This window comes from Eleutherodactylus coqui, chromosome 6, assembly GCF_035609145.1.
Source record: "Eleutherodactylus coqui strain aEleCoq1 chromosome 6, aEleCoq1.hap1, whole genome shotgun sequence".
In the NCBI taxonomy this organism is placed as follows: domain Eukaryota; kingdom Metazoa; phylum Chordata; class Amphibia; order Anura; family Eleutherodactylidae; genus Eleutherodactylus; species Eleutherodactylus coqui.
The window spans coordinates 135,590,630-135,878,987 of NC_089842.1; the positions used below are offsets into that span (position 1 = coordinate 135,590,630).

The 288,358-nt window shown below is 45.0% G+C and overlaps 1 protein-coding gene across 1 annotated transcript; it reads right to left on the bottom strand.

Annotated features, from left to right (window-relative positions):
- Window positions 1-53,706: 53,706 nt before the first annotated feature.
- On the bottom strand, window positions 53,707-153,134 carry CACNG6 (calcium voltage-gated channel auxiliary subunit gamma 6). Its single transcript, XM_066607720.1, has 4 exons — window positions 152,562-153,134; window positions 71,284-71,358; window positions 57,086-57,223; window positions 53,707-56,312 (listed from the first exon to the last, which is right to left on the bottom strand). Exons 1-4 carry the CDS (start codon window positions 152,878-152,880, stop codon window positions 56,086-56,088), a joined length of 759 nt encoding a protein of 252 aa, XP_066463817.1. The 5' UTR covers window positions 152,881-153,134; the 3' UTR covers window positions 53,707-56,085.
- Between the last annotated feature and the right edge of the window lie 135,224 nt (window positions 153,135-288,358).

The following is a 288,358-nucleotide window of genomic DNA, read 5'->3' on the forward strand; positions in this document are numbered from 1 at the left end:
TCATTCTCTCCCTGTTGGTAATCATTAGATCCAAGATAGCAGATCCCCTTGTTTTCTCTTCTGCTTTTTGGAACACAAAGTTGTCAATAAGAGCGGAAAAGAATTTGTTGGACCTATTACTTTTGTCTGAGAGAGATTCCCAACAAATGACTACATTCTCAAAAAAGTATGATGCAGTGATCATGGGAGATTCTAACTATCCGGACATCTGATGTAGAAATGGGAGTTCATCCATATCTTCTGCTTGTCCAGGTGGCCTTTAGTAAATGCCTACAATGGTGTCCTTACTGTTGTTGTTTTCTCCTTGTATTCCTACCCAAACAGTTTCTACAGAATTACCATGCTCTGAAACTTGGGCCAATGGGTCATTGGTCTGATAATGTGACTGTGGATTGATGTAGCAGAATGAATCCTGGAGTGTGTAGAACAAGACTTTTTGCTCAGATTAAGTAAAATGCTACAAAACTGATAGCACAGTGCAACCCAGGAGCTTATTAAAGGAGTTGTTTTGTTGCTGGAAGCCGACAGCTCTGTACATTGCATATTGGCCCAGGTTGGTACTGCAGGCTGAGTACCATTTACTTCAATAGGAATTACTGCCATATTTAAACAGATTATGTGAGATAGCTCAATTACTTACAGAGAACCAGCAGCTATACTATAGATCCATTAGGTGGCTCTATAGAAATCCCAGGATCTCTTCCTCTGTCGAGAGAAGTAGCTTTTGCTATATTTAATGGCCTTTTCCATAGGTCACAGTTTGATCACTTCTTTTACAGCGATTTTGCAAATTCCCATCCCCCCAAAATAAAAACATGGAAAAAACACTGCCTGTCTGATTATAACAACTTTCAGAAAGTGGCAGCAATCAAATGTTTTAACTTGTGTATTTCACACACTCTTTCTGTCTGTAATAGATTCCTACTGTGAAAGGGTATTGAGCTGTATGATTCAGCCTGGAAGTGCAGAGTAAACAGATTAAGAGGAAGTATTTTATGAAATTGTCAAAAAGGCTTAAGAGCTGAAAAAACTGAAACATAGAAGACAGCCACAGCACAAAAGGCAAGGACAAACGTATAAATGCTGAAATATAGGAGACTTTAATACCATATTATAGCAGTAAATTGTGGCTGTCAGAATTGTAGAGCTGGGGGTTCATAGCAATAAATCACACACGATTATCCCACTAATGCTAGTGGGCAATTTTGCTGTAAGATATTGAGCATAATATATTCCTATAAGGTCACATGAAAAAGGTAAACCACAAAGAAATCTAATAATTTGTATATTTTATATAATAACCAATTTAATGCAATTTTACATCATTGGTGTTATATTAAAATAGCATGCATGGCATGTGGACATGAGCGAGCATACTCGCTAAGGATAATTACTCGAGCGAGCATTGTCCTTAGCGAGTGCCTGCCCGCTCGTTAGAAAAGATTCGGGTGCTGGCAGGGGACGGGGTGCGGCGGGGGAGAGCAGGGGGGAAACGGAGGGGAGATTTCTCTTTCACTCTCTCCCCCCCTCCTCCCCCCTGCTCCCTCCCGCAACTTACCTCTCACCCGCGCCGGCACCCAAATCTTTTCTTCCGAGCGGGCAGGTACTCGCTAAGGACAATGCTTGATCGAGTAATTGTCCTTAGCGAGTATGCTCGCTCATCTCTAATGGCATGCAATATTTTGTCAACATGATGTAGTGCAATATGCAGTACAAATTCTTGGGCTTCAATTTAATCACAGAAAGCCACGCATGAAATAGTGTGAAGGGATATTCAACAATTCATCAATATTCAAATCAAATGCAATTTTGTGATACAGTGGTGTCATGTTATGCATACCATTTTAGATAGATATCAGAGTGTTGCTGTTATTGCAGTGGACACAGGGGTTTGTTCTGGGTCCTATTCTTTTTAATATGTTCATAGGTGACATAGGAAAAGGTTTAACAGATAAGGTCTTTTTGTTTGCTGATGACACAAAAGTGTGCCATAGGGTTGATTGTGTCTTGAAAATGGGGAAAGATTTAGCCTTACAGGATAAATGGCCAAAACAATGGAAGCTACAGTTTCCAAATGCAAAAATGCTGCACTTGGGGAGAAGAAATCTTCGGGTTGAGTATCACATCAGCTGTTCTGTGTTATGCAGGACTTCAGAAGAGAATGATTCAGGGGTTCTGATTTCTGACAGCCTCAAAATGAGTCATCGGTGGAGTCAGGTAGCAAAGAGAGCAAGTGGGATACTACGCTGCATAGCGAGAGGTATAACCATTAGAAAGAGAGAGATTGTGATCCAGCTGCATAGAGCTCTGGTGAGACCACATATGCAGTACTTTATTTATTTCTGGAGACCTCATCTACAGAAAGACACTGATAAAACAGAAAAAGGTCCCAAGACTGGCTACAAAAATGGTGGAATATCTCAAGAACAAAACTTATCAGGAAAGACTTAAAGAACAGAATTTGTACAGCCTGGAGGAGAGAAGGAAAAGGTGGATTATGATCAAAACCTTTATATAACTAAAAGGTATAATTAAGGTTCAAGATGGAAGTGTTTTATTAGGAACCTAGTCACTAGAACAAGGGGGAACAATCAGATATTAGTTGGGAAACAATTAGAAGGAATGTCAAGATTTTTTTTTTTTTACTGAATGTGTAATAAATACTTGGAACAAACGTTCAGCCGATGTAGTTGGACCCTATAGAGAGGTCCTCAGAACATCTTCTGTAAGTTACACTGTGGCTGAAGCTAAGAGTTGCCTATTACTAGTGGCAACTGTCTGTGAAGCTATAGAGACAAATCTTACATTAAAAAGTGTTGATCGGATGGACGAACATTATTAAAATACAGTGGGAAATAACAATTATTATTTTTGCCTATTTTCCAGTGATTACCATTGATCAAGAAAAGTCTAATGCAAAGTAAGTATAGACTAAGAGGTTCCATCACAGATCCGGCTCAAAATGCGGGAAGAAAAAGTGTTGCATGCAGTGCTTTTTCTTCTGGCCAAAAGCCGGGCAGCTGAGCGGAAAGTGGATGGACCACAATATAGTCAATAGAGTCCATCCAGCACTGTTTGGTTCCGTCCATGGATGTAACTGTTTGGCCGCAGGGATTCCCCTTTCCTGCTCCCCAAACAAAGCAGAAAAGCAGAATCAGCAACTTGAACCCACTCAAAGAAATAAAAAGTTATCATATTGAATTCCGCATTATTACAGATTTAACTTGTCCTGGTTACTTAAAGGGTCATTAAGTGGTTATAAAACAAATGCTCATTGTTCATCTAGATACATATATGTGCTCCAGGTTATTACATTTTTACTTATGTTCACCTAGATTTTAAAAAAAAATCCGAAGGAGATCACAAGAGATCCATTCATTATAACGAATCTTTAGCCAGAAGATTTCCAAGTTGCAGTTGGTTAGACTAACGGGCTTATTTTAAGTATCAATGTAGGGAGTCCTCTATTTATACATATGAACATATAGATAACTAATTTATGCATTAGCTGACTATCCCAAATTTATATCACAGATTACAGGATATTACAAGAACAAACAGGTAAAAACTGCAGAGACCCCAATTCCCATAAACAAATAATGACCCTCTAGTCCCATAGCAGAAATATCACACGCTGCACCATGAACTCTTTTTTGAGATGGGGTTGGCCACAACATTTAATTAAAATTCAACTATTATGATCATTAAGATATTACATAAACTTATCACAGTATCTGACGAGATATGCCTACTATGAGACTCCCAGTGAACAAGTCTGCCTTTAACTTTACTACTTCATCTCTACAATAGTCATCAATCTCCAGCTGTGACTTGTCATAGGCAAGAATCAGAGAGCACAATAACAAAACAAAAAGTAATACTGTAAGAGCAAATAATATGAAATATTAAGAAAAAAACAACAGTCCTCAATAGGGCTGAAGGCCTTAGGGGCCAATAAGGCCTCTCTTCTCCATATAGGGAGCCCTGTACTATGAATAAAGCATTATAGTTGGGGGCCCTGTTACAGGCTTCGCATTGGGACCCAGAACCTTCAAGTTACGTCTCTGGCTGAAGGAATGGCCGTTTCAAAGAAGGCAGACGAAAAGAGGCCACCCAATTGTATCTAGGGACACAAATTAACTATGGAAGGTACCATGGTATGCCAATAGGAGGGATGTGGCTATAGAGCCCAACTGGGCTGTACTATTGCTGGCTAGAGGAATGAATCTTGGTGCAGCCAGATATTTAGATTTAAAGGGGAAATCACACCAGTAAGGCACATAAGGGTAGTTGTTGGGCTTACGCTGGAGCATAACCTTCCCTAGATGGTATAGTGTTATTGAGAACAATGTGAACCCCTTAAGTGACCCTCTGGGTCTGGAGAAACAAAGATGGCCGAACCACTTCTCTGGCAACTTGATGCACACTGTCTATAGTATGCATTGGTAGCCTAAGACACTACATGCTGATCTGACTGGTCAGCACTGCTCATGTGGGCAGCATTGATTAATCAAACCAGGTGTAGTGTCTTAGACTAATGATGTATAGTAATACACAGTGTACATCAGGTAGTCAGAGAAGCTGGTATGGTCATTTTGCTTCTCCAGGCCCAGGGAGTTGATTTAATGCTTAATTCCATGAACTATAGAGACCAGAATCTGCAATTTTTAGTATGCATGTATTTAATAGGCATAACTTTTTTATCCGTTAGGGTATCCAAATTGCTAAACATCTCCTTCCAATGAAATGAATGGAATCCTCAAGAGCCGCTTACTAATTCCAGGTGCCCTTGTGATATATGTGCCCTGTCCGATTGATGGGGTTTTAAACACTAGGATTGCGACCAATCAGAAGAATGGGTGTCAGTGAATGCAGTGTGTGAAATGGGCAGGGAGGGGTCGTGGAAATGTTTCAAGGAAGTCTGTCAGACCATTAAAGATCTTTAAATCCAATAAACCAGTCACATCATTGGAGTAATGCTAAGATGGCAGCACACCTTTTTTTTCTATGATTACAGGGAAGTCTGTGTTTTTTTGCCCTGTGTACTGTATGCAAATCAGTGGTAGACCATCCAATTGGCGTTCCTCTTACTTAGAGTAGTCCCGGGTTTCTGCTGTCATTCATCCGCAGCCCCTTCTCGTTCCTAATGATTGCCGGTTGCAGCTGACTTTTGCATGTGACACTGTGCATCCCAAGCAGAAAGGAGCTGCATAATGCACACAAGTCAGAATAGTGGTAATTTCTTTGTGATGGTAGCACGGATAAGGGATAAAAGGTATGCTGCAACTTGTCTTCTTAGCTACATAACAGTGTGACTGGTTTATTGGGTTTTAATGTGCTGACAGACTTCCTTGGATGTCATGGCAGACCGCTGTATGTAAATGTGCATGGGAAGAATCCAATCTTTGGAGGATGATTATAAACCCTTCCTGCCCTATGATATTGTGGGGATGGGGGCATTCCTGCAAGCCCCCATAGTATTATGTCATGGTAATGATGCTAGCACAAGAGTTGTGTCCACCCCATCACTAGCAGGTACCAGCTACATTTAACAGCCAACATTCTCCTATAAGTACAAATAGTCCCCGACTTGCGAACATTCGAGTTACGAATTTCGCTAGATACGAACTATCTGTCCTGCACACTATGATGTAATGCTATGGCATTACATCATACTGTGCAGGGACCGGGCAGGCTTCTATCAAGCCTGATAGAAGCCTGTCCGGTCACATCGCGGTTGCGGGGCAGCCGGGGACCTCCTGAAGGGCACTAGGGCTGTCTATGCAGAGCGCCTATCAGTCCGTGCGCTTGATAGGCACTCTGCATAGGCAGCCCTGGGGCCTTTCAGGAGGTCCCCGGCTGCCTAGCAACCACACAGCGCCCCGCGATCTCATCGTGGGACACTGTACTGGCCCCCTGAACGTCAGGTGCCGGCTGTTTTTTACAGCGGGCACCCGGCGGCAGCAGTTCCGACGAGCCGAGCCGCTCGTCAGAACTGTTAACACTTTAAATACGGCTGTCAGAGCGGTATTTAAAGTGTTAACAGTTAGGACAAGCGGCGCAGCTCGTCGGAACTGCTGCCGCCGGGTGCCCGCTGTAAGAACAGCCGGCACCCGACGTTGTATGGAGCAGGATCCACCCGCGATCCCGCTCCATACTACCATTTGTTCGACTTGCGAACAAAACGGACTTGCGAACGGGCTCCCGGAACGGAACCTGTTCGCAAGTCGGGGACCACCTGTACTGTGTTTGGGAAATAACTCTCATCACGACTATTTAATCACTTCTATGTCATGATCAATAGCATACTCAGCACTTAAAGAGTATGAGTGTAAGGAAATGCCTGCCAAACTGCCAGTGCTGATGGGTTGTCATGAAAGCCGAGGCCTAACAAAAGCCTAATTAGTTGTTAGTAGAGATGAGCGAACGTACTCGTCCGAGCTTGATACTCGTTCGAGTATTAGCGTGTTCGAGATGCTCGTTACTAGAGGCGAGCACCACGCGATGTTCGAGTTACTTTCACTTCCATCTCTGAGACGTTAGCACACTTTTCTGGCCAATAGAAAGACAGGGAAGGCATTACAACTTCCCCCTGCGACGTTCAAGCCCTATACCACCCCCCTGCAGTGAGTGGCTGGCGAGATCAGGTGTCACCCGAGTATATAAATCGGCCCCTCCCGCGGCTCGCCACAGATGCATTCCGACATAGCTCAGGGAAAGTGCTGCTGATGCTCGAGCTGCTATAGGGAGAGTGTTAGGAGTGATTTTAGGCTTCAAGAACCCCAACGGTCCTTCTTAGGGCCACATCTGACCATGTGCAGTACTGTTGAGGCTGCTTTTTGCAGTGTTGCACTTTTTTTTTTTTTTGTATATCGGCCGTGCAGAGCATTGCGTCCTCAGTCCGCAGTAATTTTACATAGTATAGGGCCAGTAGTGCTGAGGCAGGGACAGTGAAAAACGTGAAAGACATATACTGTCTATATAGGCAGTGGGCTTTTCCAAAAAAATTTGGGACAAAAAAATATATTTGGGCTGCCTGTGACCGTCCTGACTGTACTGCGTCTATGCTGGGGGTAGTAGTCCTAATTAATACGCAGCCAGCTAAGTGTTACAGCAGGCTTGCGCAAAATTATTTCCTGGCTCTGCTGTGCGTTCCGTAAGCGAAGTCAGCCTCCAACCACAGGCCAATAAGCAGCACATTTAATTACAGTGTTCTGTTTCTGCACTACTAGTAATACACCATGCTGAGGGGTAGGGGTAGGCCTAGGGGACGTGGACGCGGGCGAGGACGCGGAGGCCCAAGTCAGGGTGTTGGCACAGGCCGAGCTCCTGATCCAGGTGTATCGCAGCCGACTGCTGCGGGATTAGGAGAAAGGCACGTTTCTGGCATCCCCACATTCATCTCACAATTAATGGGTCCACGCGGTAGACCTTTATTAGAAAATGAGCAACGTGAGCAGGTCCTGTCGTGGATGGCAGAAAGTGCATCCAGCAATCTATCGACCACCCAGAGTTCTGCGCCGTCCACAGCTGAAACTCTGAATCCTCTGGCTGCTGCTCCTCCTTCCTCCCAGCCTCCTCACTCCATAACAATGACACATTCTGAGGAGCAGGCAGACTCCCAGGAACTGTTCCCGGGCCCCTGCCCAGAATGGGCAGCAATGGTTCCTCTCCCACCGGAGGAGTTTGTCGTGACTGATGCCCAACCTTTGGAAAGTTCCCGGGGTCCGGGGGATGAGGCTGGGGACTTCCGGCAACTGTCTCAAGAGCTTTCAGTGGGTGAGGAGGACGATGACAATGAGACACAGTTGTCTATCACTCAGGTAGTAGTAATTGGAGTCAGGGCGCCCACCCACTGGCGATTTTTTTCCCTGCAAAATTCGCAGCATTTTTTTCTCTGCAGGGGTCTATGGGACTTGTAATGTTAAAATCGCAATTTACCGCGAAATCGCGATTTTGCGCGATCGCGATTTTAACATTACAAGTCCCATAGACCCCTGCAGAGAAAAAAATGCTGCGAATTTCGCAGGGAAAAAAATCGCCAGTGGGTGGGCGCCCTAAGTCCGAGGGAGGAGCGCACAGAGGATTCGGAGGAAGAGCAGCAGGACGATGAGGTGACTGACCCACCTGGTTTGCTACGCCTACTGAGGACAGGTCTTCAGAGGGGGAGGCAAGTGCAGCAACAGGGCAGGTTGGAAGAGCCAGTGCGGTGGCCAGGGGTAGAGGCAGGGCCAGACCGAATAATCCACCAACTGTTTCCCAAAGCGCCCCCTCGCGCCATGCCACCCTGCAGAGGCCGAGGTGCTCAAAGGTCTGGCAGTTTTTCACTGAGAGTGCAGACGACCAACGAACAGTGGTGTGCAACCTTTGTCGCGCCAAGATCAGTCGGGGAGCCACCACCACCAGCCTCACCACCACCAGCATGCGCAGACATATGATGGCCAAGCACCCCACAAGGTGGGACGAAGTCCGTTCACCGCCTCCGGTTTGCACCGCTGCCTCTCCCCCTGTGCCCCAACCTGCCACTGAGATCCAACCCCCCCTCTCAGGACACAGGCACTACCGTCTCCGGGCCTGCACCCACATCCTCACCTCCGCTGTCCTCGGCCCCATCCACCAATGTCTCTCAGCGCATCGTCCAGCCGTCGCTAGCGCAAGTGTTTGAGCGCAAGCGCAAGTACGCCGCCACGCACCCGCACGCTCAAGCGTTAAACGTGCACATAGCCAAATTGATCAGCCTGGAGATGCTGCCGTATAGGCATGTGGAAACGGAGGCTTTAAAAAGCATGATGGCGGCGGCGGCCCCGCGCTACTCGGTTCCCAGTCGCCACTACTTTTCCCGATGTGCCGTCCCAGCCCTGCACGACCACATCTCCCGCAACATTGTACGCGCCCTCACCAACGCGGTTACTGCCAAGGTCCACTTAACAACGGACACAAGGACAAGCACAGGCGGGCAGGGCCACTATATCTCCCTGACGGCACATTGGGTGAATTTAGTGGAGGCTGGGACAGAATCAAAGCCTGGGACCACTCACGTCCTACCCACCCCCAGAATTGCGGGCCCCAGCTCGGTGGTGGTATCTTCGGCGATGTATGCTTCCTCCACTAAACCACCCTCCTCCTCCTACGCAACCTCTGTCTCGCAATCAAGATGTGTCAGCAGCAGCACGTCGCCAGCAGTCGGTGTCGCGCGGCGTGGCAGCACAGCGGTGGGCAAGCGTCAGCAGGCTGTGCTGAAACTACTCAGCTTAGGAGAGAAGAGGCACACGGCCCACAAACTGCTGCAGGGTCTGACAGAGCAGACCGACCGCTGGCTTGCGCCGCTGAGCCTCCAACCGGGCATGGTCGTGTGTGACAACGGCCGTAACCTGGTGGCGGCTCTGCAGCTCGGCAGCCTCACGCACGTGCCATGCCTGGCCCACGTCTTTAATTTGGTGGTTCAGTGCTTTCTGAAAAGCTACCCACGCTTGTCAGAGCTGCTCGGAAAGGTGCACCGGCTCTGCGCACATTTCCGCAAGTCCCACACGGACGCTGCCACCCTGCGCACCCTGCAACATTGGTTTAATCTGCCAGTGCACCGACTGCTGTGCGACGTGCCCACACGGTGGAACTCTACGCTCCACATGTTGGCCAGGCTCTATGAGCAGCGTAGAGCTATAGTGGAATACCAACTCCAACATGGGCGGCGCAGTGGGAGTCAGCCTCCTCAATTCTTTTCAGAAGAGTGGGCCTGGTTGGCAGACATCTGCCAGGTCCTTGGAAACTTTGAGGAGTCTACCCAGATGGTGAGCGGCGATGCTGCAATCATTAGTGTCACCATTCCTCTGCTATGCATCTTGAGAAGTTCCCTGCAAAGCATAAAGGCAGGTGCTTTGCGCTCGGAAACGGAGGCGGGGGAAGACAGTATGTCGCTGGATAGTCAGAGCACCCTCCTGTCTATATCTCAGCACGTTGAGGAGGAGGAGGTGGAGGAGCATGAGGAGGAGGGGGAAGAGACAGCTTGGTCCACTGCTGAGAGTACCCATGCTGCTTGCCTGTCATCCTTTCAGCATGTATGGCCTGAGGAGGAGGAGGAGTATCCTGAAAGTGATCTTCCTAGTGAGGACTGCCATGTGTTGCGTACAGGTACCCTGGCACACATGGCTGACTTCATGTTAGGATGCCTTTCTCGTGACCCTCGCGTTACACGCATTCTGGCCACTGCGGATTACTGGGTGTACACACTGCTCGACCCACGGTATAAGGAGAACCTTTCCACTTTCATACCCGAAGAGGAAAGGGGTTCGAGAGTGATGCTATACCACAGGACCCTGGTGGACAAGCTGATGGTAAAATTCCCATCCGACAGCGCTAGTGGCAGAAGGCGCAGTTCCGAGGGCCAGGTAGCAGGGGAGGCACGGAGATCAGGCAGCATGTACAGCACAGGCAGGGGAACACTCTCTAAGGCCTTTGACAGCTTTCTGGCTCCCCAGCAAGACTGTGTCACCGCTCCGCAGTCAAGGCTGAGTCGGCGGGAGCACTGTAAAAGGATGGTGAGGGAGTACGTAGCCGATCGCACGACCGTCCTCCGTGACGCCTCTGCCCCCTACAACTACTGGGTGTCGAAGCTGGACACGTGGCCTGAACTCGCGCAGTATGCCCTGGAGGTGCTTGCTTGTCCTGCGGCTAGCGTCTTGTCAGAGAGGGTGTTTAGTGCGGCTGGGGGAATCATCACGGATAACCGTACCCGCCTGTCAACCGACAGTGCCAACAGGCTAACACTCATCAAGATGAACAAAGCCTGGATTTCCCCAGACTTTTCTTCTCCACCAGCGGACAGCAGCGATACCTAAACAATACGTAGGCTGCACCCGCGGATGAAAGCATCGTTCTCTATCACCATCAAAAACGGGGACCTTTTAGCTTCATCAATCTGTGTATTATATTCATCCTCCTCCTCCTGCTCCTCCTCCTGAAACCTCACGTAATCACGCCGAACGGGCAATTTTTCTTAGGCCCACAAGGCTCAGTCATATAATTTTGTAAACAATTTTTATACGTTTCAATGCTCATTAAAGCGTTGAAACTTTCACCTCAACCAATTTTTATTTTAACTGAGCTGCCTCCAGGTCTAGTTACCAATTAAGCCACATTAACCAAAGCGATTAATGGATTTCACCTGCCCTCTTGGTTGGGTATGGGCAATTTTTCTGACGTACATTAGTACTGTTGGTACACCAATTTTTTGACTGGGGCATGCAGTGTGGGCCGAAGCCCACCTGCATTTAACATGACATTACCTCAGCTGTGATGGGCAATGCAATGGGATATATTTATATACCGCTGGTGGCTTCCTGGCACCCACCCATGCTGTCGGTCCACAGGGAGTTGTAACTGCATGTGCCCACTTCTAAAGAACCGCAGTCTGACTGGGGCATGCAGTGTGGGCCGAAGCCCACCTGCATTTAACATGACATTACCTCAGCTGTGCTGGGCACTGCAATGGGATATATTTATGTACCGCCGGTGGGTTCCAGTGAGCCACCCATGCTGTGGGTCCACAGGGAGTTGTAACTGCATGTGTCTACATCTAAAGAACCCCAGTCTGACTGGGGCATGCAGTGTTGGCCGAAGCCCACCTGCATTAAACATGACATTACCTCAGCTGTGATGGGCAATGCAATGGGATATATTTATGTACCGCCGGTGGCTTCCTGGCACCCACCCATGCTGTCGGTCCACAGGGAGTTGTAACTGCATGTGTCCACTTCTAAAGAACCCCAGTCTGACTGGGGCATGCAGTGTGGGCCGAAGCCCACCTGCATTTAACATGACATTACCTCAGCTGTGCTGGGCACTGCAATGGGATATATTTATGTACCGCCGATGGGTTCCAGGGAGCCACCCATGCTGTGGGTCCACAGGGAGTTGTAACTGCATGTGTCTATTTCTAAAGAACCCCAGTCTGACTGGGGCATGCAGTGTTGGCCGAAGCCCACCTGCATTTAACATGACATTACCTCAGCTGTGATGGGCACTGCAATGGGATATATTTATGTACCGCCGGTGGCTTCCTGGCACCCACCCATGCTGTCGGTCCACAGGGAGTTGTAACTGCATGTGTCCACTTCTAAAGAACCCCAGTCTGACTGGGGCATGCAGTGTGGGCCGAAGCCCACCTGCATTTAACATGACATTACCTCAGCTGTGATGGGCAATGCAATGGGATATATTTATGTACAGCTGGTGGGTTCCAGGGAGCCACCCATGCTGTGGGTCCACAGGGAGTTGTAACTGCATGTGTCTACTTCTAAAGAACCCCAGTCTGACTGGGGCATGCAGTGTGGGCCGAAGCCCACCTGCATTTAACATGACATTACCTCAGCTGTGATGGGCAATGCAATGGGATATATTTATGTACCACCGGTGGCTTCCTGGCACCCACCCATGCTGTCGGTCCACACGGAGTTGTAACTGCATGTGTCCACTTCTAAAGAACCCCAGTCTGACTGGGGCATGCAGTGTGGGCCGAAGCCCACCTGCATTTAACATGACATTACCTCAGCTGTGATGGGCAATGCAATGGGATATATTTATGTACAGCCGGTGGGTTCCAGGGAGCCACCCATGCTGTGGGTCCTCAGGGAGTTGTAACTGCATGTGTCTATTTCTAAAGAACCCCAGTCTGACTGGGGCATGCAGTGTGGGCCGAATCCCACCTGCATTTAACATGGCATTACCTCAGCTGTGATGGGCAATGCAATGGGATACATTTATGTACCGCCGGTGGCTTCCTGGCACCCACCCATGCTGTGGTCCACAGGGAGTTGTAACTGCATGTGTCTACTTATAAAGAACCCCAGTCTGACTGGGGCATGCAGTGTGGGCCGAAGCCCACCTGCATTTAATCTGACGTTAGCTCTGCTGTCCAGGGCACTGCAATGGGATACATTTATGTACAGCCCGTGGGTTCCAGGGAGCCACCCATGCTGTGGGTGCACACGGAATTCCCATTGCGGAGTTGTACCTGCCTGTGACTATTTATAAAAAAATGCGGTCTGAATGGGGCATGCAGACACCTTGACAGAATGAATAGTGTGTGGCACATAGGTTCCCCATTGCTATGCCCACGTGTGCAGCTCCTGATGGAGGTGGCACAGGATTGGATTTCTCATTTCTTCTGTACAGCATTGTGGGCTATCGCCCTGCCCCTTTTAAAGAGGGTCGCTGCCTAGCCGTGCCAACCCTCTGCAGTGTGTGCCTGCGGTTCCTCCTCATGGCAGATGCACTTATAAATAGACATGAGGGTGGTGTGGCATGAGGGCAGCTGAAGGCTGCGCAGGGACAATTTGGTGTGCGCTGTGGACACTGGGTCGTACAGGGGGGGGGGGGGATGGACAGCATGTAACCCAGGAGAAGTGGCAGCGGAGTGTCATGCAGGCAGTGATTGTGCTTTGTTGGAGGTAGTGTGGTGCTTAGCTAAGGTATGCATTGCTAATGAGGGCTTTTCTGAAGTAAAAATTGTTGGGAGGGGGGGGCCCACTCTTGCCGCTATTGTGGCTTAATAGTGGCACCTGGGAACTTGAGATGCAGCCCTATCCGTTTCTTTGTCGTTCCCATCACTTTCTTGAATTGCCCAGATTTTCACAAATGGAAACCTTAGTGAGCATCGGCGATACACAAAAATGCTCGGGTCGCCCATTGACTTCAATGGGGTTCGTTTTTCGAAACGAACCCTCGAGCATCGCGAAAATTTCGTCCCGAGTAACGAGCACCCAAGCATTTTGGTGCTCGCTCATCTCTAGTTGTTTGCGATTAGAGAATTTCAGTGTCAAGTCCTATATTAGGAATAAAAAAAAATAATTAAGCAAATATAGGTTTATTTGAGATAAAAACATTTCAAATAACCCCAGAAAATTATTAAAAGTTAGTAGAGATGAGCAAGCACCAAAATGCTCGAGTGCTCGTTACTCGAGTCGAACTTTCAGTGATGCTCGAGAGTTCGTTTGGAGTAACGAACCCCATTGAAGTCAATGGGCGACTCAAGCATTTTTGTATATCGCCGATGCTCGCTAAGGTTTTCATTTGTGAAAACCTAGGAAATTCAAGAAAGTGATGGGAACGACACAGAAACGGATAGGGCAGGCGAGGGGCTACATGTTGGGCTGCATCTCAAGTTCCCAGGTCCCACTATTAAGCCACAATAGTGGCAAGAGTAAGACCCTCCCCCCGCACTGTCAGCATAAAGATCATTCTCCTCTGCCACAGCTGTAACAGCTGTGGAAGAGAAGAACGATGTTAGCCCATTGAATTCAATGGAGCCGGCAATACAGCTGGCTCCATTGAAAGCAATGGGCTGCCGGTGATCGCGGGATGAATTGTCGGGAAGGGCTTAAATATATAAGCCCTTCCCTGCAATTCATCCAGAAATGTGTAAAAATTAAAAAAATATATACTCACCTTGTCCCGGCAGAACGATGTTAGCCCATTGAATTCAATGGAGCCGGCAATGCAGCCGGCTCCATTGAAAGCAATGGGCTGCCGGCGATCGCCGGATGAATTGTCCGGAAGGGGTTAAATATATAAGCCCTTCCCTGCAATTCATCCAGAAATGTGTAAAAATAAAAAATATATATATACTCACCTGGTCCCGGCAGACGGAGTTCAGCACGGCCAGCCACAGTCCTCCTGAACTGCTCTGAACATCTGTGAGTAGTATTCAGCAGTCGGGGATTTAAAATCCCCGCCTGCTGAATGAGCTGCCTCTAATTGGTCACAGCCTGACCAATCAGAGGCAGATTCCACTCACACACCCATTCATGAATTTATGCATGGGTGAGTGACTGCTGCCTCTCATCTGATTGGTCCTGCTGAGCCAATCAGATGCAGCAGTCACACACCCATTCATAAATTCATGAATTGGTGTGTGAGTGGAATCTGCCTCTGATTGGTCAGGCTGTGACCAATTAGAGGCAGCTCATTCAGCAGGCGGGGATTTCTAAATCCCCGGCTGCTGAATACTACTCACAGCTTTTCAGAGCAGTTCAGGAGGACTTCCGCTGGCCGCGCTGAACTCCGTCTGCCGGGACCAGGTGAGTATATATATATATATATTTTTTTTTTACACATTTCTGGATGAATTGCAGGGAAGGGCTTATATATTTAACCCCTTCCCGACAATTCCTCCCGTGATCGCCGGCAGCCCATTGCTTTTAATAGAGCCGGCTGTATTGCCGGCTCCATTGAATTCAATGGGCTAACATCATTCTGCCGGGACAAGGTGAGTATATATATATATTTTTTTTACACATTTCTGGATGACTTGCAGGGAAGGGCTTATATATTTAAGCCCTTCCCGACAATTCATCCCGCGCTCGCCGGCAGGCCATTGCTTTCAATGGAGCCGGCTGTATTGCCGGCTATATTTAATTCAATGGTCAGTGCTCGTTTAATCAAGACGAGTACCGCGTGGTGCTCGTCTTGAGTAATGAGCATCTCGAGCACCCTAATACTCGAACGAGCATCAAGCTCGGACGAGTATGCTCGCTCATCTCTAAAAGTTAGTAAATGAGTTATATATGCAAACTGCTAAAATTGGAAATACAACTTTTCCAACAAAAAAACAAGTCTTCATAAAGTTGCATATGTCAAGTGAAAATGTAAAAAATTGTAAAACATAAAAAAGCTATACATATTTGGTATCGGCGTAAACATAACCTATAAAAGAATTAAAAATGTCATTTATACTGTATGATGAGGCGAATGAAAAAGTAATAAACAATGGTAAAATTGCTGCTCCCCTATGTCAAGTTGTGCTCCTGGGACCTGTGGTTCTGTGGGTTTCAAGGAGCATACGGCTGCAGGTGTGCTTGATTTGGCTGGCTGATAATATCCCGCCAGCCAATCACCATCAGTCTATTGCATATAAATGTCAGCCGCTCTTGCTGGAGGATGCTGGTCTTTGCCCCATTTATCTCATTCTCTCTCAGAACCCTGGTGCTGGGAGTAATGCATGTTATGCTTTAGTTTGACGCATGAGGTTCTGGGTGGTTTCCCTGTTTGTTGGTCTGAACAGATACTTGTTCAGGCTGTTTGCGCATGTGAACTGTGTCCTGTTCAGTGTATATATTGTATTCTATCTATAGCAAGGCCAGGTCCCAAGGTTCCAGTGTGGGGCTGTCCCTGTTTATCTTCCCGCTTGTAGGCAGGACTCCTGGAGTTAAGTTGTCTTGTTAAAGTAAGGACACGCGAGATGAAGACCCTTGTGGTTGGCTTGTGAGCTTACATAGGCCCACTGCTCAGCTACATTCAAATATTACCTGATCCCCTCATTGCTGCATTCTCAATATGCTTCAATAGAAAGTTGAAATTTGCATGCAGCCTGTTTCCAATGAAGTCTATAGAGTATGCAGTAGGCAGGAATTGATCCCATTCATTCAATATGTGCAGATCCTGTGCATAACTCATGCCGAGGTCTAGGGGTCCACTATGGCTCAGGGCCTGCCAGGGAGCTCACCTGTTCCCCTGTGGGGTATTCTAAGCTGGCACCAGATTACAATAAACACATAAGAAAAGAAAATTCAAAGCAGAACTAGCACTATCCACTTGCAGGAAAAAATAGTCTCTGAGATGTGTAATCATAAATTTAGTTCACATTTTATTTGGCCAGGAAAATCTTACATATTCTAATTAATTCAGTTTTCACTGGCACAAAAGACACTCTGCTGTGTTGGTATTATAGACAGGAATTGAGAATATCAATCTGTAGACATTCCTATATTCCCAGTAGCTCCCCTAGTTTGCATTGAAGGGGTGGATGTATTTGTTCTTTCTGTAGTGTAATTGTTCAAAACTAATGGTTAAACGGTTTATTAACAGTTTCTAATCATTGTCACATTTTTGCATCCAGTGAACACTTTCTATAAAATCACTGTAATTATTCTAGCCTCAATTCAATTATCTTAAAACGAGGTTAATTAATCTCAGATATTTATTATTCAAAATCATGTCAAAATGTGACTGCAACTAGAGCTGGAATGGTTATCTAAAATTAAAGCTGTTTACTCATTTTGTTAATGTATCTTATTAGCATATTTTTATAATAACAACAGCCCCCTCCTATAGAGACAAGAAAGGGACAAGAGAGATGCTTACAGAGCCTTATATCTGTACAGTACTTTCTCCAGACCCTCCCATACTCATGCATGCATTTTCAATGGGACAGGGGAGTAAACCTGGTAGTAGGTTATCATCCATGAGAAGAAAGGGACTGTGTTTTTAAATTCAACATGCTGTATCTTTCATTCATGTACCATCATCTGTGTGGGAACACACAAAAGGCCCCCATATGCATATTGTAGGTTAGTTAGCCACACCTGCAGAAATCAACTGGCTCCACAATTTACTATAGTAATAATCTAATGATAATGTGTTGACTCTTTTCATCTTGTCCCATTCTATACAGCAAAGCTGACAAGTCAGCTGCAGAAGGCAATAAGTGCCTAGATAAATAAGAATATGGAAATATGTATGTATATAAATTTAAGTTAAATAATACAGTATATCATATTCATATTATACATTTGATAAACACTAAATCTAGAAATGAGTGATAAGCAGAAGGTAATCCCGCCCCCACCGCTTGTCAGTTCACAGGATGTTCTACATTTCCATGATCTTTTTCATTTTCAACTGGGAAATGGCTGAGGGGTGGGGCTTAGCCATAGGGTGGGAATTAATGATCGTTGTGTTTTACTACAATCCAGTGAAGTGAAGGAGGTGGACACGATTGGGACACATCGAAACATTTGATTTATATATTTATGAGTTTTAATTCAAATATGAGATTAAATAGGATTTTTAAGGTATGCTTTCAATGTTTAATATGTCTTTACAGTGAGGTAGGGTGTCTAGTTTCAGAATACATGTATATAGATGTGTCTATAAATCTGAATGTATATATTTGTGGAAAACTTCAATACTAAATATGTGCTACTATCTTTAGCATTACATACAACTGCGATCAAGCTATTCTAGTTGGATTTGATGCATCATTCTTTTAGGTTTTTCTTTTATGACATATCCAAATGGGTTCACCCCCGGATTCTGTAAAAGCTTTGGGGAGATCCTTATCCCTATATTAACAGTCACTTTCAATCAAGTTGCATCATCCTCTCCGTTCCCATGTGAATTTCTTATGGCACACATGACATTATTCCCCAAACCTGGGAAAGACCCATCGTTATGCACAAGCTATCACCCTATATCTTTGATCAATGTAGATATTAAATTCTTCTTTAAGGTTTTAGCCAACAGACTGGAACCCATCGTGCCAGAGGCTATCCATAATGATCTAGTGGGCTTTATAAAAGGGAGAGAGGCAAGGTGTAATACAAACAAGACCCTTCTGATCCTAAGTAAAGTTAAAACCTTGAGCAAGCCATACTGCCTTTTACCAGTACATGCAGAAAAGTCCTTTGATCGTGTAAATTGGGGCTTCCTCCTCTATTTACCTAAAACAACTTGGTCTGGGCTTTAATCTTCTGACCAAGATACTAGCCTTATATGGGAATCCCTTGGCACAGATTCTCATGAATGGTCATTCCCTATAAGGAATGGCACCAGACAGAAATGCTCCTTGTCCCCAAACTTATTTGTCATTGTGATGGAGCATCTGGTGGTGGAATTGTGGAATAACCCTGATGTGCACGGTTTGCAGGTTGTCCTTAATCATGTAAGATCACATTATACGCAGACAACCTCTTAATGTATATGTCTTAGCCCCTGATATCTTTTCCGATAGTTTTATGTGAATTCACAAAATTTGGCCACCTTAGCAATTTTAAAGTGAACCATGGAAAAACTGCAGCCCTAAATGTGTCCCATTCTGCTGGAAAGTTTCTCCATCTGACAAGCCAATTTGATTTAAAGTCCCGCTCGTCCTCTCTCCAATACCTGGGGGGGAAATGTATTTGCAGATCTTTCTTCCCTTCATCAACTAAACTACATCCTCCTGTTGGAAAGGACAATACTGGATTTGAATAACTACTCTAAGAAACATTTATCATAGTTTGGATGAATACGCACCTTATAAATGAATGTAATACTACGTTTTCTCAACCTTTTCCAAATGCTTCCAATAATAATAACATCCCAATTCTTTAAGCAGATTCAGGGGCCATTTCATAGATTTAAGTGGGGAGGATTAAACAACCAAATTAATTTGCAGACTTTGACATGCTCTAAGTCCATTGGAAGGGTTAGTATTAGAGATGAGCGAGCATACTCGTCCGAGCTTGATGTTCGTTCAAGTATTAGGGTGCTCGAGATGCTCGTTACTCGAGATGAGCACCACGCGGTTGAAAGCAATGGGCTGCCGGCGAGCGCGGGATGAATTGTCGGGAAGGGCTTAAATATATAAGCCCTTCCCTGCAATTCATCCAGAAATGTGTAAAAAAATATATACTCACCTTGCCCTGGCAGAACGATGTTAGTCCATTGAATTCAATGGAGCCGGCAATACAGCCGGCTCCATTGAAAGCAATGGGCTGCCGGCGAGCGCGGGATGAATTGTCGGGAAGGCCTTAAATATATAAGCGCTTCCCTGCAATTCATCCAGAAATGTGTAAAAATAAAAAATAAAAATATATACTCACCTGGTCCCGGCAGATGGAGTTCAGCGCGGCCGGCGGCAGTCCTCCCCGGCTGTTGAATACTACTCAAAGCTGTTCAGAGCAGTTCAGGAGGACTGCTGCCGGCCGCGCTGAACTCCGTCTGCCGGGACCAGGTGAGTATATATATATATATTTTTTTTTTACACATTTCTGGATGAATTGCAGGGAAGGGCTTATATATTTAAGCCCTTCCCGACAATTCCTCCCGCGATCGCCGGCAGCCTATTGCTTTCAATGGAGCCGGCTGTATTGCCGGCTCCATTGAATTCAATGGGCTAACATCGTTCTGCCAGGACAAGGTGAGTATATATTTTTTTTATTTTTACACATTTCTTGATGAATTGCAGGGAAGGGCTTATATATTTAAGTCCTTCCCGACAATTCATCCCGCGATCGCCAGCAGCCCATTGCTTTCAATGGAGCCGGCTGTATTGCCGGCTCCATTGAATTCAATGGGCTAACATCGTTCTTCTCTGCACAGCTGTTACAGCTGTGGCAGAGGAGAACAATCTTTATGCTGACAGTGCGGGGGGGGGGGGGGGGTCTCACTCTTGCCACTATTGTGGCTTAATAGTGGGACCTGGGAACTTGAGATGCAGCCCAACTTGTAGCCCCTCGCCTGCCCTATCCGTTTCTGTGTTGTTCCCATCACTTTCTTGAATTTCCCAGGTTTTCACAAATGAAAACCTTAGCGAGCATCGGTGATATACAAAAATGCTCGAGCTGCCCATTGACTTCAATGGGGTTCATTACTCGAAACGAACTCTCGAGCATCACTGAAAGTTCGACTTGAGTAATGAGCACCCGAGCATTTTGGTGCTCGCTCATCTCTAGTTAGTATGCCTAACCTTAAATTATACTATACTGCCAGGATTCTGATCAGACTACTTAACTGGCACTTATTTCGACAATCTAAGCAGTGAGTTAATCTTTAGGCAACCCTGACAGGGCTCCATATCCAAACCCTACCATGGATACCTGCCTAAAGACACAGTTCTGTTCCTCATATATTTCCCTCCTCTGCATGCCTAGACATGTGAGACAAGCTGACCTCCAAAGGTGACCTTCCAATCCGAATGGGTTCACTGGCTCCCTTCTTTCGCAATCCAGCTTTTCCCCCTGGTATGCATAAAAATACATTCTTATGCTGGCAGAAGCCAGAGGATACTTGGTTATGCAATATAACCATCAGTGCTTCTATACCTTTGTTCTTTACCATTCAAGCTATCTGTCCCAGACATAAACTGTCCTAGTAAGGATACCTTCAACTGTCCTCGTTTCTAAAGGCTAACTCAGGGACCTACCAGTTACAACCCCCTTGACCCCAATAGAAGACCTAATCCTACAAAAAAACTAAAGTTTATAACATCCTTCTGACACAAATTACTCCAGGCTTTCCTCATTTCACCAGAACGTGGGAGAGGAAGATGTCTGTCACGGTGTCTGACTCTGGTTTGGACATTGTATTTTCCCACAAACCGCCAATCGCTTGTACGGTGCAGGAAAAGAATTACAAGCTACTCACTAGGTGGTACAGATGTTCAGTCTTCATCCATTGTATCTATCCATCAGTATTGGACTCCTGTTGGCGTTGCAGATCTAGCCTGGGAACCATGCTTCACATTTGGTGAGAATGTTGAAGCATTCAACATTTCTGGAACTCTGTTTTCCAGCTATATGGGCAAATTACACATAGCTGAAGTTTATTCAAGAATTGAATCATCTAATGCACATAGAAGAACTAGTGGCTGAAAGTTCATCCAGCCTTTACAAAAGCATGGGCTCATAGATAGTGTGGACCTCCTTTCAAGACACCCTAGACTTCTTAAACTTGCTAGAGTGACCACACTTCTCTAAGCTCTCCCCGCTCCTCGTATGCTTCCCAGCATATTTATATACACTCCTCTCCCATTCCTTGTATTATTTTTAATTTTTTTATTGCCTTTTTTTTTCCTACCACCCTATTAATTCTCCCCATGTTTTCTTGCCTTCTTCTTTCTTTTGCTTTCTTCTTACCTATGGTACTTCTATTTTAATCTGTTGTTATGATGTTTAATAGAGATGAGCGAGCACCAAAATGCTCGGGTGCTCGTTACTCGGGACGAAATTATCGCGATGCTCGAGGGTTCGTTTCGAGTAACGAACCCCATTGAAGTCAATGGGCGACCGGAGCATTTTTGTATTTCGCCGATGCTCGCTAAGGTTTCCTTGTGTGAAAATCTGGGCAATTCAAGAAAGTGATGGGAACGACACAGCAACGGATAGGGCAGGCGAGGGGCTACATGTTGGGCTGCATCTCAAGTTCACAGGTCCCACTATTAAGCCACAATAGCGGCAAGAGTGGGCCCCCCCCCCTCCCAAAAACTTTTACTTCTGAAAAGCCCTCATTAGCATGGCATACCTTAGCTAAGCACCACACTACCTCCAACAAAGCACAATCTCTGCCTGCATGACACTCCACTGCCACTTCTCCTGGGTTACATGCTGCCCAACCCCCCCCCCCTCCCCCCTCCCCCCCACAGCGCACACCAAAGTGTCCCTGCGCAGCCTTCAGTTGCCCTCATGCCACACCACCCTCATGTCTATTTAGAAGTGCGTCTGCCATGATGAGGAACCGCAGGCACACACTGCAGAGGGTTGGCACGGCTAGGCAGCGACCCTCTTTAAAAGGGGCGGGGTGATAGCCCACAATGCTGTACAGAAGCAATGAGAAATAGAATCCTGTGCCACCGCCATCAGGAGTTGCACACGTGGGCATAGCAATGGGGAACCTATGTGCCACACACTATACATTCTGTCAAGGTGTCTGCATGCCCCAGTCAGACCGCGGTTTTTAATTCATAGACACAGGCAGGTACAACTCCCTATTGTGAAGTCCCTGTGGACCCACAGCATGGGTGGCTCCCTGGAACCCACCGGCGGTACATAGAAATATCCCATTGCATTGCCCAACACAGCTGAGGTAGTAATGTCGTGCTTAATGCAGGTGGGCTTCGGCCCACACTGCATGCCCCAGTCAGACTGGGGTTCTTTACAAGTGGAAACAGATGCATTTATAATTCCCTGTGGACCCACAGCATGGGTGGGTGCCAGGAAGCCACCGGCGGTACATAGAAATATCCCATTGCATTTCCCAACACAGCTGAGGTAGTAATGTCGTGCTTAATACAGGTGGGCTTCGGCCCACACTGCATGCCCCAGTCAGACTGGGGTTCTTTACAAGTGGACAGATGTAGGTTAAACTCTGTGTGCACCTACAGCATGGGTGGCTCCCTGGAACCCACCGGCGGTACATAAAAATATCCCATTGCATTGCCCAACACAGCTGAGGTAGTAATGTCGTGCTTAATGCAGGTGGGCTTCGGCCCACACTGCATGCCCCAGTCAGACTGGGGTTCTTTACAAGTGGAAACAGATGCATTTATAATTCCCTGTGGACCCACAGCATGGGTGGGTGCCAGGAAGCCACCGGCGGTACATAGAAATATCCCATTGCATTGCCCAACACAGCTGAGGTAGTAATGTCGTGCTTAATACAGGTGGGCTTCGGCCCACACTGCATGCCCCAGTCAGACTGGGGTTCTTTACAATTGGACAGATGTAGGTTAAACTCCGTGTGCACCTACAGCATGGGTGGCTCCCTGGAACCCACCGGCGATACACAAAAATATCCCATTGCATTGCCCAACACAGCGGATGTAACGTCAGCTGTAATGCAGGTGGGCTAAAAATTCATTTGATTACACTGTAGGCGAGGGCCCACAAAAATTGCTGTATCAACAGTACTAATGTACATCCAAAAAATTGGCCATGCCCAACCAAGATGGCAGGTGAAACCCATTAATCGCTTTGGTTAATGTGGCTTAAGTGGTAACTAGGCCTGGAGGCAGCCCAGTTTAACGAAAAATTGGTTCAAGTTAAAGTTTCAACGCTTTTAAGAGCATTGAAACATATAAAAATTGTTTAGAAAAATTATGAGTGAGACTTGTGGCCCTAAGAAAAATTGCCCGTTCAGCGTGATTACGTGAGGTTTCAGGAGGAGGAGCAGGAGGAGGAGGAGGAATATTAGACACAGATTGATGAAGCAGAAATGTCCCCGTTTTGGATGGTGAGAGAGAACGTAGCTTCCATCCGCGGGTGCAGCCTACGTATTGCTTACGTATCGCTGCTGTCTGCTGGTGGAGAAGAGAAGTCTGGGGAAATCCAGGCTTTGTTCATCTTGATGAGTGTAAGCCTGTCGGCACTGTCGTTTGACAGGTGGGTACGCTTATCCGTGATGATTCCCCCAGCCACACTAAACACACTCTCTGACAAGACGCTAGCCGCAGGACAAGCAAGCACCTCCAGGGCATACAGCGCGGGTACAGGCCACATGTCCAGCTTCGACACCCAGTAGTTGTAGGGGGCAGAGGCGTCACGGAGGACGGTCGTGCGATCGGCTACATACTCCCTCACCATCCTTTTACAGTGCTCCCGCCGACTCAGCCGTGACTGGGGAGCGGAGACACAGTCTTGCTGGGGAGCCATAAAGCTGGCAAAGGCCTTGGAGAATGTTCCCCTGCCTGCGCTGTACATGCTGCCTGATCTCTGCGCCTCCCCTGCTACCTGGCCCTCGGAACTACGCCTTCTGCCACTAGCGCTGTCGGATGGGAAGTTTACCATCAGTTTGTCCACCAGCGCCCTGTGGTATAGCAACACTCTCGAACCCCTTTCCTCTTCGGGAATGAGAGTGGGAAGGTTCTCCTTATAGCGTGGGTCGAGCAGTGTGTACACCCAGTAATCCGTAGTGGCCAGAATGCATGTAACGCGAGGGTCACGAGAAAGGCATCCTAACATGAAGTCAGCCATGTGTGCCAGGGTACCTGTACGCAACACATGGCTGTCTTCACTAGGAAGATCACTTTCAGGATCCTCCTCCTCCTCCTCTTCCTCCTCCTCAGGCCATACACGCTGAAAGGATGACAGCCCAGCAGCATGTGTACCCTCACCAGTGGGCCAAGCTGTCTCTTCCCCCTCCTCCTCATGCTGCTCCTCCTCCTCCTCAACGCGCTGAGATATAGACAGGCGGGTGCTCTGACTATCCAGCGACATACTGTCTTCCCCCGGCTCTGTTTCCGAGCGCAAAGCGTCTGCCTTTATGCTTTGCAGGGAACTTCTCAAGATGCATAGCAGAGGAATGGTGACGCTAATGATTGCAGCATCGCCGCTCACCACCTGGGTAGACTCCTCAAATTTTCCAAGGACCTGGCAGATGGCTGCCAACCAGGGCCACTCTTCTGTAAATAATTGAGGAGGCTGACTCCCACTGTGCAGCGCAAGTTGGAGTTGGTATTCCACTATAGCTCTACGCTGCTCATAGAGTATGGCCAACATGTGGAGCGTAGAGTTCCACTGTGTGGGCATGTCGCACAGCAGTCGGTGCACTGGCAGATTAAACCTATGTTGCAGTGTCCGCAGGGTGGCAGCGTGCGTGTGGGATTTGCGGAAATGTGCGCAGAGCTGGCGCACCTTTCCGAGCAGGTATGACAAGTGGGGGAAGCTTTTCAGAAAGCGCTGAACCACCAAATTAAAGACATGGGCCAGGCATGGCACGTGCGTGAGGCTGCCGAGCTGCAGAGCCGCCACCAGCTTACGGCCGTTGTCACACACGACCATGCCCGGTTGGAGGCTCAGCGGCGCAAGCCAGTAGTCGGTCTGCTCTGTCAGACCCTGCAGCAGTTCGTGGGCCGTGTGCCTCTTCTCTCCTAAGCTGAGTAGTTTCAGCACAGCCTGCTGACACTTGCCCACCGCTGTGCTGCCACGCCGCGTGACACCGACTGCTGGCGACGTGCTGCTGACACATCTTGATTGCGAGACAGAGGTTGCGTTGGAGGAGGAGGAGGAGGAGGAAGGTGCTTTAGTGGAGGAAGCATACACCGCCGCAGATACCACCACCGAGCTGTGGCCCGCAATTCTGGGGTTGGGTAGGACGTGAGCGGTCCCAGGATCTGACTCTGTCCCAGCCTCCACTAAATTCACCCAATGTGCCGTCAGGGAGATATAGTGGCCCTGCCTGCCTGTGCTTGTCCACGTGTCCGTTGTTAAGTGGACCTTGGCAGTAACCGCGTTGGTGAGGGCGCGTACAATGTTGCGGGAGACGTGGTTGTGCAGGGCTGGGACGGCACATCGGGAAAAGTAGTGGCGACTGGGAACCGAGTAGCGCGGGGCAGCCGCCGCCATCATGCTTTTGAAAGCCTCCGTTTCCACAAGCCTATACGGCAGCATCTCTAGGCTGATCAATTTTGCAATGTGCACGTTTAACGCTTGAGGGTGCGGGTGCGTGGCGTCGTAGTTGCGCTTGCGCTCAAACTGTGGCACTAGCGACGTCTGGACGCTGCGCTGAGAGACATTGCTGGATGGGGCCGAGGACAGCGGAGGTGAGGGTGTGGGTGCAGGCCAGGAGACGGTAGTGCCTGTGTCCTCAGAGGGAGGTTGGATCTCAGTGGCAGGTTGGGGCACAGGGGGAGAGGCAGTGGTGCAAACCGGAGGCGGTGAACGGGCATCGTCCCACCTTGTGGGGTGCTTGGCCATCATATGCCTGCGCATGCTGTTGGTGGTGCCTCCCCAGCTGATCTTGGCGCGACAAAGGTTGCACACCACTGTTCGTCGGTCGTCAGGCGTCTCTGTGAAGAAGTGCCACACCGTAGAGCACCTTGACCTCTGCAGGGTGGCATGGCGCGAGGGGGCGCTTTGGGAAACAGTTGGTGGATTATTCGGTCTGGCCCTGCCTCTACCCCTGGCCACCGCACTGGCTCGGCCTGTGCCCACACCCTCACTTGGCCCTCCGTGTCCTCGGCCGCGTCCACATCCTCTAGGCCTACCCCTACCCCTCAGCATGCTGTATTACCAGTGGTTTGATTTCCCAGGCATGAAAGACAATGGCGCTAGGCTGCAGTAAAGCGTAGCTGGTTGCGTCTGATTTTTGTACGTTGTACGCGCAGCACACACGTACACGGAGACCGTAGGACTGACACAGGCAGGCCAAATATAATTTTTTTCCTTTTTAGCTTAGGGAAGACCCCACTGCGTATATTCAATGAACAAGAAGTTTAATATCTGTGGTGTGGCCCTCAAAAAGTGTCACACAAGTATAGTGTAGCAGAGTTATTAACTCTAGCAGAGCAGGTATTTGCCAGTCAGGAAAGACAATGGCGCTAGGCTGCAGTAAAGCGTAGCTGGTTGCGTCTGATTTTTGTACGTTGTACACGCAGCACACACGTACACGGAGACCTTAGGACTGACACAGGCAGGCCAAATATAATTTTTTTCCTTTTTAGCTTAGGGAAGACCCCACTGCGTATATTCAATGAACAAGAAGTTTAATATCTGTGGTGTGGCCCTCAAAAAGTGTCACACAAGTATAGTGTAGCAGAGTTATTAACTCTAGCAGAGCAGGTATTTGCCAGTCAGGAAAGACAATGGCGCTAGGCTGCAGTAAAGCGTAGCTGGTTGCGTCTGATTTTTGTACGTTGTACACGCAGCACACACGTACACGGAGACCTTAGGACTGACACAGGCAGGCCAAATATAATTCTTTTCCTTTTTAGCTTAGGGAAGACCCCACTGCGTATATTCAATGAACAAGAAGTTTAATATCTGTGGTGTGGCCCTCAAAAAGTGTCACACAAGTATAGTGTAGCAGAGTTATTAACTCTAGCAGAGCAGGTATTTGCCAGTCAGGAAAGACAATGGCGCTAGGCTGCAGTAAAGCGTAGCTGGTTGCGTCTGATTTTTGTACGTAGTACACGCAGCACACACGTACACGCAGATCTTAGGACTGACACAGGCAGGCCAAATATAATTTTTTTTCCTTTTTAGCTTAGGGAAGACCCCACTGCGTGTATTCAATGAATAATAAATGTCTTCTGGCCCTGCCTACACAATTCTATCCCTGTAGTATTAATGCCGGGTGCAATGCTCTGCACAGCCGGTTTTGAGAAAAAAAAAAAAAATGCAACACTGCTAACAGCAGCCTGGACAGTACTGCACACGGATAGAAGTGGCCCTAGAAAGGACCGTTGGGGTTCTTGAAGCCTACACTAACTCCTAACACTCTCCCTGCCTAACCCCCACTTCTGTCCCTATTGCAGGGCGCAATGCTCTGCAGATCCAATTTTGGACAAAAAAATAAATAAATACTGTGCTAACGTACTGCACACTAGTAGATGTGGCCCTGAGAAGGGCCGTTGGGGTTCTTGAAGCCTACACTGACTCCTAACGCTCTCCCTACAGCAGCACCAGCAGCAGCACTTTCCCTCAGCTAAGTCACAAGGCATGTGTGGCGAGCCGCGGGAGGGGCCGATTTTTATACTCGGGTGACATCTGATCGCCCCAGCCACTCACAGCAGGGGGGTGGTATAGGGCTTGAACGTCACAGGGGGAAGTTGTAATGCCTTCCCTGTCTTTCAATTGGCCAGAAAAGCGCGCTAACGTCTCAGAGAGGAAACTGAAAGTAACCGGAACACCGCGTGGTACTCGTTACGAGTAACGAGCATCCCGAACACCCTAATATTCGCACGAATATCAAGCTCGGACGAGTACGTTCGCTCATCTCTAATGTTTAACGTTTTAGTTCTAAAGGAGTAATTCATGTTGAGAATATGCTTCATCGAGTGATGCCTATTATAAGAGGTACCTTTATACCTCCCAACCATTGGATATGGTAGAGAATTCAAATTCAACAGTTCCTCAGACGTTGTTTACACTGTGTGATTTTTCCGGAAGGATCATATAGAATGCTGAAAGAATTACCTTGTACAGACCGTAAGATTTACTTGGTATACTCCTTGTTGCGAAAATCACGGTTTTGCCTTAACGGTATGCAATTGTGTTCTTATTTTACTTCTTGTGTTATAATTTAATAAACCGATTAAACATAATAATGAAAAAGCATGTTGACAGAGGTAGTCACTTCAATACAAACAATTTAGCTTTAATTCTCAGCTGTAATTGGTAACAGTACTCAAAGGATAATATTTGGATACAACAATGCAGTAAAAGTTTTATAGCAGTCACAAAGTATATACAAGAGTAAAAATAGTCTACATCACTGACGCAAGTACATTTTCCTTTCCATCTATGGCATAAATTACCTTACAAAGTTTTGTATATAATTAAATGACTCTTAACATTTACCAAGTGCTTTACCTATAGGAAACAGATAAGTGAATGAGATGCTCCAGAACTGCAAATTTCCTGGACAGTTGTTAGTTTTTAAAGATATTCAGAGGAAATTCTGTGACTTCAGAGGAACAGCCAGCTTCTAGGGAATTATAAATTGTACTTAGGCTGCCTTCACACAGAAAGTAAATGCTGTGGGATTTCCGCTAGCGGAATCACAGCAGAGATTCTGCAGCATTTATAGTAGAAGCCATGTGGAGGAGATTTCAGAAATCTTCTCAAGGTGCAAAGAATTAATGGCGACAAATCCACAGCGTTTAAAAAAAATCTGCAATCAAAAACACGGCCAAATCCGCACCATTTAGGCGGGTATTTGACCACTGCGAATTTACAATGGAATTGCTGCGGGTATTCTGCTGCAGAATGCCTGCAGCAATATTGCGCATTTGAAGACACCCTTATACAAAAAAAACAAGCATTCCATGCTTGATGAATGAATTATGTAGATGCATATTAAATGCAGTGCAGATATATTTTGTGTCTAACTTGCATATTTTGCATCTATTTCCTTTCTCCCTGCTGATTTTCTTTCAAGCTTACTAAGTGGGCATGTTCTTTTGGTGAAATGCAAGAGCTGTACTATGTGTTCTTAGATGTCCCCCTCTACAGCCCCCACCTCTCTCATAGCATGCAGTCTCACACACTCACTGAAAGATGTCAACTCCAGCTATATCCCTTTCTGTCTTACTCCACTGCACTACAGTAATTGCACTGGCCAGTATGCCAAAGACCACACTCAAGCTTGCCGTTTTGTCTCCAAATATTTTTGGATAGCAAAAAAGTACACTTTTTATTTCTGTCCTACTGCATGTTGTAATCAAAAGCTGATTTCAGGAGATGGTGTGGTGGTGATTAGTAGACTGGTAACCTTTCTGGTTCATTATCTCTTCCATTCTGTGTAAATCTCTCTTTATACTAAAGGCCCATTTAGACAAAAAGATTATCGCTCAAAAGCCATCTTTTGAGCGATAATCATTGCGTGTAAATGTGCCCATTTTTCAGTTTTCAGTTCCGCTTGAAATCTGTTGTTCAACAGCTGATAAGACGTTCCGCACGATGTGTTTTGCCTGGGGACCGCTGATTACATTGTATCAGCTGTTCTCAGCTGTAATCAGCAAGGCAGAACACAGAGAATTTATTCAGAGAACAGCGGGTGGTCCTCTAAATAAATTCAGCTCCTGGCGGCTCACACACTACTAATTGGTACTAATAGGCATTAGTACCAAATAGTAAATTATGCAAAATGATTGCTCAAGAGCCATCTTTTGAGTGATTATCTTTGTGTCTAAATGCACCTTAAGGGCTCAGTCACACATGCATTTTAACGTGCGTTTTTCCGCTCGTAAAAGAAAATCGCACTAGATAGAACTAATGCTCTTCACTGGCAGCGGTCACATGTGCGAATTTTACATGCAGAAAATTATAGGGCACCGGTTCGCAAAATGCAGCCAGTGTTTTTTGTATGTGAAACCCCTGGATGTGACAGGAGCACCAGCGCAGACCCCATTGAGAACATATATTTCATTAATAAGGGAGAAGTAAACTAAATGTCATTCAAAAACACATTTTCTCATCCCTTTTCAAGTTTGTCGAGAAAGGAAAAAAACTCCCCCAAAATTACACAATTGTGTTGCACGTTCTCTGTTGCTTTAAGAAATTGTGAAATTTATGCCAAACTCTCAAAAACTGATTATTAATAGAGATGAGAGAACCTACTCGTTTTGAGTAATTACTCGATCGAGCACCGCGATTTTCGAGTACTTCAGTACTCGGGTGAAAAGATTCGGGGGGTGCCGGAGGGCGGGGGGAGGCGTGGCGGCGCGGGGGGTCGCAGCGGGGAACAGGGGGGAGCCCTCTCTCTCTCCCTCTCCCCCCCCCCCACTCCCCGCTGCAACCCCCCACTCACCCACGGCGCCCCCCGAATCTTTTCGCCCGAGTACGGAAGTACTCGAAAATCGCGGTACTTGGGTGAAAAAGGGGCGTGGCCGAGTAGGCTCGCTCATCTCTAATTATTAACCTTTAACTATGAGCGTGGAGTCTCACAGACCCCTCCACATTCTAGATTTCTGAAAATCCATGGAGGGGGGAGCCAGGAAGAACACGATTTATATAAAATATATAGATAAAAATTCATTATTTATACATGTTTTTAAATTATTTTTTACCTGAAAATAGAAAAAAAAACAAGTTATTGTAAACATCCAGTTCATTCTTGCAAAAAAAGCCAACAACAATCTATTGGAGACTGCAAGACCCCACATCCACGGAAGTGTAACAAATAAATCACGTCCACAGTTGAAGATTAAATGTGAACTTTAAGGACTGCGGGAAGAGTGCCCGGGGCATGCTCCATGTTGTTGCTTAAGGCATGATGCACAAAGGGGAAGGATGGAGGTGGAGGAGCTGGCCTGTGCCCATCACATGCTAGTGTGATCCTGTATTTTTCTGACTCATGGCAAAATCACATGGCTATATGCGCAACTACGCTTGCAGCTACAGAGCGTAGTTGCATAAATAAATCATTGTATACAGGTACACTTCCATCATCTATGAGAGGTGCTATAGTTGTCTTAATTCCTGAGCCAGGAAAGGATTTGTCTCCTCCTTATTCCTATAATCCAATATCTTTGTTGACTACTGATGTAAAAATCTTGGCAAAGGTACTTGCAAATAGATTACATTTGGTTATATCTCATTTAATACATGTAGCTCAGTCCGAATGTATGCCGAATAAATCAACTGCTTTTAATATAAGGAGACTATATTTGAATTTGCAGGCGAACCATTGAGTCTGTGAAGCCTGAGCTGTTTTTTCACTCGATGCTGCCAAAGCTTTGACAGCATCGAATGCAATTATCTATGGGCTGTTCTTGATAGGATGGGCTTTGGTGAGAAGTTTTTGGCATGGGTTAAACTGCTTTATACAATGCCAGGGGCAAGAGTGAGGGTAAATAACCATATTTCTAGACAGATAGTGTTAGAGAGGGGAACAAGGCAAGGGTGTCACCTGTCCCCTCTCCTCTTTGTTGGTTTGATAAAGCAATCGCCTGATATAGTTGGACTGGATTATGGAGATATTGAGGAATATGTTTCACTGTTTGCAGATGATATATTGTTGTATACGAGGGATGTAAGTATATCTATTGGTCCTATTATGTCCATTTTTGATATATTTGGTAGGATGTTGAGTCTTACAATTAATTGGAGGAAATCTGTTATTCTTCCCTTAGACCCTTTGCCAGTGGATTTTCCGTAGGAACGTGTCCAACTACAAACAGTGAAGAAATTCTAATATTTTGGAGTTGTGGTATCTTCTAGACCTCAGGACTTTATTTCTGGTAACTTGCTTCCATTGGTATGAACGATTGAGAATAGGGTCAAGGTCTGGAGTCTTCTTTCCCTATCAATAATTGGTAAGGGAAATTTTATTGAAATGGTTATGATTAGAGATGAGCGAGCATACTCGCTAAGTCAAATTACTCGAGCGAGTATTGCCATTTTCGAGTACATGCCCGCGCGTGCCAAAAGATTCAGGGGCCGGCGGGGGTGGCGTGGAGGAATGGGGAGGGAGATCTCTCTCTCCCCCATGCCCACTCCCGCAACTCCCCGCTCACCCCCACCGGCCCCCCGAATCTTACGCTTGCTCATTTCTAATTATGATCCTGCAACTTCTTTATATACTTTAAAACACCTCAGTTTGGATTTTATCACAATATTTGTTTTAGATTTCCTAAACGGTAATATGTAGGAATTTGTTGTGGAATAAGAAATCTGCTAGAATTGAACAGGAGACCCTTCAAAGAGTTAATTGGTTGGGAGGGCTGGCATTTCCAAATGTATGAATATATTCTTTGGCATCTAACTTGCAACAGTTAAAGAGATGTGGTTGAATGGCAGGTTAGTTTCTAAAATGACAGGATGTATTCCCCCTATAATGATATATGACAGAGAAGTGAAAGAAGGAAAAAATGGATTTTGCCCAACTATTATTCTAATGGTTTAAGTATGGAATAAATTTTAACAGATTTTACAATTAAACAAATTCACTATATAGTCCCCTTTGGAGGACCCCTAAATGGCCAGAGTCTTTTAGGTTGGAGCCATTTTCACCGTTGAAGAAGAGAGAGGTAAGCTTTTTCGGTCAAATACATTCTGAGGGGCTTTTTTACAGCTTTGAACAATTTAGGGAGCTTTATGATGTTCCCCATAGTTACTTCTTCCAGTTCCTCCAACTATGTCATACGTTCATGCTCAGGCCTGGTTAGTGTCTGTGTTTATGGCCCAATACTCTTTTGTGAACTTCTTTTGGGTGTGTAGGAATTATGAAGAATGTAACATCTTATTTATTTAGACCGATGCTTTCCTATTATTTACAAACATTTCAAATAAAGGTAAAAGAAAAATGGAAGAAAGGCAGGAAGTTAGCGGAAACAAATAAGCCACATGCCTGCGTATGAGTCCTACACTATTTTTATCTGAAGGTCAATGGGTATCGCAATTATATCTAGTGCATAGAACTTATTGCACACCTTTAAAGTTGTTTAATATGGGTACTAAATTCAAGGTGTCCAAAATGTAATATGGATGGTGCAGATTTAATGCATACACTCTGGGATTGTGTAAAACGATGTGAATTTTGTAATAAGGTGTTAGAGATAAGTAAAAATAATATGTTTTTGACATTAATTTTGACCCCAGAATTTGTGTATTGGGTTTTATTGATGGGATTAATGGTTATACTCTCTTGGGAATTCACAAAAAAACTCTATATCAGGTATGGAAGTTGATTGCTGCTTGTTGGATGCAGCCTGGTTAACAAATTAAAAAGCAGTGTAGATTTTGATACAATGTGAATGTAAGATCACATTGCTGTTTGCCAACTATCACACTTATGCACAAGTTTTTAGTTTATCACAATATAATGCTGCTTTGCTAGAATAGTGCAGTAAAGATGGCCGCTGGAGCCTCTTTTTTTTTTGCTTTGCCCCCTTTCCCTACTGAAAGCTATAAATCTGCAAAATAGTTTTTCTTCCTCCAACAATGGAATTTATCTGGGATGCGTTGTCATTTTAATAAATTGCTCATTTATAGCTGTGAATGCTGCAGTGAACTGGCTGAAAGCAAGAGGAAAACCTCATTTTCTTGTACTGTATAGAGATGAGCGAGCACCAAAATGCTCGGGTGCTCGTTACTCGGGACGAAATTTTCGCGATGCTCGAGGGTTCGTTTCGAGTAACGAACCCTATTGAAGTCAATGGGCGACCCGAGCATTTTTGTATATCGCCGATGCTCGCTAAGGTTTCCATTTGTGAAAATCTGGGCAATTCAAGAAAGTGATGGGAATGACACAGCAACGGATAGGGCAGGCGAGGGGCTACATGTAGGACTGCATCTCAAGTTCCCAGGTCCCACTATTAAGCCACAATAGCGGCAAGAGTGCCCCCCCCCCTCCTCAGAACAATTTTTACTTCTGAAAAGCCCTCATTAGCAATGCATACCTTAGCTAAGCACCACACTACCTCCAACAAAGCACAATCACTGCCTGCATGACACTCCGCTGCCACTTCTCCTGGGTTACATGCTGCCCAACCCCCCGCACGACCCAGTGTCCACAGCGCACACCAAAGTGTCCCTGCGCAGCCTTCAGCTGCCCTCATGCTACACCACCCTCATGTCTATTTATAAGTGCGTCTGCCATGAGGAGGAACCGCAGGCACACACTGCAGAGGGTTGGCACGGCTAGGCAGCGACCCTCTTTAAAAGGGGCGGGGCGATAGCCCACAATGCTGTACAGAAGCAATGAGAAATATAATCCTGTGCCACCGCCATCAGGAGCTGCACACGTGGGCATAGCAATGGGGAACCTATGTGCCACACACTATTCATTCTGTCAAGGTGTCTGCATGCCCCAGTCAGACCGCGTTTTTTTATAAACAGTCACAGGTAGGTACAACTGCGCAATGAGAATTCCGTGTGCACCCACAGCATGGGTGGCTCCCTGGAACCCACCAGCTGTACATAAATGTATCCCATTGCAGTGCCCTGGACAGCAGAGCTAATGTCAGATTAAATGCAGGTGGGCTTCGGCCCACACTGCATGCCCCAACCTGACCGGGGTTTTTAATTCATAGACACAGGCAGGTACAACTCCCTATTGTGAAGTCCCTGTGGACCGACAGCATGGGCGGGTGCCAGGAAGCCACCGGCGGTACATAAATATATCCCATTGCATTGCCCATCACAGCTGAGGTAATGTCATGTTTAATGCAGGTAGGCTTCGGCCCACACTGCATGCCCCAGTCAGACTGGGGTTCTTTAGAAGTGGACACATGCAGTTACAACTCCGTGTGGACCGACAGCATGGGTGGCTCCCTGGAACCCACCGACGGTACATAAATATATTCCATTGCAGTGCCCAGCACAGCTGAGGTAATGTCATGTTTAATGCAGGTGGGCTTCGGCCCACACTGCATGCCCCAGTCAGACTGGGGTTCTTTAGAAGTGGACACATGCAGTTACAACTCCGTGTGGACCGACAGCATGGGTGGCTCCCTGGAACCCACCGACGGTACATAAATATATCCCATTGCAGTGCCCAGCACAGCTGAGGTAATGTCAGCTTTAATGCAGGTGGGCAAAAAATTAATTGGATTACACTGTAGGCGAGGGCCCCAAAAAATTGGTGTACCAACAGTACTAATGTACGTCAGAAAAATTGCCCATGCCCAACCAAGAGGGCAGGTGAAACCCATTAATCGCTTTGGTTAATGTGGCTTAATTCGTAACTAGGCCTGGAGGCAGCCCAGTTAAAATAAAAATTGGTTCAGGTGCAAGTTTCAACGCTTTATTGAGCATTGAAACGTATAAAAATTGTTTACAAAAATTATATGACTGAGCCTTGTGGACCTAAGAAAAATTGCCCGTTCGGCGTGATTACGTCAGGTTTCAGGAGGATGAGCAGGAGGAGGAGGATGAATATTATACACAGATTGATGAAGCTTAGAGGTCCACGTTTTTGATGGTGATAGAGAACAATGCTTCCATCCGCGGGTGTAGCCTACGTATTGTTTAGGTATGGCTGCTGTCCGCTGGTGGAGAAGAGAAGTCTGGGGAAATCCAGGCTTTGTTCATCTTGATGAGTGTAAGCCTGTCAGCACTGTCGGTTGACAGGCGGGTACGCTCATCTGTGATGATTCCCCCAGCCGCACTAAACACCCTCTCTGACAAGACGCTAGCCGCAGGACAAGCAGGCACCTCCAGGGCATACAGCGCGAGTTCAGGCCACGTGTCCAGCTTCGACACCCAGTAGTTGTAGGCAGCAGGGGCGTCACGGAGGACGGTCGTGCGATCGGCTACGTACTCCCTCACCATCCTTTTACAGTGCTCACGCCGACTCAGCCTTGACTGGGGAGCGGTGACACAGTCTTGCTGGGGAGCCAGAAGCTGTCAAAGGCCTTAGAGAGTGTTCCCCTGCCTGTGCTGTACATGCTGCCTGATCTCCGTGCCTCCCCTGCAAACTGGCACACGGAACTGCGCCTTCGGCCACTAGCGCTGTCGGAAGGGAATTTTACCATCAGTATGTCCGCCAGGGTCCTGTGGTATAGCATCACTCTCGAACCCCTTTCCTCTTCGGGTATGAGAGTGGAAAGGTTCTCCTTATAGCGTGGGTCGAGCAGTGTGTACACCCAGTAATCAGTAGTGGCCAGAATGCGTGTAACGCGAGGGTCACGAGAAAGGCATCCTAACATGAAGTCAGCCATGTGTGCCAGGGTACCTGTACGCAACACATGGCTGTCTTCACTAGGAAGATCACTTTCAGGATCCTCCTCCTCCTCCTCAGGCCATACACGCTGAAAGGATGACAGGCAAGCAGCATGGGTACCCTCAGCAGTGGACCAAGCTGTCTCTTCCCCCTTCTCCTCATCCTCCTCCCCCTCCTCCTCCTCCTCCTCCTCAACATGCTGAGATATAGACAGGAGGGTGCTCTGACTATCCAGCGACATACTGTCTTCCCCCTCCTCTGTTTCCGAGCGCAAAGCGTCTGCCTTTATGCTTTGCAGGGAACTTCTCAAGAGGCATAGCAGAGGAATGGTGACGCTAATGATTGCAGCATCGCCGCTCACCATCTGGGTAGACTCCTCAAAGTTTCCAAGGACCTGGCAGATGTCTGCCAACCAGGCCCACTCTTCTGTAAAGAATTGAGGAGGCTGACTCCCACTGCGCCGCCCATGTTGGAGTTGGTATTCCACTATAGCTCTACGCTGCTCATAGAGCCTGGCCAACATGTGGAGCGTAGAGTTCCACCGTGTGGGCACGTCGCACAGCAGTCGGTGCACTGGCAGATGAAACCGATGTTGCAGGGTGCGCAGGGTGGCAGCGTCCGTGAGGGACTTGCGGAAATGTGCGCAGAGTCGGCGCACCTTTCCGAGCAGGTCTGACAAGCGTGGGTAGCTTTTCAGAAAGCGCTGAACCATCAAATTAAAGATGTGGGCCAGGCATGGCACGTGCGTCAGGCTGCCGAGCTGCAGAGCCGCCACCAGGTTACGGCCGTTGTCATACACGACGATGCCCGGTTGGAGGCTCAGCGGCGCAAGCCAGCGGTCGGTCTGCTCTGTCAGACCCTGCAGCAGTTTGTGGGCCGTGTGCCTCTTCTCTCCTAAGCTGAGTAGTTTCAGCACGGCCTGCTGACGCTTGCCCACTGCTGTGCTACCGTGCCGCGCGATACCGACTGCTGGCGACGTGCTGCTGCTGACACATCTTGATTGCGAGACAGAGGTTGCGTAGGAGGAGGAGGAGGAGGGTGGTTTAGTGGAGGAAGCATACACTGCCGCAGATACCACCACCGAGCTGGGGCCGCAATTCTGGGGGTGGGTAGGACGTGAGCGGTCCCAGGCTCTGACTCTGCCCAGCCTCCACTAAATTCACCCAATGTGCCGTCAGGGAGATATAGTGGCCCTGCCCGCCTGTGCTTGTCCACGTGTCCGTTGTTAAGTGGACCTTGGCAGTAACTGCGTTGGTGAGGGCGCGTACAATGTTGCGGGAGACGTGGTCGTGCAGGGCTGGGACGGCACATCGGGAAAAGTAGTGGCGACTGGGAACTGAGTAGCGCGGGGCCGCGGCCGCCATCATACCTTTGAAAGCCTCCGTTTCCACAACCCTATACGGCAGCATCTCCAGGCTGATAAATTTGGCTATGTGCACGTTTAACGCTTGCGTGCGGGTGCGTGGCAGCGTACTTGCGCTTGCACTCCAACACTTGCGCTAGCGACGGCTGGACGGTGCGGTGCGAGACATTGGTGGATGGGGCCGAGGACAGCGGAGGTGAGGGTGTGGGTGCAGGCCAGGAGACGGTAGTGCCTGTGTCCTGAGAGGGGGGTTGGATCTCAGTGGCAGGTTGGGGCACAGGGGGAGAGGCAGCGGTGCAAACCGGAGGCGCTGAACGGCCTTTGTCCCACCTTGTAGGGTGCTTGGCCATCATATGCCTGTGCATGCTCCGAATCCTCTGTGCGCTCCTCCCTCGGACTTACTCCAATTACTACTACCTGAGTGATAGACAACTGTGTCTCATCGTCATCGTCCTCCTCACCCACTGAAAGCTCTTGAGACAGTTGCCGGACGTCCCCAGCCTCATCCCCCGGACCCCGGGAACTTTCCAAAGGTTGGGCATCGGTCAGGACAAACTCCTCTGGTGGGAGAGGAACCATTGCTGGCCATTCTGGGCAGGGGCCCGGAAACAATTCCTGGGAGTCTGCCTGCTCCTCAGAATGTGTCATTGTAATGGAGTGAGGAGGCTGGGAGGAAGGAGGAGCAGCAGCCAGAGGATTCAGAGTTGCAGCAGTGGACGGCGCAGAATTCTGGGTGGTCGATAGATTGCTGGATGCACTTTCTGCCATCCACGACAGGACCTGCTCACACTGCTCATTTTCTAATAAAGGTCTCCCGCGTGGACCCATTAATTGTGAGATGAATGTGGGGACGCCAGAAACGTGCCTCTCTCCTAATCGCGCAGCAGTCGGCTGCGATACACCTGGATCAGGAGCTCGGCCTGTGCCCACACCCTCACTTGGGCCTACGCGTCCTCGGCCGCGTCCACGTCCTCTAGGCCTACCCCTACCCCTCAGCATGCTGTATTACCAGTAGTGCAGAAACAGAACGCTGTAATTAAATGTGCCGCTTATTGGCCTGTGGTTGGAGGCTGACTTCCCTTATGGAACGCATATCAGAGCCAGGAAACAATTTTGCGCACGCCTGTAGTGAGACGTAGGTGCGTATGACTGAGCTAGTGGAATTCACAGCGCAGAAGCAGTCAAGTGGCCAAAGGCCAGTAGTAGGCCTTAAGTATTTTGCTTCTATTTTTTTAAAATGCTGACCTGATACAGCAGACAGATACTGTAGACAGCGTATAATATTATGTATACTGTTTCCCTCTGGCGGGATGACGGCGGTGATGTAACGGAGACAGCAGAGCCAGGAAACAATTTTGCGCAAGCCTGCTGTAACGCTTAGCTGCGTATTAATTAGGACTACTACCCCCAGCAGACACGCAGTAAACTGAAGACGGTCACAGGCAGCCCAAATATAGTATTTTTCCCCAATTTTTTTGAAAACCCCCACTGCCTATATAGCCTGTATATCTCTTTCCCTGCCTCACCAGTACTGGCCCTATACTCTGTACAATGACTGCAGACTGAGGACGCAATGCTCTGCACGCCCGATATACAAAAAAAAAAAATTGTGCAACACTGCTAAAAGCAGCCTCAACAGTACTGCACACGGTCAGATGTGGCCCTAAGAAGGACCGTTGGGGTTCTTGAAGCCTAAAATCACTCCTAACGCTCTCCCTATAGCAGCTCCGGCATCAGCAGCACTTTCCCTGATCTCTGTCAGAATGCATCTGTGGCGAGCCGCGGGAGGGGCCGATTTATATACTCGGGTGACACCTGATCTCGCCAGCCACTCACTGCAGGGGGGTGGTATAGGGCTTGAACGTCGCAGGGGGAAGTTGTAATGCCTTCCCTGTCTTTCTATTGGCCAGAAAAGCACGCTAACGTCTCAGAGATGAAAGTGAAAGTAACTCGAACATCGCGTAGTGCTCGCCTCTAGTAACGAGCATCTCGAACACGCTAATACTCGAACGAGTATCAAGCTCGGACGAGTACGTTCGCTCATCTCTAGTACTCTATGGTGTCGTGTAGAACTTCACATGCAGCAGCATAAAGTGTGACACTACTTTTTACAGGAGAAATCTACGTACGGTACACTGAAAATTAATTTGTACAGATTACATATACATATGTGGAACATTGGACAGGGAGACATGAGACACCAGGGACACTAAGAAACATCATCTAAAACAATATAAACTCACAACCAGTGCAGACTATAACTTTTCATCTACACTCATTGTCAAAACAATCTGTCCCCTAGAAGGAGTTGTGAGAATCAAATGAAACTTTCTATGTGTGTAACGTTGATATAAGTAAGGAGTAGAGATGAGCGAGCACCGAAATGCTCGGGTGCTCAGTACTCGAGTCGAACTTTCCGTAATGCTCGAGAGCTCGTTTCGAGTAACGAAACCCATTGAAGTCAATGGGGGACTCAAGCATTTTTGTATGGGACTGATGCTCCGCATAGGGGATAATTTGTGAAACACCTGAAAACATCAGAAAGTGATGGAAACACCACAGAAACGGATAGGGAAGGGCAAGGGCAGCATGCATGGCTGCATATGAGCCTCTCAGGTCCCACTATTAAGCCAAAATGAGGGCAAGAGTCTGGCGGTCACCCCCCTAACAATTTACTTGGGACAGACCCTCATTAGCAAGGCACACGCGCTGGCACATCTTAGCCAAGCACGACACTACCTGCAACCAAGGACAATCACCGCCTGCGGGTGACACCACTGCCTCTTTTCCTGGGTTACATGCTGGCATTGCTGTCCAACCCCCCGCACGAGCCTGCGTCCACAGCGCACACAAAATATTCCCTGCGCAGCATTCAGCTGCCCTCATTCCACTTCATAGCCACACTACCCTCATGTCGATTTATAAGTGTGTCTGTGATGAAGAGGAACAGGAGACACACAATGCAGAGGATAGGCAGGGCTAGGCAGGGACCCTCTTTGAAAGTGTGGGCGATAGCCCACAATGCTGATGACAATTGATGATAAATTAACGTACGGTCATCATTCCAATACCGTGGCACCTTCGTCACAAAATTGGTAGGAGCCGCAAACGTGGGCATAAAGGGGATTCAGGTGCCAGCACTTCTACACATCTCCACAATGCAGCAGCACATACTAACACCAAAGATTGGTTTGAAGCAGGCGGTGTCGCAAAAGTAGCCACCACAGGTATACACTGACCTGTGAAAGTCTCAGGAAATCGCTAATGCTTCCTGTGAATGATCCAATCCAGTATTTCAGATAACTGTGGTTACACTGATCCCCAGACCCCAAGCAGGAGGAGGAGGTGTTATAGTAAGCCTGAGAAACCATGACCGAGGTAGGACCTGCAATACTCTGTGTGGGAAGCACGTGAGCGGGCCCTGGGTCAGGCTCGGTACCAGCCTCCACCTTGTGTGACCCAAGGTGCCGTGAGTTACATAGCAATGGGAAATCCATGTGTCCCCACACAATTCATTCTGTGTGGGTGTCAGATAGCTGAACACCACAATGTGAAAGTCTTCTGCGCCTTACCCAAGTCAGTCAGTGTATTTGTGCCAGATAGCTAAAACACCACAATGGGAAATCATTGTGCACCCACAGCATAGTCGGCCCCATGAAACCCAAGAAAAGTATTAAACATGAAGCAATTACAGTGCCCAAACATGGCAGAGTTTCAACCTGCCCAGGACCTCAGCCTCTGCACACACCCACAGCAATCGTGGGCATAAAGTGGACTGGGATGCTAATACAGCTGTGAACGTCTCATTAAATCAGTTATGGTTGCTTTCATCACTCTAAAGACTGGATGAACCACAAAGAAGTTCCACAGGCCAAACCTGGCGCAGATTTATCCCCCCCCCCCAGGACTATACCCTCAGTAATCATGGGCATAAAGCGGACTCGGATGTTAGTACTGCTGTGCATGTCTCATTAAATAAGTAACGATCCTTTTGCGTGGCCCAAACCAGTGTCTTAGATAACTGTGGTAACATGTCATGTGTTTTACCCAAGGTGCCGTTAGTTACATAGCTATAGGAAATCCATGTGTCCCCACACACTTCATTCTGTGTATATGTCAGGCAGCTGAAAACTGCTATGGGAAACCTTTGTGCACCCGCAGTATAGATGGACACCTGAAACTTTTCTGTTGCAAGAGTATAGGCGAACCCCTCAAACCTTTTAGTAGCAAGTGTATAGGCAAACCCTTAAACCTTTCAGTAAGAAGTGTATAGGCAGACCCCAGTAACATTTATGTAGCAAGAGGATAGGCGGACCCCCTGTAACATTTCTGCAGCAAGAGTATAGGCGGACCCCTGTAACATTTCTGTAGCAAGAGTATAGGCGAACCCATCAAACCTTTCAGTAGCAAGTGTATAGGCAGACCCCTGTAACATTTAAGTAGCAAGAGTATAGGAGGACCCCATGTAACATTTCTGTAGCAAGAGTATAGGCGAACACCTGAAACATTGGTATACCAAGAGTATAGGCGAACAGCTGAAAAAATTTGGTTACCAAGAGTGTGGGCGAAGGCCAGAAAAATTAGTTACATAACAGTATGAGCAAGGGCCTGAAAAATTGGTGTGCCAAGAGTACAAGTGTACCCCTGAAAAATTGCTCAACCGCAAGGGCAGGTGAAACCCATAAACATTTTTTTAAAGATACAACTCACTATTGCTTAATTTTCAACAGAGCCTGGAGGCAGCCCTCTGAAAAAATTGGTTTCAGTTAAAGTATAAAAACTTTTGTAACTTTGAAAAATTATTAAAAAATTGTAACCAGAGCCTTTTTGGCCGCAGAAAAATTGGCAGTTCAGTGTGATGACATGCTGTTTCAGGAGGAGGAGTAGGAGAAGGAGGAATAACAATATCTGAGAGGATTGACAAAGCTAATTCTCCCTTTTTTGTGGTGATAGAGGATGCATATTTCTCCTGTTGCAGCGAAAAGAATCATTAGAAGAAAAGAAGCCTTTGTTTATCTTTATGGGTGTAAGCATGTCGGCAGGTACGCTTATTCGTGAGCGGCACTAAACACCCTCTCTGACAAGACGCTAGCGGCAGGGCAGGCCAGTACCTCCAGGGCATAGAGCGCAAGTTCGTGCCACGTGTCCAGCTTTGACACCCAATAGTTGTATGGAGCATAGGCATCAGGGAGGATGGTGGTACGATCAGCTACGTACTCACTCACCAAATTTTTACAGTGCTCCCTCCGACTTAGCCTTGACTGGGGAGTGGTGACACAATCTTGCTCGGGAGCCATAAAACTTGCAAAGGCCTTAGAGAGTGTTGCCCTGCCTGCGCTGGACATGCTGCCTGATCCCTGCGCCTCCCCTGCTACTTGGCCCTCTGAACTGCATCTTCTGCCACTAGCGCTGTCAGATGGGAACTTTAGCATCACTTTTTCCACCAGGGCCCTGTGGTATTGCATCACTCTCGTACCTCTTTCCTCTTCGGGAATGAGAGTGGAAAGGTTCACCTTATACCATGGGTCGAGAAGGGTGTACACCCAGTAATCCGTGTTGGCCAGAATGCGTCTAACGTGAGGGTCACGGGAAAGACAGCCTAACATGAAGTCAGCCATGTGTGCCAGGGTCACAGTATGCAACACTGTCGCTGTTCTCACTAGGAGGATGACTTTCAGGATCCTTCTCCTCCTTCTCTTCTTCTACAGCCCATACACGCTGAACAGATGAGAGGCAAGCAACATGGGTACCCACTGCAGTGTGTCCAGCAGTCTCTTCCCCCTCCTCTTCTCCTCCTCCTCTCTTCCCCCTCCTCCTCCTCCTCCTCCAAAACACACTGAGATATAGACATAAGGGTGGTCTGGCTATCAAGCGACATACTGTCATCCCCCGTCTCCTGTTTAACCGCAGAGCGTCGGGCTTTATGCTCAGCAGTTAACTTCTCAGCAGGCAAAGCAGCTGGATGCTAACACTAATGATTGCCTCATCGACGCTTACCATTTGGGTAGACTCCTCAAAGTTTCCGAGGACCAGGCAAATATCTGCCATCCATGCCCACTCCTCAGTAAAGAATTGCAGAGGCTGACTACAACTCCGCCGCCCATCTTGCAGCTGGTATTGCACTATTGCTCTATGCTGCTCGTAAAGCCTAGCCAACATGTGCAGCGTAGAATTCCACCGTGTGGGCATGTTGCACAGCAGTCGGTGCTCTGTCAGCTGAACCCAACGTTGCAGGGTCCTCAGGGTGGCAGCGTCCGTGGTGCACTTGCGGAAATGTGCGCAGACGCGGCGCACCTTGCTGAGCAGGTCAGACAAGTGGGGGTAGTATTTCAGAAACCGCTGACCCACCAGATTGAAGACATGGGCCAGGCATGGCACATGTGTGAGGCTGCCGAGCTGCAGAGCGGCCACCAGCTTATGGCCGTTGTCACACACGACCATACCTGGTTGGAGGCTCAGCGGTGGAAGCCAGGGGTCAGTCTGCTCTGTTAGACCCTGCAACAGCTCGAAGGCCGTGTGCCTCTTGTCACCTAAGCTGATTAGTTTCAGCACGGCTTGCTGACGCTTGCCCACCGCTGTGCTGCCACGCCGCGCGCTACCCACTGCTGGCGACGTGCTCACACTTCTTAATTGAGAGGTAGAGGTGGCAGAGGAGGAGGAGGGGGAGGGTTTGGAGGAGGTGGCATAAAATGCTGCAGATACCAGCAGCGAGGTAGGACCCGCTATTCTGGGTGTGGGTAGGACGTGAGCGGTCCCAGGCTCTGACTTGATCCCAGCCTCCACCAAGTTCACCCAATGTGCCGTCAGGGAGATATAGTGGCCCTGCCCGCCAGTACTTGTCCACGTGTCCGTGGTTAAGTGAGACAACTGTGTCTCATCATCCTCATCCACAAAAAGCTCTTGTGACAGTTGCCGGAAGTCTCCAGCCTTATCACCTGACTCGGGGAACTTTCCAAAGGTTCGGCATTGGTCACAACAAACTCCTCAGGTGGTTGAGGAACCATTTTTTCTGACTCAGAGCAGGGACCCAAGAACAGTTCCTGGGAGTCTGCCTTCTCAGAATATGTCATTTTCATGGAGTGAGGAGACGGGGAAGAAGGAGTAGCAGCCAGAGGATTCAGAGTTGCAGTTCCCAGGCCGGGAGTAGTGGACTGCGTGGAAGAGTGGTTGGTTGATACATTGCTGGACACATTTTCTGCCATCCATGACTGGAGCTGCTCGCACTGCTCTGTTTGTAATAAGGGTCTGCCATACGGACCCGCAAATTGTGATATGAATCTGGGGAGCCCAGAAACTTGCCTTTCTTTTAATCCCCCAGCAGCTGGCTGTGATTCACCGTGCCCAGGAACTTGGCCTGTGCCCACACCCTCACTTAGACGCCCGCGTCCGTGTCCACGTCCTCGACCCTTACCCCTACACCTCATCATGGCGGATTAAGGATAGAGCAGGGCCCAAATAAATTACCCCACTGTACAGCACTGACAACTGTGGCTAATTCACTGCACACAGAGAATTGCAGACAGCAGAGGCTCTATGCTGTGACTTGAAAAAATTAACCCGCTATCTTGCGCTGATACCTAGGGGTAATTTACCACTCGCAGAGACTTGTAGATGAGAGAAGCTGTATGGAGTGGGAGAAGACTCTAAAGCAAGTGGATAGTGCTGGTAACTGCGGCTATCTCAATCCCATCAAGGAAAGGGTATTGTGAGATGCTCTGCACAGTGGCAGAGCTGAAATACTTTGCAGTGGCCTAGGAAATATTAGAGTACTGTTTCACGGTGAGACCTCTGTCTAATGTATTGCAGACTGAGAATGGTATAACTGAAATGGTTTTCAGTGGCCTAGGAAATATTAGAGTTCTGTTTCACGGTAAGATCTCGGTCTAATGCACTGCAGTCTGAGAACGATATAACTGTAAGGCTCTGCACAGGCCTAGATGCTTTAAAAAAAAGAGGGGTGTACGACTGCTCTCAGCCAGCCACAACTATAATGCACACGGTGAGGAGTAGCCCTAAGAAGGACCATTGGGGTTCTTGTAGAGAGGATCCCGACTGTAAAACTTTACCTATCTCAGCAGCTCTGTCCCTCAATTCTGCCTAATGCACTGCAGACTGAGAATGCTATAGCTGTAATGCTCTGCAGAGGGATAGATGCTTAAAAAAAAAAATTGGTGCACTACTGCTCCCAGCCAGCCCCAACTGTAATGCACATGATGAGGAGTAGCCCTAAGAAGGACGTTCTGCACACGGGCAGAAAGCTATACAGCCAGTGGATAGTGCTGATAACTGCGGCTACATCACCCAACACATAGAATGGTATCTGTGAAATGCTGTTCTGCAGTGGGCCTGGAAATATTTACGTACTATTTAGCGCTGAGAGTGAGCCCTCTGCCTAAGGCACTGCACACATATAACGGTATAGCCGCAATGATCTGCAGTGTCCCAGGAAATATTAGAGTACTATTTAGCGATGAGAGTGATACCTCTGCCTAAGGCACTGCACGCATAGAATGGTATAACTGCAATAATCTGCAGTGGGCCAGGAAATATTTGCATACTATTTAGCGATGAGAGTGAGCCCTCTATCCAAGGCACTGAACACATAGGACAGTATAGCTGCAATGATCTGCAGTGTCCCAGGAAATATTAGAGTACTGTTTAGCGATGAGAGTGAGCCCTCTGCCTAAGGCACTGCACACATAGAACGGTACAGCTGCAATGATCTGCAGTGTCCCAGGAAATATTAGAGTACTATTTAGTGGTGAGACCTCTGCCTAATGCATTGCACACATAGAACGGTATAGCTGCAATAATCTGAAGTGGGTCAGGAAATATTTGCGTACTATTTAGCAATGAGAGTGAGCCCTCTGCCTAAGGCACTGCACACATAGGATGGTATAGCTGCAATGATCTGCAGTGTTCCAGGAAATATTAGAGTACTGTTTAGCGGTGAGACCTCTGCCTACTGCACTGCACACATAGAACGGTATAACTGAAATGGTTTGCAGTGTCCCAGGAAATATTAGAATACTGTTTCGCGGTGAGATCTCTGCCTAATGCACTGCAGGCTGAGAATGCTATAGCTGTAATGCTCTGTAGAGGGATAGATGCTTTAAAAAAAAAAAAAAAAGGTGCACTACTGCTCCCAGTCAACCGCAACAATAATGCACACGGTCAGATGTAGCCCTAAGAAGGACCGTTGGGGTTCTTGAAGACAGGATCCTACTCTAACACTTTCCCTTTATCAGCAGTAGCACTTTCCCTAACCTCTGCCAGCATGCCTCTGAGGCGAGCCGCAGGCGGGACCAGTTTAAGTACTCGGCGGTCACCTGATCGGCCCAGCCACTCACTGCAGGGGGGGGGTGGGTCAGGCCTGGCACGTCACAGCAGGAAGTGGTAATGCCTTCCCCGCATGTCTATTGGCTAGACTTCTATGGCAGCTTTCTGCGTAATATGCAGAAAGATAGGGCAGGACCCATCTTTTCTGATGCACAGGAATTGAAACACACTCTTGAGAAAAAGCCCAGTGAAATCAATGGGTTTGTTTCATCGCATTTTGCATCATAAAGGTGTCTAGTGGTCAACAAGGTCTACAGAAGCAGAAAAAGAGGTCACTACACACAAGGAGCCTCTGAGAGCCTTTTTATAGGCCAAGGTGGGAACCATATTTAGCGCCTCAGATGGTAAGAACGTTCATCTAAAGACACTAGAACTGTAACTGTAATCATTTGCACATCCGCCTGAGATGTAACTGCATACCAAGTCTTGCAGCAAAAAGACAACTCCGAGGGAGAGAGAGACTAACTGCATAGTGTAATATACAGATGTCGAAGCTTTCTTCTGTATATGTATATTACACTATGCAGGAGAGAGATCCGACATTGCAGCTCTCCTATGTATACTGTAATATACATATATAGAAGAAGAGAACTCCAACATTGCAGCTTTCGTCTGTTTAATGTTAGAAACGTGTTAGACCTCACACAGGGTGGCAGTACCAATGTAGTTCACTGATGGATATGCAGGGCAACCCGCCGAATTATCATGGCGTCATTAATAGGTTGCTGGTCTGCATGGTGAACTACATATAACAGAATGGTCTGGCACCCTGTATCCACTATGTGTGGGAGTGCACACCAAGCATCCACCCCCCTCATTATCAGGAGGCAGTGTGAGTGGCAGTCTTATCGGTGTCCTACACAGGTGTTATTGGCTCCTCCGTTTGGTAGTCAGCTACCTGCATGGTGAGAGGAGGATGCATCTATATGCACTCCTTACTCAGTAAGTAATGGCCGTTTTCTGTGATTGCAGATTGTTTTTTGCTTTGAAGTCACTGTCATGACTGCATACTGTCATGATGGAAGCTGCTGATGTTATGCTTCTGCCACAATCTACAAGACAAGGGACGGGGAATTAGAAATTATTCTCATTGCTACAAATTAAGAATCAGATTGCCATTGTTTATAATACAAGTGATTCCAATACTATTATTCTAGGAAATTGCTAAACTCCTAGTTTAATCATTAAACCTTTAGAATGGATTCACACTGCAATTTGCAGCGCTATTCTCAGAGTTTTTATTGGTGTATTTATCAAGTGTTTTAATTCTTTTTTAAGTCAGATATGTTGCAACCAGATGCTACTTTCAAGTTTCTAACAAATTATTGAAAAGGCTACATAACATTTTTTATATATATATATTCTTTATTTTTCCATTGAGATTTTGTGGCAATTTAGGTTCTTTTATCATTTTTCAAAATGCAGCACTCTCTAGGTATGGCCGTCTTTAAAATGTTTTTTTAATGTTTTTGCCCCATGGGCGTTTCTATGGGGATTGAAAAATGCCCCAAAAAGTGTTTTATGTTTAAATATAAAAATGCTCTCGAAAGTGCTTTTAAAAACACGATGGAAACTTTAAAACTGCTTCAGAAGTGTGTGAAGGAGTTCTCTGTTTCTTAGAGTTTCCTTGTAAGTTTTATTGACACTTGGCCAGAGAAAAACTGTTCCAGTAAATATGAAAATGCATCATCTGTAAGATATCTCGTTGCTTTTTATTAGGCAGATGGTGTTCTTATTCTCTCAAATGTATTTTTAGCTATCAGAAGTCTGAAGTTGCAACTTGCTTGACAGTTTATGATAACTAGGTAAGTGTTGCGCTAGTGGCAATTGATACAGTATGTGCACTCTACTTCTTAAGTGTATCATGTTAAATGAGCTGCCCAGGGGTGTAACATGTATGAAAAACACTTTAACACTTTGACAACATCTAAAGTATCTAAAGTGAAGTGAAGAAATACTTACTGTACGTCAGTGACCACTGCTGTGTTTACACCATATGGACGTGGATGGGACTGCTTCGATATAATTGGCAGCCCCAGTCTTATGTCCTGCTGCATAGTCTTGTACATTCCTGCCTATAATCCCACAATCTGGTGGGGCTATATTCAATTGTATTAAATTTGGTGTAATTTTGGAGGCCTACCTAGGAGGAACATGATGTGGTTTAAAATGTCCCATATTTTGGATTCAAACTTGCACAGTTTAGTTTATGTGCAGTGATGTTTTAGTAGCACGTTAGACAGTAAGAGCACATGGACATCTCCTTTAGAAACCAGGCATAAAGACTAACTGATTATATACAGCTTCTGAAACAGCACTTGGTTGAGGAGCCAGTTGGAATATGATGTTCATTAATAAGTAACTTGCACATTGCATTTTATTAAAGGGCACCTGTCATCACTTTCATGCTGCTCAAACCACACATGTAAGTAGAGACCTGTCAATCAAGCCAAGTCATGTGAGGAGCCACCCACTGGACACCTTTGTCTGTTTTCCGCTTTTTTTATTATTATGCATTCTATGAAATGCTGTGTTTCAGAGTAGCCTGCTGATACAATATTTCATATTGTCTACGGTTTGAGTAGTTGAAACTGATAAAATGTTTCCTTTAAACTTAATTTAGCAGAACCCTGATAAATGTTTAAAGGGGTTGTTCAGTGGTTACATTTTATTTTAAAAAATTGTAATGGCCAAGATAATACACTAAGGCATACTCACCGCTGCCATTGCTCTGGTTCCCTAGTCTCCACTTACTTTAGTGTCAAGCAGTTAGTGTGCCCGTCAAAGCATGTGACCACAGCAACCAATCCCTGGCACCAGTGGGGTATCTCTGAGATCATTGATTGGCCGCAGTGGTCATATATTTAAATTGGCATGTGATGTCTTGACCTAGTAGTGAGTGAAAAGCAAGGGTACCAGAGCAGCGGGTGCACTCAACAGGGTAGTATATCTTGGTCTATTATTTACTAAGTGGTGACTTTTTTTTTTTAAAGGTACTTGCCGGACAACCTTTTAAGCACTTATGTAAGAAACCACAGATGTAAATGTAGTTTTTTTTTACATTTAATGATCTAAAATGGCTGTGTTGCTAGGATTAAATACAATGATGTCTATACAGAAATTTGTGTTGAGTTCACATAGACTACTGGCTAAAGATATATTCTGCATACACTCCTTATAATATTGGTCCCAGAGACTGAATTTGAATATACTCTGCTATATTAGTTTTATTTATAGATGTAATATATCTCTGTAAAGAAAACTAATATATCATACATATATGGCATTTCTATAGGATATGTCATAAATATCTGTTAGATGCAGATCCCACCACTGGAACACAGTTATCACCAGTAAGGGGATTCCCTAAGCTTGTCCTATCTCACCTTCACGGCCAACGGGGGCCATAATAAGGAAAGCAGCTAAACTGACTGTTATACACTGGTTCCTTAACTCCCACAGAAGAGAGTGTAAGTTACAGAATTAGTGTAGTACTGCAAGTTATGCTATTTCTGTAATTTCTAAGATGTGGAAACAGCATATTCTGCTATGCTACACCGTTTACCCAACTTTTTCATTCACTTCTATAGGAATTACAGAAACCACGTACAGTATAACAGCCAGTATGGCTGCATCCATAATCCCAGCTATGCATGGCCACAGAATTAGGATGGTTATTCCCATGTCAGTAATGATTGGTTGAGATGGGAATACCCCTCTAATAGCTATGCAGGATGGTAAACTATCACAAATTATTGTACACCAGGGAAGGTTTATGAAAACCAGTAGAAAGGAGAATTGGAGCAATAGTCCAAAACAACCAATCAGATTTCAGATAATTTCTAATGGGTCTTTAAATAAAATAAAAGAAGCAATCTGATTGCAGTGAGCAACTCATCTCACATTTCCTTTGCACCAGTTTTGATACATTTACCCTTATAATTTGTAGTCAATTTGGATTTTCAGGTTTCTGTATATATCTTTCCATTTATTGTGCCACCTGACATAGTAAAAATGCAATTTTAACAAGCACTGACAAGTTGCACACATGGGAAGGACAACTTCTGTGAACGAAATGGAGCCTGTTTACTGTCGAGCAAGATGTAACCAGAGCCTGGCTGAGACCACAACTATTTCTCAGTTTAGAGCTAAGACTGATATGATTTTCCTGCTTAAACCAGTCTTCAACTAGATCCCGAATCACTTGTATAAGGATCATTTTTCGAAAATATAGTGCCTAGCAGGCTTACCTCAGCATTTAACCTGGATTCATTTTCTCTATAGGGAGCCTGTCCTGAACAGCATGTTTTGGAGCCTGCAGGATAGCAGCGACTAGTATTACTGCAGCATAAGCAATTCTATTATTGTAAAGTCCCCACCATTAAATGTGCAGGGATTATTAAAGATTACATTCCCCTTCCATGTAAAATGACCATATTAGGCTTCTACAAGGGTGCATGTTTGTGCAAAATGTACCTTATATTTAGACATTTCAGAAGTTGATGACTGTAATATTATGAGTAACTGTTTCAGAATCTTTGAGGAACCATACAGCTCTGATCCTCAATTTTCAATCAAGGACGTATACTTGCGTAAGGACTTTGAAAATGAAACAAGATTTGAAGAACAATGACTAAAGTAGACATCCTTTTTGGAAGTAACTTGACAAATACAAAAAACTTATCATGCATAATTCTCAAATTTTTTATTCATTCAGACTAGTAGGAAATGTGAATGGTTGAAACAAAATAAGGAAATGGCAGGGAATATCAGTTCCTTCTAGCAGCACTGGAGACCATCAACAGCTATGGGTAATGGTGAGCAAACCAAAGTAGTAGAACTAGGTTTCAAGCCGAACTTTGCTAAAAGTTTGATTTGGCTCAACCCTGAAGCAAGCTGTTAGCAAAGTTCTACCCATAACAGGGCTCTACTGCTTCAGTTCGCTCAACACTGGTCCTGTACACTGGTGTGTAACACTATCTAAGAGACATAAAAGCCCTATATAATACTCTCAGAGTGTTATACAGGGCTGTTATGGCTCTTTAACAGTGTCATACACCAGTTTTTGGGGTTTTGGTGAACTTCACTTTTGTTTTGAACTAATTTGGACCAAACTGAACATTTTGCAAAAGTTCGATGAACCGACCAAACCAAACTTTTCAAACGTTCGCTCATCACTAGCCATGGAACATTTTATAATTTTTTTAATGACCCTGTTTTAAAAATTTTTTTCTAAAAGACCTAAATAAGTAGTGTGAATATGTTATAAATGTCTGGTTAATGGAGGTCTCAAAAGGTGAGGTGGAGCATAGAACAAGCTTGCCCAACTCATTCCATAACTCCCATAGAGTTGAATGGAGAGAGACATGTGCATGTGTTGCCACCTGTTTTTTTTTATCTAATATGCAGCTAATGCAACTCAGTACTCCTGAGAGGTGGGATTCCAAAATGAGGACCACCAACTAATAGTTATTTATTTAGTATCCTGTGGGAAAATTACTTTAAAGTACAGTGTTGAGTTCGCTCCTGCTTTTAAAGGTAGATATTCTGCTATTGACGATTGAAGGCTTAAGGCTGGTTTACATGGGCCAATGATCACTCAAAGATCACTCAAAGGACAGTTTGATTGACAGCTTTGAGCGATCATTTTGCATAAAAATTAATTGGTATTTAAGTAGCCAATTAATGAAGCCTTCCCTGAATGCAGTTAATAGCCCCAGGCTATTATCTGTGCTCAGATCCTTTGTTCTCCACAGGGAAACAATGCTATCAGCACTCCCAGTGAAGAACTACTGCTAAAAGTGAGTGACGATTTTTATGTTGGACTGAATTTAATAATCAGCCAGCAGTGTCCGAAAAGCAGACGATGGGCTCACATTTACATGCACCGATTATTGCTAAAACGATCGCCGATTAGCAATTTTTTTTAGTGATCATCGGCTGGTGTAAATGGGCCTTTAGGCCTCCGTCACACTAGTGTATTTAGGTCTCTGTGCTGTCTGTGTTAATTCATGGACAGCACACAGACACATTAAGCCTATCGGGTTATGCACACTACCGTTATATCACTCAGATCATCTGTTTGCGCCCGAGCTACGTGGGCGCAATTTTGACACGAAGAATGTTTGTCGGTAGCCTTATTAATACAATTCTGCCATTATTGAATGGGATCTACCATGTTGAGGAGTATGGTACATATCAAGTTGCTGGTACTCTAAATTAGTGTGCCCTAATATGTTACATGTATAATGCAAATCCCAGGTATCTCCAGTTATACACATCATCATACTGGTTAGTGAAAACTTTCTACTGTTTAGTCAAGACTTTCAGGGCAACACATTACTATTCAGTCATTCCAGGAACTGAAGTGAGGATGTTCATAGTTTAATATTTAATAATAGTTTATTACAGAAAATAACATCTAGAGTGCCATAAAAGATGCTTGTTAGCCCCTTCTCCTGATCATGCATAGCAGAATTATAGCAACTTTAACAGTTGTACACACTGAGGCTGGACAATAACTAATAAGTAAATGTATTTTAGTTGTCACATCCAAAACCAAGACTACAGTTGAAAGTAACCCACATCTGTGCATATGCCCTAAGTAGAAAGGCTAAGGCTATGTTTACATAGGACGACTAAGCACCCAGTAGCCAATCCAAGTGGAGGCAGAGCCTGCCAGACATCTCTTCCAGCTGTCTGCCTCCATTCAGAGAAAACAGGCTGACAGTCACTTGGTTTTTAGGTGACCTAAAAACTACGCGACTCCGATTCTCACTGGCTTGCACTGTTGGGTCCCATGTTTATGTGGGCCAACAATCACCTGTAATTACTCATTTGAGTCATTACTCAGGTGACTATCAACCTATCTAAAAGTACCATAATTCTAGGTCTCCTTTGGAATTGGTGCTATCTGTTGTTGACACTTAGGACTATTTGCAGTCAAAGTTATTGCATGTGGTGCTTAAACTTTACAGAAATGATCACAAATTGATGAACCCTAGTCAGTGTAATAATAGAGGTGTTAGACTTTAGGCTGTACATTAAATATCACATTGGTGAATTGTCCAAAATTTATATAAGTTCAATTTAGAATGACATTAACGGATGGTGGTCCTTTCTCTTATGTTGTTATTCAATGAGAAAAACATTCAAGTAAACTGAACTGACTTCCCAGTCATTAAGGTAAAAACAAAGCTAAATTAAAAGTGGTAATGAGTTATTTTAAGCTACAGCAGAGTATGCCATTCATGGGCTTGTGTAGTGTCAGTAGACGTTAGGCAGTAAAAAGCCCTTTCTCCAGAGCCAAGCCTTCAACAGAACTGTTTACTAAACTCTGGTTAATGTTATAAAACTCCAGTGGAATGAAGCAAAGGCTAAATTAGCACAGTCTACATCTAAAAGCACAAACACCAGTCACCTCATTGGATAAGGATAAGGAACAGTGACAGCCAAGTTTAGAATTCTTTCACGTTGATATCATGGAAGATACCTAAGCCATTGAGAGCTAGATGTACAAGATGGGTATTTGTAAGGCCTTTTTATAGTCAATCTTTTTGAATCGATGCACATCTTCCCCACCTACCAGACTCTAAATGTACAGAGAGTTCTCATTGCACTGGAGGATATACCGAAGCGCTGGTGAATTGGATTTTCTAAACTTGATTCAGATCTATATAAACTCAACAAAGTGAGGCTAACATAACTGTAAATTACAATTATAGTTTATCATTTAGATTTTATTGTTTGGGGAAAGCAGGGCAACTAGTTGGCTAGTGTTTCGGAATTCATTAGGTGTTTTGGTTTTTTTGGTTTTCTTATGGATCCAGAATCTGGAGGAGACCCATGCTATAATGCATACTGTGCAGAATTAATATCTAGCTTAAGTTTCCTTCCCAATCAGCCTTCCACTATTAACTTTTCCTTTCTTTCTTCTCTACTATGAGTAGCCTGGATGATACGGGACCTTTCACACAGGATAGAATGTTCTGCAACAATGTTGCAGAATATGCCCTCATGTGGAATATTTCGCACCAGAATCTGCACTGTTATTGTGTGGCTTTTAGTGTGTAATGGAAATTCTACCAGCAGTTCTGCATTAAAATCCGCAGTTAGCTATGCCGATATTGGTGTGGAATTCAGGGGTGGCATATTCTGCAAAGTTTTGTCCAGTGTGAAAGGTCCATCACTCTGTTCTATCTTAAAAGACTTTTTCTTGCTCATAACCACATTTTTTTGTGTGTAAGTACCTGACCTTTTCTTTGGTTTACATGCAGTACACATAGGTTCACAACGTACTTGCTCATATTTACATAAAAGTTGGAGATTGATATAAGGGTAGTTAAATGCAACCAATCACCAGAATAAAAATAACTTTTAATAGCACAATATAATATAACACCAAAAAAGAATAATTTCTATACAATACCCTCCCCAAATAAAATACATTGACAGAGTTCTGGATGCTACATAGCTTATTTACAAAAGGAAAAAAATGAAACATCCAGTCCAAAATAGGATAGAAATAGTCTGTCCTTATGTAGAAGCCTCTTCCTTTACGTTTGCCACAACTCCTATAGTCTGAATACTGACTGTTACTCTGGATCAGGTGCATAAAATTACAATGACGTAAACAAACAACTGTCCTCATTTTGCAAAGGACATTACTGTTGGGAACCTGGCAATGTGTGAATGTTCTCTAGCCCATGTGCTAGAAGATTAAGCAATTTTGATCTGTGGTTCATGTCTTATGAACTACTTCCCTTTTTCATACAGTACTCCCAAGGCTTCTTGGGCAAGGATGGTAATATCAAGAGAATGCAACATATTCCACCAAATATCAAGATGGCTCCTGCTGCTGCCGCACAAGCTACAGACCATGAATACTCATATTCTAGGTGTACATTTTGATTGCTTGACATCAGCCAGATGACAGCTTGATGAAATATCACCATAGTGACTAAGACAAATATACCTAAAAAACATAAAGAAAAAAATGTAAGTAATTAAAACATTTAATATCATAACCCAAAATACCCCTCTATATAAAAGCAGATAAATAACAGCATCTAAATGGTTAACTTGTTCAGTATTGTATGCTGGTATGTACAAGATGTTTCTCATAACTCCCATACTTCTTGTCTTGGAAAAAACTGTCTGAGAGTGCTCTGGGGCCCCTGCCACTGATAAGAAAAGCTACTATAATGAACACAGTATTGTTTTCTTTCTTCTTGCTAAATTAGAAATCATGTGTTTTAGTAGTAACACACCCTAAGGCGTTAACATATATTAATCATTAGAAACTAGTGCCTATCCTGAGATCTTATGACTTTAGAAGTATGTATCTCTATTGCTTCGTCATTTGGAGTATACATGTCCAATAATACTATTAATAAATCAAAAATACACTGCTTTTGATACACGATCCGTGTCAAGTGTCAGCTGTTTGTGTGCACATCTTCTCAATAACCAATTTGGAACAGACAGTGAAATCAGAGGGACCCATTGGGGTTCCGATAACATTGTTATCATTCGATTTCTGATCTAGTCACTAAAGGAAATAGATAATATAACTGGCCTCTCCTGTATGACTTTACATTTTATAATATCAAATTGATGTCATGGTACCCAAATAAAAGAATGTACGTGGCATTCAAGAAAAAGAAGCAACTTGTAGAAGACTCAGACTAAATTTAAATTGTGTTTATCATATTTAATATACAGATACAAAATATTATCTTTCCTTACCAGAAAGGATGAAGAAGAATGATGCAGGCTTAAGGAGGAACTCTACACCTTTGCTCAGAACCATAGTGATACATATTGATCCCATTACCATAAAAGTTATACTCAAAAGAGACAGAACAGCTGCAGAAATATTTAAATCTGTGGAAGGAAAATATAAAAGTAAATCTTGAGTAAATATATTAATATTTATGTAGAGTTAATCCAAAGACCTTAAATTTTACTTAAAAGGTCTTTGAGGTCAATAGCACTGGAATGAATTAAAATAGTCAGAAATTAAACAATATACCAGCATAGAAAATGATGCAGAATATACCAATCAGGCTGTATCCCAATATTTTCAAGTAGAGAAATAAATTCTTCTCTAAACTCAATTTCAAAAGATAAAAATTGGGATAAAATAAAACATTTAAACACATGACTCACATATTTTGTTAGATATCCATACAATTGCTATATTACATGTAATGCTCACTAATGTCCCTTTTTCATAAATTTTTTAATGAGAGTTTTTGGCCACATTCAGAAATGACGAAATTTTCTGAGGCGATTTAGCACTAAAATTCTGCAGCAAATTACAGTGCAATACTAGTGAATATAGTTTACATAATCCTATTTACACATAGCAGAAAATATCCATGCAGATTTGAGGCTATGCTACAGATTATCAAATCAGCATCATGCCTATGATGTTCCATATTTTCTGTGGATTTTTGCCAAAGATTTGTCAGTAATAAAATTTGCGTGCTGCGGAACTGAATTCCGTACCACATTTCAATTTTGCACGGGTATAGCAGATTATTGTTGCAGCATATGAACCAGAGTTTTTGAAAATCTCCTCTACTTTGCTGCTACTGTAAATGCCGCAAAATTTCTGCGCGGAGGATCTGCCCTATCTGGATTCCCCCGTAAAATGTTACCCTGCTAGATTTTACACACTTTAGAACCACTGCAGGATGCATCCAGAAACAACAATAATGTTTCAGCAACAGTCATGGGAAAACACTAAGGCCACTTTCACACTTAGTAACATATCATGTTAGGCTGAATGAAGACAATATCCATCTAGTTCAATCTGGTTTAACCTCCCCCTTGTTGGTCCAGAGGAAGGCAAAAAAAAAACAGCGAGCCAATTAGCTCCTCTGGAGGAAAAAAAATTCCTTCCTGACTCCATAAGGGCAGCCAGAGTAATCCCTGGATCAGCATTTGAGATCAACAACCCGCTCGTCACCTAATGTCTATATCCTGTGTTATCATAGTGCTCTAGAAAGGCATCTAGTCCCCTTTTAAATTCCTCTATGGATTTTGCCATCACCACGTCCTCAGGCAGAGAGTTCCACAGTCTCACTGCTCTTACAGTAAAGAACCCCCTTCTGTGTTGGTGATGAAACCTACTTTCTTCTAGCTGTAGCGGATGCCCTCTTGTTACCGTCAAAATCCTGGGTATAAACAGATCATGGGAGAGATCCCTGTATTGTCACCTAATGTATTTATACATAGTTATTTGATCGCCCCTTAACCATCATTTTTCTATCACATGCGTTCAGTGAAACGCCGCTCAAAACCAAGGCATTTTACCACGATTTTGAGCTGTGTTTTCCAACGTATGGTACAGCATTTGACAGCGCTTTTTAACACCCCATCATTGTGAAGGGTGATGAGGTGCGTTAAAAAACACAGAAAAATAGAACCGACAGCACTCACAAATCGCGGCGTTAGAAACACAGCATTCAAGAGCAGGTCCGCGAGGTCCCATTGAAATCAAATGGAGCCTTGTACCGCGATTAGTGCGTTGCTTAGGACACCACGCTAATCACGGTATAAGCGGATGATGTGAGAGCGGCCTTATACAGAAATGTAATCTGCTTAAATCATATTTGAAAGCATCCTAAACCATTTCACTATGACTCATATACAGTTTCTCCTGACATATTAGCAGTCCATGCTGTATATGACTGTTGGGTTCATGATAAATATCCCAGAATATCTTAGGTTCCAGAATAATTTATGATTCTTAGATTTTTTCCTATTGGTTATATACTGAAAATTAACACTAAAATGGGAACAGATGAAATATTAATAATTAGAAAAGTTATGCCAACTCACTCCATGCCTTATTATAATTATATTATTATTTTAGCAAAATGAACCTAGGTAGATTCTCCATATCAGTAATTAGGCTACATCAACACGGGCTACAAAATCTCGCTACAAAAAATCACGTATGTGAAAGAACCCATTGGAAACCATGGGCTTCGCATTGTAGCGATGATTTTGTAACAAGATTTTGTAGCCCGTGCGGATGCAGCCTCAGACATGCAACATTTTCAAAAAAGGGATTTGTCTCAGGACACAGATACATTAGATTGGAACTTTCAGTAAGAAGCATGATATCATTTCCTCACAAGTCGTAGAATCATAGAATGGTAGAGTTGGAAGAGACCTCCAGGGTCATCGGGTCCAACCTGTCCAGTGCAGGATTCACTAAATCATCCCAGGCAGATATTTGTCCAGCCTTTGTTTGAACACTTTCATTGATGGAGAACTCACCATCTCCCGTGGTAACCTGTTCCACTCATTGATCACCATCACTGTCAGAAAGTTTTTTCTAATATCTAATTTTTGTCTCCTCCCTTTTAGTTTCATGCCATTGCTTCTGGTCTTTCCTTGTGCAGATGAGAATGGGGCTGATCCCTCTGCACTGTGACAGCCCTTCAGATATTTGTAGACAGTCTCCTCTCAGCCTTCTTTTTAGCAAGCTAAACATTCCCAGATCCTTTAACCGTTCCTCATAGAACATGATTTGCAGACCGCTCACCATCTTGGTAACACTTCTCTTAACTTGCTCCAGTTTGTCTGTCTTTTTTAAAGTGGGGCACCCAGAACTGGACACAGCATTCCAGATGAGGTCTGACTAAGGAAGAGTAGAGGGAGGTAATTACCTCACATGATCTAGATTTTATGCTACTCTCAGTACATTCCAGAATTGTGTTTGCCTTTTTGGCTGCTACATCACATTGTTGACTCATGTTCATTCTATGATCTATTTGTATACCCAAGTCTTTTTCACAGTCTAGCTGCTTAGCCCAATTCCTCCCATTCTGTATGTGCTTTTTAGAGATGAGCGAACATACTCGTCCGAGTATTAGCGTGTTCGAGATGCTCATTACTAGAGGCGAGTACCATGCGATGTTCAAGTTACTTTCACTTTCATCTCTGAGACGTTAGCGCGCTTTTCTGGCCAATAGAAAGACAGGGAAGGCATTACAACTTCCCCCTGCGACGTTCAAGCCCTATACCACCCCCCTGCAGTGAGTGGCTGGGGAGATCAGGTGTCACCCGAGTATATAAATCGGCCCCTCCCGCGGCTCGCCACAGATGCATTCTGACAGAGATCAGGGAAAGTGCTGCTGGTGCCGGAGCTGCTATAGGGAGAGCGTTAGGAGTTATTTTAGGCTTCAAGAACCCCAACGGTCCTTCTTAGGGCCACATCTGACCGTGTGCAGTACTGTTGAGGCTGCTTTTAGCAGTGTTGCACAATTTTTTTTTTTGTATATCGGCCGTGCAGAGCATTGCGTCCGCAGTCTGCAGTCATTGTACAGAGTATAGGGCCAGTACTGGTGAGGCAGGGAAAGAGATAATCAGGCTATATAGGCAGTGGGCTTTTTCCAAAAAATTGGGGAAAAATACTATATTTGGGCTGCCTGTGACCGTCTTCAGTTTACTGCGTGTCTGCTGGGGGTAGTAGTCCTAATTAATACGCAGCTAAGCGTTACAGCACGCTTGCGCAAAATTGTTTTCTGGATCTGCTGTCTCTGTTACATGATCGCTGTCATCCCGCCAGAGGGAAAGAGTATACATAATATTATACGCTGCCTACAGTATCTATCTGCTGGGGGTTTTAGTCCTAATTAATACGCAGCTAAGCGTTACAGCAGGCTTGCGCAAAATTGTTTCCTGGGTCTGCTGTCTCTGTTACATCAGCGGTGTCATCCCGCCAGAGGGAAAGAGTATACATAATATTATACGCTTCCTACAGTATCTATCTGCTGGGGGTAGTAGTCCTAATTAATATGCAGCTAAGCGTTATAGCAGGCTTGCGCAAAATTATTTCCTGGATCTGCTGTCTCTATTACATGATCACCGTCATCCCGCCAGAGGGAAAGAGTGTACATAATATTATACGCTGCCTATAGTATCTATCTGCTGGGGGTAGTAGTCGTAATTAATACGCAGCTAAGCGTTACAGCAGGCTTGCGCAAAATTGTTTCCTGGATCTGCTGTCTCTGTTACATGATCGCCGTCATCCTGCCAGAGGGAAAGAGTATACATAATATTATACGCTGCCTACAGTATCTATCTGCTGGGGGTAGTAGTCCTAATTAATACGCAGCTAAGCGTTACAGCAGGCTTGCGCAAAATTGTTTCCTGGATCTGCTGTCTCTGTTACATCAGCGCTGTCATCCTGCCAGAGGGAAAGAGTATACATAATATTATACGCTGCCTACAGTATCTATCTGCTGGGGGTAGTAGTCCTAATTAATACGCAGCTAAGCATTACAGCAGGCTTGCGCAAAATTGTTTCCTGGATCTGCTGTCTCTGTTACATGATCGCCATCATCCCGCCAGAGGGAAAGAGTGTACATAATATTATACACTGCCTACAGTATCTATCTGCTGGGGGTAGTAGTCCTAATTAATACGCAGCTAAGCGTTACAGCAGGCTTGCGCAAAATTGTTTCCTGGATCTGCGGTCTCTGTTACATGATCGCCGTCATCCCGCCAGAGGGAAACAGTATACATAATATTATACGCTGCCTACAGTATCTATCTGCTGGGGGTAGTAGTCGTAATTAATACGCAGCTAAGCGTTACAGCAGGCTTGCGCAAAATTGTTTCCTGGATCTGCTGTCTCTGTTACATGTTCGCCGTCATCCTGCCAGAGGGAAACAGTATACATAATATTATACGCTGCCTACAGTATCTATCTGCTGGGGATAGTAGTCGTAATTAATACGCAGCTAAGTGTTACAGCAGGCTTGCGCAAAATTGTTTCCTGGATCTGCTGTCTCTGTTACATGATCGCCGTCATCCCGCCAGAGGGAAACAGTATACATAATATTATACGCTGCCTACAGTATCTGTCTGCTGTATCAGCTCAGCATTTAAAAAAAATAGAAGCAAAATACTTAAGGCCTACTACTGGCCTTTGGCCACTTGACTGCTTCTGCGCTGTGAATTCCACTAGCTCAGTTATACGCACCTACGTCTCACTACAGGCGTGCGCAAAATTGTTTCCTGGCTCTGCTGTGCGTTCCGTAAGGGATATCAGCCTCCAACCACAGGCCAATAAGCGGCACATTTAATTACAGCGTTCTGTTTCTGCACTACTGGTAATACAGCATGCTGAGGGGTAGGGGTAGGCCTAGAGGACGTGGACGTGGGCAAGGACGCGGAGGCCCAAGTCAGGGTGTGGGCACAGGCCGAGCTCCTGATCCAGGTGTTTCGCAGCCGACTGCTGCGGGATTAGGATAGAGGCACGTTTCTGGTGTCCCCACATTCATCTCACAATTAATGGGTCCACGCGGTAGAGCTTTATGTCCTGTCGTGGATGGCAGAAAGTGCATCCAGCAATCTATCAACCACCCAGAGTTCTGCACCGTCCACTGCTGCAACTCTGAATCCTCTGGCTGCTGCTCCTCCTTCCTCCCAGCCTCCTCACTCCATTACAATGACACATTCTGAGGAGCAGGCCGACTCCCAGGAACTGTTCCCGGGCCCCTGCCCAGAATGGCCAGCAATGGTTCCTCTCCCACCGGAGGAGTTTGTCGTGACCAATGCCCAACCTTTGGAAAGTTCCCGGGGTCCGGGGGATGAGGCTGGGGACTTCCGGCAACTGTCTCAAGAGCTTTCAGTGGGTGAGGAGGACGATGACGATGAGACACAGTTGTCTATCACTCAGGTAGTAGTAATTGGAGTAAGTCCGAGGGAGGAGCGCACAGAGGATTCGGAGGAAGAGCAGCAGGACGATGAGGTGACAGACCCTGCCTGGTTTGCTACGCCTACTGAGGACAGGTCTTCAGAGGGGGAGGCAAGTGCAGCAGCAGGGCAGGTTGGAAGAGGCAGTGCGGTGGCCAGGGGTAGAGGCAGGGTCAGACCGAATAATCCACCAACTGTTTCCCAAAGCGCCCCCTCGCGCCATGCCACCCTGCAAAGGCCGAGGTGCTCAAAGGTCTGGCAGTTTTTCACTGAGAGTGCAGACGACCGACGAACAGTGGTGTGCAACCTTTGTCGCGCCAAGATCAGCCGGGGAGCCACCACCACCAGCCTCACCACCACCAGCATGCGCAGACATATGATGGCCAAGCACCCCACAAGGTGGGACGAAGGCCGTTCACCGCCTCCGGTTTGCACCACTGCCTCTCCCCCTGTGCCCCAACCTGCCACTGAGATCCAACCCCCCTCTCAGGACACAGGCACTACCGTCTCCTGGCCTGCACCCACACCCTCACCTCCGCTGTCCTCGGCCCCATCCACCAATGTCTCTCAGTGCACCGTCCAGCCGTCGCTAGCGCAAGTGCTGGAGCGCAAGCGCAAGTACGCCACCACGCACCCGCACGCTCAAGTGTTAAACGTGCACATAGCCAAATTTATCAGCCTGGAGATGCTGCCGTATAGGGTTGTGGAAACGGAGGCTTTCAAAGGTATGATGGCGGTGGTGGCCTCGCGCTACTCAGTTCCCAGTCGCCACTACTTTTCCCGATGTGCCGTCCCAGCCCTGCATGACCACGTCTCCCGCAACATTGTACGCGCCCTCACAAACGCGGTTACTGGCAAGGTCCACTTAACAACGGACACGTGGACAAGCACAGGCGGACAGGGCCACTATATCTCCCTGACGGCACATTGGGTGAATTTAGTGGAGGCTGGGACAGAGTCAGAGCCTAGGACCGCTCACGTCCTACCCACCCCCAGAATTGCGGGCCCCAGCTCGGTGGTGGTATCTGCGGCGGTGTATGCCTCCTCCACTAAACCACCCTCCTCCTCCTACGCAACCTCTGTCTCGCAATCAAGATATGTCGGCAGCAGCACGTCGGCAGCAGTCGGTGTCGAGCGGCATGGCAGCACAGCGATGGGCAAGCGTCAGCAGGCTGTGCTGAAACTACTCAGCTTAGGAGAGAAGAGGCACACGGCCCACGAACTGCTGCAGGGTCTGACAGAGCAGACCGACTGCTGGCTTGCGCCGCTGAGCCTCCAACCGGGCATGGTCGTGTGTGACAACGGCCGTAACCTGGTGGCGGCTCTGCAGCTCGGCAGCCTCACGCACGCGCCATGCCTGGCCCACGTCTTTAATTTGGTGGTTCAGCGCTTTCTGAAAAGCTACCCACGCTTGTCAGAGCTGCTCGGAAAGGTGCGCCGGCTCTGCGCACATTTCCGCAAGTCCCACACGGATGCTGCCACCCTGCGCACCCTGCAACATCGGTTTCATCTGCCAGTGCACCGACTGCTGTGCGACGTGCCCACACGGTGGAACTCTACGCTCCACATGTTGGCCAGGCTCTATGAGCAGCGTAGAGCTATAATGGAATACCAACTCCAACATGGGCGGCGCAGTGGGAGTCAGCCTCCTCAATTCTTTACAGAAGAGTGGGCCTGGTTGGCAGACATCTTCCAGGTCCTTGGAAACTTTGAGGAGTCTACCCAGATGGTGAGCGGCGATGCTGCAGTCATTAGCGTCACCATTCCTCTGCTATGCCTCTTGAGAAGTTCCCTGCAAAGCATAAAGGCAGACGCTTTGGACTCGGAAACAGAGGCGGGGGAAGACAGTATGTCGCTGGATAGTCAGAGCACCCTCCTGTCTTTATCTCAGCGCGGTGAGGAGGAGGAGCATGAGGAGGATGAGGAGGAGGGGGAAGAGACAGCTTGGCCCAATGCTGAGGGTACCCATGCTGCTTGCCTGTCATCCTTTCAGCGTGTATCGCCTGAGGAGGAGGAGGAGGAGGAGGAGGAGGATCCTGAAAGTGATCTTCCTAGTGCGGACAGCCATGTGTTGCGTACAGGTACCCTGGCACACATGGCTGACTTCATGTTAGGATGCCTTTCTCATGACCCTCGCGTTACACGCATTCTGGCCACTATGGATTACTGGGTGTACACACTGCTCGACCCACGGTATAAGGAGAACCTTTCCACTCTCATACCCGAAGAGGAAAGGGGTTCGAGAATGATGCTATACCACAGGACCCTGGCGGACAAACTGATGGTAAAATTCCCATCCGACAGCGCTAGTGGCCGAAGGCGCAGTTCCGAGGGCCAGGTAGCAGGGGAGGCGCAGAGATCAGGCAGCATGTACAGCACAGGCAGGGGAACACTCTCTAAGGCCTTTGACAGCTTTCTGGCTCCCCAGCAAGACTGTGTCACCGCTCCCCAGTCAAGGCTGAGTCGGCGGGAGCACTGTAAAAGGATGGTGAGGGAGTACGTAGCCGATCGCACGACTGTCCTCGGTGACGCCTCTGCCCCCTACAACTACTGGGTGTCGAAGCTGGACACGTGGCCTGAACTCGCGCTGTATGCCCTGGAGGTGCTTGCTTGTCCTGCGGCTAGCGTCTTGTCAGAGAGGGTGTTTAGTGCGGCTGGGGGAATCATCATGGATAAGCGTACCCGCCTGTCAACCGACAGTGCCGACAGGCTTACACTCATCAAGGTCCCCAGACTTCTCTTCTCCACCAGCGGACAGCAGCGATACCTAAACAATACGTAGGCTGCACCCGCGGATGGAAGCATTGTTCTCTATCACCATCAAAAACGTGGACCTTTTAGCTTCATCAATCTGTGTATAATATTCATCCTCCTCCTCCTGCTCCTCCTCCTGAAACCTGACGTAATCACGCCGAACGGGCAATTTTTCTTAGGCCCACAAGGCTCAGTCATATAATTTTTGTAAACAATTTTTAGACGTTTCAATGCTCATTAAAGCGTTGAAACTTTCACCTGAACCAATTTTTATTTTAACTGGGCTGCCTCCAGGCCTAGTTACAAATTAAGCCACATTAACCAAAGCGATTAATGGGTTTCACCTGCCCTCTTGGTTGGGCATGGGCAATTTTTCTGACATACATTACTGTTGGTACACCAATTTTTTGGGGCCCTCGCCTACAGTGTAATCCAATTAATTTTTTGCCCACCTGCATTAAAGCTGGCGTTACATCAGCTGTGCTGGGCACTACAATGGGATATATTTATGTACCGCCGGTGGGTTCCAGGGAGCCACCCATGCTGTCGGTCCACAGGGAGTTGTAACTGCATGTGTCTACTTCTAAAGAACCCCAGTCTGACTGGGGCATGCAGTGTGGGCCGAAGCCCACCTGCATTTAATCGGACGTTACCTCAGCTGTGATGGGCACTTCAATGCGATACATTTATGTACGGCCGGTGGGTTCCAGGGAGCCACCCATGCTGTGGGTGCACATGCAATTCCCATTGCGGAGTTGTACCTGCCTGTGACTATTTATAAAAAACCGCGGTCTGACTGGGGCATGCAGACACCTTGACAGAATGAATAGTGTGTGGCACATAGGTTCCCCTCATTGCTATGCCCACGTGTGCAGCTCCTGATGGCGGTGGCACAGGATTATATTTCTCATTGCTTCTGTACAGTATTGTGGGCTATCGTCCCGCCCCTTTTAAAGAGGGTCGCTGCCTAGCTGTGCCAACCCTCTGCAGTGTGTGCCTGCGGTTCCTCCTCATGGCAGACGCACTTATAAATAGACATGAGGGTGGTGTGGCTATGAGGCCAGCGTGTGACCTGAGTGCAGCTGAAGGCTGTGCAGGGACACTTTGGTGTGCGCTGTGGACACTGGGTTGTGCGGGGGGGGGGGGGGGGTTGGCAGCATGTAACCCAGGAGAAGTGGCAGCGGAGTGTCATGCAGGCAGTGATTGTGCTTTGTTGGAGGTATGCATTGCTAATGAGGGCTTTTCAGAAGTAAAGTTGTTGGGAGGGGGGGGAGCACTCTTGCCGCTATTGTGGCTTATTAGTGGGACCTGGGAACTTGAGATGCAGCCCAACATGTAGCCCCTCGTCTGCCCTATCCGTTGCTGTGTCGTTCCCATCACTTTCTTGAATTGCCCAGATTTTCCCAAATGGAAACCTTAGCAAGCATCGGCGATATACAAAAATGCTCGAGTCGCCCATTGACTTCAATGGGGTTCGTTACTCGAAACGAACCCTCGAGCATCGCGATAATTTCGTCCCGAGTAACGAGCACCCGAGCATTTTGGTGTTCGCTCATCTCTAGTGCTTTTTTAATTTTTCCCCCCAGATGTAGGACTTTGCATTTCTTCATTGCCATGAAGGAGTACATGGTCTACATTAATGTTTATGTAGGTGTTACCTGTCAAAGTAACATCCACATGAAGACCAGGACTCACTGTTTCCTAGAAGAATATTGCCCAGAGCATTAGATTGCCCCCTCTCTCTTGCCTTATTCCCATAGCACATCCTGGTGCCATGTCCTTTCCAGGGAAGGGACGTACACACCTGGTCATCCACATGAGGCAAAAAAACCTTAATTCAATATGCCAGGCAGCTTACTTCTATTGCTAATTAGTTCCAGTTCTGATGCTCAGGTTGCCATTTTAGGAACTTTTCATAGTGAAAAGGGGTCATTATGGGCACTTTGACCAGTCTGCAGCTACACAGTCCCATTTTCAGCAAGTTGCATTGCATTTTATTTTCTGATACCTTTCTATCATTGCCAGAAGTAATTTTTCCAGCGATTTATGCTACAGTAAAGCTTCTGTTGAATTAGACTAGATAAGCTAGCCTTTGTTAGTTCACAGTTGTCCTCCCTTCCTTTAGTAAGTACTAACCACTGAATCCCGGGAACACCCCAAAAGACCGGTCCTTTTGTAGATGCTTTGACCCCGTCGTCTAGCCATCACATTATCCTTGTCAAAATCACTCAGATTCTTACGTTTGCCCATTTTTTCCCATTGCCAACTTATCAACCTCAAGAACTCATTGTTAATTTGCTATCTAAAATGTCCCACCCCTTGACAAGTGACATTGAAATGAGATAATCAATGTTATTCACTTCCTCTGTCAGTGGCTGTAATATTATGGTCGATTGGTGTATATACAAATGTGTCCACCCTTTCTTTTGCTTGAATTCAGTTAATGGCTCCAATTTCTTTTAAAAAAGATCAAAAACATGCTAGCAAAAACCTCAAAAAGCTCCAGGTTACATCATAACCACTGGGTGGCCACATAGAGACTCATGTAATGGCATAGACAGCTTGTGGCAAAGTATTTTGAAGTCATGCTTTCCTTTTTCAAAGCTGGTCATCTCGTACCACAGATTCTCGGGCTATGTTAAACCAAGAACAAAGGTAAGAAAGAACACATCTGAATGTCTTTGGCATAATACATAATGCTTTCTTGCACTTTCTAATGTTGATTGTGGAGACAGAAACGATTATGATTATCATGTAATCTACACATCAGACTATGTTGTAGATTGAAGATTGGTACAGTAAGGCAGAAAGATTTTCAACTCTAAGGTAATTTTTATACATTTTCTGAGGCTCTTTACAAGATAGCTGGATATTTAGGTTTAAAAGAAATCTAGATAATCAGACTTTTTAGTATATTATGGACAACAAAGAACTGAAAACAATTGATTCTTTATGCAATATCAATATGAAAGAGAGGAAGGTGTGGTTTGTGTACTGCAAAGCATTCTTGCCTTCTTGCCTCTTTCTTGTTCTTTGCTCAGTATAGTTCACCCTTCAACTGAAGACCTAAGTAGAGTGAAACAGACTAGTTGCTAGGATTGTGCTGTCTTACAACGCTGTTTGGGAGTTTTTTTTATCCAAATGATTTTTATTTGATTTTTCAAAATATAAATGTAGACATCTCATTGTTGTATACATTGTCACAATTGTAAGTAATCAAGAGCGAAAAGTAGACCAAACAATAATCTTAGATCACACAGAAAAAGATTAGGTAAAAAAGATTAGGTTATTAAGACATTCAAAATATTCGAATCTCCAGAATAGTGTTACAAATTTTTATTTTACACTTATGCTTAATTATACTTATTTGCTTCAGAATTATATTTATTACTGCATATATTTTACTTTTTTTTTTTCTTAAACAAACTTGAATCAACATAAAATCATATATTAAGCTGGTACCACAAATTTCCGCCAAGAATTCTACATGGAATTAAAACTGTTTAATCTATCGTTGGATCTAGCATATATTTTTTTCCTATACATAATGATCAGCCAACATATCACATAGATGTTTAATGTTGGGGGGGGGGGGCATGATTTCCACTTTCTAGCTATGCCAAGTTTCGCTGTTAGCAGGAAATAAATGACATATCCATTTTCGATGCTGTCTAGGAATGAGTTCACTTTCCAATGACAAGAGGGCTAAAAGTAGGCTACTCCTCATGCCTGTTATTTTTTAATGTGTCTAAGCACCGCTCTCCAAAATGTTTGAACTTCAGGGCACTCCCAGAAAATGTGGTATAATGTGTCTTCCTGACTGCAATTTCTTCAGCATTCTTCACTCATTTTAGGGAAACTTTTTGCTAATTTTGTAGGAGTATAATACCATCTCGTCAGAACCTTATAATGAGACTGTAAAAGACTGGCGGACCTGTTTGGGAGTTTTTGGATAGCAACCACTTTGTCTAAAATTACTTTCCTGAGCTGTGTTGGCAGAAAAAAGAAATATACAATACAAGCTATTAGCAGTAAGCCAATGCCAGTTCCCCTCTTAGTCAAAGCTACTCGTCATAGTTACTTCTTGATATCCTCAAAGATTAGTTTAGAATTCTACAGATATATTACATTATTAATTTTATTCCCAATGTCAAGGTGTGAAACGTCCATATATAAAGTATCTGTGTTCACACAACTATGTATACACAATGGGCCTATTAAACAATTTTAGAACAGTTGTGCTGTTTGAAGGTGTTCATTTGGCCCTGTCCATTTTTTATGGCATATTAAAACATAGTTGCATATAATTTTGTCCATGTTCTTTTAAAAGCTGAGCTATTATACTTTGCTGTCACTAATAGCTGAGATGGTGTCCACGGCGGATTTCCAACTTAGTTGCTGCGGTTGTTCCCTTGCAGATTTCCCATAGTAATTTTGCCATGTGTGAAAGCAGCCTAAAAGGTTTCTTCCACAAAAATACTATTGATGACTATTGAAATAAATGAGATCTCAGCCTGCAGTTACAAGCACTGACCACTACTCAGCAGTTTCTGCTCTGACACCAGTGTAGACCAATGCCGTCAGCAGGCACCTGATCAGCTGATCGACCAGGGTCCTGAACGGCGGGCCCAAGTTGATCAACTATTGATGAGCTATCCTGAGGATAGGTCATCAATAGTTTTTTTTTTGTGTGGAAAACACCCTTAAGTTTCTTGTAATACAAAGGAAAAATGAAAAAGTGAAAAATAGCATAAAAGTCATGCCTGAGAAAAGCACTATACTGTATAGAAATTATGCCAATATCACAAGAAGTAAACTATATGCCTGAAAGTTATTATGAAATACAATATGTCATCTTAAGATAAGAAAATTATAAGCCAGGCACACTTTTTTTAGGAACCTTGAAAAGCTGGGTAACAATCCCAGTGGGAGCTGTAATGGCACATTCTGGTTACCACCTCACTTTGTCATGAAAATATTAATAACTGAATTAATATCTTGACAGGAGGGAGCAATTAAATGATTTATATTTGCAGGTGATTGTTTGATTTTTAGCCTAAATATTCTTTATTATTAACTATGTCAAGGAGAAATAATACACTGTCTTGAGAAAAGTGGTTCATTTTAAGTACATAAAAAGGAGCAAAAAAATGTACTGACTAGTAAATTACTATTTTTGAAAGTTAAAGAAAAAATTTTATATGCTTTTTAAGCCACAGACAAAAATATGTTCAAAAAGAAATGGGAGATGTAAAGAAGACCTTATATTTCTACTTCCTAGTGGGTTTGGCAAAAAACAAAAAAATGCCACTAAAACTGTGGCTTTCCCACCCTCAAAAATTGTATGCGAAAGCAACCACCATTAAAAAGTTTACATTTTTTGATTTTTATTCCAGTTGTTTCACACATTCATAAAATGTTTGCATGGTCTCAAGTGATTAATACAACTTACATGTTGAAAAACTTACCTTTGTGTGTGACACGCTGAAATATGTATGCATTTTCCCCAGTAGTAAAAAACTTGAAATATGAACAGTTAGAATCTAGAAGAAAAAAGATATTGAAGTAAATAGTGCGCTTAAATCCCATTAATGAAAACGTGTATATAAATATAACATACAGTATGAAAATTGAGATTCTGTTCACCAATGCCTTAACAGATACCACTAAAGAAGTATCTAATCAAATTCATATTTGTATGGGAAGACACTTCCGTAGAGTTTTGGTATCTATCTGCCAGGCAATCCAATATGCCAACAAATATCGGCAGTGGTAGTTCTATGCTTTAGTGGTTAACACTGTTACCTTATAGTGCTAGAGTCCTAGATTTAAATCTGTCCAAGGACAACAGTTGCATGGAGTTTGTATCTTTGCCTAAATAACAATTTAGGCCGCCTGCAGATGGGCGGGAATTCCGCCGCTGAAAGCCTGCATAGGATTTCGTTAACGAACGCAATCCTATGCAGACGGCTGCGGTTTGGCCACGCGAAATCTCACGCGGCAAACAAACCGCAGCATGCTCTATGCCCCGCACAGAAACGTTACTCACCCGCGCCCGTCTCCGGTCCGCGCATGCGCTGGCTGCCCGGCAGCCGGCACATGAGAGAGCCGGGGCCACGTGGCGTGGGTGAGTACGCGCTGCCCTCTGCAGGCGCTAGGGTCGGGTCCCGTGACGAGAATTCTCGCTGCCGGATTCGACCCGGCCGTCTGCAGGCGGCCATAGGTTTACCTATTATTATGTTTTTGGAGTGTGGGAGAAAACCCACCCAAACATAGGGAGACCATCAAACTCCATGCGGATGTTGTCCTTGGTGCAAGTCAAGTCAACAGTGCTAACCACTGATCCGCCATGTATCTGAGAACCCAAAAAAGCCACAACTCATTACATGCTGCATTAAAATAAAAAAACACGACAGCAAAAGCCAAAAATAACACCTCAATTGTGAAGAAAAAGTTTCAATAGTTTTTCTTTCACCTTTATCTAAGGCGGGCAATAGGCTGACATTTGAAGAATATTCCAAAGGCCTGATTTTGTAAAGAATGTTATGGCACTATAATGTGCGCTGACTATATACAGTTGTTTTCATTTTCACTTCTAAGAAATGAAATGGATTAATGTCTATTGTGTTTTGATGTAAAATTGTTAAATGGGCTGAGCGCCATGAACTATGGAACAACTTGTCAGTCACTGCTCATGATAAATTTCACACTCTCTAATCTTGTTATCACTGACATTAAAGCAGACATTTTTCCTAGCTTCCATTTGTCATCAGGGTTATGCTGGTGCCAGCTGGATTAGCAGGTGAAAAGGATTAAAATGACATTCCACTGAACATATCCTTTGAATATACAGTTTATGCCATACGAACACTGGAACACTTCAATACAATGGGGCAGAGTTACTAATCCTGTCTAATAATTACACAGAAGACCAAATTTATCACAGTGGCTCACGCTGCTTGATAGGTTTGTTGCATCTTGCCAGACATATAGACACTTTTTTAAACTTTACACCACCTATTGGCTTACAGTTCACGCAGAGTATTGATGTATTTTGACACATTTTAAACAACACCCTCCCCACTTGAGAACAGTCCCTTTTCATCTAGTGATTGTCGTGTCTAAACGGGACGTGCTGGATCTGAACTTGAAGTCCTACCACAAATGCACATCCGACAGTGTTAAATAATAAAGACAACCATAATGAGGGAATTGCTGTTTCTAATTAACCTACCCAAGAAAGGGACCTGCCTGTACGCAGGTAACCCACCCTGAAAAGGATGAACCTGACCATAAGCTAACCCTACATGGGATAGAATACCACAGCTATAAAGATGGAACAGATATAAACACCTGTACTTAGCTTTGTGTTAAATAAGGTAAACAGGGGAACCAGCTCCAAGCTCTGGCTTTCTCTACTGCCAGCGGATGACTGAAAATAAACCGGACTTAAGCCAATCACCAGGCCAGGCTAAATAGCACTGACAAATTACCCACAGATGAGTCTCACCTAATACCACTTCCACCAGAGCCAGAAGACAGAGAATCACAAGAACTGCACTTAGAAAGGAAGCGATCCCAGAACCTCTGCAACAGTATCTCTACTTTCAGAAGGGGCCCCAGCACCCTTAGAAAGAGGTCAATTTGGATTCAGTCTATGAAAATTTTTTATAAGACGATCCGCATGGACATCAACAGTTTGACATCAACATGTCCTCTCCTCAGGAGCATAAGCACGCTAATGCACTAAATACTTTAGAGATTCCCTAACCTGACGGGCAACTTATCTCAAATTGAATATCTTCATCAACCAGACCTGGGCTAGAGGAGGTGAACCATTTCCTGAATCAACAAATGTTTTCAAAAGGATTTGTGAAACACATTAGTTATTCTCATAGAGCTGGGGATCTCGAAATGAAATTATACAGAATTAATTTTTTCATTGATTTTGAAAGGACCGATAAATCGGGGACCTAACTTGAAGGACTGTTGTTTGAGTTTTATGTTCTTACTCGATAACCAAACCAAGTCTCCCACCAAGAAATGTGTCCCCTCAGAACGCCTCCGAATTGATCCGTCTTTTGACAGAAATGGGGTCTGTTTGCTTTCCACTAAGCTGCTCGGCATTTTACCAGAAGAAAAAAGCACTGCATGCAGTGCTATTTCTTCCGGTATTTTGTGCCAGATCTTCGATGAAATCTCTGAAACAGGAGCAATTGATCTTAAAATTTTAAAGCACATAGGATGATTTTTATATTGAATTTTATTTTGCAACTAAAATGTACGGGTATAAATCTATAAGCTAGTACATTAGCTTGTGCACTGATAATATATATGCAATGATTAAAGGGGTTCTGACATGAATAATGTTTTTATGCTTTAACAGTCATTGTTCCTGGTCTGCCTAATGGTCACAGGGAACCCACGATTTTTGTCTGTTAAAGCATAAAAACCATAATACTTACCTTGTATTCTGTTGTTGTTATCATCAGGGGTGTCATCTCCCAGCAGGCTCTGTTCTTCCTCTTCTTTCTCCGACAAGCCGCCCCGCTCCGGGATTGCGTGCATGCGCAGTGGAGAGGTGCCCTCTGACAGGAGTCAGGATGGGCTGTGTCTCCACAGCGCACGCGCAGAATCTCGGAGTTCAGCTAGGACAGACGGCCCACCCACAGCAAGCACTGCTAGTGACAGGCTTGCTGTGGGCGGCCCGTCCGTTCACCTCGGAAGTGGCTGACGGACGGTGTAGAGTAGAAAGCAGTCACTTTGACCACTCCTGCTCTGCTTCTACAAGCCGTAGAAGAAGATGCCGACAGGAGGGAACATGCCTGGCGATTGGTCTTGGCTAGGCAAGGTGAGTAAAAAATTATTATTTTTTTTATGTCAGAACTAGACATGAGTGAGCACCTAAATGCTCGGGTGCTCGTTACTCGGGTCGAAATTATCGCGATGCTCGAGGGTTCGTTTCGAGTAACGAACCCCATTGAAGTCAATGGGCGACTCAAGCATTTTTGTATATCGCCGATGCTCGCTAAGGTTTCCATTTGTGAAAATCGGGGCAATTCAAGAAAGTGATGGGAACGACACAGCAACGGATAGGGCAGGCGAGGGGCTACATGTTGGGCTGCATCTCAAGTTCCCAGGTCCCACTATTAAGCCACAATAGCGGCAAGAGTGCCCCCCCCCAACATCTTTTACTTCTGAAAAGCCCTCATTAGCAATGCATACCTTAGCTAAGCACCACACTACCTCCAACAAAGCACAATCACTGCCTGCATGACACTCCGCTGCCACTTCTCCTGGGTTACATGCTGCCCCCCCCCCCCCCCCCGCACGACGCAGTGTCCACAGCGCACACCAAAGTGTCTCTGCGCAGCCTTCAGCTGCACTCATGCCACACCACCCTCATGTCTATTGCAGGGCCCATCACAGCTGAAGTAACGTCCGATTAAATGCAGGTGGGCTTCGGCCCACACTGCATGCCCCAGTCAGACTGGGGTTCTTTAGAAGTGGACACATGTAGTTACAACTCCGTGTGGACCGACAGCATGGGTGGGTGCCAGAAAGCCACCGGCGGTACATAAATATATCCCATTGCATTGCCCATCACAGCTGAGGTAATGTCATGTTTAATGCAAGTGGGCTTCGGCCCACACTGCATGCCCCAGTCAGACTGGGGCTCTTTAGAAGTGGACACATGTAGTTACAACTCCGTGTGGACCCACGGAATGGGTGGCTCCCTGGAACCCACCGGCGGTACATAAATATATCCCATTGCAGTGCCCAGCACAGCTGATGTAACGTCAGCTGTAATGCAGGTGGGCAAAAAATTTATTGGATTACACTGTAGGCGAGGGCCCCAAAAAATTGGTGTACCAACAGTACTAATGTACCTCAGAAAAATTGCCTATGCCCAACCAAGAGGGCAGGTGAAACCGATTAATCGCTTTGGTTAATGTGGCTTAATTGGTAACTAGGCCTGGAGGCAGCCCAGTTAAAATAAAAATTGGTTGAGGTGAAAGTTTCAACGCTTTAATGAGCATTGAAATGTATAAAAATTGTTTACAAAAATTATATGACTGAGCCTTGTGGGCCTAAGAAAAATTGCCCGTTCGGCGTGATTATATGAGGTTTCAGGAGGAGGAGCAGGAGGAGGAGGAGGAATATTATACACAGATTGATGAAGCAAAAAGGTCCCCGTTTTTGATGGTGAAAGAGAACGATGCTTCCATCCGCGGGTGCAGCCTACGTATTGCTTAGGTATCGCTGCTGTCCGCTGGTGAAGAAGAGAAGTCTGGGGAAATCCAGGCTTTGTTCATCTTGATGAGTGTAAGCCTGTCGGCACTGTCGGTTGACAGGCGGGTACGCTTATCCGTGATGATTCCCCCAGCCGCACTAAACACCCTCTCTGACAAGACGCTAGCCGCAGGACAAGCAAGCACCTCCAGGGCATACAGCGCGAGTTCAGGCCACGTGTCCAGCTTCGACACCCAGTAGTTGTAGGGGGCAGAGGCGTCACCGAGGACGGTCGTGCGATCGGCTACGTACTCCCTCACCATCCTTTTACAGTGCTCCTGCCAACTCAGCCTTGACTGGGGAGCGGTGACACAGTCTTGCTGGGGAGCCATAAAGCTGGCAAAGGCCTTGGAGAATGTTCCCCTGCCTGTGCTGTACATGCTGCCTGATCTCTGCGCCTCCCCTGCTACCTGGCCCTCGGAACTACGCCTTCGGCCACTAGCGCTGTCGGATGGGAAGTTTACCATCAGTTTGTCCACCAGCGCCCTGTGGTATAGCATCATTATCGAAGCCCTTTCCTCTTCGGGAATGAGAGTGGAAAGGTTCTCCTTATACCGTGGGTCGAGCAGTGTGTGCACCCAGTAATCCGTAGTGGCCAGAATGCGTGTAACGCGAGGGTCACGAGAAAGGCATCCTACCATGAAGTCATCCATGTGTGCCAGGGTACCTGTACGCAACACATGGCTGTCCTCACTAGGAAGATCACTTTCAAGATCCTCCTCCTCCTCAGGCCATACACGCTGAAAGAATGACAGGTAAGCAGCATCTGTACCCTCAGCAGTGGGCCAAGCTGTCTCTTCCCCCTCCTCCTCATGCTCCTCCCCCTCCTCCTCCTCAACGCGCTGAGATATAGACATGAGGGTGCTCTGACTATCCAGCGACATACTGTCCTCCCACGCCTCCGTTTCCGAGTGCAAAGTGTCTGCCTTTATGCTTTGCAGGGAACTTCTGAAGAGGCATAGCAGAGGAATGGTGACGCTAATGATTGCAGCATCCCCGCTCACCATCTGGGTTGACTCTTCAAAGTTTCCAAGGACCTGGCAGATGTCTGCCAACCAGGCCCACTCTTCTGCAAAGAATTGAGGAGGCTGACTCCCACTGCGCCGCCCATGTTGGAGTTGGTATTCCACTATAGCTCTATGCTGCTCATAGAGCCTGGCCAACATGTGGAGCGTAGAGTTCCACCGTGTGGGCACGTCGCACAGCAGTCGGTGCACTGGCAGATGAAACCGATGTTGCAGGGTCTGCAGGGTGGCAGCGTCCGTCTTGGAGTTGCGGAAATGTGCGCTGACCCGGCGCACCTTTCCGATCAGGTATGACAAGTGTGGGTAGCTTTTCAGAAAGCGCTGAACCACCAAATTAAAGACATGGGCCAGGCATGGCACATGCGTGAGGCTGCCGAGCTGCAGAGCCACCACCAGGTTATGGTCGTTGTCACACACGACCATGCCTGGTTGGAGGCTCAGCGGCGCAAGCCAGCGGTCGGTCTGCTCTGTCAGACCCTGCAGCAGTTCGTGAGCCGTGTGCCTCTTCTCTCCTAAGCTGAGTAGTTTCACCGACTGCTGGCGACGTGCTGCTGCTGACACATCTTGATTGCGAGACAGAAGTTGCGTTGGAGGAGGAGGAGGGTGGTTTAGTGGAGGAAGCATACACCGCCGCAGATACCAGCACCGAGCTGGGGCCCGCAATTCTGGGGGTGGGTAGGACGTGAGCGGTCCCAGGCTCTGACTCGGTCCCAGCCTCCACTAAATTCACCCAATGTGCCGTCAGGGAGATATAGTGGTCCTGCCCGCCTGTGCTTGTCCACGTGTCCGTTGTTAAGTGGACCTTGTCAGTAACCGCATTGGTGAGGGCGCGTACAATGTTGCAGGAAACGTGGTCGTGCGGGGCTGGGACGGCACATCGGGAAAAGTAGTGGCACCTGGGAACCGACTAGCGCGGGGCCGCCGCCGCCATCATGCTTTTGAAAGCCTCCGTTTCCACAAGCCTATACGGCAGCATCTCTAGGCTGATCAATTTGGCAATGTGCACGTTTAACGCTTGAGCATGCGGGTGCGTGGCAGCGTACTTGCGCTTGCGCTCAAACAGTGGCGCTAGCGACGTCTGGACGCTGCGCTGAGAGACATTGCTGGATGGGGCCGAGGACAGCGGAGGTGAGGGTGTGGGTGCAGGCCAGGAGACGGTAGTGCCTGTGTCCTCAGAGGAAGGTTGGATCTCAGTGGCAGGTTGGGGCACAGGGGGAGAGGCAGTGGTGCAAACCGGAGGCGGTGAACGGCCTTCGTCCCACCTTGTGGGGTGCTTGGCCATCATATGCCTGTGCATGCTGGTGGTGGTGGCTCCCCAGCTGATCTTGGCGCGACAAAGGTTGCACACCACTGTTCGTCGGTCGTCAGGCGTCTCTGTGAAAAACTGCCACACCGTAGAGCACCTTGACCTCTGCAGGGTGGCATGGCGCGAGGGGGCGCTTTGGGAAACAGTTGGTGGATTATTCGGTCTGGCCCTGCCTCTACCCCTAGCCACCGCACTGGCTCGGCCTGTGCCCACACCCTGACTTGGGCCTCCGCGTCCTCGGCCGCGTCCACGTCCTCCACGTCCTCTAGGCCTACCCCTACCCCTCAGCATGGTGTATTACCAGTAGTGCAGAAACAGAACGCTGTAATTAAATGTGCCGCTTATTGGCCTGTGGTTGGAGGCTGACTTCGCTTACCGAACGCACAGCAGAGCCAGGAAATAATTTTGCGCAAGCCTGCTGTAACACTTAGCTGGCTGCGTATGAATTAGGACAACTACCCCCAGCAGAGACGCAGTACAGTCAGGATGGTCACAGGTAGCCCAAATAGATTTTTTTTCCCAAATTTTTTTGGAAAAGCCCACTGCCTATATAGACTGGATATGTATTTCACTGTCCCTGCCTCACCACCACTACTGGCCCTGGACTATGTAAAATTACTGCAGGACGCAATGCTCTGGACGCAATGCTCTGCACGGCCGATATACAAAAAAAAAAAAAAAATGTGCAACACTGCAAAAAGCAGCCTCAACAGTACTGCACACGGTCAGATGTGGCCCTAAGAAGGACTGTTGGGGTTCTTGAAGCCTAAAATCAATCCTAACACTCTCCCTATAGCAGCCCTGGCATCAGCAGCACTTTCCCTGATCTCTGTCAGAATGCATCTGTGGCGAGCCGCGGGAGGGGCCGATTTATATACTCGGGTGACACCTGATCTCGCCAGCCACTCACTGCAGGGGGGTGGTATAGGGATTGAACGTCGCAGGGGGAAGTTGTAATGCCTTCCCTGTCTTTCTATTGGCCAGAAAAGCGCGCTAACGTCTCAGAGATGAAAGTGAAAGTAACTCGAACATCGCGTGGTACTCGTCACGAGTAACGAGCATCTCGAACACGCTAATACTCGAACGAGTATCAAGCTCGGACGAGTACGTTCGCTCATCTCTAGTCAGAACCTCTTTAAGGCAGATGTACCTAAATATGCTCTAACATCAGATGACCTGGAGTCTTTTAATGGAGCCTAGGCAGTTTGCCTACACTAGGTATGGGCCTTGATCACATCACACTGATTTTCTGTAATGCAAAAGGGAAATCCCTTTCAGGTTTTACCTCTGAAGGCCAGAATCAGCATGAACGGAGATCAGAGTTTCTACTGATCTTCATTATTAGAGTAGTGCTCTAACTGTGTATTGCAGTCATAGCCCAACTCTTGATCACATTGACACACTTGCTGTGCCTTCACGATTATAAGGACAAGTATGCTTATCCTGATGTGGCAACTGTCTCATGCTAAAGACAACCTTCCCACCATGCCTCCTTTAAAGGGGTTGTCCAAGAATTTTACTATTGATGAACTATTCTTGGGATTAACAAGTGATCAGCGGGAGTCTGCCACTTGGAATAGACACCAATTAGCTGTCTGTGTGGACAGTGTTGGAAGTAAACAGTGCTGTCAAAAGGGGAATGACCCATTTTGATACTAGAGGTACAGCTCCTATTTAATTCAGTGGGTGCTGTGTCCACAGTACCAAATTGAGCCAAACTGATGTGTTTGCAGCACTATCTGCACTTATAAGGCCCTGTTGATCAGCTCTCTGCCTAGAAACTGTTGATGACCTATCCTGATGATGATAGCAAAAGTCTTCAACAACTCTTTTAAGCAGTTAATGCCGGACTTTTATGCTAAGAACACAAACTAACAACTGTAATCACACAAAGTAACATCCAAGGCACTACAGTAGAAGCAGCAATCATCCATTGTCTATGGCAAGCATGTAAATTAAAGGGGCTCTCTAGTTTAGAAAACACATTTTCAAATCCAGAACCTCTACTGGACTGGACACAATAACTCTAATGGGAACAGTAAGTACTTCTGACTATTGGAAATAGGTAAAAATAGTTAGAAACATTTTTACTTACAAGAGTGTTGCTTCTAGTTACTGTTGCCACAGTTGCAGTATGCAGCAACAATCTTATAAGAATTTCTCCTTTAGACATTAAAATGTTACGTTAAATAATATTGTTACTATTAAAGTACCTTCACACACGGCACAATCACTGCGGGCATTCCGCAGCGGGAAAACCTGTAGCAATTGTGCTGGAAAACCACAATGGCCCAATACGCACCTAACTGGTAAGGATTTGGCTGCATTTTTTTAAGCGGATCTGCTGCGTACTTTGACCCTTGGATTTTATGGGCTGAGGTCCGCAGCATGAATAAATATGTTGTGGATTTAGAATCTGCAGTGTTTTTCAAAAACACTGCGATTTGATTAGGAAATTTTATGCTTCATGTAGCGTCGCATTTAGCATACTTTTTAAAAATGTTTTTGAAACAATCTATTAGACACAAACACCTAAGCCAGATATTAGCTACAAGTCAGTGCGATTTTTTTGTGAGTTTTTTTGACTCGTTGTGCATTTTTGGCTCAGTGTTTGTAGTTTTGTCATTTTTTTTGTTAATGGAAAAGAATGGCTAGCAAAAGCATCTAAACAAATGTAAAAAACTTACTGCAAAAACACTTGCATTTCATTTTTTTTTTTTACAAGACCAAAAAACTGCCACAAGAAAGTATGTGTGAAAGATGCTTTAGAATGATTGTGCCATTAAAAGCTTAATCTTTTGCGAACCAAGGAACATATTTGCCCCATGTGAAGGGCTTCTTCACCTGGGCATGATTTCATCCCGTTATGTGGCCATGATAATCATGGATGCAAAACGGGACTGAACAAAACCATTAATTTCAATGGTCTCATCTTCATTAGCGGTATTCCTGCCTGTTAATACTACAGGCGGAAAAGATAGGGCAGGACATATCTTTCCGCTGTTTTATTCAAACTCCTGTGCTATAGTGCAAGAAAAAAAAAGCCCAGTTCATACGCAACTATACTCCATAGTTGGCTGGAATCAGCACATGTGACGGGGGTGGAACTATGCGATGATGCGTAGAAGGGGGTGGAGCCAGAATGCCGCTCGTGCCGGACCGAACAGATGGGAGAAGACCCTTTTGCGCAAGCGTGTCTAACCGGGAGATTAGACGCTGAAATTAGACGGAGCCATGGAGACGGGGACGCCAGCGCAGGGAAGGTAAGTGAATAACTTCTGTATGGCTCATATTTAATGCACGATGTATATTACAAAGTGCATTAATATGGCCATACAGAAGTACTTAACCCCACTTGCTTTCGCGAGACAACCCCTTTAACCTGTTTCAGATTCAATTGAACCAATTACCGTTCTAAAAAGGGTTAAGAGGTTTTTCCAAGCTCACAATGAAAGATAATTCATCAACCAGTGTAAATATATAAAATCTAATTTCCTTAAAAACAATACTGCTATTCCTGTTCCAAAGGTTTGAGCTGCCAGTTTTCCTTCTTCATTTATGCATGCATATGCTGGGAACTTGTGTCAACATCATACTTATATTTAATTATATAGAACACAGTATTTTAATAATTTCATTCAATTAACTCCTATTTAAAATGTTTATTTACAAAGATATTCATTATTCACCTTTTATCTTAATAATGGTCCCCCTTGCACTTCTAGCAGTGCACACTTTGTGCATTTATGGCTGCAACTCGCATAGGGTGGCCAAGCACACACAATCAATTCTCAGTTTTTCTCCTCTCTGCTGTAGGACTATAGAAGCACACATGCTTGCGCATGTGCAGTAGTAAAATTATGTTCCTTCAGCTTGACTAGCCATATGCAACATTATATGTAAATCAGTTGGTTGGACATATATGAGACAACTCAACGTGCATCTGCGTATACAAGTTTCTGACATTCACTGTGCATGGTTGGCTTTGCACTGGGGCGGAGGGATCTCATTTTACTACAGAACACTATGGGATGAGTGCTGCTATTGTCTCACTGCAGAGAATAAAAAAGATGGAGGATTGATTGTGCATGCTTGACAACCTGAGTCCGCATCATTCGCAGCAGAAGCTGGCTGTAACTCACAGCCAGCCTCTTGCTGCAACAGTGGGGACCAGTGAGGATACTAACCCCCGCTGTTAACCCCTATCAGTGTTGATTGTGGCATGTACAATGTTCAAAGATGGAGGGAGTCATGTTATTAGTAAGGCCGATGGGTTAAGCCAGACAATGGCGTCTGAGTTTGCCATGGCCTGTGATGGCTGTGCTAGGCAATAATACATTGCAGTACAGAAATACTGCAGGGTATTATCTGAGTAGTCATGAGATCACGTTCAAGTCCCCTAAATGTAAACAAGAATCAAAATAGTAAAAACAATTTTTAAAAATAGTTAAAAACACCATTTTTGTGTACTTTTTCCATTGTTTAAAAAAATGGGGAAAAAAAACAAAACAAACATATTTGGTATCACCACAGCCATAATGAACCATATAGCAAACTGATCACATTTCTTATCCCTCATAGTACATCTATTAAAAAAGCAAAAACACCATAAAAGTTATCAAACAAGTCATATGTCCTACAAAATGGTACCAATAAAGACCATAGCTAGAACAAGCCGTCACAGAGCTCTGTTGATGGAGAAATAAAAAAAAACGTTATGAGACTTTAATTGCAGCAATGCAAAAACAAATACATATATATATATATATATATATATATATATATATATATATATATAATGTATTTCTAACAGTAAAGTGTGTAGTGAAATCTATTTGATGCAACTACACGAAACTGCATTGGAAGGAGTCTTCTAGAGAGGTGGTCTCCTCAAAGAAGATAATCAAGTTTATTCTGTAGCTAAGAAACACAGAAATTCCTCAATAGCTTGTATGTTTCCATATGAAAATTAACATGGGCGAAGATTATATAAGTCTATCGAACCATCAAACCTCTCAATGAAGTAGACTTGTATCTGTGATGTCACGACACAACCACCAAACAGGAGTTTGACTCACTGTGCCACAAATATGTACTCAGTTGAATAGTGTGTGTTTATTGTTCATGAAATACTGACAAATGGATTCATCCAGACAATATCAAAGGACACTTCAAATTAAGTATAGTGAAAGAGATGTGCCGACAAAATCCTAGATTCACACATCGATGAAAAATCAGTTAACAGATGATAAATTAATGGAAGGGTTACTAATGCAAGCATGATGAAAGTTATTTTGGTGACGGATTGATTAAAAAAAAAAAATCAGTGGCCACCAAGATCCTCAGACCTGATGCTAGGTGATTTCTTCTTGTGGGGTTTACTGAAAGGCTGATTGACGCCCTCAATGATATGATACGGCAGGAGGTTGCTTCCCTTCCCAGTGTCACATTAGCAGCTGTTTTCACCATTATGCAGACTGTTGTACAAAAGTGCGTTGATGCTTGAGGAGCCATTTTCACCATATACTCTAGGCATACCTGGTTTTGTAACATAGAAGGTAAATATTAGAGATGAGCGAGTATACTCGCTAAGGCACATTACTCGAGCAAGTAGTGCCTTAGCCGAGTATCTCCCCGCTTGTCTCTAAAGATTCGGGGACCGGCGCTGGTGACAGGTGAGTTGTAGCGGGGAGCGGGCGGGAGAGAGGGAGATCTCCCCTCCGTTCCTCTACGCTCTCCCTCCCCGACCCCGGCGGCCCCCGAATCTTTAGAGACGAGCGGGGAGATACTCGGCTAAGGCACTACTCGATCGAGTAATGTGTCTTAGCGAGTATACTTGCTCATCTCTAGTAAATATGTATCGATTTTCATAGGGAACTAGAAAAACATTTTACTATTCTTGAGGAATATTTAGGTTTTCTAGTAAGAGAATTACCCTATGTATGTTCCGGAATGGAAAATCTGTCAGAGGAATTTGGTTCTGGATAAGCGGGTGGTCTTCTCAACAAGGTGATCTATTGACGGTGGTCACTGAACTTACAGATTTTTTCATTGATGTTACAAATTGTAATGCATTACACACACCTGTTCAGCATTTTTCTTTGTCAATGACTATTCCTATAAAAGACGGGACCTTATCTCATACACAGGGATGCTTGGCCTATAGAAGTTCACTCTGATCTTTTTAGAAATTAACTACTGTAAATTATAATTTATTAAATTATTCTTGCTGCAATGCTCTAAATGTGTTCACTCACTGATTGCTAAGGTGATGGGTACAATATTTGGGGCATTTGTCAGAAAATGTTTGAAACCTCCTTAAAATGCAAGTATGATGAGAGTTTGATTGTTCCCAGCAAGAGAAACCAAGTAATCCTGTAGATATGATACCTTTTAATGGCTTACAAAAATACATGATATTATAGAAAGCTTTCAGATTTTCTATGGCCCCGTCGTCAGGCCTGAAAGCTCACTGTAACATCATGTATTTTTGTTAGCCATTAAAAGATATCATATCTACAAGATTACTTGTTTTTTCTCATGATGAGACAGTTGCCCCAAAAATGAGGGTATCTAAAATCTACACATAAGATACTACCATAGTGGGCTCTAAGAACATCCATAATATGCTTTAAACTGGATTGGCCTGTGTCTGGGTGGTTTAGGCAACTGATTGGTGTACTAAGAGGAAGATGTTGAAATGAGAAGAGACTTTAGCACTGCACTGGCAGATGTTCCAATGCAGAATGTTTGCCTCCCTCAACTCGAAAGACGTGCATTGGGAGTAGTTCTTACAGCACTCATTGGGTTTACTCTTTATAATCAACAGACTATGACTTGCTGGCATTAAAGGTGAACATGCTTTAAAAATTCTCTCTCATAAGTAATTATTGCTACATTTGTGGCATTTACAAGGAAATGAGAAAGTTTAGTGAAATGAGTGCTACATTTGGTCCTATTTATTTTAAGATGTTGTATTCAACATAGGTGTGTGACTCCAAATTGCAGTTTCTATAAAGCAAGACATAAAACTAAATCATGTAAAATAATTAGAGATAAGCGAGCATACTCGCTAAGGGCAATTACTCGAGCGAGCATTGTCCTTCACGAGTACCTGCCCGCTCGGAAGAAAAGATTCGGGTGCCGGCGCTGGTGAGCAGTGAGTTGCAGCAGTGAGCAGGGGGGAGTGGGGAGGGGAGAGAGAGATCTCCCCTCCGTTCCCCCCGCTCTCCCCCGCCGACACGCGAATCCTTTCTTCCGAGCGGGCAGGTACTCGCTAAGGACAATGCTCGCTCAAGTAATTGCCCTTAGCGAGTATGCTCGCTCATCTCTAAAAATAATGAGTACAAGAGAATTACTGAGGGATTTAATGAAACCAGTGAATAGATGACAGAACAAATGGCATCACTGCATATTAAACTGAAAATATAATGGGAAAAATGAAATGGAAAAGGGCCTCAAAATATTAATAAATATTAAAAGGGGTTGTCTGGTGAGTAAACTTTGTGCCATAAGTTCCATGCAGCATGTAGTTAAACATTACTTTGAATGGCAAGCAATATTACATTTCCCTTGGGGATCATACACACAGCCATATTAGCACTCCGTACAATCGGTAAAATCGGTAAAATGAGTTGTATAGAGCTATAATATGGCATTCACAGAAGTCTATGGGGCACCTATGTACAGTACCTCAGTATGCCTCTAATTTCATATAATAGCATTCTCTATCAGATGCATTAGGACAAGGTTAGTCATGGGAAAACTATCTGCTTTATATAATGTGGCTAGTGCTACTGACTACAAATGCTGAAAAGTAATCTAAACCTAGACCTTAGTTAATTAGAAAGTTAAAGCATTTCAATACTACATCTATGCCTTTATTAAGCTGATACGTAAGTTAAAACGTGTTGGCTTTGTAATTAAAGCTTTAAAGCACTATTTTATAGCTATTGTAGATAGTAATGTTAGTAACATTCCGAATTTTTAAACTTCTGGAGCTATGTAACAAGGTAACATGCAGAATGGGTCATATCTCTGTAAATACACAGTAAATAAGCTTACTTAAAGTGTATGTAACTTTTCAGATGACTTTTCATAATAAGCTGCTGTGGGGGTACATGAGGAATAACACTATTTCTGACTGTTCTTATAAGTTTTAGCTTGTATTATACCCATTTCCCCCTCTGAAGGGTGTACATCTCATTCTCAAATCTCTCAGAGCTGGTGGGAGGAGCCTGCTGCTTTGCTGTGTTCTATACACTGTTCAGAGAACAGCAAACTCTGCTTTATAGATTTCAGTAACACACACACAGACATAACATCAACATATAGGACAGTGTATAACAGGACCATACAATTTAAACTAGTAATTATTAGGAAATTATAGTAGCAGTGTTTCTGGTGGCACATCACACACACAGTAGCTTGATTACCACACAAGGCAAACACAACTTGTCTCCTTCCACAGCAGAGACATCACCACAGGACAGGTCCTTTAGCCTACCGGATCTCTGTGGTGGTGGTAGGTCAGTGTGTTCTGTCAGGACTCCTGGGTTTTGTAGGAAATTATAGTACCAGTGTTTTTGGTGGCACAATGCGCCACACAGCTCTGCTACATGGTACATGCATTATGATCCCCTCATATCACACACAGTAGCTTGACTACCACACAAGACAAATACAGCTTGGCTCCTCCCATAGCAGTGACATCACCACAGGCCCTTCCGCCTACCGGATCTCTGTGGTGGAGGTAGGTCAGTGTGTTCTGTCAAGACTGCTGAGTTGTGTCTGACATAATAGTGATTTAGTTGTATTCTCATTTTGTTATTTTTATCCTCCCCTTTTCAAGAGCCCTAACTGTGTTGTTCTTCTGTCGGTCAGACTCTGTATTTTATATATGTTGTAGGACCGTCAATGACGTGACCAGGGGGCGGAGCAATGACATCACCAGGAGTGAAGCATAGGAATCACACACACACACACACACATACATACATACTCACAGACAAGTGGTCGTTAGTAGTTTAATGTAAATAAATAGCAGCGAATAACTCTGTTCCATTAGCTCTGTGTGTCTCTCCTCTCTACTCCCCATTCCTTTCTGCTCTCATAGACTTCAATGAGCACGATGACTCATCCCTCTCCTTCACTTCCCACTCTGCCCTCCAGCAATCTACAATAACACACTTGACAGCAGGCAATGAACAGCAAATCAGAAGAATGTGGCCAGCACTTTAGAGTGATTTCTCAGCATTTAAACATAATTTTAGATAAAGCAAATTGGATTTTGGCTAGTCATCCCACTGCTGTCATATAAACACAAGGGGGCAGATTTATGAAACAGTTCAAGTTGCCCAAAGCAACCTATCAGAGCGAAGCTTTCATTTTGTATTCTGCTCTGGTAAAATGAAAGCTGCACTTTAATTGGTTGCTAGGGGCAACAAAGGCAGTTTTTCTTTTGGACAGTTTCATAAATCTGCCCCAAGGTGTTTGAAAAGTTATGATTCCAAACTTTCAAATATAATCTTTTAATGTCATCTTTCCTCATTTCATGAGAAAAACACAATTCGATATTGAAATCATTTCCACATAATCTTCCTCTAATTTTCAAGAAAATGGCAATTTAAACAATTTCCATGGCATTTATATTTAAAATGTATTTTTATGCAAAACTGAATCATTGCTGGAATGTGAGTGAATGGAAATTAGGCCCTTTGCAGATTCTGATATATGAAATTTGTAATATTCCTGCTGCTGGCTTCTCCATTCTACAACCCCAGTTCTTACGATATTTGTTTGCCTGTGTGGGCGTCCTGTGTAAAGCTTCACCTGCAAGCAGTACTAGAGATAATAGCGCACTGCTGCAGTCGGAAGTCCAAGTAGAAAAGCATTCATCAGAATAGGAGAAAATGGAAGAGCAAGCAACTTTGTTGTGGCAGGAAGTACAATCACAGCACTTTCTGAAGCCTTATCTCTTCCTACCCCGTATACACATCTTCTCTATATTATATAGAGGCTGTGCATTTTTTTCTATGTTAACTATACAAAATTACATCCTTTCGCTTTTCTTTGGTAAGACATGTACATCTCATTCATACTCTCCAGTCACGATCTGCCACTGCACAAAATCCTTTCACATTCCTAATAAAGCATTTTTATCCTGTTTAGGGAAACACTTGCATTTTAATGTTGTCACGTGGAAGCCGGTAGGCATTCTTAATTCCTATTTTATGCAAAAGCAAATTGGAAATTCACTGTGCTCTATGTAGTCTCACTTACCTACAGCTTACAATGCATATATGTGAATAAAGATTCTCAATGCTGACGGCGTTCTAGTTAAATGTAAATCTGTGGCTTCATAGCAAAACTATTAAAACTGTGCCACCTATAAATCTGCATTCATATGGTTATATAATAAATGTTCATAAATGGTGATATGCATATACATATTTAACCATAGACCTTACAATGTACATGGGTTTTTAATGAACAGCTGCTACTAAATCAGTAGTAAAAAAGTTCTGATATGGTAAGAAATCTCCAAGAATACATGTTTTTAAAAAAAACAAAACACACCCCCTTTTCCAGAACGGATTTCCTGTGACAGGTTTTCAGTTCTATCATATATCTCTCACACACTGGTCTTCTTCTTTAAAAAGACCACCCCATTAGAAAACCACATTACAAAGCAGTTGTATGTGATTGTCTCAAAGATCCTGTACTCATGTGTTAATCCACTCCTCTGCTTATCTTCTTACTAACCTGTAGCAGGAGAAGGGACAAGTATAGAGTAATGTTAGTGAAGTATTCATAGTTGGTATGTTTTTAGGTGGCCAAATTAAGTGTTAATGTTTGAGCTCGAAGAAGCTTACAAATCACACACACTTTGAATGTGATAGGAAGTCATCTGATTTATTAGACAGACTGCAGAGATATTTTATGCAAAGACATTTAAAATGGGGCTAGAACAGGCCTCACTTATAATAAATAAAGTTTATTATAATTCATTTATCATCATTAGCTATTAGAAACTCAAAAAGAACAATGACGTCTCTTTAGAAGCAGGACTTTTCTCAGGCTGATTAAAGCTGTTACTCATGAGGCTTCAGTAAAATGACCTTACATTCTTGTGATAGAAACAATAATATGAACTAAAGGAAAGACCGTGAAAGACTAAGAAAAGAGCAGGTTACAAGACAAAAATGGAGGACAGGAAATCGTGTATCTTCTCTCACAGTAATGTGACTCCAAAAAGGGTTTGTATTCTGTAAGCATTTTGATTTTCAAACAAAACAATAGAGTAACTCGTAGGACAGATTCAATATGTGATTGTTGGGAATCCTTACAGAATTGTTAATGTGTTGCTATATGAGTGGGACCTTCATTGATCACAAATTGATGCCCAATCATAATGATCTGACGTCATTTTCAAAACCTGGAAAGCACCTGTAGACTAGCATGCACTGAAAAAGCAAAGGGCTAGGCTAGCTTAAAGACTATCATCATATTTAGCGATTTTTTTTTCCACTTTAATGCGTGTATTTTTCTCTTAAAACATTTTTGCAACATAGAGCTTATTTGGTGTCATCTTACATACATGCTATCTATCCCGAGGTCTCAAATCTGTGCTTTAGGGGATGTGACAACATTGAAACTCATTTACATGTCTGGTGAATACGCTCCATAGTGAAGGCCTCCTGGAAAAAGGCTGTCTTATTTCCTCAGTCACGGGAACCTCTCTTAGATTAGATCCATAGATACTGCAATTATGCAACAAACCCAAAAGTATACGTAATGCCCTCTTCAGGCTTATTCAGTTTATAAGTATGACAGCTCGTACTCACATCGCACAACATTGGCGAAAATCACATATACATTTCAACCCCCTCATTACCCAAATTAACAGGACACTTCTGAATGAGAAGTTGATTGCCATTCGCTAAGTCAAGGTAGCCCAATTTGAGTCAGTCTTTGTCAATATCCCCAACCTACAATACCACCTTGAACGCTAACTACTTCATCGGACATTTGAACCTAAATCAGGACTTCAAAAAGAGAGATAAATGACCATATAATTTCAAAAAAGGCAAAGAAAAGGAAATAATGTTATCATCCCGACTAGCCATAACACGACAAAGCGCTTATATTGTATTGTCCTGTTAAACGCTGTCCCCCTCTCTTCACTCACCCTGTACAATGTTAGTTTTATATTTATGCAAGTTTATAATGGTTTCCTGAAACTAACCAATTTTATCTATGCCAAAAATTCCTGTTGTTATGCCAAAGTCTTCTCCCCCTGCGTGGGGTCTATGTGACAGGGATGTTGCCAACAGTTTAAAGTTCACTTTCAAGAAATACTTTTGAAACTTAAAACATTTTTGCAATTCAATTTTCTTAAAACTGTTGCACTGTGTGACTTCTGCAGCTTCTATATATCACAGTATACAACAAGGTGCAGAAGCCTTTTCACTAACAGATCCATCAGTGAGCTCATCAGGCAGCTCCATGTCCAGCCACTCTCTCTTCTCTCGTGAATGATCTTCTAAGCTAATTGATGGCCAAATCAAAGTTAAATGTATTCTGTTATTATTTAATTATCCCAGCAGATTAGACCATTATGGTATCTTCACATTTATCACAGAAAGTTTTGCAACTGAAAATCTGTTGCAGACATCTGAATGTTCCAGCAGCATATGTATGGATAATTACAAACTACATTCTTTTAAAGGTATGGAACAGTTGGAAATCCGTGCAAGAAATATGCTACATATGTGATAATTTAACAATCTATCTATAGATAATCTGTCTGTCCGCCCTGTCTGTCTATGAAGTATTTAAAGTATTTTGTTAATTCAGGAAATATTTTAATCCTGTATTACTTTTCTTTCTATAAATTCTATGACCCTCTTAAAATGTTTTTTGAAAACATAAATAAAGACACCCATCCCCACTGATAGTAAAACAGCTGTGCTTTTGGCTTTGTATTCTATGGTATGTCACACTACTGACACGAAGGATTAAGGAAGGTATGGGACAATGTCTGTTCTATGAAAAGTGTTCTACAGTTTGCCACCTGCTGCCTTCTCTACATGTGGTATCCTACTATAAAATTCTTCCCTTTACCATCATTCAAATTCTTAAAGGGAAAGCATGAGTTTAAATGTGAAAATATACAAAGTGTTAAAGGGGTTTTCCAGTCCAATAGCAGATCAGCAGGGGGCTGTTGTCCGGGACCCCTGCCAATCAGGTGATTGAACAGAGATGTGGGCTAGCCAGAAGGCTCAAAATCCTATCTATTCTATGATGGCCTGGTATTGTATTGCATCTTTCTCCCATTCACTTTAATGTGAGAGTGCTGCACTACCATACCAGCTGCTGTACTATGGACAGCATTTGGAGCATTCTGATTGGCCCCCAACGTCTTCACATTAGCTGATTAGTGGAAAACCCAGGTAGCGGACTCCTGTCAGCCTGCTATTTCTGAGCTATATTAAGGATACGTAATCAATATTTATTGGACCTGAAAACCCCTTTAAACATCACTAAGCCTACTGGTTACTCCTCTAAAAACTTTTCCAATTAGGAAAAAGCATGATTTTAAAGAAATTTTCCCATCTCAAAAAACGGCGGAATATAGATAGCATATGTCAGCACTTTTTTGATTGGTAGGGGTCTGATGTCTGTGACCTCCAGCAATCACAAGAATGAAGGGGCTGTTGCACTGATTCCAAGCTGATGCCTCTTGACTATTTTCCCCAGTATAGCAGCACCCCGTCCACCCAACAATGCAAGTAACTGCCGAGAGTCTCACTCAATTGAATGAAGTTGTGCTGCAGTTTCCAGCACAGCCAGGTAGCCAGGGGCTGCTACACAGGGTTAAAACAGAAAAAGGGACTCAGAGCTACACCAATGCTGTATCCCCTTCATTCTTAGGATAAATGGGGATCCCAGATGTCTAATCCAAATGACCATAAAGTGATGGCATATATATCCTAGCAACATGCTATCACTTTATGAAATGGGTATAACTGATCTCATAAAGTGTGCGGTGTCTCACCTTGAGTGCTCTGTTCACTTACTATTCATATACTGTATGAACACTAGGAGCAAGACTCCGCGCCTGCGCGCTAAAGCAGGCTGCCAAGGATTCGGCTTTCCCTGCTAGGTAGTGAATGCTATGTCACTAGTGACGTAGCGTCCATTGACCTGCAGCAAGCAGAATGCCGAAAATGTATGCTACATCACAGGAAGCAGAAGAATCAGATGGCTGGAAGAGCCAGGAGGATATCCATGAGGAGAAGATGTGGTAAGAAGACTGACGGGGGAGGAATAGGTAAGTATAGAATTTATTTTTCCTAATGACAGAACCCCTTTAAGTGCAGTTGTCCCCACTGCAGGTAAGCATTAAAAGATAGATGTTGGAAAACTGGCCTTAAAGGGGAAATCCTATCAAAATCATCCCTAATATGACATACTGTAGATACATGTAAGAAAATCTAACCACTAGATTGGCCCACCACTGATTTTAGAACAAAGAGGCTCAGTAGGACGCTTAAAGGGGTTATCTTAAGAATACAGATCCGTTCTTTAAAAACAGCCACTCCAGGGATCAGTTAGGTTCAGCCCTTGGAACTCCCATGCGATCCCATGTGAGAGAGGAAATAGATATATAATTAGCATTCAAATTAACGTATTTACTTAGTCATCACCCACTCTGTCTAAAGTAGAGCTGCTAGGTTGGACCGAGGCTGCCCCCATGGAATTGTTGATAGATTTATGTTACTGGAAATCTGACAGAATATTCTAGGCAAACCCCATTTAGTAACCTGTAGGGTCAATTCATTCTGAAAATCCCAGAGCAACAGATTATTGGAGCCCTTTGACTGTTACTTGTGCCAGTTAGAGCGTCTTAATGAAACTTTATTCTAAATACAGTCACTGACCTACAATAAATAGCCCTAACGAGATACACTAATTAAAATACAGGAGTTTAATATAGCATGTGAGCTAAGTTATCCTTAAGCTTTTCAAAAGTGCAGTAAGCTTTTATCATAAAGTGTAGACAGTCTCAAATTAGGGATTCAACAACCTCTCTTCTCTTTGCTATTTATACCTGTTTGTTGGATGCTTTAATATCTCTTAGGTTTAAGTATGTAAGTGTTGAACTTAGACCTTTTGACTCCATACTCCACCAGCTTTCTGTTCAGTACAAATGCTAACATGAACTGCAATTTTCATTACAGCTAGTGAAAGTACATAGTTAAAGGGCCACTTGGGTGATTCTTTTCTATTCATTATATAGCTAACCCATCAATATATAGAAATAAGCTAGTATCACCTTGGTTAGTTATTCCTTTTTATCTGAAACTCCTTTCTCCTCAACAAATGTGGCTAAATATAGATGTAAAAGAGGCAATAAACAACAAAAAGAAAGCATTTAAACTGCTATAATAAGAAGGCAGTGAATATGCACAGCTTGCAATTTAACTCCTTCCTATCACACATACAACAATATATGCCCTAACTGCATATGCCCAGTGCAGTTAAGATGTATCTAAATGTTCGCAGTATATATTGACAGCTGACACCTGCCTGCAACAGCCGCAATTGGAGATAACACTGATTATGTTTGTTAACCCTCTAAATGCTGCGGTCAGTTCTGACAATGGCTTTTCAAGGTCCAAATCAATCAGGATTGAAAGTCCTGAATTGCTCCTATTGGAATAGGATCTCAGGGTGCCATCCAGGTGTTTCTGCCAGGTGAAGACAACACTCAAGCATAGGCCTTCTCCAAGGAACAGCTGTAGAGCTGTACCAACTACTTTGCTACACAAGGCAGAAGGTGTGCTGCTTGTTTTAAAAACAATGTCATAAATTTTACAAGGAGAAATTCTGCAAAGTGAACAGAACAGCCAAGCACGGACCTTCTCCAGGAAAATTTCATGTTCTGCTTCAGAGGAGGAAACATGGTGGAAGCAGAAGAAGGAGAACAGCAGCATTCAACCACCACTACCAGGGGCGTAACTAAAGGCTCAGGGGCCCTGATGCAAAAGGTAAGCTGGGGCTCCCCTCTATCTGTATCTGTACCAGTACCCATACCTAAACCATGCTGCACAGAGGCATAACTTGAAGCTTCTGGGCCCTAATGCAAAACCTGTAACAGGGCCCCCAACTATAATGCTTTATTTATAGTACTGGGCTCCTTATATGGAGAATAGAGGCCTTATGGGCCCCCTAAGGCTCCTGGGCCCGGGTGCAACCGCATCCCCTGCACCCTCTATAGTTACGCCCCTGACCACTACTACAACCAGCAGCAACAGAACCTTGAGGGTAAAGTATGCTCCTCGTGGAAATATCAGAGCTGTAGCTCTGTATTTCCATATTGACATATTTTTCATCTGAGGGAAAGTAGGAGGAGGAAAGAGGAGAGCAGCAGCAGCAGCGCCAACACCAGCAGCAGCAACAGCACTTTGAGGGCACAGCGTGGTCTTTGATGTAAATCTATGGTCAGTCATATGTCAGTAGAAATTGCCAGTGTGCTAACTAATCAGTGGAATCTGCCATGGGGGCGCAGAGGTCAGGAGAAATCCATGCCTGGTTCATGTTTATAAACATCAGGTGATACACATTGTCTGTAGACAGGCTGATGTATCTGTCAGTTATCACACCCAGCTGTGCTGAACACCCTTTTTGATAGCACACTGGTGGCAGGGCAGACAAGCACCTCAAAGGCTTGTTGTGCAAGTTCTGGCCTCTTGTTCAGCTGAGAAACCTAGACGTCGAAGGGGCCAATATCATATTTGAGTACATCCATGCAGGAGCTAACTTACTCTTGAACTACAATGGATAATTGTTGCCTGTGACTGTCAGTCCTATTCTGTGCTTTTGCTGCAGGACGCAGTGGTCTGAAAAAGCTATGCCACACATGTGTTAGACTTCCCCTGCCACCGGTGTTGATGCTGCAGCGGCGGCTTATTGAACATCCGCCATGAGCAACAGAGCTGCAATCCATTGTGGATGCATCCTCGCAGCCATAGCTCTTTATATTCTGGCACACCACGTGATCAAGTAGTCATTGCATTAACTTCACACTTTTGCAAGTATATCACTTACACTGAAGAACTCTGTGAATTTATTATTGATTCAGTTAAATACTTATTGAAGCATAATTTTTGTTTTTGATGAGCAGTTTTTCTTGCAAGTACGTGGAGCCCTTATGGGCACGAGATTTTCCCCTTCCTTGGCTAGGATTTTCATGTCATGGTGGGAGGAAAGACACATTTTTTCATCTGAGAATCATTTTTCTGCCAATATACAATGTTATGGTAGATTAAACAATGACTATAATCAATGCGGTATTGCAATCTATAAAAATACTCACTTAAAACCAAAATTTTCATAATAATGACAATACCATCATGCATAAGATAAAGGACTTCATTAATTGTGAGCCTGATGATATAATTTATGTCATAGAGTGTACAATGTATCATCTTATACATGTGGGCTGTATCATATGGAAAGTAAAATGCAGAATAGCAGAATATATTTCTGATATTGTCTCAATCTCCACTAAAAATGTTTCTGGGGCCGCCAAGCATTTCATGCAGGTACACAATGGTAACATCTCTAGTTTCAAATTTATGGCATTGAAAAAATATATAAACCGATTTGAAGAGGTGATTGGCATAGGATTGGCATAGGTGATTGGCATCTGGATTTTAAATTTGAATACAAAGTTTCCATTGGGAAAGGATTGTAAACATAATCTTTATTGAAATCCAGTTTATTCTCTTATTGGACTCTTCTTTTAATACAGATTGATGGAAATTAGTCATGTGATCATAGCTCCTCAGGTGCGTAGAAACACAAAGTGAACGATAGGTACTGCGCTCTAAGGAATGAGGCGTCGAAATGTTTTCAACTTTGTCAAGAAACTTACTTAAGAGAGAGATCTTATCACACAGAGACCCCCCTGAGATGGAAAAGTGGTCACTCTAACGGAATCAGCGTTTTTTATGCACATTTCACGCCATCCAGGGGAGACAACCAGTGGACCACACCGTACATAACTTGTTAATACCTCGAAACGCGTTGCACCTGACATTATCCTCTATTTTATCTTTCATTTTATGTTGTTACTGTTCTTTTGTTGCTGTCATTGTCTTAAAACCACATTAAAAAATCTGAATTTGGATGCCTTGTGGATGGATTTGTCTGATGGACGTTCTTTGACTGACGGTGACCACTTTTCCTTTTCAGTAGGGCCTCTGTGTGATGAGACCTCTCTCTCTAGTAAGTTTCTTGAATGAAGTTTAAAACATTTAATCGCCTCATTCCTTAGACCGCAGTACCTATTAACTTTGTGTTTCCATTACTATTCCCGGATCACCGTACGTGTCATCTAGTGTATGGACTTGCTCTCCATTTCTCAGTGGATGTGCTACGTACTTGGTCTAGGTGTAGCGGTCAGACTGAATTTTCTTTTGGGTTGGGATGCATACACCAGGTAAGTCCCCATCGTTTACCTATGATTTTTTTTTCAAATCTTAATTTAAGGTCATCATCACTAAAGCGCTGTCCTTTTATTGTATTTTACTAGGTGCGTAGATGGCTTTGGTTTTAAAAGGTTCTCTTTTCATATTGCAGACTGCCCTGACTTAGAGCGTTTTTTTCGCTTGAAACATGTAGGTCTTTTCCTATATACAGTTGGTAATGCCAGCAATGATGCTTTTAATGTAGGATTAATTTAAAAAATAGTTTTTATTGGATTGTGGTGCTGGATTCAACCAATTTCATTCTCTGTCCTCACCTGATGTCCACTGAAAGTTTCCAAGCACGCTCCAACGTCAGTAAGTCAAGGACCTAGAAGCACTGGAGCAATTCCTTTGGGGTGAGCTGATTTTTTATATTATATTGAAGTTGTCCAGAGTTCTTACAACTCAGACAACCCCTTTTAATAATATGTTGAAACAGACACCAATATTTTTCAAGTACGCTGTGGAATTTGCTGTCATGGAAAATCTCACCAAACTCCACATGGCGCAATGCAGATTTTGATGCAGTATTGGTAACAGAATTCTGTCATTTCTAAATCTGCATGGAAATCCGGAGATTAGCCATGCGGATTTTGGAGCATTATTTTCCACAGGCCCGCGAATTCTACTAAGGTCTGCAAAACTTTTCATCCTTGTAAAAGCAGCCTAAGGGTACCTGTGATGCTTATTTATGGCACAGATTTATGTTACAGATTTCAATCTTTGAAATACAAGGGTTAAAACCTATGCAGATTTGCAAGAAAATTTTGTGGCAAAATCCGTAATATTTAGGTGCAGATTTGACCACTGTGGATTTGCAGCATATTTTCAGAGGGTTTTCCACTTCGGAAAGCCTGCAGCAGATACATGATGTGTGAAGGCATCCTTAGGACTCTTTTACACGACTGTCTGCATTTCTACGCCTGCCCTATCGCACCGCAAAATTGCATGAAAGAAGAATAGCCGCAAACAAGTCCTGATCTTAATTAGCGTATCTTTGACCATTCACATGGGCGGCTGCTCTGTAATGGTACAAAAATACGCTGCAGCGCGGAAATCCCTCGGTCGGCAGAAATCCTCGTAATGACTATTGATGCTTAAAGCCAGCTGTCTTCTTTTCCGAGAGTTGGAAGCAGCTGAACTCTCCCCCCCCCCTTTTTTTTCAACTCCCACAGAAGCCTATGGGAGCTTCCAGCATATGTCGGCAAAAGACAGGGCAAGACCTATCTTCTCATGTGCCATTAAAAATAGTTTGCAAGCATTTTCAGTCACTGATGTCCAATTTTTCCTGGCACAATTTCTTTCCGCACCCAAAAATCGTTCATCTGAATGAATACATTGCCCTTTCACAGTTACAGACTAAAAACTTGAGCATTCTTTATTAAAGATGCTCTAAAAAACATATATGGGCTGACTTACATACAAATACGTTTTGTATGTAAGTCAGCCCATATATGTTTTTTAGAGCATCTTTAATAAAGAATCCTCAAGTTTTTAGTCTGTAACTGTGAAAGGGCTTTTCTAAATTATTATAGACTTTTCCGTCTCTATGAATAGAATGAATACATTGGAATCCAATGCTTCGGATAGTTGCGATTTTTTGTCATGGCTACATTAGCTAAGTATATACGGTCGTGTGAAAAAGGCCTTATAGTAACCGTAGCATTGGCTTCTTAAAAAGAAGAGTATGAAGTGGTAATATGACGCATAAGAAGGGATTATCTCGTGAGACAACTCTTTAAAGGACGCATACACCATTCAATTGAAATCTGATTACAAAATCCATCATTTTGAGAAGAATGTTCCTTTTTGAACCGTAGCACTTACACATGCGCATGCCTTTCATCTAGCCTTTCTACTATCATTTAGTACACAATGTTTTTTAGATACTACCGTCTTATCTTGTGATATATATTGTACGTGTTGCTGCATAACTAAGTATAAATTACAAACTAAGAAGTCACGGGGGATTGGATCCAGCACAAGGACAGTGCCGTAGGCCAGACGCTTTGATACAATGCACAGAGATCTGTAGTTACTGCTTATAATCCTCGCTGCGGGGTGTTCTGCCTTTCAATATACTGCGGTACCTAATGAATTGTAAAGTGCTTACATCAGATCACTGCATAGAAGAGATTACATGAACGCTTTGATCGTAAATATTTTTATGTTTATCATTTCAAATATATTGAGGTTGTATGCCGGAAATGTAAGAAGTTAAAGTGCTAGACGTTGGTGGAGAATACCTTCCATCACATGTCAGGCCAATGAATTAACACCCTGCAAACCCAGATGTCACAAAGGTTAGGTTAACATGGTCAGTACAAAATAATCCTTTAAAATGTTATTAGAAAAGAAGATTCCTACATAATCTAACACACTTCTCCAGAATCATAAGCTATGGGACTAGTGAAGAACAGATTTGTAGCCAGTGCTTTACTTATCAGTCTGGTATTTCTATAGGATAATATAACACATAGGAACAAATTTTTGAAGATTCACAATTAGTGTAAGATTTGTAGTGATTCTATGCTTCAATATGTTGTACAAAACAGCAAAATGTTCATTCAGCTTATTTTTTAGCAGTAGCCAAATGACAAAATGGAAAAAAAAAAAAATCACATTTCACCTTCCCCAGAATGTTCTTACCACTACCCACATCCCATCCCATGTAGATCAATTCAAATCTCATCCTCGAACATTGATGGTGGTTAGATACAAATTGATGTTACAATGATAGCTAAGCAATGGTCTCCTATCATGAGGAATATAAGGGTGGCCATACAAATTAGAAAGCTGTCTGACAAAAGCTAATTTTGCCCAAGAACCCAACACACATATATGCTCGACTAGGGTGAATGTAAACTACCTCATCCTCATCTCCTCCAATTTTTGAAATTTGGGAAAATTTGTGAGGCTTAATATTCTTTAGATGATTGCCCAGACCTGCCGAAATCAGAGGGTTCAAAGTCTCTCCTTATCTATAATGTACCTTTCTTCTTCCTTCTTCTACTCCTCAGAAGGAGGAAAAGTTCAGAAGAAAAAGCATGTTGGCTCAGTGGTTAGCACTGTTGTTTTGCAGCGCTGGGGTCCCAGGTTCAAATCTATCCAATGACAATGTCTACATAGAGTTTATATATTCTCCCTGGGTTTGTGTGAGTGTCTTAATGATAATCACCTTTTTTATATAGCATATTTAGAAGGAGAAAGAGGATGATGAAGAAGCGTGGAGGCTAAGTGGTTAGCATTGTTGCCTTGCCGTTTTGGGGTTGTAGGTTCATATCTGACCAAGGATAACTTCTGCATGGAGTTTATATATTCTTTCTGTGTTTGTCAGTTTCTCCCTGTACTCTAAAAACATACTAATAAGTGAATCTAGATTGTGAGACCCAATGGAGGCAGAAAATAGCAAAGTGCATTATATGTAAAAACAATCATTATGAAACGCATGGAAAAATACAAATTCCCTGCAGATTTTGTCAGATTTGAATCTAGGACCTCAGTGCTGCAAGGCAACAGTGCTAACCACTGAGCCACACCACCACCATGTGGATTCAGCTGAGATGACCTGCCCGGGGTTTGCTGAAAGCCAAATCTTTAGTAAAGTTCGACTCAAAATAGGGTTTGACTGGTTCAGTTCACTTAACAGTAATTGTGGGACAAAATCTGCTAAATGAAAAAGTGCTTTCTCTGCCTCTTTGAGATCAATGGGCTACTGTAAGGGGGTTCATGAGTTGATGATGATCCCCTTTGCATATTCACTCCCTTCCTAGTTTTCAAACTGTTTTACTGTGATCTGTTATATATGCAATTGGCACTTTAAGGTGGCTGTAGAGTAGCTATGGGATACACTGGAAATAGCCCAAACTTTCTGTTCAGAAGAGAAACAATTCTTGAGCAAGTTAGGCGTGTCTGCCTCTTCTCCTAAAGAGAATTTCGCCTTACTATGCCAACTCCATCACCTACACAAGTTATCGGAGATGCATTCCAATGCAAAGCCCACCGGTCTGTCCATCCACAGATTGGGATCTGCATTTTAACTGTACTACAGCTATCAGATCACATGCACTCTGGGTTTGACCTCTGCAGCTATTACTCCTCTCCCTCTGTGATAGTCAGCAGTGATCTGCGTGTCTAAGCGCTCTGTATGAGCGCTTCCAACCTTAACGGTGATGTCAGTGCTTGTGCAGTCGCTTAGCTGCCTGTCATCCCGTGTAAACCCAACAAAAGTCTGACTGAGACTGTCATTGTTGCACTGGCATTGTTGTGTTAGAAGCTATCTTCAAGAATGACCAGCTAACTGTTTGCAACCCAGTTCATGACTAGAACCCCAGGTTTTCCAGAGGACACGTATTGGTTAATGGTTGGAAGTTAATTCAGCATGGAACCCAGATATCCTGGCTTTTCCTATCTGGAGAAAGATGAATATGCATGGGGCCAGTTACATCCCTCTGCAGTTCACGGTCTTGATCGCAGCTCCCTGCAAGATCTAGAACAACAGGCTGAGCCCTTTCCATCTCTTCCCAAGCCTTTAATCTCTTCTCCATTGACTAGGCCAGGTGGATGTGTCGAATTACCACAGGAGTCAGTAGACTATCACCCTCTGTGGGATACCCCACCACCCTCGCTTTTCCCGACTTCTACACTAGAATAGCATGGAACAGATTGGCTCTTGCCTGTCATGTACTATAATGACTCTGCTCCACAAAGGATTAAGACATATAGAGTAACAAAGCTGAGCAAAGACCGATAGAGTAATACAATAATTTAATAATACACAGAACCAATATTCTTAGTGTACATTGTATATCATAGTAAATGATAAAATACACACTGGCTACCCTTTGACTGGTATCAACAAAAAGCATAGAATATATTATTGCATACCATGCACGGACAGTGTTCTGCTACACTGTACATACTGTATACTTACATACATAATGGCTTTCATTCTTAGTATAATTTGTTCGGCTTCCTTTAGTAATTGCACCTTGGTAGGAAGCAGGGTAATAAGTAGTTAGTGACTAAGTAAACTTGAAACGTACTCAGTATATAATTAGTGCTATTATCTTGTTTCTCAAGTGAATTCCTATGGCACTGGATAGTTCTACACTTCACATTGACAGACATTGTGGCCCTTAAAGGTGATACTGTACCCAACTGTGTTGTATTTCAATGGCATTTCACAGGCTTGTGATCAAGTACACAATGGCAGCTTCTATACAAGAAAGCTCTTTGCAGCCTGTTAGTGCGATAAAATCTTTAATTCCAATAAAATATTTTCTTTCTGAGCCTAAAGATGCAGAATAAAGTGTAACAACGGAAAGGGCGCTCAGGGCTATAACTTCTTGAGCATTTGTATGTAAGTACTGTATGTTCTATTCATTATGCATTCCTGAGGAAGAAGCTTTTTTGTGTTTTATCCCAGAAATACATTGAGAGCGAGTGACCCTACCTGGCCTTTTCTCCAAGTAAGTTATAATACAATCCTTATGTTTTATATCTAAAATCAGTTTTATAGTCCTGAGCACCCTTTTATTGTAACACTTCATTCTGTAAGTCTGGTACAACCAACCCTTTGGACGAGTCATTGAAAAAGGCTCCTGGTCCACACGGGAAAGGGATGGGTAATCCGTGGAAGCCAAACTTTGATCTGTGATTATTTGGCATATATTGGATTTAGTGTGGTGTCAACAGGTCCCACCCCCGATGGGAAAGCATATATGAGCCCATTCTCTGTTACTACTATGATAAGAATACATTTTTTAGTTTTTGTTTAGCCTAAAAATGACAGATTACAGCTAATAATGACCTTATTCCCTAAATGCAGCCTATGGTGTGCTTACACTAAGACATTCTGCCTATGAATTCGTTGAACCCCCATATATTCATATTTCGTGAAGGGGCCCTCCGTGTCTTGTTTGGTTTTGTGTTTTAACGAATTTTGTGCTGATTTTAGATGCACACAATACAGTTCTAGTTTTCATTTGGAAGAGATGACTGCAGCCTGATCACACTTTCATGCTGTCTTCTGTCACCTAACTCTTGCAAACCCACTAAATGTACATTAGCAATAAGTAGAGGATAGATGGAAGAGAGTATAACTTCAGGATCAGATTGTATGGGGTTGTTTGTGGTCTGTTACCAAAAAGACACATACAGTAGGTTTGCAAAGTATCTGTTGAAACAAAACCGCACCCAATGGATTTCAAAGACTAATAATGGGACCCGCTGGGTTCTGTCATGGTGTAATACTTGCACAAGAACAGGGTTTGGAGATGGTCCTAAACAGGCTGATATGTGTGTGCCAGCGCATAGTAATATAATGTAAAATGCCAGTTCACATGCGCGTTATGCCCTTTCCGTGGAATAAAATCGCTATTTAAAGCGTAATAACGGCTAGCCCTCTTTTTTCCCCTGCGTTTCATGCAGGGTCACACCCTCCCCCTCCCTTTTTTAAGCTTCCATAGACTCCTATGGCAGCTGTCTGCATAACACGCAGATAAAGCAAAGCCTGTCTTTTCCTGCATGCAGGATTTCGCAAAAAAAACAAAAAAAAACACCCTGGTGAGAATGAACCGATTAAAATCAATGGCTTCATTTTGTCATGTTTTACGTACGTGAGTTTCACATGGGCAAAAACCTGTACAAAGAAGTTCATTTGATTAAGCAGAGTTTGAAAAAAGCAGCAGGAAGATAGGTCCTGCCCTATCTTTCCTGTACGTAGGAAAAGATAGGGCAAGTCCTATCTGTTCTTGGGCATAGTATTCATGTCCGAGAAAAGAGCTAGTGAAAACGGAATGGTTTCATTTTATTTCGTTATGCGGTCCTGATTATCACATCCACATAACGGGACTAACACACATCCATGTATTTAGACCCTGAATCTGTGACTGAGGTTTTTGAGCAGTCTCCAAAGCACTTGTGAACACAGTTTAAGGTGGATTCAGTTCAGATTCTGCACCTAAATCCAGGCAGAATTACTTCCAATTCTGCTGGTCATGCACGAAAATAGGGTATCTTGTGCGCACTTTAGATGCCCTGGTACAAAATCTACACGAAACATTGAACACACCCAGAGGCGTAAGTTGAAGCTCCCAGGCCCCGATGCAAAACTTGTAACAGGGCCCCCAACTATAATGCTTTACTTATAGTACTGGGTTCCCTATATGGAGAAGAGAGGCCTTATGGGCCCCCTAAGGCTCCTGGGCCCGGGTGCAACCGCATCCCCTGCATCCTCTATAGTTACGCCCTTGAACACACCACATCATTTATACTCTGCAGCATGTTGGACTGAAAAGACATGGACCACTCAATTGTACCTCAATGATGCTAATCAGTGTAAAACCTACAAATTTATGGCAAAAATCCTATGTTTCAGCCCCAGATTAAATTGAAAAATTCAGCGAATCATGACCATGTGTAGAGGGCCTTACATGGCACTTCCCCCTACTTGTCCCAACTTTCTTCTCAAAATTAGCATGTCTCTGGATTACTAAAACAAAAGAACCCACATATTATTGATTTTCCTTACAAATCTCTATCACGCTTTCATTAAAATAATACAAATTAAATAAATAAATGAAGATGAAACCGCTTGTTCATTCTTGTATAATATGGTGTATCTCACTTTAATCCTCATTTGCCCCTAGCAAATAAATACAGGACTTAGTTTTAAGCCATGCTTTTAAGTGTAATAACCTCTCCGCATCTCATAATAGCATTGGCAAGTTTGATTCAGTGCTTTATTAATCCATTCACAAACAGAAACTTTTGTGAGTCATCGTTATCAATAACGCTGGGCTACAATTTCAGATCCCTGCTACTCATTTTGCTAATCTTCTGTGACCTCTACACTAACCTTGACATCCACTGAATGTGCGGATGTTTGTGTATATGTGCATCTAATAATACCGTATTTTTGTCTCTAGCGTTGATGCAGTATATATACTGTATGTGCCCTACTGACATCACCTTGAATTTACCCAGAGTGCACTGGAATTAGCTCAAGTTGTCATGACAACTGGAATTTTAAGGAAGTACGTTTGCTGCTTTAGAAAAGTACAGTAAAAGAGAAGACACGTTAAAAGCAAAATGTTTTTCCTGTTATTTTCTGCAATGACGTTTGTTCTGAAGAAAGTTACTTGATAGGGTTAAATAAATGTTCTATTTGTAACCTTATTGACTGGGGCAATGTCTTCAAAAATAAGAGTACAGACAATAAATAGCAAAAGTATCTTAAATACTCACTCATACCCTACAGCAGTGTTTCCCAACTCCAGTCCTCAGGGACCCAACAGGTCATGTTTTCAGGACTTCCTCAATATTGCACAGGTGATGTCATTATTGTGGGTGCCTCAGACATTGCCACAGGTGTTCTTACTATAGGATATCCTGAAAACATGACCTGTTGGTGGTCCCTGAGGACTGGAGTTCGGGACCCCTGTCTTACAGGAAGAAAGGCGTTAGGAATAGGAGGAAACCAATGTTGATCAAGAAAGATGTACAGGGGCAAAAAAGCTACAAAAATAGAGCATTTAAACCAGAGGTGTAGCTAGGTTTTCCCACAAAGAGTCAGATTGGCGACCTCCTCCATACGATGCTTATGGCTAAGGCCACACGGTCCAGATGACCACATACGGTCAAGCCACACCCACCTGCCACCTGTAAAATTGTGTAACCATTGGCCGCAGCATGTAAGCACCGCTTGGCTATAAGTGACCAGCCGGCTCATACGGTCTCCTCTACCAATGAAGGTGTTGTTAAAGGCACAACCTCCCCTTCTGTGTAAAAACAGAAATAGAGTATTACATTCTAGCAACATCCCATGACTTAATAAAATCAGAACCCCCCTTTAACTACTTAATGATGCAGCCTTTTTTTTCATTTTTCGATTTTCCCTTCTACTTTCAAAAAATGACAATTCTTTTATTTTTTTCTATTGACGTAGCTGTATGAGGGCTTGTGTTTTGCAGGACACGTTGTATTTTTAAATGGTACTATTTAATGTGTCATATTATGTACTGAAAAATGCTTCAATATTTTTATCCTTACTTTTGTGTGTAATTTGTGGCTTTGTAGCTTTTATTATTATTGTATTAAAATATGTGTGGATTCCTACAACACCATTGGGAGCACCATTATTGTTCACCACTTACCAGGATTAGGGGGGAGGGCTCTTGCTTAAGACCCCCCTGCGAATTAAGTTCATTACTTATATATTTATGATCTGTCTCCTGGAGCGCTGGGGTTCTTTTAATATATTTTTTTATATACTTTGTTCCTCTCCAATCAACCATGTATTTGGAGCCCCCACTGACGCTCTCCTATTGCTTGGAAATCCATGTGACCAGGGAAGATCCGCATTTCCACTAATATCTACCATTTCATCGCCTACCAGGACTCCAGCCATGGTGGACTGCCCACACCCAGGACAGTCCATTCACGCCAGGTAAGTCTGCCTCTATTTTTGGAGTAACTATCCTCTGGCTCTAACCAACGCCAGGAGTGCTGCCTTTATTTCATTAATTTCTTCTATTGGTAGTTAATATGATTTTTTGATTGCATTCTATATATTTTTTTATTTAGACGAAAGTACCAAATAAGCACAATTGTGTTTTTATTTTTTCTGATGGTGTTCACTGTGTGTGATAAATAATGCGTTACTTTGATAGATCAGACTTTTATTGACGTGGTGATTCCAAATATGTTCTTGGTTTTGATTTTTTATTATAAATATGGGAAAAGGGGAGTTTTAAACTTTTGTTACCTTTTATTTTTTCTAATAATTAATAAAAAAAATGTAACTTCTTTTTACATTTTTTTAAGTCCCCATATGTATAATGCAATGCACATATGCAAGTTATTTAATAATAATAATCTTTATTTGTATAGCACCAACTTATTGTGCTTAAGAGGCACATGGGGCACGCAAACAATATGAAAATGACAGAAATGACAAAAGTTACATATGGTATTCAATTATTTGGAAACAAAGGGGATGGGGTGATACTGAAGGTACAGGGGCAGGCGGTGGAGCAAGGGGGAACACAGCAATGCGACGATAACATGCAATATACAACTTTTAGGACACAAATGGGATGGGGGTAGTACAGGAGGTATGGGGCAGGCAGTGTACAAGATAGGCAAAAGTGGAAAGCCATAGGGAGAGGCAGGTGGCATTTTGTGGGAGGGGGCACTAGTTTAGTCTGAGTGTGTTAGCACAGCGGAACGCACGAGTTAGGTGATATATGGACAGCAGGGAAGTGATGTACGGTGGCGTGACCCCATGGAGAGCATTATGGGTGAGGGTGATGAGTTCTGCAGTGTATGGGCAGCCAAAGCAGCGACTGGCATAGCGCAGAGGTGCCTGAGAAGCAGCTGGGTAGGAAAATGAGTCTAGATGCCGCATTTAGTATGGATTGGAGAGGGGAGAGTCTGAGTGCAACAACTATTGTCTTTAGCGTGTCCGTGGTGAGGAACGGACGGATTTTAGCAATATTCCTAAGGTGCAGGTGGCATGTTCGGGCCAGAGATTGGATGTGAGGGTTAAAGGAGAGGTAAGAATACAGTTTGACCCCAAGGCAGCGGGTGTGCTGTCTGGGGGTTATGATGGTGCCAGATACTGAGATGGAGATGTTGGGTGGAGGTCAGCTGGTTGAGTGCAGAAAGAAAAGCAGGTCAGTTTTTGAGAGGTTTAAGAGAAAGGGGGGACATGGTGTTAGAGGCAGTGGGCAGAGAAGTCGGTAATGTCTTGGAGAAAAGGTGCAGAGATGTCACGGGAAGAGGTATATAACTGGGTGTCATCAGAGTAGAAGGAGGTCATGGTCAACAGTGTCAAATGTAGTGGAGAGGTAAAGGAGGATTAGTAGGGAGTAGTCGCCCCTTGATTTGGCCATCATCGGTTCGTTTGATACTTTTGTGAGGGCGGTTTCACATATGTATAAATACACACATCACAAATTAAAATATATACATTAGATGTTCACACTTTCAATCTCTATGTAGTGAAGTGCTATGGTCTCCAAGAGCAGCTTGAGGGGTGGGATCTGACAAGGCTGAGAGCTTTCTGTATTCCTCCTACTATTAGGCCTCATGCACATGGGCGGATTTGTGCTGTGGAATTCAGAACGGACGTCTGCCTCTGGATTCTGCAGAAATAACCTCCCATAGCATACTATGGAAAAATGATTTTTCATGCACACGAGTGGAAACCAATTGCGGTTTACATTTGCAAATGAAAAATCTCAGCATGCTCCTTTTTACTGCGGTTCCCGCATGGACAGCTTCCATTGATTTGACATTGCAGACGGGCCACTGGGCATGTCCAATGGCTCACCATGCGGACCATCTGCAGTACAGAAGAAGAATGTGAGGTATGCATGGATGCCGGCTGGGGTTCAGAGCTCCTAGCAGGTGACAAGCAGCAACCACTCTGAACCCGAAACATCGCCTCTCTATGCTGAAGTAAATGGCTGATTTCTGCTAGCAAAAGCTTTGTTTTTTTGACAACAGCAATTAGTGGTTTAATTTAGCACAGAGAAAGGCGCTGTGTCGGGCTCCGGGCGGCTGTAGCTTTTCAACTGCCAGGAGCACTGAACTTTGGCTTTCAGCAGGAAAGTTTTAGTCCTCAGTCAGACGGGCGTTTTTTTGCGCGATTTGCGCATGCGTATGCGTCCGGCGATTTTATAGAACCATTGATTTGCAATGGTATCGGACACATAAGCGCTTTTTATGCGCTCGTCCGATAAATTATAGAACAGAAATCGCAGATCGCACCTATCTGCGATCTGCGATTCCTGTTCTCTTCTCTGTATGCGCTCAATGGGGCCCGCGGTAGCAGCGCCGACCCCATTGAGAACATATACTAGACAAATCATTCTCCTCTGCCACAGCTGTAACAGCTGTGGCAGAGAAGAATGATGTTTGCCCATTGAATTCAATGGAACCGGCAATACAGCCGGCTCCATTGAAAGCAATGTGCTGCCGGCGATCGCACAATCAATTTTCGGGAAGGGCTTAAAAATATAAGCCCTTCCCGGAAATTCATCCAGAAATGTGTAAAAAAAAAAAATATATATATATACTCACCTGGTCCCGGCAGATGGAGTTCAGCCGCGGCCGGCCGGCAGTTCTCCTGAACTGCTCTGAGTAGTATTCAGAAGCCGGGGCTTTAAAATCCCCGCCTGCTGAATGAGCTGCCTCTGATTGGTCACAGCCTCACCAATCAGAGGCAGCTCTCACTTACACCCATTCATGAATTCATGAATGGGTGAGTGAGTGCTGCCTCTGATTGGCTCAGTGCTGAGCCAATCAGGGGCAGCTCTCAGCTGTCATTCATCAATTCATGAATGGGTGTGAGTGAGAGCTGCCTCTGATTGGTGAGGCTGTGACCAATCAGAGGCAGCTCATTCAGCAGGCGGAGATTTTAAAGCCCCAGCTGCTGAATACTACTCAGAGCAGTTCAGGAGAACTGCCGGCGGCCGCGGCTGAACTCCGTCTGCCGGGACCAGGTGAGTATATATATTTTTTTTATTTTTACACATTTCTGGATGAATTTCGGGAAGGGCTTATATTTTTAAGCCCTTCCCGAAAATTCATCGTGAGATCGCCCGCAGCCCATTGCTTTCAATGGAGCCGGCTGTATTGCCGACTCCATTGAATTCAATGCGCTGGACAGCTCCGGCTTGTTTCTAATGAAACGCGGCTAGGAGCAGTTTTTTCGGGCGATTTTTCGGCCCCGGTCACGCGATTTGTGGATGCGCATCCGTCATGCGATCCGCAAATCGCGGGAAAAAAACACCCGTGTGACTAAGGCCTTTGTGTGTCTGGAGAAGGGGTAGCATAGAGCTTCAAAAGCTTAAAACTGAAAGTGTTGACCCTTTAAAAAATAATGAGGGAAGCATTGTAGAGGGTAATGATGAAAAAGCAAATCTATTAAATATTTTTTCCGCAGTATATTCACAGAGAAAATTGAAATGTCAGGTGAAATGCAGAATGATGAAGTAAACTCTCCATTAAATGTCACCTCTCTGACTCAGGAAGAAGTGTGCATCTGCCTTAAAAAGATTAAAATAAAAGAATTGCTGGGTCCCTGTAACATATACCCCTTGGTTTAAGTGAATTATATAATGTGATAAACAGACGATTATCTCGAACCAGCTGTGCGGCGCGAGTACGCCGGAGCGGCCCCATTCAACGGGACAGAAGAGCATACTGCGCAAGCGCGTCTAATCAAGGGAGAAGAAGGCTTCGGTCGGCGCCATGGAGACAGGGACGCCAACACCGGGGGGGAGGGGGGGGGGGTAAGTATATAACTTCTGTTTGGCCAATATTTAATGCACGATGTATATTACAAAGTGCATTTATATGGCCATACAGAAGTGTATAACTTCACTTGCTTTTGCGGGACAACCCCTTTAAGGACTCTATAGTGAAAGGGTCTGTTCCACTGGATTCGTGTATCGCAAATATGGTGCCAATATTCAATATTTAAAAGTGAACCAGGAAACTAAAGGATTTTAAGTCTAACTTCTGTTATGGATAACATGTTTGAAGGCTTTCTAAGAACTCTATCCTGGAATACCTCAAAGAAAATAGCTGTATAACTTCGTATCATCTTAGGTTTATGAAGGTGTCTCTCCTATAAAATCAATGTCATCAGCTTCTATGAGGAGGTGAGTTCCACACTGGACAAGAGAGAGTCATTAGATGTCATATAGCTTAACTTTTCCAAAGCATTTGATACTGTGCTGCATAAAAGGTTGGTATATAATATGAGAATACTTTGACTTAGTGAAAATGTGTGTAAGTGGGTAATTGGCTCAGTGATAGAAAGCAGAAGGTGGTTAATAATGGTACATACTGTGATTGAGTCACCATTACTAGTGGGGTACCACAAGGGTTGGTATTTGGCCCTTTTCTTCTTAATATATTTATTAACAACATTGTCGAGGGATTATACAGTAATATATTAATATTTGCAGATGATACAAAACTATGTCAAGTAATTTACACAAGAGAGGACAGAATACGGCTGCAAATAGATCTGGATAAGTTGGGGGCTTGGGCAGAAAAGTGGCAAATGAGGTTTAACACTGATAAATGTAAAGTTATGCAAATGGGCAGGGAAATACATGTCACCATTACACACTAAATGGAAAACCATTGGGTAACACTGACATGGAAAAGGACTTGGGAATTTTAATTAACTGTGAACTTAACTAAAACAACTAGTGTCAGGCAGCTGCTGCCTACACAAATAGGATCAGGGGGGTGTATCAACAGAGGTATAGGGGCATATGATGAGAACATTGTTCTTCCACTTTACATATCACTGGTCAGACCACAAATGGAATATTATGAACAGTTTGGGGCATCGGTACTCAAGAAGAACATATCAGGGCTTGAGTAGGATCAATAGTGAGTACCTAAAGTAATAAATGGATGGGTGAACTCCAATACCCAGAGAGGTCATCAAAATTGTAGTTATTTGGTTTACAAAAAAAGGGGCGACCTAATAACCAATTAGGTATAAATATATCAGAGGACAATACAGAGATCTCTCCGATCATCTATTAATACCCAGGACTGTGACTGTAACAAGGAGGCATCCTCTACGTCTAGAGGAAAGGTTTCTATAGCAACATGATAGGGGATTCTTTACTGTAAGAGCAGTGAGACTATGAAACTCTCATCCTCAGGACATGGTGAGCATGAACTCACTAAAAGAGTTCAAGAAGTGCTTCAACGCATGGGCTTAACTATAGGGGATGCAGAGGATGCGGTTGCACCATGAGCCTTAGGAGAGCCATAAAGCCTCTCTTCTCCATATAGGGAGCCCAGTACTATGAATAAAGCAATGTACTTGAGGGCCCTGTTACAGGTTTTGCATCGGCGTCCAGAAGCTTTAAGCTATGCCTCTGCTTCAACGCCTTTCTTGAGTGTAGTAATATTACATGTTATGGATGCTATTTTACTTTAGATCGAATGTTGATTATTCTGATTGCCAGATTTGGAGCCAAGTAGGATTTTGTTCCCTTAAATCAGGAAAATTGGCTTCTACCTCATGTGGTTTTTCAACATCCACTGGATCACTATTGCAGGATAATAGGCTGAACTGGATGGACATGTGTCTTTTTTCAGCCTTACATACTATGTTACTATGTAACCTACTTGCTGATGTAAACTTTTGAATGGGCTAGCTATTAATATGGGCAAGGGTCATAAGGCTTCACAAACAGTGAAGGTTCTGGTATCAGATCTTTATAGTTCATAATTCAAATAACCCAGTATATTTTTAAGTAAGAGAACCATCTTCATACAGAGGTTTTTTAGTGTATTAGCTTCTAAAAAAAAATTCATGATTTTCATGCACTTTTAATTCCTTTTTTTTACAAGAATTTTTGCTGTGTTTTTTTCTATTCATTACATTTTTAATGTTTTTTTTTCCCCAAGTGCTTTTCGAGTCCTATAGAGAAGCCTATGCAAAAGACACTGGCTAATAAATCAAACTTCAATCTGCAATAAATATGCCCCAAGAGTGCCATGAAAATGCCAGAAGCAAAAACAAGTATGTACTGAGATTTATATTCCACAATTGATTTTCATGTAACATTGCGGTACAGTATATTGGGGCAAAAAAAAAATGTGAAAAATTGTCAAAACAAGCGTGATGTTTCACACGTAGCTTTTTCTCTTTTTTTAAACACTACTGCAATTTTTGATGTAGCTTTGCAATCCAAAGCCATGAGTGGGTGCAAAAAGAATGAAAGGACTTACACTTCTTCTTACTGTAGAATCCACTTCTATCTTTGGCTTAAAAAGCTGCATCCAAAAAATGTTGCATGAGAAACTGGTATATGGATCTGCACCAAAATTGTATCAATTGCATATTTTGTGTTGCTAATTTTAGTGTGGATGCACACCAAAATTGTATTGAAATCATTTTGACACGTATTTTGTCGCAGTCTCACAGCAAATTTTACCCTTTCGATTGAATGGGAAAAATCTGCTGCGGATCTACATTATATTTTGGGTATATATATATATATATTTGTACATATTTATATACTTTTTTGAAGTAAGTTTTATATTTATGTGTTTAAAAAAAATAGTGGAAAAAAAAGCAGCAGGAAAAAAGCCACAAAAATATAACATTTCTCCTAAAAATGCTATGTGTGAAACCATGCTAATGAGGTCTTAATTTACTTGGAAATTATGTTTCGTTCATGTCAGGATCGGAGGTTCCATTCCATTTCTGCTAGAAAACAGGACAAAATAGCACTGCAAGCTGTGCTATTTTATTTTTTAAGTTTCAGCAAAATACTGGATTGCTTGCCAGAAATCCAACGGACCCCAGTTATAGTAAATGGCAGACCATTTGGCAGCGTTCAGTTCTGTCATAAGACAGAGCCATTCAGACAGAGGGTACTGTTTGCCTGCTCCCCGAATGGAGCAGAAAAATGCAGTCCCCTAACAGTGATATTAACGAGCCCTTAGCTACATTTTAGAATCTAGTGAATTTGTGTAGTAAATGGTTCAGTCACCTGCAGACCGTATTGCATCTGTTTGCCTAATAATAAGTCATTAATTAGAGCTAGAGGCATTCTGTGTGCCATGCAAGCAGCTTTTGTTCTCAGTGGTAGGCTATCAGCAAGGGACTATTGAAAATTGATTGTACTTTTTTTTTTACTCTTTATTAGACAAACCATAAGTTAAAAGAATATTAGAAAGAAGCTCAATAACAATTCTGCCCTTTTCCCCTCCCCCGCTCAGAAACAACAGTGCCCTTTCTCCCCTTTCCTCCCTCCACTGGCTGCTGAAGAGGAAAAGAAAAGAAAGGCATATTAATGTTCACAATTCTTTACCAAAAAATAAAGAATTTCATCAAAAGGGATCCTTTTACAGTAAGATTGCTTTATGAGGAGCATATTTTTACTCTATATTTGGGCCGTGTTTTGTGTTCAAAATTTTGAGCTAATGTAAATTTAATATCCAATTTTAACTACCATGTTTCCCCGAAAATAAGACAGTGTCTTATATTAAATATGTTCAAAAAGGTTTAACTTTTTTACATGTATAGCTGCCTGGACACTATTTAAATTGACTTTTTTAATTAACTGTTAGCAGGGCTTAATTTTGGAGTAGAGCTTATATTTCAAGCATCCTAAAAAAGCCTGAAAAATCATTTTTGCATCCTCAAAAATTCTGGAAAATCATGCTATGTCTTATTTTCAGGGTATGTCTGATTTTCAGGGAAACAGGGTAATAGTGGATTAGGGGACTACTATAAGATAGTAGTGACACTTCTTGCTAGAAACAAACCTTGAAACACTATACATTTTGCCTTGCTGTTATGAAGATAAGAGATCTCTAATATTTCTCCAATAGCAAAATAATTTAGGACTATTCCAAAGCCTGACAATCCGCATCATGGCTAGAGCAGCTACAGCCAGAAGACATAGTAACATAGTATGCAAGGCTGAAAAAGACTTATGTCCATGCAGTTCCACCTATTATCCTGCAATGTTGATCCATAGGAAGGCACCCCCCCCCCCCCAAAAAAAAAAACCAATAGGTCGAAGCTTATCATATTCTGCCAAATCTGTCAATTTGGCTGAATATGAATAACTTCTGTGAACCCACCATTATTGTACAGTAACTAAGCTATACAAGATATACAAGATTAGTATTCATCCCACTACCAACGAAAGGTGATGCCTGAGATTGCTCCAACTATCGCACAATAGCACTGACCTCCCATGCCAGTAAGATCCTATTGAAGATTATTCAAAAGCGGTTGCAGCAGGTCATTGATTGAGAACTGCCTGATGTCCAAGCTAGTTTTAGGAAGGGGAGAGGTACTAGAGATCACATCACCAAAATCACATGGATCCTGGAAAAGACGCACGAATATTAGAAAGATCTATACATATGTTTCATTGACTACAGCAAGGCTTTCAACTGCATTGAACATGACAAGCTCTGGGCAGCTTTGCATGACCTTGGTGTCTCAGTTCATTTAATCAAGCTTATCAGATCACCGTATATCAATTAAGAAGCAATGGTGTGAGCCCTTTATGGTGATACAGACTGGTTCAGGATTGGCAAGGGTGTGAGACAGGGCTGCATATTGTCCCCATTTCTCTTCAAGCTTTATGCTGAGGTGATCATGAGGAAATTAGACCTAGACTCGCCCAAGATTGAAGTGAAGATCTGAGGAAGAGCCATCAACAACTTGAGATATGCAGATGGTACAACTCTGCTGCCTGAAAGAGAGGGGACTTGATAAACAGGATTTTAAAACTTAAGGAAGAAAGTGAAAAAATGGGGCTGCACCTCAACATCAAGAAAACAAAGATCATGACAACAACAGCTAATGGAAAATTGAAGCTTAATATCAACAACAAAGAAATTGAATCAATTCAGGAATTAATTTTCCTTGGATCAAAAGTCGACCATGATGGCGAATCCACCCTAGAAATGTAACATAGGATTGCATTAAGCCACTCTGCAATGGTTAGCATGAGTAAGATCTGGAAGAGCAAAAATATCACTCTAACTACCAAAAGCAGACTAGTTGGAGCCATTGTCCTTCCTATAATGATATATGGGTCCAAGAGTTGTACACTAAGAAAGGCCAACAGAAGGAGAATCGATGCATTCAAAATGTGGTGCTGGCAGAACAGAAATTATTAAGAATACCTTGGACAGCCAAGGTAACAAACAGAGAAGTGTTGGATCGCATAAAACCAAGGACATCACTAGAAGCTGAAGTCACTAGACTGCAACTGCAAACTTGCTAGAAAAGTCAATAATGTTGGGAAGGACTAGTGGAACAAGAAGAACACGCTGGCTTGTCACCATCAAAATGGATAGCAATATGTGCATCAAGCCGCTAAAAAGAGCAGTGCTTGACAGGGAGGCATGTTAAAGGGGTTGTCCCGCGGCAGCAAGTGGGTCTATACACTTCTGTATGGCCATATTAATGCACTTTGTAATGTACATTGTGCATTAATTATGAGCCATACAGAAGTTATCAAAAGTTTTATACTTACCTGCTCCGTTGCTGGCGTCCTCGTCTCCATGGTGCCGACTAATTTTCGGCCTCCGATGGCCAAATTAGCTGCGCTTGCGCAGTCCGGGTCTTCTGCTGTCTTCAATGGGGCCGCTCGTGCAGAATGCCGGCTCCGTGTAGCTCCGCCCCGTCACGTGCCGATTCCAGCCAATCAGGAGGCTGGAATCGGCAATGGACCGCACAGAAGAGCTGCGGTCCACGGAGGGAGCAGACCCCGGCGGCCATCTTCAGCAGGTGAGTATGAAGACGCCGGACCGCCGGGATTCAGGTAAGCACTCTCCGGTTTGTTTTTTTAACCCCTGCATCGGGGTTGTCTCGCGCCGAACGGGGGGGGGGGGTTAAAAAAAAAAAAAAAAACCATTTCGGCGCGGGACAACCCCTTTAAGCACGACTAAATGGATAGATTGATTGAACTTAGCTGTGCAATGCATCATATAGATAATGAGTAATTCAGTTGTTATTAGAGGGGGATTAACCTTTGGCTTTTGGGAGACTTTGTAACACTGATGACCATTGTACAATTATTAATGCCTCTATGAGTAAAAATCCTTAAAGGTACACAAAATAGCTGGTCATTCAGAAATGTTGTAATTGTAGTAAGGGTAAATATTAGTTATAATTAAGACAAAAACAGGCTATGCTCTGAAAACTAAAGATGAGCGAGCATACTCACTAAGGACAATTACTGGAGCGAGTATTGTCCTTAGCGTGTACCTGCCCGCTCGGGAGAAAAGATTCGGGTGCCGGCGCGGGTGAGTTGTGGGAGTGAGCAGGGGGGATCGGGGGGGGGGGGGGGGGGGGAGAGAGAGATCTCCCCTCCGTTCCCCCCTGCTCTCCCCCGCCGCTACCCGAATCTTTTCTTCCGAGCGGGGAGATACTCGCTAAGGACAATGCTTGCTCGAGTAATTGTCCTTAGCGAGTATGCTCGCTCATCTCTACTACCAAATTCTTGCCTATTTATTAGATTTCTGTTATGTTGCTACTGGGTTTCATTACTGTATTTGTGAAAGGATTTAAAGAGAACTGTGCACCAATTAGATGTGTGTTTATAGGCTGCGCTGAGAGCCAATCAGGTGATAATGCTGAAACAGGAGAAGACAGCTGAGCACGAGAATGATAGAGAGGGAAAAGCCGTTGACCCTGTGGTTTTGAGCAAAGAGCCTGTTGCTACTGAAACACAGGATCAGAGTGCTGGTATATCCTATCATGAAACAAAGGTGGACATCAGCTAAAAAGTGCAGCCCTACAAGTGTTCCCTGTGCACTGCAGAGGATATAAACCACCCCGTTATTGAGTGAGTTCAAGCCCTTTACTCCATCATCAGCTCACATGTCAATCTGTAATACTAAGAGAGTTCAGTAAAAGCTGTTGACGTAAAGCTTTTCTTTTCCGACATCCAGAATGAGCATCGGACTATATGCTGCCTTTCTGCCTCTCAGTCAATCTGCTGCTCCACTATAAAGACCTTGTAACAACATGAACACTTGGGGTTTGCAGAGGAAGCCTGAGCTGGAGACTGGAACTTGTTGGAGCATCAACGGCCACTGCATCCACATACTGTTCAGCTACATAGTGAGCACACAATTTGTTTCAATGTTCACCCTACTGGGGGAAAAAGCAAAATGAGAGGGGAAATTATGGGGCATTATTGCTAAATGGAGCCACAGAGCAAGCACTATTGCTAAATGGAGCCACTTTGTAAGCACTATTCCTAAATGCAGTCACACGGGGGGCAATAATGCTAATTGGAGCTACAGGGGGAGAAGTATTATTAAATGAGGACTGAAAAGGGGGACTGTTAATAATTGGAGCATAGAGGGAATACTTTTTCTAAGCCGAGATGTGAGCAGAGAGGACACAACATCTACTGCAAATGACATAGAAACCATGGCACTAGTCATGGCCAATGTCAGGTGGAGGTAAGAGATGCCGTTGTCCCTGATGAAGTGGCCATAACAATTTATTCTGCCCGTGACTTCGTCTAATCAGTACTTCATTAATGTGTCTACTCTGCAGTGTGAAGATACTCTGAAGAATGCCTGTGTGCTATCTAATCCCTATAGCCTCAGTGTGGGAGTAATATTTGCTTACAGTATGATGGTGTTATCCAGCCCAGCATGGTGATATTATTTAGTTACAATATGGCGGTGCTTTCCAATCACTTCATGGTGGTGTCATTTAGTCACAGTAGTAGTATAATACAATATGTATGGAGGTGTTATCCGGTCCGAGTATGGTGGTATTATTTAGTCACAATATGGCAGTATGCAGTCAGAGTATGGAAAAGTTATCCAGTCATGGTATGGTGGTAATATTTAGTAACTCTATGGCGGTCATATTTAGTAGCTGTATTTACAGTGCTAATACCACTAAAAATTATTGTTTACTGTATCCCTTATTCCATTATAGTTTGTGAAGTTTTTGTTATATCGGAATGCCTGGTTGCCTTTCCTGAAAGTAATAATATTGCAAGTTATGGGTCCTTGATTTCTGGAAATGGAAAGTTGATCCAGGAACTTATTCAGAAATTTCTCCCCTAATGTGGGGCAATTGGTATCCGCCTCATGGTTTTATTTTTGCCTGCCTCTGGATCATCATGGTAGGATTATACTGTAAATTGAACTTGATGGATCAATGTCTATTTTCAACGTAACCAACTATGTTACTATGAGTAAAGATCATATGACACCATGCCCATGCAGATTTACTTTCTCGATGTGGCCATAGCAACCCCAGAGCAAATGCAAACACACTACTGTTTGGAGATCAGAAGGATAGAGAAAATCATTAACACGTTTATATAAAATCTATTGAGCTACATTTCTTAAACATACAGATAATCCCAATCACTATTTGTCTATTTGAAATTCTCCGCACCGCATGAAGGAGATTTTTTTAAATCCTCTCCACATGGCTTGTACTGCGGGATTTCCACAGCATTTCTGGCCCGTGTGAAGGCGGCCTTAGGAGGACCTGTCATATATTTATTTTTTTACTAAACTTCCGCTAATAATCTTAATGGGGATTTTAGAAAAACAAGCCTGCAAATGATTACCATTTTACTGCAAATACATGCTGCAGTTCTGCAGGGGGTTAAACATAGGAAATGAGAGGTTTCTCTGGTCTCTATTATAAGAGCACAGCTATGATTGGCAGCCATACTGGCATTCCTCATCCTGTAATAGTATGGGTAGAAATTACGGGAATGTAGTGCACGCCAAGAGGTTGAAGATGCCAGTTAGATAATGACATGTAAAGTACAGAATTGGCTAGGCCTCTGTTGGTAACACCCATACTATTAGATAATACCTATAGTTGATTCGATTGGCTAAATAATCATCTTATTTTTGGCCACTTAGTGATGTATTATACTGCATTTCTTTCTACAGTACTATGCCTTATAGACAAAGCAAAATGAACAAGTAGGATCATTTCCTTATCTGAATAGATTCCTATAAACATGCGTTTTATATTTTCTATTTAAATCTATCAATTCAAATACAAATAAGATTATTTGAAGCCCAAATGTTAGTAGTGTACAATATAAGGGGAAAGTAAAAGTCACAGTTTTTTGGTAAAGTTATTAAAAAACATTTACAGTAAACACATTTTTAACACACTTTTTAAGTAAATGTCACAAAACTGTAAACAATATAAACATTGTTAAAATTAAAATAAATTAATGTTAATTAAATACTTATATATCTGGCAAAACAGTGCCTAAAAAACAAAAGCTCGTCATACTAAAAAACAAGACCTCATGCAGCTATATCAATGTACAACTACAAAAGATATGGCAGTTGTGATTATGAATGCTTGAAGGCTAAAAAAAACATCTAGTTATATGTGCAAAAAGTGGGTACGCACAGTACCCATCCCTTTCTGTCAGTAAGGCTGCTTTCAGACAAGTGCATATTAGCTCCGTATTTGGTCTGCGTAGGACCGTAATATAGAGCTAATGTAAATCCTTATATCGATTCACACGGCCATATTTTTTATGGCTGTTTTTTTTAAAATGCAACATGACCTATTTTTTTGTGTTTTGGCCTCCATATTGCTATTAGTTTCTATTGAGCAAATATGGTATTATATGGAAAATATACAGAGTCAAATACCGATCAAATACTGCTGAAACTATGATGACATGCGGTTGTAATGTCATTTGAAACACATCCATATTACACACAGGAATTCCTTTCCATCAGTTGTGGTTTCCAGCCAGTCCTTGCATGGAAGCTACTGCAGAGGAGCTGGTTTCCGGTTTGAAAGTCCGTATTATGGATCCATATTAGGGATATATTACATTTACAATACATTAATCTGAAAGTGGCCTTGATGGATTAAATTACAAATTTTGCAACTTTGAGTTGCCTCTCTCCTTTTTATGGCATGTTCACATTTGGTGGTTTTTTTCCTATTCTTTGGTAGAAATGACAAGAAAATATATTTTTGTAGATATAAAAATTCATTTCTGTTGTGTGTTCTTAATGAACAGCCAAACAACTGGACCAATTTGCACCAAAATGCCACATAGGTAAATAAGGGGCTTTGGAAAGTTTTAGACCAGGTTTCAGCTTTCTAGGACCTACCATGCTTGACTTATTCACAAAAATTGTAATACTTAAGCAGATATTAAAAGGGTTGTCTGGTTACTGGACAGCCCCGCTTCAATGCGACCATTGTAATAAAAAAATAAAAAGTGAACTATACTTACCCCTTCGTGGATCTAGCGTTGCAGCCCACTGTGGTCCTGATGATTGTTATGATAGATGATGTCACAAGAAATCAGGTGACCGCTGCAGCCAATATAAGACTGCAGTATCATGTTCATGAACTCTTGGTAATATGGCACTCAGGATGTGAGCACCGAAGCCTGGAGAATGAGTGGTGATGCTACAGACTTCCATTGACTGCAGCAGTTCCCTGATTTCCTGTGGCATCATCTATTCCAGCAATCATCGGGACCACAAGGGGGCTGCAGAGCTGGATACCTAATTAAAATATGCACATCTACTAATGTGAATGATGGTCAGACACAGCAAATAATGTAATCAAGGCTTTTTTAATTACTGACTTTGCGTGATTGGGCGCTTTAAAAGAATGTCCACATGTAGAAGAAAAAATTATGAAAAAGAATCCATATAAAAAATCTGTAAGTTTTACATGCAGATTTTGTCAAAGAATTTTATGGATCTCACCCTGTGCATTGCAAAAGTTGAAATCTGCAGTGTAAATCCGAAGTGCCGGAGTGTATGGATGGGATTTGTTAAAACATCATCAAGTTTCCTGCAATTGTATGCTGCAGATTTTCAGCCGCAAGTGGGTATGGAAAATCTACCCCATTTCCACCACATAGGCTGGTTAGTAAACTGCAGACATTGCAATGATTTTGTTCCCTGTGTTTTAAGCGTACTGACAGGGAAGGGGGGGGGGGGGGGCAAAAATATGGAAACACTGTATAAAATGCATGGGATTTTAATCATTAGCACTGAGCTGCCCTTTTGACCCCTGCATGGCTGAGAGCTTTCCCACCAAATTTGTATTTACTTCACCTCTTGCCCTGCTCTGAGTGGCTTTGGGAGCCAGTTGGTAACAGCAGCTTAGTGGCACAAACCCTGACCAATGGAACCTTGTTACTCAGTCACACTGAGTAATGTTCACTCCTGCCCAGCAGCATCTATGTCAGATTACCTCCACTTAAAACTGGTTTCTACATGTCTTATTAAAATATAATGTATAGCCCCATGTAACTTCAGGCATGCATTTTGTATGGTTTTTCCATATTTTTGTCCACCCCTGTATTTTGTATACTATTTATTCATTTGTGCACCATGCATTGAATAAATGCTAGTAATCATCAGAGTCTGATTTAGGGTGCTTACAACCTGAAGAGCCTTTCACTGTCCTGCCTGAAGCTAGTATGTCTTTGAATAAGTACATTTGTCTCCTTAGTTATAGTAATCAACATTCATTGCAATAAATCATGGAGATCAGACTTGACAGCTCTGGTCAGAGTATGGAATCACATAAGACCACACTCTCTAATAAGCAGTATATAAAACTGTCAAATAGATTGGAAATTAAATTTAAAAAATGCTGTTTATTTACCAAGCACTGTTTCTTAACCCGAAAGAAAAAAAAAAAGAAAGAAAGAAAGAAACGTAAAAGTGCTGAATTTAAACTCTCGACATGGACTCTTTCCAATCATCACTCCCACAGTGTAAAGAGTGGATGGAAATGAAAAGAGATGCTTGGACAGCTTGCTGAGTTAGGTATAAGGATTATGGATTTGTTTCTTAATTGTTAGAACAGTGAAGGTTTATTGAAGTTTATATGAAAAAAGCAATAAGGCTACAAAGCAGGGCAAATCCAGCAAACATATATCAGTAGACGTGAATACGCCTTTATTGCCATGTAGGATATGTACAGCACATGCCAGCTTCTAATAATTGCTTCCATAAATCTTGATGATCGCAGTACAGTAGAACCTCTAGTGGTGTTTCAAGATGAATTACCAGAAAATTAGGCTCACTAATCTCCTCAAATCTTTTCCCTCGCTTCTATGATGCATTCTTCCTTTTTGGCAGAGCTTTGCTCAGCTGCAGTTGGAACAATAATTTACATGAAAAAAGGTATTTAGTTTTAGAATATTCATTTACAATTTGTTCTATGAATAATTTCCATGGCTACATCTATGATTGTTGCCCTATTAGTGCATATTTAGCAAAAAGTGGAGGTCTTTCACGTGTGCTTTCTCTGTAAAGGACCTTTCACAAGGCGGAATTATGCTGCCAGGACACCCAACAAGAGTTACAAAATTCTGCACCAAAATCCACAGATTTAACTAAGGATTTTGATGCAGAACGGCAGGTAGATTTAAGCCATTTTTAATTCTGCACTAAAATGCAGAATTTAGTGGGGAATTTACCGCTGCTTGCGTGTGTCCTGCGGGCTAATTCCACCCATGTGAATGGTCCCTAAGGGCGGGTTCACACCTGCATTATGACTTTCAGACATAATTCCGTCTCTCTATTCCATTTTTAGAGCAGAGAAAGAGAATTAAAATGGAGATGCTTATTTCCATTTTAATTCAGTTTCTCTGCTACGAAAACAGAACAGAAACGGAGTTGCATAATGTAGGCGGTTCCTAAAACAGTTGGTCCTGCTTTGTGTTGTAGTGTACAGGATTGTACACTCCATTAAAGGGCTGTGGACTCCTAGGTAATGAATGTAAATATTAATGAATGTAAATGTTCATGTCACTTTAAAATGCCAATTTAATGTTGATCAACCACACAATGTACGGCCTAGCTTTCAGGCATGATTCAGCTAAATAGAAGAAAGATGGCCTGTAATTGGTATCTGGATCCTTCACATGGGTTGGTGGAGTGTAGGAGAATAGGATGAGTGGTTAGCTGTAGAGAGTAGTCAGTCAGACTAAGGAAGAGAGTAGAGAAAGACCGAGTTAAGAGATGGAGTGTGACGAGAAAAAACAAAAACTTCACATTGAGATTCAGTGCGGTGGGAAGGACAGCAAGTTGAAGTAACCAATAGTTCTGTAATTCCAGCTAAGAGGAAGAGAAAAGCAATAGACAGACTTCTAGCCTGAACTAAAAGACCAAGAAAATACTAATACAGGAAAGAAGTGGAGTAAAATAAGCAAAAGACCAAAGGAAATGTAATGTTTGCCCAGAAAGGACACTCAGACTTTAAGGAAATAGAAGAAACTAGAGAAAGAGAAGCAGGAGGGCAAAGCATAAGGGATAGGAGGGATAGGAAAGAATCCCATGCTTATTCACTGTCAGAAAAAGCCTGTTTGTAGTCCAGATATGAAGTCTGCATCTCATATGTGCATATTCCCTAATTGTACTGCTGCTACTATTAAGTAAAGTCAAGTAAACTGTGAACTGCACCTTAAAGAAACATAACTTAATTTGTACTGAAAAATGCAAAGTACTTCTCAATCTGCATTAAAGAAAACTGAAGATTTTTGTTGTTGGAAAGTAATAAACTGTTCAATGTTTTCACTGCTTATTCTGCCCCCTGGAGTCCCTTCTCACCATTTGTTATCTGTACTGAGGTACCGCACTATAATTCAGGAGAAAGAAATGTTTTATTTTTCTAATTTTTATAATATTATTTTGTCCGGCACAGATGTTGGTCTGTATATGGACTGGCATCACGAACAATCCACCTATTCACCTATCAGAAGTTATGCCAGAAATGCATATTTTCCAGGGAGGAGAGCACCACTGTGACAAAAAGCTGCTTTTCCGCTGCTCCCCCACCTGGCTCTGGTTTGGCTCATTGCAGTATAATTTCTGCTTAATAAAGATGGATCTTTGCATTTCTACAAGAAGCAGATCCCTCACATTTTTATTATAAAAAATACATAGGGTTTCCGAAGGGGAAAGAGAGGTCACAATTTTGAAAAGAAATGCTCAGCTGTGACTGATTATTGTTGGCATTTCTGAGACAATTTTGTTTAATATCTGGGTTTCTGTCAATCCTAGGCAGTCACTACCAGCGATATGCAATTCTCTCCATTGATTGCTAAAAATGCAAAACAATTATTATTCTCTACAAATATCAAAACTATGACTAACTAGGTTCACCCGTATTTAGTACCAGAAGAGGGAATTGGCTGCCTTTGAATGGATATAGCTATAATATGTGCTTACTCAAGTCAAAAAGGTAATATTTAAAACAAGAGCAGCCTTCCAAAGGCAAAGTGTAACTAAACTCTCCAAACTAGAGACAACTCACCTGGTATGGCTACTTTACCCAGGGAGGGCGGGCCATTACACCTCAATCCAAGATTGTTTCACAGATCAATTCCACCAAATGGACCCCTCGTCACTCAGAATATCCAACAAAAGGCATCTCCATCCGAAAGATGTTGCACCCCTGTTTTATAAGCATTGAATTGCTTTATCTAACCTCTGTGGGCCTGGATTCTATATGTTCTGGTTATACAATAAATAGATGTTATGTAATATTACCCTTGTGTACTCATATATGTCCCCAGGTTGTGCCTCATTCCCATTTTTTTTCCTTTTTTTGGTATCATATTAGAATTTGCCTCTTAAAAGCTCATTTTCTGTTAGTTTGTAAAGAATTTTGGTACAACCTACATACCTAGGGACCTCCACAGGGTTTAATCTGGCACTGCCAGTAGCAGGTGCGTGGGTGAAACTGGCGCGCGGTGCTATGACACATATAACAGAAAATAGGATGTATTCTTGTTTCCTTACGGTGTAGGTGCAAGGGCCAGTTGAAACCGCAATGAAAAACCACATGTGTGTATCTACTTTTTAAAGCTTCAGCTGCTGTAGGAGAAATATGGTATTGGCCACTTTCACACAGCCATATTTTGGTCAGTGCATCAGTGTGTTCCAAACACAGAAGGTGTGCAAATCTTTCCATTATAGTTTTTTCTATAGGTTTAGCAGGCTTTGGCTTACACATACTGATGCAACATGCTGGCCAAAATACTGCAATGTGAAAATGACCATTGCAAGATGCTCAATTAAATAAATGGGTGAGTCTGTTAAAAATAGTCATTTTAAGTCCTGTTGAGTGGGAGCCACTTTGTAGGCTGCCTTCACAAATGCAGTAAACGCTGCAGAATTTACACTAGAGGAATTGCTGTGGAAATTCTGCAGCATTTCCAGTACAAGCCATGTGAAGGAGATTTCAGAAATCACACGATGAGGAAGTTTTTCCCAATATATCTGCAGTAATTTTGAAAAATGCTGTGGATTTAGATTCTACTCTAAATTAACGGCTCATCTACTTATGCTGCGGATATCTGTTGCTGAATTCAACTCTTGAAATACAAGGGTTGAATTCCGCACCTATTCAGCATTTAAAAATCTGGGCCGAATCTGCACCATTCCTGTGAGCTTGCTGACGGTATTCCATTGCGGAATGCCTACAGCGATTCCACCGTGTGAGAAGGCAACCTTAAAGTGTCTGTCCTCTATTACTAATAGAAGGTGAGCCCAAGCAGGGAAGCACCTCTATGATATCCATGTATCCTTAATACAAGTAGCCTTCAGGTAATTTTTTTAATGACACATTTTCACACTGTTATAATGCTTGATATTTCTTTTTAGGGTTCCTCTACATTTACCATAAAAATGCATTTACAGATTTCGCCCCAAATTTCATAGCAATTCAGCAGCAAAATCTGCATATTTTATTCTGGAGTGGCAATGGAAATCACCCTAGACATTGCAAAGTGTGAAATCCACACTGAAGAATTGAAATAAAAGAATTGATACATTCAGTGAATTTAAAATCTACAGTCCGCAGCAGCTCATTCCCACAGATTTTTTTCCATAGTGTATCAATAAGATTTGTTAAAATCACAATGCAGAGAATAGAATCCATTGATTTCAATGGGTTCCCTCACATTCCATGCTTTTGCGCTCACTTTTTGTGACATTTGCGCACCTGAGGCACCATAGGGGCGCAAAAACGCACTCCAGCTGCTCAAAATCACGTACTGAACTGTGCAGTTTCATAATGTTAATTGATAACACCAGGGAGTAATTAGGCTGCACAGCCGTTCAAATCATTGGTGTGTCCTGCGCCAATGTGAACGATTCTGGTAGTGCAAAAATGTACAGATCTGCTACGCTCGCTCCCTTCATGACGCAGTCACTTCACACTCTCTTGCATGCATATATACACCTATGCTCTCCTGCAGGAGCCTTTAGGCTGGATTTACAAGAGTTTTTTACTGTACTTGTTGTGTGCAGAATTGCAAGTGCAAATAAACACGCACCTATGCTTTCAGCCATTGAAATGACCAATTAGTTTAATACATTCAAGATGTGTTCTTTCTCTGCGCAAATGTGCAGGAAAATAGGGCATACTGACAGAAATGTGCATGCCAAATATGTGCATGTGTACGAACCCATTGAAGTCAACTGCTTCTATTTTCTTTGTACTGCATGCGCAAATATGAATCCAGACTTATGCCTCCTTCACACGGCCGTAGGCATTTTTACGTGTGCCTGCCGGCGCCGTTAAAACATCTGAACGGGCACGCAAATCTAACATTTGTGCACCCGTTTAGACGACACGGGCCCCGGCGCATATACGCCGAGGCCACAAAGCCATTGCCTCCCCTTCCCTCCCCCTCGCTGGCTCACCTCCTCTCTCCTTTCCTCTGGTTGTTTGCAATGTGAGTGGGCAGGGCAGGGAGGGAGCTAAGCACCCACCTCCTCCCCGCCGCTTGTCTGCAGCCAGCAATTGGAGGGTGCAGAGCTTAGCTCCACCCTCTCCCACCCCCTAACATTGCAAACAGCTGGAGTGGAGGAGAAAAGAGGAGAGAAGAGGGAGGGTGTTCAGCAGTCATGCTGCTAAACTCCCTCCCACCTCCCTTCTCCAGCCGCTGTCATTGGCTCCCATAGGAGACCATGCAGCTGACGTATTCCAGCTGGAAAGATAGTTCCAGGACTATCTTTTCAGCCCGGTGTGAAAGTGCCCGACGCTATATTGGTCCAGTCGGGTGCTTTTACGCTGCGGGAATACGGCCATGTGATCTGATGCATTGGAATCCAATGCAGCAGATCGTACCATATATCGGCTGGCCGTGAAAACAGCAGATGAAAGAGCCCTTAGGGTATGGTCATACAGGGCATAATTACTGCAAATTTTCCACCGAAAACCACAGAATTTGCAGTACAAGCCACGTAGATGAAATTTAAAAAATCTAAGCCATATGGTGTAGAAAAATTCTGCATGGAATTAACATGCACTCCCGATTTGAAATCCACAGCATGTCAGTTGTTTGCTGCAGATTTGAGCAATAAAAGGGACAAATCTACAGCATAATCTGCATCATTAGTTGCGTATTTGGCAGTTGAAGGCTAGCTGAGGATATGTGTTGGATTATCTGACGCAAATACGGCCCTTGCGAACATAGCCTGATACACTGTGGAAAATCCATGGAATATTGTAAACATCCCCTAATAATCTGTATGTAAAATAAAGCATCTAAAATTAAAATTTCTTGCTGCTGATTATACTTGTCATAAAATCAGAGAGGATGTATTACAAGAATCTATGAGCAATTTCCATTTATTTGTACCAATATTTCAGTGCTGATGTATAAAGATATAGTAAAGCCCGTATTATTTGTATTTGGAGGTCTCTCATGACAGCTAAGGATGCTGAATCAGAGCAATACAATATGGGTTGTAAGAGCTTTTTATCTATCACCCTCTCAATAACCGTATGAAGGAATGCCATTTTCTGATGGCTGTGACAAATTTTCATGTCATGTGAACTGGAATAAGTGGCAATTGTTTACGCCGCAATGAAATTATTATGTATCCTGGTTCCTGTGGGTAAATATGGTGACCATATATGGTTCTTGCTGAATGGAATCTGACTGTTTTATTTTTGTCTCCATGGTAACTGTTAGATGTGATGTTGCAGTACTGTAAGATTACATGTTGGGCTGTGTATGTTCTGTTACCATGGATACCGAATCGGGGAAATCCATCTCAGACTTCTTGAGCAAAGGGCAGACTTTGCATTGATTCATGAGCATGAAGAACTTAAGACTTCCATTGCTTCCTATATATCCTGCACTTGCTTCCAGCTGAGCTCATTTGTAGTAATGTGGAATGTTCTTTTATTACCTTTTAATTATACACTGTGCATATTTTTTACATACTGCATTTTGCATGAGTCATAATAGGGTGGACATTATTTATAAGGATCTCCACCTCCTGAATCCCACTTCCAGCGTCATTGCATGGCTGCGATTAGAGCACTTAGAAACCAGAGCTCTTTACTGTGCCTTGCATTGATTATCTCATCTTTCTTGGGTTAATTTCAGAATCATTGTTGCCATGGTAACATCAGTGAACCCTTTATATAGCAACTTAGCAAATGACATCATCTTTTGAATTTGGTCTGCCTTGCAAGTTGGTTTAAGATTCCAGGAACCAGTACAAGGAATTGTACGCTATAACTCTATAATCTTATTTGAGCCCTTGAGAAAATAAGTAGTCGATCATTTAAATGTGTAAATCTCTCTTCCTTCCTTTTTGTTGACTTCTTTAGAAGTAATTAGTTGGGCAATAAATCTTTCAGCCGTGAAGGTCAGAAGTAAACCAATTTGCTTCTAGATTTCACGGCTCCTAAATTAGATATGAATTTATATTTAAATTTCAATTTAGGTAATGCAAGTTAAGCATTTATGCAAACAAACCTTACTAAAGTAAACTGAAGTAGTTAGATTGATTGATAGAAGGGAACCTTCTGAATGTATCCTATATAGTACTACATTTAAGAGTTTTCTTAGCATGGATGGTGGTGGCATATCACTGAGGTATACCAAAAATGTCCTATCTGTAGGGTTTCAACTACTGTCCACCACCCATTGCTAGGACAATGTGGCTGAGGTTCCAGGAATTCACAGCATCACATTTTCTCCTTTCAGTTCTGCTTAGCTTTTTCCAGGTGGCTTAATGGTTAACTTTTGACTATAATGGGGCAACCATGTGGCATCCGGTAAAAGCTGAGCAGAGCTACCAGGAAACAAACCAGCACAGCATTTTCTTAGCACCATGGAATCCAGGCCCAATTAGCGATGCAAGAAGATGGATAGTTTGGTAATATGTTTCTAGATTGGGCAGACCAATACCTTAATTAACCTTGGGATTGGCTAAAATGTTGTGAGAAATTCTTGCTTTTTGTTCTGCCATGCAAATTTTGAAAAAAAAAATTGTTATTGGCGATAAAGAAAGTTTTAAGTTTAGCTAAAACTTGGAGTAAATAATTGATTTTAGATAAGACTATAGACATTGCCAAATTATTTTTCTTTGGAACTGCAATAGATAATGTAAGCCCAAATAAGGTATGGAGTGAAGTGAAGAATAAGGAGAAATTCAAAGTGAATTTGTCACCAGGTTCATGCTGCCCTGAACCACGGATGACATGAACCCGGGACAGATATGCCCATGTATGTTTTATTCTGAAATGTTTTATTCTGAAATGCTGCTAAAGTTTGACTTGGAGCTGAGCTGGAATGGAGTTCCGAATCAAAGAGACAGGCTGGACTTTTTACGCCCCTGTTATCAAGACTGACAGCCGTTTCCCTATACACAAGAGGGTAGAGGAGCTACAATCATGAAAAGTCTGGCATGGCCCGTCTCTTTTATTCAAATTGCCGTTTCAGCTGAGCTCCAAGTTAAACTCCTTAGTATGTTTTTTTCTGAAATGCAGAATAAAACAGACATGGGCCAAATGGATATATCTGTCCCAGGTTCATGCTGCCTCTGGTTCAGACAGCATGTACCTGGTGATAGGTTTCCTTTAAAGACAACAGTTCATTTAGGTTATTACTCAATTGAATTTACGACATACGACATACGGGAAGACCAATTAAATGGGGAATTATTAACATGGATAGTTCTATGGGAAGAGGTAAGTGCACAGTCGAAGGGCTGAAATTTATTGGCCTTTATTTTAAATTTTCATGAGGGGTGAAAGGAGGCAGAATTTCGACAGTGAAATGTGCACCCCAATTCTGTAGCAATATACATTACAGTGCTGCAGCATTCTCTATATGTTGCAGAAAAATGGCAGATTCTCACCACATGTTTCATTCATTGCAATGCAATTAGGTAAATCCGTAGTTAAAATTCACACCAAAATCTGCAATGAAGTCATGTGTGGATTTCATTGTGCATTTTCGTGCAGAAAAAGTCTGCTATATGTGCTCATGCTCTGAGATTATTATAATTTCAGGGGGTCTGTCTCTGATTTAGAAATTATACTCAAAACATCATCCACCTATGCTACCAACTTGTGTTTTCTATCCCCATACAGTTCCTTGAAATCTGGGCAAATAATGTCAGGGATGATGTGTTTCAAGCTACCAGCTACCATTTAAGCTTCTAATTTGAATCTATATCAGTATAGGTCTTGCTCTCTTTGGGAATCAAGGAGACGTGAGAGTGAGAAATGTTAGAGTTGAGAATGTGACCTTGTCCGGTCAATTGTAGATAGATAGGAGGCACAGGAGAAGCATATTTTTAAGGATGGAGCAGTAGAAAACGGGAAAGTTATTACGTCTTGGACATTTTCCAGATGAAGAATTTTGGACGGCATTTCTAATTTTTGACATGGTAAAGGGTTCTCTCCCATAGACTTGTATAGAAGAATGCGTGCATGGCACTCTAAAAAGACTGATTTTTGTGCCATGCATCAACTTCAGAGGAGGACAGTGCTGGATCGGAGAAGTGGGTGAGTATAAAAAAAATACATCACACAGTTCCCTGTCAACTTCCCTAAAAGTACCATAACTTTAGTTTAGTTTATGGTGTTGTGGTGACAAGGTTCCCTTAAATCTGCCCAGTAATATAAGTACAAACAGTCACTGGCGTAGGGTGGGGGAAAGCAGAGGTTGCAACGGCGACCCGGCCCTTGAGCTGAGGGGGCCCAGGGGACCGGCGCTATCGGCCGCATGATGGCTGAGAGGGGAGGAGAGAGACGGGAGGCAGTGCCGCAGGTAGGCAAGAGCAGAGGGGAGGGCTGTTACAACTGGAGTCGGCATCCAATTACAGGCTGCAAACTCCCACTGCGCGGCCCTCCCACTGATAGGCTGCAGCTGCAGTCTATCAGTCTCTGCCGACCAGCGATTACCAGGGGGAGGGGCTGGTGCGGCTCTACTCACCTCCGGAGCGCTGGATGCACAGGACCTGAGAGAGGACCTGTGGCTGCAGATCACATGACAGGCTCTGGTCATGTGATCAGCCTGGTCATGTGATCAAAAGATGGGGAACTTTCTATTACAGGCTGCCCAGAGACTGCTGCAGAGGTGAGTAGAGAAGGAATTGTAATTATATATGTATACCTGGTATAAGTTATACCAGCTGTATATATATAATTATATACAGGCGATGCACAGGTTACACCAGCATGGGACATACCACTATATACAGGGATATAGGGAGATATACATCCTGTATATAGTGATATGTACCATGCTGGTGTAACCTGTGTATCTCCTGTATATAATTATATATGTGCAGCTGGTATAAGTTATACCTCACTTGTATATATATAATTATATACAGGAGATACACAGGTTACACCAGCATGGGACATACCACTATATACAGGGGGATATACATCCTGTATATAGTGATATGTACCATGCTGGTGTAACCTGTGTATCTCCTGTATATAATTACATATGTGCAGCTGGTATACAGTACAGTTTTTTTTTTTCTTTTAATCACTGACTTTCCAGCGCCGTCGCCAGGAGATGATGCGTGAGCCTGCAACTTTTCCGCAATGTCAAGGCAGCGGGTCGCACAGCTTGCATTAAGTTCAACAGAGGCCGTCCGTGCAGAATCTGCACTAAAATAGAGCATGCCGTGATTTTTCCTCCGTGAGCGGAAAACCACAATTGCTTTCCGCTCGTGTACAGGAAAAAACACTTTTCCATAGCATGCTATGGGCGGTACATGCTGCGCAATCCGTAGGTGGATGCCTGCTCCATATTCCGCAATGCAGATCCAGCCGTGTGCAGCCGGCCTTAGGCTAATTTCACACGAGTGAGTCTGATATTGAGACGCAAAACTATGCCCCATATCAGACTTGCCAACGTGTGCTGTGCCCACGGATGTGAGGGGTTGTTGTGTTGCAACCAGCTCACATCACATTATCATATTCTTGTGCGATGCAGAGAAAAAACAAAACATCACTCCTGTGTATGATCGTATTCAAAAGAATGGGGTTCATATTCATGTGCGATTTGTGTGTCTTGCACCGCAAAAATCTCGCACAACGTTTGCGGCCGTGTGAAAGCAGCGCAAGACATTACCAACAGATTGTTACGTAGTCAAGGAAAGGAGTCCTAATGAGAAGGCTTACGCCAAGGGGTTACATCATGTTTGTAAGTTAGCATGGTTTAGGTATAGGTACGGGTACAGATGGGGGGGGGGGGAGCCCAGTTGAACTTTTGCACCCGGGCCCCTTAGCCTTTAGGTATGCCCCTGCAAACAGTCATCAGATCTTTATAACACAGTTACAAAAAGCTAGACAGCTTACAAGTGGAGCCAACAGTAAAATAGTCTTATGCTATCGCTCTCCACTGCCCACATACTGCCACATTTAGTGGGTCCACCTTTTCAAGAAGCATAAGGAAGTAGAAAGAGCTCCAAAATGCTGTAGTGTACCCTAGCTTGAAGGTGGTGGAGAATGCCAAGGGGTGATTGCCTCATTCTTGGCTCTACTTGTAAGCTATCTAGCTTTGTGAAACTTTGTTATAAAGATTTGATGACTGCTGGTATTTAAATATATATTTATTGAAAAAAATGAAGTTAGAAAAAAAGATAGCAATGACAGATATGTTTTTTATTATTGGATTGTATTTATAAACCTTATATGTGTAAAAGCAGCATCACAAGCTACTCAAGGACAAACAAGGGGCAAGTTACATTAAGCAACTCTATTCACATCATGTTTACAAAATCCATAGAGACGTTATTTTTTTCTAGGCTCTTATTAATAACAGTATCAACTAACATGTAGGAGAGCAAGAATGATAGCACACCAAGTGCATGCCCTTTTCGCTGGGCTCTATTAGGCTCCAATTTATTAATGACTGTATATACTCGAGTATAAGCCTAATTTTTCAGCACATTTTTTGTGCTGAAAAAGCCCCCCTCAGCTTATACTGGAGTCAGGGAAGGCTTAAAAAAACCCCTCCATACTCACCTCCCAGCTGGTGTCTGTGTCTCCGGCAGCAGTGCAGCAGGCTGCTTGAATTTTTCTCCGCTGTCATTCCCCGCCGTCCTCTTTGCTCAGCTCTGTCATACCTCACCGTCAGTGCTGTGTAAGTAAGAACTGTGATTGGATCCAGAGTCATCCAATCACAGCCGGTGCTCGATCATTCACAGCCAATCAATCTGCTTTAGAATTCTCCCCACTGTCATCTCCCTGCTCGGCTTTCAAATCCCCTGCCGTCAGTGCTGTGTAAGTAAGCGCTGTAATTGGATTGAGCGCCAGCTGTGATTGGCTGGCGCTTAATCCAATCACAGCGCTTACTTACACAGCATTGACAGAGCCAATCATAGAGGATGGCGTGGAATGACAGCGGGGAGAATTTAAGCAGCTTGTCGCACAGACACAGACGCCGGCTGGGAGGTGAGTATGGAGGTTTTTTTTTTACCTAGTATATACTTAAAGGGGTTGTCCTGCGCCGAAACGTTTGGTTTTTTTTTTTGCACAGGCCCCCCATTCAGCGCAGGACAAACCCAAGGGATGTGTTGAAATTTAAAAAAAAAATTTTACTTACCCGAATCCCCTCTCTGCAACTTCTTCCTTCTTTTCCTCCAAGATGGCCGCCGGGATCTTCACCCACGATGCACCGCAGGTCTTCTCCCATGGTGCACCGTGGGCTCTGTGCGGTCCATTGCCGATTCCAGCCTCCTGATTGGCTGGAATCGGCACACGTGACGGAGCGGAGCCAGAACGCCGCTCGTGCCCGGACCGACCAGAAGGGAGAAGACCCTTCTGCGCAAGCGCGTCTAATCGGGCGATTAGACGCTGAAATTAGATGGCATCATGGAGACGGGGACGCCAGCGCAGGGAAGGTGAGTATATAACTTCTGTATGGCACATATTTCATGCACGATGTATATTACAAAGTGCATTAATATGGCCATACAGAAGTGTATAACCCTACTTGCTTTCGCGGGACAACCCCTTTAAATATAGCTTGGTTTATACTCGAGTCAATACGTTTTCCCAGTTTTTTGTGGTGAAACGTATTGTCTCGGCTTATACTTGGGTCGGCTAATACTCGAGTGCATATGGTAGTTCATGTAGAAAACTTGATTCTTTGCTGAAATAAGCCCTCCCGGATAGTCTCAAAATGATGGTAACTCTATGTGGGCCAAAACTCCCTTATAAGTTATTACTGAGTTGCGTAGTGACTTTGCAAATGTAAATACCTTTGGTAGTTAATTAACAGCATATCCTCCAGTTATTTACTTTCAATTCTTGACTAAAAGGCTCATCAATAAAACAATTATGAAAGAGGAAAAAAGTGATCATCACTTGATGCTGGTTAATTCGGAGATGAAAATCTCATATAAGGTTTGGAAAAATTCAATCTCAACCCCCAGAGGTAATCATACATAATCAGTGTTTAAAGTGCCACGCTGGTGAATTTTTTCTTTCTTTCATTATGTAACTACCTCCAGTATATATTAGTTAGCTGGGGGGAGAGTCAATTATTAGGGAGACAGAATGGGGCAATCTGCCACAAAGACCAGGATTGTTAAACAGTGTGTTGATTTTCTTGTGCACAAGTTTGACACATTGTGGATCGAGTTAACAAATTACTGAGAGGTGCTGGTGAGGATCCAGAGGTCAAGGTACACATTGGTAAGAATGATAAAGTTAGAGGTATGTGTAAGGTCCTTAAAACAATTCCAAGGAAACTAGGATGTAAGCTTATGGCAAGGATCTCTAAAGTAGTATTTTCTGAAATACTACCTGCACCACATGCCACACTAAAAAGGCAGCAGGAGATTAGGGAGGTAAACAAGTGGCTGCAGAGTTGGTGTAGGAAGGAGAGGTTTTTGTTTGAGAACTGGGCCGACTTTGCTGTCTGCTACAGGTTCTATCATAGGGATGGGCTGCATCTCAATGGGGACGGTGCAGCTGTGCTGGGGGAGAAGATGGCTAAAAGGTTGGAGGAGTGTTTAAACTAGGGACTGGGGGAAGGGCAATTGCAGAGACAGAGAGGAAGATAGTGTAGACTGCGATCTAGGACTAAGTAATGAGAAGAGAGGTGGAATGATGGGAGGGGTTAGTACAGTTAGAACTGGCAGAGCAGTTAATAGGGATACACTTAAAATAAAGACGAGCCAAAACTTTTTATACTGTATGTTGACTAATGCTAGAAGTCTGACCAATAAAGTTGATGAACTGGAGGTAATAAAGTCTGAGGAAAACTACAACATAGTGGAAATAACGGAGACCTGGTTGAATGAAAGTTGTGACTGGGCAGTGAACTTACAGGGTCACAGTTTTTTCAGAGGAGATTGTAAAAACTGGAAAGGGGGAAAATCCTATTTAAAGCCCACATTATGGGAAGATATATGGGAGGGAGATGAACATAGATGAAGCAGCAAAACACAATGAGGTAATTATTATGGGGAACTTGAACTATCCAGATATAAACTGGGAGGCTGAAACCTGCAGATCTCAAAAAAGTAACAAGCTTCTGTCCATAACTAAAGATAATTACCTTACCCAATTTGTTCAGGATCCCACTAGAGGGACAGCCATTTTGGACTTAATATTAACCAACAGACCTGACAAAATAACAGGGGTGCAGATCGGGGGCACCTGAGAAATAGTGATCACAATATAATAACTTATCTTTCAAGAAAGAGTTTTATAAGGGAACTATTAATATACCAAACTTTAGGAAGGCATAGTTTGACCAGCTCAAAGATACCATTTACCTTATTGACTGGGACAATGTCCTCAAAAATAACAGTACAGACAATAAATGGGAAATGTTTAAAACCACCTTAAATACTTACTGTGAGTCTTTCATACCTTACAGGTATAAACTGGTTAGGAGTAGGAAAAAACTAATGTGGCTTAATAAAGATGTAAAGGAGGCAATTAACAACAAAAAGAAAGTGCTTTAAACTATTAAAACAAGAAGGCAGCAAAGAAGCACTAACAACTTATTAAGAAAAAAATGAATTATTTAATAGCAGATAAAAGCAGCAAAGGTGGAGACAAAGAGACTTATTGACAGTAAAACTAACCTTAAACTGTTCTTCAAATAATAACATAAACTCTGAAGTCTAACAGAAATGCAGAGCTACCTTAAAAAAAGATGAAAATAGACAAATCACCAGGCTCTGATGGCATAAACCCCCTGGATTCTAAGATAATTAAGTACTGTGATAGACAGGCCCTTGTTTCTTTATGTTTAAGGACTCAATAGTGATGAGGTCTGTTCCACTAGATTGGCACATAGCCAATGTGGTGCCGATATTCAAAAAGGGTTCAAAAAGTCAACCTAGAAATTACAGGCCAGTAAGTCTTACTTATATTTTGGGTAAAATGTTTGAAGGGTTTCTAAGAGATGCTATCCTCATGTACCTCAAGGTAAATAACTGTATAACTCCATATCAGCATGGATTTATGATGGGTCACTCCTGTCAAACTCATCTGATCAGCTTTAATGAGGAAGTAAGTTCTAGACTGGACCGGGGAGAGTCATTGGGTCTTGTGTATGTTTTCCAAAGCGTTTGATACTGTGCACCATAAAAGGTTGGTATATAAAATGAGAATGCTTGGTTTGGGTGAGAATATGTGTAAGTGGGTAAGTAACTGGTCAGTGATAGAAAGCAGAGGGTGGTTATTAATGGTGCATACTCTGATTGGGTCACCATTACTAGTGGCAAACCACAGGGGTTGGTTTAACTGCTTCTTTAAGAAGCAGAAAGATGCTGGAGGTACCAGTGGCATAAAAGAGAAGATATGAAGGTGGAGCGGTGCAGTTTGGTTGCTTGACCTCTGACTGAGCAGCTGTTTTTTGTTTTGTGTGCCATGCTTTGCCTTGTTGTACCAGAGAGGTCAAGAGTTTGAGCTTCTCATGCTGCAGAGTTGCCGTATATGTGTTGAACTGAGATTTCTGCGAAATCAACCGGCTTTCTGTTCAAATTCCTTGTGACGCCTGTACCGCCGATGTCCCTACCCAACATATGCCCAACTCTTGAAGATACCAAAATATCAAGAGACTGAGTATTTGAAGTGTTCCTGCTCTATTTATAAAAGCATAGTTTTCTGGCAAATCATAATGTGAAACTGGCACAAGTTTCTGGCTAACCTGTCCTGAGCTAAACATGACAAGTGTCTTCATAGGTACTATGTCTGTCCGCCACCATCCTACAGAATCTGAACCTTCATGGGGCACAGCCCTTTTTCTCTTACTCCAGTGAATACGGTAAGACTCAATCTGGCGATTCCCAGTGGTGTTTTCCCCGGGTGGAACCTGTAGGTCCATAGGATCATATTACACAATATTTCATAATTATCATATAGTATTTTAGGCTCGTTCTAAATTGTGGATAGTAATCCTGCCCTAGTTTATCACAGTCCTGTGTGTCTCGTGCATGTGTGATATATGAGACTCATGGCTAATAAGCAATTATATAAGTAGATGAGAGCTGTCAACTATGTTTACGAAGAACCCATGATTTGTTTTAGTAATGTTTTTTTTAATTTTTATAAATATATGTAACCAATTAATTTTTTTATCTTAGAACATTTATTGTTATTTTTTGAAGCATGGATAGTTTGATGTATTTGTGCAGGCTGCCCAGCTGTGCCCATTGGAGGAGGGTGGCGGTCCAAACATGTCTTATAAATCACCTGTATAAGGTAAATCTACAATTGCATGAGCTGGAAAAAGGGATCTATATCCCAAAACACATTCTCAGTTGTGATCTGAACTGATCTTTTAAAGGTATCTTTTCTGATCTCAGTATGATGTGATGCATAGGATCCTATGGTTTTCTCTTGCTACATAAAATACCATTGAATAAAAAAAAAAAACTATCATATTTTCACTCTTTGTTTTCCACTCAGATTAAACCAGTAAGTCTCTACATCTAAAGTGGGCCTATTGAATAAACTACTGTGATGCAATTAGGGTATATTCACACATGACAGATTTGTTGCAGAAATGTTTGAAAGTAAAAATCAGTTTTGTTCATCTGAATGGGGTTGTCTGGCGGCAAGCACATGGATTCTGCAAGAGCCATTCTCATGAATGGAAATTTTTGCAGCAAATTTGGCATGTGTAAATTCACAAACCAGTTCATCTAACACAATGTTGACTTGCAACCAGAGAATTATTCTTTATTAAGATGATTTCAGCAAAGTGAACACGACTCCTACATCTTAGTGTAAGAATTCAGCTTGTTATACGAGGAGGTTGTTGATCAAGAGTATGGAGGAGGCACTAAGGAGGCGTTACATATCAGGGAACTTAAAACCAGTCAGGTCTTTCTCCTTACATCCTTGTAAGCTTTCTAAACTGTGTTCCTGGTAGAGTACTAAAATAAGACCTGCACAGTGTTGCACAAACCTCCATATCATGCAGAATCTAACCAAGAAGAAGGGGAACAATTCATTTGTCTGTAATGAGATATAGCACTTTGCAGTCTTTGAGAATTCAGTAGGTTGATGATGATGACTATATGGCAGAATGACTTCAAAATCAGGTAGATGATTAGAATAATTCCGATTATTGATACTGTAGTGGACCAGAGTTAGTGGGGCCCCTCTATCAGTGTGAATGTATTTGTCTTGTGCTTACTGTATTGTCAGTGTCTTCCATGTGTATGAATATGATGTGTTTTGCACCTCTGCAGCAGTGGATGTGTTACTCTCTGGATTATGTCTGGAAATGTATCTTTTGTATGTCATGTGACATTGTTATATATATGATTGCATGGTGATCGCATGGTGTGTGCAAGCGGTTGTTGTTGCTCTGGGCTTTTTCCTGGCTGATCTGTTCTGGGCTTGAGAGAGGAGTGCTATTCTGCAAGCGAACCATGCAGACACCATCAGTTCTGTGTGATCCAGAATGGAAGAGGCTAAGAGGTATCCAAAGCCTACCTTGGGCCTGCTTTACCCAGGAGATGCCAGTGTTACCCTTAAGCACTGAGAGAGAGAGAAAGAGAGAAAATGAGGAGCCACCATGCAGCGTATCTACTTCCAAATGTGAGTGATGGCCAGTAGAGAACTGGAGAGAGAAGGAAGTGCGTTTTCAGGATCAGGACCCACAGATAATGGGACTGTGGTTTTCCTGTCTACTCATGAATCTTCCCTGTCACACCACTTTGAGTTTTGTACTGCTTTCTTGCTGGCGTGTATTGCTGAACTGTACAAACTTATTCCCAGTAAACAAGCTTTACTGACCATTCCTGGTTTGGCTCTGGAAGTTAAATCCCTGTGTGTGGACTCTTTATTGCTAACAACTGGATTCACCGCAGAGGATGGAACGGTGCCATCACGAGTGACAAAAGGACTAAGGTAAACCATCAGTGGGTTAACCTATTTAATAGCCTGCCCTCTGCCCCTTGGATGTGTCCCTGGTTCCCCTTCGGGTGGTAGACAATAGTGCCACTGTGACAAGGCCTAAACTCATCCCTGCCATCTCCTAGGCTGGGGCCCGCTCCTCAGACGCTGCGATAGGCTGGGGCCCGCTCCTCGGACGCTGTGATACATGTGATGTGATCTACAATAAATGTAGACGTTTCTTTACTCAACAGTGGAGCTATCCATGACCTTACTCACCGCTGTATTACATAGGGGATTAGGCTAGAAAAAAGACAGATCAATTCAGTTCAGCCTATAATCGTAACATATGAATCTACAGGAAGGCAGAAGCTCTTATAAGGTGATGCCTATTGCCCCATATTAAGGGAGAAATTCCTTTCTGACTTCAAATACAGTATGGCAATGAGAATAAATCCCTGGAACAACATCCATTCTCCGGAAATTTAGTACCCATACCTTGAGATATCATTTCATTTATGAAAGGTATCTAGGTATAAACTGGATATACGGGTAAAGCATTAGTACAACTCTGAATTAAATATGCATTTTTGGTGCAACTTAAGAAAAAACCCTACTCTCTCTTATTGGAAAGTATACAAAGAAGGATCATTAAGCTAAAAAGCATGATATGCATGCATTTGGTTGTCTGCAGAAATATTACTGTAATTAGTGTGAAAAAGTAGAATTAAAGAGTATCTCCACCTTTGCTTTATGACATCTGTTTTGTATGTACCACTCCTCTGCTTACAGACTACAAACCCTGTGTAATCTTATATGGTAGGTTATCAAGAAATAGAGGACAGATAGAAATGAGTATGATTATAGGATAAGGGTATCCAGGGTTTGTAGTCTAAAATTTTGGAGACATAAAAACGATAGGATACTTTTAACTAAGGTGATTTGCAAAGTTGCTTCTTTTTATTTTGAATGCACTGAAGCAATACAATTATTGTTTGGACATAACTTTAAGTGTCAGCAATGTGATAAGCACTTTAGCAGATGACTCCTTTGTCAAAATACACATCTTGAGTTACTGGTTAAGCACAGTTAAAGAGTTAGTGTTACAGAGTAGTAGATCAAGTAACAGTCTGACCCATACTTGTCTGTTGACTGTTCTGTGCATATTACATAATGTCATCACGAAGGTACACGATGACAGTACCAGTCACAACTGTTTAAGTCAGAAGCAGGAGTTTCTTTAGACACCAAGTATATTTACACTGATGGGCTCAACCACCTGGACTCAAGGCCATTCTACTCTTCCTTGACTGAATGCTATGTGCCTTTCCCTCCTCTCTCACACTGCAAAGCAGGCATCTGACTAGGTTTCTCCATACTGCCTTCCTTCACCCATATGCTACTAGATGATTAGCTGTTCTCTGCAGGACACATGCTACTGAGACCTTCCCCTGGACATTGAGGATCTATTTATTCACAACTACTGGACACCGGTAAATTATATAACTTTTCTACAAAAGTTAAAGGGGCTGTTCCTAGAACACAGCTCCTGTTCTTATGCTCATATGCTGTAATGAGGAATATGAATGTTATAGGGTGAGGTCCCTTGCTTGAGACCTCCTTCTATGATCCGCAGTGGGCTGGCGGATTTCGAGCCGCACCCGTATTGCAGGATGGTCTTTCATGTGAATGGGAACTATTTGATACTACATCCTCCTGGGGAAATGCATGTCTGGCTATGGCTTTCCCTGAAAAAGCAGCTTTTTTTCCAGGGCTGATAGGAGCAGGACCTGAAGCAATTGGCAGTTTGCCTTGGGCAATACATACTGAAAGCTGATGGAACAAATTCTTTAACCTATATGCCTTTCCTACTGGACAGTAGGTGACCAATCTATTCCCTAATTGGACATCAGATAACCTACATTACCAACTAAAACGAATACCTACTCTCTTTCACCATTAGCAACCAAGGAATATTATCTACTAGATGCTTAATGAACCAACTGCTAAGTGGTGAATATCCCACAGAATATCCATCATCTCACATACAGTAGGCTAGCCCTAAATAACCTTCTAGACACTTGGCATTATAGTCTAAATCAGAGATGAATGGAATAGTGAACATTTGTTAGCTTTCCTCTAGTGTCCATCACAGACTGAAAGCACTGTAGAAGTGAAGCTGGGCTCGGGGTCAATTTGGAATCAAGAATCCATAATAGCAGCAACCGAGGGCTGAAACACATGGGCGTGTTTTTGTCCTGTTATATGGCCATGAAAATCACGGCCGCATATCGGAACAAAAGCAAACCATTGATTTCACTATTGGGATTGTCGTGCATTAATACTACACGTGAGAAAAGATAGGACTTGCCCTATCTTTCTTGCACAAAGTTAAGGCAGGACCTATCTTTCTGCTTTTTATTCAAGCTCACATGCTGTAGCGCAGAGTTTGAATAGTCAAAAAATAAAAGAATGTTTTGTGCGCTAATACACATACACTCCGTAGTGGCGAGCATATTAATGCATGTGCTCATGTGATTAAGACCTGACTGTGATTATGTGTAATAAAAATGAGAGTGCAGACAAAAAAATGGTATTCCCTTTTACCTCTAATCACTTTTTAATATCAGTTGCAAGCAAAGTTTATAAACTACAAGCAAGCATCTGCTTGGATGTAAAAAACAACCGCAACATTTGCTCCGGTGCAATGATTTATACATAGCATTCTTTTTCTTGACATGATCTTCAGATATAATTGATATTGTACTTAAAGTATCCCTACTTTACTACGAAGCTTGATCCTCTTTGTCCACAAATATTGAATGGCTTCTACTGCTGGGTATTATCTGTATATGGCTGTACACCGATTCTCTTGACCTCAACATATGGAATATAAAAGAAAACAGTTTCTATGGTAAACCTTATAGATATTATGTTAAGCGGTCCTTCGTTGTTTTACCGTTTGTACATTTGTACAAATTTCAGTACACACTGAAAATGTTACTAATATGATAAATGCCAGTTTATTAATGTTATATCTATTACAGTGCTTGAGGTTTATGCTTCAGAAAAGAGTTGGGAACACTTCTTCCTCTATGTGGATACTTGTTCTACAATGCATCCCAGTAACACTGTAAGCACTACTAGTTCTTGTTACTCCTTCGTGCTGGATATACCCCTCATGTAGCACTGCCTTGGGTTTTCTAGGTCCTAAAAAGTTGTGAAAACAGATGTGTAATGATTTATCTACCAAAGATATTAATAACTGCGAGAAAGCATTACTAATTTCAGCACATCGCTAAGGCCGGCTGCACACAAACAGATTTTTGCTGCGGAACCCATGGTGGGTGTCCGCACGGAGGATCCGCAGCAAATACCATTCAAAGCACGCTATGTAAAATCGCTTTTTTTCTTCACTCTCCCGGAAATGAATTGCAATTTCCATGAGCGGAAGAAAAATTGCAGAATGCTCTGTTTTTGTGCGGACTCCGTGCGGAGTCAATGGAAGCCGTCCGACCCGCAGCCCATCCGCAATTGACATTTCAGATAGAGTGCGGGTACCTGCGTCATCAGCTAGCGACGGAGCAGGAAAATCAAGCATTAAAAAAAAATCTGCACTGCACATGACCGATGGTGAGCGTCCGTGGTCATCCACAGTACAGAAGAAACAAGCATGCTAGGTCGCCGGTCATGGTCACAGCCAGAACCCGCATGTGGAATTTGGCTTCGCCGTGTACAGGCGGTCTAACATAGGGTCAACATGATAATGTGATTGCCAGTGTGCTGACTTGTCATTATGGCTCTTGGATGAGTGTAAAATCAGAGAAACTAATTTGTGTTTTATGAATTGTTTTGGGTAATACTTCATAAATTAAATGGCAATTAACAAAGTCAGGTCCATGAATGCTCAGAGTAAGTGTGTGCCCTTGTTACAGGCTAAGAGTTCATAATTAGCTTGTATGGCAAAATTAAGGTAGATGCTCAACTGAAATATGATTAAGGTTTTTACATATGCAGTGTAGCATCTTATTCTTCATTTGTTTTCCTTTTGCATTTACAAACTTCTTATCTGCCAATTTTCCATATTTCTGATCACACTAATAGTGCCAGTTTAATAGAAAATGTGGACCTGGACAACAAGCAAGAAGGCACTTGTCTAACCAAATGTTCATAATCAAATACTACCATACAATGCCTAAATAATTTTCCCATACGATGTCCAGACATTCACATAATACTGCATATATATCCCATATAATCTCACCATATAGTGCTAAAATAATGCTGTCATACGCAGAACACATACACTGAGCGCTTATTGTATTAGGGGCCTTTCAAGCAGGCAGAATTATCTTGCTGGTCACACCATAAACTATGGTAAATTCCATACCAAAATCCAAAGGCTACTTGTGGATTGTGATGTGCAATTGAAAATGGCTTAAATCTGCCTGGAATTCCACATCATCGAATCATCAATAGTATTTGGTTGGAAAATCCCTTTAATAGTTTCAGATTTTTTAACAACTTTAAAATAACACATAATATTATTTATCATTATTACATGTATGTAAGTTAATAGCCGTGTAACTCTTCTGAAAAAGTATTAACCGCCCTAAACTTGACCACCGATTTCACCTCCTACATTGACAATAACTGCAACTAAATACTTCTTATAGTTTGACATTCCATATAACTTTAAATCTCATCTATTAAGCCTTGTCAATATTTTCCCAAAGACACTAAACTATAATGACAGCAAACACAATAAAAAATATTGAAAAACTGTCTCAAAAGGCGTCTGGAAAGTGTTATAAAGGTCTTTAGAAGGTTATGGAACCTCATTCGATAACATTGAACCAATATTATCTCCAAATGTAAAAGGCTTGGTAGAGTGATCTACTTGCCAAAATGACTCCTAGGCTCATGTCAAGGACAACACATCCACGAACACCCAAGGACTGTTAGCAACTCCATAAGATAGACACTACAAGAATGTGAATAATCCTCAAACTATTTGTAATAACATATTGACAGATGATTGAGAAGTAAAATTCTCTAGACAACACTGATCTGGAATTTTTTTACCCCCCATAATAGAAAATTGAACTCTGCTGTTCAAGTGTGTTTTATCACAAGTGCAAGATCATAATAATAGCCAAACATGGCGGTGGTAGTGTGATGGTGTGGAGATTAGAGATAAGTGAGCACCCAAATGCTCAGGTCCGCGTTATTTGAGTTGAGCTTTTCGTAAAATTCGAGAGCTCTACTCCAGTAACGAACCTTGGGAGACTACAATGGGAGACTCGAGCATTTTTGTATGTGGGACGCTGGGTCCCGAGCTTTTTTTTTTTATTTCTTGGTTCGTGTTCTCTCTTTCTCTCTCTCTCTCCCATTCCTGCCAGACAAAAAAATTTGCCAATGTCGCGCGCTGCGGCACGGCGGGGAGGGGCCAAAACAGGCACGTCACAGCGGGGAGGAGCCAAAAACTGGGGCAAGGTCGAACACAATTTGATGTTCGTTCGAGTAACGAGTACCATCGAGTACGCTAATACTCGAACAAGCATCAAGCTCGGCCGAGTATGTTCGCTCAACTCTAGTGGAGGTATTATGTTTTCCAAGGAATTAAATAACTTTCCAATATTGAAATTCTCACTTTTCCATTCTTCTAGAAAATGTAGTAAGACAGTGTTCCAAAACACAAAAGCAAATCTACGTCTTAAAACCTATGGAAAGACAAACATAACATGTCAAATTGCTCTACTCATGAGTCCTGACATGAACTCAATGGAGATCAAGAGTCAGGCACTGAAATAAGCAGCAGAAGGATGTAAAATTATCAATGTGCTTGAAATAAAAGAGTTCCGCGAAGAAGGATGGGCTAAGATTCCTCACTAGTGATGTGAAAGACTGATATTAAATTATAGGGGTGAGGCATTGCTACTAAGAGTGGTATTACTATCATGGGTGATATGGGTCCTGGGTAACTTTTATTACTTCAGTTTATGAAATAATCATTTCACACTGTAATGTACGAATGCTAGCTTTATATTAAAGGAGATGTCCCGCGCCGAAACGGGTTTTTTTTTTTTTTAAACCCCCCCCCCCGTTCGGCGCGAGACAACCCCGATGCAGGGGTTAAAAAAACCACCCGCACAGCGCTTACCTGAATCCCGGCGGTCCGGCGTCTTCATACTCACCTGCTGAAGATGGCCGCCGGGATCCTCTGTCTTCATGGACCGCAGGGCTTCTGTGCGGTCCATTGCCGATTCCAGCCTCCTGATTGGCTGGAATCGGCACGTGACGGGGCGGAGCTACACGGAGCTACACGGAGCCCCATAGAGAAGAGGAGAAGACCCGGACTGCGCAAGCGCGGCTAATTTGGCCATCGGAGGGCGAAAATTAGTCGGCACCATGGAGACGAGGACGCTAGCAACGGAGCAGGTAAGTATAAAACTTTTTATAACTTCTGTATGGCTCATAATTAATGCACAATGTACATTACAAAGTGCATTATTATGGCCATGCAGAAGTGTATAGACCCACTTGCTGCCTCGGGACAACCCCTTTAAGGGTATACAGAACAGAGTTTGGATTTTCTTATGCAAACTCTAGTATCAGCTCTGTTAAAGGGGTTGTCCCGCGGCAGCAAGTGGGTCTATACACTTCTGTATGGCCATATTAATGCACTTTGTAATGTACATTGTGCATTAATTATGAGCCATACAGAAGTTATAAGAAGTTTTTCACTTACCTGCTCCGTTGCTAGCGTCCTCGTTTCCATGGAGCCGACTAATTTTCGCTGTCTAATGGCCAAATTAGCCGCGCTTGCGCAGTCCGGGTCTTCTTCTTTTCTGAATGGGCCTCCGTGTAGCTCCGTGTAGCTCCGCCTCGTCACGTGCCGATTCCAGCCAATCAGGAGGCTGGAATCGGCAATGGACCGCACAGAAGCCCTGCGGTCCACCGAGTGAGAAGATCCCCGCGGCCATCTTCATCAGGTAAGTAAGAAGTCACCGGAGCGCGGGGATTCAGGTAAGCACTCTCCGGTGATCTTTTTTAACCCCTGCATCGGGGTTGTCTCGCGCCGAACGGGGGGGGGGGGGGGGGGGGGTTTGAAAAAAAAAAAAAACGTTTCGGCGCGGGACAACCCCTTTAATAGCACAACAATATTGTAATATGGGTATTAAATTAAAATTGACTGCTGATAAACTTTTCATATGTCCTATTAGGGCATGTAAAGCTAATAAAGTGGACCCCCTGCTTAAAATTCTTCTCTTTTAGCCAGAGTCATAAGCTATATCAAGCATAGCTCTATGGCATTGACGACCACCAGATTCTATTGAAAGCAATAGATGGCAATTGATTTTTATAAATGTTAATTAGCATACAGTATTATGGAACCAAATTAATATTTTTCTTCCCTTAAATAGTGTAAGTACAATTTTCGGCCTGATTGGTATTGTCTTGCTTGCAAGATATGTCATGTGAAACAAGAAAACACAAATACCTTTCAAATATCAAACATTATTTCCTTTGCAACATATTATTACTAGCAGCTTAAAAGGATTCTGTCATCGGATTCAAGCAAGGGCAGCATGAACCCAGTACAGGATTGGCCATTACCCCTGTGACTGTTTTATTCTGAAATGCTGCAATGTTTCAGTATAGAGAGTCACAGAGACAGATAGGTTCTCATACTTCTAAACACAAGTCACTGTAGAGAACCTTTTACACGTGCTATATAGATCAATCTAAACTATAACTTTTAATAATATTTATCTAAAATTAAATGAAGGACCACAATACAAATAAACTACACAGACAAACTACACGTAACATGCATGGGTTAAGGATATTTAGTATGGGACTATACCCTTCGGGTGTGTTATTGTATTATCCTCAGGGTGTACACGTTAGATTCTGCCTCAATCACCTTTTGCCCCCGAACCTAAATAGTGTCTTTTCATGTAGATAATCGAGTATAAATGCCCCTGGCATCTGTTGGGCAAACTGTCTCCAAGTGCCAAGGAGGGTTTATCAATGTACACTTTATGATCTACTTGGTCAAAATAGACACGTTCTCCAAGGTAATTGTTCCTTGGGATCTGTAGGACACTAGGATATTTGGACAGAAAATTTGTTCATGTCCTATCAAAGCAGATTTAAGACAACCTGAAGTTTTAATCTTGATGAGATTAGGTCACATTTAGAGATGAGCGAGCATACTCGTCCGAGCTTGATGCTTGTTCGAGTATTAGGGTGCTCAAGATGCTCGTTACTCGAGACGAGCACCACACGGTACTTGTCTCGATTAAACGAGCACTGACCATTGAATTCAATGGAGCCGGCAATACAGCTGGCTCCATTGAAAGCAATGGGCTGCCGGCAAGCGCCGGATGAATTTTCGGGAAGGGCTTAAAAATATAAGCCCTTCCCTGAAATTCATCCAGAAATGTGTAAAAAGTAAAAAAAAAAAATATACACACCTTTCCGCTGTAGCCGGAGTTCAGCCGTGGCCGGCCAGCAGTTCTCCTGAACTGCTGTGAGTAGTATTCAGCAGCCGGGGATTTAAAATCCCCGCCTGCTGAATGAGCTGCCTCTGATTGGTCACAGCCTTACCAATCAGAGGCAGCTCTCACTCACCCATTCATGAATTCATGAATGGGTGAGTGAGTGCTGCCTCTGATTGGCTCAGCGCAGGGACCAATCAGGGGCAGCTCTCAGCTGTCATTCAGCTTAATAGTGAGACATCGGAGCCGGAAATGCAGCCCTGCATGTTGCTCCTTGCCTGCCCTATCCATTTCTGTGCTTTTTACATGACTTTGGTGATTTGCTAAGATTTTCACAAATGAAAACCTTAGCGGAGCACCAGTCATATACAAAAATGCTCGAGTCGCACATTGACTTCAATGGGGTTCGTTACTCGAAGCGAACTCTCGTGCATCACTGAGAGTTTGACTCGAGTAACGAGCACTCGAGCATTTTGGTGCTCGCTCATCTCTAGTCACATTACATTTAACGACTGGACCATATAATCATTCTCTTGATGAGATATATGTCCTAATGCCGTTCTTGTACTTTAGAAGAAGAGTGTGTTGCATAGACTTCTAAAGGAATTTGAATGCTTTGTCCTTTACCAAGTAATATATATTATGCAGACGCTTTCGGGGATCCTGATATCTAGATCTCAGCTTTCTCTCAAATTTCTCAACGCGTTTCCTCAGCAACCAGCACACTCGGGTGCTAATTCATCAGGAGTTTGATTGTTCCAGATGCTGTCCTGATTTTCAATATAGCACCTCTAATACAAGTTTAGAGATAGCTCTTACTCCCAGAGGCAGCATGGACCTAAATTGATTTGTTTCCCCTTTTTTTTAATATTAGCTAAACAGCTCTGATACTGGCTGACATCGCTTTTTTATTGCTTAGAGTGCACCGATGGTGCTCACACTCCTGGCTCCAAGAGCCTACTGACAAGTCCATATACTTTGAAGTTTGACTCGGAGGTGAGCTTCGGGTCACGGGAGTGGGCTGTGCTGGCCTCTCCCCATATACACTAGCTGTCACTCTGTTTACTGTTGGCAGGGATAGGCTGGCACAGCCCGCCCCATGTTTGAAAGCTTACCTCCAAGTCAAACTTCAAAGTATTTATCCTGAAATGTTACAGTGTTTCAGAATAAAACACTCACAGGGGGTGTTAATAATTATTATTCCTGTATCGGGTTGACATTACCCGTGGTTTGGGAAGCATGAATCCGATAGGATCCCTTTAACTACTGGAGCTATTCTTGAAACAGCAACAGTGTGCAACATGTTACTCTCCAGCTGTTGAGAAACTACAGCTCTCTGGAGGTCCTACCAGGAAATGGAGAGGAACCAGTTATAGATTTGGCAGTTTTTCAGCCAATTAGATTTAGTATTCCAAAACTTTTTGTACAATCCCAAACGGTCAACAAAAAGTATCTTTTACTGTTATCTTAAAATGCCACCTTATTATAATGACGCAGCTGGAAGACAAAATAAGCTACAGATGTAGCAGATTTTAACTTGTCTGTGATAACTGGTCAGAGTATGTTATCTTAAGCTATTAACCCCATAGTGACATGGACTATTTTGGATCTAAGGACGTGATGACTTTTTGGGGCTCTTCATCGCCACTTTTCAAAAGCCATAACTTTTTTATTTTTCCTTCAAGGGCTTATTCTTAGCGTGGCATGCTGTAGTTTTATTGGTACCCAATCTTTGGGTACTTATATTGTGTAACTCTTATTAAGAAAAAAACATTAATTTTGCCGTTTTCTTTTAAAAGCGTTAGGCTAGTTTCACACGGGCCATCGCGATTTTGACTTGTCCCACAATTTTTGAGCATCAGCGATGCTTTTTCTTGACAATATTCTTGCATTGCTGCTGCCCGCAATGGAATTGCGTGCTTTTTATTGTGAAAGTCAATAGGACTTTCTAATGCTAAAAAGGCATTGAATCGCATGAAAATCACAAGTTTGTGCGTTGTGAAGCAATAAAAAGGAGGCTCCATAGGGAAACAAGGGAGATAAAGAAAAAAAAAATCCCATGTTGCTGAAAGATTGGGCATGCCACGATTTTTTCTTCTCACAACATCAGTGAAAACATCACTAATGTGAAGGAAACCATTGAAAATCATTGGTTTCATAATTCTGTTTTTTTACCCACTTACATTGCCCGTGTGAAGGCACCCGTAATCATGCAGCATAAATGATATGATAATGTTTTTCCGTTGGCTGGTATGATTGCAACAATACCAAAATTATATATATATATTTTATTTTTTGGGTTTTTCCACTTTTGGACAATAAAAATCCCTTTTTTGGGTATATATTTTGTCCATTACTGCATTCGAAGTCCCATAAAGTTTTTACATTTCCATTGACATAGCTCTGTGAGAGCTTGTTTTTTGTGTCATGAGATGTAGTTTTTAGTCGTACCATTTGGGGGCACATCTGGCTTTTTTGGAAAACTGAAAAAAAGTTTTTTTAATAGCATTTGTCATGTGGGCAAAAAAATGTCAACAATGATCTTAGCATGTAAGGAGTTTACAGCGGCGGATTCGTGTTTTCACCGATCCGCACTGTTGTAGCGAGAGTCCAGCTGTCAGGCCCAAGTGGCTCCAGCTGTGGATGGTGATGGCACAGCTTCCGGCCTGTGTCAATCATAGGACGTAAGTGTACGTCCATTCGTGGGAACCCTTTCTTATGCAGGGTGTAAATATATAAGCCCTAGGGTAGAAAGAGGTTAAAAAGCTAGGTTAAAATCTGAAACTTTAGCCAAATGCAAATCTAGTAAAATGTTTGAGTGTACAAGAAAATTAAAAAAAATGTTCTTCATTTATAACTTTCAGTTGCATTTGTATGTTTAGTACAGAAAACAAAAAAACATTTTGTAGAATAGTTTTTACCTTTTATCACCTAAAAGCTGGACAGTGGCACCCATGAATCATAATGAAATTGCAGTATCACTGATTATAGTGGTTGTAGTATGACTTCAATGTTTCACTATAGAAGATAAAAGCGACCTTCCTACAATGACAACAGTTTTGTGGTGGCGGTAAGGTTACGTGTGACTTTTTTCCATGTTGTGGTTGCTATAATGGGGATGCTGCTTTGCTGTCATTATCTACATATATTTAAGGCCTTTCTGAGCCTATTTACCAAGATTTCAGTAGCATCTTGTTAGGCAAATGTGGCCCATCTGGGTGAACATATGTTAAGCTATTTCACGTAGGAAGCTACTTTATGTAGAAAAAAAACTGCAACAACTGAGCAATACAGTACTTGATTCCAGTTTTTAAAGGAATACGTTTGTGATATGACATATACTCCGGTTACATCTTCATTTCTGATGACCTGTGCAGGACGACACTTTTAGAAATTCACACCTGTAATGCTGAGTGCATTGAACTGACAAAAAGAAATATTTGACATTACATATTGAAACATAGCAACACTCTATAGATAACTATGTTGCAAAAGAACACCAACAGGTGCATTGTCAACCCTTGTGTATGCAAAAGAGTATAAGCAGAGTAGTATTAAAAGTATTGATTGGATGTCATTTCATAGAACAACACTGATTATAGCTTTATTATCCTTTACATTAAATCTATTGTCTATAACACCCTCATCATAATATCCAATACTAGCCACAAAAAGGCGAACATCTGAAAATATAAATTATAAACAGCAACATTGAAATTTTACTTTGGCTTATGGAACATCTTGCGAAGACATGAATATCCCTAATTCGGAACATTTGTCTATTTTGACCTGTTTCTTTTGTGAAAGTGATCTACTCAACTCCGAACTTTACTATGCCCAGAGGCAAGTTGTCTTGCATGTAAACAGCACAACTACAAGATGTAACAAAAGTACTATACCTCCAGGCAGCTCTGCGGGGCCACAGGTTGCACGGTATTCATCCACATCCGAGATCCACAGTTTCTTGTAGCAAAACTTCCATAGCCCAAAATGGGCAGCTTCACATGTCATACTGTTGTTCTGCTTATAGGTATTCACCTCAACCCAAAACTCTGTTCCAACTGCCAGCACAGACAGTGTTACCCCCACAAGGGCCACAAAAAAGGCCAATTTGATCTTGCCCTCTTGTGCATCAGTGAAGCCTTTTCCACGTTGTCCTCTACCTCTTCCTGAGAAGCGCTGCTCCTCCTCTTGTACGAAAAAATTAGGCCACATCATTTGTGTAGTGAGGCTCTTTTTTCTTCAACTACAAAGAATTGATGGCAATAACCCTTTAGGTGTACACCCTCTTCTTCTCTTCTCCGATCTTCCTTCTCTTTTCCCTTAGTATTTAGGTCGCTCAAAAGCAATCTGCTGTAAGTTTCACAGGCTACAGAGACGCAGCAGGGACATCAATGTGCTCGCTCCTTTTCTGATTTCGCTCTCCCCCTCTTGCTGTTACACACAGACGCACACACATGGCCTGGAAATAATCTCTGCACCTGTTACATTCATCACATCTCCCAGGCAGAGCTGTTATTTTAAGGTTCCCTTAAAGGCACTTGCCTCGTGCACAGGCGACAGAGATCAGAATGAGGCTAAGACAAAATGAAGTTAACTTATCCCAGTTCAGCCGTCTAGAATATGTGCACCTGCCCTGGGTCTTTCTGTATCTGCCCAGTATTGCATGTTCACATGTGCAGCTGCTGTATCTAGGCTGGATTTTTTTTTCTGCTTCTGCTACGATTTCAATGTCTTAGAGAAGAACTCGAATCCCAGAGCAACTTTCGCCTTGCTGTCACTCTTAACAGTCGCGTCTTTGGAGATTAGAAGGGCCGTACTGACTCCAGGCTTGCTCTAAGATTTGGCCTGACTATTGATTGAGACTTTACATCTCTAATTTATGAAAACCTGTAGAATGAAAAGAAATGTTGCTTTGAAAAAAAAACGCAAGGCTGATTGCTGGTAAGATGTCTCTCGGCTAATTATTTATTGATTTCCAGGAAGGACATGCAGATTGCTTGGCGACAGCATGGAACAAACAGGCTCTTAAGATTCTTCTTTTTTTTAATCAGGAGAAATACTGCAGGGAAAACCTATGCTGCAAGTAGAAAGACATAGCTTTTACTGTGTCTGTGTGGTTAGAAGCGTATGTGCTCTGACAAACTGGCAGGGCAGCTCAGTAATGCACTGTCAGAAACAAAACCGCCTCCAGCTCCAGTGATACAGAAATGCAAACCAGAATAATTGGGTAAATGTTATCTATGGCTTCTTTCTACTGAGGCTGATATATAGCACTCCTTTGCAGATTCCATTGCAGAATTCCTGATCCATACGTTGTTGATCAATCCTTTATATTAAACGTTGAGTTTTTGTGACAACTATCAACAAAAGGATGGAAAGACTAAATACTACTGTAATAGAAAGCAATATAATTGCCATCTTATTAGTGCTATTACTTTTAGACCAAGCTCACACAGGCAGGTCGAATTCCACATCTGGATATCTGCAGTGGAAGACCTGCAAATGATCACGGAAGTGAATTGCGTATGATCGTTTATGCGTGCAGTTTTTCCTGTGAATGTATTGTGTATGACAGTGTATCATCTACGTGGAAGAAGGAACGCAAGCAGGGAATGACCTCAGAAAGTTGGTCAAACACCCTTCTATCGCTCAGGCGACATTCTCCTGTGCTGTCATGGTGAGAGGTGTTGTCATGCCTTCAGAATGGGATACTGCTCTCCTGGTTTGGCTGGTTTATACTACTTATTTTGGAAGTAGTATAAACCACTTTAAAAAAAAACCACTTATTCTTGTGGAGGAAGAGCCCAGAAGAATAAGCGGGGGTTGCAGACAGTCTGGATGGTGTGTTGCTCCCCAGACTCTGTTCTGAATTGTCTGCCCACAAATTCCTGCTTTCTTTATACCATTTGTCATCTGGTCTCCTAGCAACGTGCGTATGAATCTGTCCATAATTCAATGCCTGGGTATTACCACGTATTATATGCACAGACGGTGATTGCGGAATTCAAGTCTGTTCGTCTAAGACCAGCTTTAGGAAAGATCTTTGCCATCACTTACAATTAGAGATGAGCGAGCATACTCGGTAAGGTGATATACTCGAGAGAGCATCTCCTTTTTCGAGTACCTGCTGGCTCGTCCCTGAAGATTCAGGGGGGCCGCGGGGGTGAGCGGGGGGTTGCAGAGGGGATCGGGAGGGAGAGAGAGAGAGGGATCTCTCTCACTCTCCTCCCTGCTCCCCCTCACTGCCCCGCGCCGCCCCCGACCCCCTCGGCCCCCCCGAATCTTCAGGGACAAGCAAGCAGGTACTCGAAAAAGGAGATGCTCTCTTGAGTATATCGCCTTACCGAGTATGCTCGCTCATCTCTACTTACAATGCATCATTATTTTAATACATGGTACATTAAAATACCATTGGAATACCAGGATGTATGGTCCAGAATCTCCGGTTCTGCCCTCACCAGACCTTTAGTGAAAAGCGGTTTCAGACTACCACAACTTTTCACCCATTAAAAGGCATATCATTTTATTAGAAGCCTAAATTGCATTAAATCCTTATCCTCCATCATCCTGACACACAAGTAAAGAGCTTTTTTAACCCGTCCCTCTACATTCACTTGCTAGTGTACTTGAGGCCTATATTTGGTTAAGGGCCTCGACAAACGAACATGAAATGTGGAGAAATGTGGAGAATAGAACCCATCAATTTCAATGACTTCATTCTGATTTTTTGAGCGGGCACAAAAATATAGGACTTGACCTATCTTTCTGCGTAGCAAAGATCTCCAGAGAGGTCTATGAGAAGTGCGCAAACACGCAACTCTGCCCCCATGCGGGTATGGGCTAAATGCAGTGCATACCTGCAATATAGGCAAATTAGCCTGTTATATCAGGGTGGGATGATTTCTCCACTTTTGGGACTCAAACCCAGGAACTCTTGTACTTCAGGTGGTGGCTCTACTGGCTGAGCTATCCAGCTCTTTGGATAGTTCACCTGCATGACCTGGTCCTGGTTCCCTGCTCTTGCTCCTGTTTCCCTGACTGTCCACACCCTGTTCCTTAGTTAGCTACACTATATAAACTTGGCCCTTGTCCTTCTCTACTTGCAAGATTATTATGCTCCAAGTCTGTAGTTGAGCTCCACTACCTGCTCGCTCCTCCACACTGCAAACAGATAGACTTGTGTACCGACCACTGGCTTCATCCTGCCTCTGCTACCTGTCTGTTCCAATTGTAACCATGTTAAAACCACTGGCTTTACACTAACTACGCTATCAGACCATATGGGTTGCAACAGAAGGCTCCGAACCAGCACCAGATCATTACACTCACCCATGTGAACAATATTTGCGCAGGCGTGAGTGCTAAATACATATATTCACTGCGCCAAAAAACTGTGCAGGAGCGAGCGTATTATGTTACACACTCGTCTGTCAAAGCCTTAAAATGTGACGCTACCAAAAATCCAGCAAAATCCAAATAATTCACATTTATCACTTGTGTTGTAAATTCTCCATACATTTACAAATAAATTATTAGCACACTATTCAAACCCCACACAGATATATCTCTCTGCACAAGATGTGGGAAAACAGCACTAGAAACACGGCAGCCAACCTACCGTTCTCACTGCATCTTCCAAAAGATTTGGAAAGTCTGGATAACCTTTAGATCTGCTATGGTTTTCAAGTCTAACTATATGGACCAAATAAGTTGAACTCTACTACCTTTGACAGACTGTACTGATCCGGACATGGTTTACTACATAGCTCCACATCCTCCCCCAAAATTTGGTTATGTTTACACTAGTAAACATACAGAATGGAAGGAATTGGGCTAAGCAGCAGCACGTGTGAAAAAGACTTGAGTAAACTAATAGATCATAGACTGAACATGAGTCAACAATGTGATGTAGCAGCCAAAAAGGCAAACACAATTCTGGGATGTATTAAGAGTAGTATAGAGTCTAGATCACGTGAGGTAATTATCCCCTTCTGCTCTTCCTTTGTCAGACCTCACCTGGAATACTGTGTCCAGTTCTGGGCACCCCACTTTAAAAAAGACATAGACAAACTGTGTAGGTTGAAAGACCAAAAGACATTGTGTAGGTTGAAAGGCCAAAAGCTTAACCTGACTGTTGCTGTGTTGCAGCTCTATTACCAAATAACAAACTATTTTTAAGGAATCCAGGTTTTCATATTTTCCTCATGCAACACACTACGATCAGGCTAGATCATCACCTGGCCATACATATTACATCCATACTAATATTAAAAATGCAAAAATAACTCTGTTTGTTACCTTTTCACGGCTAAACCGCTGAAGTGATTCTGATGAAATTTGGCAGGGATATTGACTGCATCTTGAGGAAGGACATAGGCTACGTTTTATCCTGAAAATTTATAGAGCTCTCTAAGGAGCATGACAAGACAGAATTATCTGGTGATGCACAGGCGCACCTCCGCTCCGCTGCCGGCACCGCGCCATGTGGTGAGGTGGAGTGGAAGGAGTTCCATATCATAAACTATGCCTACGCAAACAGGCAGACACGTGAGGGCAGATGTCGTTGCCGTACGTATGCAATTATTAAGTGTGGCAGAGCGGCAGGGAAGGGGATGCACATCATAAGCTAGGCCTCCCCAAGCAGGCATACACGTGAGGGCAGGCATTGTTGTCATATGTATGCGATTATTAAGTTAGCAGGGATACCCGGCGATGCCTGGGATTAAAACTTGAACGAAAGACACATTAACATGGATTGAGATTTTAAATAAAATCTGTGTTGTCAATAGCAACCAATCACAGCACAGCTTTTATTTTACCTAAGCAGTATAACAAATACCAACCAATTACAGCGCTGCTTTTATTTTACCTCAGCAGTATAACAAATCAATAAGGCTTAAGGGCAAACACTTAAGGTAGAAGGTGTACATTTAGAAAAAAAACATGTTTTTCCCATGGGCAACTGTATGTGACATGTTCATGTGTATACCACCCACAGAACCTTTATATCCTAGCAAAAAATGACAAGACCAAAAACGTAGTGTACAGAACTGTTCTGGCATAGCATATTGCAGTTATATTTCTTTCACTATTTCAACTTTTTATGTTTCAATATACAGCAAAACAAAGATTACATTAAAAAAATACAAATACTAAATCGTGGATAACAAGCTAGTACTGCAGATTTTGAATGACTTTTTTAAAACCTTGTCCACATTCTGTGGAAAAATAATCTGCCCAAAATCCGTGTGAAAATTGAGATACAGTGCAGAATTTAAATCTGCAGTGTGTTGATTAGCTGCAGCGGACTTGCGGTTTGGAGCCCACCTCTTCCAAAGAGGAGGGGAATTCCACTCCAAAATCCACTTTAAAACACACTTGACACACATTTTGTGCTGTGGATCTGTTGCAAAATCTCCACTGCAAGTGTTTGCGGAGCTTTTTGCGTGCATGAAAATCACGCATGCAAAAACTCGATGGAGCAAAGCCATTGATTTCAATGGATTCACTCTCACAAGCGTGTTTCTCACATACAATTCCTACATGCGAGAAAAGATAGGCATTGCTCTATGTTTCTTGCACGTATTTTTGACAAGACATAAAGTGGCAAAAAAGTGACAAGACATAAGGGTGAGAAAACCTCAATGAATGAAAAGTGAAACTGAATTAATTATTTTAACATTGTACAAAATGCAAAGTTAAAAGAATTAATGATGTGACATCCAAATCATAATAAACTTGGTTCATAGAAATACTCATCGTAAAGACAATATATGAAAGTGCAGAAAAAAACAAAAAACTGACCTGCGTAATTAACCTCAATTCTGCAGCAAATATCCTTAAAAATCTGCATATCATCCAGGTAGATTTTTCCTACACATGTGAAAGTATACCCAGAAGTACAATTTCAATTCTAAAAAAAGTTAAAATGTAAGTTAACCCCTTCCAATCCACTGTCTAACCTCTGAAGACATTATGATTTAAGGCTGTACAGCTTCGATGTTGGAAGACATCCGTCGGGGTTCTCTTACTGTATATTGCCAGCCTCTCTGCTGCGGAGCCTGTCCAACGTGTCACTTCATGCAGTACTGGCTTTAGCCAGCAGATAGCGCCGTTGTATAAAGACAGAAAAAGAGTAAGCCCCCTAGGAAATCCAGGATACAAATTGGATTGGAAAGGGTTAATGTAAAAAAAAAAAAGAATGCAATGATCTGGAAATCTCATATAACCCTAGTTTATTCAGAATAGATCAAAGAACACATATCGAAAGGTAAAAGTGAGATATTTTTCCATTTCATTAAAAAAAATAACTTATTTAGAAATTGATGACAACAACACATCTCACAAAAACTTGGGACAGGGCCACGTCTTTGGACAGGGCATCGTCTACCATTGTGTAACATCCCCTCTTCTTTTTACAACAGTTTGCAAATGTCTGGGAAGTGAGGAGATCAATTGTTAGATTTTTGGGAGAGGAATGTTGTCCCATTCTTGTCTGATGTAGGATTCTACCTGTCCAATAGTCCTGGATTTTTGCGGGACTTTGCTGGATTCTCTCTTTCGTAATGCACCAAATGTTTTCTATTGGTGAAAAGTCTGGACTGCAGGTAATGGCTAAACATGAAGGAAAAGGGTAAGGAAAAACCCAAAAGCTGTCAAAGACTGAGTCTTGGTGTGAACCCAGTACCCAAAGAAGTGTCAAAGAAAAGAAGTTGAATATTTAATCTCATTGTCTCACAACTTTTTACTGCAGTTCCGCACCTTGTTCTCTTCTTCTGTGAAGTCATGCTGTTGTGATGGATGCTTTATATGGTATAGTATTGTCTTGCTAAAATATACAAGGTTTTCCCTGAAAAGATGTCTGGATGGGAACATATGTTCTAAAACCTCTACACAACACTACATATATTGATCATGCCTTTCAAGATGTGTAAGCTGCCTATCCAATAGATACTAATGTAAGACCATACCATCAGAGATGCAGGCTTTTGAACTGTGTGCTGATAACAAGCTGAATGGTCTCTCTCCTCTTGAGTCCGCAGGACACGGCGTCCATGGTTTCCAAAAAGAATTTAAAATTTTCATTCATCTAACTATAGAACAAATTTCCATTTTACCTCAGTGCATCTTAAATAAGCTTTGGCCCAAAGAAGATGCCAGCGTTTCTGGATTATGTTGGTATATGCCTTCTTCTTTGCATGATACAGCTTTAACTTGCATTTGTTGATTGCACAGTGAACTGTGTTCCCAGACAATGGTTTCTGAAAGTCCTCCTGAGCTCGGGAAGTGATTTGCATTACAGAATCACGCCTGTTTTTTTTTTAATACAGTGACACCAGAGGGCTCATAGATCTGGAGCATCCAGTATTAGCCGTTGGCTTTGTCCCTTGTGCACATGAATTTCTCCAGATTCTCTGAATGATTTGATGACATTATGTACTATAGATGGTGGGATATTCAAAGTCTTTGCAATTTTACGTTCAGGAACATTTTTTAGAATTTTTTTCACAATTTTTATATGTAGTTTTTAACAGATTGGTAAACCTCTGACCATCTTTGCTTCTTAGAGACTCCGCCTCTCTAACATGCTGTTTTTACATACAGTTATGTTTCTTTACTACCACTTGTTTTTTCAGCTATTTGTTAACCCTGTCCCAACTTTTGTGAGATGTGTTGCTGCTAGAGATGAGCAAGCGTACTTGCTAAGGCAAATTACTTGAGCGAGTATTGCCATTTTCGAGTACATGCCCGCTCGTGCCAAAAGATTCGGGGACCGGCGGGGGGGAGGGGTGAGTTGCATGGGGGAGCGAGGGGGGGGAGAGAGAGAACTCCCCTCCATTCCTCCCCGCTCTCCACCGCCGCCCCCGAATCTATAGGGTGGGACAGGAGCTTAGCAACTAGCTCCCGCCCCCTCACATTGCAAACAGCCGGCAAGGGGCAGAAACGAGGAGGGAAGGGGGTGGGAGTTTAGCAGACACGCTGCTAAACTTCCTCCCACCTCTCTTCTCCGGCAGCTCCCATAGGCTCCCATAGGAGTCTATGCGTGCCGCCGCCATATTCCGTCTGAAAGATAGTTCCTCAATTATCTTTTCTCCGTAAAAGCCTACGTTTTATGTCACGGGAATACGCCCATCTGAACTGATGCATTGTAAACCAATGCATCAGATGGGCAGCGTATATCTGCCAAGGCGTGAAAGCATGGCCAATATACGTTTGTGTGAACGAAGCCTTATACTGATGGGGGTGGCTGCTTAGCACTATACATGACCACAGATATAGCATACAAAGGGTGTCATGCCGCATGGTACATGTAATGCACCATGCAGGCTTACAACCTATTAGTAACAACATATTTTAACCTAGCGGCCTTGCACCTGGGCTACCCTAGCATTAAAAGCCGCATTGCATGTTACTGATGCATACTAATAAATACCAATAAATACGAGGTATTAATTAATATTTTGGCCAAAATACACAAGTCCTCTAGGACAGTCTCAGTTGAAAACTGTCCAAGCACGGTTAAAGGCCCAATATCCACGTGCGGATTTTAGTTATAAAATCCACGTGTGTCTCCCGCGTGGGAGATCCACAGCTCCATAAGCCCATAGGGATGCATTAGCATCCACAGGGCAAATAAATGCATGCGGATGTGATTTTATTTCCCGGCATGCGAGTCGCACGCACAGGAAGAAATCGCAGCATGCTACATTTTCCGGTGGATCTCCTGCACGGACGACTTCCACGGCTTTCATTGAAGTCAATGGAAGCTGTTTTTCTGCTGTGCCGCGGATCCGCGGGAGAGCAGGAGATAAAAAAAAGTGTGCATGGCGCATGCGCGTGGCACGCTGCCGGCAGGCTGAGTGCATCCGCCGTGCTGAAGAAAGAAGATCCGGCCGCGACAGAGGGGAGACCCGCAGCGTCCCGACAGGTGGATATGCTGTCATTTTTGGCCTCATGGCTGCGGACATGGGTGGGAACCGTGGACTTGAGGCCAAAGAGTTCATACCAATTTGACCATTTGTGGTGAAATAGCCTTAAAGAAGATTCTGGCACCAGAGATTGCTGTGGCCAGTTTATGGAGACTGGATGTTATACCTGTATAAATAATGATTGGACATATTTATAGATAGTGATTAAATATATTGGACATTTTGATATATTCATTTCCACCAGCTATTGAAAACCTGACAAAATTGTGCAGAAATACTTTGTTCCAGTGATTACCTCAAATAAAGACAAATGTTAACACCCTGTTATGTATTTCCAGCTTTTAAAAGCTCATTATATAATAAATAGGATTTTTTATTATCCTGCCTGCATTTTTTTCACAATTTTCACCTCAAAGAAAAATCTATTTTCTATATCAGAGACTAAATGCAGTTGGTGTCTCATATTTATGTTAAAAGCTTGAGAAAAGCTCCGCAGTGAACTGAAACGTTGCAATAGGTGAATAAGCACAGACCATTGAATAGGCCTCTCTCTCGTCTTTTTTATTTTTATGTTGACATTATTAACAAATAAAATTGCTACCGCGGTTATTACGGTTACAAAATGTTATTTGGTATTCATCAGTATAATTCTATGGTAATGATTTGCATGACACGGTCAGTTAGAAGAGCTGTCTATAACATTCACATACTGTAGATATGTTTGCAGAGAAAAGACTTTTTTTCCTAATTTTTGCAGTGTACAGTAAATCTCCATTACTGTTCTTTGTGCATAAGAGGATGATATCTGTTTTTTTTAAAATTTAATTCAACAAACATTGTGCCAAGTCCTGCAAATATTAATTAAAACCAATTTTCTGTATAGAGATATAGAACTGCCTGTGCTAAATTAAAACAAATTTAATTATATTTAATAGGCACAACCAAGGAATTTCAAAAAGTTATCATAAATTCTACCCCTTTACAGTGCCATAGCATAAAACATAGAATGTACTACAATTCCCTTAAGAAAGTCCATGGTTACTATATACAGCAACTATGACAGTGACAACCAACAGGTGGCCCAGAGACCACAGGCAGCCCACATGTTCCTGATCTGTGACCCAATGATAAGGCAAATTACACAGTAGCCTTTCTGAATCAAACATTGTCCAATATAGTACTTTTAATTATAAGCTATAACCATGCTCCTATAGACTAAAATATAAATTTGCTTGCTTCAGTAGTCTAAAGTTTAATCTGGAAGTAGTAAGGAAACATACTAGCTTGACTTAACAAGAATACAACAAATCAACCTACCCCTCTTCGAACCACCCAGAGCCATCAGACCTACCATTCCCACAACATTTTCTGACTCAACATCACCTGCATCATCACCAGCTTCCACCAGACGTAGTTCATGCAGTTAGGCCATTCTTGTTGCCCATGAGTCAAGTGGTGGGTTATCCAAAAGAGTGTCACCTTGATGCCTGGTTCATTTTTATAAATGTCAGATGATCCACATTGTCTGTGGACAGGCGGATAAGTCTATCAACTATCGCACCCCCAGCTGTGCTGAACACTTTTTCTGATAGCAACCTGGCAGTGGGACAGGCAAGCATCTCTAAAGCATGTTGGGTAAACTCTGGCCACTTGTCCAGCTTGAACACTTAGAAATCAAAGGGGTCAACGCCATGTCTGAGTAATCTATGTGGGAGCTAAAATACTCTTGGACCATCATTGATAAGTGTTACTTGTGACTGTCAGTCCTACCCTGGGCTTTTGCTGCAGTCTTCCCCTATCACTGGTGGTGGAACTTCTGCAGCAGCTGCCTGCTCACCTACCATGAGCCACAGAGCTGCAATCTATTGCTGATGCATCCCCATCCCCAAGCCCACAGCATTGTGCAGAAGAGGGATGTTTTGGGGGGCAAATAAATAGTTTCTGTGCTTCTGGTGCTGTGGATTAGCATAGAACATGAAACTGTAAAAGACATCTGTGTCCACTAGCCTGAAGGGCTGAACAATTTCTAGCTGAATACAAGTCCTGTGAGCAGACATAACTGTGGGTCTGATATTGCTGCTGCTGTGACTAGTAGTACCAGAGGGTGGTGGCATCACCCTTTTATTTATCTCTGACACCCTACTCACTGCCATGCCAGAGTGCTGCCCTGCAATGTCCACCTCTTCCTCTGTCCCATGTGAATTGCTATTATGACTCTCCCTGTAGGTCCATGTTGGGTCAAGCACCTTATACTCTTCCACCTCTTTTTCCTCTTCATCGTCCTTCTTGTCCAGACCTGGGAGCTGTCACCTTTGCTTCCACATGATCCTGAGTACATATTGCTTATGGAGGGCTGACTGTATGTACTGCCCCATCTGGAGGAAGAAAATGTTGGGCAACTATGACACTGAATGACCAAACACCTAATCAGACTGATTCATATGGACTGCTTTGGAGGGTGCCGAGAATTTTTCATGGGGTGAAGTAGAGGGGGAATGCTCATAGCCAACTGGTGCAGACTAACTGCTGTGTGCCTGCAACTGGGAGGAAGAGGAGGTGGTGGTAGTTAAGGCATGCTGTGTTATCCACTCTACAACCTGTTCTGCATGCTGTGGATGTAACGCACAGGCAGGACAACTTCTAAGGAATGGCAGTGGACTTGCCTTACCTCCTGCCCCATCTGGAGGAAGAAAATGTTGGGCATCAGGGCATTGAATGTCTTGGTCTTCTCCGTGTGGTTGTTTGGACTGCCTGGTTGACAACTATGACACTGAATGACCAAACACCTACTTAGACTGATTCATATGGACTGCTTTGGAGGGTGCCGAGGATTTTTCATGGGGTGAAGTAGAGCGGGAATGCTCATAGCCAACTGGTGCAGACTAACTGCTGTGTGCCTGCAACTGAGAGGAAGAGGAGGTGGTGGTATTTAAGGCATGCTATGTTATCCTCTCTACAACCTGTTCTGCATGCTGTGGATGTAACGCACAGGCAGAACAACTTCTAAGGAATGGCAGTGGACTTGCCTTACCTCCTGCAGAACATTAAGCTGTTGCTTCAGTGGGAGTTGCTTAAAGTGCCAACTTACCACATCCACTACAACTTCCACCACCACTATCCCTGAAACATCCACTACCCTTTGCTTAATTCATGTTTCCATTTTTTTAATTTAGTTTTGTTTTGGTTTACTTTTTAGTGTAACTTACCAGCTAAATTTATAGTGTGTAGGAACCATCGCTACCTGTGTATAGCTTGCAAATAATTTGTAGTGGCTGGACTGGTGACTTTGAATGATATCTGAGGCCGCTGACATGCACTATGTGCATTTACTGTTTCCCTGTTTGTTTTCCTTTTTGTTTTATATTAACTAAAAAAAGCACCACCAATGAAATAAGCCACTATCCCTAGTCCCTAGGAGGCACGATATGTGAGAACAAAATGCCACAGAGCTTAGCTTATATTTTGTGAGCTGTCCCTGTTTGGCGCAGTGACCACCCTTACTGTCAGAAAGTTTTTTCTAATGTCTAATTTGTGTCTCCTCCCTTTCACTTTCATCCCAATGCTTCTAGTCTTTCCTTGTGCATATGAGAATCGGGCTGATCCCTCTGCACCGTGACAGCCTTCAGATAATTGTAGACAGCTATTAGGTCTCCTCTCAGCCTTCGTTTTTGCAAGCTAAACATTCCCAGATTCTTTAACGGTTCCTCATAGAACATGGTTTGTGGACTGCTCAACATCTTAGTAACTCTTCTCTGAACTTGCTCCAGATTGTTTATGTCTGTTTTAAAGTGGGGTTTAAAAGTGGGGTTTTAAAGTATTCCAGATGAGGTCTGACTAAGGAAGTGTAGAGGGGGATAATTACCTCACGTGATCTAGACTCTATGCTTCTCTTAATATATCCCAGAATTGTGTTTGCCTTTTTGGCTGCTGCATCACATTGCTGACTCGTGTTCAGTCTATGATCTATTAGTATGCTCAAGTCTTTTTCACATGTGCTGCTTAGCCCAATTCCTCCCATTCTGTATGTGCTTTTTTCATTTTTCTTGCCCAGATGTAGGTCTTTGCATTTCTTCTGTTAGTCGCTACCCACTGTTCAAGCTTTTCTAGATCTTTTTAAATACTCTCTCTCTCTCTTCCCTAGTGTTAGCTATCCCTCCTAGCACTGTGTCGTTGGCAAATTTGATCAGTTTCCCATCAATTCCCTCCTGCAGATCATTTATAAAAATGTTGAACAACACTGGGCTTAGGACAGAGCCCTGTGATACCCCACTCAATACATTCTTCCACTTAGATGTGAAGCCATTTATAACCACTTTTCGAGTACGATCACTCAGCCAGTTGTGAATCCTCCGAACAGTTGCCTTGTCAATCCCATATTTGGTCATTTTTTTCAATAACTATGGTATGAGATACTTTGCCAAATGCTTTACTAAAGTCAAGATATATTATATCCATCGCATTTCGCCAATCAACCCAGTCAATGATTCTGTCATAGAAAGAAGTTAGATTAGTCTGGCATGACTTGTTTGTTACATACCCATAGTAGTATGCATACATGCTGTTTAATAATTTGTTCAAAGATCTTTCCTGGTATAGAAGTCAGCTTCACAGGCCTGTAGTTTCCTGGATTCACCTTTTCCCCTTTTTTAAGATAGGGACAACCTTTTCCAGTCATCTGGGACTTCTCCTGTTCTCCGGGAATTTTCAAAGATTATGGCGAGTAGTTCAGCAATTACCTCCACTGCTTCCTTTAGTATCCTAGGATGTAATTCATCTGGACCTTGAGACTTGAATTCATTTAAGTTAGCAAAATGTTTCCTCACCATCTCTCTGCTTATAGATAGCCTATATTCTTGTATTACCCCAATAGCACAGGGAAGATCAGTTAATGTTCCATCTACTTTCTGAGAGAAAACAGATACAAAATAAGAGTTTAAAAGTTAAACCTTCTCAACATCATTCTTAACCAATTCACTTCAACTTGCAAGCATCCATTAGTATATTTGATTTTTCTTTTGTCGTACCCCAAAATTCTTTTTTATTGCTTTTTGCCTCTGTTGCAAGCTTCAATTCATTATTAGCTTTAGCTTTTATGACACTTGCCCTACCGTTTCTGCAGACTGCATTATATTCTTCTTTAGATATCCTCCCTCTTTCCATTTGATAAACATATGTCTCTTTAAATGCTTTCCATTCTTCCTTCTTTTATGGATTGTTAATGATTGTGCTATGAGAATCTTATTTTGCAAAATTTCCCAACCTTCTTGGACATTTTTGTCTGTAAGAACATCCAGCCATTGGACACTTCCTACCCTCTTTCTGAATTCATTAAAATCTGCCTTTCTGAAATCCAACTTTGAGGTCTGAGTTTTCTCAGGTCTTCCTTCCCTTTTTATCCAAAATTCAAGGATAGCATGATCACTGCCTTCTAGGGTCCCAGTAACCCTTACTTTCTCAACCATTCCCTCCCTGCTGGTAAGAATTAGTTCCAAGATAGCAAATCTCCTTGTTTTCTCTTCTACCCTTTTGAAGATAAAGTTGTCAGTAAGAGCAGATAAGAATCTGTTGGATCCATTACTTTTGGCTGAGAGGGGTCAGAAACGCTCTTTTCTCCTTAGGGAGAGCAACTATATACTATATGTATATAGTTGCTCTCCCTAAGGAGAAAAGAGCGTTTCTGACCCCTGTCCCAGGCCTCTCACTAGCAAAAGCCAGACTCCTACTGTACACTGATGATGGGCAATAACCCGGAAACAGCTGTATGTACATGGGGTCTGGCTTTGCTTTTGATTCCCGGTCATTGTAACAAGACTTGTATAAAAAGTCCAACTTTGACTCGAAGGAATGCTGCCTTTCAATAGGTAGCACTGTGGAGGATTTATTCCATCTCCCTTATTTTGGCTGAGAGAGATTCCCAAACTATACAACACAATTCCTCCTCCCCCTTTTTCTAGGTCTGTTTCTCATAAATCAGTTGTATCCTTCAAGTATTCCAATCATGCATATCATTCCACCAAGTTTCCGTGATGCCTACGACATCATATTTCTCTTCCTGTGTTAGAAGCCCCAATTCTTCTTGTTTGTTTCCCATGCTCTGTGCATTTATGTAAAAACATTTGAGTTTGGGATCGGTGTCTCTTTCTCCTCTACTTTCCTTCAGAATTTTTTGTCTTTGTTTCTTTCCACTTCTAATAGCAAGGTTCTCAGATGTATTAATTAGCTATATATTTTTACCTAGCCTTTCACTTCCCTTCCCATATTACTCACGACTGCGCGCTGGTAATAAAAAAAAAACAGCAGAAAGATAGGTTTTGCCCTATATTTCTCACACATAGAAAAACTGTGTGCGAGAGAAAGATAGGGCAAGTCCTCTCTTTTTTAGTACATAGTATTAATGCCAGAGAATCCCACTGGTGAAAACGAAATCATTGAAATCAATGGTTTCTTTTTGCCATGTTTTGCACAAAACATGACAAGAACACATCCATCTGAAGAAACCCTAAATCAAAACATAAGTGAGCATTTGAGCTGAGTGAGTGTGCGTGCTATATTTTATATGTACTGTGTCTTAAGTGTGTGACTTGGAATTAGTGACTTTGGATTCAGGGACTTTAGAAGAGTCACTTGCATTTAATTACTGCTTATTAGTAGAGATGAGCGAGCACCAAAATGCTCGGGTGCTCGTTACTCGGGACGAAATTTTCGCGATGCTCGAGGGTTCGTTTCGAGTAACAAACCCCATTGAAGTCAATGGGCGACCCGAGCATTTTTGTATATCGCCGATGCTTGCTAAGGTTTCCATTTGTGAAAATCTGGGCAATTCAAGAAAGTCATGGGAACGACACAGCAACGGATAGGGCAGGCGAGGGGCTACATGTTGGGCTGCATCTCAAGTTCCCAGGTCCCACTATTAAGCCACAATAGCGGCAAGAGTGCCCCCCCCCCCTCGCAACAATTTTTACTTCTGAAAAGCCCTCATTAGCAATGCATACCTTAGCTAAGCACCACACTACCTCCAACAAAGAACAATCACTGCCTGCATGACACTCTGCTGCCCCTTCTCCTGGGTTACATGCTGCCCAACCCCCCCCCCCCGCACGACCCAGTGTCCACAGCGCACACCAAAGTGTCCCTGCGCAGCCTTCAGCTGCCCTCATGCCACACCACCCTCATGTCTATTTATAAGTGCGTCTGCCATGAGGAGGAACCGCAGGCACACACTGCAGAGGGTTGGCACGGCGAGGCAGCGACCCTCTTTAAAAGGGGCGGGGCGATAGCCCACAATGCTGTACAGAAGCAATGAGAAATATAATCCTGTGCCACCGCCATCAGGAGCTGCACACGTGGGCATAGCAATGGGGAACCTATGTGCCACACACTATTCATTCTGTCAAGGTGTCTGCATGCCCCAGTCAGACCGCGGTTTTTTGTAAATAGTCACAGGCAGGTACAACTCCGCAATGGGAATTCCGTGTGCACCCACAGCATGGGTGGCTCCCTGGAACCCACCGGCTGTACATAAATGTATCCCATTGCAGTGCCCTGGACAGCAGAGCTAACGTCAGATTAAATGCAGGTGGGCTTCGGCCCACACTGCATGCCCCAACCTGACCGGGGTTTTTAATTCATAGACACAGGCAGGTACAACTCCCTATTGTAAAGTCCCTGTGGACCCACAGCATGGGTGGCTCCCTGGAACCCACCGGCGGTACATAAATATATCCCATTGCAGTGCCCATCACAGCTGAGGTAATGTCATGTTTAATGCAGGTGGGCTTCGGCCAACATTGCATGCCCCAGTCAGACTGGGGTTCTTTAGAAGTGGACACATGCAGTTACAGCTCTGTGTGGACCGACAGCATGGGTGGGTGCCAGGAAGCCACCGGCGGTACATAAATATATCCCATTACATTGCCTATCACAGCTGAGGTAATGTCATGTTTAATGCAGGTGGGCTTCAGCCCACACTGCATGCCCCAGTCCGACTGGGGTTCTTTAGAAGTGGACACATGCAGTTACAACTGCGTGTGTTCCGACAGCATGGGTGGGTGCCAGGAAGCCACCGGCGGTACATAAATATATCCCATTGCAGTGCCCAGCACAGCTGATGTAACGTCAGCTTTAATGCAGGTGGGCAAAAAATTAATTGGATTACACTGTAGGCGAGGGCCCCCAAAAATTGGTGTACCAACAGTACTAATGTACGTCAGAAAAATTGCCCATGCCCAACCAAGAGGGCAGGTGAAACCCATTAATCGCTTTGGTTAATGTGGCTTAATTTGTAACTAGGCCTAGAGGCAGCCCAGTTAAAATAAAAATTGGTTCAGGTGCAAGTTTCAACGCTTTAATGAGCATTGAAACGTATAAAAATTGTTTACAAAAATTATATGACTGAGCCTTGTGGGCCTAAGAAAAATTGCCCATTCGGCGTGATTACGTCAGGTTTCAGGAGGAGGAGCAGGAGGAGGAGGAGGATGAATATTATACACAGATTGATGAAGCTAAAAGGCCCACGTTTTTGATGGTGATAGAGAACAATGCTTCCATCCGCGGGTGCAGCCTACGTATTGCTTACGTATCGCTGCTGTCCGCTGGTGGAGAACAGAAGTCTGGGGAAATCCAGCCTTTGTTCATCTTGATGAGTGTTAGCCTGTCGGCACTGTCGGTTGACAAGCGGCTACGCTTATCTGTGATGATTCCCCCAGCCGCACTAAACACCCTTTCCGACAAGACGCTAGCCGCAGGACAAGCAAGCACCTCAAGGGCATACAGGGCTAGTTCAGGCCACGTGTCCAGCTTCGACACCCAGTAGTTGTAGGGGGCAGAGGCGTCACCAAGGATGGTCGTGCGATCCGCTACGTACTCCCTCACCATCCTTTTACAGTGCTCCCGCCGACTCAGCCGTGACTGGGGAGCGGTGACACAGTCTTGGTGGGGAGCCATAAAGCTGGCCAGGCCCTTAAAGACTGTTGCACTGCCTGGGATGTACATGCTGCTCGATCTACGCACATCCCCTGCTACCTTGCCCTCGGTACTGCGCCTTCTGCCACTAGCGCTGTCGGCTGGGAATTTTACCATCAGCTTGTCCGCAAGGGTCCTGTGGTATAGCAACACTCTCGAACCCCTTTCCTCTTTGGGAATCAGAGTGGCCAGGTTCTCCTTATACCGTGGATCGAGCAGTGTGTACACCCAGTAATCCGTCGTGGCCAGAATGCGTGCAACGCGAGGGTCACGAGAAAGGCATCCTAACATGAAGTCAGCCATGTGTGCCAGGGTACCAGTACGCAACACATGGCTGTCCTCACTAGGAAGATCACTTTCAGGATCCTCCTCCTCCTCCTCCTCCTCCTCAGGCCATACACGCTGAAAGGATGAGAGGCAATCAGCCGGTGTACCGTCAGCAGCGGCCCAAGCTGTCTCTTCCCCCTCCTCCTCATCCTCCTCATGCTCCTCCTCCTCCTCCTGTACGCGCTGAGAAATAGACAGGAGGGTGCCCTGACTATCCAGCGGCATACTGTCTTCCCCCGCCCCCGTTTCCGAGCGCAAAGCAGCTGCCTTTATGGTTTGCAGGGAATTTCTCAAGATGCATAGCAGAGGAATGGTGACGCTAATGATTGTAGCATCGCCGCTCACCACCTGGGTAGACTCCTCAAAATTACCAAGGACATGGCAGATGTCTGCCAACCAGGCCCACTCTTCTGAAAGGAATTGAGGAGGCTGACTCCCACTGCGCCGCCCATGTTGGAGTTGGTATTCGACTATAGCTCTCCGTTGTTCATAGAGCCTGGCCAACATGTGGAGCGTAGAGTTCCACCGTGTGGGCACGTCGCACAGCAGTCGGTGCACTGGCAGCTTAAAGTGATGTTGCAGGGTGCGCAGGGTGGCAGCGTCCGTGTGGGACTTGCGGAAATGTGCACAGAGCCGGCGCGCCTTTACGAGCAGGTCTGACAAGCGTGGGTAGCTTTTCAGAAAGCGCTGAACCACCAAATTAAAGACGTGGGCCAGGCATGGCACGTGCGTGAGGCTGCCGAGCTGCAGAGCCGCCACCAGGTTACGGCCGTTGTCACACACGACCATGCCCGGTTGGAGGCTCAGCGGCGCAAGCCAGCGGTCGGTCTGCTGTGTCAGACCCTGCAGCAGTTCGTGGGCCGTGTGCCTCTTATCGCCTAAGCTGAGTAGTTTCAGCACGGCCTGCTGACGCTTGCCCACCGCTGTGCTGCCACACCGCGCGACACCGACTGCTGGCGACATGCTGCTGCTAACACATCTTGATTGTGAGACAGAGGAGGAGGAGGGTGCTTTAGTGGAGGAAGCATACACCTCCGCAGATACCAGCACCGAGCTGGGGCCCGCAATTCTGGGGGTGGGTAGGACGTGAGCGGTCCCAGGCTCTGACTCTGTCCCAGCCTCCACTAAATTCACCCAATGTGCCGTCAGGGAGATGTAGTGGCCCTGCCCGCCTGTGCTTGTCCACGTGTCCGTAGTTAAGTGGACCGTGGCAGTAACCGCGTTGGTGAGGGCGCGCACAATGTTGCGGGAGACGTGGTCGTGCAGGGCTGGGACGGCACATCGGGAAAAGTAGTGGCGACTGGGAACTGAGTAGCGCGGGGCCGCCGCCTCCATGATACTTTTGAAGGACTCAGTTTCCACAACCCTATACGGCAGCATCTCAAGGCTGATGAATTTTGCTATGCGGACGGTTAACGTTTGAGCGTGCGGGTGCGTGGCGGCGTACTTGCGCTTGCGCTCGAACACTTGCGGAAGCGACGGCTGAACGGTGCGCTGAACTACACTGCTGGATGGGGCCGAGGACAGCGGAGATGAGGGTGTGGGTGCAGGCCATGAGGCGGTAGTGCCTGTGTCCTGAGAGGGGGGTTGCATCTCAGTGGCAGGTTGGGGCACAGGGGGAGAGGCAGGGGTGCAAACCGGAGGCGGTGAACGGCCTTTGTCCCACCTTGCGGGGTGCTTGGCCATCATATGTCTGCGCATGGTGGTGGTGGTGAGGCTGTTGGTGTTGGCTCCCCGGCTGAGCTTTGCGCGACAAAGGTTGCACACCACTGTTCGTCAGTCGTCAGGCGTCTCTGTGAAAAACTGCCAGACCTTAGAGCACCTCGGCCTCCGCAGGGTGGCATGGCGCGAGGGGGCGCTTTGGGAAACACTTGGTGGATTATTCGGTCTGGCCCTGCCTCTACCCCTGGCCACTGCACTGCCTCTTGCAACCTGCCCTGCTGATGCCCTTGACTCCCCCTCTGAAGACCTGTCCTCCTGAGTAAGCGTTACACACCAGGTGGGGTCAGTCACCTCATCGTCCTGCTGCTCTTCCTCCGAATCCTCTGTGCGCTGCTCCCTGGGACTTACTGCCCTTACTACTACCTCACTGCAAGACAACTGTGTCTGATCGTCATCGTCCTCCTCACCCACAGAAAGTTGTTGAGACAGTTGGCGGAAGTCCCCAGCCTCTTCCCCCGGACCCCGGGAACTTTCGAATGGTTGGGCATCAGTGACGATAAACTCCTCTGGTGGGAGAGGAACCGCTGCTGCCCAATCTAAGCAGGGGCCCGAGAACAGTTCCTGGGAGTGCTCCCGCTCCTGAGCAGGTGTTATTGTAGTGGAGTGAGGAGGCTGGGAGGAAGGAGGAGCAGCAGACAGAGGATTCGGATTGGCAGCAGTGGACGGCGCAGAACTGCGGGTAGACGATAGGTTGCTCGAAGCACTTTCTGCCATCCAGGACAGGACCTGCTCACACTGCTCATTTTCTAATAACCGTCTCCCGCGTGGACCCATTAATTGGGCGATGAATGTGGGGACGCCAGAAACGTGCCTCTCTCCTAATCGCGCAGCAGTCGGCTGCGACACACCTGGATCAGGAGCTTGGCCTGTGCCCACACCCTGACTTGGCCCTCCGCGTCCTCGGCCGCGTCCACGTCCTCTAGGCCTACCCCTACCCCTCAGCATGCTGTATTACCAGTGATTTGATTTCACAGGCAGGAAATAAATTGGCGCAAGACTGCAGGCCAAATATAATTTTTGCCCTTTTTGGAAAACGAAAGGCCCCACTGCCTCTAGTGAATGAATTATCTAAGTTTAATAACTGTGCTGTGTCCCTGCTTATGTGTCACAGAACGTGAGGGTAGCAGAGTTATTATAACTCTGGCAGAGCAGGTATTTTTTTTCCCAATTAAGGAAAGCAAATGGCGAAGCCAGCAGTAAAGCGTAGCTGGGTGCGTATGATTTAGCACTGTTCTTCACGCAGCTCACACGTCTCCACCGCCCGTAAGGACGGACAGAGGCTGGACAAATAGATTTGTTTTCACTTGTTTTTCCACCAAAAGGCAGCACTGCGTATATTCTATGAACATGAGAAGTTTAATAACTGTGCTGTGTCCCTGCTTATGTGTCACAGAACGTGAGGGTAGCAGAGTTATTATAACTCTGGCAGAGCAGGTATTTTTTTTCCCAATTAAGGAAAGCAAATGGCGAAGCCAGCAGTAAAGCGTAGCTGGGTGCGTATGATTTAGCACTGTTCTTCACGCAGCTCACACGTCTCCACCGCCCGTAAGGACGGACAGAGGCTGGACAAATAGATTTGTTTTCACTTGTTTTTCCACCAAAAGGCAGCACTGCGTATATTCTATGAATAATAACTGTGTTGTGGCCCTGCCTATACAATTCTTTCCCTGCAGTATCAATGGAGGGTGGAATGCTCTGCAGAGGCGATTTTGAGAAGCCCAAAAAAAATGCAGCACAGCTAACAGCAGCCTGGACAGTACTGCACACGGATAAATATGGCCCTAGAAAGGACCGTTGAGGTTCTTGAAGGCTACACTCACTCCTAACACTCTCCCTGCCTATGCAGCACTTCTGTCCCTAATGCCAGGTGCAACGGTCTGCAGAGGCGATTTTGAGAAAAAAAAAAATGCAACTGCTAACAGCAGCCAACACACAGCTATCAGTGGCCCTAATAAGGACCTTTGGGGGGTCTTGAAGCCTACACTAACTACCAATTCTTTCCCTACAGCAGCTCCGGTATAAACAGCACTGTCCCTCATCTAACTCACACCGCATCTGAGGCGAGCCGCGGGAGGGGCCGACTTTTATATTAGGCGAACACCTGATCTCGCCAGCCACTCACAGCAGGGGGGTGGTATAGGGCTTAAACGTTGCAGGGGGAAGTTGTAATGCCTTCCCTGTCTTTCAATTGGCCAGAAAAGCGCGCTAACGTCTCAGGGAAGGAAGTGAAAGTAACCAGAACACCGCATGGTGTTCGTTACGAATAACGAACATCCCGAACACCCTAATATTCGCACGAATATCAAGCTCGGACGAACGCGTTCGCTCATCTCTAGTCGATAGTGATGTCATGTTTGATTACAGATGCTATTGGTAGCAATGGCTCTGGCATTCTACTAGCAACTAATTAGTGCAGGCACCCCTGTCCACATTTGTGGCTTAGTGTAACTAAGAATATGATAATAGAAGCTCATTTACATGTAAATCAAGCTAATAAAGTACTAATAGCAATTAGTACCTATTAGTACTTTATGCAAAATGATCACTGATATTTCAATCTTTTGAAAGATATCTGTGTGTGTAAATGCACCTTAAGCTAACAGTTTCCATAACTCCTATAGAAGTAAAGGGGAGTTTTAGAAATGGCATAGAACAGCCCGCTCTGCTGTTTCTGTACTCCTGACTACCCACATCTCACTGGTGGAACTCATATCTATCAGACATATTTTGAGCATATGCCATAAATGTCTGAGATGGGAATATTCCTTTAAGTTTTTATTTTATAGGCACTGGAGTAATCCAAAAATGAAGTTGTAAATATACAGAGGTATATACAGTAGTTTAAATATATACTGTAGACTCAGAGGTGTTTAACACCAGGCAGTCTAATAAAATGCTGACTTGTTAGATGAGATTTTAGTACAATTCAGTTCTAATTATTTATGCATATTTTTTACTGTATAGAATAGAATGGAATCATTATGAAGATATGGGTGGAATGTAATTGATGTTTTACATGTTTTAATTTTGGTTTACATTTTTATTATATTAAAATTAGAGTTAGGTTATATAAAGACACTGAGTAAAGTTCCGAGATTTGTACAGTAAGTGCAAGGAGTTGGAAAAGTCAATCGTTTAATATGAAATGCATTATTAAAAAGATTTAAAGACCATTTCTGTCTGAGAATTCTTTGCACAGCAAACAAGGGAAGAGTGGGCAGCAGATTGAGAGATACAGTAGAGGCAGGGAAGGAACATGCAAGAAAAATATTTATAGGCAGCAAAGGAGGAGAGGGCTACTATTGCTATGACAATCACATGCTTTACGCTAACAAATATATTGCAGTCCAAATGCCAAAAAAACAATCAGGCTTGCATGGTATTCAATTATTTATACAATTGTTACATTTGAGACTGTGCAAAGCTCTCATCTTCAGTCCATGGGGGGCTGAGATCACAAACAAGGAAACCATCATATTAAATTGAAAGAGATTCATCGTTTTTTTTAATTTAAGTAAGGATGTTTTTGCATATGCTGTTTACTTTTAGGTGCCTTTCCTTTTATATGCAGAGAAAGGGGACATAATAGGACAAAAAAAAAATGGCTGTATAATTACCAATGTACTAATACAAGAGGGAAGGTAGAAGCACCCATCCCTCAACTTGCAGACAACCAGACTGCTAGATGGCGGAGCATTGCACGGGTACAAGGTACTGATGAACAACCACTCACACACCTACCTTACAATGAGGGGTAGGCTGCTTAGCACTATACTAGCACCTAGATAAAGCATGTACAGGGTGTCGGGCCGCATGGTTCGTGTGGTGCACTATGTAGGTTCACAACTTACTAGTGACACCATATTTCAATCCAGCAGGCTGTCCTGCACCTCAGAGGTGAACCACAGTGGCATGTTGAGGGATGTGCTGCATTAAGGCTTATTCACACAGGCATCTGTTTTTTTACATTTGTCCACCGGCGACATAAAAATGCGTGAACGGGAGCACAAATCTAACATTTGTGAGCCCGTCCAGACATCCTGGGCCCGGCACATATACGCTGATCCCGCAATGCCTTTGGGCGGGGGGAGACAGTTTAACAGAGCTAAAAACTCGCTGACTCTTAGCAAGGGGAGGGCGTGGGAGCTAGTTTACTTAGCTCCCAACCCCTCCTATTGCTGGCTCCCGACCATCAACGGAGGACAGCATAAGAGCTTATCAACTAGCTCTGCCCCCTTCCCACCACTCCCATTGCAAACAGCCGGAAAGGGGCAGAGAGGAGGAGAGAGGTCACGCTGCTAAACTCCCTCCCACCTCCCTTCCCTAGCAGCTGTTATAGGCACTCATAGGAGCCTATGCAGCCACCGCCGTATTCTGGCCAGGCTATATATAAGCAGAGAGATGGTTAGGGAATAATAAGCTAACTTAAATAAATCCAAGTCCCCAGGTCCAGATGAATTACATCCTAGTATAATAAAGGAAGCAACAGAGGTATTTGCTGAACCACTAGCCATAATCTTTGAAATACCTAAAGAACAGGAGAAGTCCCAGAAGATTGGATAAGGGTAAATGTTGTTCCTATCTTCAACAAAAGGAATAAGGTGTATCCAGGAAACTACAGACCGGTGAGTCTGACTTCTATACTGGGAAAGATCTTTGAACAAATTATTAAACAACATGCATGCAAGAACTTGTATGAGAATGGAGTAATTAACAAGAGCCAGCATGGGTCTGTAGTAGAGATGAGCGAGCACCAAAATGCTCTGGTGCTCGTTGCTCGAGTCGAACTTTCCGCGATGCTCGAGAGTTCGCTTCGAGTAACGAATAGAGATGAGCGAACACTAGAGATGAGCGAACACCAAAATGTTCGGGTGTTCGTTATTCGTAACGAACTTCCCGTGATGCTCGAGGGTTCGTTTCGAACAACGAACCCCATTGAAGTCAATGGGCGACCAGAACATTTTTGTATTTCGCCGATGCTCGCTAAGGTTTTCATGTGTGAAAATCTGGGCAATTCAGGAAAGTGATGGGAACGACACAGTGACGGATAGGGCAGGCGAGGGGCTACATGGTGGGCTGCATCTCAAGTTCACAGGTCCCACTATTAAGCCACAATAGCGGCAAGAGTGCCCCCCCCCCCCCCACTGTCAGCATAAAGATCGTTCTCCTCTGCCACAGCTGTAACAGCTGTAGCAGAGAAGAACGATGTTTGCCCATTGAATTCAATGGAGCCAGAAAAACAACAGGTTCCACTGAATGCAATGGGCTGCCCGCGATCGCAGGATGAATGGTCGGAAAGGGGTTAAATATATAACCCCTTTCCTGCAATTCATCCAGAAATGTGTTACACTAAAAATATATACCGGCGTATAAGGCGACGGGGCGTATAAGACGACCCCCCAACTGTCACCTTATACGCCGGTAATACAGTGGAGCAAAGAATAAAAAGCATTACTCACTTTTTCAGATGATCTGCGGCGCTCCTGCAGGCTGTCGCTCCCTCCTAATCCACGGCAGAGTATTCCTTTCTGCACGAAATGCTTGAAATCCCCGCCTCCAGAAACACAGCCAATCACAGCCAATGACAATGATGTCATTGAATGGCTGTGATTGGCTTGAAATCCCCGCCTCCAGAAACACAGCCAATCACAGCCATTCAATGACATCATTGTCATTGGCTGTGATTGGCTGAAGGCACATGTGTTTCTGGAGGCGTGGATTTAAAGCCTTTCGTGGAGAAAGGAATAGTCTGCCGGGAACCAGGAAGGAGCGACAGCCTGCAGGAGCGCCGCAGATCATCTGAAAAAGTGAGTAATGATTTTTATTCTTTGCTCCACTGTATTACCGGCGTATAAGGTGACAGTTGGGGGGTCGTCTTATACGCCCCGTCGCCTTATACGCCGGTATATATTTTTAGTGTAACACATTTCTGGATGAATTGCAGGAAAGGGGTTATATATTTAACCCCTTTCCGACCATTCATCCTGCGATCGCCGGCAGCCCATTGCATTCAGTGGAACATGCTGTATTGCTGGCTCCATTGAATTCAATGGGCAAACATCGTTCTTCTCTGCTACAGCTGTTACAGCTGTGCCAGAGAAGAAGGATTTCTCTTCTATATGTTCTCAATGGGGTCAGCGCTGCTGCCGCCGGCCCCATTGAGCGCATATAGAGAAGATTTATGGCCCTAAGAAGGACCGTTGGGGTTCTTGACACCTAAAATACTCCTAACACTCTCCCTATAGCAGCTCCAACACGATAGCGCTTTCCCTAAACTCATGTCAGAATGCATCCATAGCGAGCCGCGGGAGGGGCAGATTTCAATACTCGGGTGACACCTTATCTCCCCAGCCACTCACAGCAGGGGGGTGGTATAGGGCTTAAACGTTGCAGGGGGAAGTTGTAATGCCTTCCCTGTCTTTATATTGGCCAAAAAAAAGCGCTAACGTCTCAGGGAAGAAAGTTAAATTAACCAGAACACCGCATGGTGTTCGTTACGAATAACGAACATCCCGAACACCCTAATATTCGCACGAATATCAAGCTCGGACGAACGCGTTCGCTCATCTCTAGTAACGAACCCCATTGAAGTCAATGGGCGACTCGAGCATTTTTGTATATGACCGATGCTCCGCTTAGGTTTTCACTTGTGAAAATCTGGAAAACCTACGAAAGTGATGGAAACGCCACAGAAACAGATAGGGCAGGGGAGGCTGCATCTCAGGCTCCCAGGTCTCACTATTAAGCCACAATAGCGGCAAGAGTGTGCCCCCCCCCTAACAATTTTTACTTAGGACAAACCCTCATTAGCAAGGCACACCTTAGCTAAGCACCACGCTACCTCCAACCAAGCACAATCACTGCCTGCGGGTCACACCGCTGCCTCTTCTCCTGGGTTACATGCTGCATAATCCACCGCACGACCCTGCGTCTGCAGCGCACACAAAAGTGTCCCTGCGCAGCCTTCAGCTGCTCTCCTGCCACACGCTCGCTTCATGGCCAAACCACCCTCATGTCTATTTATAAGTGCGTCTGCCATGAGGAGGAACTGGAGGCACACACTGAGAGGGTTGGCAGGGCCAGGTAGCGACCTTCTTTAAAAGGGGGGGGGCGATAGCCCACAATGCTGTTGAGAATCAATGAGAAATTGACGTTCGATCTTCATTCCAATAAAGTGCCAACCTCCGTCAGGAGCTGCAAACGTGGGCATGAGTTACATAGCTATGGGGAATCCATGTGCCCACATAGTATTCATTCTGTCTAGGTGTCGGATAGCTCAATCAACATCACAAGGGGAAAGCCATCTGCACTCTGCCCCCTACCCAAGTCAGTCAGTGTCTTTGTGCCAGACAGGTCAAACACTGCAATGGGAAGTCTGTGTGCACCCACAGAATAGGCGGGCAGAAGGAACCAAAAGAAAGTAATAAACATAAAGAAATTACAGTGCCCAAACATGGCAGACTTACACCGCGCCGAGGACATAGGCCTCGGCCAACAGCTTCAGCAATCGTAGGCATGAAGCGGACTTCGATGCTAGTTCATCTGCGATGGGCTGAGTAACTCAGTTACGTTTTCTTTCACAGCTCCAATTACTGGATTAGCCAGGAAAAAGTTCCACAGGCCCAACCTGGCGCAGTTGCAGTTCCCACGGGACGTAGGCCTCGGCCCACAGCCTCGGCAATCGCGGGCATGAAGCGGACTCTGATGCTGCTAGTACAGCAGTGAACGTCTCATTAATGCAGTAACGCTCCGTCCTCTCCTTTGGCCCAAACGAGTTTCTCAGATAACTGTGGTAACATGAGAGAAAATATATGATGCGCATTGCTGATCCCCTGACCCCAAGCAGGAGGAGGAGGTGGCCTTACAAGGCCAAGAAACCATGACCAGGACCCGCTGTAGCCTGTGTGGGAAGGATGTGAGCAGGCCCTTGGTCAGGCGCGGTGCCAGCAAACACCTTTTGAGACCCAAGGTGCTGGAACTGACAGCAATGGGAAGTCCATGTGCCCACACAGTGTTCATTCTGTCTAGGTGTCGGATAGCTCTATCGACACCGCAAGGGAAAAGCCATCTGCGCTATGCACCCTACCCAAGTCAGTCAGTGACCTCGTGCCGGACAGGTAAATCACCGCTATGGGAAGTCTTTGTGCACCCACAGCGTAGGCGAGCCGAAGGAACCCAAAGACAGTAATAAACATCAAGAAATGATAGTGCCCAAACATACCAGACTTTCACTGTGCCGAGGACATAGGCCTCTGTACACACCCTCAGCAATTGTGGGAATACAGCGGACTCCGATGCTAGTACAGCTGTGAAGGTCTCATCAATGGAGTAACGCACCTCTTCTTTGGCCCAAACCAGTGTCTCAGATAACTGTGGTAACACGGGAGAAAATACATGATGCCCAGTGCTGATCACCTGACCCCAAGCAGGAGGAGGAGGTGACATTACAAGGCCAAAACACCTTGACCAGAACCCACTATAGTCTGTGTGGGAAGCACGTTAGCGGGCCCAGGGTCAGACTTAGTTCCACGCCTCTACCTTGAATTTTGCCAAAATCAAACCTTCAGATACGAATATGAGCCAATGGACAAAAGTAAAGCCACAGAAAAAATGGTGCCGATGGGCTCCCGACCACCATCTACCCCCTCCACCCCTTTATCAAGCCCTGAAAAGCAACGTCCACGACTATCCCCATCCACCAATCAACTCCAGGAGGACCCCGCATTTGAGCCTGACCTCATCACAAGCGTTCCATCATCCAATATGCCTGCCACAGAGGATTTTATAAAACAAATGATCCTAGCTTTAAGAGGATCCTTACAAAAGGACATTAAGTCTCTGTCAAATTCTCTAAATACCTCTATACAAGAACTGGAAGAAAGGACCGATCATATTGAAACCAAAATGGGAGAAGTAACTGCATCCCATAACAAGTTAATAGATGCACACTACTCCCTGGAGTAGGAAGTAGAAGACATAAAGAAAAAACTCACAGATCTGGAGGATAGGAGCAGGAGATGCAATGTTAAATTCAGAGGCATCCCAGAGAGTGTTCCACAGCATGAGCTAAAAAGTTTTCTCACCAAGCTAATCAAAAGCATCCTTCCAGAAGTCTCGGAACTGGATTGAACAATTGATAGAGCGCACAGATTGTTAAAGCCAAACTTTCTACCAGATTCTGTCCCAAGAGATGTAATCGCCAAATTCCATTTTTTCCATATAAAAGACGCCCTTATGACAGCTGTAAGAAAACAGGGTACCCTACCATCTCCATTTACAAACATCAGCCTTTTCACCGATTTATCACAGAATACAATTCAAGCAAGAAAGGCTTTTTCTTTAATCACCTCTTCCCTAAGAGCTGCAAAAATCCCCTACAAATGGGGTTTCCCTGCTAAAATAATAATTCACAAGGATAATACAGTGCACGCTCTAAACTCTCCAGAAGACGGCGCCAACATCCTCTCAAAATGGAATATTCTACTCCCGGAAGAACCACAAACAAGCAAGTTCCAAAGGTCTTCCAAATCCTCCTACCGCCGCATGCTCCCCACCACCCCTCCGTGAGAACATCATGAATACCCTCAAGTGTTCTTCTTCATATGTTGCTGGTTACATCCTTTGTTGACCTTCAAAACCAGGCTGATGGTCTGCAAGCCGAACTTTCCCCCCCACAACAGGATTCAGGTTTTTATACCTGTTATTATCCAAAGTTTTATCTGTTTTGTTTTACAGGTCTGTTGCTCATTGCATAGAGGACTCATCCTAATGCTTTATTCAAATAATGCATTTCACATATCTTTAAATGTTAACAGGCATATTACTGTTTCCGCCTGTATTTCTGGATTAAGTTTGTATGTTTACTATGCTGCCAAAGTACCCCAAACACATATGCTCATAATTTACCTTTATAATGCATATAAAAATCTGCTCCCAAAACGTTAGGGGATTAAACTCCCCATTTAAGCGCTCAATGGTCTGGAAGGACGCTAAAGCGTCCAATATAGACATTCTATGTTTACAGGAAACGCATTTTGCTTAGCAGTCTTGCCCTAAATTTTCAAATAAACAATACCCTCATGTTTTCTTTTCGAATGCCCACAAAAAGCATGCAGGAGTACTGATTGCTTTAAGGGACAACCTTCACTTCTCTCTCCACAAACAAATGTCAGATGACAAAGGCAGATATCTGATATTACAAGGTACTATTAATAACTCACCAATTACGCTAGTAAATATTTACGCACCTAACAAATCCCAGGTCTCCTTCTTGAACAAAATAATCAAGAAGGTCAAAAAAAACCTCTCGGGAAAATTGATAATCTGTGGAGATTTTAATATAATAGTAGACAAAGAAATGGACTCCGCAGCGCCCACCAGAAATATGTCGGTCCTCCGCCCTTGGTTACATAAAGAGGGGCTATATGACATGTTTAGATGTCTCAATTCCTCCTCAAAGGAATACACTTTTTTCTCCCCAAGACACAAAACATATTCGAGGATAGACATGTTTTTGGTGGACAGAGAGACCTTCACATCAATTACCAACTCCACAATTGGAGTCTCTACTTGGTCAGACCATGCGCCGATACATATGGAATTGAATGTGGGTGCACCATGCACTCTAACAAAAATCTGGCGTAATGACACAAACCTATACAATATTCCCGAGAATCAAAAAATTATAAACAAAGCCCTAGAGGAATATTTCTCCTTCAACTCCACCCCGGATATAAGTAACGCCACACTCTGGAACGCCCACAAGGCAGTTATAAGAGGAGTGCTGATAAAACTCAAAATACAACAGAACAAAAACAAGCGAGAAACGTTAGATCTCTTACTAGAAAAAATAAAAAAGCTGGAATCACTCCATCAAAAATCTTCACAAAGCATACATCTACTGGCACTGTCTTCCTTGAGAAGAGATTTAAAGAAAACGCTTCTAGATAATTTTAACAGAGGTCTAATGTATTCCAAAGCAAACTTTTATTCTTACATGGATAAGCCCTCAAAAGTGATGGCTAACCTTGTAAAGAAAAAACAATTAAAAACAAAAATTCCATATATCACTAATATCAGTACCCCCCAAATAAAAATTTCCCACCCCAAGCAAATAGCTGAACAATTTAAAGACTATTACATGAATCTTTACAATCTCAAGGATAGCTCTAATACCTTGCAACCCACTCCGGAGATAATAAACAAATTCTTGGATGGAATAGCTCTCCCCACGCTAGACAGCCAAGAAGATATCTTAAACAAACCAATCTCGGACGCAGAAATCCACAAAGCCATACATGACCTGAAAAGTCACAAATCCCCTGGACCTGACGGTCTTTCAAACGAATATTACAAAAATTTCGCTCACATGCTGACTCCCCACCTAAACTCGCTATTTAATGAGACGATGGAACAAGGCATTATGCATGAAGAAATACTCCAAGCCACTATCGTCACTATACCCAAGCCAGGCAAACCCCCCACAACACCAGCAAATTTTAGGCCTATCTCCCTTCTAAATTCTGATTTAAAAATATATGCCAAAATATTGGCCTATAGGCTCCTAGAGGTCCTGCCCAAGGTCATACACAATGACCAAGTAGGTTTTACGAAAGGAAGAAGTGCCGCGGACGGCACACGCAAAATGCAGAACTTGCTGGAACAGATAAACTCGAGTCGGACGCCTTCTCTCCTCCTTTCCCTGGATGCAGAGAAGATGTTCGTTAGAGTGCACTGGGGCTTTGCTTTTGAAGTGCTCCGGAGATTTGGAGTGGGCGAGGGCTTTATACGGGCAGTCCAAGCTCTCTACACGAAACCTTCGGCCAAAGTGCTAGTTGACGGGGTGTTGTCTTCATCCTTTTCTATATCAAATGGTACCCGACAGGGCTGCCCTCTGTCCCCATTATTATTTGTTATGACGATAGAGTCCCTTGCAGAAATGATTAGATCCTCCCCAGAAATAAGAGGAGTTTCTATGGGATTAAGACAACACAAAATCGGTCTTTTTGCCGATGACATTATTGTCACCATGACAGACCCCCTAAACTCCCTAAGAGAAGTAAATAACTGTATCACCCAATATAGCAGAGCCTCATTACACAAGCTAAACTCTGACAAATCCCAGATATTGGGGATAAATGTTGATTCTGATTTAAAATTAGATATACAAAGGGAGTTCCCTTTCCAATGGAAAACCGAGATACCATACTTAGGCACCAACATATGCCAAAACCCATTGGAAACAATCTCTGCAAACTTTGACCCCCTATATGTTTCCCTCCAAACAGAGATGGAAGAGATGGGCAAAAAAGAATTATCTTGGTTTGGCAGAATGGCACTTTATAAAATGATATTACTCCCGAAAATCCTATATCTGTTCCGCACACTGGCATATCCAATTCCCCTATCCACGATTCAAAAATTCCAGAGACAACTACTCAACTTTATTTGGAGCAAGAAACCGAGACTGGCAGCGTCCATACTATACCAACATAGGAAACAAGGAGGCCTCGGTGTACCCAACCTCCAATCCTACTATAAAGCTTCTCTATTAAGCCAATCTAGTATATGGCTGAAGCCCCAACCATCTCCATCCTGGTGCCACATAGAGAAAAATAGAAATGGAGATAAACACCTAAGCTCTTTAATTAGAGCCTCAATTCTGGGGGCTCTGATTCAGAAGATCCAACCATCAATAGATCTTCAAAATATCTCCTTATTAATGTCAAACACCCTACATTATTGGAACCAATTGGCCCTTGGATTTAAGATTGATTCAAAGGGCTCACCAGCGGAGCTTTCATTTGAAATCCTCTCGTATTTTATACGAGACCTAAATCTAAACAGATGGCTGGCGAAGGGAGTAAAATCTATCTCCGACATACTAAATAATGGTAAACCTATACCTTTTCAAATAATCCAAAACAAATTCAATATACCCGACTCAGAAGCTTTCTCATATATAAAGATTATCTCCTTTCTCAAACACGCCGATATATATAGCTTCTCCTTCCCAAAAGAACTGGAGATCATATTTCTCAGATGCAGAAAATCCCAAACTTCCCAAATTAAAATTTTTTACAACGCACTCACTCAAAATTTTAACAGATCAAAAAAGATTCACTTATTGAATTGGGAACACACAATAAAAGAAAACATACCACTCCCCAAATGGTTGAAAGCCTTTGAATGGGCAAACAAAGCTGCTTTGTCGGCCAACATTCTCCAAACCCACTACAAGGTGTTAACCAACTGGTACTACACACCCTCAAAAATGGCAAGATTCTTTCCAGCTCACTCTAATTCATGCTGGAGAGGCTGCGGACAAGAGGGTACCCTATATCACTTGTTCTGGGAGTGCCCCCAAATTCATGGTTACTGGAAAGAAGTATTCAATACCATTCAACTTATAACTGGCACACGTCTACAATGCCTACCCCAACTAGCACTTCTTCTCATCGATTGCCAAACAATACCAAAAAAAAAAAAGAAAGTGGATATGCCATTTTCTACTAACGGCCAAAAACATCATAGCAAGAAAATGGAGAGAGGTTTCCCCACCCTCAATGAGGGACCTCCTAGGCGCAGTTTCAGATCACTATTGCTATGAAAAAATATATGCAAAATTTAATAACTGTCTCCCAAAATTTAATAGCACTTGGAAGAAATGGCAGCAATTCGAGTTAAAAAATAAGTTTTGACATGGTTAAAAACTGTTTTGTTGATCCTTTCAACTACTGATTAAACTTAAAGAGTATTTCATCATAATTAGAATTTATATCGCTGCATAAAATGTAGAACTTGAAACACTCAGTAACAAGAACTTTGTAACGATGTATACAATGTCTACTGCATATGTAATGTTTGTATATGTACTCTTGATCTATTATAAAACCCAATAAAAATTATTTGAGAAAAAAAAAAAAAAGTAAAGCCACAGAACAAAAGTGGAAGCGACAACAGCTATGTGGAAAAGCTACTATTTTCTGAGACAAGAGGGGCATTTGATAGCAATGAAAAGGATATTCTAGGGGGGCGTGGCCTAACTGAGCACCAAGATGGCCGCTTGATCTTGGAGCTCCGTGAACCTTCTCTCTTCAAAGCAACTTAAAGCTACTTCGGAGACATTTTTACCTCCCTACTTTGTTCCTCGGACCCCTCTTTACTAGCTGAACTACCTATATAGGTTTGCCCAGCAGCTGGCTGGTCATCTAGAGGACTTTTACCCTCCACGTGCTGCCGAACGTCTCGCTGCGCCTAGGGCCCTCTCCGAATCGCCCGCCCGCCGGAGGAAAGTGGAGTCTCCCTCAATCGTGCAAACACATTAAAGAGGTTTGCAACCGCTTGGAAGACCTGCCGCGGGCGCCGACGAGAAGAGACAGCGGAGGTAAGACCGACACTCTTACCCTCTACTTACTGCGATCCGCCGGTACACCTGGCATCTCCGACGGCCCCTTTACCCTGCTGTGCCGGAGATAGGTGAGGAGCCTGCCACATCTCAAGATCCTGCGCCGCCGGCCGCTGTCACTCTATAGATCCCAGCCGGGAGCCCTGCAGTGCCGGACGTAGGGGAAATCCCCTGCCCTTTTAGTAAATCCCGTGCTGCCGGCACCCGTCATCTCAAGAGCCCCAGCCGAGCTCATTACCGGTGCAACTGGCATCTCTGACGGCCCCTCTCTGCTGCTGTGCAGGAGGCAAGTGAGGAGCCTGCCTCTTCTCAGGACCCTGCGCTGCCGCCCGCTGTCACCCCGAAGATCCCAGTCGGGAGCCTCGCAGTGCCGGAGGTAGGGGAAGTCCCTGCACTACTAGCAAGCCCTGTGCTGCCAGCGTCTGTCACCTCAAGGGCTTCAGACGAGCTCACTGCTGTACCGGAGCTGGGTGAAGTACCGCTGCTACTGTGTACTCCGAGCCCGCTCTGAGGATTCCCATCAAGCGCCCCCGCTCTGCCAGAGACTGTGGGGGGTCCTGCCTTGTCGTAAATTCTTCCTCCGCTGTCCATCTCCACTCCGGAGAGCCAACCCGACCTCCACCACCTAGCAGAGAGCAGAGGTGCGAGCACAGCGTCTGTTAACCCCCTGGTGCCCACAGGAGATAAACCCAGGACACTGGATTGTTAACTCACCCTTGAACAGGGTGGAGAGAAGACCCCTCTTGCTCTCAACTACTTGCCTCATCACTTAACTGCAGAATTAGACGACAGCTTAACTCTGTGTTAACCCCTCACGCTCAGGCATTTCAGCAAGGAAGCGCGTCCATCAGAATATAAGAAAGCTCGAAGAGGTGCCTCTCCTAACCCGCGCCTGACTGCCATGACTCGCCGCAAGTCCGCAAAGCCTTCTCCTCAGCGTGTAGCTGATTTCTTTACGGCCCGCAGCAGCAGAAGAGGCCCGGCTCCCACACGCACAGCGTCACTGGACGACCCCTCCACCGAAGCTTGTGACACCCCGCGGAGTCAAAGATCTACATCGGACAGCCCAGGCTCCACCCGGGGAGATGCCCGTTCCCCTTCAAAGATGGGAAAGGTGAGTGATGCTGCAGCACCCACCACACACACCAGCTCCCACTCTCCTAAAGCAGCGCCCTACCTCGTGTCTACCTCAGGGAATGACATCTCTCCCTCAGTCAGCCCAGACAAAAGAAGACCTAGACTAGAATCAGCCGTCCAAACACTACTACCCCCATCAGGTAGTGCAGAATTAATCGATATGCTCCCTTCCTCAAACCAGCCCGCGTCGGAAGCATTTATAAAAGAAATGATGGTGGCATTAAGAAACTCCATGCGTGAGGACCTTAATTCTGTCTCATCACGCATTAGCGCCTCGATATCGGAGGTGGAGGAAAGAACCACTCACATTGAACGTAAGATGGAGGAATTAACCAATTCACACAACACACTCATAGACGCGCACTACTCACTAGAGGAAGACGTGTCCCAGATTAAAATAAAAATGGCGGATCTGGAGGACCGCAATAGACGGAACAACGTCAAATTCAGGGGCATCCCTGAAAAAATTAGCCCGGCTGAGTTAAAAGACTTCCTAACACAATTAATGAAAAAAATGCTACCCTCCACCCCCTCTCAGGAACTCATTATTGACAGAGCTCACCGTCTACAAAAACCAAAATTCCTCCCTGACAACATCCCGCGCGATGTTATAGCGAGGATCCACTTCTACCACGTCAAAGAGGCCCTCATGTATGCCTCCCGCAAAGGGCTAGATCTCCCCTCTCAGTTCTCAAATATCCAACTATTTGCGGACTTATCGGCCGCCACCATCCAAGCCAGAAAGGCATTTATTCATGTAACCACCTCACTAAGAAGAGAAAAAATCCCATATAAATGGGGATACCCCACGAAATTAATTCTTCATAAAGAGGGATCAAATTTCATCATCAGCAATCCCGAAGACGGGGAAAAGATACTAACGTCCTGGGGCATTCACATCTCAGACAGAACTCAGGACAAAGCTGAAAAAAATCTACCGAGAAAACCTCGTGAGGGGTCCCACCCCCCCTCTGCCCGTTGAAATGTCTCCGCTCATAACACAGATTGGAGGTTCCTAATCGTCAGGCGAACTTTTCTCCCCCAGAAAATATGCAGGTTCCTGACCCTGCTAGAAGTACTCTGTTTTTGCTATGTTATTTCATGGTCCATCGGCTACGAAACTCCGAGCTTAGAAAAAGCTCTTTACCAGGACACTTGAACTGGTATTATTGGCCGACTGTTTATGTTATATTTGTTCCCATTTCCCCCCCTTACACCTCTCCCTCTAAAAGTGGTTCCACAACAGAAATTTGCAGCTTTCGCAACGCTTATCCAACCAATTCATGGCAATAAAAATATGCTCCCTCAATGTTAAAGGCCTAAACTCTCCTTTTAAGAGATCATCTGTCTGGAAAGATGCCCTTCAAAATAAGGTGGATATAATATGCCTCCAAGAGACGCATTTTGCGAGCTCAGCCCATCCCCAATTCTCCCACAAGAATTTTCCAAACATTTTCTTATCCTGTACGGAGAAGAAAAAAGCTGGTGTGTTGATTGCAGTCAAGGATACCATTAATGTTTCCCTCACGGAACAAGTTATAGACACCCACGGAAGGTTTATAATATTAGTCGGTCTTTTCAATAATATCCAAATAACTCTGGTGAACATTTATGCACCAAACTCATCTCAAATTTCTTTTTTAAATAAAACTCTTAAGAAGATTAGAAAATCACATGTAGGTAAACTCATAATATGCGGCGATTTCAACATGGTCCCCGACAAACAACTAGACTCCACTAGCTTTTCAAACAGAAATTCCCCTATCCTGGCCCCGTGGCTCCATAAAGAAGCACTTTATGACACCTTCAGATGCCTTAATGCATCCTCAAAGGAATTTACATACTATTCCCCCCGGCACAGGTCCTTCTCTAGGATCGATCTGTTCTTAGTTGATAGGTGGACCCTCCCTGGTATTCTACATGCTGAAATAGGAGATACTACATGGTCGGACCACTCACCTATATATCTCTCACTCAGCGTAACTAATACTTCACCAGCTCCTAGAAATTGGAGAATCAACCCCTCTCTCATCAGAATCCCCCAATATAATCAGGAGATCAGACAACACCTAGCCGAATACTTCTCAATTAATGCAAACCCAGACACTAATATATTCTCCACATGGTGCGCACACAAAGCGTTTATGCGAGGCATACTAATTAAAATTAGTTCACACCATAAAAAAAAAAAAACAACTTCATATAACCAACATCCTTTTACAAATCACAAAGGTTGAGCAAACTATGCAATCTTCCCCCACAATAGCGCTCCATAAAGAACTGATGAACCTCCGTCTTAGTCTCCGCAGAGCATTAATTGAAGAGTTTGACAAAACGTCTAAACGGTCAAAAATGAATTATTACTCAGAATTCAATAAACCCACAAAATTGATGGCCAAAATCGCAAAAAAACGTCAAGCGGCTTCAAAAATACCATTCCTTATAAAACAAGATGGTTCAGAAACAAAAATAACCCATCCCCAGGACATTGCTGATGAGTTTAGCCATTTCTATGCCAAACTCAACAATCTCCATAGCGACCCACTAACACCACAACCGGACAATGTCCTGATTAACACTTTCCTGGAAAAAATCAATCTCCCACATATCACAGAAGAACAACTTAGAAAATTAAATACCCCTACAACACCTACGGAAGTTCTTACTTCAGTTAAATCTCTAAAACCCCACAAGGCTCCAGGTCCAGACGGTTTTTCAAATGAATATTATAAAGACTTCGCTCTGGACCTGGCCCCTTATCTCTCAGAAACATTCAATAAACCATCGATAGTGGCACTTTCCCAGAAGAAATGCTTAAGGCCACCATAGTCACCATCCCCAAGCAAGGTAAACCCTTAAGTTCTACAGCAAACTACAGACCCATCTCTTTGCTCAACTGCGACGTAAAGTTATACTCAAAGATTTTAGCCCAGCGGTTGCTAAGTGTCCTCCCACAAATTATTCATAGCGACCAAGTGGGCTTTACAAAGGGCAGGCAGGCACCAGATGGGACCAGGAGAGTGCTTGATTTACTTTCAGTGGCGGAGGCGAACCATATGCCGTCCCTGATTCTGGCTTTGGACGCAGAAAAAGCCTTTGATAGGCTCCACTGGGGGTTCGCCTTCGCCACTTTGGAGAAGTTTGGCTTTAGGGGAGATATCCTCAGAGCCATCCAGGCCCTATATAGCTCACCTTCCGCAGAGGTCTTAGTTGATGGCACCCTCTCAAAAAATTTCAAAATAACAAATGGTACCCGCCAGGGGTGCCCTTTATCGCCCCTACTGTTCACATTAATTATGGAGCCATTTGCTGAATCTATCAGACTAAATTATAAAATCAAAGGGATCTCTGCGGGACATAGACAACATAAAATTAGTTTATTCGCTGATGATGTCTTATTATTACTCACTGACCCCTTATCTTCATTGAGGGAGGTATGTGAAATAATCCGACAGTTTAGTAAAGCATCATACTACAGGTTAAATATAGAGAAGTCACAAATTCTGGGAATCAATATAGACAAACCTCTAAAAGACAACATCCAAAAGGAATTTCCCTTCCAGTGGCAGGAGAAAACTATTCCATACTTAGGAATCAAATTGTGCTTCCCAATCAGCAACATAATCTCCGCCAATTTCTCCCCTTTATTAGAAGAACTCCAAATGGAACTGAAAAATCTAGAGACTAAAGAACCGTCATGGCTAGGTTGAGTTGTCTTATATAAAATGCTAATCTTGCCCAAAATTCTGTATTGTTTCCGCACTCTCACCCTTCCGATCTCGAGGATGGAAATTTCCAAATTTCAAAAGCAGCTCTCCAACTTTGTGTGGGGAGGTAAGAGACCTAGGGTAGCTGCGTCTATCCTATACCTCAATAGAAAACAAGGGGGCCTAGGGGTTCCCAACCTGTGGTCTTACCTACATGCGATCAACAATAATCAAATCAGACAATGGGTGAGGGGAGCTACAGGCCCAGGCTGGCTTCAAATTGAATCCCATCTTCTTGACAACAAGCCTTTTAAACACCTCCTCCTGGCCTCCCTCCTTGGTTCTTTAATACCCTCACTTCCACAAATCCAGTATTTGGCCTCATTGTCCCCACCAATGCGTGCATCCCTCCACTCATGGAACTGGCTGGCACAAAAAACCAGAGACCAAAGAGGGAAGGACAACGTTGAAGTCCCTCTTGCCACCCTTGAATTTTTTATCCCCAACCTGTGCCTGAAATCTTGGGTGGAGAGAGGCATAATAAACGTAGCAGACCTGATTCAGGGAGACGATATTATTCCCTTCCATAACCTATCGAAACAATACTCTATACCAGCGAAAGAATTCTTCAAATATCTCCAGATCCGTTCCCTCCTTCAAAGCTCCCAACTCTGGAAGGCGAACATACCAAATGAAAATAAAAAGATTCTTAACGGCTCCATTCCGCTGTCTCGATCCCTTGTGAGAACTTGCTATGATGCTCTCTCAGGTGATATGAGAGAAACAAAAAAAATTCATCTTCTCAACTGGGAGAGAGACACAGGAAGGAGAAATCTACCAAACCAATGGATTTCAGCATTTGAATGGGCTAATAAGTCAACCCTTAATGCAAATGTTCTCGAGGTCCACATAAAAGTCTTGACCAGATGGTACTATACCCCAGTGATTCTGACTAGAGCTTTTCCCAATATAAGAGATACCTGTTGGAGGCAGTGTGGCCTCCCGGGCAGTATACTCCACATTTTCTGGAGTTGCCCAAAAATTACGCGGCTTTGGGACGAAGTCTTTTCCCTCATAGGGAAAATTACAAAAATAGTCACTATTAAATCCCCGAGACTAACAATTCTCCTACTAGATAGCAGGAAGTTTCCTACCCAATCAAGAAAGATCACGTGTCACATCCTTCTTGCTGCCAAACTACTAATAGCAAGAAAGTGGAAGACTGAGGTGTCTCCTACCATAAATGATCTAATCCAGACCATTGCAGACCACAGTATATATGAAAAACTATACGCCCAAAAGAATGGAAGTTTTCCGGCCTATCTAAATAAGTGGAACCCATGGCTTCATCTGTTCCCCAACTAACCACTTTTCCACCCCCCCCCCCCAGCCCCGTTAAAAAAAAAAAGAAAAACAAACTCATTTAAGTGTTTCTCTTCCTTTTTTATTTCTTCTCCTCGTCCTCCTGTGCTGTACTTGTTTAAAAATAAGGACATGTTAATGTTATGACTATATATAGAATATAAATATGGCTGTTTGATGCATGTAATGTTGCATTCCCACAACTGTTTTCAAGAATTTCGACCCAACAATTGGATACAAGAACAGAAAAGATGTACCTGTGTTGCAACCCCTGTTATGTATGTACAATGTTACTTTATTTCTGTTTTTCTGCTGTGAAGCTACTAATGATAAAACCAATAAAAATCTAATGGTTAAAAAAAAAAAAAAAGGATATTCTAGGTACTAAAAGTCAGAACTCCTCCTCATCTCAATCTGAAATATGGACCTCAGAATGCGAGCGGTCGTTTGCAGCCCTAAAGACTGCTCTGTCCAGCTCTCTGGTCCTGCAGGCCCCAGACTTCACCCGGAGGTTTGTGGTGCAAACTGATGCCAGCGTTTATGGCCTTGGGGCTGTCCTCAGCCAAGTCAATGCTCAGGGAGAAGAACACCCTGTGCTTTACCTCAGCCGTAAGCTCCTGCCTAGAGAGGTGGCATATGCCACGGTCGAGAAGAAATGTTTAGCTATCATCTGGGCTCTACAGAAGTTACAACCATATCTGTACGGGCGTAACTTCACGGTAATCACGGATCACAATCCACTCAGCTGGTTGAACCGTGTGGCCGGAGAAAATGGCAAGCTCCTTCGCTGGAGCCTGGTGCTGCAGTCCTGCGACTTCACTATCCAGCACAAGAAGGGAAGTGAACATGGCAACGCGGACGGACTGTCCCGTCGAGATGAAGTGACAGAGATGGGCACTGGAAGTGATCTGTAAAGATGAACTGCCGTGGCCTATCTAAAAAGGGGAGGTGTGATGAGGTATCAGATTTTGTACCTACAGTCGTTAGGCCTTCAGCCATTTTGTCCTATGTACCTTGCCTTATATTCAGCAATCCATTTGGTATCTACTAGATAATCCCTGAATAGGTGGAAAGGAGCGACAGGTTTAGCAGCTTTTTCCCCAGCCTGTCAATATCTGCATGCAGGAAAAGCCTTGTCTCACCTGCCTGGATAGGAGCTGTGCTGTGATGTAAATAACCCCCCATTCTTTCTCTCCCACCTGTATGTGTTGGGTGGTATTAGCATGACGATGCTGACCCTGCAGGTGTTAATTAAGTTTAGGAAAACCCTTCTTGTATTAATTTCCTCTTACAGACTAGACGGGGCCGAAAGAATCCATATTGAGGAAATCTTTAATAAGAACATTTGGTCAGGTGAAGGTCCCAAACGGATATGATTCCGATTTTAAAAATCGTGTGTCCCAGACGGCCAAAACGCATCCACTCACGGTGCGTTAAGTGCTCAGGGACCCTTTCAAATTACGTAACCCCATCACTGGTTGGAATTGCGCCTGTCCGTTTGGCACTCACACGTAGCTAAAATCATAAACGGAAATATGGCGGGCATATCCTCACGATCAGAGGCTCTCCCGCCGAGATATGACCAAACATAAATAAATATGATTCCTCAGAGCCAACCCTCCATTCTCTGTATGACCTCAGAAGGGGCAGAGAAGAGGTGTGTACTAGGGACCCTTTAAAATGTGGGCCCCCTCAGGTCCCATTTGTCGATCCACTGAGCTATACTGCGGTATATGGACTTTCCTATGTTCTGGCTCTCCGCCGCCCAGACCCCTTTGGGCCGTGTATCCCAAAATCTGGTAACTTTCTTTTAATTTCTCCTGTTTTATTTTAAATCTGCTGAGTTTGTATTCATACTGTATTCCTTATTCTCCCATGTAACAACCTTTTTCTTTGTATACCTTTGTACATTCTGTATGTATTACACAGCTAGACCTTTTCTAGAATAAAACTACAATTTATCAGTTCAAGCCTTGTCCGTTTTAACAACTAACCATAATACTCCGAAGATTGTGTTAATAATTTATAGATTGGGTCCAATGCCCGTGAACATTGGTGGTGGTGGCAGCTGTGTATGGGTATTGTACAGCTCTGGAATGCGTTGGAACGGATCAGGCGGTGATTTGAGCTTTCGCTTCGCATGCGTGCAGAAGCCCTGAGAAAGCCAGGTACAAATCAGCCTGAATTCTAACGACTCCACGCTTACAATAACGCTAGAGTGATCGAGGACTGAGGTGGGATCGATAGGTATGGTCCCCCCTCTCCCTCTTCTGTGTCCGGTACGTGACACATATGTTGTCTATTAAGCATTTCAAAGTGTTTGCAATGCAAGTTTCTGGCTATACCACTCATCTTTGTCAGGAATTACCAAAAATGATCACAAGTAAAGGCTTCATCAGTCCAGAATCAGTCTGGGAGTATGTGGATCTCATCTGACCTGCTTCCACGAAGGATATGTGCCTGCTGTAACTCTGTCCCCAGACATCCAGGGATGCTGTGTTCTATAGTCGGCTCTATTCCAACCTCAGCTGTAAGCTAAAATATGTAATTATCAGTACCAACAAGATGGAAGCCTTCATTATTCCACTGGCAGCATGACAACCATTACCTTCCAAACTTCAACCCTTAGGGGGGGCAGGACTTGATGATGATCATCCTAATATTTTATTGGTCCTACTTCTTCCAAACTATCCATGTTGGTCTTCCTGTCCCAGAAAAGTCCGCAAGATAAAAAAAGACAGAAGGAGCTAGATGTTCCCGATGACATATTTCTATCTATATTAGAAGATGTCCAAAGAGAGGAGAACCTGATGGCAGAACAAGGGCTTCCAGCTGTAGGGCAGCTGAGCACTAGGGTGGCAGAAGTGGGTATGCCAGAGCTGATAAACCTCCTGTTTTTACTGTCAAATGACCAGCAGGAGATTGCAATCCAGAACAATAATTTTCATAGTGTGGCCCCAGCTAACCAGCCAAACCCCATTCAAGGAACAGCCCCTGTTTGGCCATCATATCCTTTGCAACCTTGTTTTCAGGCTCCTGCCTCTTATGACAATAACCCAGCTGCCATGTTTTACCCATCGACCATTTATAATCCATCTGCTTTTAACCCTAATACGTTTTAAAACCAAAATAATTGTACCGTTATGCTCTTAGTAAAGGGCATTCATATCTATAGTGTTAAATAAAAGTAATAATAATCCAAAGTTCTTGATTCTAACAGTTGTTTTGTTTTCCTTTTGCCAGAAAGCACCCATTTAAAATTACCATGTGTACATTTTTAAAGATTGTTTCTATATTTTTAGTGTGTTTTCAAATACTGTTCAATGTTTTTATTGTTTTTAAGCAGACCCCTCTAACATTTCTGTAGCAGCAGTATAGGCAGACCCCTGTATCATTTACGTAGCAGAGGTATAGACCGAGCCCAATACCATTTTCGTAGGTGCAATATGCGCAGACTCCATTACCATTTCTGTAGAAGTATAGGCAGACCCCAGTAACATCCTTGTGGCAGCAGTATAGGCAGACCCCTGTAAAATTTACGCGGCAGCAATATAAGCAGACCCCAGTAACATCCTTGTGGCAGCAGTATAGGCAGACCCCTGTAGCATTTATGTGGCAGCAGTATAGGCAGACCCCAGGAACATTTAAGTGGCAGCAGTATAGGCAGACCCCAGGAACATTTAAGTGGCAGCAGTATAGGCATACCCCAGGAACATTTAAGTGGAAGCAGTATAGGCAGACCCCAGGAACATCCTTGTGGCAGCAGTATAGGCAGACCCCAGTAACATTTAAGTGGCAGCAGTATAGGCAGACCCCAGTAACATCCTTGTGGCAGCAGTATAGGCAGACACTAGAGATGAGCGAGCACCAAAATGCTCGAGTGCTCGTTACTCTAGTCGAACTGTCAGTGATGCTCGAGAGTTTGTTTCGAGTAATGAACCCCATTGAAGTCAATGGGCGACTCGAGCATTTTTGTATATGACTGGTGCTCCGCTATGGTTTTCATTTGTGAAAATCTTAGCAAATCACCAAAGTTATGTAAAAAACACAGAAATGGATAGAGCAGGCGAGGAGCAACATGCAGGACTGCATTTCGGGCTCTGAGGTCTGACTATTAAGCCACAATAGTGGCAAGAGTGAGACCCCCCCACTGTCAGCATAACGATCGTTCTCCTCTGCCACAGCTGTAACAGCTGTGGCAGAGAAGAACGATGTTAGCCCATTGAATTCAATGGAGCCGGCAATACAACCGGCTCCATTGAAAGCAATGGGCTGCCAGCGAGCGCGGGATGAATTTTCGGGAAGGGCTTAAAAATATAAGCCCTTACCTGAAAATCATCCTAAAATGTGTAAAAAAAAAAAATTATGTCAGCATTAAGATCGTTCTCCTCTTCCACAGCTGTAACAGCTGTGGCAGAGAAGAACGATGTTAGCCCATTGAATTCAATGGAGTCGGCAATACAACCGACTCCATTGAAAGCAATGGGTTTTCAGCGAGCGCGGGATGAATTTTCGGGAAGGGCTTAAAAATATAAGCCCTTACCTGAAAATCATCCTAAAATGTGTAAAAATAAAAAATTATGTCAGCATTAAGATCGTTCTCCTCTTCCACAGGGCTGCCAGCGAGCGCGGGATGAATTTTCGGGAAGGGCTTAAAAATATAAGCCCTTACCTGAAAAAGAAAGATTTTAGTGTAAAAAAGAATAAAAATGCAGACATTCTCTTCAATGGAGCCGCTGCTGCTGCCGGCGACTCCATTGAAGACAATGGTCCGCTGGCACACCTGAATTCTTTTCCAGGGAAGGGCTTTACATATAAGCCATTCCCTGGAAATGAATTAAAAGTGATTTAAAAAACAAAAAAAATAGATACTCCCCTCCCTTCAGCTGCCGGGGCACAGCCGCGTCTTCTCCTGCTGTCCCCTGCACTGTGGTGCTGAACTGCTGTCATTCAGCTGAGAGCTGCGCTGAGCCAATCAGAGGCAGCATTCACTCACCCATTCATGAATTCATGAATGGGTGTGAGTGAGATCTGCCTATGATTGGTCAGGCTGTGACCAATCAGAGGCAGCTCATTCAGCAGGTGGGGATTTTAAATCCCCGGCTGCTGAATACTACTCACAGCTGTTCAGAGCAGTTCAGGAGAACTGCCAGCTGGCCGCAGCTGAACTCCGTCTACCGGGACTAGGTGAGTATATATATATTTTTTATTTTTACACATTTCTGGATGAATTGCAGGGAAGGGCTTATATATTTAAGCCCTTCCCGAAAATCCATTGTGCGATCGCCGGCAGCCCATTGCTTTTAATGGAGCCGGCTGTATTGCCGGCTCCATTGAATTCAATAGGCTAACATCGTTCTGCCGGGACAAGGTGAGTATATATTTTTTTTTACTTTTTACACATTTTAGGATGATTTTCAGGTAAGGGCTTATATTTTTAAGCCCTTCCCGAAAATTCATCCTGCGCTAGCCGGTAGCCCATTGCTTTCAATGGAGCCGGCTGTATTGCCGGCTCCATTGAATTCAATGGTCAGTGCTCGTTTAATCGAGACGAGCACCGCGTGGTGCTCGTCTCGAGTAATGAGCATCTCGAGCACCCTAATACTCGAACAAGCATTAAGCTCGGACGAGTATGCTCGCTCATCTCTAGCAGACACCTGTAAATTTACGTGGCAGCAGTATAGGCAGACCCCAGTAACATCCTTATGGCAGCAGTATAGGCAGACCCCTGTAACATTTACATGGCAGAAGTATAGGCAGACCCCAGGAACATTTAAGTGGCAGCAGTATAGGCAGACCCCAGTAACATCCTTGTGGCAGCAGTATAGGCAGACCCCAGGAACAGTTAAGTGGCAGCAGTATGGACAGACCTCAGTAACATCCTTGTGGCAGCAGTAAAGGCAGACCCCTGTAAAATTTACGTGGCAGCAGTATAGGCAGACCTCAGTAACATTTAAGTGGCAGCAGTATAGGCAGACCCCAGTAACATCCTTGAGGCAGCAGTATAGGCAGACCCCTGTAAAATTTACGTAGCAGCAGTATAGACAGACCCCAATAACATCATTGTGGCAGCAGTATAGGCAGACCTCTGTGTTTCCTGTCAAATAGCCTGCAGGAGATTGCAATCCAGAACAACAATAATTTTCATAGTGTGGCCCCAGCTAACCAGCCAAACCCCATTCAAGGAACAGCCCCTGTTTGGCCATCATATCCTTTGCAACCTTGTTTTCAGGCTCCTGCCTCTTATGACAATAACCCAGCTGCCATGCTTGATCCATCGACCATTTATAATCCATCTGCTTTTAACCCTAATACGTTTTAAAACCAAAATAATTGTACCGTTATGCTCTTAGTAAAGGGCATTCATATCTACAGTATTAAAAAAAAGTAATAATAATAATCCAAAGTTCTTCATTCTAACAGATGCTCGAGGGTTCGTTTCGAGTAACGAACCCCATTGAAGTCAATGGGCGACCCGAGCATTTTTGTATATCGCCGATGCTCGCTAAGGTTTTCATTTGTGAAAATCTGGGCAATTCAAGAAAGTGATGGGAACGACACAGAAACGGATAGGGCAGGCGAGGGGCTACATGTTGGGCTGCATCTCAAGTTCCCAGGTCCCACTATTAAGCCACAATAGCGGCAAGAGTGGGCCCCCCCCCCCTCCCAACAATTTTTACTTCTGAAAAACCCTCATTAGCAAGGCATACCTTAGCTAAGCACCCCACTACCTCCAACAAAGCACAATCACTGCCTGCATGACACTCCGCTGCCACTTCTCCTGGGTAACATGCTGCCAACCCCCCCCCCCCCCCCCCCCCGCACGACCCAGTGTCCACAGCGCACACCAAAGTGTCCCTGCGCAGCCTTCAGCTGCACTCATGCCACACGCTGGCCTCATAGCCACACCACCCTCATGTCTATTTATAAGTGCGTCTGCCATGAAGAGGAACCGCAGGCACACACTGCAGAGGGTTGGCACAGCCAGGCAGCGACCTTTTTTAAAAGGGGCGGGGCGATAGCCCACAATGCTGTACAGAAGCAATGAGAAATCCAATCCTGTGCCACCTCCATCAGGAGCTGCACACGTGGGCGTAGCAATGGGGAACCCATGTGCCACACACTATTCATTCTGTCAAGGTGTCTGCATGCCCCAGTCAGACCAGGGTTTTTTATAAATAGTCACAGGCAGGTACAACTCCGCAATGGGAATTCCGTGTGCACCCACAGCATGGGTGGCTCCCTGGAACCCACCCGCTGTACATAAAGGTATCTCATTGCAGTGCCCTGGACAGCAGAGCTAACGTCAGATTAAATGCAGGTGGGCTTCGGCCCACACTGCATGCCCCAGTCACACTGGGGATTTTTTATAAGTAGACACAGGCAGGTACAACTCCCTATTGTGAAGTCCCTGTAGACCCACAGCATGGGTGGCTCCCTGGAACCCACCGGCGGTACATAAATAAATCCCATTGCAGTGCCCAGCACAGCTGAGGTAACGTCAGGTTTAATGCAGGTGGGCTTCGGCTCACACTGCATGTCCCAGTCAGACTGGGGTTCTTTAGAAGTGGACAGATGCAGTTACAACTCCGTGTGGACCGACAGCATGGGTGGGTCCCAGGAAGCCACCGGCGGTACATAAATATATCCTATTGCATTGCCCATCACAGCTGAGGTAACGTCCGATTAAATGCAGGTGGTCTTCGGCCCACACTGCATGACCAAGTCTGACAGAGGTTTTTAATACATAGACACTGGCAGGTACAAATCCCTAATGTGAAGTCCCTGTGGACCCACAGCATGGGTGGCTCCCTGGAACCCACCGGCGGTACATAAATGTATCCCATTGCAGTGCCCTGCTCAGCAGAGCTAACGTCACATACAATACAGGTGTGCTTCGGCCCACAGTGCATGCCCCAGTCAGACTGGTAATATGTCTATGTAGCAAAAGTGTAGGCCAACCCCACACACCTTGCTGTACCATGAGTGCAGGCGAAGCCCGTAAAAATTACTAGGATTACACTGTAGGCGAGGGCCCAAAAAAATTGGTGTACCAACAGTACTAATGTACCTCAGAAAAATTGCCCATGCCCAACCAAGAGGGCAGGTGAAACCCATTAATCGCTTTGGTTAATGTGGCTTAATTGGTAACTAGGCCTGGAGGCAGCCCAGTTAAAATAAAAATTGGTTCAGGTGCAAGTATCAACGCTTTAATGACAATTGAAACGTATAAACATTGTTTACTAAAGTAATATGACTGAGCCTTGTGGGCCTAAGAAAAATTGCCCGTTCGGCGTGATTACGTGAGGTTTCAGGAGGAGGAGCAGGAGGAGGATGAATATAATACACAGATTGATGAAGCTAAAAGGTCCCCGTTTTTGATGGTGATAGAGAACGATGCTTCCATCCGCGGGTGCAGCCTACATATTGTTTAGGTACCGCTGCTGTCCGCTGGTGGAGAAGAGAAGTCTGGGAAAATCCAGGCTTTGTTCATCTTTATGAGTGTAAGCCTGTCGGCACTGTCGGTTGACAGGCGGGTACGCTTATCTGTGATGATTCCCCCAGCCGCACTAAACACCCTCTCTGACAAGACGCTAGCCGCAGGACAAGCAAGCACCTCCAGGGCATACAGCGCTAGTTCAGGCCACGTGTCCAGCTTCGACACCCAGTAGTTGTAGGGGGCAGAGGCGTCACGGAGGACGGTCGTGCGATCGGCTACGTACTCCCTCACCATCCTTTTACAGTGCTCCCGCCGACTCAGCCTTGACTGGGGAGCGGTGACACAGTCTTGCTGGGGAGCCAGAAAGCTGGCAAAGGCCTTGGAGAGTGTTTCCCTGCCTGCGCTGTACATGCTGCCTGATCTCCACGCCTCCCCTGCTACCTGGCCCTCGGAACTGCGCCTTCTGCCACTAGCGCTGTCGGATGGGAATTTTACCATCAGTTTGTCCGCCAGGGTCCTGCGGTATAGCATCACTCTCGAACCCCTTTCCTCTTTGGGTATGAGAGTGGAAAGGTTCTCCTTATACTGTGGGTCGAGCAGTGTGTACACCCAGTAATCCGTAGTGGCCAGAATGCGTGTAATGTGAGGGTCACGAGAAAGGCATCCTAACATGAAGTCCGCCATGTATGCCAGGGTACCAGTATGCAACACATGGCTGTCCTCACTAGGAAGATCACTTTCAGGATCCTCCTCCTACTCCTCCTCCTCCTCCTCAGGCTATACACGCTGAAAGGATGACAGGCAAGCAGCATGGGTACCCTCAGCAGTGGGCCAAGCTGTCTCTTCCCCCTCCTCCTCATGCTCCTCATCCTCCTCCTCCTCCTCCTCCTCAACGCGCTGAGATATAGACATGTGGGTGCTCTGACTATCCAGCGACATACTGTCTTCCCCCGCCTCCTTTTCCGAGTGCAAAGCGTCTGCCTTTATGCTTTGCAGGGAACTTCTCAAGAGGCATAGCTGAGGAATGGTGATGCTAATGATTGCAGCATTGCCGCTCACCATCTGGGTAGACTCCTCAAAGTTTCTAAGGACCTGGCAGATGTCTGCCAACCAGGCCCACTCTTCTGTAAAGAATTGAGGAGGCTGACTCCCACTACGCCGCCCATGTTGGAGTTGGTATTCCACTATAGCTCTACGCTGCTCATAGAGCCTGGCCAACATGTGGAGCGTAGAGTTCCACCGTGTGGGCACGTCGCACAGCAGTCGGTGCACTGGCAGATTAAACCGATGTTGCAGGGTCCGCAGGGTCGCAGCGTCTTGGACTTGCGGAAATGTGCGCTGAGCCGGAGCACCTTTTCGAGCAGGTCTGACAAGCGTGGGTAGCTTTTCAGAAAGCGCTGAACCACCAAATTAAAGACGTGGGCCAGGCATGGCACGTGCGTGAGGCTGCCGAGCTGCAGAGCCGTCACCGTGTTACGGCCGTTTCACACAAGACCATGCCCGGTTGGAGGCTGAGCGGCGAAAGCCAGAGGTCGGTCTGCTCTGTCAGACCCTGCAGCAGTTCGTCGGCCGCGTGCCTCTTCTCTCCTAAGCTGAGTAGTTTCAGCATGGCCTGCTGGCGCTTGCCCACCGCTGTGCTGCCACCCCGCGCGACACCGACTGGTGGCGACGTGCTGCTGCTGACACATCTTTTTTTTTTTTTTTCTCATTGAATTTTTTATTGATTTTAACAAACATACAAGTCATTGGTACACAACAATATAAGAATCTAGCTCGTAAACAGCTCATGCATATTATCAAATTCAAGCTATGCTGTTTGCAATGGTATTAGTTGGTATGTTTACCGTCGACATCTGACAACTTATCATCAATATACGATCAAAACATGAAAATGAAATGAAATGCGCTTTGTGCTGTATAGGCTATTGATTGGCTAGGGTTATGTTCACCTTTATTATATTCAGGTTAAAGTGCAATTATATGCTTTACCCTGTAATTTCACTAAGCGTATCTTTTACGTTTCTACAACAACTTGTAATGCGCATGTATTTATACGAAGAAGGAAACAAGACTAACAACATTAGAACAAATCAGTAACTAGGCATCTCGCATCTAATCATTTCAGCTGTTGATGTTATTTTCTTTTCAAGGATTGTCTCCATATATCCCACGTTTCATTGAATTTTGGTGTTTTTATTTCTATACGCCAACCATTTTTCAAATATGTATTGGTCGTCCATTCGGCTCTTGAATTCTTCGAATACTGGCGGTAAGGGATTTTTACAATGTCTTGCTACAATGGATTTGGCAGTCATTAGGGAGTGGGCCAATAGATATCTTGTCTGCTTGGGAAACTGTTCCAGGTCCATCAGCAGCATAAACACTTTAGCCTTATTAGGTATGTGACATTTCAGAATGCTTTGCAGAAAATTGGTTATGCTTTCCCAGTACACTTTCAAAGATGGGCACGACCAGAAAATGTGTGATAATGTGCCTTTTTGGCCACAACCTCTCCAACATAGACCGTCTCCTGGGTTCGATCTATTGTATAAGAGTGATGGGGTATAATACCATCTTAGATTAATTTTAGTCTGGACTTCCAGAATGTTAAGTCCCGTAGTGGCTCTCGACATTAATGTATTTGAGGTGGACCATTGATCCAGTGATATTTTTTCCCTGAGTTCAATATCCCAGCTTGACATGTATGATTTTTTCGACATTGTTTTATTCTTGGTTAGTATGTCGTAGTAGGATCTTGCCTCCGATTTGTTTTTGGACGGGTTTGTGCAGACTTTCTTAATAATTGTTTCCGGGATCTTTACTTTGTGTATTGGTTTTTCTTTTAGGAGGGAGCATATTCGAAAATATGTGAATTTTTCGCTCTGTTGCAGGCCATACCTGGAACTTAGTTCTGTGAAGTTTATGAGTTGTCCCATGTGTACCAAATCATTTACATATCTAACTCCTTTGCCGCTCCATGTTTTCATGTCGCAGTTTGGTAAGAAAAGATTAAGTGCCTCGATGGGTATGTGGGGTAGCTCCATTTTATCGCATATTCTCGTTTTTTTTGCGAGATCCTTCCATTAATGGATCACAGCCTGTAATGTGGGGGGGATGTGTTTGAGTTGAGTGTCTATGCTGTTTGGGAAGATCAAACTGTCTACCACAGTAGCCAGCATCAGTGCCCGACCAGGTAGGTCACCTATGTAGCTTTTTTCTACACTTGGCCAACCCACTGTATTGCTGGACATGATTAATTGTCTAGATTGATTTAATATATTGGCTTCGTAGTATGCCATTAAGTTGGGTACCCCCAATCCTCCATTTTTCCTGTGAAGCGCCAATATTGATAGGGCTAGTCGTGGTTTCTTTTCACTCCAGATGAAGTTGTTTAGTTGTTTTTGAAATTTGTTTACTGTTTGTTTGGTGACAGGTAGCGGTAGGGTCCTGAAGTGGTACAAAATTATTGGGAGGATTTTCATTTTATATGATGTGATCTTACCCATCCATGATAATTTTAAACTTGAAAGGTGGTCTATTTCTTGTTGAATTGAGTTAAGTAGCTTTGGGAAATTCTCTTGTTCTATGTTTTTAAGAGATGGAGTCAGTGTTATTCCCAGATAAGGTATGCCATTCTTTTTCCACTTGAAGGGGAATTCCGCCCGTATTGCTTTTTCTAGATTTGTAGAGGTCCCCAAACCGAGGACAAGGGATTTGTCTACATTTAGCTTGTATAAGGAAACATTACTAAATTGGTTGATTATATTGCAGGCCTCTCTCAGCGATTCTAAAGGGCGTGTCAATGTCAGAATGACATCGTCTGCGAATAGACCTATTTTATATTATCTGTGATTTATTGGGATTCCTTTTATTTCAGGGGAGGTACGGATAAGTTCTGCTAATGGCTCTATAGCCAACACATACAGGATAGGGGACAATGGACAGCCCTGCCTTGTGCCGTTAGAAATTGATAGCGGCACTGACAGGGTGCCATCTACCAAGACAGTAGCCGTAGGGGCCGAATACAGGGCCCGGACGGCACCTATCGTACTATCCCCGAAGCCGAACACTCTCATTGTCTCGAATATATACTCCCAGTGGACTCTATCAAATGCCTTTTCGGCGTCCAGGGCCAGCATTATTGATGGTAATTTGGATGTTTCTACTGAATGTATCAGGTTCAGGATTTTCCGAGTGCCGTCCGAGGCCTGCCTCCCCTTCACAAACCCCAGTTGATCGGAGTGTATTATGTCTGGGAGTATGTCTACCATTCTACGGGCCAGTGTTTTAGCATAAATCTTAACATCAGAGTTAAGTAGCGAGATGGGACGAAAGTTGGTTGGTGTGTTTGGTTCCTTCCCCGGTTTTGGCAGGACTACGATTGTAGCCTGCAGCATCTCCTGTGGAAATTGGCCTCTTTCTTTAATCGCGTTGAACGTTTTGGTGATGTGGGTAGATAAGTAGGGTAAGAAATTTTTATAATATTCTGCTGAATATCCGTCCGGTCCAGGGGCTTTTTGGTTTTTTAGGGTTGATATGGTATCTATTATCTCCGCTGTTGAGAACGGAGCGTCTAAAAAATTCGTTTGCACGGGTGTAAGCTTCGGCAGGTTGACTCTTTGTAGGAATGCTTTTATTGACGCCTTATCTGGTTGTGTAGTTGGGGGATCCTTATTCAGGTTATATAATTTGCTGTAGAAAGAGCAAAAATTGTCTGCAATGTGTTTGGGGTTTGATAGTTTTTGTTTTGTATCCTGGAAATTCCAGATGTAGGGAATATTTGCTTTTATTGTTTTCCTTTTAATCAAATTTGCCATCCATTTGGATGGCTTGTTGATTGCTGAGTAGCTATCCGCTCGTTGAGCAGTGATCTCTCTATCAAAGTCCCCCAGTAATGTTTTCCGCAAGGCCAGTCTCAATTTATGTAATTCAATGTGAATATTTTGGTCTGGGAATTTTTCTAGCAGGGCCTCTTTTTGTTGTATTTGGGTTAGGATTTCATCTGCTTTTTTAGTCTTGTCTTTTTTATACTTGGAGCCCAACTTTATCAAGATGCCTCTCATGAATGCCTTGTGGGCGGCCCACACCGTTACTGGGTCTGTTTGAGGGATGGCGTTGAATTTAAAGTATTCTATTAGTGCTTCTTGAATTTTTTCCCTATATTTGGGAATGTTCATTAAGTAAGTATTATTTCGCCAAGATTTAGTTGGTGGTCCAAGGCCTCCCACATTCAGTGTTGTTATAATCGGGGCATGGTCGGACCACGAGGCCGTCCCAATCTCTGCTTTTTGTAGAGATGCCAAGAGTCCTCTCTCAACTAGGCACAAGTCTATACGCGAGAAAGACCTATGTCTGTTCGAATAGTGCGAGAACTCTTTTGCAGAGGCATTGGAGCACCGAAATGTGTCATAGAGCACATTTCTGTGTAGCCATTCCCCTAGGGTAGCATTTCTTTTAAGATTTGGATTTGTAGTATCCAGATCTCTGTCGGGGACTAGATTGAAATCTCCGTTGATCATTATTGGGCTCTCCGCTACCTGGTTGATTTTTTTCTTTAGTTTATTGAGAAAGTTAATTTGTTTTTTGTTCGTTACATAAGCGTTGACTATAGTGATTTTTGTGTTTTTAAGGGTCCCTACTAAAATTAGATAGCGTCCCTTCGGGTCGCTTATCTGTTTATCGATTGTGAATGGGGTTCTATCACAGAATGCTACCATTACCCCCGCTTGCTTTTTAGGGGCACATGCAAATATAACTTGCGGAAACACTCTGTGGGCCATTCTGCATTTATCTGCCTCCAATAAATGTGTCTCCTGAATACACAGAATATCAACATTTTGCATAGTTGCCTCTTTCCATGCAGACCGTCTCTTGAATGGTGAATTCAGGCCGTTGGCGTTGATCGATAGGATTTTCACCGCCATACGAATGGTGGATGGCAGCGAGGATGGAGACTTGAGGGAGCTTGTGATGCGAGAGTGCCTGTGGAAACAAAATAACAGAGAACAAAGAACCAAACAAAGTCCTCTTTGTGTATAGGGCCAGCACGAGAAAAGGTGTCTGGCGTGAGGGACCAGTTGCTGGGGGTAAGACTGACAAATACAAGGCAAGTTAGAACTTGCATTTTTCGGTGGGGGAGAAAAGTTCAGCTATCTCGAGCAGGCACTTCATAAGACGTTATTTTATATCCATTGGAGGCGTGGGTTTCTGGGTCACTTCGTGGTAGGGGAGCTCCGGCTGGTGCTTTGTTGGCGTCTGTTTTTTTCTGTGTTAGCGTTTGCATAGGTTGGAATTTGCGGTGTGATTCCCCAGGAGATTAATATTTCTTCCGCGGCTTTAGGGTCATGGAGGACATGTGTTCTCCCATCCCTTGTGGCGATAATTTTCGTGGGGAATCCCCATTTGTATTGGATGTTAGCTTTCCTTAAAGAAGTGGTAATTGCTACGAAACTTCTTCTTGCTTCCAATGTGGATTGCGATAGGTCAACGAATATTCGCAGGTCAGAGTAAGGATTCAGTAAAGGTTGTCGTGTTCTTGTCGCGTACATTAGAGCTTCCTTTGTGGTATAGTAATGAATTCGTGCTATCACGTCTCTGGGGTATTCCTCTTTAAGGAACTTTGGACGCGGCAGCCTGTGTGCTCTGTCTATCTTGAATTCTGACAACGGTATATTGGGAAGCATGTTCTGCATAAATCGCGTAATATAATTCACGATTTCTGCATTGGAGACATTTTCCGGTATCCCTCTTATTTTGACGTTGTTACGTCGGTTTCTATCCTCTAAGTCGGATAGTTTGAGTTGTAATTTATTGACTTTCTCCTCTAGGTCGTAGTGGGAGTCGATCAATGAGTTGTGCGAGCCCACCACTTCTTCCAGTTTTTTCTCGTGTTTTTCTATTTTGTTATTAATGTCCCGGATGGAGGAATTTACTGTGGACGTTAGTGTAGAGATATCCGCTTGTATACTGTTTCTAAGCGCCAGTATTATTTCTTTTATGTACAGCTCGGTCACCAGTTTATTTGATGCAGTGAGGTTGTTTAAGTCATTATCATCACCCCTCTCATAAGGATATTCAGACTCTGAATCACTTTCAGCGTCGTGAGACATCTTCTGCCTCTGCTTCTCTGGGCTGCATGTAGGGGTTTTCGCTATGTGAGGCAGCGTGTTCGGCGCCATTTTGGATGTCAGGGGGACTTTGGTATTATTCCTCTCCTCGTTCACTATCCTGTCCTCTACATCTTTTGGCATGTCTGTGTTTGACAGGGGGTCTACGGCCGCTGCAGCATATCCCTCCGTTACTCCCTCTTCCGCTGTCTCAAAGGGGCTGTCAGTCCCGGTATCGCTACCCGCTGTCTGGGACCTTTTCTGTCCCTGTTTGTTTGGGCTTCTTATGGGGGAGCTTATTGTGCTTGGCAGCGTGCTCAGCGCCATCTTGGGTGCAGGGAACCCCTTAGTGGTGCTCTTCCCCCCGTTCACTGACCTTACTTTTGAGGTTGTCGGTGAGATCGTGGGATGCTGAGAGCCTCCGGACGTCCCGACGGGGCTTCCCGAGCTTCTTTCAGCCGCTGCCTCTTTCTGTGCCGATCGGCTATCAGCCTCCCGCTCCCGGTCTTTGCGAGCAGCCGGCGCGCTGCCCTGTGCGGCCATTGCTGGGGACGATCCGCGCGCCGCAAAGAAGGACTCCAGCCTTGCCGGCGCCGGTCTCGGACCTCTTCTTCTTGCCGACATGCCCTCCTGGTGAGTTCTCTTTTCGGTTATAGCGGTTTACCGCCTCCAATTGTGCTTTGGATCGCTTGAAGTGCCTGGATCCGAGCGGAGCCTAAAGATTAGCTGCCGTCTCGGTGCCTCTCCAAGCCACGCCCCCCCGCTGCTGACACATCTTGATTGCGAGACAGAGGTTGCGTAGGAGGAGGAGTGTGGTTTAGTGGAGGAAGCATACACCGCCGCAGATACCAGCACTGAGCTGGGGCCCGCAATTCTGGGGGTGGGTAGGACGTGAGCGGTCCCAGGCTCTGACTCTGTCCCAGCCTCCACTAAATTCACCCAATGTGCCGTCAGGGAGATATAGTGGCCCTGCCCGCCTGTGCTTGTCCACGTGTCTGTTGTTAAGTGGACCTTGGCAGTAACCGCGTTGGTGAGGGTGTGTACAATGTTGCGGGAGACGTGGTTGTGCAGGGCTGGGACGGCACATCGGGAAAAGTAGTGGCGACTGGGAACCAAGTAGCGCAGGGCCGCCGCCGCCATCATGTTTTTGAAAGCCTCCGTTTCCACAAGCCTATACGGCAGCATCTCCAGGCTGATCAATTTGGCTATGTGCACGATTAACGCTTGAGCATGCGGGTGCATGGTGACGTACTTGCGCTTGCGCTCAAACAGTTGCGCTAGCGACGGCTGGACGCTGCGCTGAGAGACATTGCTGGATGGGACCGAGGACAGCAGAGGTGAGGGTGTGGGTGCAGGCCGGGAGATGGTCATGCCTGTGTCCTGAGAGGGGGGTTGGATCTCAGTGGCAGGTTGGGGCACAGGGGGAGAGGCAGTGGTGCAAACCGGAGGCGGTGAACGGCCTTCGTCCCACCTTGTGGGGTACTTGGCCATCATATGCCTGCGCATGCTGGTGGTGGTGAGGCTGGTGGTGGTGGCTCCCCGGCTGATCTTGGCGCAACAAACCTTGCACACCACAGTTCGTCGGTCGTCTGCACTCTCAGTGAAAAACTGCCAGACCTTTGAGCACCTCGGCCTCTGCAGGATGGCATGGCGCGAGGGGGCGCTTTGGGAAACAGTTGGTGGATTATTCGGTCTGGCCCTGCCCCTACCCCTGGCCACCGCACTGCCTCTTCCAACCTGCCCTGCTGCTGCACTTGCCTCCCCCTCTGAAGATCTGTCCGCAGTAGGCTTAGCAAACCAGGTGGGGTCAGTCACCTCATCGTCCAGCTGCTCTTCATCCGAATCCTCTGTGCGCTCCTCTCTCGGACTTACTGCAATTACTACTACCTGAGTGATAGACAACTGTGTCTCATCGTCATCGTCCTCCTCACCCACTGAAAGCTCTTGAGACAGTTGCCGGAAGTCCCCAGCCTCATCCCCCGGACCCCGGGAAAATTCCAAAGGTTGGGCATCGGTCACGACAAACTCCTCCGGTGGGAGAGGAACCATTGCTGCCCATTCTGGGCAGGGGCCCGAGAACAGTTCCTGGGAGTCTGCCTGCTCCTCAGAATGTGTCATTGTAATGGAGTGAGGAGGCTGGGAGGAAGGAGGAGCAGCAGCCAGAGGATTCAGAGTTGCAGCAGTGGACGGCGTAGAACTCTGGGTGGTCGATAGATTGCTGGATGCACTTTCTGCCATCCACGACAGGACCTGCTCACACTGCTCATTTTCTAATAAAGGTCTACCGCATGGACCCATTAATTGTGAGATGAATCTGGGGACCCCAGAAACTTGCCTCTCTCCTAATCCCGCAGCAGTCGGCTTCGATACACCTGGATCAGGAGCTCGGCCTGTGCCCACACCATTACTTGGGCCTCCGCGTCCTCGGCCGCATCCAAGTCCTCTAGGCCTACCCCTACCCCTCAGCATGGTGTATTACGAGTAGAGCAGAAACAGAACGCTGTAATTAAATGTGCCGCTTATTGGCCTGTGGTTGGAGGCTGATTTCGCTCACGGAACGCACAGCAGAGCCAGGTAACAATTTTGCGCACGCCTGTAGTGAGACGTAGGTGCGTATCACTGAGCTAGTGGAATTCACAGCGCAGAAGCAGTCAAGTCGCCAAAGGGTTGTGGTACGCCTTAAGTATTTGGCTTCCCTTTTTTTAAATGGTGAGCTGAAACAGCAGACAGATACTGTATGCAGCGTTTTTAATGTTAACTTTTTCCCTATGGCGCTATCACGGCGGTGATGTAACAGAGACAGCAGAGCCAGGAAACAATTTTGCGCACGCCTGTAGTGAGACGTAGGTGCGTATCACTCAGCTAGTGGAATTCACAGCGCAGAAGCAGTCAAGTCGCGAAAGGGCAGTGGTACGCCTTAAGTATTTGGCTTCCCTTTTTTTAAATGGTGAGCTGAAACAGCAGACAGATACTGTATGCAGCGTATTTTATGTTTACTGTTTCCCTCTGGCGCTATCACGGCGGTGATGTAACAGGCACAGCAGAGCCAGGAAACAATTTTGCGCAAGCCTGCTGTAACGCTTAGCTGCGTATTAATTAGGACTACTACCCCCAGCAGACACCCAGTACACTGAAGACGGTCACAGGCAGCCCAAATATAGTATTTTTCCCCATTTTTTTTTTAAAAAGCCCACTGCCTATATAGACAGTATATCTCTTTCACCTTTCCCATTGTCCCTGCCTCACCAGTACTACAATATACTGAGTAAAATGACTGCAGACTGAGGACGCAATTGTTACCATGCAGCGCGGCACGGGGTCCCGCGGCCGGCGCGCGTCGCTCCGGCGTCGGCTCCGGCGGCCTGGAGCCCTGTGTCGGGGTTATCCCAGCGGCTTGGGGTGGCCGGTGGGCGGCGGCGTGGGCGTGTCCGCCCGTAGGGTGCCGCCGTCACTCCTCCGTTCTTCTTATACAGCAGTGGGTGGAGTTGCCTCCTCCCACTCTCTGCCCCTGGGCGGAGCCTTGTGGTTAAAAGACTGGCAGTGAATTGAGCTCACTGCCAGTTACTGGTTCTGCTTACACCTAGCCAGTCTGTCTGCGGTTACCCTCAGTCAGTCCCTAGTTGTCGGTCAGCTTCTTCTGGTTCCCTATTGCTCTGTCTGTTTTTGTTGGTTCTGTTAGCCTCTAGTCTAGTCTGGCTCAGTCAGCACTAGGTGCTATCCAGTATCCTTCTAGTTTGCCTGTGAGCTCCATCTCCAGCCTTGTAAGTTTGTTGGCCTGTTCCATCTGCCTCCCCTGTCGGCACTCTGTTCCCCCCATTAGGTAGCTTCCTTCTTGTCAGTCGCCAGGTCCCTAGCCAGGGCAGGGACCGTCGTCCAGTTGTCCACCTGGGGTTAGCCAGGGCCGAGGCAAGTAGGCAGGGACAGTGGGGTGCGGGAAGATCAGGGCACCCCACCTGGCGCTCGGGGGGCAGAGTGCCGTAACATAATAACTGGCCCTTAAAATACTGTTTTTCTTTTCATGGAGGCGATCAGCGCCCTGGCAAACCAGCTGCAAGACCTGGTGCCAGTGATCCGGGACTTGTCAGCTCGCATGGTGGCCCAGGAGCAGTGGGCGTTGTCGCAGGGGCAGAACGCCTTTACCAGTCCTGAACCCAAGTGCCCTCTTTCCGAGGTGTTCTCTGGGGAGAGGAACAAGTTTTTCGTTTTTCAACAGGCGTGTCGCCTGTTTTTTCAGATGCGTCCTGTTCTTCCGGCTCGGAGGCCCAGAGGGTCGGGCTTATAATGTCCCTGCTGCGGGGCTCTGCCCAGACCTGGGCCTTTTCCATTCCCGAGGGTTCCCCCTCCCTGCAGTCGGTGGACTCCTTTTTTCAGGAACTCGGGGGTATCTTCAATGAACCGGACCGAGTGGGGTTGGCGGTTTCGCGGTTGCTGGCGCTGCATCAGGGGTCGCTTTGTGTGGAGGATTATTGCTCCAATTTCAGACGCTATGCAGGTGATACTGCATGGAACGATAGTGCCCTGAAAGACGTTTTTCTGCAAGGTCTCTCGGACGCGGTCAAAGAACTGTTGATCTCCCATCCCGTTCCCGGGTCCTTAAAGGAGGCTATGGAGCTAGCGGTGAAGGCAGATAGGAGGCTCAGGGCTGGGAAGCAAGATAGACTGACCCGTAGAGTCAGGGAGGTCGTTTGTCCTGTTCCCTCCTCTCCCGTACCAGTCTCTGTTCCCGAACCTATGGAACTGGACCCCAAGGAGCAACGCCGGGTTCGGTTATTGCATCATTTCTGCCTCTACTGCGGGAAAGCTGGACATCGGGTGATAACCTGCCCCCTGAGGCCTCAGCGTCCACAGTCTGAATCGGCAGAAAGACTCCAAGTCCTAGGCGATTGCAGGGAGGATCGCCTAGGACCACAGGTACGTCCTAGACTTCTGGTATCCTGCCAGGTTAGATTCCGGAACTTCTCCCGCCCAGGGCAGGCGTTTATTGATTCCGGAGCAGCCGCTAACCTGATAAGCATGCGTCTCGTTGAGCCCCTGAGGGCTGAATTTGTGGCGCTGAAGACGCCAATTCGTTTTGCTAGCATTGATGCTACCCCTCTTGCTTCGGGCTTGGTACGATGGAGGACCCCAGTGTTACAACTCACGGTGGGGGGTCGCCACTCGGAAACTCTATCATTCCTGGTGATGGAGAAAATGTCACTAGACATGGTACTAGGAATGCCGTGGCTGGCGTTGCACAACCCCCAATTCGATTGGACCACTGGGGAGCTAACCCAGTGGGGACCGTCCTGCCATAGCCATTGTGTTCCCTTTCCTCTCTGCTCAGTCGATACCGCTCTCAGGCCCTGAGATCTCACTTCCCTTCACACCCCGTCCGCCGGTCTTGCTGCTGATGCTGCCACCAATGCACTGCAGGGGGGGATGGAAGAAAGTGGTGGGGTCTCGTATGCAGTTGCGTAGTGTGGAGAGTCTGTCGGTATCTGAGCCGTACAGGGTGGGACAGAAGGGGTACCGGTCCTCTGGAAACCGCAAAAGGAGGGGTCGCAGGGGGTTCCATAAGTCTTTGTCAAAACCTGTTGTCCCTTCGGTGATTCAGTGAATTGAGCTCACTGCCAGTTACCGGTTCTGCTTACACCTAGCCAGTCTGTCTGCGGTTACCCTCAGTCAGTCCCTAGTTGCAGGGGGGTGGTATAGGGCTGGAACGTCACAGGAAGTAGTTGTAATGCCTCCCATGTCTTTCTATTGGCCAGAAAAGCGCGCTAATGTCTCAGAGATGAAAGTGAAAGTAACTCGAACATCGCGTGGTGCTCGCCTCGAGTAACGAGCATCTCGAACACCCTAATACTCGAACGAGTATCAAGCTCGGACGAGTATGCTCGCTCATCTCTATTCTTAATTCTAGCAGTTGTTTTCCTTTTGTCGGAAGGCACCCATTTAAAATTAACAGGTGTACCTTGTTTCTATTTTTTTTCGTTAGTGTGTTTTTTAAATACTGTTTAATGTTTTTATTGTTTATACGCAGACTCCTCTAACATTTCTGTAGCAGCAGTATAGGCAGACCCCTGTAACATTTAGGTAGCAGAGGTATAGACCGACCCCAGTACCATTTTTGTAGGTGCAGTATACGCAGACCCCATTACCATTTCTGTAGAAGTATAGGCAGACCCCAGTAACATTTCTGTAGCAGAAGTATAGGCAGACCCCTGGAACATTTACGTGGCAGAAGTATAGGCAGACCCCAGTAACATCCTTGCGGCAGCAGTATAGGCAGACCCCAGTAACATCCTTGTGGCAGCAGTATAGGCAGACCCCTGTAAAATTTACGTGGCAGTAGTATAGGCAGATCCCAGTAACATCCTTGTGGCAGCAGTATAGGCAGACCCCTGTAACATTTATGTGGCAGCAGTATAGGCAGACCCCAGGAACATCCTTGTGGCAGCAGTATAGGCAGACCCCAGGAACATTTAAGTAGCAGCAGTACAGGCAGACCCCAGGAACATTTAAGTGGCAGCAGTGTAGGCAGACCCCAGTAACATCCTTGTGGCAGCAGTGTAGGCAGACCCCAGTAACCTTTAAGTGGAAGCAGTATAGGCAGACCCCAATACATCTTTGTGGCAGCAGTATAGGCAGACCCCTGTAAAATTTACGTGGAAGCAGTATAGGCAGACCCCAGTAACATCCTTGTGGCAGAAGTATAGGCAGACCCCTGTAACATTTACGTGGCAGAAGTATAGGCAGACCCCAGGAACATTTAAGCGGCAGCAGTATAGGCAGACCCCAGTAATATTTATGGGGCAGCAGTACAGGCAGACCCCAGTAACATTTATGTGGCAGCAGTATAGGCAGACCCCAGTAACATCCTTGTGGCAGCAGTATAGGCAGACCCCAGGAACAATTATGTGGCAGCAGTATAGGCAGACCCCAGTAACATCCTTGTGGCAGCAGTATAGGCAGACCCCAGGAACATTTTAGTGGCAGCAGTATAGACAGACCCCAGTAACATTCTTGTGGCAGCAGTATAGGCAGATCCCTGTAAAATTTACATGTCAGCTGTATAGGCAGACCCCCAGTAACATTTAAGTGGCAGCAGTATAGGCAGACCCCAGTAACATCCTTGTGGCAGCAGTATAGGCAGACCCCTGTAAAATTTACGTGGCAGCAGTATAGACAGACCCCAATAACATCCTTGTGGCAGCAGTATAGGCAGACCTCTGTGTTTACTGTCAAATAGCCTGCAGGAGATTACAATCCAGAACAACAATAATTTTCATAGTGTGCCTCCAGCTAATCAGCCAAACCCCATACAAGGAACATCCCCTGTTTGGCCATCATATCCTTTGCAACCTAGTTTTCAGGCTCCTGCCTTTTATGACAATAACTCAGCTGCCATGTTTGATCCATCGACCATTTATAATCCATCTGCTTTTAAACCTTATACGTTTTAAAACCAAAATAATTGTACCGTTATGTTCTTAGTGAAGGGCATTCATATCTACAGTGTTAAAAAAAGTAATAATAATAATCCAAAGTTCTTAATTCTAACAATTGTTTTCCTTTTGCCGGAAGGCACCCATTTAAAATTAACGTGTACATTTTTAAAGATTGTTTCAATTTTTTTTTGTTAGTGTATTTTTAAATACTGTTTAATGTTTTTATTGTTTATACGCAGACCCCTCTAACATTTCTGTAGCAGCAGTATAGGCAGACCCCTGTAACATTTAGGTAGCAGAGGTATAGACTGACCCCAGTACCATTTTTGTAGGTGCAGTATACGCAAACCCCATTACCATTTCTGTAGAAGTATAGGCAGACCCCAGTAACATTTCTGTAGCAGAAGTGTAGGCAGACCCCTGGAACATTTACGTGGCAGAAGTATAGGCAGACCCCAGTAACATTTTTGTACCAGAAGTATAGGCAGACCCCAGTAACATTCTTGTAGCTCCAGTAAAGGCAGACCTCTGTAACATTTACGTGGCAGAAGTATAGGCAGACCCCAGTAACATTTAAGTGGCGGCTGTATAGCAGACCCCTGTAACATTTAAGTGTCAGCAGTATAGGCAGACCCCTGTAGCTTTCTTGTAGCAGAAGTATAGGCAGGCAGACCCCAGGAAAATTTCTGTAGTAATAGTATAGGCCAACCTCTGAAACATTGGGGTACCATCAGCATAGGCGAAGGCCAGAAAAATTAGTTGGATAAGAGTGTAGGCATGGGCCCGAAAAATAAGTGTACCTCTAAAAAATTTATCAACCGAGAGGGCAGGTGAAACCCATGAATATTTTTTGAAAGATACAGCTCACTGTTGCCTAATTTGTAACAGAGCCTGTAGGCAGCCCTCTTGAAAAAATTGGTTCATGTTAAATTATCTATATTTTTGAAACTTTGAAAAATTGCAAAAACATTAGTAGATGAGCCTTTTAGGCCGCAGAAAAATGAGCCTTTTTGGCCGTTCAGCACGATGACATGTTGTTTCTGGAGGAGGAGTAGCAGGAGGAGGACTAATGTCAGAGACAGATTGACAAAGACAAATGCCCCTTATTTTCCGGTGATAGAGAAGCATGCTTTTATCTGCGGTTGCAGCAAAAAGAATCTTTAGGTTCCGCTGCTCTCCGCCGGTGGGGAAGAGAAGTCTGGGGAAATCCAGGCTTTGTTCATCTTTATGTGTGTAAGCAGGTCGGCACTGGCAATTGACAGGCGGGTACGCTTGTCCGTGATGATTCCCCCAGCTGCACTAAACTCCCTCTCTGACAAGACGCTAGCGGCAGGGCAAGCCAGCACCTCCAGGGCATACAGCGTAAGTTCCTGCCACGTGTCCAGCTTTGACACCCAATAGTTGTATAGAGCAGAGGCATCACGGAGGACGGTGGTACGATCGGCTACGTACTCCCTCACCATCTTTTTACAGTGCTCCCTCCGACTCAGCCTTGACTGGGGAGTGGTGACGCAGTCTTGCTGGAGAGGCATAAAGCTGGCAAAGGCCTTGGAGAGTGTTCCCCTGTCTGCGCTGAACATGCTGCTTGATCTCCGTGCCTCCCCTGCTACTTGGCCCTCGGAACTGCGCCTTCTGCCGCTAGCACTGTCAGATGGGAAGTTTACCATCAGTTTGTCCACCAGGGCCCTGTGGTATTGCATCACTCTCTAACCCCTTTCCTCTTCGGGAATGAGAGTGGAAAGGTACTCCTTATACCGTGGGTCGAGAAGAGTGTACACCCAGTAATCCGTAGTGGCCAGAATGCGTCTAACGCAAGGGTCACGAGAAAGGCAGCCTAACATGAAGTCAGCCATGTGTGCCAGGGTCCCAGTATGCAACATATCGCTGTGCTCACTAGGAAGATCACTTTCAGGATCCTCCTCCTCCTCTTCCTCATCCACAGGCCATGCACACTGAACAGATGGGAGGCAAGCAGCATGGGTACCCTCAGCAGTGGGCTCAGCTGTCTATTCCCCCTCCTCCCCCTCCTACTCCTCCAAAACACGCTGAGATATAGACATGAGGGTGCTCTGACTATCAAGCGACATACTCTCTTCCCCCGTCTCCTGTTCCGAGCGCAAAGCGTCAGCCTTTATGCTTTGCAGTGAACTTCTCAGCCGGCATAGCAGAGGAATGGTGACGCTAATGATTGCAGCATCGCCACTCACCATCTGGGTAGACTCCTCAAAGTTTCTAAGGACCTGGCAGATATCTGCCATCCAGGCCCACTCCTCGGTAAAGAATTGAGGAGGTAGACTCCCACTAGGCCGTCCATGTTGGAGTTGGTCTACGCTGTTCATACAGCCTGGCCAACATGTGCAGCGTAGAATTCCACCCTGTGGACACATCGCACAGCAGTTGGTGCTCTGGCAGATTAAACCGATGTTGCAAGGTCCTCAGGGTGGCAGCGACCGTGGTGGACTTGCGGAAATGTGCGCAGACGCGGTGCACCATGCTGAGCAGGTCAGACAAGTGGGGGTAGTTTTTCAGAAACCGCTGAACCACCAAATTGAAGATGTGGGCCAGGCATGGCACGTGTGTGAGGCTGGCGAGCTGCAGAGCCGCCACCAGGTTACGGCCATTTTCACACACGACCATGCCCGGTTCAAGGCTCAGCGGCAAAAGCCAGAGGTTGGTCTGCTCTGTCAGGATGTGTGCGGTCCCAGGCTCTGACTCGGTCCCAGCCTCCACCAAATTCACCCAGTGTACCGTCAGGGAGATATAGTGGCCCTGCCCGCCAGTACTTGTCCACATGTCCGTGGTTAAGTGGACCTTCTCAGTAACCATGTTGGTAAGGGCACGATTGATGTTGCGGGAGACGTGCTGGTGTAGGGCTGGGACGGCACACCGGGAAAAATAGTGGCGACTGGGGACCATCGCCGCCATCATGTTTTTGAAAGCCTGTGTTTCCACAAGCCTGTACGGCAGCATCTCCAGGCTGATCAATTTGGCAATGTGCACGTTTAAAGCTTGAGCATGCGGGTGCGTGGCGGCGTATTTGTGCTTTCGCTCCAACGCTTGCGCTAGTGACAGCTGGACACTGCGCTGACAAACATTGCTGGATGGGGTCGAGGACAGCAGAGGTGAGTGTGTTGGTTCAGGCCGGGAGGCGCTAGTGCCTGTGTCCTGAGAGGGGGGTTGGATCTGAGTGGCAGGTTGGGGCACAGGGGGAGAGGCAGTGGTGGGACCTGAGACATTTGCCGTAAGTCCCCAGCCTCATCACCCGGACCCCGGGAACTTTCCAAAGGTTGGGCATCGGTCACGACAAACTCCTAAGGTGAGAGAGGAACCATTTCTTCCTAATCAAGGCAGGGGCCTGAGAACAGTTCCTGGGAGTCTGTCTGCTCATCAGAATGTGTCATTTTCATGGAGTGAGGAGGCTGGGAAGAAGGAGGAGCAGCAGCGAGAGGATTCAGAGTTGCAGCAGTGGACGCCGTAGAAGACTGGTTGATACATTGCTGGATGCATTTTCTGCCATCCACGACAGGACCTGCTCACACTGCTCTGTTTGTAATAAAGGTCTACCACGTGGACCCAAAAATTGTGATATGAAGCTGGGGACCCCAGAAACGTGCCTCTCTCCTAATCCCGCAGCAGCCGGCTGCGATTCACCTGGACCAGGAACTCGGCCTGTGCCCATACCCTCACTTAGACCTCCGCGTCCACGTCCCTGTCCTCTAGCCCTACCCCTCAGCATGGATTACGAATAGAGCAGACACAGAGCGGTGTAAATAATTATGGAATTATTGGCATACAGTTGAAGGCTGACAGCGGTATTGTAACACTAATTCCAGGCAGAAACAAAGAATACAGAAGGCTGCAAACAGGCCTAGCCATGCAATAGTGATGCACTACAACTTCCACCAGACAACCTGTAAAATGCACACGGTCAGAGCTAGCCGTAAGAAGGAGCCTTTATTTTAATTTTTTGAAAAAGAATACAGGCTATATAGCGTGTATATGACTTTTCCTCTATCAGTGGCTGTCGCCGTACGCTGTGTGTGAAGTTGACGGCAGACACAGAGCGGTGTAAAAAATTATGGAATTATTGGCGTACAGTTGGAGGCAGACAGCGGTATTGTAACGCTAACTCCAGGTAGAAGCAAAGAATACGGAAGGCTGCAAAGAGGCCTAGCTGTGCAATACTGATGCACTGCAACTCCCACCAGACACCCAGTAAATTTCAGACGGTCAGGGGTAGCCCAACAAAGGAGCTTTTATTTTAATTTTTTTGAAAAAGAATACAGGCTATATAGCGTGTATATAACTTTCCCTCTATCAGTGGCTGTGGCCGTACGCTGTGCGTGAAGTTGACGGCAGACACAGAGCGGTGTAAATAATTATGGAATTATTGGTGTACAGTTGGAGGCTGACAGCGGTATTGTAACGCTAACTCCAGGCAGAAACAAAGAATATGGAAGGCTGCAAACAGGCCTAGCCGTGCAATAGTGATGCACTACAACTCCCACCAGACAACCTGTAAAATGCACATGGTCACAGGTAGCCCTAAGAAGGAGCTTTTTAAAAAAAATTTTTTGAAAAAGAATACAGGCTATATAGCGTGTATATGACTTTCCCTCTATCAGGGGCTGTCGCCGTATGCTGTGCCTGAAGCTGACGGCAGACACAGAGTGGTGTAAAAAGTTATGGAATTATTGGCGTACAGTTGGAGGCTGACAGCGGTAATGTAATGCTAACTGCAGCCAGAAAAAAATTATACGGAAGGCTGGAAAAATGTCTGGCTCTGCAATAGTGATGCACTACAACTCCCAGCAACCATGCAGTAAAATGCACACGGTCACAGGTAGCCCTAAGAAGGAGCTTTTAACAAAAAATTTTGGAAAAAGAATATAGGCTATATAGCGTATATATGACTTTCCCTCTATCAGGGGCTGTCGCTATACGCTGTGCGTGAAGTTGACGGCAGACACAGAGCGGTGTAAAAAATTATGGAATTATTGGCGTACAGTTGGAGGCTGACAGCGGTAATGTAACGCAAATTGCAGCCAGAAAAAAATTATATGGAAGGCTGGAAAAAGGTCTGGCTCTGCAATAGTGATGCACTACAACTCCCAGCAGCCATGCAGTAAAATGCACACGGTCACAGGTAGCCCTAAGAAGGAGCTTTTTAAAAAAAAATTTGGAAAAAGAATACAGGTTATATAGCGTGTATATGACTTTCCCTCTATCAGGGGCTGTCGCCGTACGCTGTGCGTGAAGTTGACGGCAGACACAGAGCGGTGTAAAAAATTATGGAATTATTGGCGTACAGTTGGAGGCTGACAGCGGTAATGTAACGCAAACTGCAGCCAGAAAAAAATTATACGGAAGGCTGGAAAAAGGTCTGGCTCTGCAATAGTGATGCACTACAACTCCCAGCAGCCACGCAGTAAAATGCACACAATCACAGGTAGCCCTAAGAAGGACCATTGGGGTTTTTGTAGACAGGATTCTACACTACCACTGTCCCTGTCTCACCAGCACTGTCCCTATAGTCTGTATAATAGACTGCAGACTGACAACGCTATAGCTGTAATGGCCTGCACAGCCCGAGATGAAAAAAAAAAATTGTGCAAAACTGCTCCCAGCCAGCCACAACAGTAATGCCCACGGTCAGATGTGGTCCTAAGAAGGACCATTGGGGTTCTTGAAGACGCTAACACTATCCCTGAATGAGCAACAGCACCTTCCCTAATCTCTGCCAGCATGTGTCTGAGGCAAGCCGAGGGCGGGACCGCTTTAAATACTCAGTGGTCACTTGATCTCACCAGCCACTCACTGCAGGGGGGTGGGATAGGGCTGGAACCTCACAGGAGGAAGTTGTAATGCCTTCCCTGCATGTCTATTGGCTAAAAAATGGCGCTAAACATGCACGGAAGGAAATGGAATAGACTCATGGTGCTCGTCTCGAGTAAGGGCTCCAATCCACTTGCGTTTTTTTCACGTGTTATAGCTTGCTTTTTTTCATGCTATATTGCTGCTTTTTTTTCACGCGATTGTCAATGGGACTTTCTAATGTTAAAAACGCACCAACTTGCAAAGCGTTTTTAACATTAGAAAGTTCCATTGACAATAGCGTGAAAAAAAAGCAGCAATATAGCATGAAAAAAGGCAAGCTATAACGCGTGAAAAAAACGCAATTATGCAGGAGCCCATACAGTATGAAAAAAGGCAAGCTATAATGTGTAAAAAAAAAAACGCAAGTGGGTTGGAGCCCTAACGAGCATCTCGAGTACCCTAATACTCGAGCGAGTATGCTCGCTCATCTCTAGTCTGTAGCAAACAAGTCTTGCCAAATGAATCTAATTTCCTTCTATGACAAAATTACCAACTGGATTGATCAGGATAATGCAGTACATATAGTATATCTTGACTTTAGTAAAGCATTTGACAAAGTATCTCATAACATACTTGTGTAATGTCAAAAAATGTTCAAATATGGGATTGACAAAGCATTAGAGATGAGCGAACGTACTCGTCCGAGCTTGATACTCGTTCGAGTATTAGCATATTCGAGATGCTCGTTACTCGAGACGAGTACCACGCGATGTTCGAGTTACTTTCACTTTCATCTCTGAGACGTTAGCGCGCTTTTCTGGCCAATAGAAAGACAGGGAAGGCATTACAACTTCCCCCTGCGACGTTCAAGCCCTATACCACCCCCCTGCAGTGAGTGGCTGGCGAGATCAGGTGTCACCCGAGTATATAAATCGGCCCCTCCCGCGGCTCGCCACAGATGCATTCTGACATAGTTCAGGGAAAGTGCTGTCTTGCTGGAGTTGCTATAGGGAGAGTGTTAGGAGTTATTTTAGGCTTCAAGAACCCCAACGGTCCTTCTTAGGGCCACATCTAACCGTGTGCAGTAGTGTGGAGGCTGCTTTTTGCAGTGTTGCACTTTTTTTTTTTTTTTGTATATCGGCCGTGCAGAGCATTGCGTCCTGCAGTAATTTTACATTGTCCAGGGCCAGTAGTGGTGAGGCAGGGACAGAAGACATATTTAGTGTATATAGGCAGTGGGCCTTTCCAAAAACATTTGGGGAAAAAAATTTGGGCTGCCTGTGACCGTCCTCAGTGTACTGGGTCTCTGCTGGGGGTAGTTGTCCTAATTCATACGCAGCCAGCTAAGTGTTACAGCAGGCTTGAGCAAAATTCTTTCCTGGCTCTGCTGTGCGTTCTGTAAGCGAAGTCAGCCTCCAACCACAGGCCAATAAGCTGCATATTTAATTACAGCGTTCTGTTTCTGCACTACTGGTAATACACCATGCTGAGGGGTAGGAGTAGGCCTAGAGAACGTGGACGCGGCCAAGGACGCAGAGGCCCAAGTCAGGGTGTGGGCACAGGCCAAGCTCCTGATCCAGGTGTATCGCAGCCGACTGCTGCGAGATTAGGAGAGAGGCACGTTTCTGGTGTCCCCACATTCATCTCACAATTAATGGGTCCACGCAGTAGACCTTTATTAGAAAATGAGCAGTGTGAGCAGGTCCTGTCGTGGATGGCAGAAAGTGCATCCAGCAATCTATCGACCACCCAGACTTCTGCGCCGTTCACTGCTGCAACTCTGAATCCTCTGGCTGCTCCTCCTCCTTCCTCCCAGCCTCCTCACTCCATTACAATGACACATTCTGAGGAGCAGGCATACTCCCAGGAACTGTTCTCGGGCCCCTGCCCAGAATGGGCAGCAATGGTTCCAAATCCTCTCCCACTGGAGGAGTTTGTCGTGACCGATGCCCAACCTTTGGAAAGTTCCCGGGTCCGGGGGATGACGCTGGGGACTTCCGGCAACTGTCTCAAGAGCTTTCAGTGGGTGAGGAGGACGATGAGACACAGTTGTCTATCAGTGAGGCAGTAGTAAGGGCAGTAAGTCCGAGGGAGGAGCGCACAGAGGATTCGGAGGAAGAGCAGCAGGACGATGAGGTGACTGACCCCACCTGGTTTGCTACGCCTACTGAGGATAGGTCTTCAGAGGGGGAGGCCAGGGCAGCAGCAGGGCAGGTTGGAAGAGGCAGTGCGGTGGCCAGGAATAGAGGTAGGGCCAGACCGAATCATCCACCAACTGTTTCCCAAAGCGCCCCCTCGCGCCATGCCACCCTGCAGAGGCCGAGGTGCTCATAGGTCTGGCAGTTTTTCACAGAGTGCAGACGACCGACGAACAGTGGTGTGCAACCTGTCTCGCTAAGATCAGCCGGGGAGCCACCACCACCAGCCTCACCACCACCAGCATGTGCAGACATATGATGGCCAAGCACCCCACAAGGTGGGACGAAGGCCGTTCACCGCCTCCGGTTTGCACCGCTGCCTCTCCCCCTGTGCCCCAACCTGCCACTGAGATCCAACCCCCCTCTCAGGACACAGGCACTACCGTCTCCTGGCCTGCACCCACACCCTCAACTCCGCTGACCTCGGCCCCATCCACCAATGTCTCTCAGCGCACCGTCCAGCCGTCGCTAGCGCAAGTGTTGGAGCGCAAGCGCAAGTACGCCGCCATGCACCCGCACGCTCAAGCGTTAATCGTGCACATAGCCAAATTTATCAGCCTAGAGATGCTGCCGTATAGGGTTGTGGAAACGGAGGCTTTCAAAGGTATGATGGCGGCGGCGGCCCCGCGCTACTCAGTTCCCAGTCGCCACTACTTTTCCCGATGTGCCGTCCCAGCCCTGCACGACCACGTCTCCCGCAACATTGTACGCGCCCTCACCAACGCGGTTACTGCCAAGGTCCACTTAACAACGGATACGTGGACAAGCACAGGCGGGCAGGACCACTATATCTCCCTGACGGCACATTGGGTGAATTTAGTGGAGGCTGGGACAGAGTCAGAGCCTGGGACCGCTCACGTCCTGCCCACCCCCAGAATTGCGGGCCCCAGCTCGGTGGTGGTATCTGCGGAGGTGTATGCTTCCTCCACTAAACCACCCTCCTCCTCCGCAACCTCTGTCTCGCAATCAAGATGTGTCAGCAGCAGCACGTCGGCAGCAGTCGGTGTCGCGCGGCGTGGCAGCACAGCGGTGGGCAAGCGTCAGCAGGCCGTGCTGAAACTACTCAGCTTAGGAGATAAAAGGCACACGGCCCACGAACTGCTGCAGGGTCTGACAGAGCAGACCGACCGCTGGCTTGCGCCGCTGAGCCTCCAACCAGGCATGGTTGTGTGTGACAACGGCCGTAACCTGGTGGCGGCTCGGCAGCCTCACGCACGTGCCATGCCTGGCCCACGTCTTTAATTTGGTGGTTCAGCGCTTTCTGAAAAACTACCCACGCTTGTCAGACCTGCTCGGAAAGGTGCGCCGGCTCTGCGCACATTTCTGCAAGTCCCACACGGACGTCTACCCAGATGGTGAGCGGGGATGCTGCAATCATTAGCGTCACCATTCCTCTGCTATGCCTCTTGAGAAGTTCCCTGCAAAGCATAAAGGCAGACGCTTTGCGCTCGGAAACAGAGCCGGGGGAAGACAGTATGTCGCTGGATAGTCAGAGCACCCTCCTGTCTATATCTCAGCGCATTGAGGAGGAGGAGGAGGAGCATGAGAAGGATGAGGAGGAGGGGGAATTGACAGCTTGGCCCACTGCTGAGGGTACCCATGCTGCTTGCCTGTCATCCTTTCAGCGTGTATGGCCTGAGGAGGAGGAGGAGGATCCTGAAAGTGATCTTCCTAGTGAGGACAGCCATGTGTTGCGTACAGGTACCCTGGCACACATGGCGGACTTCATGTTAGGATGCCTTTCTCGTGACCCTCGCGTTACACGCATTCTGGCCACTACGGATTACTGGGTGTACACACTGCTCGACCCACGGTATAAGGAGAACCTTTCCACTCTGATACCCGAAGAGGAAAGGGGTTCGAGAGTGATGCTATACCACAGGACCCTGGCGGACAAGCTGATGGTAAAATTCCCATCCGACAGCGCTAGTGGCAGAAGGCGCAGTTCTGAGGGCCAGGTAGCAGGGGAGGCGCGGAGATCATGCAGCATGTACAGCACAGGCAGGGGAACACTCTCTTAGGCCTTTGACAGCTTTCTGGCTCCCCAGCAAGACTGTGTCACCGCTCCCCAGTCAAGGCTGAGTCGGCGGGAGCACTGTAAAAGGATGGTGAGGGAGTACGTAGCCGATCGCACTACCGTCCTCCGTGACGCCTCCGCCCCCTACAACTACTGGGTGTCGAAGCTGGACACGTGGCCTGAACTCGCGCTGTATGCCCTGGAGGTGCTTGCTTGTCCTGCGGCTAGCGTCTTGTCAGAGAGGGTGTTTAGTGCGGCTGAGGGAATCATCACAGATAAGCGTACCCGCCTGTCAACCGACAGTGCCGACAAGCTTACACTCATCAAGATGAACAAAGCCTGGATTTCCCCAGACTTCTCTTCCCCACTAGCGGACAGCAGCGATACCTAAGCAATACGTAGGCTGCACCCGCGGATGGAAGCATCGTTCTCTATCACCATCAAAAACGGGGACATTTTTGCTTCATCAATCTGTGTAAAATATTCATCCTCCTCCTCCTGCTCCTCCTCCTGAAACGTCACGTAATCACGCAAACGGGCAATTTTTCTTAGGCCCACAAGGCTCAGTCATATAATTTTTCTAAACAATTTTTATACGTTTCAATGCTCATTAAAGCGTTGAAACTTGCACCTGAACCAATTTTTATTTTAACTAGGCTGCCTCCAGGCCTAGTTACAAATTAAGCCACATTAACCAAAGCGATTAATGGGTTTCACCTGCCCTCTTGGTTGGGCATGGGCAATTTTTCTGAGGTACATTAGTACTGTTGGTACACCAATTGTTTGGGGCCCTCGCCTACAGTGTAATCCAATTAATTTTTGGCCCACCTGCATTAAAGCTGACGTTACCTCAGCTGTGCTGGGCACTGCAATGGGATATATTTATGTACCGCCGGTGGGTTCCAGGGAGCCACCCATGCTGTGGGTGCACACGGAATTCCCATTGCGGAGTTGTACCTGCCTGTGACTATTTATAATAAACGCGGTCTGACTGGGGCATGCAGACACCTTGACAGAATGAATAGTGTGTGGCACATAGGTTTCCCATTGCTATGCCCACGTGTGCAGCTCCTGATGGCGGTGGCACAGGATTATATTTCTCATTGCTTCTGTACAGCATTGTGGGCTATCGCCCCGCCCCTTTTAAAGAGGGTTGCTGCCTAGCCGTGCCAACCCTCTGCAGTGTGTGCCTGTGGTTCCTCCTCAAGGCAGACGCACTTATAAATAGACATGAGGGTGGTGTGGCATGAGGGCAGCTGAAGGCTGCGCAGGGACACTTTGGTGTGCGCTGTGGACACTGCGTCGTGCGCGTGCGGGGGCGGGGGGTGGGCAGCATGTAACCCAGGAGAAGTGGCAGCGTAGTGTCATGCAGGCAGTGATTGTGCTTTGTTGGAGGTAGTGTGCTGCTTAGCTAAGGTATGCATTGCTAATGAGGGCTTTTCAGAAGTAAAAGTTGTTGGGAGGGGGGGGGGGGGCACTCTTGCCGCTATTGTGGCTTAATAGTGGGACCTGGGAACTTGAGATGCAGCCCAACATGTAGCCCCTCGCCTGCCCTATCCGTTGCTGTGTCGTTCCCATCACTTTCTTGAATTGCCCAGATTTTCACAAATGGAAACCTTAGCGAGCATCGGCGATATACAAAAATGCTCGAGTCACCCATTGACTTCAATGGGGTTCGTTACTCGAAACGAACCCTCGAGCATCGCGATAATTTCGTCCCGAGTAACGAGCACCCGAGCATTTTGGTGCTCGCTCATCTCTACAAAGCATCTGTTAGGAGGTTTCACAACTGGCTGAGTGATCGTACTCAAAGAGTGGTCATAAATGGCTGCACATCCAAGTGGAAGAATGTATCAAGTGGGGTACACCAAGGCTCTATCCTAGTCCCAGTGTTGTTCAACATTTTTATAAATGATCTAGATCTAGGAAATTGAGGGAACACTGATCAAATTTGCAGACGACACAAAGTTATTAAAAATAACACGAGCAGAGAAAGGGTTTAAAATGATCTAGACAAGCTTGAACAGTGGGTGGTGACTCTTAAATGGCATTTAACAGAGAGAAATGCAAATTCCTACATCTGGGCAAGAAAAATGAAAAAAAAAAAACACATACAGCATAGGAGTAATTGAGCTAAGCAGCACATGTGAAAAAGACTTGGGTATAATTATAAATCACAAACTGAACATAAATCAACTTGTGTGATGCAGCAGCAAAAAAGGCTAACACAATTCTGGGATGTATTAAGAGAAGCATAGAGTCGAGATCACGTGAGGTCTATATCCTCCTCTACTCTTCCTTAGTCATACCTAATCTGGAATACTGTGTCCAGTTCTGCGCACCCCAACTTAAAAAAGACATAGACAAACAGGAGCAAGTTCAGAGAAGAGTTACCAGGATGGTGAGCGGTCTGCAAATCATGTCCTATGAGGAACGGTTAGAGGATCTGGGAATGTTTAGCTTGCAAAAAAAAAAAAAAGGCTTATAGGAGACTTAATAGCTGTCTACTAGAGATGAGCAAGCACACTCGTCTGAGCTTCATACTCGTTTGAGTATTAGGCTACTCGAGATGCTCGGTACTCGAGTCGAGCAACTCGCGGTACTAGTGTCACTTTCATTTCCCTTCCCCGCATGTTTAGCGCCATTTTTTAGCCAATAAACATGCAGGGAAGGCATTACCACCTCCTGCTGTGATGTGCGAGCCCTGTGCACGTCTACAGCAGTGGGTGGCTGGGCCGATCAGGTCACCGCCAAGTACTTAAACTGGTGCCGCCCGCGGCTCGCCTCAGACGCATGCTGGCAGAGATTAGGGAAAGAGCTGCAGCTGAGATAGGGAAAGTATTAGAGTAGGGATCCTCTCTTCAAGAACCCCAACGGTCCTTCTTAGGGCTACTCCTCATTGTGTGCATTAGTTTTGTAGCTGGCTGGGAGCAGTAGTGCACCAATATTTTTTTTTTTAAAGCATCTAGGCCTGTGCAGAGCATTTCACCTATACCGTTCTCTGTGTGCAGTGCATTAGGCAGAGTTCTCATTGCTAAACAGTATGCTAATTTTTGCTGGGCCACTGCAGAGCATTTGAGCTATACCGTTCTCTGTGTGCAGTGCATTAGGCAGAGTTCTCATCACTAAACAGTATGCTAATTTTCCCTGGGCCTATACAGAGCATTTCAGCTATGCCGTTCTCTGTGTGCAGTGCATTAGGCCGAGTTCTCATCACTAAACAGTATGCTAATTTTCCCTGGGCCCCTGCAGAGCATTTCAGCTATACCGTTCTCTGTGTGCAGTGCATTAGGCAGAGTTCTCATCACTAAACAGTATGCTAATTTTCCCTGGCTCTGTACAAAGTATTTCAGCTATACCATCTTCGGTGTGCAGTGCATTAGGCAGAGTTCTCATCGCTAAACAGTACACTAATATTTCCTGGGCCACTGCAGAGCATTTCAGCTATACCATTCTCTGTGTGCAGTGCATTAGGCAGAGTTCTCATAGCTAAACAGTACGCTAATTTTCCCTGGGCCTATACAAAGCATTTCAGCTATACCGTTCTCTGTGTGCAGTGCATTAGGCAGAGTTCTCATTGCTAAACAGTACGCTATTTTTTCCTAGGCCCCTGCAGAGCATTTCAGCTATACCATTCTCTGTGTGCAGTGCATTAGGCAGATTTCTCATTGCTAAACAGTACGCTAATATTTCCCAGGCCACTCCTGAGCATTTCAGCTATACAGTTCTCTCTGTGCAGTGCATTAGGCAGAGTTCTCATTGCTAAACAGTACGCTAATTTTTCCTGTGCCACTGCAGAGCATTTCAGCTATACCATTCTCTGTGTGCAGTGCATTAGGCAGAGTTCTCATTGCTAAACAGTATGCTAATTCTCCCTGGGCCTGTACAGAGCATTTCAGCTATACCATTCTCTGTGTGCAGTGCATTAGGCAGAGTTCTCATCGATAAACAGTATGCTAGATTTTCGTGGACCACTGCAGAGCATTTCACCTATACCGTTCTTTGTGTGCACTGCCTTCGGCAGAGTTTTCATCGCTAAACAGTACACTAATATTTCTTGGGCCCCTGCACAGCATTTCAGCTATATCGTTCTCTGTGTGAAGTGCATTAGGCAGAGTTCTCATCGCTAAACAGTATGCTAATTTTCCCTGGGTCCGTACAGAACATTTCACCTATACCGTTCTCTATGTTGGGTGAAGTAGCCGCAGTTATCAGCACTATCTACTGGGTTAATACTTCTCTGCCCCTTTGCAGAGCATCTCACAATACACTTTCCTTGTGGGCGGTGAAGTAGCCGCAGTTATCTGCACTATCCACTTGGTTAATAGTTCTCTGTCCCTGTGCAGAGCATCTTACAATATACTTTCCTTGTGGGCGGTGAAGTAGCTGCAGTTATCAGCACTATCCACTGGGTTAATAGTTCTCTGTCACTCCATACAGCCTCTCTTATCTACAAGTCTCTGTAAGTGGTAAATTACCCCTAGCTATCAGTGCAAGACAGCGGTTTCATTTTTTCTGTCACAGCATAGAGCCTCTGTTATCCACAAGTCTCTGTGTGCAGTGAATTAGCCTCAGTTCTCAGCGCTATACAGTGGGTTAATTTATTTGGACCCTGCCCTATCCTTTATCTGACATAATGAGGAGTAGGGGTAAGGGTCGAGGACGCGGGCACGGGCGTCAAAGTGAGGGTGTGGGCACAGGCCGTGTTGAATCGCTGCTGGCTGCAGAGGGATTAGGAGAGCACCTCAACTCCTCACTCCCCAACTTCATATCACAATTTGCGGGTCCGCGTGGCAGACCTTTGTTAAGGACCGTTACACATGACCGGTCACATTAACCTTTCAAGCCTTGGGTTCCAAATCAGTTCATACCTGGATGCATCAGAGAGACCAAAAACTATCTGATTCATAGTAATTAGCTCTCACAGATATGTAGAGATGGGCCGCGGCAAGTATATACAGCCCACTCTGCTTAAGGCGCGTACACTGAAAAGTTTATTGACTGACTATAGTTCTAATACAGAAAATGAATACGTCATTAGTCATGAGGTTTAATTTCATTGGGTTAGAAATAACATTAGAATCATGCACTGTTTAGTGAGAATATATTTATGTTCTCAAGCTTCAGCGTTATCTCGTCCTCCCTGGTCCTCCCTTTGTTATTCAACTTGCTGTAGTACAGTCAGTTCCCTTGTCCAAGTTTTTCTGAAAGTGTGGGAGGACTTTTTCCTGATGAGAACTGTTGTCCAGACTTGGTTCTCATGAAAAAGAACAGAGAGAGACACATCATTACACATTGTACCGAATATACTGCTCTAAAGCTATTTCTGCTTGAATAATTGTTTCACTACACACAAGCTTATTTACATCTTATAATGCTCCATTTTGTATCTAGCGGCCATTTTGAGACAGATTCTTCCATTTTATGAGCCTGTACTTTCTCAATTCCCCCTAGAAACTGTCTCAAAATAAACGATACTTTATAACTTCTACTGGGCGGGGTAAGGTTTGCTTTCCCTATCTCTAGCTTATGATCTATGCCCTACCTATCATTGTTGGTCAGCTGTCCAAGGGCTAATCCCTTCCCCGACAACTAATCCTAACTAACTAAACGCGAAGACCTGATGGACACAGAAGGGATCTACAACATACATGCTACTCTATTCTAATGGCTGGGAGACTGGAGTGGTCACCCCTGTTTCTGCTGAGACAGATCCATAAGGGGACAAATCGCTCTGTTGTATTATAGGCATATAGCCATTGCCTGGGGTTTCCGCATCAACATACACGAGAGCAACAGGCACCATCTGGTCTGTAAGCCTAGCACAGGAGCGTCTTATGCTGGGCACAATACAGACAGAAAGTAGCAGGAGTATGATAAGAGTAACCAGAATCCCTATTCCTATCTGCATCAAGAATTGTTTCCATTGTCCGGTCCGTGCAAACCACTCAACCCAGGGGTTAGTTATCCCAGAATTACGCTTCAGCTCTTCTGACAATGTGGTCAATTTCTTCATTGCGATAGTCACTTTACCTGTGGGGCCCTGTGTTATCTGGAATATATGTACAGCAAGTTTTCACCAATCATTTTACAAACCCCACCTTTCTCGGCTAGCATCATATCCAGAGCCACTCGGTTCCGGAAAGCCATGGTGGCCGTGGGGCCCAACTGATCAGCAAGCCCCTAAAGTGCATCTCTTGTATAGCTCACGAACCCCTGCTGGTTGTAATATATATACAAACATTCTTATTGATGGTTACTATTCCAAACAGGGACTCAAATCCGGCCTTAACTTGATCCCTGGCTTTAAACTCATCTGACACCCCCCCCTTGGCACTCTGATTGCATCTATATATATATACACACATGTGGATCAAACCTGCCACCTGGTTTCAGATTGTGACGCTCGTCTGCAGGACCTGAGAGAGAAGCAGAGACCACAGAATGCGTTATTGACAATTCCTTGGAGAGGCCTATGACAAAATTAACAAGAGAATCATTTCCCAAACTTGGCTACTGTGACATGTACCCTCCGGAGAAAAAGAAAAACTAATGGAAGACACTCAATTCAAGATTTGCCCGTTTCCCACTACTCCGTGGACGGTAGGGTGTGTGAAAAGCCTGGAATATACCCAAAGCAGACATGATGTATTGCATTATTTCACCTGTGACATTTGTACCTTTGTTTGACTCAATCACTTCCGGTACCCCATATCTGCGGATTACCTCATTCATGAGCTTCTGTACAGTTACCTGCTTATTTACTTTGGTAACAGAGTAGGTCTCCAACCTGAAAAGAAATCAACAACAAGCACATATTCATGCTTCCCAACAAGTGGGAGCTGAATGTAGCCAATTTGCAATCCCTGAAATGGGTAGAGTGGTCTAGGCAAGTGTTATGTGGCAAATTTACTTCTGCCCTGTTGCTTACGGCAAAGATCATGCAAAATTGGACAAGTGATGATGCAGCAACTACAGGAAACCCAGGAGCCACTCGTCCTTGTTCAAGCGTCGAGATCATTGCTGCTTTGAACGGGGTGCTGGATGAGGCAAGCATCGCCACCATGCTTAAGGAGGTGCTAGAAGGCCTGGAGTACCTGCATAAGAACGGCCAGATCCACAGGGATGTTAAGGCTGGAAACATCCCCCTGGGTGAAGACGGCTCAGTGCAGATCGCAGATTTTGGCGTCAGCGCGTTTCTAGCCACAGGAGGCGACATCACCAGGAATAAAGTCAGAAAGACCTTTGTGGGCACGCCATGTCGGACGGCACCGGAGGCGATGGAGCAGGCCAGAGGACACGACCTCAAGGCGGACATCTAGACCCCCGGTAGGTGTGTCTTTCCGTGCATTCGCTGGGCCATCATGGGGCACAGGGACCGTGGTGGGCAAGTTCTGTTGACTGTTCGCCATTCACCGTCCCATTTCTGCTGCTCCCCTATTTAGTCCATTTGTCTTTTTCTTCATTGCTGGCTTGTAACTGTAAAGTCTTTAGCATATCAAAGTCCAAGTTTGTATCAAAGTCCAAGTTCATATCAAAGTAGTCAAAGTCCAAGGTTTATATCAAAGTCCAAAGTTATTGTCAAATTCTTCTTTTCTTCCACGGCTTGAGGGCCGCTGCCTTTGCTGTGTGGTCTGTGATGGCGTTGCCTCTTGTTTCTCCGGTGTAGGAATTGGTGTGAGCTTTCCACTTTGTCACCACTGCACCATTCTTAACAAGCTGTCTGGCCTTCCATGTTAGGCCGTAGTCATGAGCTATGCCAAATGCATACCGGGAGTCAGTGTAAGTGTTTGCCGTCTTACCTTCTACCACTCCACACGCCTCAGTGAGGGCCTGTAACTCCGCTTCCTGTCCTGGGACATGCGGAGGCATTCTGCTTTTAGGACATCTTGTTGCGTGACCACTGCATATCCAGCGTGGAGTCGTCAATTACCCTGGTACCATCTACAAAAACAACTCAGAATATGCATTATTAACAAGGGCTTTCAATTACCATTTATTATGGCCACCTGTTCTGGCAACATGATGGCTTCCATTAGTAAACTTACAGCTTTTCTATTCTTGATGGAGGAAACACAAAAGGCTTAGTGATACATTGAGGTAACTATTTGGGTCAGGATATTGTGGTGCCCTCGGGAATTGGCCAGGCATCTAATATCAGCTTCATGCATCTGGGAAACTGGTTTTGGGCTATTCTGTGCCCCTTATGGCAGCACTGTCCAACAGTACTGCTTTCCTCTGAAAAGAAATGCAAACAAATACTGACAGTCTGGCTGGCCCTTTAAACTCTTTCTCTTTAACGGGGAACAAAAGGGGTATTGGCTGGGAAGACACATTCCTTAAGGGCTTTAAGTTAACATAAAGAAGAGACAATGTCTGCAACTGCATCTTCCTGGACATGTGCCAGGGGGTACTGATGGACCAAGGGGGCTAAGAGCTTGGTCCTCTGCGTACGTAAAAGTGAGGACGGGTAGAGGTGTCGCTTGGTCTGCTGCCATCCGACATAAGGTCGGGTGACTTTCAGACCCAGGGTGTATACAAGCCTCACCGGACAGGTGAAGTTTGATACAACCTCCCAAGGGTCCCATCACGTCAATTCTCAATATGCTTTCAGGACCTTCCAGCATAAGGAAACGAGTGAGGTATCGTGACCCTTTAAACATTACCTCAAGCGGTTCAGTTTCTGCCAGCTGAATTGGCACTTTTGAAACCCCTTTCACAAATTACCGCTAAGCAATCAGGTTGGTATTCTATTTCAAATAGATCATAACCTTGTTGTAAAAAGGAAAAAGAAAAAAAATTAAAAATTTAAAAATAGCTGACCTGCAATACCTAGATCACCTATATCTTCTCTCCCCCCCCCCCCCTTTGAACTAGGGTACTTAATTGGGAGAGTAACCGAGTTCAAGGTAGTAGCAACAGTGAGAAGAATGACAAGAGCACATTGTAGCTGGATTTGACGGGCCAGAAATAAGTGCTTGGGTTGCACTTGCGTGTATACGCTCCGGATGTCATGGGGGGGGGGGGGGTTAGTTCAATACCAACTCCGAAGATTTGTTAACCATTGCCTGTACTGCTGCCACCGCACAAACACACGAGGGAGCTGCTTCAGAGGTGAGAGAGAAAAGAATAATTGAAAGACAGTCATAGAGTGGTTGCATAAGTAGGGAAACCAAGTGCATTCATGGTCGGCAGTATGAAACAAGGCCCAGAAAGGTGCGGGGTTTGGCAACGCATATAGGTACAGGTATGGCCGGGACAGCAGCCTTTTGTTCCTATGTGAGATGTCCAGTTCCTTGGCCTAAACAGTGACCCAGGAGAACAACCTTAGTTTTGCAGAACTGGAGTTTGTCTTTAGAGGCTTTACAGACATTTTCTGCAAGAAAAATTAACAGTGAAATTGTGGCCTGTTGGCAGGCTTCCAGATCATCAGCACACAGCACCTACATCACATAGCGCCGACAGCACACAGCGCCTACATGCGGTAGGTGGCTGACTGACCCTTCAGCGTCTTTTCTGGACTGGAAAAAGAGGGGTGTTTGTTGGAGCAGTTAGTTTACAAAACTCTTCTGAACCGGCACCTGAGGTCTCAACCCGTACTGATCCATCTGGTGAGAATTTGATGGATGCAGATAAGGCCTGTAAGATATCAGTGCCAATAATAGAGACATGAATATTCTACAAACATCTATCCACATTGAAAATTTACATTCTGCATATGCAGAAGGGGGGGAGAAAAACTTGTATCCCCAGTCAATATCTGCATCACACATCTTACATTTATCATAGTCTGAACACGGGTCATTAACTCTCATCCATCCATGCGGTCAAGTCTGTCTCTCTCTCATTCAAATGTTAGTAAGAGTTCACACAGGACGTAACGCGTATGATGCAACTGTCCTTATCTTGCAAACAAATGCATTCAATCACTACCACCCCTCCCTGGAAACAGTCAAACTTTAACTGTCTGTAATACTAGAGATGTACAACAGATTCCACAACACTAATATTCCCCATAAAAGGAACACACATTTAGCAATTATGCACACGTCCAACCAATTACAGAACTGACATTTACACAAAGAACAGCAAAAACAGTAAGGTTCACTGGATTCATTTTGGGTTCTATTCTAGTCAAGCAAACTTAATTATTGTCCAGTGTTCTCCGCTCTAATCTTTGGCCTTGAGAGCCAGATGAAGAGAAAAACAAAGGGAAGGGGGGAGGACCTGCTCCGGACTAGCTGCGGATTCTAATAGATCAAGCATTAACCCTCTATGTACTCCTATATATTTATATATCTATATATATTATCACATATTGACCCTCTCCTTCCGACCTTTTTCTCAGCAGTATCTGACTTATGAGGAATGGACAACACGTACAGCAATGACACAATGTTATGACATTAAAACATACAGGACAAACAGCACGGTGGTTAATTGTCACATAATTGTCTGCAGACTCTGCATGAACTCGCTTCATGTCATAGGGGGACACAGACTAGAGGATTCCCTTTCTCCTCCATTTTTTCCCCTTGCAAAGTGGAAAAGATTTTTCCAGCAACAACTACATTCGTGGGAATTTTTAAGCACAGACCTACTTGGGATGGGGGTGCTAAACACAGACTGCAGAACAGATAATCGGGAGGAGGCTGTTTGCAGGTGCGATGAGGGGACTTGAATGTTTCTATGCAAAATTCAGAAAAGGCACTCGTCATTGCAGTTCAAAGAATTGGTATGCCGGGTAAAAACATACATAGATGGGAGGTCAGAGGCCAGCTCATTTCTGCTGCGGAGCTAAGATGACGTCTGAGCGGCAGCTGAAGGTATTGTTACAACAGATGCTAAAATGGCCGCTGGGCTATGGCTGGCACTGAAATGGCCACCGAAGGCGTGGCCTGACTGGGCGATGGTGACGGGAGGGTCCAGGAATACTACATACTAGACACGTATCAAGATATATCGACTGGTATTGGCCCCAATAACAACACAGTCATCTAGGGGCAGGGCAAAGGGAGAAAAACATCGTCCATGACACGGCCGGGGCGGTGCCCTCAGATGTTAAAGAAGGACTGCCTTTCTTTGTCTTCAACTTGAAACTGCAATTATCTTACTTCAACTTTACATTACTTATTGAATCTACATACTACCAACTGGGTATGCCTAGCCCTATGCTCAATGACACATTGGGAAGTTTATCTCTAAGTGCCTGAGCCTTTTGCTCAGTGACTATACCAACAGTTTCACATACTCCTTGACTTTCTTCACATACTCCTTCCCTCCTCTACATGACACCAAGTGGACAGGATCAAACAGACCACTGTCAGGTACCTTAATTTAAACATGTTCCGAAACTAAACTCTGAGCCGTCTCTCAACCGGGAGTCCGAAGCCGTATGCTCAATCACGTGATCGTACTTGTCACGTCCGATGCCGTCTGCTCAATCACTCCCTGAGAAGTATGCTCAATAAACTAAACCTCGAAGCCGTCTCTCAACCGGGATCTGATGTCCCTGAGAAGTATGCTCGATAAACTAAACCCTCGAAGCCGTCTCTCAACCGGGATCTGCAGTCCCTGAGAAGTATGCTCGATAATCCAATTTATAACGTCCTAAAAGATTCTGTCCCCTAGTGTCATAGACCACCCAAGACCTGAGGTAAACTTCTTTACCGATGACAACTATGATGTCAAACATCAAACATCCGACTGACCTAGGAGTCTGTCAATCAACTGAGCCAAAACAGACCAACGGCAGACATCATATGATAAATATGACACTTACCGGGCTGTGTGTGAGGTTGATCAGTCCTCTGGTTTGGATATATGTCCTCCCAGTCCGATGTCGTCGTCCGATGAGTGACACAAGAGTCAAGGGTAAATCCTGCCGACTACGCCAACTGTTAAGGACCGTTACACATGACCGGTCACATTAACCTTTCAAGCCTTGGGTTCCAAATCAGTTCATACCTGGATGCATCAGAGAGACCAAAAACTATCTGATTCATAGTAATTAGCTCTCACAGATATGTAGAGATGGGCCGCGGCAAGTATATACAGCCCACTCTGCTTAAGGCGCGTACACTGAAAAGTTTATTGACTGACTATAGTTCTAATACAGAAAATGAATACGTCATTAGTCATGAGGTTTAATTTCATTGGGTTAGAAATAACATTAGAATCATGCACTGTTTAGTGAGAATATATTTATGTTCTCAAGCTTCAGCGTTATCTCGTCCTCCCTGGTCCTCCCTTTGTTATTCAACTCGCTGTAGTACAGTCAGTTCCCTTGTCCAAGTTTTTCTGAAAGTGTGGGAGGACTTTTTCCTGATAAGAACTGTTGTCCAGACTTGGTTCTCATGAAAAAGAACAGAGAGAGACACATCATTACACATTGTACCGAATATACTGCTCTAAAGCTATTTCTGCTTGAATAATTGTTTCACTACACACAAGCTTATTTACATCTTATAATGCTCCATTTTGTATCTAGCGGCCATTTTGAGACAGATTCTTCCATTTTATGAGCCTGTACTTTCTCACCTTTATTACAAGAACAGCAGTGCGAGTAGGTCCTCTCGCGGATAACGCGTCCAGCAATGTATCGAACACCCAGTCTTCCACGCAGTCCACTACTACCGGGCTAGGGACTGCACCTCTGAATCCTCTGGCTGTTTCTCCTTCCTCCCAGCCTCGTCACTCCAGTAAAATGACAGATTCTGAGCAGGCAGACTCCCAGTAACTGTTCTCGGGTCCCTGCCCTGTGTGAGAAAAAACTGTCCCTCAACCACCTTAGGAGTTTGTCGTGACCGATGCCCAACATTTGGAAATTTCCCAGAGTTTAGGTGATGAAGCTGGGGATTTCCGGCAAATGTCTCAAGAGCTTTTTGTGGCTGAGGATGATGAGACCTAGTTGTCTGTCAGTGAGGTAGTAGTAAGGGCAGTAAGACCGAGGGAGGAACGCACAGAGGATTCAGAGGAAAAGCTGCTGGACGATGAGGTGACTGACTCCACCTGGCTTGCTAAGCCTTCTGAAGACAGGGCTTCAGAGGCAGAGGCAAGTGCAGCAGCAGGACAGGTTGGAAGAGGCAGTGGGGTGACCGGGGGAGAGGCAGGGCCAGAGGCAATAATCCCCCAACTGTTTCCCACAGCACACCCTTGTGGCAAGCCTCCATGCAGAGGGCTAGGTGTTCAAAGGTGTGGATGTTTTTTAGTGAGTGCGCGGACGACCAACGAACAGTGGTGTGCAACCTGTGTCGCACCAAGATCAGCCGGGGAGCCACCACTACCAGCCTCACCACCACCAGCATGCGCAGGCATATGATGGCCAAGCACCCCACAAGGTGGGACAAAGACCATTCACCGCCTCCGGGTTACACCACTGCCTGTTCCCCTGTGCCTCAACCTGCCACACAGATCCAATCCCCCTCCCAGGACGCAGGCACAAGCGCCTCCCAGCCTGAACCAACACACTCACGTCCACGGTCCTCCACGGCCTCTAGCAATGGCTCCCAACGCAGCGTTCAGCTGTCGCTAACACAAGCATTGGAGCGAAAGTGGAAATATGCTGCCATCCACATGCACAAGCTTTAAAGGTGCACATTGCCAAATTAATCAGCCTGGAGATGCTGCCATACAGGCTTGTGGAAATGGAGGCTTTCAAAAACATGATGGCTGCAGTGGTCCCGCGCTACTCGGTCCCCAGTCGCCACTATTTTTCCCGGTGCGCCGTCCCCGCCCTACACCAGCACGTCTCCCTCAACATAAACTGTGCCCTCACCAACGCGGTTACTGGGAAGGTCCACTTAACGATGGACACATGGACAAGTACTGTCCGGCAGGGACACTATATCTCCCTGACGGCACATTGGGTCATCTTGGTGGAGCCTGGGACCGCTCATGTGCTACCCATGCCGAGGATAGGGGGTCCTACCTCGGTGATGGTTTCTGCGTCGTATTATGCCACCTCTTCCAAAACCCCCCTCCTCCTCCTCCACGTCCTCCACCTCTCAATTAAGAAATAGAAAGAAAGATTCGTGGCAGCATGCAAGGATGCAATAAAATATATCCTTTATTCTTTTTTCCATTGTAAAAGCTGCAACGTTTCGATCTTATACAAAAGATCTTTGTCAAGCATGCTTGTCAAAGATCTTTTGTATAAGATCGAAACGTTGCAGCTTTTACAACGGAAGAAGAATAAAGGATATATTTTATTACATACCTGCATGCTGCCACGAATCAATCTTTCTGTGATTATCTGGAATTTCTGGATCCAAATTCGCTTTCTAGTGGCGTGCATAGTAAATCCAGTCCTGCTTTATGGAAGCTTAAAAAGAGTGCTGCTTGTACGTATACTTCTCAATTAAGAAGTGTGAGTACGTTGCCAGCAGTCAGTAGTGCGCAGCACGGCAGCACAGCGGTAGGCAAGTGTCAGCAAGCTATGCTGAAACTAATCAGCTTAGGTGACAAGAGGCACATGGCCCCTGAACTGTTACAGGGCCTGACGGAGCAGACCGACCTCTGGCTTTCGCCCCTGAGCCTCCAACCGAACATGGTCATGTGTGACAATGGCCGTAACCTGGTGGCGGCTCTGCAGCTCGGCAGCCTCACACACAGGCCATGCCTGGCCCACCTCTTCAATCTGATAGTTCAGCGGTTTCTGAAAAACTACCCCCACTTGTCTGACCTGCTCGGCAAGGTGCGCCGCGTGTGCGCACATTTCCGCAAGTCCAGCACGGATGCTGAAACCCTCAGGACACTGCAATGTCGGTTTCAACTGCCAGAGCACTGACTGCTGTGTGACGTGCCCATGCACTGGAATTCTATGTTGCACATGTTGCCCAGGCTTTACGAGCAGCGTAGAGCAATTGTGGAATACCAGCTGCAAAATGGCCGGTGGAGTGGTAGTCAGCCTCTGCAGTTCTTTACAGAGGAGTGGGCATAGATGGCAGACATCTGCCAGGTCCTTGGAAAATTTGAGGAGTCTACCCAAATGGTGAGCGGCGAAGTTCGCTACTAAGCATAAAGGCCAACGCTTTGCAGTTAGAACAGGAGACGGGCGATGACAGTATGTCGCTAGATAGCCAGACCACCCTCACGTGCATTTTGGAGGAGGAGAGGGAGGGGGAGGAGGAGGAGGGGGAAGAGACTGCTGCCCACACTGCAGAGGGTACCCATGCTGCTTGCCTCTCATCTGTTTAGCGTGTATGGGCTGAAGAGGAGGAGGAGGAGGATCCTGAAAGTCATCCTCCTAGTGAACACAGCGATGTGTTGTGTACTGGCACCCTGGCACACATGGCTGACTTCATGTAAGGCTGCCTTTCTCGTGACCCTCGTGTTAGATGCATTCTGGCCTACACAGATTACAATGTATACACCCTTCTCGACCCAAGGTATAAGAAGAACCTGTCCACTCTCATTCCCAAAGAGGAAAGGGGTACGAGAGTGATGCAATACCACAGGGCCCTGGTGGAAAAAGTGATGCTAAACTTCCCATCTGACAGCACTAGTGGCAAAAGATGCAGTTCAGAGGGCCAACTAGCAGGGGAGGCGCGGGGATTAGGCAGCATGTTCAGCGCAGGCAGTGGAACACTCCCCAAGGCCTTTGACAGTTTTATGGCTCCCCAGCAAGACTGTGTCACCACTCCCCAGTCAAGGCTGAGTCAGAGGGAGCACTGTAAAAAGATGGTGAGAGAGTACATAGACAATCATACCACCATCTTTCGTGATGCCTCTGCTCCATACAACTATTGGGTGTCAAAGCTGGACATTTGGCACAAACTTGCACTGTTCGCCCTGGAGGTGCTGGCCTACCCTGCCGCTAGCATCTTGTCAGAGAGGGTGTTTAGTGCAGCTGGGGGGATCATCACGGAAAAGCATACCCTCCTGTCAACTGCCAGTGCTGACAATGCTTACACTCATAAAGATGAACAAAGGCTGGATTTCCGCAGACTTCTTTTCTCCACCGGTGGAAAGCAGCGGATCCTAAAGATTCTTTTAGTATCCTCTATCACCCCAAAATCACCGCCTATACTATTGCTACAGAAATGTTTAAGGGGTTCGCCTATACTCTTGCTACAGAAATGTTTCAGGGGTCCGCCTATACACTTGCTACTAAAAGGTTTGAGGGGTTCGCCTATACTCTTGCTACAGAAATGTTTCAGGGGTCCGCCCATACACGTGCTACTAAAAAGTTTGAGAGGTTCACCTATACTCTTGCTACAGAAATGTTTGAGGGGTTCACCTATACTCTTGCTACAGGAAAGTTTCAGGGGTTCGCCTATACTCCTGCTACAGAAATGTTTCAGGGGTCCGCCTATACACTTGCTACTGAAAGGTTCGAGGGGTTTGCCTATACTCTTACTACAGAAATGTTTTAGGGGTCCGCCTATACTCTTGCTACAGAAATGTTTAAGGGGTTCGCCTATACTCTTGCTACAGAAATGTTTCAGGGGTCCGCCTATACACTTGCTACTAAAAGGTTCGAGGGGTTCGCCTATACTCTTGCTACAGAAATGTTTCAGGGGTCCGCCCATACACTTGCTACTAAAAAGTTTGAGAGGTTCGCCTATACTCTTGCTACAGAAATGTTTGAGGGGTTCACCTATACTCTTGCTACAGGAAAGTTTCAGGGGTTCGCCTATACTCCTGCTACAGAAATGTTTCAGGGGTCCGCCTATACACTTGCTACTAAAAGGTTCGAGGGGTTCGCCTATACTCTTGCTACAGAAATGTTTCAGGGGTCCGCCTATACTCTTGCTACAGAAACGTTTGAGGGATTCGCCTATACTTTTGCTACAGAAATGTTTCAGGGGTTCGCCTATACTCTTGCTACAGAAATGTTTCAGGGGTCCGCCTATACACTTGCTACAGAAACGTTTGAGGTATTCGCCTATACTCTTGCTACAGAAATGTTTCAGGGGTTCACCTATACTCTTGCTACAGAAATGTTTCAGTGTTCCGCCTATACACTTGCTACTAAAAGGTTTGAGGGGTTCGCCTATACTCTTGCTACAAAAATGTTTCAGAGGTCTACCTATATACTTGCTACTGAAAGGCTTGAGGGGTTTGCCTATACTCTTGTTACAGAAATGTTTCAAGGGTCCACCAATACTCTAACTACAGAAATGTCTGAGGGGTTCGCCTATACTCTTGCAACAGAAATGTCTGAGGGGTTCGCCTATACTCTTGCAACAGAAATGTTTGAGGGGTTCGGCAATACTCTTGCTACAGAAATGTTTCAAGAGTCCGCCTATACACTTGCTACTGAAAGGTTCGAGGGGTTTGCCTATACTCTTGTTACAGAAATGTTTCAGGGGTTCACCTATACTCTTGCTACAGAAATGTTTCAGGGGTCCGCTATACACTTGCTACTGAAAGGATTGAGGGGATTGCCTATACTTTTGCTACAGAAATGTTTCAGGGGTCCGCCTATACTCTTGCTACAGAGGGTCCGCCTATACCCTTGCTACAGAATTGTTTGAAGGGTTCGCCTATAGTCTTGCTACAGGAAGGTTTGAGGGGTTTGCCTATACTCTTGCTACAGAAATGTTTCCGGGGTCCGTCTGTACACTTGCTACAGAAATGTTTCAGGGGTCCACCTTTACAATTGCTACTGAAAGAATTGAGGGGTTCGCCTATTCTTTTGCTCCAAAAACTTTTCAGGGGTCCGCCTATACTCTTGCTAGTGAAATGTTTCAGGGGTCCGCCTATACTCTTGCTAGTGAAATGTTTGATGGGCTCGCCTATACCCTTGCTACAGAGGGTCCGCCTATACCCTTGCTTCAGAATTGCTTGAGGGGTTCTCCTATACTCTTGCTACAGAAATGTTTCGGGTGTCTGCCTATACTCTTGCTAAAGAAATGTTTGGGGTTTCGCCTATACTCTTGCTACAGAAATGTTTCAGGGGTCCGCCTATACACTTGCTACTGAAAGGATTGAGGGGTTCGCCTATTCTTTTGCTACAGAAATGTTTCAGGGGTCCGCCTATACTCTTGCTAGTGAAATGTTTGAGGGGTTTGCCTATACTCCTGCTACAGGGGGTCCGACTATACTCTTGCTTCAGAATTGTTTGAGGGGTTCACCTATACTCTTGCTACAGAAAAGTTTCAGGGGCCCGCCTATACTCTTGCTACAGAAATGTTTCAGGGGTCCGCCTATACACTTGCTACTGAAAAGTTTGAGAGGTTCGCCTATACTCTTGCTACTGAAATGTTTCAGGGGTCCGCCTATACTCTTGCTACAGAAATGATTGAGCGGTTCACCTATACTCTTACTACAGAAATATTTCAGTGGTCCGCCTATACACTTGCTACTTAAAGGTTTGAGGGGTTCACCTATACTTTTGGTACAGAAATGTTTGAGGGGTTCGCCCATACTCTTGCTACAGAAATGTTTAAGGGGTCCGCCTATACTCTTGCTTCAGAAAAGTTTCAACCTATACTCTTGCTACAGAAATGTTTCAAGTGGCCGCCTATACTCTTGCTACAGAAATGTTTGAGGAGTTCAACTATACTCTTGCTACAGAAATGTTTCAGGGGTCCACCTATAAACTTGCTACTGAAAGATTTGAGGGGTTCGCCTATACTCTTGCAACAGAAATGTTGCAGGGGTCCCCCTATACTCTTGCTACAGAAATGTTGAGGAGTTCGACTATACTCTTGCTACAGAAAGGTTTGAGCGGTTCGCCTATACTCTTGCTACAGAAATGTTGAGGAGTTCGACTATACTCTTACTACAGAAATGTCTGAGGGGTTCGCCTATACACTTGCTTCTAAAAGATTTGAGGGGTTCGCCTATACTCTTGCTACAGAAATGTTTCAGCGTTGTTCATCTGTCTGGCACAAATACACTAAATGACTTGGGCAGAAGTCTGGGCCGACGCCGAGGCCCTGGGCGGGGTGAAACTCTGTCATGTTTGGGCACTCTCATTTCTTCATGTGTAATACTGTCTTTGGGTTTCATGGGCTCGCCTATGCTGTGGGTGCACAAAGGTTTCCCAGCGCAGTGTTCAGCTATCTGGCACAAATACACTGAATGATATGGGTAGGGTGCAGACGGCCTGTGGAACTTCTTTGTGGTTCATCCAGTCTTTGGAACGATGAAAGCAACCATAACTGATTTAATGAGATGTTTGAGAGGTCCGCCTATACGCTTGCTATAGAAATGTTTCAGGGGTCCGCCTATACTCTTGCTAGTGAAATGTTTCAGGGGTCCGCCTATACTCTTGCTAGTGAAATGTTTGATGGGCTCGCCTATACCCTTGCTACAGAGGGTCCGCCTATAACCTTGCTTCAGAATTGCTTGAGGGGTTCTCCTATACTCTTGCTACAGAAATGTTTCGGGTGTCTGCCTATACTCTTGCTAAAGAAATGTTTGGGGTTTCGCCTATACTCTTGCTACAGAAATGTTTCAGGGGTCCGCCTATACACTTGCTACTGAAAGGATTGAGGGGTTCGCCTATTCTTTTGCTACAGAAATGTTTCAGGGGTCCGCCTATACTCTTGCTAGTGAAATGTTTGAGGGGTTTGCCTATACTCCTGCTACAGGGGGTCTGACTATACTCTTGCTTCAGAATTGTTTGAGGGGTTCACCTATACTCTTGCTACAGAAAAGTTTCAGGGGCCCGCCTATACTCTTGCTACAGAAATGTTTCAGGGGTCCGCCTATACACTTGCTACTGAAAAGTTTGAGAGGTTCGCCTATACTCTTGCTACTGAAATGTTTCAGGGGTCCGCCTATACTCTTGCTACAGAAATGATTGAGCGGTTCACCTATACTCTTACTACAGAAATATTTCAGTGGTCCGCCTATACACTTGCTACTTAAAGGTTTGAGGGGTTCACCTATACTTTTGGTACAGAAATGTTTGAGGGGTTCGCCCATACTCTTGCTACAGAAATGTTTAAGGGGTCCGCCTATACTCTTGCTTCAGAAAAGTTTCAACCTATACTCTTGCTACAGAAATGTTTCAAGTGGCCGCCTATACTCTTGCTACAGAAATGTTTGAGGAGTTCAACTATACTCTTGCTACAGAAATGTTTCAGGGGTCCACCTATAAACTTGCTACTGAAAGATTTGAGGGGTTCGCCTATACTCTTGCAACAGAAATGTTGCAGGGGTCCCCCTATACTCTTGCTACAGAAATGTTGAGGAGTTCGACTATACTCTTGCTACAGAAAGGTTTGAGGGGTTCGCCTATACTCTTGCTACAGAAATGTTGAGGAGTTCGACTATACTCTTACTACAGAAATGTCTGAGGGGTTCGCCTATACACTTGCTTCTAAAAGATTTGAGGGGTTCGCCTATACTCTTGCTACAGAAATGTTTCAGCGTTGTTCATCTGTCTGGCACAAATACACTAAATGACTTGGGCAGAAGTCTGGGCCGACGCCGAGGTCCTGGGCGGGGTGAAACTCTGTCATGTTTGGGCACTCTCATTTCTTCATGTGTAATACTGTCTTTGGGTTTCATGGGCTCGCCTATGCTGTGGGTGCACAAAGGTTTCCCAGCGCAGTGTTCAGCTTTCTGGCACAAATACACTGAATGATATGGGTAGGGTGCAGACGGCCTGTGGAACTTCTTTGTGGTTCATCCAGTCTTTGGAACGATGAAAGCAACCATAACTGATTTAATGAGATGTTTGAGAGGTCCGCCTATACGCTTGCTATAGAAATGTTTCTGGGGTCCTCCTATACACTTGCTACAGAAAAGTTTGGGGTGTTTGCCTATACTCTTGCTACAGAAATGTTTCAGGGGCTCGCCTATACTGTGGGTGCACAAAGATTTCCCATTGCGGTGTTTTAGCTATCTGGCACAAATACACTGAATGACTTGGGTAGGGTGCAGAGTGCAGACGGCTTTCCCATTGCGTTGTTCAGCTTTCTGACACATACACAGAATGAATTGTGTGGGGACACAAGGATTTCCCATAGCTAAGTAACTCACGGCACTTTGGGTCACACAAGCTGGAGGCTGGGACCAAGCCTGACCCTGGGCCCGCTCAAGTGCTTCCCACACAGAGTATTGCAGGCCCTACCTCGGTCACGGTTTCTCGGGCTTATTATGCCACCTCCTTCTCCTTCTTGGGGTCTGAGGATCAGCGTTTGCGGCATGTATTATCTCTCGTGCTACAAAATTACCACAGTTATCCGAGATACTGGATGGGAGCATTCACAGGAAGCGAAACGTATTTTATGAGACTTTCACAGGGTCACTGTATACCTGTGGTGGCTACTTTTGTGACGCATAGACATGAGGGTGGTGTGGCTATCAAGCCAATGTGTGGCATGAGGGCAGCTGGACACTGTGCAGGGAAAATTTTGTGTGCGCTATGGACGCAGGCTTGTGCGGGGGGTTGGACAGCAATGCCAGGATGTAACCCAGGAGAAGAGGCAGTGGTGTCACCCGCAGGTGGTGATTGGCCTTGGTTACACCTAGTGTGGTGCTTGGCTAAGATGTGCCTTGCTTATGAGGGTCTGTCCCAAGTAAATTTTTAGGGGGGTGACCCCCAGGCTCTTGACCCCATTTTGGCTTAATAGTGGGACCCGGGAGCCTCAGATGCACCCATGCATGCTGCCCCAGCCATTCCCTATCCGTTTCTATGGTGTTTCCATGATTTTCTCATGTTTTCAGGTGTTTCACACAACCTCCCCCATGCGGAGCATCGGTCAGCTTAAAAAATACTCGAGTCCCCCATTGACTTCAATGGCGTTCGTTACTCAAAACGAGCTCTCGAGCATTACGAAAAGCTCGACTTGAGTAACGAGTACCCGAGCATTTTGGTGCTCGCTCATCTCTAATGTCCACAAATATCTGAAGGGCTGTCACAGTGCAGAGGGCTCTGCCTTATTCTCATTTGCGAAAGGGAAGACTGGAAGCAATGGGATGAAACTGAAAGGGAGGAGACAAAAATTAGATATTAGACAGTGAGGGTGATCAATGAGTAGAACAGGTTACCACGGGAGGTGGTGAGTTCTACTTCAATGAAAGCCTTCAAATAGAGGCTGGACAGACATTCTATGAATCAAGTGACACACTAGGGCCACACATAGGATTTTTCTAAAAACTACTGTCTCTCTGGATTACAGAAAAATGGATTAAAATTGAACATCTGAAAAATAGACCTTTTATTCACACAATTCTTGTGAAATACCAAACGAACTTTCAAAATTGTGTTTTGAATACTTCATTGTGTGCAGTTTTATTTTTTATGGGCTGATTTATGGATGAGAGCTCTGCAAAGTCTTTTTTGACTTTCTTCAGAGTTCACAGCTGTTCATATTATTTTTAATCAGCCATTTATTTCTTCTAGCTCTCATTATCTTATCTCTACTTGTCTACATTGTCTAAAAATAAACTTAACCCTCTTGATTTTCCTCTTAACATACCCCTTTATAAATTTTGTTTCCCTTCTTTGGACTTTTTCAACTCCACAGACTTTTTTTACCTACAGTAGTACCTAGAAGTGACAATAATGGCTCAGTCACACGGGCGTTTTAACGTCCACATTTTTGTGTGCATAACGAATGGGTTCAAAAATTCACGTGCCCAAAGCGGGTGACACGCAGGAAAAAACGGACCTGGCTGCATTTTTCCGCATAAAAAGTGTGCTGCTCACTATCCCCTTCTGTGGCTGTGACAACTGCAGCAGGTGATTCCTTGGATGTGAAACCCCTGGTTGCTGTCATGTCCAGGAGTTTCACCTTTGGTCAATGGGGCCAGTGGCAGCAGCGGTGGCCCCATTGACATATAGAGAACAGCGTGATCCTCTGCCACAGCTGTGACAGCTGTGGCAGAGGAATTCTTCATCTCCACGGGGAGTCCCCTTGTCACTCAATACTGTGACAGCATTGTCACAGTGTCCAGTGACAATGGGACCCCCTGCAGAGATAAAAAAAAATCCTCTGCCACAGCTGTCACAGTTTCTCTGTCTCTTTCTGGCTCCATTGAAAGCAATGGGCTGCCAGTAAGCCCTACAGTGATTTTTAGGGAAGGGCTTTAAATATGAGCCCTTCCCTAAAAATCATCCCTAAAATGGGCAAAAAAAAATCGTATCCAGGGGTTTCACCTTGTGCGCAATGAGGCCGGCGGTAATAGCGCCGACCCCATTGAGAACATACAGTGAAGATCGTGATCCTCTGGCACAGCTGTAACAGCTGTGGCAGAGGAGCACAATGTTCTCCCATTGAATTCAATGGAGCCAGGGCTACAGCCGGCTCCATTGACAGCAATGGGCTGCCGGCAAGCCCTGCAGTGATTTTCGGGGAAGGGCTTTAAATATAAGCCCTTCCCTGAAAATCATTCCTAAGATGTATAGAAAAATATATACTCACCTCTCTGCAGCTGCTGGGGCTTAGGTGCGTCTAGCCGGGTCTTCTCCTGAACTGCTATGAAGAGCTTTCAGAAGGCGGGAATTTAAAATCCACGCATGCTGGAAAAGCTGCCTCTGATTAGCTAAGCACTCTGACCAATTAGAACTAGCTCTCAGCTATTGAATGACAGCTCTCATAGTGGATGAGATTGTGAAAAATCTCATCCTGTGCTTCAGAAATATTCTGCACGGAATCCCATGCGGAAACAGTGCAAGGAATTCAAATCTGTGACATGTCAATTTTAGCTCCATTTCCGCATTGGAAGTCCGTCCACTCAATGATGGAATCCGCTTCAAAACCCGCACCAAATAGAGCAGGTTCTGATCAGGCATCCCTACGGGGCATTTTCAGTGGAAGGAGATTCCGTTGAAAATCCGACCCGTGTGAACCCTGTAGTGAGCTGTTCTTAGAAGTTGAAGTTTCAGAACCTTAGAACTTTTGTTATATTATAAACAGTCAAATTAATTGAACATTATGTTACAATCGCATCATAATGTTTTGGTTGCTTTATGTGAATGTGTAAGCACTACTAAGAAGTGCGGGAGGAATCTTTCATCTTTGTGTAAGTCTAAAGGCTGGTTTACACAGGCAGATGATCGTTCAAACGACAGTTTGAGTGACAGCTTTGAGCGATCATTTTGCATAAAGTATTAAGTAGCTACTCAGCTACTTAAATTCCAATTAGGTGTGCAAATGAAGCCTTTTCTGAATGCAGTTAATAGCCCAAGGCTATTATCTGCGCTCAGATCCTTTGTTCTCCATGGGGAAACAATGCTATTAGCACTACCCATGGAGAATTACTGATAAAGGGGAGTGACGATTTTTGGACTGAATTTAATGATCAGGTAAGGCTGGGTTCACACGGAGCTGATTTTCCACGGAAATTCCGCCTATGGCCGCTAATCCCGGGATTAGCCAACCATCTTTAAATCTTCAGGTTAAACTGCTTTTACACATGTGTTAGGGCTCAGTTCAGGGTTTCTGTCTCTCTGCTCTGTTGTTGGAGAAAAGAAACTGAAATAAAACTGAAAATAACATTAGTTTTTTTCCCATTAATTTCAATGGGGTTTCAAAAAATGGAAAGCAAACGGAAAGGTTTGGTCCTTATCGGGTTAAGTACATAAAGGTATGGGCATAAAAATATGCTGAGCAACCTTATTAAAACTGATTTAATCTTTATGTTGGGGGCGTGCAATGGTTAAAAGTATGTCCCTTATTTCCAAACAGTTAAGTCATGCACCGATAAACTTAATGCAGGGTTATAGTAATCACCAGCTGCCAAGTTCTTTAATATGATGTCCCAGGAGCAGCTACAATTTAATGTTATTCAAGCAATGCAGTTTTCCTTTTAAGTTTTCAGATTAAGCCTGGGAGTCACTGTAGCCAGGCAATCAATTCTTGTGTCTCAACCCCAGATACGGTTCTGAACAAATAATGTTACCTAAAAATGTTGTACTATTTAGGAGCAACCCTACTTGACATCTATATTCTGATGTGAACAGTATCCATGAATAAATATAAAAATTCATTAATTTAACTTTTCTTTAATACAAACAGGGGAAAGCGTGCAAAGTGGGTTTTTTTGTTTATCTATTTTTTTTCCTACCCTATTTTTATTTTTTTTAAATTTTTTCTGTCTTTGTTGGGGATTTGAACTAGAAAAGATAATGCACTGCAGTACTTCTGTACTGCAATGCATTATCACTCGCAATAGTGATCACAGGCCATGGCAGGCCCGGACACCAGTGTATGGCATCCCATGACAACCTGTTGGCTCTCCACGATTACATCACAGAGAGCCAATGATATCACATAGAGGGTATGCTCCCTCTATGGACCCTTTACATGCCTCAATGTACCATTATTGAGCCCTGTAAGGGGTTAAAAGCAAGGATCAGTGTTCTCATTAATCCCCGCTGTTACAGTATGAAGACCGCTATCAGTCACAGCCAGCTAACATGCCATCCACAGGATGTAAGTTTACTTCCATGCCAGGACAACACCAAAATAAATGTCCAAGACAGGACTGCAGATATTATTTTTCAAAAATTGTTTATTGAGATTTACATATATAACAAAAGCATTTAAAAAACAGGAGGAAATGCAGCATCAATACATAAAGACCCCCTAGAGAAATCTAAGGGTGAAAAAGCGATCATTTGAGTGATCATCATTGCTTTTAAACCCGCGCCCATTGTGCACTTTTCGTGCACTGCTAGCTATCGTTAAATTCAGGCCAACCTAAAAATCGTCATTCAGCCTTATCAGCAGTTCTCCGCGGGTAGTGCTGAAAGCATTGTTTCCCATCGGAGAACAAAGGAACTGAAAGCAGATAAAAGCCCTTGGGCTATTAAATGCATTCAGCGAAATGCTTCATTTGCACACTACATAGCTATTAAGTAGCTGAGTAGCTACTTGATAGTTTATGCAAAATGAATGCTCAAAGCTGTCACTCAAACTGTCGTTTGAGCGATCTTTGAACAATCATTGCTCTGAGTAAATGGGCCTTTAGATTGTGCTGCTCGAGTTAATTGTTCTACAGTGTTCCAGGAGCACATCTGCACAGGTGAGGATTAATTGAGCTGGCTGGGTGTGGTTGTTCAGGTCAGCCCATCCCCTGTGTCTGGGTGTAGATTTATACCCCAGCCCCTCTGCAATGAGGAAGCTGTATTTCCTCAGTCTTGTCTGCTGTGCATGTTGTGTGTGGTCAGCTTGCAACTTGCTGTGTGAGTAGTGTGTGGTCAGCTTGCAGCTTGCTGTGTGAGTAGTGTGTGGTCAGCTTGCAGCTTGCTGTGTGTGAAGTGTCAGGTCAGCTTGCAGCTTGCTGTGTGAGTAGTGTCTGGTCAGCTTGCAGCTTGCTGTGTGTGAAGTGTCAGGTCAGCTTGCAGCTTGCTGTGTGTGTAGTGTCCTGTGCTGCCTGTTTTGTGTCTTGCCAGAGTAGGGACTGCAAGACACGAGGAGCCTTGTCAGGGCCTTGCAGCTTAAGTTCATTGGCCAATGTACAAACTAATCGCTCGCTTTTATACTCAGCTTTATCATCTGCTGTAGTGTGTAAGGTTGTGTGGTAAGGGAGGTTGTGCATTTAATGTGTCACTTCCGCCTGGTTGCGAGTATCACCCTTTCAGGAAGAGCGGGGCCACGGTTCCAGCGTGGGGCCGCCTTTATTGATGTGATCACTCTGCTTGTAGTTAGGGCCAAGTCATCTTCCTTGCAGCACAAGGTCAGCTTCCCCTAACCTGTGTCTTCGAGTCACGTTCGTGTGGGCCTGGTGCTTATTTGCGCACACGAACGTAACACCTTGGTTACGTGGTAACTAGAGATGAGCGAGCACCAAAATGCTCGGGTGCTCGTTACTCGAGACGAAATTTTCGCGATGCTCGAGGGTTCGTTTCGAGTAACGAACCCCATTGAAGTCAATGGGCGACCCGAGCATTTTTGTATATCGCCGATGCTCGCTAAGGTTTCCATTTGCGAAAATCTGGGCAATTCAAGAAAGTGATGGGAACGACACAGCAACGGATAGGGCAGGCGAGGGGCTACATGTTGGGCTGCATCTCAAGTTCCCAGGTCCCACTATTAAGCCACAATAGCGGCAAGAGTGGGCCCTCCCCCAACAATTTTTACTTCTGAAAAGCCCTCATTAGCAATGCATACCTTAGCTAAGCACCACACTACCTCCAACAAAGCACAATCACTGCCTGCATGACACTCCGCTGCCACTTCTCCTGGGTTACATGCTGCCCACCCCCCTCCCACGACCCAGTTTCCACAGCACACACCAAAGTGTCCCTGCGCAGCCTTCAGCTGCCCTCATGTCACGCCACACTCATGTCTATTTATAAGTGCGTCTGCCATGAGGAGGAACCACAGGCACACACTGCAGAGGGTTCGCACGGCTAGGCAGCGACCCTCTTTAAAAGGGGCAGGACGATAGCCCACAATGCTGTACAGAAGCAATGAGAAATATAATCCTGTGCCACCGCCATCAGGAGCTGCACACGTGGGCATAGCAATAGGGAACCTATGTGCCACACACTATTCATTCTGTCAAGGTGTCGGCATGCCCCAGTCAGACTGCGTTTTTTTCTAAATAGTCACAGGCAGGTACAACTCCGCAATGGGAATTCCGTGTGCACCCACAGCATGGGTGGCTCCCTGGAACCCACCCGCTGTACATAAATGTATCCCATTGCAGTGCCCTGGACAGCAGAGCTAACATCAGATTAAATGCAGGTGGGCTTCGGCCCAAATTGCATGCCCCAGTGAGGCTCGAGTTTTTTATAAGTATACACAGGCACGTACATCTCCCTAATGGGAAGTCCATGAGGACCAACAGCATGGGTGGGTCCCAGGAAGCCACTGGCGGTACATAAATATATCCCATTGCAGTGCCCAGCACAGCTGATGTAACGTCAGCTTTAATGCAGGTGGGCAAAAAATTAATTGGATTACACTGTAGGCGAGGGCCCCAAAAAATCGGTGTACCAACAGTACTAATGTACCTCAGAAAAATTGCCCATGCCCAACCAAGAGGCCAGGTGAAACCCATTAATCGCTTTGGTTAATGTGGCTTAATTGGTAACTAGGCCTGGAGGCAGCCCAGTTAAAATAAAAATTGGTTCAGGTGCAAGTTTCAACGCTTTAACCCCTTAACGACCGCCCCATCGGGAAACTACGTCCTCAGAAAGTGGGCCTTAATCCTAGAGGACGTAGTTTTATGCATCCTCTTTGGATTGATGCCCACTGGCCTGAGGACGTGACAGCTCCATGCTGTCGGTGCCCGCAGGTAGCCGACAGCATGGAGCTGTCATCCCAGGATGCGGGCAGTCCCCCCCGGCATTGCGATCGGCGCTATAAAATGAATAGCGCCGATCGCAAAAAAGTAAATAAAACAGTGTAAAAAAGTAGTAATTCAGCTGCTATGATGGATCGGATCCATCACGGCAGCTGCAAATACTCACACGGCTTGTCGGCGGTGTCCCCCGGAGATCTGGTCCTCCCGGACCCGCCGGCGGCCTTCTGCGCCTGCGCGCCAGCCGATGACGTCACGCGCACGCGCAGAAGCCCGGGTGTCCCCGGCAAATTTAAAATCTCCTGGCTCCCGGCTCCTGAAGCTCCACTGTGAGCGGTCCCCGGGCCCGCGATCACCGCTATCCATTGCGATAGCGGTGATCGCGAAAAAGTTGAAAAAGTAAAACAAATGTAAAGTTTCACCTCCCCTCATGGATCGGATCCATGAGGGGAGGTAAAGATACTCACCCCCGGTCCTCTGCGATGTCCCGGGACCCGAAATCCCCGTCTGCGCATGCGCGCCCGATGATTGACATCGGGCGCGTGCACAGAGGGGCTCGAGCCCCGGAGAATTCAAAATTGCTCTGCTCCTGGCTGCCACGTGTAGCCAAGAGCAGAGGGATGTCACTGGGGACATGATCACTGTCATCCAATGGATGACAGTGATCATGTAAATTAAAAAAAAAGTAAAAAAAAGTAAAAAAAAAAAAAAAAAAAGGGGTAAAAGGTAAAAAAAAAATAGTGCAAAAAGTAAAAAAAAAAGTTTTAAAAAGTTAAAAAAAAGCTTGCGTTTCATCTCCCCCCACGGATCATATCCGTGAAGGGAGGATGAAATGACGTACCTAAGACCTGCGGATTTATCCGCGGACCTCACCCCAGCTTCTGCGCACGCGCCCGTCGCCAATGTGGCAGGCGCATGCGCAAAAGCCGTGGTTTTTTAAAATCTCCCTGCTCCTGGCTACAAAACTTAGCCGAGAGCCTGGAGATTTCACGGAGGGCCGCGGTGAGCGGTTCCTCATCACGTGTTCGCCGTTATCCAAAGAATAATGGCGATCACGTAAAAGTTAAAAAAAGGGGAAGGTTCATCTCCCCTCACCAATGCGATCGGTGAGAGGAGATAAAACTTTTTACCAGAGGCCTCCATATTTGCACCCCGACGCAATCTTCTTCCGTGAACTTTCCCGTATTCTGCGCATGCGACCGCTGGCAAAACACCGGACACATGCGCAGGAGTCGGGGAGCCCAGGAAACTTAATATCTCCTTGCTCTCGGTGACCAACGGTCACCGAGAGCCTGGAGCAGTGACGGGTGGCCTCGTTGAGCGGTCCCCGGACACGTGAAAAAATGGTAGCGATCTACCTTTGGCCGGTCTCACATGACCGGATACGAATTACGGATTCCGCATGCGTTTGACTAGCGGTAATACGCAGATCAATCGCATTGGATTACACAATTCTGCTCACATTAGTGGGTTGGAATTGTGTAATCCACTCGCAGAAAAGAGAACGCAGCAGGTTCTATTTTACCGTGAATATCCGCAACATAGAGCCCATTGTGCTCCGTGGTCGCGGATATACCTGCAGCCCATATGCAACTACGTTGTATACGGGCTGCGGGTACCCGTGTCATCGCTAAGCGACGGTGCGGGAAATACAAACAACAAAAAAAAAAGTGTACTGCGCATGACCGCCCGTGTAAGTACGCAGTTATGCGCAGTACATTACGCGGCCGTACGCAGGGTCACAGCCGGGCTCACAGCTGGGATCCGCTGCGGGCCTCCACAAGCAGATTCCACCTACGGCTGCCTGAGCCCGGCGTTATTCAGACCGCTACCTGTAATACGCAATTTACAAGAAGCCCCGGGAACGCTCGCCTTCCTGCAGTTCGAGGAGCAGCTTGTTGAGCGTCTTCTGTGTGAGACCGCCGCACCTCATCAAGCTTACGGAGACTCACGGAACGCCACTTTTTACACCCCATCCCCGCCACTGAGGTCAAAAAATGACCCCCAAAAAGCATGAGAGGAGGGGGGATACCCGATTTTATTGCCCTATGTGCCCATCCCAACCAGCCTCCATAATTACCCGTCTTTGGAAATACTACACAGTTCACATTATTACTTTTATGTAAGATTTGGGGAACGCCGAAAAGGGCGTGGAGGGGGGGGGGGGGATTTTAGGGAGTCAATTTTTATTCCGTACAAATGAGCAATGGGGCCTGGAATTTATTCAGTTGTGCCCTGCAATCCAACGGGTGTTCCCTGCATTATAGACCTAGCCATGTGTCCTGTAAGTAGATTAGGGCCACAATGGGTATGTTTTTGAACACGGGACAAACAGGGGTATCCATTTGGGGGTGAACGTCTTCATTCCTATGTACACTGTACAAAAAAAAAAGTTTTTAAATTGACAAAATTGCCAAAAAAATGAAAATCGTAATTTTTTCCTTCTGCTTTGCTGAAATTTAGTCAAATACTGTGGGGTCAAAATACGCAGTACACCCCTAGATGAATTCGTTAAGGGGTCTAGTTTTTAAAATGGGGATATTTGTGGGGGTTCTTTATAGTTTTGGACGCTCAATGGCTCTACAAGTGGGCAATGGGGCCTGGAATTTATTCCGTTGTACCCTAAAATCCAACGGGTGCTCCTTCCATTATAGGCCTAGCCATGCGTCCTTTAAGTAGATTAGGGCCACAAGGGGTATGGTTCTGAACACGGGACAAACAGGGGTATCCATTTTGGGGTGAAAGTCTTCATTCCTATGTGTGCTGTACAAAAAAAACCGTTTTTAAATTGATACAACTGCCAAAAAAATGAAAATTGCAATTTTTTTCCTACTGCTTTGCTTAGATTTATTCAAAAATTGTAGGGTAAAAATACACAGTACACCCCTAGATAAATTCGTTAGGGGGTCTAGTTTTCAAAATGGGATCATTTGTGGGGGTTCTCTGTTGTTTTGGCCGCTCAAGGGCTCTACAAGAGGGCAATGGGGCCTAAATCACCCTTATGCTAAATTTCTGTTCTGAAAGCCACAACTACTCCTTTCATTTTGGGCCCCGTTGTGCATCCAGACAAAAGATTAGGGCCACAATGGGTATGTCTCTGAATACGGGAGAAACAGGGGTATCCACTTTGGGGTGCAAGTCTTCATTCATGTGTGTGCTGTACCAAAAAAGCAGTTTTTAAAACGACAGAATTGCCAAAAAAATGAAAATCACAATTTTTTCCTTTTGCTTTGCTTCAATTCATTCAAAAACTGTGGGGTCAAAATGGTCAGTACACCCCTAGATAAATTCGTTAAGGGGTCTAGTTTTCAAAATAGGGTCACTTGTGGGGGTTCTCTTTGATTTTGGCCGCTCAAGAGCTCTACAAATGTGCTATGGGGCCTAAAACGCCTTCAAGGAAAATCTATGTTCTGAAAGCCACCGACTACTCCTTTCGTTTTGGGCCCCATTGTGCATCCAGACATGAGATTAGGGCCACAATGGGTATGTCTCTGAACACGGGAGAAACAGGGGTATCCATTTTGGGGTGAAAGGCTTCATTGATGTGTGTGCTGTACAAAAAAAAGCTGTTTTTAAAATGACAGAATTGACAAAAAAACGAAAATCACAATTTTTTCCTTTTGCTTGGCTTGAATTCATTCAAAAACTGTGGGGTCAAAATGGTCAGTACACCCCTAGATAAATTCGTTAAGGGGTCTAGTTTTCAAAATGGGGTCACTTGTGGGGGTTCTCTTTGGTTTTGGCCACTCAAGAGCTCTACAAAGTGCTATGGGGCCTAAAACGCCTTCAAGCAAAATTTATGTTCTGAAAGACACCGACTACTCCTTTCATTTTGGCTCCCGTTATGCATCCAGACATAAGATTAGGGCCACAATGGGTATATTTCTGAACACGGGAGAAACGGGGGTATCCATTTTGGTGTGTAAATCCTCATTTTCATGGGCTCTATAGGAAAAAAATATGTCTTTAAAATGACATATTTGCAAAAATATGAAATTTTATTTTTTCTCCCCTAAATTGAACTAATTCCTGAAAAAAAACTGGTGGGATCAAAATACTCATGACCCCCCTCAGTGAATACACTAAGGGGTGTAGTTTTTAAAATGGGGTCATTTGTGGGTGTATCTATTATTCTGACAGTTATGAGCCTTTGCAAACTTGGCTTGGTGCAGGAAAACAAAGTGCTCCTCAAAATGCTGAAAAGTAATGTTAAATTTGTACGTCCTCTAAATGGTTAAAAAAAACACAAAAGTTTTTCAAGTGTGCATTCAGAATAAAGTAAACAGATGGAAATACATATCTTATCAAAAATTTGTACAGTATGTTTGGACATATTTGAGATATTACGGTTGAAAAAATGACAATTTTTTCAAAATTTTTCCAATATTGGTACTTTTAATAAATATACACAAATAATATCGGTCTCTTTTTACAATCTAAATGAAGTACAACATGTGGCGAAAAAACAATGTCAGAATCACTGGGATATATAAAGCCTTTACGGAGTTATGCCACGTTGAACGACGCATGTCAGATTTCCAAAATTTGGCTCCGTCACTAAGGCGCAAACAGGCTTCGTCACTAAGGGGTTAATGAGCATTGAAACGTATAAAAATTGTTTACAAAAATTATATGACTGAGCCTTGTGGGCCTAAGAAAAATTGCCCGTTCGGCGTGATTACGTCAGGTTTCAGGAGGAGGAGCAGGAAGAGGAGGATGAATAGAATACACAGATTGATGAAGCTAAAAGGTCCCCGTTTTTGATGGTGATAGAGAACGATGCTTCCATCCGTGGGTGCAGGCTACGTATTGCTTAGGTATCGCTGCTGTCCGCTGGTGGAGAAGAGAAGTCTGGGGAAATCCAGGCTTTGTTCATCTTGATGAGTGTAAGCCTGTCGGCACTGTCGGTTGACAGGCGGGTACGCTTGTTCGTGATGATTCCCCCAGCCGCACTAAACACCCTCTCTGACAAGACGCTAGCTGCAGGACAAGCAAGCACCTCCAGGGCATACAGCGCGAGTTCAGGCCACGTGTCCAGCTTCGACACCCAGTAGTTGTAGGGGGCAGAGGCGTCACGGAGGACGGTCGTGCGATCGGCTACGTACTCCCTCACCATCCTTTTACAGTGCTCCCGCCAACTCAGCCTTGACTGAGGAGCAGTGACAGTCTTGCTGAGGAGCCATAAAGCTGGCAAAGGCCTTGGAGAATGTTCCCCTGCCTGCGCTGTACATGCTGCCTGATCTCTGCGCCTCCCCTGCTACCTGGCCCTCGGAACTGCACCTTCTGCCACTAGCGCTGTCGGATGGGAATGTTACCATCAGTTTGTCCGCCAGGGTCCTGTGGTATAGCATCACTCTCGAACCCCTTTCCTCTTCGGGTATGAGAGTGGAAAGGTTCTCCTTATACCGTGGGTTGAGCAGTGTGTACACCCAGTAATCCGTAGTGGCCAGAATGCGTGTAACGCGAGGGTCTCGAGAAAGGCATCCTAACATGAAGTCAGCCATGTGTGCCAGGGTACCTGTACGCAACACATGGCTGTCCTCACTAGGAAGATCACTTTCAGGATCCTCCTCCTCCTCAGGCCATACATGCTGAAAGGATGACAGGCAAGCAGCATGGGTACCCTCAGCAGTGGGCCAAGCTGTCTCTTCCCCGTCCTCCTCATGCTCCTCCCCCTCCTCCTCAACGCGCTGAGATATAGACAGGAGGGTGCTCTGACTATCCAGCGACATACTGTCTTCCCCCGCCTCTGTTTTCGAGTGCAAAGCGTCTGCCTTTATGCTTTACAGGGAACTTCTCAAGAGGCATAGCAGAGGAATGGTGACGCTAATGATTGCAGCATCCCCGCTCACCATCTGGGTAGACTCCTCAAAGTTTCCAAGGACCTTGCAGATGGCTGCCAACCAGGCCCACTCTTCTGTAAAGAATTGAGGAGGCTGACTCCCACTACGCCGCCCATGTTGGAGTTGGTATTCCACTATAGCTCTACGCCGCTCATAGAGCCTGGCCAACATGTGGAGCGTAGAGTTCCACCGTGTGGGCACGTTGCACAGCAGTCGGTGCACTGGCAGATTAAACCAATGTTGCAGGGTCCGCAGGGTGGCAGCGTCCTTCTTGGACTTGCGGAAATGTGCGCTGACCCGGCGCACCTTTCCGAGCAGGTATGACAAGTGTGGGTAACTTTTCAGAAAGCGCTGAACCACCAAATTAAAGACATGGGCCAGGCATGGCACGTGCGTGAGGCTGCCGAGCTGTAGAGCCACCACCAGGTTACGGCCGTTGTCACACACAACCATGCCCTTTTGGAGGCTCAGCGGCGAAAGCCAGCGGTCGGTCTGCTCTGTCAGACCCTGCAGCAGTTCGTGGGCCGTGTGCCTCTTCTTTCCTAAGCTGAGTAGTTTCAGCACGACCTGCTGACGCTTGCCCACCGCTGTGCTGCCACGCCGCGCGACACCAACTGCTGGCGACGTGCTGCTGCTGCTGACACATCTTGATTGCGAGACAGAGGTTGCGTTGGAGGAGGAGGAGGAGGGTGGTTTAGTGGAGGAAGCATACACCGCCGCAGATACCACCACCGAGCTGGGGCCCGCAATTCTGGCGGTGGGTAGGACGTGAGCGGTCCCAGGCTCTGACTCTGTCCCAGCCTCCACTAAATTCACCCAATGTGCCGTCAGGGAGATATAGTGGCCCTGCCCGCCTGTGCTTGTCCACGTGTCCATTGTTAAGTGGACCTTGGCAGTAACCGCGTTGGTGAGGGTGCATACAATGTTGCGGGAGACGTGGTCGTGCAGGGCTGGGATGGCACATCGGGAAAAGTAGTGGCGACTGGGAACCGAGTAGCGCGGGGCCGCCATCATGCTTTTGAAAGCCTCTATTTCCACAAGCCTATACGGCAGCATCTCCAGGCTGATCAATTTGGCTATGTGCACGTTTAACGCTTGAGCGTGCGGGTGTGTGGCTGCGTACTTGCGCTTGCGCTCAAACAGTTGCGCTAGCGATGTCTGGACGCTGCGCTGAGAGGCATTGCTGGATGGGGCCGAGGACAGCGGAGGTGAGGGTGTGGGTGCAGGCCGGTAGGCACTTGTGCCTGTGTCCTGAGAGGGGGGTTGGATCTCAGTGGCAGGTTGCGGCACAGGGGGAGAGGCAGTGGTGCAAACCGGAGGCGGTGAACGGCCTTCGTCCCACCTTGTGGGGTGCTTGGCCATCATATGCCTGTGCATGCTGGTGGTGGTGGCTCCCCGGCTGATCTTGGCGCGACAAAGGTTGCACACCACTGTTTGTCGGTCGTCAGGAGTCTCTGTGAAAAACTGCCAGACCTTTGAGCACCTCGGCCTCTGCAGGGTGGCATGGCGCGAGGGGGCACTTTGGGAAACAGTTGGTGGATTATTCGGTCTGGCCCTGCCTCTACCCCTGGCCACCGCACTGGCTCGGCCTGTGCCCACACCCTGACTTGGGCCTCCGCGTCCTCGCCCGCGTCCACGTCCTCTAGGCCTACCCCTACCCCTCAGCATGCTGTATTACCAGTAGTGCAGAAACAGAACGCTGTAATTAAATGTGCCGCTTATTGGCCTGTGGTTGGAGGCTGACTTCGCTTACGGAATGCACAGCAGAGCCAGGAAAGAATTTTGCGCAAGCCTGCTGTAACACTTAGCTGGCTGCGTATGAATTAGGACAACTACCCCCAGCAGAGACCCAGTACACTGAGGACGGTCACAGGCAGCCCAAATAGATTTTTTTTCCAAAATGTTTTTGGAAGGGCCCACTGCCTATATACACTAAATATGTCTTCTGTCCCTGCCTCACCACTACTGGCCCTGGACAATGTAAAATTACTGCAGGACGCAATGCTCTGCATGGCCGATATACAAAAAAAAAAAAAGTGCAACACTGCAAAAAGCAGCCTCCACACTACTGCACACAGTTAGATGTGGCCCTAAGAAGGACCGTTGGGGTTCTTGAAGCCTAAAATAACTCCTAACACTCTCCCTATAGCAACTCCAGCAAGACAGCACTTTCCCTGAACTATGTCAGAATGCATCTGTGGCGAGCCGCGGGGGGGGCCGATTTATATACTCAGGTGACACCTGATCTCGCCAGCCACTCACTGCAGGGGGGTGGTATAGGGCTTGAACGTCGCAGGGGGAAGTTGTAATGCCTTCCCTGTCTTTCTATTGGCCAGAAAAGCACGCTAACGTCTCAGAGATGAAAGTGAAAGTAACTCGAACATCGCGTGGTACTCGTCTCGAGGAACGAGCATCTCGAACACGCTAATACTCGAACGAGTATCAAGCCCGGACGAGTACGTTCGCTCATCTCTAGTGGTAACACTTTATTATGTGCATGACATTGAGCTTGGTTGTGCCTATTGTAGACTAATATGAGCATGATTTTCCTTGGGAACTTCTTATATGTGTGACCTCAGGTGATGTATCTCCCTTGCGTTGATGCTGCATTTCCTTCATGTTCTGTTTTTTAAATGCTTTTATTATATATGGATTTCTCAATAAACTATTTTTCATGATAATCTCTGCAGTGGTGTTTTGGACATTTATTTTGGGTTTGTCATATTAGTTTGTGTGGGACTGACATTTTTGGTGGGACTATAATTGTCTTCCAATGGGATTCTACCATGCCGGGATGTAAACTGATGTCCCGTGGCATTAAGGGGTTACAAAATGGCAGCATTTTTACTGGCAAAATTCAGGACGGCAGAGCTAGAGGCACAGAGGAACACTGATGCATGCTGAATGGAGAAAGGGGGATGTCTTACTATTCACTTTGGTATTAACCCCTTAATGACATGGCCTATTTTGGGCTTAAGGACGCAACGATTTTTGGCGGATTTTCTTCTCCATTTTTCAAAAGTCATAACTTTTCTATTTTTCCGTTGATGTGGTCATATAAGGGCTTGCTTTTTGCGTGGAGAACAGTAGTTTTTATCGGTGCCCCTTTTGGGTACATTGACTATATTGTAAAACTTTGATTATTTTTTTTATGATCGCAGGGAGAGAAAATGCATCAATTCTGCCATAGATTTTTTAATTTTTTTTTTACAGCGTTAATCATACAGGATAAATGACATAATCCATTTTTTCTGCAGGTCGGTACGGTTACAACGATACCAAAATTCTTACATTTTTTTTAGGTTTTTCCCCTTTTCTGCAATAAAACCCCTTTTTTTTGGAAATCTTTTTTTTTCTATATCGCTGCATTCAAAGTCCTGTAACTTTTTTTATTTTTCTATGTAAAAAGCTCTATGAGGGCTTATTTTTTGCGAGACGAGTTGTAGTTTCTATTGGTACCATTTTGGGGTACATACAGCTTTTTAAATCACTTTTATTGCGTTTTTATGGAGTCAAAATGATAAAAATTAGCATTTTGCCTCAGTTTTTTAGCGTTTTTTTTAACACTTTTTTCCGTGCACAGTCAAAAGCATGTGCAACTTATTGTACGCATCGTTACGGATGCCACAATACTCCCTGCTCCGTTGTGGTCTTTTTTGTGGGGTGTGTGGGGTTACCTGGCCAGAGAACCCACGTTTTCCTGAATTGCTCGTGTGTCCTACTTGATCAACTCGTCAACTCCTCGAATCTACGAATTTCATTGACCTTTGCCAACCACTGAGTAAAGGTAGGTGCCTGGGGTTGGAGCCATGCTAGGGGTATTAGAGTTTTCGCTGCCGGCAAGAGGTGTGTGGTCAGATTTGTTTTCGAATGTCTAAAATCTACCGACGGTTTAACTAGAAAAATGTGTTCTGGAAGGAGGTTAAAGGAGCTATCAACTACTTCTCGTATTTTAGTTTCGATCTGATTCCAGAAAGGTCTTATTAGTGGGCAGGACCACCAGATATGCACCAGAGAGCCTATATGCTCATTGCATCGCCAGCATGTGTTGGAGTTAGAAAGTTTGTAGGCAAAAAGCCATTCTGGTGTTTTATACCACCGTGTTATTAGTTTGTAATGGTTTTCTTGTAATCTGATCCATCTGGAGTGGCGTGCGCACTGCCTAAAATTGACTTCACCTCTTTTTCTGACAATTGTATCTTTTTTTTTTTATAATCAATTTTTATTGAAATTTTGAATATTTGACATACATAGTCTCAATGAGCACAATGATTGGTTACAGTGGCAGATTTATGTCAGTAAGGAATTACATTAAACCAATTGGGATAGCTGAGACCTTCAACAACAAAGATGTAACCAAGCCATGAGGGGGCTGGTGAGCCGATATCAGGGACAACGGTCCCTGTCTGGGGTACCCCCCTGGCCTGACATGTACAAACCAGGATAAGAAACTTGACATCAACAGAAGGAAACCATACGGAAGGGGTGGGGAAGAGGGGGGGGGTGGGAAGCGGGGGGGGGGGAGTAGTCTCGCACCTTCTCCTCCTCCCGAGGTGGGGGAGAACTCAGGTATGTTGGTGATTTAACCTTCTGGGACTGCGTACTCAGGATGTAAGTACGCAGGGGGAGATACGTTTTTGCCCGGGGGACGAACCTCCGGCTTCAGAGTGGAGGGGGAGGGGGGCTGAGCCCCGTCCCAATCAGTCCCCAACCCTGGCAGGGGGGGGGGTACCTCAATCGAACAATGTTGCCCTAATGGAGCGCCACGGGTTCCAAATCTCCAGAAAGGTTTCGTGGGTGCCCTTGGACCAGCTGGACAATTCCTCAAGACTCGACAGGAGATCTACCCTGTCCCTCCACATTACCAGGGAGGGGGGGTCTTTTTGACGCCAGAGGAGGGGGATGAGAGACTTAGCGGCATCCAGCAGGAACGCTATCAATTTATGTTTCTGCAGATGGAAGGTGGCTGAAGGTTTCCACAGGATGACCACCTCAGGGGAGAGAACTAGACCCAGGGAGAGCCTACCCAGCACGCACCTGACATCCCTCCAGAAAGGGGTCAGCCGTGGGCAGTGCCACCGAATGTGTAGGTATGAACCTATTGCGGAGTCGCACCTCCAACAGGTATCCTGTGAGGCTAATTTATGGTCCAAAAGCCACTGGGGGGTCCTATACCATCTCACCAACAATTTGTAGTGAGATTCCTGGGAGATGACGCAAGGCGAAAGGCCAAATGCATTCTTGAGTATTAGTCTTGTGTCACTCAGAGAGGGAGATCCTAAGTTCTTTCTCCCAGGAGGTGATGAAGGCTGGTTTTGTGTTAGCTGAGGGGGAGATGAATTGTTTGCGAATAACGGCCAGCCTTCTCTTGGCTGAGTTATTTTCGGCGAGCGTCTTCTCAAAGTTAGTCAAAGGTCTAGTCGACTTGTGTTGGGTCAAAAAAATTTTGAGGACTTTGGTCATATGAGCTGATACTAAGAAAGGGAGTGAGTGGTTGGGTAGGAGTTTTGCCAGAATATCTGAAGGGGGTTTATGTGCCCTGACATGTACTTCTGAAATTCTTTTATCGGAAAGAACCTGCCAGGTGCCCGCCGAACAGGGGTCTAGGCGGAGATCCAATGTCTTATATAAGGCGCTTAAAGGGGTAAGGGGGGATGGGCAGGGGGCCAACAAGTTTATGCCAAGTCTCCAAGGCCCCTCTGATGAGGGGGTTTACGCCCCTCCTTCTCCGTAGAATCTGGTTGGGGAACCATAAATCCTGGAGGAGGGTTGGGCCATGCGAGCCCTTTGCAAGCGCTTGGACTAAATGGTCCTTGGATAGGTGTACCAACTCCATACAATGACTTAATTGAGTGGCCAAATAGAGGTCTCTTGGGCTGGGCATGTCCACTCCTCCATCGGCTTGTCTCCTTTCCAGCAGACAATGGGCCAGTCTCGGTCTCTTTCCCCTCCAGACATAGTTTGAAAAAATTGAACGAAGTGACTTAAAAAAGGAAGTTGGGATGTAAATTGGGAGAAGTCGGATTTTATAAAGGATAATTGGTATGACATAGGATTGTAGGATGTTTTTTCTCCCTAGCCAGGACAAAAATGGTAGGTCGTAAGATCGCAGCAGGTTTTTTATCCTGGCTAAGAGAGGCAGGAAGTTTGCAGAGAAAAGGCCTTTGGCTTTTTTAGTAAGTTGTATACCCAGGAAATTCATGTCCGAGGTGGACCACGAGAATGGGAAATTGGCCTCCAGGGCATGGCAATGGTTAGAAGGAATCGAAATATTAAGAACTGTCAATTTAGAGTAGTTTATTTTAAAGTTGGAGAGAGACCCAAATTCATCCAGGAGATTAGTGAGACTCGGCAGCCCCCTCTCCGGGTTTGTAACCAGGAAAACGAGATCATCGGCGTAGGCTGCTAGTGAGAGGGTTGCTTGGCCAATCTTCAGTCCTTGGATGTTGGGGTCAATCCGGACCTTCTGTAGGAAGGGCTCAAGGGCGAGGATAAATAGCGAAGGGGAAAGGGGGCAGCCCTGCCGAGTGCCATTGCTTATATTGAAGGGAGGCAGTAGGATGTCATTTATTTTGAGCCTAGCATAAGGAGCGGCATATAGGGAGAAGATTGCAGTAATGAAGGTAGGGGGTATTTTGAAATGTGAGAGGACAAGTTGCATATACAGCCAGTTCACCCGGTCAAAGGCTTTTTCGGCATCTGAGCCTACTAGAGCCAACGGGATGTTTTGCGCCTGGGCATATCTTACTGCATGGAGGAGCCTGATGCAATTATCCCTGCCCTCCCTGCCTTTGACGAAACCAGTCTGCTCAGAGCTGATTAGGATTGGGATATATTTGTCTAGTCTTTTTGCTAGAAGTTTTGCCCATAGTTTAACGTCAAAGTTAATTAGGGATATAGGCCTATAACTTCCGCAAGCTTCCGGGTCTTTATTGTCTTTGTGTATCAGGGTAATGTGTGCCTCTTGCGCTTGTTTGGGGAGAGATTCCCCACGCATAAGGGAATTGAATATAAGCGGTTTTTAGTTGCTGTCTGTCCTCCTCCGAATCTAGAAGTGAGGGATTTAGTTTCCATCTCCACTCCTGAGGGGAAGGCGGTGCGAGATTGATGTTGATGTGGAGTGGGGCATGGTCAGAGATCAAAATGGGGTCAATATTGGCTCTGATTACAGATTCCAGAAGGGGGGAGGATATGAAAATGTAATCGAGGCGTTGAAAGGAAAGATGTACGTGAGAGTAGAAGGTGAAATCTTTTGCCGATGGGTTTATGTATCGCCAAGCGTCTACAATGCCCACTTCTGATAGACTGTGGCTCAGTCTCTTGAGTTTAACTTGAGAGATATGAGATTTTCCCGTGGAGGAGTCAAGGAGAGGGCATAGAGTCAAATTTAGGTCACCCCCAGTAGGATCGGACCGACAGAAAATTGTTTTAAGGTCTCCAGCTGTCTGATCAACCAGGACACTTGTCCAGTGTTTGGTGTATATAGATTAGCAAGGGTCAATTTGTGGTTGTGAAGCGTTCCCCTTAAGAATAGGACTCTTCCCTCCTCATCAGAGTATTGAGCCTCACAGGTGAACGCTACGGAGTTGTGAAAAAGTATAGAGACTCCCTTTGAGGCGGAGGTCGGGTGCGTGCTGTGAAACCCCAGAGTAAATTGTTTTCCTGGGAGGGTCAAGCGCCTGTTGCCCCTGAAGTGGGTTTCCTGTAAGAAAGCAATTTTAGTGCCATACCTCTTCAGCAGCAATGCTATATGATGTCTCTTGGAGGGGGAGTTCAACCCTTTCACATTGAACGTGGTTATTCGTAGGGATTCACTCATGCTGAGGTGAGCCGGACCGCAAGAAGAACTCTAAAATGCGCAGGAAGAGAAAAGGACGTTAGGCGTTAGTAAATAGTAACCTGAGCCTCCTCGAGTCCCGAGGGCTGCCCAACTGGAGGTACGAGACTAGAAGGGGGGGTCGGTAGGTGGTGAAAGAAACAAGGAAGGGAGGGAGGGGGGCGGTAGACTCACAGAAGGGAGGGGAAAAACAGACTCTATACACACAGAAAGGAGTGCTGGACTCTTCTCCGCAGGAGAAGTCAGCGGGTCCTCACAGCGTGGGTCCGCCTGTTAGTAGGGGGGGGGGGGGCGGGTTGGTCGGTCTATAAGGTGTTAGAGGCCGATCAACGGTGTATAGCCTGGACTACCAGGTGTCCAGTGAGATCCTCTGAGTAGGACACGCAAAGGGGATTTGAAATCTCGGATCCTAACATAGACTGGTCAGGAGAGGAGCAAAACAATTAACAATAAAATGCAACGAAAATACAACAATATTTACGGAAAGATGTGCCGAACCATTACGAGGAAGGAGTCAGCAGGTGAATATGGAGCCCTCAAAATGGGCTTGAGGGTATGTTTCACGGTGAGAGGGGAGGGAGGCCACTTGCTTAAGGCCGATGGAGTTAAGGCGAGCCATATCGCTCAACGCATCAAGTGTCCACATTGTTGGTGGCCTCCTTTGCCTTCTTTCTTTTCCCTCTTGGAGATTTCGGGTTGGCAGCTTGTTGCCATGCATCTGGCGGGGGGAGTTTCGGTAATTTCGGGAACTCTGGGAGCGGGAGCCAGTACGGCAGGTCTATGGGGGCTATCTCCAGAAGAGGCCATGCCTTGTGCAAGTCTTCTGGGGTGCGTATTGTGAGCCTGCGCCCCTTCACGGAGACCCCCAGACCGAAAGGGAACAACCACGAGTATCACAAGTCCTTTGCCCTGAGGGCCTCAAGGAGCGGCCGTAAGAGTCTCCTTTTATATAAGGTAGAGGGGGCAAGATATTGGAAAAACTGCAAGGAGTGTCCGTCATACCTCAGCTCTTTATGCGCTCTTGCAGCTTTTAGGATAGCTAGGGCATCCTGGTAGGATAGCAGCCTACAGATAATGTCTCTAGGTGGTTCATTAGTTGAAGGAGGGGGCCTGAGCGCCCTATGGATGCGCTCAATGCTGATGTGGGGGGCTTTTTCGGCGCTAAGCAAGAGCTCGAATATTTCTGCGCCCACCTTGAATAGGGACTCTGCTGCAAACGTCTCAGGGAGCCCCTTTATGCGGACGTTGCAGCGCCTGTTGTAATTCTCCAGGTCTTCTTGGGATATTAGGGCGCGATTAAGGTGTTCATGCTGCTCCTTTAACACTTGTGCCATAGCCAGGGCATGAGAAGTAATGGAGGTAGAGGACGCCTCCAGGTCTTCCACCCTGCGCTCTAAGTGCTTACTGTCCTCTTTTATTTCTGACAGGTCTGACATCAGGGGCTGCAGGGCGTTAGTTAGAAGCTGCTTCATGAAGCCCTTGGATATGGCTTCACTGTCCTCATCGTCCGATGAGGACTCTTCCCCCCCCCCCCTCTCCTTACTTTGAGCTGAGGCAGAAGCATCGTGGGCCGGCGCCATCTTGGCCGACGGGCGCGGGGAGCGGGAGCCGCAGTCTTTTAGGAAGCGCTGTATTCCTACTTGGTTTTTCTGAGCGTGAGGGGTGCCCAGCTGCTCAGCGCTCCTCTCCTTGGTGATTCTCCGCATGTCCGCTGCTGATAGCTATAGAAAAGACCTCTTATGGACGCCTCACAGTCAGAGCCCTGGTCTCAGGCAGCCATTAAGCTCGGAGGTCAGGCTCTGCCCCCTGACAATTGTATCTTGAGTAGAGATGAGCGAGCACCAAAATGCTCGAGTGCTCGTTACTCGAGTCGAACTTTCAGTGATGCTCGAGAGTTCGACTCGAGTAACGAACCCCATTGAAGTCAATGGGCGACTCAAGCATTTTTGTATATGACTGGTGCTCCGCTAAGGTTTTCATTTGTGAAAATCCTAGCAAATCACCAAAGTCATGTAAAAAACACAGAAATGGATAGGGCAGGCGAGGAGCAACATGCAGGGCTGCATTTCAGGCTCCGAGGTCTCACTATTAAGCCACAATAGTGGCAAGAGTGAGACACCCCCCCCCCCTTCCCGCACTGTCAGCATAAAGATCGTTCTCCTCTGTGGCAGAGAAGAACGATGTTAGCCCATTGAATTTAATGGAGCCAGCAATACAGCCCAATACAGCTGAGAGCTGCCCCTGATTGGTCCCTGCGCTGAGCCAATCAGAGGCAGCACTCACTCACCCATTCATGAATTCATGAATGGGTAAGTGAGAGCTGCCTCTGATTGGTGAGGCTGTGACCAATCAGAGGCAGCTCATTCATCAGGCGGGGATTTTAAATCCCCGGCTGCTGAATACTACTCACAGCAGTTCAGGAGAACTGCCGGCCGGCTGCGGCTGAACTCCATCTGCCGGGACAAGGTGAGCATATATTTTTTTAAAATTTTTACACAGTTTTGGATGATTTTAAGGGAAGGGCTAATATTTTTAAGCCCTTCCCGAAAATTCATCCTGAGATCGCCGGCAGCCCATTGCTTTCAATGGAGCCGGCTGTATTGCTGGCTCCATTGAATTCAATGGTCAGTGCTCGTTTAATCGAGACTAGTACGGCGTGGTGCTCGTCTCGAGTAACGAGCATCTCGAGCACCCTAATACTCAAACGAGCATCAAGCTCGGACGAGTATGCTCGCTTATCTCTAATCTTGAGCTCCATTTCCCATGATCTGATAAATGCGGGTCTAGTTTTGTCTTGGGGGGCAGTAAATTTTTTTTTGAGGAGTGAGAGTTTCCTACTGTGGGTGCATTGAACAGCAGCGATTCGCTCGAATTCAGTTAGTAGGCGTGAGGATGTGAACGTTTTGTTAAACTTGTCTAGGGTTTTGGATAAATGTAGAATTTGTAGATGGTTGAGAGAGGGGTGTGGTACCATTGTTAGTAGTTTTTCGGTGGGCTGTGTGCCTTTGGTAGGTCGATGGAGCCATAGGTCTGCTATGGTAAGCTTATCTAGAGTAGACCACAGCTGTTCTGTATGCTTGTCTAGTTTTATATCCAGGAACTCTGGAATGAGAGTCAATGGTGCTATATGGGATGGGTGAGGGGCTAGCTCTCCTTGTAGGGAGTCCCAGGTTTCACATGCGCCGCTCAGGAAAAGATCGCTTGAGGTCTTTTTGTAGATTTTACTTGAGGGGGCGCCATAGGTCCCTTTAAGAAGGTTGTTCCATATGATGCTTGCGCTAGCGAGCTTACTATTGGGTTTTTCGAGGGTTTTACTAGTTCCAGCCATCTATTTAGTTGAATTGCTTTGTAATATTGTGCCATGTCTGGGAGATTAATACCTCCGCTCTCCCTTCTCTGGACTAAGAGCTTATTTAATAAACGAGGTCTTCTGTTATTCCAGAGAAATCTGGAGAAAATTGATTTGATGCATTTAAAGAAGGAGTTTGGTAGGAGGACCGGTATCATTTGTAGTTTGTATAGGATTTTTGGGACAATGTATGTTTGAATCAGATTTTTCCTGCCGAACCAGGTGAGGAAAGGCAAGTTGTATGTTCATAAGAGTGCTGTTATCTCTTCTAGGAGAGGGCTAAAGTTTTTGTTATATAAGTTCTCAAGGTTTTTTGTAATTTGTATCCCTAGGTATTCAATGTGGGTTTCAGCCCAGCTAAAGGGGAAAGATGTTTGGAGTTTTTTCGCAATTGGTGGTGAAAGGGTAATATTTTATATAGTGGACTTAGAGACATTTACTTTAAAATTTGAGATTGAGCCATATATTTGTAATATTTTATTGATTTTGTCAAGGCTCTTTTCCGGGTTTGTTAGGATAAAAAGTATGTCATCTGCGAAGGCTAACGTTTTAATTGAGTGGTGATTCAGCTTTAACCCTTTTATGTCGTTACTCTGTCTAACCATCTGTAGTAGGATTTCCATTGAAAGAATAAAGAGGGTGGGGGAGAGGGGGCAGCCCTGTCTTGTGCCGTTTGTGATTGAAAAGGGCGGGGAGTATATGTCATTGACTTTTATTTTCGCGTGCGGATTTGAATATAATGTGAATATAGCTTGGATTAGTGCAGGTGGGAATTTAAATTTGTCTAGTACGGCTCACATGAAGGTCCAATCTACTCTATTGAATGCTTTTTCCGCATCTATTCCTAAGAGTGTTAGTGGTATTTTTTTGTTCTGAGCGTATTTTATAATATGCAAGAGGCGAATTGAGTTGTCCTTTCCCTCTCGGCCCGCTATAAATCTGGATTGTTATTCATTGATCAGATTTGGGATGGCTTTGTTAATTCTTCTGGAGAGTAATTTAGCCCACAGTTTGACGTCTACGTTTAGGAGCGATATAGGCCTATAGCTGCTACATAAAAGGGGATCCTTACCCTCTTTATGTATAAGTGTGATAAAGGCTTCCTGAGCCTGTTTTGGCAGTTGTGCCCCTTTAATAGGGTGTTGAAAGTGGAGACTAATTGTGGTAGTATAATCTTTTGGTATTTTTTATAGTAAGCCAGAGGGAGGCCATCTGGGCCTGGACTTTTGTGCAATGGAAAACTGTTTAGGACTAGTGTTAGTTCTTCAAGAGAGACGGGTTTTACTAGTTCAGAGGCCTCGTCACAGTTCAGACCAGGGAGAACTAATGAGGACAGTAAGTCCTCAATTTTTTTCTTTTTATCGTCGTTCCCCTGATTATCTGGTTTGTTCAGGTTGTATAGTTCTGTGTAGAATTCCCGAAAAGTCTGAGCTATTTTAGTGGAGCTATAGTGTATATCTCCTGCCCGGTCTACGATGCTAGGAATATGTGTCTTGCACCTCGCCGTTTTGATTAATGAGGTCATAAGTCTGCCTCCTTTGTTGCCGTGTGAGTAGAGTTGGTGTTTGAAGTAAAGTAGGGATTTTGCGAATTTGTTGTTGAGTATATCTTTTAGCCTTTCTTTGAGCTCTGTCAGTTTTGATTGGGCCTCCTGTGCTTTTTTTTGTTTTGCCATCTGCTCTAGAGTAGAGATTTGTAGGAGTATATCGTCAATCTCATTTTGATTGCGTTTTTTTCTGAGCTGCACCTAGTGCTATGAATAAGCCTCTGATGAAAGACTTATGCGTCTCCCAAACCAGTGGTTGCTTTTCTGGGGACTGAATGTTTTCCTTAAAGAAGAGTTCTAAATTATTGAATATGGTTTTAGCCATTTCTTGGTTTTCTAGTAGTGACTCATTCAGTCTCCAGGTCCAGCTTTTACGCACTGAACCCATTAGGGCGAGGGATACTATAACTGGTGTATGGTCGGAAACTGTTATGTTTCCTATATTTGAATTTCTTATTTGATGGATTAAAGATGAGGAGGTGAAGACACAGTCAATTCTTTGGTGCGATCTATATACTTGAGAGTAGAAAGAATAGTCTTTGGTTGATGGGTTAAGGGTTCTCCACACGTCGATGACCTGAATTTCTTGGAGTGTGCTTAGCAATTTTTTCCTCGCTTTCTGAGGTATCTGGGATTTTCCTGAGGATGAGTCAAGAATAGGGTTTAGGGTAAGGTTGAGGTCGGCTCCTAAAATTATTTTGCCTTCCGCAAATAACTTAAGTTTATTTAAAGCTTCTAGTAGCCATGGAATCTGGTTTTGATTTGGGGCATATAGATTTGCCAGAGTAAATGTCTCTGAGTGTATCTTGCCCTTTAGGAAGAGAAGAGGGGGAGGGGGGCCCAGGCGTACTTCAACAGTAAAATCAACATGTCAACCTACCGCCTTCACTGCATGTCTGCCGCGGAGTCAGTTACAGGGTCAGGCCCACCGCGGGGGGCCTGAAGATCTCCCACGAGTGGGCCCAAGCCGTCCGCCCGAAACGGCAGGAGGAGGGATGGGCATTACATTAAAGGAGAGAGCTTAATCAGCTATATGCAAACATTGTAATTATCTTATGTTGTAGTCATTCGTATGAAAGTAAGGGGAGATAAGACAGTTATGCAGGTAGAGGTGCAGATTAGTACTTATAGCTGTAGCTTAAGTCCGTTTCTGCAGCTGCGTCTTCACTTCGAGAAAGTGATTTAGTTCCCGCTGTAGTTGTGTTTGGAGAAGTCTTCCACTGTGGAAAGATAAGTTCAGAAAAAAAATGGAAAGATGGGATATAGTGGTTAGAGTTAACCCGAACCATTTATCAGTTTGTGGATAACATGTCCATTCGGCTGTCAAATGGTGTCAAGTTGGGTTGGTCTGTTGTTAAGTTGTGCTCTTGCGCCGCATATTCTCCTATGGGTCATGAGGGATGGGAGTCTCTGTGAGCTGTGATTGTTGGAAGTCGAGCCTGGCTCTGGTTCTTCTGTTTTTGGGTGACCTGGTGCATGATACTTCCTTCCATGGTGTCTGTTTCTCTATTTTCTTGCCGCCTTCTTTCTCTCTAAGAGGCATCCATGAGGGAATCTGTATTGGCGCTATGTCCAGCATGCTCCAAGCTCTCTCCAAGTCTGCTGGTGTGTGGATAAGGATGCGTTTGCCATCTTTGTGTATCGCCAGTCCAAATGGGAACAGCCATGTGTATTGCAGGTTTTTAGCTCTGAGTTCCTCAAGAAGGTGTTTCAGCTGCCTTATCTTAGCGAGAGGGAAGGTGCTAAGTCCTGATATAGCTGAATGTTGGCATCCTGGTATTTTATTTGGTCTCTATCTCTGGAGGCCATCAAAAGTGCTTGTGTGTCGTTGAAGGAGAGGAGTCCACAAATTGTGTCTCTTGGGGGATCTCCGGCTCTTGGTTTGCGTCTGAGGGCTCTATGTATTCTTTCAATAATGATCGGTCTAGCTCGTTCCTCACCCAGAAGGTCTGAAAACAGGGTTGCAGCCATGTTTCTGAGTGCTTCAGGTGTGACAGACTCAGCGAGGCCTTTGATTCTGATGTTTTGTCTACGGCTCCTATTCTCTTGGTCCTCAATTAAGGTTAGCGCTCTGTCGATCTGGTCCCTCTGCGTCTCCACATGATCAGATAGGTCATTTGTTTGTGCGATAAGGTCGGTGCATGTGTTCTCCAATTCTTCCACTCTATTATCAATATGTTGTATTTCTGAAATCTATACTCCAAATCTAAATAGATCCAGCCGGTACTGGTGCATTATGTCTCCACCAGATGTATGGGTGGAGACATGGGTTGGCTGCCCTGACTTACAAGGAATGCCCAGGTGATGGCCATAGCCGCGGATTGGTTGCCGCAGACATACCTCACCAGAGAAACATGTACCAAGCTCTCACTGTGGCTGGCCTCCGCTCAGAACCCCGCTCTCACTGTGTCTGCCTTCCGCTGCCAACCTCGTTCTCACTGTTGCGACCCTCCACTGAAAACCCCACTGTCACTGTGGCTGCCCTCCGCTCCCAAGCCCCCTCTCAACGTTAGTGTTACCGCTCCCAAACCCCACTGTCACTGTCCATGTGTCCGCTCCCAACACCACTCTTAATGCCGCTAGCCTCCGCTCCCAACCTCGCTCTGAACTCCACTCTCAACGTCCAACCCCGCAAACATAGCTGTCACCATCCATGCCGCTGCTCAGCGCCTCCAGACAGTCGGGGCTTACTTGGTTCGGATGAAGGCTGTAACAGGTCCACTCACCGACTCCAGACAACCGGGGCTCAGTGTGGTTTTGATGAAGGCCTTACCTTTAGCTGGAAGGTGTGCTCACCGGGTCCAGACAGCCGGGGCTCTGTGTGGTCCGGATGAAGGCTGTAACAGCAGCTGCAAGATGGGTTTCACGGCCAGTCTCCCCGCTAGCCTCTGCACTGTGCTCCCCACTGCGCTGTCACTCTGTTCCCTGCCAAACTCCAATGGAACCAATTGCCAACTAGGGGCGTTATGGGGGCATTACCTCCAGCTATGGCTGATCAACCTCTAGCTTCTGGTGTAGACATAATGCACCAGTACTGATCCAGGCAGCACTCAATCAGTAAGATCCTTTAATAACCCATGCAGTCTTTCAACTCCTCCAAGAGCCATTCGTAAGAGACCTCTAAAGATGCCGCGTATGCAGTGAAACATATTGCAGGGCTGTATTCCAGATTTTAATTAAATTGAGGCAGGAAGAATGAGTAATTAATTCTTAGGTATGGACTTAAACTGCAGGGGTCCTGCACACATGAATCTGTTCACTTCTGGATTGTTTTGCAGTACAGCTGAGAAATCATTAGAAAGCGAACAATGATCCCAGCCTGTATTTTAATATTTTTCTTTGTAGTGTAGCTTTCGGTTGCGTAATAAGATACATATTTTTGAGTATATGCAAATACATAGTTATTACAAGATGTGAAAAGTAGATATTCTGTCAAAGATGGTTTGAGTGTATTGTGCCGTGTATCTCACGACAACCTTAGGGCCACCTTTTATTTTTGTAGATTTCTATTGCACATTTCCATTCACATCTCCATAATTTACACACCTTTTATCAGTTAGCTCTTGGAGAATTTATTAACACGGAGATTCACTTAAATTTTCTCCCTGTACTGTGGATGTTTACTCAATGTTCTCAATACAAATAATGAACAGTACAATTGTTTGTGTGCTATTAGTTTAGTTAGATTGTGATAGTCTATAATTGTGATTTAGATAACAATCAGATCAGATTGTATTAGTGATCAATGCAGAAAGCCAAGGAAATCCAAAAAGTTCACCCTACTTTTCCTTGCAACTATAGTATGATTTTTTAAATGTTTGAACCTTCATGGACATACCAATACCAATAATGTTCATTTTTTAGTGGTCATTTGTATGCAATAAATGGGAAATATTTTTTTGAGCTTTTAATATATTTTTTAAATATGTTATTGTTTTTTTTTCTACAATTTATTTGTGCCACTAGGAGACTTTACTATGTGATCCTTTAATCTCTTGTATAATACACTGAAATATTTCTCTATCTCAGTGAATTGTATCTGTCAGTGTTATTCTATTAAAGGGGTTGTCTCGCGGCAGCAAGTGGGGTTATACACTTCTGTATGGCCATATTAATGCACTTTGTAATATACATCGTGCATTAAATATGAGCCATACAGAAGTTATTCACTTACCCGCTCCGTTGCTAGCGTCCCCGTCTCCATGGATCCGTCTAATTCTGCTGTCTTCTGGCGTTTTTAGACGCGCTTGCGCAGAAGGGTCTTCTGGCTTCTCTTCGGTCCGGCACGAGCGGCGTTCTGCTCCGCCCCCTTCTGCGTGTCATCGCGTAGCTCCGCCCCCGTCACGTGTGCCGATTCCAGCCAATCAGGAGGCTGGAATCGGCAATAGAACGCACAGAGCCCATGGTGCACCATGGGAGAAGACCCGCGGTGCAACATGGGAGAAAACAGCAGTGCATCCCTGGGAAAGGACCGGCGGCCATCTTAGGCAGAAGATTTTTTAAAGTTCATATTTTGTCGGACCGGTGAGCAGCAAGCGGCTTAAAAACCGCTTTAAATTGCTATTTTATGCCAGGGGGGTGACAGGGGGAATGGGGTAAGGTAAAATTTTGATGTGTGCCGCGAGACAACCCGTTTAAGCCTTGCCTCTGAAAGTGTCTAGTAGGCTTCTATAAATGACAGACCAGAAGGCCACTGGAGACTTCTGCCTTTTTGAGTTGCATGCTGAGCATGAACTAGAGAAAGTTCAGAAGGGATGGAGATATATGTTATTCAGAGATTGGGAGATTATATCCTGCTGGATATTGTCAATTTTCTCCTTGAGGTAAGCAACTAGGTCTTCATCACTAAGATCTGTCATAGGCAGTTGCACCTTAGGGCTAAGAAGAGAGTGAAAAGTGTCCTGAAGAGTTATTTTGGATTATTGGATAGTGAGGAGGTGAGAGTGGCGAATTAGGATTGTTTAGCATGGTGAAAGGCAAAGTTAAAAATTCTGAGCATGAACATATAATGGAGGAAATCTGCTGATGTCTTTAATTTTCTCCACAGGCGCTCAGTACACCTAGAGCACTGCTGAAGAGAAACATGTCTGAAACTTGTCTCAAGGTTGTCACTTGGTCTTTGCATATAAGAATAGTAATGTTCTGAACATTGATGCTGTTTATATGTGGCCATCTGTAGACAGGATTGTCCTTGTGGAGCAGATGATTGTTGACAGCTTAGCTTAGATATTCATACTCAATCAGCTTTGATAGAACAATCTGCAGACTTTTATTTGACTGTATAGTAATGTTACACTCACTCGATGAAAACGTTTCTTCCATCGTTGAGTTTTCTTGTAGATAGTGGCCATCGCAGATGGTGAATATATTGTACCAGTTAAGTGTGACTCCAGTCATATTTTGATCGAATCAGTAGAGATGAGCGAGCACCAAAATGCTCGGGTGCTCGTTACTCGGGACGAAATTTTCGCGATGCTCAAGGGTTCGTTTCGAGTAACGAACCCCATTGAAGTCAATGGGTGACCCGAGCATTTTTGTATATCGCCGATGCTCGCTAAGGTTTCCATTTGTGAAAATCTGGGCAATTCAAGAAAGTGATGGGAACTACACAGCAATGGATAGGGCAGGCGAGGGGCTACATGTTGGGCTGCATCTCAAGTTCCCAGGTCCCACTATTAAGCCACAATAGCGGCAAGAGTGCCCCCCCCCTTCCAACAACTTTTACTTCTGAAAAGCCCTCATTAGCAATGCATACCTTAGCTAAGCACCACACTACCTCCAACGAAGCACAATCACTGCCTGCATGACACTCCGCTGCCACTTCTCCTGGGTTACATGCTGCCCAACCCCCCCCCCCCCCACCTGCACGACCCAGTGTCCACAGCGCACACCAAATTGTCCCTGCGCAGCCTTCAGCTGCCCTCATGCCACACCACCCTCATGTCTATTTATAAGTGCGTCTGCCATGAGGAGGAACCGCAGGCACACACTGCAGAGGGTTGGCACGGCTAGGCAGCGACCCTCTTTAAAAGGGGCGGGGCGATAGCCCACAATGCTGTACAGAAGCAATGAGAAATATAATCCTGTGCCACCGCCATCAGGAGCTGCACACGTGGGCATAGCAATGGGGAACCTATGTGCCACATACTATTCATTCTGTCAAGGTGTCTGTATGCCCCAGTCAGACCGCGTTTTTTTATAAATGGTCACAGGCAGGTACAACTCCGCAATGGAAATTCCGTGTTCACCCACAGCATGGGTGGCTCCCTGGAACCCACCGGCTGTACATAAATGTATCCCATTGCAGTGCCCATCATAGCTGAGGTAACGTCCGATTAAATGCAGGTGGGCTTCGGCCCACACTGCATGCCCCAGTCAGACTGGGGTTCTTTAGAAGTGGACACATGCAGTTACAACTCCGTGTGGACCGACAGCATGGGTGGGTGCCAGGAAGCCACCGGCTGTACATAAATATATCCCATTGCATTGCCCATCACAGCTGAGGTAATGTCATGTTTAATGCAGGTGGGCTTCGGCCCACACTGCATGCCCCAGTCAGACTGGGGTTCTTTAGAAGTGGACACATGCAGTTACAACTCCGTGTGGACTGACAGCATGGGTGGCTCCCTGGAACCCACCGGCTGTACATAAATGTATCCCATTGCAGTGCACATCACAGCTGATGTAACGTCAGCTTTAATGCAGGAGGGCAAAAAATTAATTGGATTACACTGCAGGCGAGGGCCCCAAAAAATTGGTGTACCAACAGTACTAATGTACATCAGAAAAATTGCCCATGCCCAACCAAGAGGGCAGGTGAAACCCATTAATCGCTTTGGTTAATGTGGCTTAATTTGTAACTAGGCCTGGAGGCAGCCCAGTTAAAATAAAAATTGGTTCAGGTGCAAGTTTCAACGCTTTAATGAGCATTGAAACGTATAAAAATTGATTACAAAAATTATATGACTGAGCCTTGTGGGCCTAAGAAAAATTGCCCGTTCGGTGTGATTACGTCAGGTTTCAGGAGGAGGAGCAGGAGGATGAATATTATACACAGATTGATGAAGCTAAAAGGTCCACGTTTTTGATGGTGATAGAGAACAATGCTTCCATCCGCGGGTGCAGCCTACGTATTGCTTAGGTATCGCTGCTGTCCGCTGGTGGAGAAGAGAAGTCTGGGGAAATCCAGGCTTTGTTCATCTTGATGTGTGTAAGCCTGTCGGCACTGTCGGTTGACAGGCGGGTACGCTTATCTGTGATGATTCCCCCAGCCGCACTAAACACCCTCTCTGACAAGACGCTAGCCGCAGGACAAGCAAGCACCTCCAGGGCATACAGCGCGAGTTCAGGCCACGTGTCCAGCTTCGACACCCAGTAGTTGTAGGGGGCAGAGGCGTCATGGAGGATGGTCGTGCGATCGGCTACGTACTCCCTCACCATCCTTTTACAGTGCTCCCGCCGACTCAGCCTTGACTGGGGAGCGGTGACACAGTCTTGCTGGGGAGCCAGAAAGCTGGCAAAGGCCTTAGAGAGTGTCCCCCTGCCTGTGTTGTACATGCTGCCTGATCTCTGCGCCTCGCCTTCTACCTGGCCCTCGGAACTGCGCCTTCAGCCACTAGCGCTGTCGGATGGGAATTTTACCATCAGTTTGTCCGCCAGGGTCCTGTGGTATAGCATCACTCTCGAACCCCTTTCCTCTTTGGGTATGAGAGTGGAAAGGTTCTCCTTATACCGTGGGTCGAGCAGTGTGTACACCCAGTAATCCGTAGTGGCCAGAATGCGTGTAACGCGAGGGTCACGAGAAAGGCATCCTAACATGAAGTCAGCCATGTGTGCTAGGGTACCTGTACGCAACACATGGCTGTCCTCACTAGGAAGATCACTTTCAGGATCCTCCTCCTCCTCAGGCCATACACGCTGAAAGGATGACAGGCAAGCAGCATGGGTACCCTCAGCAGTGGGCCAAGCTGTCTCTTCCTCCTCCTCCTCATCCTCCTCCTCCTCCTCCACGCGCTGAGATATAGACAGGAGGGTGCTCTGACTATCCAGCGACATACTGTCTTCCCCCGCCTCTGTTTCCGAGCGCAAAGCGTCTGCCTTTATGCATTGCAGGGAACTTCTCAAGAGGCATAGCAGAGGAATGGTGACGCTAATGATAGCAGCATCGCCGCTCACCATCTGGGTAGACTCCTCAAAGTTTCCAAGGACCTGGCAGATGTCTGCCAACCAGGCCCACTCTTCTGTAAAGAATTGAGGAGGCTGACTCCCACTGCGCCGCCCATGTTGAAGTTGGTATTCCACTATAGCTCTACGCTGCTCATAGAGCCTGGCCAACATGTGGAGCGTAGAGTTCCACCGTGTGGGCACGTCGCACAGCAGTCGGTGCACTGGCAGATGAAACCGATGTTGCAGTGTCCGCAGGGTGGCAGCGTCCGTGTGGGACTTGCGGAAATGTGCGCAGAGCCGGCGCACCTTTCCGAGCAGGTCTGACAAGCGTGGGTAGCTTTTCAGAAATCGCTGAACCACCAAATTAAAGACGTGGGCCAGGCATGGCACGTGCGTGAGGCTGCCGAGCTGCAGAGCCGCCACCAGGTTACGGCCATTGTCACACACGACCATGCCCGGTTGGAGGCTCAGCGGCGCAAGCCAGCGGTCGGTCTGCTCTGTCAGACCCTGCAGCAGTTTGTGGGCCGTGTGCCTCTTCTCTCCTAAGCTGAGTAGTTTCAGCATGGCCTGCTGATGCTTGCCCACCGCTGTGCTGCCACGCCGCGCGACACCGACTGCTGGCGACGTGCTGCTGCTGACACATCTTGATTGCGAGACAGAGGTTGCGTAGGAGGAGAAGGAGGAGGGTGGTTTAGTGGAGGAAGCATACACCGCCGCAGATACCACCACCGAGCTGGGGCCCGCAATTCTGGGGGTGGGTAGGACGTGAGCGGTCCCAGGCTCTGACTCTGTCCCAGCCTCCACTAAATTCACCCAATGTGCCGTCAGGGAGATATAGTGGCCCTGCCCGCCTCTGCTTGTCCACGTGTCCATTGTTAAGTGGACCTTGCCAGTAACCGCGTTGGTGAGGGCGCGTACAATGTTGCGGGAGACGTGGTCATGCAGGGCTGGGACGGCACATTGGGAAAAGTAGTGGCGACTGGGAACTGAGTAGCGCGGGGCCGCGGCCGCCATCATACCTTTGAAAGCCTCCGTTTCCACAACCCTATACGGCAGCATCTCCAGGCTGATAAATTTGGCTATGTGCATGTTTAACGCTTGAGCGTGCGGGTGCGTGGCAGCGTACTTGCGCTCCAACACTTGCGCTAGCAATGGCTGGACGGTGCGCTGAGAGACATTGGTGGATGGGGCCGAGCACAGCGGAGATGAGGGTGTGGGTGTAGGCCAGGAGACGGTAGTGCCTGTGTCCTGAGAGGGGGGTTGGATCTCAGTGGCAGTTTGGGGCACAGGGGGAGAGGCAGCGGTGCAAACCGGAGGCGGTGAACGGCCTTCGTCCCACCTTGTGGGGTGCTTGGCCATCATATGTCTGCGCAGGCTGGTGGTGGTGAGGCTGGTGGTGGTGGCTCCCCGGCTGATCTTGGCGCGAAAAAGGTTGCACACCACAGTTCGTCGGTCGTCTGCACTCTCAGTGTAAAACTGCCAGACCTTTGAGCACCTCGTCCTCTGCAGGGTGGCATGGCGCGAGGGGGCGCTTTGGGAAACAGTTGGTGGATTATTCGGTCTGGCCCTGCCTCTACCCCTGGCCACCGCACTGCCTCTTCCAACCTGCCCTGCTGCTGCACTTGCCTCCCCCTCTGAAGACCTGTCCTCAGTAGGCGTAGCAAACCAGGTGGGGTCAGTCACCTCATTGTCCTGCTGCTCTTCCTCCGAATCCTCTGTGCGCTCCTCCCTCGGACTTACTCCAATTACTACTACCTGAGTGATAGACAACTGTGTCTCATCGTCATCGTCCTCCTCACCCACTGAAAGCTCTTGAGACACTTGCCGGAAGTCCCCAGCCTCATCCCCCGGACCCCGGGAACTTTCCAAAGGTTGGGCATCGGTCACGACAAACTCCTCCAGTGGGAGAGGATTCGGAACCATTGCTGCCCATTCTGGGCAGGGGCCCGAGAACAGTTCCTGGGAGTCTGCCTGCTCCTCAGAATGTGTCATTTTCATGGAGTGAGGAGGCTGGGAGGAAGGAGGAGCAGCAGCCAGAGGATTCAGAGTTGCAGCAGTGGACGGCGCAGAATTCTGGGTGGTCGATAGATTGCTGGATGCACTTTCTGCCATCCACGACAGGACCTGCTCACACTGCTCATTTTCTAATAAAGGTCTACCGCGTGGACCCATTAATTGTGAGATGAATGTGGGGACGCCAGAAACGTGCCTCTCTCCTAATCCCGCAGCAGTCGGCTGCGATACACCTGGATCAGGAGCTCGGCCTGTGCCCACACCCTGACTTGTGCCTCCGCGTCCTCGCCCGCGTCCACGTCCTCTAGGCCTACCCCTACCCCTCAGCATGCTGTATTACCAGTAGTGCAGAAACAGAACGCTGTAATTAAATGTGCCGCTTATTGGCCTGTGGTTGGAGGCTGACTTCCCTTACGGAACGCACAGCAGATCCAGGAAACAATTTTGCGCCAGCCTGCTGTAACGCTTAGCTGCGTATTAATTAGGACTACTACCCCCAGCAGACACGCAGTAAACTGAAGACGGTCACAGGCAGCCCAAATATAGTATTTTTCCCCAATTTTTTGGAAAAAGCCCACTGCCTATATAGCCTGAATATCTCTTTCCCTGCCTCACCAGTACTGGCCCTATACTCTGTACAATGACTGCAGACTGAGGACGCAATGCTCTGCACGGCCGATATACAAAAAAAAAAAAAATGTGCAACACTGCAAAAAGCAGCCTCAACAGTACTGCACACGGTCAGATGTGGCCCTAAGAAGGACGATTGGGGTTCTTGAAGCCTAAAATCACTCCTAACACTCTCCCTATAGCAGCTCCGGCATCAGCAGCACTTTCCCTGATCTCTGTCAGAATGCATCTGTGGCGAGCCGCGGGAGGGGGCGATTTATATACTCGGGTGACACCTGATCTCGCCAGCCACTCACTGCAGGGGGGTGGTATAGGGCTTGAACGTCGCAGGGGGAAGTTGTAATGCCTTCCCTGTCTTTCTATTGGCCAGAAAAGCGCGCTAACGTCTCAGAGATGAAAGTGAAAGTAACTCGAACATCGCGTGGTACTCGCCTCTAGTAACGAGCATCTCAAACACGCTAATACTCGAACGAGTATCAAGCTCGGACGAGTGCGTTCGCTCATCTCTACTAATCAGCCATTTCTGTTAACGATTTATCAGTGGAGTACATTTACATCTGAAACCACTGTTGTAATGACTCCCTATGAAGTTGTAATGTAAATAATGGAAGGTCACTATCATCATTATTATGTAAATTGTCTCAAAGTCAGAGTTTGCATTGCATGACTGCTCCAAAAATATAGTCTTGGAATGAGATAACTGGCTTAAGCATGAGGACAGGTCAGCAAACAAATTGTGTGTGTGTGTTAATTGCTCTTCTTTTAAGTGACTTGACCACAGAGCTAAGATGGCACATTTATATATAGAAGCAAAGTCCTCTTATGATTTTCAATTGGATTGAAAACACTCTGGTTACAATAAGTTAGTCATGTCAGCATCTTGACATGTGAGGACCGTACCTTGTAATACCAGTTCATCTGTGTTGTCATTTTATTCACTAAGGCCAGGGCTTTATGGAGACTTTTTGCAGCGCGACTTTCCAATTTTAACTTTTGAGTGACAATTGCAGTTCACAGGTGTCCACTTAGTTACATGCAACTCACAGGGTTCTCCTGAGATCAGGGCCATATTTAGCGTTCATGCTGCACTAGGCGCTTTTAGTACTCATTCTCCCTATTGTTGAGTCGGGTTAAAGTTGTTGCCGAAGTAGAGCTGTAGACCAGAGGCGTACCTAAAGGCTCAGGGGCCGGGTTCAAAAGTTCAGCTCGGGCACCCCCAGGCCCTTTTCCCTGTCGCCCCGTATCTATGCCTGAGGGCCAATGTCCACGGGCAGATTTTATTTATAAAATCTGCACGTGGCCCCCACACGGGAGATCCGTGCATCTTGCTGCCCATAGGGATGCATTGGCATCGCTAGGGCAGCTAAAAGCATGCAGATGGGATTCCTTCCCAGAGTGCAGGTCACACGCACAGGAAGAAATCGCAGCATGCTCCATTTTCCTGCGGATCTGCCACATGGACAGCTCCCGCGGCTTCCATTGAAGCCTATGGAAGCCGTTCGTATCCGCGGCACAGCCACAGCTGTTTTTGTGCTGTGCCGCGGATAAGCAGGAGAACAGGAGATTTTTTAAAAGATTGGTGCACATGCACACGGCACGCTGCCGGACGGAAGAAAGAAAATCCGGCCAGCACAGAGGGGAGCCCCGCAGCGTCCGGAGAGGTAAGTATAATGTATTTTCCCTCTCCATGTCCGCGGGCATGTACGGATTTCACTGCGGGATTCAGCAATGTGCGTGCAAGTGGGCATGAGGCCTAAGAGATAGATAGATAGATAGATAGATAGATAGATAGATAGATAGATAGATAGATAGATAGATAGATAGATAGGTAGATAGATATGGGATAGATAGATAGATAGATAGATATGAGATAGATATGAGATAGATAGATAGATAGATAGATATGAGATAGATAGATATGAGATAGATAGATATGAGATAGATAGATATGAGATAGATAGATAAATAGATAGATATGAGATAGATAGATATGAGATAGATAGATATGAGATAGATAGATATGAGATAGATAGATAGATGATAGATAGATAGATAGATAGATAGATAGATAGATAGATAGATAGATAGATAGATAGATAGATAGATATGGGATAGATAGATAAATAGATAGATATGAGATAGATAGAAAGGAGGTAGATAGATAGATATGAGATAGATAGATAGGAGATAGATATGAGATAGATAGATAGATATGAGATAGATAGATAGATATGAGATAGATAGATAGATAGATAGATATTAGATAGATAGATAGATAGATAGATAGATAGATAGATATTAGATAGATATGAGATAGATAGATATGAGATAGATAGATATGAGATAGATAGATAGATAGATAGATAGATAGATAGATAGATAGATAGATAGATATTAGATAGATATGAGATAGATAGATATGAGATAGATAGATATGAGATAGATAGATAGATAGATAGATAGATAGATAGATATGAGATAGATAGATAGATGATAGATAGATATGAGATAGATGGATGGATGGATAGATAAATAGATAGATAGATAGATATGAGATAGATAGATAGATAGATATGAGACCAGGCAAGATAGATAGACAGACACATAGAAAGACATACAGACAGGCAGACAAGCAGATACATACCCTGGTACCCGGACTACCTCTTTGCTGAGGAGAGCAGCTGTACACATTGTGGGCAGGACTGAAGCAGCAGGGAGATGACCTCATCCCTGCTCCACTCGATGCCTTGCTGTGCTGTGCCTGTGTGCGGTGAGTCTGCTTCTGTGTCCTCCCTGCTTTTTCCCCCACCCCCTCCTCTTCCCCTGTCTTCTCTTCAAGTCCTCCCCCTCCCTTCTCCTACTCTACTCTCTGGCTTGTGTTGTCGGCCGGACCGCACTAACTTAGCAAGCGGCGGCCGACAGTGCGAAGTGAAAGTAAAGCAGTATATGTTGGTGGGGGGCCCCTGGGCCCCCTCAAGCGCAAGGGCCGGGTCGCCGTTGCGACCCCGGCACTCCCTGCCGGTATGCCTACCAATCCTCGTAAATCAATTATCCCTTCCCAATCTCCCATAGACATGCACGCTTGGCCAAGTGTGCATGGGTTTTGGAGGAGAGGGAAATAAGCTACAAGGCATTTCTAACAGAAGCTTTTCTCCCTCAGTCACATGCATCTGGCAACATAGCCAATCTTACAATAGAACTATGGTAACAAAACCAAGCTTACTATATAGATATGGTACCAGAACAGAGCTTACTACATAGATACAGCATCAGAACCAAAATTACAGCATAGACACATTACCAGAACCAGGTTTATTACATAGATGCAGAAACACAACCAAGCTTACTACATAGATATGGTACCAGAATTGTGCTTATTACATAGGTATGGTACCAGAACCAAGACATATGTTCACAATTGTCACAAAATAAATATCCCACACTATTGTAAAAAGTAAAAAAATTGATCCATCAAAAACAGCATATAGCTGACACCCCCTGTCTTGCAACACACCTGTATATATTTGAAAATATGATGTAAATCTCTTCTAAGTTATAGGTTTAGAAAATATGTCCAAACATTTGAATGAATTCATACATGGCAATAATGCTTTCAGCTTCAGAATGCTGAAAATAAAGTGCATTTTACAAACACATATATAGGGTACGCCCAAATGTATGGGTGGCACAGTGAATTTTTCCATGTGACTTTTGGACCGAAAAAATCTGTCTGAAATTGCACAGCAATAGAAGGCACTCAGTTAAATTGAGATCTCCACAAGGGCTTTTCTTTACTCAGAAAAACAGTCCGAGTAAAAACAATTGGAGAATGTTGGAGATTTTGTTACGATTTGCATATGAAAATCAGTCATTCAAGCCTATGGGTGAAAAAAATAGATTGCACTTGCATGATGTGAGTGTGATCTGTTTTTAATGCATGTAACTATGGACTCCTATCCAATTGGGTCCGCAGGTACACAGCACTGATAACAGAGGAGGCACCATGTCTTTCCACCCTCTGCTTGATCCATCTCTACTACATCCACACATAACCTTCATTGGTGAAGCAGCAGGCTTTTGACTGATATCCCATCAATCAATTAGGCTGACTTATTTGGGATTGTAGTTGCAAGGGGGTGGGAGCAGAAGTGGTTTGCTGTTGTGTATTGTTTGCCTCCGATTCTCTGACAGCGGCATTATCTGTAATGTGGACCTACCCAGCCTACCTTTTTGCCAGTCAGGAGACAAGAGACTATGCACCAACAGAAAGAGACAGATGAAAAAAAAATCTTCAGCTTGTCCTTATGGGTGCCACCCCCACCCCCCTGCAAGTGGACACCCTAGGCACCACCTAGAGCCAGAGCGCTTGAGAACCAATCAGAGCCAGCACTTCCTGGAGGCGGGATTTTTGTACCCCATAACCAGGAAGCGGTGGCTGAAGACTACAAGGAAGTGCCGCAGAACTGCTGGAGGAGAAGTGTGGCGGAGTGGACAGCGCCTGTTAGGTAATGTATTGTTTTTTTTTAATGTAGCCAGGGCTTATATTTCAAGCAAAATACTAGCAAAAGAGCGCTACAAAGTCTCGTTACTT

Coding starts and splice junctions, on each gene's coding strand:
- CACNG6 (XM_066607720.1), bottom strand. CDS start 152,880: ATGATGTGGCCTAATTTTTTCGTACAAGAGGAGGAGCAGCGCTTCTCA. Junction 57,224..71,283: donor TCAGCGTGTCACACACAAAG/GTAAGTTTTTCA, acceptor TTCCTTCCACAG/ATTTAAATATTTCTGCAGCT. Junction 56,313..57,085: donor ATTCTTCTTCATCCTTTCTG/GTAAGGAAAGAT, acceptor TATGTTTTTTAG/GTATATTTGTCTTAGTCACT.